The sequence below is a fragment of the Neofelis nebulosa genome, chromosome 2 (assembly GCF_028018385.1).
Source record: "Neofelis nebulosa isolate mNeoNeb1 chromosome 2, mNeoNeb1.pri, whole genome shotgun sequence".
Lineage (NCBI taxonomy): Eukaryota > Metazoa > Chordata > Mammalia > Carnivora > Felidae > Neofelis > Neofelis nebulosa.
The window spans coordinates 150,466,989-150,697,466 of NC_080783.1; the positions used below are offsets into that span (position 1 = coordinate 150,466,989).

Below are 230,478 nucleotides of genomic sequence, written 5' to 3' on the forward strand. Positions count from 1 at the left end.
ATCTAGATGGAGACTTCACAGGTGTTTACATATCAAGTTCCATACTTAAGATTTTTGCCCTTTATATAAGTCATACCTCAATATTTTTTTAATGAGGAATCTGGAGGAATAGACTTGGAAAATAAGCAGAGCTAAGAGAGGCTAGGTGATCAGAATGACAGCAACCAGGGCTATGACTGATTAGGGTGCTGCTGTTCTCACCACTGGCACCAAACACAATCCCGTGCACACCACTGGAATTAGTTTGTTTTGTTTTTTTTTTTAATTTTTAAAAAATGTTTGTTTGTTTTTGAGAGAGAGAGAAGACCGAGTGGGGGAGGAGCAGAGAGCGAGGGAGACAGAATCCGAAACAGGCTCCAGGCTCTGAGCTGTCAACACAGGGCCCAATGAGGGGCCCGATCTCGCAAACCTTGAGATGGTTATCTGAGCCAAAGTCCGACGCTTAACCAACGGAGCCACACTGGTGCCCCTGGAATTGGTTATAGTGCATCGTTCCTGATTCAAAGTCCCTGACAGAAGCATCAGACTGTGCCCCAGCTTCCAGGTGTCAGGGAGGGAGCAACTAGCTAGCATCCTTTCCCTGGAATTTACACAACAGTAAATTCTATGAATTTAAGAAGGGGCTTCAGATGCCAGGCCGCCTGACACTGACAAATATCACACTTTCCTGTCTTCATCTTACCCTATTGCCCCCAAACTGGAGTCTTTCTCTCACTCCCCTTACCCAACCCATCAACAGTTCTATGATATATCCTGAAACTGTGCACTTGCTTGTGTCACTGCTACACCCTAGACCCAAGCCACCATCATCTCTCAATCTCTTACTGCTTGTTTCTTCTCTTTGCTATCACTCTCCTCTCTCCACACTCACAATCCATCCTGTCCACAGAAGCCAAAGTCATCTTTTAAAAAAAAGATAAACTGCTATATAATTTCTTCAGCCTCTTCTCTTCAGCCTGCATTTCTTCAGTTCTCTTCTCTAGCAACACTGAGGACTTGATTGCTGTCTTAGGATCTTTGCACTTGCCATTTTCTCTTTGTGGAGTGCTCCTCATCCATATTTGACTTGAGTGGTTATTTTTTTGTCATTTCACTTGTCTGCTCAAATGCCACTTCAGAGGCTGCCTCTGAAAACCCAATCAGTAGCCTGCCTTGAAAACTGGGGGAGGAAGAAGGTAGAGATTTGTCGCTTGGAACAAGTACCAAATAGTTATGGTACTATTTGATTAAACGATGGACAGTTATAACTTTAGAAAATGTTCACCTTTAAACCAAATTTAGGAAGAAAAACTAAAAAAGCATATCTGCACCCTTACATATCTAGTTCACTGCATCTGCCTAAGATTTATAACAGAAGATGTTCAGTTAATTATTAATAAATGAATGAATACAAAAAGATTCTCAGAGAATGGTTGCCCTTTTGTCAGGAAAAGATGAAGGGCCATGAGATGCAATGTGTATGTAATTATTCAAATATTTACTGCTGAGTAGTAATTGTGGTTAAGAAAGTTATCTTTTTTTTTTTTATGACTGTGTTTCTTGTGGAAGGAGGAACAGCCTTGGGAAAATTAGTAACTTAAAAATTTAGTGGGTTGATAAATTTTAGGCAATAGTTTTTTTGTTATTTTGTTTTTTTTTTTTTTTGCTGCAGAATTGCAATGTTTCAATAGAAACAATTGTTTAAATATTATGTATATGAAAAAAGTGTTTCTCACCATAAGGAAGGTTGGTCTCTGAGAGAGCTTTTGTTAAAATGGGTCATTTATTTGTTTACAGAAATCATGAGCAAAAAAAATCCTGATTCATTTTAGTGTGCACTTTTTGCTAGAACTGGAAAAACCTATTTTCCATTTTAGTAAAAGAAAATGTTTTCATAAAGTTGAATGAACCCTATAAATAAGACTCTTATTAGAAAGAATAGCAGAGACAATTTGGGGGGACAGATACTACATTTAATGTTTTTTATCTTTCTCAATGTCAGGTGTTTGTTTTAAGCAAGTGAGAAAAATTCCTACATACTTCCCCTGGATGGGGTTAACTTAATCCTTATCTGTTTGATAAGGCCACTGGCATGCTTTTAAGTCATTTGAGTTAATCTGGGTTTTTTGTTGTTGTTTTGCTTAACGGAGGTATTTATGAAGTGAAAACTTGGTGTTGGCCTCAACATTCTACATACTTCTTTGACTGGAAACTCCTCTAAGGAGAGTTTAAAATTCCAACTTCAGAAAAATACAATGACCATTAAATTCAGAAAAGGGAAAGTGCCTCACATTCAAGACATTTTTGTGAAAGTTAGGAGAGACTGCAAGCCTGCAGCTCACTTTTTCTCATAGCTGCAGATACTGAACAGTGACCCCTTGTTCTTGACCTTTGTTCAAGAAAAGGGCTGCAGGTTGCCAACATTTGCAGTCTCTTTTTGACTAACTTTCCCCTGCCCTGTAGCCATTGTAATGCTCACGTTTTAACCTAAGGGCAAATTTGAATCATTAGGTAAGTGACAACAGCTTGTCTAAACTGGTAGATAAGAAATGTCAAAGCATAAGGTGCCATCTGTCCCAGGTTATGGATCTATGTTTGATCTGTACTCAGTGTCAAAACTCACCTGTAAAGTCAACCAAACGATAAAGGAAGGCATGTTAGTATCTTTTTCCATTGACATCATTCGTTATGAACGTTTTCAAATGTAAAGAAAAGTTGAAAATTATGCAGTGAATGCCCATGTATCTACCAGCTAGATTCTATAATTGTAAGCCTTTTGTTATATTAGTTTGATCATATATCCATCTATCCACCATTATCTGTCTTAATTTTTGGTACGTTTTAATGTAAGTCACAGACTTCAGTTTACTTCACTGTAAGTGTCATTTTGGAAGCCAAAAAAAAAAAAAATTGGAGATGAACTTGTGTGATTATAATTAACTCCTAAAAGAGTCACAAAATATGTGAATTTACCACAAAACCTAGATTTCATCATGGTTAGAGAGATCTAACATGGCTATTAATAGCCTCTAAATTAATGTATATTTTGGGTATCTTTTGATCTTTTCCATATGACTTTTAGCTATCACAGACTACTATCATTCACAGACAACCTTCAGAATTTCTATCATATTCAAGTACCATGTGTAATATTTTCTTATTCTAAAAAATTTTATTTTCAGTTAAATTTATTTTTAGAGTACAACTTCATATTGCTACCATAAATGGAAAACCAGTATGATTTGTCATAAACAAGTTGGCCATATTTTTTTTTTCTATACACAAAAATAAGTTCATATTGTATACCTTGGCTTGCATACTAAGGGAAATACCAAGTTATAGCCCCCATCCTTCCCCCTTTCCTTTCACAAATATTGGGGCACAAGAAAAGTCAAATCTGCATTGGAGGTTAGACACACAGATGATATTAGGCTGTTCTCTTTTTAAGGGACAAAAACACTACATCCAGACTTGCCTAAGTCTCATCTTGAGCTAATGGCGAGAGAAAGCAGGGTGAGGAAGGGTCTGTCTGAAGCCCATCTGAGATTGTGTCCCAAGTGGAACACATTCCTCATGAGCCCTGTGTTTGTCAACCCCAGCTGTTCTGCAGACCCCACACTGGCAGGAACAGAGCCAAAGCCTAATCCTTGCAGCTTGAGGTTTGGGGACCTATCAGAACCATGGCTCTGGCCGTATTTTCTTTTTCATTTTGTTTCTTCTTATTGTTTTAACCCTCTCCTACCAACCTATCTTCCCCAACCCCCCTCTATGTTAACATAGGTGTGGTAGGAGACCAACAACATACCTATTTTTCCTTCCTGAAATTAGAACCAAGACCTAGGAGCCAGACATATGGAGATCAAAATACCAGATTTACCACAGATGAAGGTAAGCTGTAGAATATAATTTGGGTCTGTAACCAATTAGGCTTCTTCCTAATTACCTGTGATCCGATCATTCCCACCCAATCACTGTAGAGTTAGTTAAAAACAAGCCTCTCCTGGCAGGGGTACAACTTTTCAGTGCTAAAAAACAAAAAACAATTCAAAAATGTACATATTACAGACAGGCTGGCCCTGTGGGTAAGAGAATACAGAAGGCTCCCATGCAAGCAAGCTCAAGTCCTGCTCAGTTTACCAGTCAGATGAGTCAATCTCTGTGACTTGGAGAACAGTTAAGTGAAGGAGGCAGAGAAAAGCTGGAAGCGATCTTCCCATACTCCTTCCTCTTGAGAAATGAAGTTACCTCCCTTTTACGGAAACAGGAGAGGTACAGGATGTTATTCCCTAACAATTACCTTCTATTGCTTCCTCCTGTAGTGACCAAATGTCACAGGATGAACTTTGGGACCCTTTGTCAAATGGAACGGGAAATAGAAGTGTGTATTGGCAGCCAAAACCAACATGCAAGGATTTTCCAGGTAATTGCTAAGCAATGGCTGCCATTGGGCATCCTGGCCAACGGGCAAAGTGGCCAAAATTGGGCATATTCTTGCTTCTCTTGATAAAATTTTTTCCTCCTCAATCTGCTGTGGACATGTGCCAGCTCTGGTGCCTTGAGCCTCAGGTACCACGACCAGTCTTGCCTTTTCCAACTGTGCCCAGTAGCAGAATCTGCCTCCTCCTCTGCCTGTAAGTAAAACTTACCTTCCATTTGGTTCTGTATAAATACGCAGTCTTATCATCTGATTAAGACACTAGGGTGTCGGGGTGCCTGGGTGGCTCAGTTGGTTAAGCCCTGACTCACACGGTTCAAGGGATTAAGCCCCACTTTAGGCTCCATGCTGACGGCGCAGAGCCTGCTTGGGCTTCTCTCTCTCCCTCTCTCTCTGCCCCTCCCCTGCTCATGCTCTCTCTCTCTCTCTCTCTCTCTCAAAATAAATTAAATAAATAAATAAATAAATAAATAAATAACATAAAAGCATTAATGATGGTAGGGTTTATTTATACTTTATTTTAAAATAGGAGTTTATTAAATGTAAAGAGTATGCATATGAAAATATTAGAGTAAGTCTTTTGGTTTCTCTCTGTTTCTTCTGTTAACTCTCAGCTCCCTGGATGCTGCTGCTACAGTTGCATGTCATGTTTGCTTCCAAAAGACTGCCAGGTTTTTTATTAACCATCTCAGTTGCCCTCATCTGCTTAAATCCTCAGTCACCATGGAATATCAATTAAGCCATTATCAGCTATATCCATAGTGCAATTACACAGGGCCTGAGTCACAATGGGGTTGAACTCTAGTAAATCACCTAGTGGAAACTTTATAAAAGTCAGAGTAAGTCAGAATTGCGTGTGTAAATTAACATAAATATACATACAAAGGCCAAAGCAACCTTGAAAAAAAAATAATGACTTTGGAAGACGACACTATCTGATTTTAAGATGTCTTTTAAAGCAAGAGTAATCAAGACAGTATGGTATTGGTGTCAGGATAGACAAATCTACGGAACATAGTGGAGTTCAGAAATAGACCCTACATATATGGACCACTGACTTTTTAAAAAAATTTTATTGTTGAAGTATAATTGAAATGCAGTGTTATATTAGTTTCAGCTGTACAACATATTGATTTGACAATTCTGTATATTACTCAGAACTCACCACAATAAGTGTAGTCGCCATCTGTCACCAGTGTTATTTACAATATTGTTGACTATATTTCCTATGCTGTACTTTATATCACCGTGATTATATTTATTTTATAACTGAAAGTTTGTGTCTCTTAATCCCCATCATCTGTTGTGCCCATCCTCACCGGCCCACCTCACCTCTGGCAACCACCAGTTTGTTCTCTGTATTTGAGTCATTTATTTGTTTGTTTTGTTTTTTAGATTCCACAGATAAGTGAAATCATACGGTATCTGTCTTTCTCTGATCCACAACTGATTTTTTACTAAGGCAATCCAGTGGAAAAAGGACAGTCTTTTCGAGAAATAGTGCTGGAATAATTGGATATTTATATGAAAACTCCCCCCAAACCAAAAAAACATTGACCCATATATAAAAATTATACCATACATGAAAATCAGTGTGAAATGGATCATAGATTTAAATGTAAAGCCTGGAAGTATAAAACTTCTAGAAGAAAACCTTGGTTATGCAAAGATTTCTTAGAGAAGTCAACAAAACATAAACTATAAAAAACCAATTTGATAAATTGAACTTCATCAAAATTAAAAATTTCTGCCCTTTGAAAGACACTATTAAGAGAATGAGAAGATAAACCACAGACCAAAAGTCAATATTTGCATGTATCTGGTAAAAGACTTGCATCCAGAATATATAAGGAACTCTGAAATCTCAATTACTAAAAAAGCAAAAACAAAAACAAAAAAAAAACCCTTCAAGAATAATGAACAACATATGTGAATAAATACTTCATGAAAGAAGACATGTGGATGGAAATAAACACATGAAAATAAGCTCAACATCATTAGTCATTAGGGAAATGCTAATTAAAACTGCAATGAGATACCACTGCACACCAACTAGAATTGCTAAATTTTAAGAGTGATCATACTAGCGAGAATGAGGAGGAACTAGAACTTTCGTACACTGTTGGTGGAAATATAAAATAGCATACCTACTTTGGAAACATTTGGCGATATCTTAAAAAGTTGAACACATATACACCATATGAGCCAGACATTCTACTCCTAGATATTTATCCAAGAAAAATGAAAACATATGTTCATAAAACAACTTGCACAGAAATGATCATAGAAGATTAATTTATAGTAGCCCCAAGCTGGAAACCACGAACCCAAATGTCTACCAAACAAATTGTGGTATGTCCCTACAATGGAATACTATTTAGCAAAAAAAGGTAATAGAATATTAATACACAAAACAAGAACAGATCTCAAAAGTGAAAGAATAAGACAAAAATAAGTTCATACCATATGATTCCATTTATATGAAGTTATAGAAAATGCAAACTAATCTATAGTAATAGAAAGTTCTGATTGAACTCATATAATGCATGTTTGGAACTCATATAATGCATGTTTGTTGACTTCTCTATGTATACACATGGGTGTATACATAATTAAAAATTAAGTTAGCTGCACACTTACAATTTGTGCTCTTCACTGTTTGTAAGTAATAGTTCAATAAAAAGAAGGATAATAAAAAATAAATGCATGTTTCCTGTAGTAATTCCAACAATACAGAAGAGCATGTAGTTGAAAGCCCATTCTTCCAAGCTCCTCTGGTCTTCTCCTCGTCTCGTACTTAAATGCAATCCCACTCACCAGAGGTTTCCAAAATTCACAGTGTGATATTTATTAAAGACTTGTATCAAATTTTAAGATACATAACACTAATTTTACTCTGTTTTATATTGTAATAATTTGAATACATAGCTTATTGTCTTACTGGATTATATGCATTGAAAGCAGAAAATACAGTATGCTTCTTTATAATTCTTTTTTTCTTTTAATTTTTTAACATTTATTTATTTTTGAGAGACAGAGTGTGAGCAGGGGAGGGGCAGAGAGAGAGGAAGACGCAGAAACTGAAGCAGGCTCCAGGCTCTGAGCTGTCAGCACAGAGCCCAACGCGGGGCTCGAACCCACAAACCATAAGATCATGACCTGAGCCAAAGTCAGATGCTCAACTGACTGGGCCACTCAGGCACCCCTGCTTCTTTATAATTCTTAAACAAAGTAGGGATAGAAATAAATAAATATCCTATTTTGAGGTAATTGCCATAGTTATGGACACATTATAGGTAACTAACATTCACTGTGTTTCAGACAATCCATAGGGAGTTTTCTATGTTCTATTTCACTTAATCCTCACAAGAACCAAAATGAGGTGGTTTTTCCAGTTACCTACTGCTGCATAACAAACCATACCAAAACTTAATGGCTTTAAATAATGACAAAATTTACTTTGCTGACATGTTCACAAACCTGAGTTTAGACAGGTCTTGGCAGGAATAGCTCATCTCTGCTCCAATCAGCAACAGCTGGGGTAGATTGACAGCTCAGGCCTGGAATTATCTGAAGGCTTGTTCATGCCACATGTACGGTGGTTGGTGCTGGTCACTGGCTGAAATCTTACTTGGGGTTGTCAACCAGAACACCTCCATGTGCCCTGTCCATGTAGCCTGGGCTTCCTCACAACACGGTAGCTGGGTTCCTAGGGTGAGTTTCCAATGAGAGAGCCAGGCAGAAGCTGTATCTGTGTTGCCCTTTATGACCTGGGTTCAGAAGTCATTCAGTGTCATTTCTGCTGCATTCTATTCTTTGAAGAAATTGCAAAGTCACAATTTCAAGGAGAGGGGAAATAGAGGCTATCTCTTGATGGGGGTATGGTAATGTGGGATGGGAAATTTCGCTGTGGCCACTTTTGAGAATTTATTTTGCCACAGCAGAAACTTGTCAAGGTTAAATTACTAAAGCTTGTAAGGGACTGAGTGCTCAGAATTGTCTCTAATTCCAAAGCTCTGATTAGGATCCAGATAGTTGTCTTACTTTGTGACTTTGAAAACTATTAGTATCACATTGTCAATTCCTGTTATAGTCTCTAAAACAAATTCTTATGAGCACTGTTCATTTCCTATAGGAGGAATACATATAAATCATTTTTTTAATGTATGTGGATATTGTTGCACTGCATTAGATGTTAATTCATTTTAGGGCATTTTGAAAATTCTTGGTAGCTTTATTTACTCATGGAACAGGAATAGCATCTTCCAGGAAGCAGAGGTGAGAGAGAGCATAGAATGTGTGGAAAACAGTGTGGACTGAAATGTCTGAAGGGGAAGTAGAGAAGCCAAACCTGTAAAAGAAGGGCTTAAAAAGCAAGCAGGGCTATGTTAACAATAAAGAACTTGCACCCTATCCTGAGGGCAAAAAGGGCCTGTTGAAACGTTTTAAGGAGGGAAATGATGGGGTTCAGATTTGATTTTTAAATGACCACTCTAGCGTTAGTGTTGACTATTTAATAAAAGCATGGGATTTGGAGTGATATGCCAATCTCAATTCACCTGCTTACTGAACAAGCTGGAATTTGCTTGGAATCTAGTGTATGGTTTATAGATAGAGGTATTTTCCAATATAAGAAAGTTGTGTTTTCTTTTGATATCTTTAGTTATGGCTGTTAAAATGTTTCTAGTGTCTCATTAGATGTGCACAGATTTAAGTCCAATTCCTGATTTCCAACTAACTGTTGTGCACATGCGTTCTAATGAGGCTGAGTATTCTCTAATCCACCTGCATTCATCATGATGGGCTTGGCTATAGAGTGGTGACAAATAAACCCTGATACATCAGTTGTTTAATACAATAAAGGCTTATTGACTGCTTGTGTAAAGTCTGAAACAGGTTGAGAAACTTTACATTATAAACATGGTGTCTGAAACACATAACAGTTGGAGGCTTTCACAAGATGAGGTAAAGCCAAGCCTGGAGGTGGCTTCTATCCATTTCTACCCATGTTCTGTTAATTAGAAATCAGGCACAGGCTCAAATCTAACTGCCAAAGAGGATGGAAAATGTGGAGGTACACATAGACATTTCACAAGCATTGGTAACCTCCGTCACCTTTCTCCCTGCCCAGATTTTCTGGGACTCTCAATCAACTGAGATTAAGATTCTCATAATGAACTGATACAGAGTTTTTTGGGGTTTTTTTCTTTTGTTTTTGTTTGTTTGTTTGTTTGTTTTTTGTTGTTGTTTTCAAATTCTGTCTACAGTGTATTATTTCTGAGGACAAGATCCCTCTGGATGCATAGCTTCATTACCAGAATGACTCCTACTTAGATTCTGTGTCATTGGGAGTTCATTCTGGCTTTTTGTGAGATTTAGATCCATTCAGTCCAGAAACTTCATTAAAAGTGAAAAATAACTATAGATTTAACTTATTTACTAAAGCCAAAATAAAGCAGACACTTGCTGTATATTAGATTTGACTTGGTGCTGTTTTCTTTTCTTTCCCTTTTTTTTTTTTTTGAAAAATTTTTTAAAAGGATAATTATTCTTTAAAAAATGGCTTCAGGGGCGCCTGGGTGGCTCAGTCAGTTAAGCGTCCGACTTCAGCTCAGGTCACGATCTCATGGTCCCTGAGTTCGAGCCCCGTGTCGGGCTCTGGGCTGATGACTCAGAGCCTGGAGCCTGCTTCCGATTCTGTGTCTCCCTCTCTCTCTGCCCCTCCCCCGTTCATGCTCTGTCTCTCTCTGTCTCAAAAGTAAATAAATGTTAAAAAAAAAAAAATTTTTTTTTAATGGCTTCAGGGGACACGTGGGTGGCTCAGTCTGTTAAGGTCTGACACTTGATTTTGGTTGAGGTCATAATCTCACGGTTGTGAGATTAAGCCCCGCATCAGACTCCATGCTGGGCAGGAATCCTGCTTAAGATAAAATATTCTCTCTCTCTCTCTCTCTCTCTCTCTCTCTCTTTCCCCCTCCCCGCCCCCAATCCTCTCCTCTCTCAAAATAAATACATAAATAAAATTTTAAAAAAATATATGGCTTCAGGCTGGAAGAACTATTTTGAACTGACAGGGAAGAATGTGAAATCTCCTATTTTACATTTTCTTCCCTTCTCTTCTTTAAGAAAAAAGAATAAAAACAGCCCAGAATATTGCATGTACAAGTGACTCAGAAAAATCTTATCTTCTGTCCTTTTAAGTTTGGAATATTGGTATTATTGCAGGGAAACACAGTTACCATACTGCATATATTTTTAATGTCATACTTGTGAATAAGAGAGCATTTGGAAGCAGTTACACTTATTTATTTATTTTTTAACCATCATTTCCCCAATAAACTTTTAAGGTTAGTTTCTTTGGTGTTTGGGATTCTACTCTGATGGTGTGCAGTTGTTTTACATGGCCTGTGACCCTCAAACAGCTCATCAGCCATGGAAGGAATGAATTCATCACACAGGGTTTAATTTGCCCTTCACTAAGATATTTAATTTCCGCCCTGGGAGCCTTGCTCAGTTACATGGTATCTAACCTGGTGATGGCAACCTAGCAACTGGGTGGAACGTGGCCTACCCCAAGCAACGCTCAGGGGTAGAGGGCACAGGGAAATGTTAATTATTTACAGTGGTGGATTAGTGAAGCTGTGGGAGTTTACCCAGGCCACTGACCACCATCTACTGGAGCCAATAGCTTTTTCATCTGAAGTGCACCCAGATGATATGGTTATCTGAGGACCCCAAAAATATGCTCGTTTAATTATACAACATTTCTGGGTGGGCAAAAGCAGCTTATAAAGCTGAATGATAATTAAATTTAACCTAAATAAATCACGTATTATTAGAATGGTTAATTTTCTAAGTAGCCATAGCATTTTAAGTTGTGTAAAAAATAGAGCTGCTGTTTAAATTTTAAATAGTACGTCCAACATGTCTGGTCTCATATTAAAATGGTCAAGGCTAATATTAGACTAGGTGTGCAGAATCACTGCTTACAGCATATTTGAGTGTGAGAGACATTAGCATTGTTGTTAACAATATTAAAATCAGAGATTATTACATAGGACCAAGAAGAAACACTACGTTTTCTCTGGGGTGTGTGTGTATGTGTGTGTGTGTGTGTGTGTGTGTGTGTGTGTGTGTGAGACAGAGTACCTGAGGCTAAACAAGAAAAGGAGTCAACATTTATTAAGCACCCACTGAGTGCCAGTTATTTTATACACATCACCTTTGGGTGAGGTAGCTATAATTATCCCCTATTTGCAGATGGTATAACTAAGACTTAGGGGACAGTGCAGTTTGCCTAGGATGATGAGGCTGGATCCCAAAGCCCTTTTTATTTTCACTACAACGCATGTCAGATCAAAAGACTGAAGTGCAGAAACAGAAGATTTACCACAGGGCAGTTAGGAAGGAGTGGGCAGCTGGGGAAAGGACTGGAGCCATGGGAACTGGAAGGAGGCACACCAGTTAGCTCCATTTTCATTCATACCTAGTATTCCCACATCTTCCATTATAGGAGGTTAACTTCTCAGCTTGAGCCCCAGTGTGAACTGAAGAGCCCTTGGAGAGAACTCATCCCAGAAAAGGGGGAGACAGCACAGTGCATTGGCCTGAGTTCCAAAGCCTCGGAGTCCGAGAAAGGTGAGCATTCTGAGTAGTCTGACCCATCCCATCCCAACCTTTTTCCTTCCCTCTCTCCTTCCACACACACCAGACTTGCAGTGAGGTCTAAAGGCTCTCCCTGGCTTCTTCGTTCTCTCTACCAATAAATATCCTGTACATGTAGTCTTACCTTGGCGTTAGCTTCATGCTGAACCTGAACTGACACAGAGTCATTGTCCCATCCCCTTTCTGCCATGTTACGGGCCATTAGGCAGCTCTAGTATATTGAGAGAAGGGAGCCTTGAGTGCCTGCTGGTTGTAGGCTTGTTTTTGAACATATGTGAGTCCTTCATCCCAGGAACTACAGGACACACCTGGGGACACTTTGAGATACCAGATAAGTGGGTGGGGCAAGATCCCATGAAACTTGGGCTGTGGCTGTTGGTGTGACCCCATTGGTGGCCATAGGCTGGTGAGATGATGAGGAAAATTAAGGTTATAAACACACAATAAAAATATCATACTGAACTGATGATAACTGCTATCATAAGCAAGATAAACATGAACCCCAGGTTTAGTTTCTATAGCAAGAATATTATAATCATGTTGTACATGTAAATTAGGTAAAATAGAGGCAAAAATTTACTGCTTGCTCTCTGCTAGGCACTATACTAAGCTCTTTATTTGATAACCCTAAGGCAGACGCTTATTCAATATCCATTACCCCCTTCTTCTATGCTAATAAAACCCTCTTTTGTTTGAGAAAACAATGAACCAGCCCCAGCTAATGGCTTATGTCACACAATCATGACACTCCTGTTCTCCATGGTCCCAGCTTCTTCTGCCCTAAGAGGTGTCCACACAACTCAGTTCTGTCCAGGAGACCTGAGCAGAAGTCTGCTGGGGTGGAGACAGAGGACTGAGTCATGAAAATGCTTCTCCTAGAAGACTACAGTAGCAAATCCCTCACCCTCTTCAGATCTTTGCTCAAATGTCACCTTCCCAGTAACACCTACCCTGAACACCTGTTTAAAATTGTAGAGCCAGGCACAGCATAGGACTCAAAACATTATGTTTTTCTTTGGGGCAAGACATGAAAAAAAAAATAGGGAAAATTGCCAGAGAAAGTGCAGAATAGCAAGCACAAATGCCCCGGGACAGGAACATGCCTTGTATGTTTGGGGAATTGGAGGGGGCTGGCATGACTGGGGTGCTGTGACATAGGTGAGGAGAGAGAGATGCAACCAGAGTGACAATGGACAGCCTGATCACACGAGGGCTTGCCGGTCCCAGTAAAGCCTTTGGCTCATGCTCTGAGTGAGCTGGGAAGCCAAGGAGGAGCTGAGAGGAAGAATGACAGCCTCTGCCTTTCATTTAAAAGTTCTGTGTGGCTGCTGTTGAGACAGATTGAAGGGGGCAAGGGTGGAAGCAGGGAGAACAGTTAGGAAGCTACTGCGAAAAGCCAAGCTGGTGATGGTGGTAGCTTGGATCAAGGTGGCAGCAAGGAAGAAGGAGAGAAGTGACCAGGTTCTAGATGTATTTTGAAGCTGTTGTCAACAGGATTTGTTCACGGATTGGGTATGGATTGAGAGAGGAGAAAAATGATGGATGATGTCTAGGTTTTTGCCTGAGCAACTGAAAGCAAGGTAATTAGGAGAACTACAGTGAGAATGGGTTTTGAAGGGAAATCTAGGCCCTCAATTTTGGACATGTTTAAATTTGAGATGTCTATTATATATCCAAGCGGAGACATTAAATAGTCAAATGGATATACAGTTCTTGCTTTTGTGGGAGAAGTTCATGCCAGGGATATAAGCAGTATTGGAAGTTATGAGATTGGATGGATTTACATAAGACATAAGTGTGGGTCAGAAAGCAAGCAAGCAAGCAAGCAAAGAAAAAAAGGGAGGAGTGTTGGGAGGGAGGGAGGGAGGGAGGAAGGAAGGAAGGAAGGAAGAAAAAGAAACAAAGAAAGAAACAAAGAAAGAAAAAAAAGAAAGAAGGACAGGGAGAGAGAGGAGGGTTGGGAGGGAGGGAGGGAGGGAGGAAGGAAGGAAGGAAGGAAGAAAAGGAAGGAAGAAGGAAGGAAGGAAGGAGGGATACATGAAAGAGAAAGATATATAGTTCAAGTGCAAGGATGAGCCTTGGGACATTCCAATAATAATGATACTAACATGTGCTGGGTACCATCACCTTATCTGCAGGTGCTCATTTACCCCTTGTGAAAATGTTGCAAAGTAAATACCCTCACCTGACTGGATAGTAGGGGAATCTGTTTCACAGAGATAAGTCATCTGTCCAAAGGCACACAGACAGTTAAGTGCTATTATCTACCTGACTTTGGAGATAAATAACTTTGAGTTTAATGTCCTCCAGTAACTTAAAAACTTTGGCATCATCCTTTGTCTTGTATTCCCCATCCAACCAGCCTTTCAGGTCTATTTTCACAGTAAGCTTCCGTACAGCACGTGCGTGCTAATCCCTTACCTGGAACCACCACTTATGCCTCCTAATAGGATTTCCTGCCATTCACTTCTCCCCACCCTAATCCATCCCTTATCTTCCTAAAAATAAAGCTGATTGTGTCACCTTCCTGCTTAGCCCTTCTATTAATTCCCCATTATTTGCAAACTATAATTCAGCCTCTTGAGTTTAGGTTCTGGGAATCTTCACAATCTGGCTCCAAGCTACTTTTCCAGTCTCATCTCCTGCTACCCTCCCTGCAAACTCACCTCCCATGCCAGTTACTTTCCTGTGACATTGAACCTCTGGTTGAGACACACCAAGCTCTTTTGCAACTCTGTTTCACATGCTGTCTCCTTTTTGTGCCCATACTGGTTAACCATCCCCACCCCCTCCCCAGTACAACATTGACTGGAGGACGGACCGTGGGCACTGTGTCTTGTTCCACATCGTGGAAGAAAACTTTCAGTTTTTTGCCTTTAAGGACGATGTTACTGTAGGATTGTTTTAGATTCCCCCTTCTTTTTGTAACTGCTAAGAATTTATTGTTGTTTTGTCATGAACAGATGTTGAATTTTATCACGTGTTTTTCTGTGTCCATTTGGTATCATAAATTCTCTCCTTTAATCAGTCACTGACTTATTTTCTTTCTACTGTTAAATTAACCTTATATTCTTCGGGTAAACCCAACATGATCTTTATGTAGTATCCTTTCTTTTACATATATTTCTAGATTCCATTTGCTAATACTTTATTTAGCACATAGCCCTCCCATCTGTCAGGGGCCTGGGGAGAGCAGTGTTTGCAGGGGCAACCAAACCAACTTGATAATTGGGAGCAAAGTTTGATTTCCATTTCTCTCTGGGATTAGGGGCTCTAAATGGATGTCAAGGCCTGGGGGTGAAGGGGATGTCTGAAGCTCTGTGTTACTAGAGGAAAATGAAGCTTTCATTATTGGTAACCTTCATATTCAGTACAAAGTTCGGTACACATTCAATCCAAAAATCAAAACAGATCTTGTTGTGATAAATCAAGTTTTAATTTTAGTGAAATAAAAGGCTAATACTTACAAATAAACCTATTCAATGTTTAATTTGCTAGCTCACCTTACATAAAAAATAATGAATAAAAAGAAAACAAAGTCCTACCAAGGCCCCAAACACCCCTGCAGAAAGCTTTTCTACATCAAGTCCATGAATGACATCGTCTCTGGCACTTTGATGAGGCCGAGGTTGATGAGGGTGTTCTTTTCCAGTTCTAAGTAATTGTCATAGTCTGCTTTCAATTCAGCCTCCATCTGTTCTTTTGACTTCTGATATGTTTTCTAGGGTGAAAAACCAAATCATGCCAATAAAACATTGACAGCTAGAAATACCAAAGGAAAGAAGGGGCTAGTTTTGAGCAGTTGGCCTAGCTGCTGCTCTCTGGGAGGGGTTTGTGGGAGGGCATCTCTGGCACAGGAGGGAGAATAGCTGCTGGCTCCCAAGGGGGAGTGGCAGAGATAGAGTGGAGAAGTGTGTGCACATTTCCATGGCTCAGGAAGCCTCCTGCTGGAGGCCAGTTCTCCATCGTGGCCTGCAACTCTTCTCTAGCAGTGCTCCCATGAAGGTCTCCTCATGGAGAACTGAGAAATGGGTAACACATGGCCCTTTGACACCTCTCTCCAAAAATAAAAAGAAAAACCCCTTTTCTAGTCTTCTTCCTCATGACTCTTGGGTCCCTCGGGTAGCCTGGAGTGTGGATAATTGACTAGAGGTTGCAGAAGTCTTTTGAATTCCTCCCACTATCAAGTCCTGTGTAGGTGGCATAGCTTATGGGTCACATGGAAACTGCTACTTTTTCCAGCTTTGGGTCTCCAGCTGAAATTTCAGTTAGAAAAATTCCCATTTTATGTGCTGTTAGAGCTGTGATTGCTATTATTTTTCAAGAGGTGAGCTGTATTCAGACTCAGTGTTTGCAAAGAGATAGGTGTATGGTTTTCCTCAGATTTGTGTATCAATGTGTACAACCCAATCCCTGGCAACTGCAGGGCATTCATTCAGACAAGCCTTGCTGGATGGATGTGCGTTCTTCCCGTGCCTTCTGCAATAATAGCAGTGAACACTTACTACTGTTTTCTCTGTGCCAGTTCCTGGCTAAGTGCTATAAACATTTTAACTCATTTAATCTCTGCTACAGTCCTCTAAGGTTGTTACAGTTTGTTCCCATTTTCCCTTTTATCAGTAGTTGCTCCTTAGAAGATATTTCTCACAACATTAGTTGTTTTTTCTTGGTGACAATTTTCATGTTCTAAATGTAACAGAGGAGCCCTTTTAAACCCATTCACTTATCCCCAATCTAGTTCCAGAGAAAATTTGACAAGTGGTAGCTCTACTTAAAAGAGCCCCAGGGGTGCCTGGGGTTGGCTCAGTCAGTTAAGCGTCCAACTCTTGATTTCAGCTCAGGTCACAATCTCACCATTTATGCGTTTGAGCCCCTCATCAGACTCTGCGCTGATGGTGCAGAGCCTGCTTCAGATCCTCTGTCTCCCTCTCTCTCTGCCCCTCCCCTGCTCTTGCTCACGCTTTCTCTCTCAAAATAAATAAACTTAAAAAAAAAAAAAAGAGGGTAATATGTCAAATGGAAATAAACTCAGTTACAAGAAGTTGGAGAGGTTTTGGAAACTCAAGCACATCATTATACAATTTCAAGATATGATTATTATAATATTTAGGTGTTTTACAAGTATTTTATATGCAAATTAATTTTGGATTATCCACCAGTATACTTGCTTCCACTGATGTGGATAATTAGGAGCTGTTGCTATGGTATTTAAACACTGACAGTAATCATGGATAATTGCTGGCGTAAAGGAAGGGTGTCAGGTTATTTTACACAACAGAATTTCAATTGGTATTTGTGAGTGTGCAAAAAAACAGAAGAAGGCCAATTTTCTGTAGCAAGGGAAACAAGGGAAAGTTAATTAATTGGTATTCTTTCATGCCTTGTGACCGCTAAACCATGTTTTTGAAATGAGGCCCCCTGTTTTTATTACACTAACATGTCTAGCAATAAGTGATAACGTTAACATTAAAATTTCCACATGCTCATGCTTTTAATCGAGACCCAGGGTCTCACATGAATAACAGTGTTGGAGGAGGTTATATATTTGGCTATAAGGAATCTATAAATGGGATCAGTGGTGAAATTGCTGGTGACAAAAGGCCTAGGAAGGGAAGGAGCAAGAGAGAAGTAGAAATACAGACTGAGATGACCCCTCGTGACAAAGAGAGAAGAGCTGAATTCACAGACTATTTCAAGGCCCCACTCCCAGTGGGTGAGGAGAGACCAATGGAGTGACAGAATTCATATCAAACAGAGGCTGGGAAACAGGAAGGTGAGGGGCTTCAGAGCTTCGGTTTCCTTTCTGGTAGAAGGATGTGTCCTCTACCAAATTCTCCTCTATCTCAAACTTTGTAGCTCCCATATATTGTATTATAGTAAAATTCATATCTATCTGTCTATATACTGGTTCCCATTTACTGAAAGTCTACTATTTGTCAGGTTCCTGAACTGAAAGCCTAATCCTAAAAGGTAGTTATCAGTATTCCCATTTTAAAAAGTTTATTTTATTTTATTTTTTCAATATATGAAGTTTATTGTCAAATTGGTTTCCATACAACACCCAGTGCTCATCCCAATAGGTACCCTCCTCAATACCCATCACCCACCCTGCCCTCCCTCCCACCCCCCATCAACCCTCAGTTTGTTCTCAGTTTTTAACAGTCTCTTATGCTTTGGCTCTCTCCCACTCTAACCTCCTTTTTTTTTTTTTTTTTTTTTTTTCCTTCCCCTCCCCCATGGGTTCCTGTTCAGTTTCTCAGGATCCACATAAGAGTGAGAACATATGGTATCTGTCTTTCTCTGTATGCCTTATTTCACTTAGCATCACACTCTCCAGTTCCATCCACGCTGCTACAAAGGGCCATATTTCATTCTTTCTCATTGCCACATACTACTCCATTGTGTATATAAACCACAATTTCTTTATCCATTCATCAGTTGATGGACATTTAGGCTCTTTCCATAATTTGGCTATTGTTGAGAGTGCTGCTATAAACATTGGGGTACAAGTGCCCCTATGCATCAGTACTCCTGTATCCCTTGGGTAAATTCCTAGCAGTGCTATTGCCAGGTCATAGGGTAGGTCTATTTTTAATTTAAAAAAGTTTTTTTTTAATGTTTATTTATTTTTGAAAGAGCACGCGCGAGAGAAAGCATGTGCACGAGTGGGGGAGGGACAGAGAGAGAGGGGACGGAGGATCCGACGTGCTGACAGCTCTGACAGCAGAGAGCCCTATGCAGGGCCCGAACTCACGAACTGTGAGATCATGACCTGAGCTGAAGTCGGATGCTCAACCAACTGAGCCACCCAGGTGCCCCGGTATTCCCGTTTTCAAGACAAGAACTGAAGCCTGGCAATGATACGAGCCTTACTCCAGATCTCATAGCTGGTAGTGGTGGAACTGGGATTTGAGCCCACGTGTCTTGATTCTATATTCCACTCCTTTTGTGCTACCTGTTTTTCTTTTTATTATTTTTTTCAACGTTTTTTTTTTTTTTTTAATTTATTTTTGGGACAGAGAGAGACAGACAGAGCATGAACGGGGGAGGGGCAGAGAGAGGGAGACACAGAATTGGAAGAAGGCTCCAGGCTCCGAGCCATCAGCCCAGAGCCTGACGCGGGGCTTGAACTCACAGACCGCGAGATCTTGACCTGGCTGAAGTCCGACGCTTAACCGACTGTGCCACCCAGGCGCCCCCTTTTTATTATTTTTTTAAAGTAATCTCTGCACCCAGTGTGGGACTCGAACTCACTACCTGAGATCAAGAATCTGATGCTTTACTGACTGAGCCAGCCAAGTGTCCCATGTAGGACCTGTTTAATGTATTATTAACCAGATGTTGAAATTCTATATAATGAAAGATGCCAAATTTTGAATCATTATATCTATAAATCATATTAGGTGCCTTTGTATCTAAAGGACTTGGAAATAATGGAAAATTTCAGAAACTTAAGTTGAATAGAATCTAGGTAGTTGTTCAATTGATAGCTATCATTCCTGGCAAACTAGGAAATCAGAGAAATACCCTCTTGACTCTCACGAGAACAAGAGAAGAATGTGAAGAGGCATAATTTTCCTACTGAAACTGTGGAATAAGCCAAACGTACATATTTCCACTGGGGTTAGAGGACGGCAATGACTTTTGTTTCTGAAATTTCACTTACGGTTTTTTTCTTCTCAAGTTCCAGCTCCATTTCCTTCTTTTCTTGTTCACGAATTTTCTTGCGCTGTTCTACATATTCCAGATGCTTGACTTCTCTTTCAAAGTAGTAGCTCATACTTGATGCCTGTTAGAAGCACAGGCCCGTGAGAGGGGAGCCCACATGGAAGTCCCCATATTCTTCACAGGGCTCTAGAAGAATTCCTGCTACTTTTAATTCATTAGGTGGCTTGCCTGCTTTGGGATACTGCCCATAGGCCCATTGCCAGAAGAGCGAGCTCAATGAGGGGGCTACTGTGCTTAGGTTCAGGGCCCTGCAAATCGGAGGATTCCATGAAAGGAGTGGGGTCAGAAAGAGAGAGCAACAAAAAATTACTATTTTGTAAAAGAAATACTCAGGGATTGATCTTTTCCCTTTTCTTGCTTCTCACTTCTAAGCCTGAGGAAAGGTTCATATCATCAACCAAACTTGGAAAACCCAGATGAGGTTATCAGTATAAACCCTAAAGGGACTGGAAGCAGAGCTGAGTTCCTGGTCCCCTGGAGGACTTAGTGTGCGCACATTAAGAACAGAAGCAGCAACGTCAGGAAAGAGACCTTGGGCAAGGAGGCCAAGGGAGGGAAACTTTCTGCTTGCCAGGAACTAGGCTGATGTTGGGACTTGTAATGGATTGCAATCTCTATATTTAATGTTGGCTGTTATGTATTTCTATTCTCTGATTTTCTTTTTATCTCCCAGTATTAACATTACTTGAAACCTTTGGGTGGTGCCTATAGAGGGGTAGAAGACTGCCCCCTCAGCCATGCTGCCTGCAGTACAAAAAGTTGGGGGGAGATGGGGTAGAGGTGGGTGATGGAGAGATGTATCAAAATGTTAACTGGGCCTCCAGGAAGGGCATCACTAAAATAGGAGTCCTGTGCTTCAGTTACAACCTGAGAATGATATCTTATGAATCCCCAAATCAATTCTTTGCTTTAAAAATGTTTTTAATGTTTTTATTTATGAGAGAGAGAGAAAGAGAGAGAGAGAGAGAGAGAGAGCAAGCGAGCATGATCAGGGGAGGGGCAGAGAGAGAGAGAGAGCCAGAGGATCTGAAGCGGGCTCTGCTGACAGCAGAGAGCCCACTGTGGGGCTCAAACTCACGAACTATGAGATCGTGACCTGAGCCGAAGTTAGACGCTTAACTGACTGAACCACCTAGGTGCCCCCAAATCAATTTTCTGAATCTGGGCTTCATTTACTTGCCTTCTCTTTCAGCACATTTGTTTTTTTGTGGTTCCAAGCTATGTAATTAATACAACAGAAATACATCCCCTTATTTTGGATTGTACTCTTCTTTTGTTTTCTCACATAGCAAAAATGCTGTCATTTCTAAACACTTCTAAAACATGCCTCAGCAATATCTGGTCACATAAATCCTCAGAGCCAAAAGTTACTAACCTCATTGGTGGAAGGGTGACTTAATGTCCAAGGAATTTCCAATATATGCAGTGTTCCATAATAATCAGCTATGGCTATAAATTGCTGCTTAGCTGAAAGATCCAGAAAATGGGGGAGAAAACAACTCAACAGTCAGAAATCCATACTGGAGGTTAAACGTGAAATGTGTTTGGTGTTGTGGTCTTCCAAATGACCTGTTGTGGTTACAGTAATCTTGGCATCTTCATCAGACATTAATGACTGAGGACCATATTAACGTATAAAAATCATCTTTTCCAGTTGATGACATGAAAGTGGAGACCCTGAGCCTTTGTCAGCCACCCTGCCCACTTCAAATCTTGTCTTCTTGGTGCTTATGTAAGGAGTGTGGCTCCTCACTGAGGTTGACCCTCTGTGTGGCTGGGCCACTGGGCAGACTTGAGAAGTGGAGATAACACAGGGAAAGATTTTCAAAGAAAAATCATGAAGCCAATTTTCACCAAAGACTCACTAAGGGCTAAAGGATACCACTATAAACACAAAGCATGTTTTTAAGAATTTTAATTTTCTATCTTATCATATGTTTTTTTTTTCTTTTTCTCATTCTCAGAAGGTTTGGTTTAAATTGTTAAATCCTAGACTCATAATCCCTGGATATGTACAAAAGCAATGTTTTGTAGCAAAGATGAAAAAAAAATACTCTGATGACACATATGACTAAGCAATAGCTGGACTGTGACATTCTAGAAATTTTGAAGACTGAATTTCTAAATGTAATATTTCAAAGAGAGAAATGCATGGAAAGACAATTTTATGCCTGTACACCTGTAAAAGGGAAACTTTTATTTTTTTATTTTAGAGAAAGAGAGAGAGAACATGCTAGTGGTTGTGAGGGGCAGAGGGATAGAGAGAGAGAACACCAAGCAGGCTCCATACTCAGTGCGGAGCCTGATGCTGGGCTCTTTCCCATGATCCTGGGATCATGACCTGAGCCAAAATCAAGAGTTGGACACAAATGACTGAGCCACCCAGGTGCCCTGAAACTTCTTTTAAAAGTGGCAAATATACTGGGTTTACATAGAAAGTAGCGCTTGGGTAAAACAAATAAATTAGGACAAAGGATATCAATTCCAGCTTTCCAAGGAAACATCCTCGAATTTCTGCTTGCTTTGTTATCCATGTTTTTTCCTCATAATTAGTTTAAAGGTTAAAGTTTAAATAGATAAATGACCCCAGAGAGTCATTTGATCTCATGAAAAGAACTGCTTGATATTGTCTAGGGAAAAGCCCCCCAAATTATAAAATATTGAAAATTTGTGACATAATGAAAAAATAAAGATACAAGAATGATTCCATTTGGGAAAAAAAGCAGCAAAAGGTAGCAAAGATTTATGGATCATCCTGTCTGACCTGGAGAAGATAAGGATGCTCTTCATTGTGTGGTTCAAAATCAGCCTCTGCTTCTCATACTAAATATGCCTCAGAAATAATCATTGATGAAGAAAACAATGAGAGAAACTCAGGTTGTATCCAAAGTTTGAGTGCAAGAAGAAAGGGGAAAGAAGGGAGGAGGAAGGATGGGGTGGGATGGACAGAAAAACAAAAACCTGAGAAAAAAAGATTAGAGACTTTCCAGATGAATGTCAAAATGTTCCTGAGTTACCCCCCAAGAAGCAAAATAACTTAGGTCATTTAATCAGAATTAACATACCAGTAAAAGTCCAGGGTTTGATGTAGGTGATCATGGTTATGCAGATGTTTTGTGACTGGGCTGGCTCATGGGTTTTCTCCAGAAGGTCCCAGATATCGATGTATCCATCTTCTCGGCCAATATAGAAGACTCCAGGCCTTGTCAGGGACCAGTGGCCTGCTGTGTACCTTTTTGGTGCACAGCATGACTGAAGGAGGGGTCCAGTCTTTAAACAAATTTTTAAAAAGACACATGAAAGCTTTTGTTATTACCTAATGTGTATTCATAATGATTTCCTTTAAGTACACTCAGATGGCTATGATCATGGAATAGCAGAAATTATGCCCACTCAGAACTCTCTTTTTCTTGTAGGGTTTTACATAATGCCAACTCTTTTTCTTCCTGTGTGTTTTTTGATGATTTTTTTTTCTTATTTGAGTTGCTTTTTAGAAAAGATCAAACCTTCCAGTCAAGCCGGAGATTGGTGGATGTTAGATAAATAAAGGTTATAAGGAAATTTTGCTTATGTCTTTATTTTGCTGTTGGGTGTCTGTTTCCCATGGAAACAACTTTGGCAGCCAGAAAAAGAGCAAATAGAAAGTCAGTTCCAGCTGTGCGCTGCATCCAATGCCTTATAAATCCTATTTGGAAAAGACTTTAGACCAGCAAAGCATTACAAGATCATCTTCTCTTTTCTTTACCATGGATAATTTGTCCTCTTTGGGGGTTTTCATACAGAGAAAAAATCAGAATGTGCTTTCTTCCCACTGTCCTGCTCCACTTGGCGATTAAGTGTACCCATTTACCTCCTTATATCTGAAGAGACTAAACTAAACCGTGGGGCTGTTTCCCACCGTCCAAGACATGTATAAGAAACTTTCTTGTGGAGAATGAAGAATGTTTCAGATTCATGGACTCCTTAGAGGTGACACTCCAATTCTGTTCTTGCCCACCTTGCCCAGCTCCTTCCATTTCTGTGGGTAACCAGGTTCCTGACCCCTGAATAGTCTATGGACAATCTTGCCTAAATTTTCTTTTTCTTTAATTACAAAACTGATACTTTTTCACTGTAAAAAAAAAAAAATTGAACACATGGAAGTACATTGGTATAAAGTAGAAGTCCTTTTGTGGATGGTTGCTTTAAGTAGTTTACAATTATTTCAACGACAATCTGATATATATGTTCACACAGTTATTTGTGTAAGTTAGAGTTTGAGAAGTGAAAGAGTTAGGTCAAAGAATATGTATATGTATATTTTATCACTTTATTTAAAGAATATATATATTCTTGGGGCTCCTGGGTGGCTCAGTCGGTTAAGCATCCAACTTCAGCTCAGATCATGATCTCGCAGTTCATGGGTTTGAGCCCTGCATCAGGCTCTGTGCTGACAGCTCAGAGCCTGGAGCCTGCTTTGGATTCTGTGTCTCCCTCTCTGTCTGCTCCTCCCCCACTCATGCTCTGTCTATCTCTGTCTCAAAAATAAATAAACATTAATTTTTTTTAAATAAATAAAAAATAAAAAAGAATTTATATATATTCTTTATTAAAGAATATGGATATTTTTATTCATTTTATTCAAAGAATATATATTCTTTGCTAAAGAATATGTATTTGTATAAATATAAATTTATTATTATGTATGTGATTATTTTTCAAAGAATATATAAATATTACAGCTATGAAATAAAAAATATATATTTCAAATTTTGATAATATTTTTTTAAGTTTATTTATTTATTTTGAGAGAGAGAGCATGAGAAGAGAAAGGGCAGAGAGAGGGAGAGAGAGAATCCCAAGCAGGCTTTGTGGTGTCATTGCAGAACCTGACTTGGGGCTTGAACCCATGAGTCATGAGATCATGACCTGAGCTGAAACCAAGAGATGGATGCTTAACCGACTGAGCCACCCAGGCACCCCAGATTTTGATAAATCTTCTTAAATTGCACACTGAAGAGACATGCCATACTGATTTTCACACACCCTTGCTTCACTGGATTTTATCAGTCTTTCCAGTTTTTGGCAATTTAATTTCTATTTGCCTGGAACCAGGCCCTCTCCTAATCCTGGCTGCCAGAATTCTGGCACTGGCCCACTGTGGCCCATGCATGTGTCTGGTCTCCTGGCAACAGACAGACCCCTTAGCTTGCTTACTCCCCCATTCTAAACCTGTGGACATATTCCTGGTGCAGAAGCAAAGTTGACAGACCCAATGCTTCTCCTTGGACTTCAGACAGTAACTAGCATTCCATCGTGTATTTTAAGGGGGAGGAAAACCATAAAGCCAATCAACCGCCCACAATACATATTGTGAAGAAAAGACTGTTAGATCTTAGCAAGAGACGTAAATATTGTTTCCTTCCCTCAGGAAAGAAAGGCAAATTGTTGTGTTTTCAAAGGCTTACAGTGGTTCTGTTGACAAGCTGGACCCCAAGCTATCTGTTCTAATTTCTCTAAAAAGTGTCCCCAGGGCTCTGTTATGTCAGAACAGTCTGTTGTTCCCATTGTCTTTCTCAGTAACAAAGGACCACACACCCACTCTTCCATTTTTCAGGCAACTTACCGTAATGCCTTCTTTCCAGATGGCCAGGTTCCATCCTCCAATGGTGAGGATAATGTCCTTGTAAAAAGGTGACCTCTGAACAGTGTGGACAGCTCCATCATGGACGGCGTAAAGGTTCACTGGCTTCTTTGCTGTTGGGGTGGAAAAGGCCATTTCATCGTTAATAATAGTGTTTACATTCCCGCATGATGGATGGTCAGACCTCCAGTAGACGGACAGGTCCTGATTAATGGGCTCCAAGAGTAGATAACCAGAGGTCAGTTGGGGTAAATGAATCTGTCAAGGGACAGCTCTTCCTCTTTTTATGGAAAGTCCAGAGAATTTCCATCAAGGTCATTTTTCCAGTTCAAAGGAATACTTCATGTTCTTATTTATTTATTCATGCATTCATTTAGTTGCTCAAAATATATTTGTGGATTGCCCATATGTACCTATAGGTACTGTAGATGGCTGGGTAAACGATGATTAATAAATGAACGTGATACCGCCAGCATGGAGCTTACAGTCTAATGGAAAAGACAGATACTCAATAAACAATATCCAATATCCAATAAACAAATCCCAAAGTATATAATAAAAATATGTTAAAAGTGTTCTGGGGGGGAAATTACAAGATAGATAACAAGGGACATCCATAATTTGAATTGAATGAGCAGAAACGACTTCTCTGAAGATGAGTCCTTTAGTCCTTTGTAGCACTTTGGTGTGGGAACATTTTAATGTAGAGGAATATTCCAGACTGGGGGAACAACACACACTGGAGTCCTGTGGAGAGAAGTGCTTAGTGCCTTTATACATTTGAGGAAGACAGTAAGACTGAAGTCTGGTAATCCCAGCATGAGACATATGAAACAGACAGGGACCAGGAGGGTCCAGACCATGCAGGCCCTTGTAGGACAGGAGTTTAGATTATTTTCTAAGCATAATGTGTTTCAAAAAAGGCCTTTAGGCCCAGAAGACAATCTGACTGATTTCCAAAGATTCTCTGACTGCTGTGAAGAGAATGGATTAACAACAGGTAGAAGAAAAGAGAGGACTCCATAGGAAGTAGTTCTGGTGAAAGAGCATGGTGGCTTGGAGGAAGGTACATGGAGAAGAGTGGATGATCAAGAAATATTTGCAAGCTGGAATTGACAAGACTTAGAAATGGCTTGAGCAGGACGGCTGAGAATGACTGGCTTCTGGCAGGAGCAACCAGCTCAGTGGAGTTTCCATTTATTGCCACTAGGAACACTAAAGGGGAAGCAGGTTTGGACATTAAGATCAAGAGTTCCCTTTAGTCTCTGCTCCAACCCAGGGGTCCTCCTTTCCCCTAAGGTGTCTACCCCACCATTGCTTGGGTCTCCTCTCCCCCAGGTCTGGCTGCAGAGCTGGCTCCTCCCCACTCCTTGCTGCCCACACCCACTGCAGGGATGGCCACAAAGATAAGAGCCTATCTAGGCCAAACCATGATGTCTGACTACTTTATATCCAAATCATGAACTTATTGTGAATCCCATCATATTGATAGCTATGTGAAAGCTGGATTTTTTTTTTCTCGGAACCCCATGGAAACATTAAGCAGAAACACACACACACACACACACACCCCTACTGAATCTTGCTCATAAAGTAGAATTTCAAAGAGATATTTGTCCACTCATATTCATAGCAGCATTATTTGCAATAGCCGAAATGTGGAAGCAACCCAAGTGTCCGTGAACAGATGAGGGAATAAACAAAATATGACACACACATACAATGGAATATTATTCATCCTTCCAAAGGAAGGACATTCCAACATATGCTACAACATGGGTAAAACTTGAGGATATTCTGTTTAGGGAAAGAAACCAGTCACAAAGATACTGCACGATTCCACTTACGTGAGGTATCTACAGTAACCACACTCATAGAGACAAAACATAAATGGTGGCTGCCAGAGGCTGAGGGGAGAGGGGAATAGGAGCTAGTGTTTCACTGGTGCAGAGTTTTAGTTTTACAAAATGGAAACAGTCCTGGAGATTGGTTGCACAACAATGTGAACGTACTCAATAGTACATTATCAACTTAAAAATAGTTAAGATGGTAAATTTCACATTTATGTATATTTTGCCACAGTCTAAAAATTATTATATTATTATTATATCTTTTCCTTCCCTTTATACTTTTAAGGACCTTTAGTTCCATTTAGCAATGAATAGAGCTGTCCTTAAGTTATTAACTGGAGTACCAGCGGCCCTAGGCCAAGTTGCTATGAGAAAATTACAATAAACAAAGAAGTAGTTTTCAGAATCATTATCTAATGCAGGATTCAGGACAGTGATGTGATTAAGAGCATAGAGCGCCTAGGTTGAAACCCTGGCGATGCTACCCCACAGGGTTGCTGTGAGGATTAGTGAACTAATCCATGGAAAGTACTTGGAAGAGTGCCTGAAACATGGCATGTGCCCATTTGTGAGTAGAGCACATGAAATAATTATGTCAATTGTCATCATTCACCTGCATTTTTTTTTTTTCTGGCTTGTCACTTAGATCATCTGGAAATTTTGTTTGATTTGGACTTCTTTATCACACATATCTCATTCAGGGTAATATATCTTTCAGAACCTTTTTCTTAGAAGAGGAAATTCTCCTTCCTGCCTTGTTGTTGATAAGAATATGGGGTTCCTAGCAAATCAAGAAGGACTGGGTCCCAGTAACGGCCTCATCTTTACTCAGGCACACTCCATGGTGTTTATGAAAAACATTAGGCTGGCAGCTCCTAAGGAAAACACTGCCAGTTCACAGAATGTAATAAGGAAAGCAGTGCACAATTTAGAGAGTCTATACATTGAATTTCTGTGAATCTCAACCATTATTCAATGGGAACAACAGTGTTGTTTGGCTTTCCATGTTACAAAATGCTTGACTGATGATTTTAAAGTATTTTAAAGTATTGTGATGATTTAAAAGTAGACTTCAAGTAAGTGGTTAAAGCTATTTCCCATTTTTTGTTGTTGTTGTTGTTGTTGTTGTTTGTTTTTGCAGTGAACTATATGTCAAAAAATTAAAAGCAACTCTTCTTCTTTACTAACCCACATCCCATTGGTCACAAAATCCTGCCATGGTGACTGCTAACTCTCTCTTATATTTCCTCTGCTGCACATCCCTGTTACCATGCCTGTACTTAGTCCTCTCCATCTCTCATCTAGATTATTGCTGGTGGTCATCCTACTTCTACTGTAAGTCACACCAATAAATTAATCCAGCTTATGCTTTCCTGCCAGAGTGATTTTCTGATTATACTGGTGGCACCAGGATAAGGTTCAGAGCTTATTAGGCACTCAAGGCTCTTAGCCATTTGGACTCAATTGTCCTTCCTGGTACCTCTCCTGCTGCCCTTTCTATGGGCTATGCTTTGGCTAGGAGATCACCCTGTTTCCTAATTGTCCACTGCTCTTTTGGGCTTCCATGTTTTTGCATTTATTATTCCTTCTACTTAGCATGTCTTTCTTCAACTGGAAAATTGCAATCCACCCTTTAAGATCCAGTTCAACTATCTCTCTTCAGTGGAGCCCTTTCTTAATAGCACAAGAGAGTTGGTCCCTTTCTGGGTTCCCATATCACTCTGTGTTTGCTTCTAACCATAGCACTAATGACAGTGTAATGTCATCATTTGTTTATGTTTTTGGCTTTTCTAATAGATCATGGAACTCCTCTGGGAGAGGATAATATCTTGTTCATCTTTTTTTTTTTTAATGTTTATTTCTTTTGAGAGAGAGAGAGAGAGAGAGAGAGTGAGTGCTCACACACCTGGGCAGAGGAGGGGCAGAGAGAGAGGGAGAGAGAATCCTACACACCATGAGATTATGACCTGAGCCAAAATCAAGAGTTGGATGGTTAACCAACTGAGCCACACAGGCACCCTGATATCTTGTTCATCTTTGCATCCCCAGTGTCTGGCACAGATTAGGTTATCATTAATGAATTGATGAATGAATGAAAGTAAGAAAGAAAGAAAAAACATCAGTAAGTTTCAAACATAAACTCTTGGGTTTCTAAGTTTATTGTCATTGGTTATTCTATAAATGGAATAAAATCCATTTAAAATAAATAACTAGCCCTTTTTGTCAGGGTTCACCTCCAAAGCAGTTTAAGAATCTGACTCTATGGTAAGACCCCAAGAAAGTCTCTGAGATCAGATAGAACACCAGTGCATAACCAATTCATGGCATCAAGGTCTCGATTTGTGTCCCATCAGGACAGTAGAGACAGTTGCCATGTGCATGCAATATGTGCACAATTAATATTCATGACTTATTGAATAAACAGATACATGAATAAGCATACAAGTAGCTGAATGTAATTCATTACATCTGATATATAATTTTGAGTTCAACTTTTAAATCATGGAATTCAAAATGAATAGAAAGTGGAAAATCAGTCTCAGTTCTGCAAGCATTTGACCTTTCCTTGGGTCACATCTGATTCTCTCTCAATGTCCCACTCTCACCACTAACACACATTTGGGTTTCTGGCCGGAAGTTCTAGGTCAGAAAACTGGGAGTACTTTTGTTTCCAGGTTAATATGGCTACCCTGGAGGCAGTGCTGGGAAAGCAAGCCTTCCCAGGTCTAAGGCAGACTCCACTCTGCCAAGCCAGACTCAGTAGATAGAAGTGGAGAGAGTGAAGTTTGAGGCAGAGACCTGAGACCCAGCAGTTTTCCCCTGCAGGCTGTATCTCTGACCTCCGACTCCTTTCAGTCACTCACATGCCCACTGTCCTAACCTCCGGTAGGACTGACCAGTACCCCTTGTGCAAACCTAGCCTGGCTGCTCCACCTCACTGCTCCATGGTATTCTAGCAGTCCCAGCAGCTGCCTCTTCCTGTGCTTATGGTTATTCCACATTTTGAAGTGTGGCTCGAATAAGTTTTCGTGCCAAAATAAAATCCAAGCCTTTAAATAAGTAGTTGTAATTGTAGCAAACCTCAAGGCTCTGAGCTTTGACAGGGAGCTTAGCTTATTGGGGAGCCTGAACTCTTGATTCCTGCTCAGAGCTATGCGTGGCCCCCATATGTCTGCTCAGCTGCCCAGAGTGTGGGGCCCTGGGAACGGAGGAACACATGGACAGCACCAGTCCCGGCCTGAGAGCAGAGTCCTACTGCTGCTTCTTCATACTGTTCTGAAGTTGTCAAGATCATTGTAAACTTAGCTTATAATTTCACATCGGTTAGTATTTTTCATGTAGATGAGCTACCAAATAGTTGAATTATTTAGACAGCAACTAATTAAAAATTAAGATATTTTAAATTATCTTAGTCATTTAAGCATCAATAGATCAGTACTCCTCAAATTTAGAGGTGAAAACAAATTACATGGTGAATCTTATTAAGAATCTATATTTAGGGGCATCTGGTTTGTTTAGTCAGTTGAGTGTCGGACTCTTGATTTCGGCCTCAGGTCATGATCTCCTGGTTGGTGGGGTTGAGCCCTGTGTCGCCCCTGCACACAGTGCAGTGCCTGCTTGGGATTCTGTCTCTCTCTCTCTCTCTGTACCCCTCGTCTCTCTCTGTCAAAATAAGTAAATAAAAACTTAAAAAAAAATCTATATTCAGTTCCATCAGGCCTGGGGTAGGGTCCAAGTTTGTGCGTTTCGAACAGACTTGCCAGTGAGAAAAGTGCTGCTACCGGAGGCCCTCACTTAAGTAACAAGTGCAGAGACAGGACCTCAGGTGCCTGCCCCTCTCCCATTAGCAAGGCCAGGGTTACTCAGCACTTTGCTCAAAGGAATAACTTATTCATAACACAGGAATCATCAAAACTTACCCATCAATCGGCCAGTTTCAGGGTCTCTTTCCATTTTCCAATCTGTATATATCACTCCACCTTCCTAAAAATATTACAGGTTCCTGATGAGTACAAAGACAATCAAAGGGACTAACGATCTCATATTCATGTGCTAAGATGGACTGTGACCCAAACAAAAACAAAGCTGCAGGCTAACATAATCAAATGATAATTTGACACAGTGCAGGGAAGGCTTAAACATTTTTTACATTGAACAAAAAAAGGAATTTGTTGCATTTTTATTTACACATAGTGAAACGGAGAACACAGGCATTTATGGAGATAATCTATGTACACAAGTTCCAACTACTGAGTTCTTAAACTTTTGTTAATTGGAAATTGTCCACTGGGCTGAAAGCTCCAGGAAGGGATCTGGTGTGACTTATTCAGTGATTTGTTCTCAGCATGATACAAAGTCAGTATTTTAAAAGTTTTGTGGAGTAAGAGAAAAAAGGAAATATAAATTCATAATATGGTGTCATTACCTTTTAAAATTGAGAACAGGAAGTGAAGTTCCACTTAAATAACATAACTAGTAATAATATATATTCCAGCTCTACTTATGGCCATTTTAAGGAGTGGGGAAGTCATAAGAACCTGGTGTAAAGAAGGGACAGAAACAACCACACAAATGGAAAAGACGCAGCACTAGTGAATGGCAGAGGTGGGAGAGGTTTAGAGAAAAACATTTAGTCTCATGCCTTTTCTTATAGAAGGAGCACAGAGACTCAGAGAGGTGAAACAATATAGTCAAGGTCTCCCAGATGCAGTCTCCTAATTCCAATGTTTTTCTCAATGGATAGTAAGAGGAAAACACAGAGAAAGGTGTATAAAAAGAGGGGTTGAGAGGACTCGAAGGATGGCTTGGGACGTGTAGACGAGGGAGAGGAGAGGGGAAAACACTGGAGTACGCAAAGTGAAGTATGCTCCCTGGGGCCAGGGCCTATTCATTCACTCCTCTGTGCTTTTGTTCATTAACTCATGTAACAAACAAGGACTGTGCTTCATGCTGGAAATTCAGAGTCAGAAGATAAGTCCTCCCTCCATTCATGCTGCTCAGAGTCTGAGGGAGCAGAGACCGGCAGATGTCTGGTGCACATGCCTAGCCTGTTGCCCGTGGCACATCACCCGCAGTTACCATTGATTGAGTGCATAGTGCTTGCCAGAGTTGTTAGGAGCTTTCTGTATATGACCCAGCCCTTGCCAGAGTCCTATAGGAGAGTTATTAGTACCTCCTGGGTCTCACAACTGATATGTGGAACACTGAAACCGAACCAAGTCAAAGAGGAATAGAATAACTTGGATCAGGTTAATAAATCCATGTTAAATGCCCATTATATCATTAGCCACCTAGCTGGGAACCTTCACGTCCTTCTCCATCCAGTTACCTGGTTCTGAGAATTCTACTCCTCCTACCCCCGTGTTGACATTCTTGGCCCACTGCTCATGCCCTCTTCATCGCTGGTTGGCCCACTTGAAATCACTGCCTCTCCAGCCTCTGCACCTCCCTGGCTCCATTTCCTCCTGCTTCAGCCCTGTCCTGGCCAGTCTAGATGCCAGAGGGGTCTACCTCATTCTCTCTAACCAAAATCAGCCACGTCAAGAGTTGGTAGAAGAGCATTCTACTGGAATGTCAGCCCATGAGGTAGGGAATTTTGTCTGTCTGCCCACAGATATATTCCCGGGGCCAAGAACAGTGCCTGGCATATAGTAAATGCTCAATAAATATCTGCTGGATGATGGGTGAAGTTAATCCTTTCAAGGACAAGGGCTTGAAAGGCAGGGAAGAGTTTGGCATAGAAAAAGAGAAAAATCAGAGCAGCTGGAGAGAGAGAGGGAGACTGGTGCAGACGGGGGTGTAGAGATAGGAAGGAGCTAAGTTATGCAGAATCTTGTAGGCCACAGTGTGAAGAGTTTGGATTTTATTCATGGTTGAATGAGTTGTCACCGAATGGTTTAAGCAGAGGATATCATATTTTAATTTCTATTTTAAGATCTCGTGGTCATTCGTTTTTCTAAAGCTGTCATCGCCCTGCTTTAAAAACTCTGGTGTGCACAGAGATAATTCTATGATTCTACTTACATGAGGTGTCTGGAATAGTCAAATTCATAGAGCCAGAAAGTACAATGGGGGTTGCCGTGGGCTGGAGGCAGGAGTGAATGGTGAGTTATTGTTTTAATGGATACAGAATTTCAGTTTGGGATGATGAAAACATTCTGGAGATAGATGGATGCTCAATGATATGAATGTATCTAATAGCACTGAATTAAACACTTCAAATTTATTAAGATGGTAACTTGTTACTTATATTTTTCCAGAATTAAAAAAAATTAGAATCCCAAGTTATAAAAATTGACAGCCCAAGTTATAAAACAAGTATTTGTTTGGTAAGTGCCCCATTGCTTGCCAAATGAAATTCAAATTCCCTAACATGGCAGAAAAGGCTCTTTGACTGGATCCCAACCTAGCATTCAAGGTATAGCATTCCCTCTTGCACAAATGATTCCACTGTCTCCAGACAAATCCCAGACTCCCATAATTCCAAAGCATTGTTTAGGCTGTTACTTCTGCTGGGAATTGTACTCTCATCCTGGTATTTCAGATGCCTCCTCAACCTGCAAAGTCCTAGCTAACAGTCTGGATTCCCCAACCTCCCCTGTCCTCTTCCCGTGGCTTCTGGATGGCACTGACATGGGTAATGCTATTAATGTGTCTGCTCCATAACCAGGCAGTGAGTGCCCGGTGGACAGGGACTATGCTGTTGATTCATGTCTGACCCAGGGCCTAATGCTGTGCCTGGTGGGCGTTATGCTTCTGAGAACTGGTGTAATCTAATCTTCTCATGATACTAAAGTATGAGCTCAGACTGCATTCCAGCGAGACTGACCTATGGCGTCTTTCCATGGTTTAGGAAAAAAACCCTTTATTTCAGAGAAATAGAGTCATGAATGAAGATTATTAGGACTAAGTGAGATATACTTTGGAAAATACCTGGCACAGACCCTGCTATATAGAAAATGTCCAATAAATGTAAGCTCACTTTGGCTATTATAATAAGTGCCAAAAAATGGCAGCCATTATCATTATTATATCCAGTTGTTACTTTTGAATTGAGTGAGTTTTGCACTGTCTTTCCTACTACATTTTGCTAGCTAACAAAGCAATATATTTTCTTAGTAAATTTCTAACACTTAGCATGGTTTCTTCCATATGGTGTAGGTGTTCAATAAATATTTGCAGGTTGATCAATAAATCATTAGTAAAGAAGGTCATGCTGAATTTTATAGATTTTTTCACATTCATCAGGAACATTTTAAATATGAATTTATGAAGCATGAAGATTTTAAAAATTCAATGCAAATAAGTATATTAAAATATGAAAATGGTATAGATACTGTAAGCCTTCATAAAGCAAATGTACAATAGAGGTTATAATGAAACAGAGTAGACAAGTGGTTGCCAGGGTCTGGGGGGTGGGAGAAACAGGAAGAGGTTGGTAAAAGGGTACAAACTTCCAGCTGTAAGGTTAGTGAGTTCTGAGGCTATAAGGTAAAACATGGTGACCACAGTATAACACTGTATTATATAATTGAAATCTGCTAAGAGAATATAACTTAAATGTCATCACACACACACACACACACACACACACACAAAGATAAATATGTGAGGTGATGGATGTGTTAATTAACTAGATGGGGAGGGAAGGCTTTCACAATGTATATGTACATCAAATCACTATGATGTACCCTTTAAATATCTTACAATTTCATGTCAATTATGCCTCAATAAAACTGAAATTAAGGCTATAAGAACATATATCGACACATACACATATATACACATATATACATACATGTAAATATACATATATATAACATGTATAAATAAGAGAGCAGATAATTCTAACTCACCTCTGTTCCAACAAAGAACTTTGTGCAGAAGTCCTCTATAGGCTTGAGATTGTTGGCCAACGCACCTTCCAGATTGTGGTATGGGTTCATCTCTCCTGCCTTCACTACTTTGCTCTGGGCTAATATTTTGTCTTTCAGAGGAGTATGAATAGAAGGAGCACATATTTACAGTGAAAGACCTTTTAAAATATAGTTAGTTTATATTTTCTGCCCCTTGCCACACACATCTGCCCCATTCTCTCCCCAGTGTGGCGGGCATAAGTATGAGCATCTTTAGACTTCTAATTTAGCAGTGGAACGTGTCTTTCAAACCAAAGCATATGCAGGAACCCTTGCATGTGAAATCTGTCAAAACCTGCATTGCTGTGATTAAAGGGTTTCCTGGTGGGAAGGAGGAGACCCCTCCACCTACTTTCAGGGGTTCCAAAAAGTTCCACAGCACCCAGTTTAAAAAACAGTTCTACATTATTTATATCATTTCAGAATTATTTACAGTAAAAATTGGACATAAAATATATCCTCTGGATTACATTACTTTTGATACTCTCAGTAAAACTATCTACTGAGAAACTCATGTCATTTTTATTCATTTGGCGTTGTATGGAATTTTTTCAAATAACTAATGATTAGACTTTTAAGTATCAAAAATGATCTAACTTCAAAAAATAAATCCATCTAAAATGTATTACTTGTTTTCACAAGCACAGCACATGCATGGAACATAATTTAAAGTTTTCTGGTTAGCTCATGTTTATTACTTAAGAACACCAGGGATTGTACCACATTATCACTGTAACTACACATGCAACAGAGCATAGTTAATCTGGAGGCTAGGGGCGCCTGGGTGGCTTGGTCGGTTAAGCGTCCGACATCGGCTCAGGTCATGATCTCACGGTCCGTGAGTTCGAGCCCCGTGTCGGGCTCTGTGCTGACAGCTCAGAGCCTGGAGCCTGTTTCAGATTCTGTGTCTCCCTCTCTCTGCCCCTCCCCTGTTCATGCTCTGTCTCTCTCTCTCTCTCTCTCAAAAATAAATAAACGTTAAAAAAAATTAAAAAAAAAATCTGGAGGCTAAAATTCCAACACCATCTGGGCCTTCTTTCTTTTTAAAACAAAAGTCTTTTTAAAAAACAAAGATGTCATCTTGTTTTAAAACAAAAGTCTTTTTATGAGCTAAAATTAATAAATGTTATTTACCGAAGCTTTGGAAAATAGAGGAAAGCATGAGGAAAATAAGAAAAACCATCCATTATCATATTTTCCAGAGATAACCACCATTAAAATGTCTCCCTACAATTACATTTCTGTGAATATATATATTCTGTGAATATATAAAGGATTTTCTTTTAATTGGGCATTTTAGCTTTTATCCTGTTTTTCTATTCTCTTAAAGATATTATCTTGGGCATATTCCCAGGTCACTTATTAGTTTTTTTAAAATGTGACATTAAATTTCTAGGAGAGGTGGTAGAGAAATATATCCTCATCAAACCCTACTCCCCACATCTTAATACATCATCATCTAGATTATATCAACCATGGGAATACTAACAAATGAACATAAGAACCAACCAACAAACATATAAATGAAAACTAAAATAGAAGAAAACCTCAGCTACACTAAAAATATATATAACATTAAAAAAACCTATAACATAATTCTGGACAAAAGTGAGAAACAATTATGATTTTGTTGGTACAATCAACCAGTGCTTCCTTTGTTAGGGATCTACATGCTTTGGGCAGTCTCCCTTCCCAAAAGATAAGACATCAAAAACAAGTAACAAGGTAAGCCAAACATGAAACCAGACTTGTAAATAGCTGTATTACAAAGTGCCAATCAACATGTCAAGAAATAACTAGGTACATTTAATCACATTGTTCTTACTAAAAGATATTATTCATATACATTTAACATGAGGAAAAAGGCATTTTTTTATCCATTTAATGTATAAAATTAAAATCATTAAAATATTTCAAATTCATCACTCTCATTTCAATGTCTGTTTTTCTCTTTCTAAATAATACACATTAACATATTAGTAGAGTAGAACGTGTATGTAATTGGTAAATAAATACATGTTTGTTGGCAATATGTGCTCAAAAATTTTTCTTGGTGGGATGCAAGATGGAAAAGTCTGGAGCCCTCTGGTCTAACAAGGAGAGCCTGATCCAGGGGTCACTACCAGTAACACAAAGGAAGAGGCAAAGGTGAGATATGCTATCACGGAAGACCTAATTCTCCTAAGTGAGAGACTGGATGTAGGGACCGGAGGAGAGAGGGATGACTCAAGTTGTGTTCTGGACACACGGACATTGAGGGAGTAGGTTGGGTTTAAGCCCAAGCGATAGCAAGAGGCAAAGTGGGGGGTTCTCAGCAGATTAAGAGTAGACCCAGTTACTGAAAGGAGTGAGGAACGTGGAAAGCATACCGCTGAAATTTGAGTTTGAGGCATATCCACGCTGAGAGGGCAGCAGAGAAAGAGGGCAGAGGAGAGAAACTGAAGAAGTATTAGGAAAACCACAAAAACCAAGGCAGGAGCTCTGAGAAAAGGGGCTACGTTGATAGTGTTGAATGTGGTGGAGTTAAAGAGAATGAAGCCAGACAAAAATGTTGTCATCAACTGTGTTTACTCAGACTTGACTGGAATAACTTGCATATTTATTAAAATCAACATCATCCCCGTGGATTTTCCATCCATGGATTTCCATCACCAGGGCCCAGCATAACAGTAGCAGCTAACACTTACTGAACGCTTACTACCTGACTACATGCCAGGTACTGAAACTGAACTGTGTGCTCTACATGCACCATTTCATTCAATTCTCACAATAACTCCTAAGGTAGTTAAGAATTAATTCTCCTTCAAGGATGATAAAGTGAGGCTCAGAGAGATTAAGTAGCTTGCCCAGGCCTCATATACAGTGGCTTACATTTATTGTGGGTTGACAAAGAGCTGTTCTTAGAGCTGTATATATATTAACTCATTTTATCTTCTCAATACTACATGAAGTCATTACATTCATTATTTGCTTCCGTTATCTTCATGTATCTCTTTTCAAATAAGTTTTTTGTTTGTTTGTTTTAAAGTAAGGCACAGAGAGGTATAGTAATTTGACCTGGTCAAATAATAAATTGTGGCTTTGGGGTTTAAACCCAAACTCCGGAATCTACATCCTTAACCACTATGCCACAGTGCTTAGGAGAATATAACGAGGCTCTGAAGGCAATTACAGAGTAGGAATTCCAAAAACTTTTAGAGCAAAGTCTTCCGCAACAGAATAAACAAAAAGAACATCTTAAAGTGACTACTCAGAAGGGCAGACTACTAAGGATCTAATATGGCAGGCAAAAGCCAAGTAGCCTACAGCCACTAGGTGGCAACAGAGTACCAGACAATGCTCCTGGGAGTGCTCCCCAGGGTGTGCCAGTGGAATAGCTGAATTTGTGATTCTTGGTGGAGAGGAGGGGGAGGAGAACCAATATAGACAATACACAGAACATGGTCAAGAAGCATATGACCATGTGTATTCTAGTCAATAGGTTCAAGTCTGGCCAGAGTAGGTGGATAGCTGACAGTGTGTCGTAAGGAAATTCAAAATACCATAATGAGATCTCAAGTAAAGTTCTGAGAGCTGGCCATCTACACAAGAGGCCAGTCACAACCCACAGTAACTGCCTTTAGTGATAAGAGGAGTGTGTTAGCAAGATCCATTGAGATTACCAAGTGAAATTTAATTTTCTCCAGGATTTGTGGTACTGCCTGCCAACACAGACTTCTAAACACACGTAAAGGGACACAGCCAATTAAAGTCTCAGCTGAGAATTGAAAAACATGTTTGTCCGTTCCCTTTATGAACTGATTTAGCCAAATTTATCAAGTTAAATAATATTCTAAGAAAGAGAGATATATTTCTCTAAGACATATCCACAAAAGAAAGAAAGAAAGAAAGAAAGAAAGAAAGAAAGAAAGAAAGAAAGAAGAAATATCCACCAAGTGACTTTGTCTGTAAAGAGAACATTCATTTGATGGGGAGTATTTCTGTTTGATGACATTGGGGGTATGCTTCAGGATTTGTTTTAAATAGGTCGTTTCTTAAGTGGATGTAGATATGTACTATCCCACCAGAATGTAAGCTCCATGGAAGCAGGGAATTGGCTTTTCCCAGCTATATCCTCAGAGCCTGTCACTTTGCAAGAGTTTAATAAATGTTTTGAATAAACACAGATATAAATATAGAGATAACAGTGTAAAAATTGTTCTTTAAAAAAATTAAGGTATTACAATTACTAAATCACAGCCAAGTGGAGTTTATCCCAGGAATGCAGGGCTAGTTTAACATTTGGATATTAAAATAATTTACCATATTAATAAGCTTAAAAAGAAAAAAAGCATGATCATCTGCAAAAATGCAGAAAAATCTTTTGACAAAATCCAACATTAACTTGTGTATAAAAGGGAACTTCTTTAACCTGATAAAGGCTTCTACAAAAACCCTACAGTTAACATCATACTTACATGTGAAAGACTAAATGCTTTCTCCCTGAGATCTGGATTAAAACAAGAACGCTCTCCCCTAGAGGTTCTAGCCAGTGTAATCAGGTAAGGAAAAAAATCATACTAATCAGAAAAGAAGAAGTAAAACTGTCCTTATTTACAGATGACATTATCATCTATATAGCAAAAATCCAAATGATATTATCATCTAGAGAACCTATATAAATCCTCTACAAATAAACCATGATAACTAATGTGATTTTAGGAAGACTGAAGGATACAAAATCAATACTCAAACATTAATTGTATTTTTATACACTGGTAATGAACCATCAAAAATTAAAAATTTGAAAGTACTATTTACTAGAACACCAAAAAATGTGAAAGACTTAGAGACACCTATCATAAGAAGCAAAAGCCCTGTACACTGAAAGGTATAAAATATCAGTGAGAAATTAATGACCTAAATAGATGGAGAGATAAACTGTACTTATGAGGTAAAAGACTTTATATGGCAGACTCCAAATTCTCATAATACTGAGTTACAGTTTTGACACAATTCCAATCAAAGTCAGAGCAGGCTTATCCAAGACAAAAGATACAATATCCACATGGGAAAGCAAAAAACCTAGAATGGTCAAAAACTATTTTGAAAAAGAAAAAAAAAGTTGAAAGCACTAATTTCAAGGCTAATTACAAAGCTACAGTAATCAAGACAGTGTGGTATTGGTGTAAAGATAAGACATACAGGTCAATAGAACAAAATAGGAGTTCAGAAATGGACTCACACATATTAGGACAGGTGTTCTTTGACAAAGGTGCAAAAACCATCCAGTAGAGAAAGGACAGTGTCTTCAACAAATGGCACTGGAACACTACACGCAAATGAACTCCAATCCATAATTTGTGCAGAGAAAAAAATTATCTCAATAAAGATCATCAACTTAGTTATAAAACTCCTAGAAAAAAAGTAGCCCAAACTTGGGTTAATTTCAAAACCAAAATCATGACCCACAAAAGAACAAACTGATAAACTGTATTCCCTCAAAATTAAAAACTTCTGCTTTTCTAAAGACAGTGTTAAGAGAATAATGCTTAATATTTCACAGACTGGGAGAAAATATTTGCAAATCACATATCTGATAAAGGACTAGTATGCAGAATATATTAAGAGCTCTGAAAACTCTGAAATAAGAAAACAAACAGCACAACTAAAAAACAGATCAAAGATATGGACACTTCACCAAAGAAGATAGGTATACAAATGGAAAAAAATACATGCAAATATACTCAACATCTTTAGTCATTAGGTAAATGCAAATGAGATATCACCACACATGTTTTAGAATGGTTAAGGTAAAAAGACTAGCCATATCATCTATCCATGAGGATGTGGAAAAACTGGAACTTTCCCTCACTGCTCGTTGGAATGTAAAATGGTGCAACCACTTTGTAAAACACTGTGGCAGTTTCTTAAAAAGTTAAACATACATCTGCCATATTATTTAATCATCCCATTCCTAGGTATTTACCCAAGCAAATAAAATCATATGTCCATACAAAGGCTTGTATATGTATATGTATATGTATATGTATATGTATATGTATATGTATATGTAATAGCCCTACACTGAAAAAGACCCAAATGCCCATCAACAGGTGAATGGATAAACATGTGCAGTATATCCATATGATGAAATATTACCCTAGAATAAAAGGGAATTAACTATTGATGTATACAACAACATAGATGAATTCCAAAATCATTATACTGACTGAAAGAAGTCAGACCCCCCCCCCAAAGTGCATATACTCTTTGAATTACATAAAGTTCTAGAAAATTGCAAACTGACATAGTGAGAGAAAGCAGATCGGTGGTGGTCTGGTAGATGGAGGTGGGGGAGGTGCTGGAGGGAGGTGTTAAAAAATGCATCTTTATGTGAGTCACCTTTAGGAAGTGATGGATATGTTCATTATCTTGATTATAGTGATGGTTCCATGGATTTTTAATTTGTCAATACATATCAAATTGAATACTTTAACATGTACATTTTATTGCATGTCAATTATACCTCAATAAACTTGTTAAAAGTAAGAAAAAAAGCACACTATAAAAGATACAGTAATGTCCTTACTAGTAGTTGGATAAAAGCAGTAACATCCTCATGATCATCTTTTTTCATTAAAGAGTAAGGTATTTAATGAGTTACTCTTTACAAGTTACATTAACCTCTCTCAGTTTTGGTTTCCTTAATTATAAAATGGTAATGAAAACTCCCAGTTTGCAGGATTGTCATGATCATTGGCATCTGTTTTACTCATTGTTACACTCCTGGGGCCTGGCATAAAATGAGAATTTTATAAATAACTGTTAAATGAATGAAACCATGTGCAATATTAGCTAGCACAGTACCTGACTCATGGCTGAAATTCAATAAATTATAGCCAATAGCTGAATACAAAGAAGTGGAGAAGAGAACCCAACTTCGATTCCCTCTGGAACCTGGAATTTGGGCCTTTGCAGGCCCAAATACATAAAAACATGAGATGTTTTAATACTGCTTAGAAAATGCCCATAAAAATATAGTGATTCCTTTGTTTGTTGGTTGGTTGGTTTTTAGCATGAGGTCTTGAGTTGTATCTATGAAACACACAGCTTCAAAGTGAGTTTTGCCCAAGCTGGGTATTAGATATATATATTTCTGAGATATTCTATCATTTAACTGAACATTCAACAACTTATAAATGGAAATCCTTTCGATAAGGCAAATATTTGGTAAGTACTTCAGTTTCTAGTGATTCTTGTACATTTCCATTATGCATTGCTCTCAGGGTGGGATATTCATGCATACCTTTATTTTAATAGCTTTGACATTTATATGTGTACCCTTCAATTATTTCAACAAAGGTGTATGGGTTGAGATAGGTTAAAAAGTCAATTGTTATTTCTCTACTCTGTTTTATGGTGGTGCTGTATGAATATTAATTTTTCTATTATGTTCTGATTGGGAATGGTAATTTATTTCTTACATTTCATAACTTATTTTGCTAGACTTGAGATATGTTCCATTTTATACAACTATTCTTTGAGCACATGCATACTTATTAAGACAGTTTTGTAAAAATTTTTCAATGAGTTTTCAAACATATATAAATGTACTCAATAAATGTTTATGAAACTAAGCTGAACTGAATCCTGTGAAATCTTTGTGTGTATATAGGCAATTTTAATGTGTTGGCTGTAGTTATTAGAGCCATTATAAAGTTCCATATTGGAGAGTTTGAGTTTCTGTATTCTTTTTACAAATCAGACTATCTTAGCAACTGTCTAACTCACTGTAGACATAAGGAACCACTAATACTCAAACTATTACATGCCTTTTTAAAAATGTTTTTTAATTTATTTATTTTGAGAGAGGGAGAGAGAGAGAGAATGAGCGGGGGAGGGGCAGAGAGAGGGAGGCAGAGAGGATCCTAGCAGGCTCCACACTGTCAGTGCAGAGCCCATCTCGACTTAAACTCACCAACCCAACCCTGAAATCATGACCTGAGCTGAAACGAGGAGTCAGCCACTTAACTGACTGAGCCACCCAGGGACGCCCTCATGCCTTTTTAATAAACAAAAGCAGTTACCTTGTGCTTTGTAGAGGAGATGGTCCTCACTCAGGCTGATCTTGGTTGGGCAGTGGTCTAAACTTGTTTCACCTTTAGACAGCCTTATCTTTTGGGAGAACATAGAAGAAAGATTATTTCTATATATCCTGTGGGTGATTTATTCTTGCTTTTCCCTTCTGCCCCCAGATGGCTGTTTTCCACCTCCCTCCCCTTGTCCCTTTTCCATTCTCTTTCAGATTTCTGGTTGCTTTTCCCCAGGGATAGTGTCTAAACCACAGTTTCTAAAATCTTGTGACCCAAGGGTGCTTGTCCAGGAGCTCCTTTCCAAATCCCAGGCTCGTGTGTTTAATTTCTGAAAATATTGTGTATTCTGTTTCATAATATATCTTTTTGGTTTTAATATAAAATAAGGGCTTATTCTCCTGTTTCCTAAATCTTTCAGTTAAACGAACCTCCAGAAGGTTGTGTGGGGTCTTTTCATCTGCCTGGCACTGCTTAGTCCATTTGCAGACACACATGCCCCTGAGCTCCAGAAGTGGCCCTGAGTCTGCACCAGAACAGGATATTTTTCCCTCACAGCATCTGCCCCATGTTTCTCCATCAGGATGTTTGTCTATATGCTTACAATTACTCAGGTGAGTCTTTGCACACTTCTTTTAAAACTATTTATAGTTCAAGTAAATCCTACCACAGAAAATTCCTAACCCTCTCTTTCTAATTTCTAATCCCTAATCCCAGCTACTTCAGGAATATTCTCACCCCTCTGTGCTCTCTCTTCCATTTGGAGCAAATATATAATAATGTAATGTAATGTAATGTAATGTAATGTAATGTAATGTAATGTAATATAATGTAATAATGACACTTGTACAACAAAGGGAAAAAAGTATTAAGTTTGGAATTAGAACTACACATTCTAAAAAAGGAAAGTCATCAATATCGGAAGCTCATTCATAATTTCCATACATATTCCATCCACAGCCATATCTTTCTCAAATTAAAATTGCTTTTTTTCAAGCTCTGCTTTTCAAGAAAAGTGCAAGCAATTACTCTTTCAATTACTTTCAGTTTTGTTTGCTCATGGGTATTAAAATACTGTTTCCTACTAGATGCGAAACATGCAGAATTTTGCCTACATCAGGGGCAAAATTAGCATTTCTAGCTAATGGGAGAGCCTACTGATTTACAGAGAACTGCTCATGCACATGAATAGTTATTATACAAATCATTGATAAGTTGCAGCTTGCTAATACATGAACAAATGTCAATCTTGAGTTCACAAAAATTGTGATTTTGGGCTTGACCTAAGCAGGCATCATAATAATCCTCAATGAAAGAATCAGTTGGTTAAATGAATACGTAAATTATAAAGTCTTATGCTAATTTGAGCTCCTCCACTTTTAGAGTGTGTGTATATATGTATGCAAATGCATGTACACAATACGAAGTATATATAAGCTAATAGAATGGACTAAACTGCGTGTTACCTTAATGAGGGGTTTCCAGGAGAGATCTAGATGCAAAAAAGTAGATGGCACATCAAAAGGAATTTCAATACTTTCTTCTTTCTTTTTCTCTATTGGTGGTGGGGTTAAAGCTTTCTGTGATCTGATATCCCAAAAACATATTGTGCTTTAAAAAAAATTCACATGTTATTTAATATAAATAAGAGGTATAGCCTGAGAACTACCATACTTCCTGCTGTTACACATTAGCAATGTAATCATGGCTGTATTTTAATACCTCTGAAAGTAAGATTTTTATGAAATGCCACTGTTTTGCATCTTATAGAAAATTATACAGTTTATAAGGTTATTTCATGACTTTGCTAGTATTAACACGAATATTATAGGAGAATTGAGTTTGGAGACTGACACCATCTTTTTTTTTAACATAACAACTTTATTGAAATCTAACTCATATAGCACAAAATTCACCTATTTAAAGTACACAATTCAGTGGTTTTCAATTTTTCACAGTCAATTTTAGAAGATTTTTTTCACCCCAAAAAGAAATCTTGTACAGATTGGCAGTCACTCCTCATTGCCCCCAGCCCCTCCCACCAGCCCTAGACAACTACTCATCCACCTCTTGTCTGTATAGACTTGTCTCTTCTGGACATTTCACATAAATGGAATCAGAATATGTGGCCTTTTGTGACTGGCTTCTGTCATTTAGCACATTTTCGAAGTTCATGTCAGCACACCATTTCTTTGTATTGCCAAATAATATCCCATTGTATGGAATATACCATAGTTTATTTATCCATTCACCAGTTGATGGACTATTATGAAGAATGCTGCTCTGAACATTTGTGTATAAGTTTTGTGTGGATTCCTGGTTACATTTCTCTTAGGTATACACTGAGGAGTGTAATTGCTGTGTTATATGCTAACTTCTGGGTTTGATCTTTTGAGGAACTGCTAGATCATTTTCCAAAGCAACTGCATCAGTTTTACGTTCCCATCAGCAATGTGTGAGGATTCAAATTACTCCACATCCTTGCCAACACTTGCTACTTTTAGTCTTTTTTATTACAGCCATCCTAGTGGGGGAAGTGGTGTCTCATAAAAATTAATTTAGATTTGGGACACCTGGGTGCCTCAGTCGGTTGAACCTCTGACTTCAGCTCAGGTCATGATCTCACAGTTAGTGGGTTCCAGCCCCATGTTGGACTTTGTGCTGACAGCACAGAGCCTGCTTTGGATTCTCTGTCTCCCTCTCTCTCTCTGCAACACCCCCCCCCAATAAATAAACATTGAAAAAAAATTTAAAATTGATTTAGATTTACATTTGCATGTGCTTTGGAAGTAATATGTAGGAAATCACTCTCTAATCCAAGGTCATGAACATTTATGCTTATGTTTGTTAATGTTTTCTTCTAAAAGCTGCATGGTTTCACATCTTACATTTAGATCTTTGTTCCATTTTCAGCTAATTTTTGTATAAGGTGTGAGGTAAGGGTCCAACTTCATTCTTTTGCTTGCACATATTCAGCCAAATGTCTCAGCACCATTTGTTGAAAAGATTAGTCTTTTTCCATTAAATTGTCTCAGTACTCTTGTTGAAAATCAGTCATCCATAGACATATAGGTTTATTGCTGTACTGTATGATTTCTGTGTCTGTCTTTATGCCAGTGTCAGTAGATCTGTCTCTATAGTTATAACTTTGCAGAAAGTTCAGAGATCAGGAAGTGTGAGTCCTCCAACTTTGTTTTTTATCAAGATTGTCACTTTGGCTATTTTAGGTCTCATTGTGTTTTGTTTTGTTTTGTTTTTGCAATCTTTTTTTAATTTTTAATTTAATTAATTTATTTATTTTTAAATTTACATCCAAATTAGTTAGCATATAGTGCAACAATGATTTCAGGAGTAGATTCCTTAGTGTCCCTTACCCATTTAGCCCATCCCCCCTCCCACACCCCCTCCTCTAACCCTCTGTTTGTTCTCCATATTTATGAGTCTCTTATGTTTTATCCCTCTCCCTGTTTTTATATTATTTTTGTTTCCCTTCCCTTATGTGCATCTGTTTTGTCTCTTAAAGTCCTCATACAAGTGAAGTCATATGATATTTGTCTTTGACTGACTAATTTCACTTAGCATAATGCCCTCCAGTTCCATCCACGTAGTTGCAAATGGCAAAATTTCATTCTTTTTGATTGCCAAGTAATACTCCATTGTGTATGTGTATATATATATATATATATATATATATATATATATATACCACATCTTCTGTATCCATTTATCCATTGATGGACATTTGGGCTCTTTCCATACTTTGGCTATTGTTGATAGTGCTGCTATAAACATGGGGGTGCATGTATCCCTTCAAAACAGCACACCTGTATCCCTTGGATAAATGCCTAGTAGTGCAGTTGCTGGGTCGTAGGGCAGTTCTATTTTTAGTTTTTTGAGGAACCTCCATACTATTTTCCACAGTGGCTGCACCAGCTTGCATTCCCACCAACAATGCAAAAGAGATCCTCTTTCTCCGCATCCTCGCCAACATCTGTTGTTGCCTGAGTTGTTCATGTTAGCCATTCTGACAGGTGTAAGGTGGTATCTTATTGTGGTTTTCATTTGTATTTCCCTGATGATAAGTGAAGTTGAGCATTTTTTCATGTGTCAGTTGGCCATCTGGATGTCTTTGGAGAAGTGTCTATTCATGTCTTTTGCCCATTTCTTCACTGGATTATTTGTTTTTTGGGTGTTGAGTTTGATAAGTTCTTTATAGATTTTAGATACTAACCCTTTATCTGATATGTCGTTACAAATATCTTCTCCCCTTCTGTCCGTTGCCTTTTAGTTTTGCTGATTGTTTCCTTCGCTGTGCAGAAGCTTTTTATTTTGATGAGGTCCCAGTAGTTCATTTTTGCTTTTGTTTCCCTGGCCTCTGGAGACGTGTTGAATAAGAAGTTGCTGCGGCCAAGATAAAAGAGGTTTTTGCCTGCTTTCTCCTTGAGGATTTTGATGGCTTCCTGTCTTACATTTAGGTCTTTCATCCATTTTGGGTTTATTTTTGTGCATGGTGTAAGAAAGTGGTCCAGGTTCATTCTTTTGCATGTCGCTGTCCAGCACCATTTGCTGAAGAGACTGTCTTTATTCCATTGGATATTCTTTCCTGCTTTGTCAAAGATTAGTTGGCCATACATTTGTGGGTCCATTTCTGGGTTCTCTATTCTGTTCCATTGATCTGAGTGTCTGTTCTTGTGCCAGTACCATGCTGTCTTGATGATTACAGCTTTGTAGTATAGCTTGAAGTCTGGGATTGTGATGCCTCCTGCTTTGGTTTTCTTTTTCAAGATTGCTTTGGCTATTCGGGGTCTTTTCTGGTTCCATACAAATTTTAGGATTATTTGTTTTAGCTCTGTGAAGAATGCTGGTGTTATTTTGATAGGGATTGCATTGAATGTGTAGATTGCCTCAGGTAGTATTGACATTTTAACAATATTTGTTCTTCCTATCCAGCAGCATGGAATCTTTTTCCATTTTTTTGTGTCTTCTTCAATTTCTTTCATAAGCTTTCTATAGTTTTCAGTGTATAGGTTTTTTACCTCTTTGGTTGGATTTATTCCTAGGTATTTTATGGTTTTTTGTACAACTGTAAATGGGATCGATTCCTTGATTTCTCTTTTTGTCGCTTCATTGTTGGTGTATAGGAATGCAACCAATTTCTGCACATCGATTTTATATCCTGCAACTTTGCTGAATTCATGATTCAGTTCTAGCAGTTTTTTTGTGGAATCTTTAGGGTTTTCCATATAGAGTATCATGTCATCTGCGAAGAGTGAAAGTTTGACCTCCTCCTGGCCGATTTGGAGTGAAAGTTTGACCTCCTCTTGCCTTTTATTTCTTTGTGTTGTCTGATTGCAGAGGTGAAGGCTTCCAATACTATGTTGAATAACGGTGGCGAGAGTGGACATCCCTGTCTTGTTCCTGACCTTAGGGGAAATCTCTCAGTTTTTCCCCATTGAGGATGATATTAGCATTGGGTCATTCATATATGGCTTTTATGATCTCGAGGTATGATCCTTCTATCCCTACTTTCTTGAGGGTTTTTATCAAGAAAGGATGCTGTATTTTGTCAAATGCTTTCTCTGCATCTATTGAGAGGATCATATGGTTCTTGTCCTTTCTTTTATTGATGTGATGCATCACGTTAATTGTTTTGCAGGTATTGAACCAGCCCTGCATCCCAGGTATAAATCCCACTTGGTCGTGGTGAATAGTTTTTTTAATGTATTGTTGGATCCGGTTGGCTAATATCTTGTTGAGGATTTTTGCATCCATGTTCATCAGGGATATTGGTCTATAGTTCTACTTTTTAGTGGGGTCTCTGTCTGATTTTGGTATCAAGGTAATACTGGCTTCATAGAATGAGTTTGGAAGTTTTCCTTCCATTTCTATTTTTTGGAACAGCTTCAAAAGAATAGGTGTTAACTCTTCCTTAAATGTTTGGTAAATTCGTCTGGAAAGCCATCTGGCCCTGGACTCTTGTTTTTTGGGAGATTTTTGATTACTAATTCAATTTCCTTATAGGTTATGGGTCTGTTCAAATTTTCTATTTCTTCCTGTTTCAATTTTGGTAGTGTATATATTTCTAGGAATTTGTCCATTTCTTCCAGATTGCCATATAATTGCTCATAATATTCTCTTATTGTTTTTATTTCTGCTGTGTTGGTTGTGGTCTCTCCTCTTTCATTCTTAATTTTATTTATTTGGGTCACTTCCTTTTTCTTTTTGATCACACTGGCTCATTGTGGTTTTAATTTGCATTTCCCTCATAGGTAATGTTGAACACCTTTTCATGTGTTTATTGGCCATTTGCTATTTTGAGAGGAGAAATGTCTATTGGTAATCTGCTCACTTTTACATTGGGTTTTTTGACTTTTTGTTGTTGAGTTGTAAGAATTTTTCATATTCTGGATAGAAATTTCTAATCAGATATATGATTTGCAAATATGTTCTTCCATTCTGTGGGCTGTCTTTTTTAACTTTTCGATAGTGCCTTTTGAAGCACAAAAATTTTGGTGAATTTCCATTTATCTCTTTTCTTTTATTGCTTATGTTTTTGGTGTCATGTACAAGAGATATGATATATAAATATATATTATAAATATATAATATATAATGTAAATTAATATATCATATAAATATATGTATATTTACACAGGCAATGTTGGATTTAATGTGCTTTGTGCATAGTAAGCATCCAATAAAGGTTATTTCTCGTCTTTTTTCTCCTTCCTTACAGATTGACTATAAAAATCAAATGAGATAATGTATGTGAAAATTCTTTATAATGTTCCACACATTATATATAAAGTATTATTTTTAGTGTAATGAACTTGGTAACACATTTATAATGATACTTGTACACTATTTTAGTATAAAAGTGCCTTTGTGTTAATTATGTGAAAACATGTGTTGAGGATGGCAAAGAATATGCTGTATTAGCTCCCTAATTTCTATCACTGAGGTTATGAAGAAACTGATTAATAAATTTAAGACATTATTAAAGAATTTAGATGTGTAAGTTAAAGTATTTAGATAAACAGATAGTAATTCAAGTAAGACTAACAAAACATATTCATTTATGTGACTTAATATTAATCATTTATTCATCTTAATAATGAACAGTTAAAATTCATGAAAGTATTAATCATTTTTATGTTGTCAAAATATAAATCCTTGGAGAACACCACAAATGACACAAAAAAATCTGCTTTAAACTATAACTATAGTTGTTTTAAAACTGTTTTTCCAAATTACAAAGATCTTCTTAAATCTCATTTATAGCATTAATTTGCATTATCCATGAAATGATTTTGCTAAATACATGTAACTTCAGTTGGACTTTCTGCATGAATCAGTCACATATTCTTTTTTTTTTATTAATTTATTTTTTAAATTCCAACATAATTAATATATAGCATTATATTAGGTTCATGTGTACAAAGTAGTGATTCAACAATTCTATACATTACTCAAGGCTCACTAGGATCAGTGTGTTCTTAATCCCCTTCACCTAGTTCATCCATCCCCTCTCCCTCCTCCGCTCTGGTAACCATCAGTTTTTCTCTATAGTTAAGAGTGGTTTTTTGGTCTGTTTGTTTATTTGTTTGTCTCTTTTTTTCTTTGTTTTGTTTCTTAAATTCCACACGAGTGAAATCATATGATAATTGGCTTTCTCTGACTGACTTATTTCACCTAACATTATACCTTCTAGATCCATCCATGTTGTTGCAAATGACAAGATTTCATTCTTTTCTAGTAGCTGTGTAATATCCCATTGTTTAGCCATATTTTTTATTAATGGAAACTTATTTTATTTTTTTAAAGTTTATTTATTTATTTTGAGAGAGCGAGAGTGAGTGTGAGTAGGGAAGGGACAGAGAGAAGGAGAGAGACAGAGTTCCAAGCAGGCTGTGTACTGTCAACACAGAACCCAAGTTGGGACTTGGTCTCATGAATCCTAAGATCATGACCTGAGCTGAAATCAAGAGTCAAATGCTTAACTGAGCCACTCAGGCACGCTGGGACCTTATTTTCTCTTATTCTATATTATAAGACCTTGGCATGGCTGAAGTATAAAGATTAGAACTGGTAAGTTTTCCAAATAACTAAAAGTTAGCTTTTCTAAATGCATAAACTTTTTAAAAACAACTTTTGAAGGAATTATTTCTAGACTCTTCTGGAATATTTCCAAATTCAAGGGCCATCATTATAACCAACAATCAAGGATCTGTGTCTTAAATATAAAACGTGTAATATTTTAAGTCTGTTCAGTGCTTCTAGATGTTTTCCAAGGCTACCGAACAACAGTATAGCTTTGCATTTTGTTGTTTATAATCAATATCATACCATAAACACTTCTCCGTGAAACCATAACAATTTTAATTGTTGTGTAAATATTTCATATAACCCTACTGGTGGCCCTTTTGGGCAATAATCCCCCCACCTCCATGCCCTTTTACTTTTTTAGCAGGAACATTCTAATGGTCCTTTGGGGAACTGCCCTTCCCCATTGCATGCGGTCAGGTTGGAGTTGTCACTCAAGGTGCCCTACCATTACCTCCCTGGCCAAAGGGGTGAATTTGATGGAAAAGAAGTCATGTTAGAACTGATCCAATCAGATGGAAGGAGCTAGGCATTCATTCCAGCTACCCAAATCCATGGGGTTTTTTCTGAGGCCTGAGTCTGCTCTTTTTTTGATTCCGCAGTATCATTACTTACTACCTATATATAGTATAGGATATTGGTGTATGTACACCTCACTATGTGTATAGTGAGTTATTGGTAGATAATGTGTTTGCCTTCAAAGTCTCATTTTCTCTATCCATAAATATTTTTCAGGGTAGTTGTAAATATAAAAATAGTTAACTTATTAGTATTGGCATAAACTTCCAATAAATTGATTTTATCCCCTTAAGTTAGCCATAGTCAATTTCTTTTGCCTGGAGTCACAGAACCTTACCCAATATGTGTCCATAGGATTAATCATGTCTCCCTGACCCTTTGCCCATGGCTGCTGTTAATGTTACATATACCTTCATCTTCCACTGCATAGCTGTCAACTATTGGGGTTAAAGCTATTTGGAATGGACAAGTTTTGCCAGTATTTGGATGCTAGATAAATAATATCACTCTTATTTCCTACTTCATTGTGAATTTTTAGTTCCAGAAATTGGGAGATGTGATTTTATTTAAGTGCACATTCTCCAACATAGTTATCAAATTGTTTATTAAAAAAAAAACTTTTATAAATATGCAATAAAAATGTAAAACTTCTGGGGTGCCTGGGTGGCTCAGTCGGCTGAGCATCCAATATCAGCTCAGGTCATGATCTCATGGTTCATGGGTTTGAGCCCCACATCAGGCTCTGTGCTGACAGCTCAGAGCCTGGAGTCTACTTGGGGTTTTGTGTCTCCCTCTCTCTCTCTGTTCCTCCCCTGCTTGCACTCTGTCTCTCTCTCTCTCAAGAATAAATAAAAATTAAAAAAAATTTTTTTAATGTAAAACTTTTCCACTTTCAAAAAGAAGCTTTCCCAATTAACTGTTGTAATCTTTGTGAGATAAAATTGAATGTAAATTCACAAATATGAGAATATAAAGAAGCAGCATAACTATGGATAATGTTATACAACATTAACAACCATGAAGCCTCATTAATTCTTTTTACAACATATTTGTATTTATAAAAATATTTTTTCAACCAGCAACAATCTCTTCTGTCCTGTTATTATATCAGGTTTAATTGTTACAATAAAGATTATTTAAGGAACAGAAGAAGATAATGATTTTAGAAGCATCTAGGAAAAAAAAGGATATATAGTATGAAAACATTTTAGGTAATGTTTAAAATAATACTGTGATATTGTGAATTGTAAGATATATAAATTTGATCTTCCTCCAGGATTCTAGCAGGGAGCTTCTAAAACCCTTGGAATTTCCTAGATGTTTGAAGGTGGTAAAGGTGCCTTTTGTTATGTTAATGAGGTGACCTTTGGAAAACACCTAAGGATGGAGGCTGGTTGCCAGTGGAGGCAACCTTGCAATTAGAGAGTTAGAATTTTCAGTTCACCCCCTGACTTCCGGGGCGGGGAGAGGTGCGGGAGTTCAGTCACCAATGGCCAATTATTCTATCAACGGTATCTGTGTAATGATGCCTCCGAAAAACCCCAAGAGGATAGGCTTCAGAGTTTCCTGGTTAGTGAACACATGGAGACTGGGGACAGTGAGCACCAGAGAGGGCATGGCAGCTCCTAGCTTTTTCCCCATACCTTGCCCTAAGCATCTGTTCCATCTGACTGTTCCTGAATTACATCCTTTTATAATAAGCCAGTAATCTAGTAAGTAAATTGTTTCTCTGAGTTCCGTGACATGCTCTAGCATATTAATCCAACCTGAAGAGGGAATCTTGGGAACTTCCAATCTACAGCAAGTCAGTCAGAAGTACAGGTAACAACCTGGGCTTGTGACTAGCATCTGAGGTGGCAGCGGAAAGGGGGTGGCGAGAGTGAGGGGTGGAGAGAGCAGTCAGGTAGGACTGAACCTTAACCTGTGAATCCCGGCAGATAGTGTCAGAAGTGAGTTGAGTTGTAAGACACCCAGCTGGTGTCCAGAGCATTGCTTGCTAGAACTGTGGGGAAGCATTCCTGCCCACCCCCCCCCCCCACCATGTTGAATTGACCCATGAACACTAACAAAGACCTACCAATCAGCCGAACATGTGACAAGTTGACAGCATATTCCATTTCGATTCTCAAAGACAGAACCCATTCTGTTAATCTGTTTTTTAAAAACATAAGAAGTAAATTCCGTGTACCTAGAACAGTAATGACTTTCCTCATAGCTTTTTACTCTTTAAATATTTTCAGGTTTTAATTTTTATTAAAGGAATATAACGCTGTCACAGAAATTTGGAGAATAGGTTTTAAGATAAAGTATAATTCTGCCATATATTTTTTCCAGTCTTTTTTTCACAGAAACATTTTTACATAGTTTTAATTAGCATGCGTAAAAATTTCTGTCCTTAGATTTTTCAGTTGATATCATTTGAACATTTTCCTATGTACTCATAAATCATTTTAATAGTCTTATAACATATAGATGGTGTATCATAATTTGATGATCCATTATAATTAGAATCATAGGCTCTTTTGTTTTTTACTATTAATGGTGGAATGAAACAGGAGGTTTTATGAGATTGTTAAGCAGATAAGGTCAGTGGAGAAGACGCTTAGTGTTACATTAGATACCCACAGCCACCTAGCACAGTTAATGGCTCCTCAGGGTCCTAGAAGGTCCCAAATTCCAAGCAGCTAGCTTTGAAACGAGGTGAAAGGTTTTGTGGCAATCTATGAAAGTGCTGCTCTTGAATCCATAGGGAAACATGACTTTCCCCGGTTCCCTATTTTCCTGATGAGCAAAAAGTAAACAAAGGCAGGGGCTCTAACAGCAAATAAGCAGTGAGAGTAGGGGTGGGAGGAGGGAGACAGGTGCTGTATTGCTGCGGCCGGTAGAAGGCACAGGAATTAAGACCCTGGAAAGCTGGCTGAGGCCACCACGGTCTGAACCCTCTCAGGTTCCCAACTGCTGCCAACTTGTACTCAGATCTGATAAGCAACCCAGAGTCTGTGCGCCTCTCCCTCTGCTGAACCTTCGCTGCGGTATGAAGTGCAGGGTGAGAGCCCAGAAGCGTGCTTGCCTGGGCTTTTATGTTTTAATGATTTTAAAAACAGCAACAACATAGTATAATATTATAGACATTTGGAAAGTAGGTTTTAAAATCGAATATAATTCTAACCTATATTCTTTTCCAGTCTCTTTTCATGAATACATTTTGACACAGTTTGTTAAGATGTGCGTATAATTTTGTATCTTGAGGCACGAGTTGGATTATTTCTTTTTTAAAAAAATATTTTTAATGTTTCTTTATTTTTGAGAGGGGGGGGGACATAGCATGAGTGGGGGAGAGGCAAAGAGAGAGGGAGACACAGAATGTGAAGAAGGCTCCAGGCTCTGAGCTGTCAGCACAGAGCCTGATGCGGGGCTGGAACCCATGAACCATGAGATCATGACCTGAGCCGAAGTTGGGCACTTAACCGACTGAGCCACCCAGGCGCCCCTGAGTTGGATTATTTCTTATGAATATGAATTCCCACAACTTGAATTACTGTTCAAAACGTTGAAAATTTGGATGATTTAAGAACTACATTGACTAATTGTATTCCAAAAGTTTTATGTTGGAACCAGCAATGTTAGAGTTTACTGGTTTCACCATTACATCCTTTTTAATTTTTTTTTAAATGTTTATTTTTTTTTGAGACAGAGAGAGACAGAGCATGAATGGGGGAGGGTCAGAGAGAGAGAGGGAGACACAGAATCGGAAACAGGCTCCAGGCTCTGAGCTGTCAGCACAGAGCCTGATGCAGGGCTCGAACTCACGAACCGTGAGATCATGACCTGAGCTGAAGTCGGACGCTTAACCGACTGAGCCATCCAGGCGCCCCTCACCATTGCATCCTTTTTAACACAGGGTATTATTATTTATTAAATTTATTATTTATTATTTATTATTTATTAAATTTTCATTGAAAAAATAAATAGGTCCAGAATAGTATATTATTGTTGCTTTATAATTAATTTCTTTGATATTAAAAAGCCTGAATGATTTTCGTGTTTATCTACTAATTATATATAGTTAGTATATAGTATATTGTATATAGTTATATTGTATAGTATACAGTATATATTTTATTTACTGGAAATTTTGTATTTACCATATTTGAGACCAATATTTTCCATTTTGTTGTTTGCTTTTTATTTTTTAATTTAGACATTTACACGTGTATGTTTTGAATTTCTTTCAACATTAATTAGCTTAGAAAACTGTCCTCGATCTAGAACTATGCTATTCTATGATATTCTTTTGCTGTATTACATTTTTCCTGTGATTTGCTATTTTTATTTAACTTTATAATCATCTGAATTAATTTGTGTATATGGTGTGAGCTGAAATGAAGTTGGGGCTGAGAGTTCCTTCCATTACCATATGTCAAACTTCTATAGGTAATAGAAACTATCTGGGCTGTTTGTTTTGGTCCATTATGAGTCTTAAAAGTATTGTTTGTTTGCATAATCCATTTGAATACATTGAAAGGCGAATTGCCTTTTATAACTTTACTTTCTCATCATAGGCTTTGATATTCTGAAAGTACACGGGAGACCCTCAGGGTCTCCAAGGGAGACATCTGGGGAGCTTACCAGTCTCCAAATTCACTGACACCAGACTTGGTGAGTCAGGTACAGAACTACGAAACCAAACTGCACTGTGGATGCTGGGCAGTCAGCTGGACTCACTCACTGCATGACCAGTTCTCACCCACCAGTTCAAAGGTGCCTTAGCAAAATAGCACATTATTATATGTCACAGCGCTTCAGAGTCGCCTGCTCCAACTAGCTGAAATCGTCACTTATTTTTTTATTAAAAAGATTTTTTTAATGTTTATTTATATTTGAGAGAGACAGACAGACAGAGCTTGAGCAGGGGAGGAGCAGAGAGCCGGAGACAGAATCCGAAGCAGGCTCCAGGCTCCAAGCTGTCAGCACAAGAGCCCGACAAGGGGCTCAAACTCACAAACGGTGAGATCATGACCTGAGCCGAACTCGGATGCCCGATTGGGCCACCCAGAGGCCCCTGAAATCATGACTTTTAAACCCACAAAGGCTAAGGGTATAAAATATTTGCACTCTATTTTTACATATCAAACTCTTATCTTCTCCACTATTGTAGTATATCAATGTTGACACCATCTACATCGTTCAGTGGTTTATAAACCATTGAAGTTGAAACATCGGCCTTATTCTGATCTCCAAGTCGGGTATTGGCCAGGCAACACTGACACAACCATTTGACGCCTGCTTCCCGGTTATTTCATGATTTAAATGTAAATGAATTGTTGACTTGAATAAAATCTTTGAATGAAGATCTTCCGAGAATGTACAATCCAGCAGGAGAGAACTATGAAGCCATCAAGACTCACCTCAAATGTGTCAGACAGCCAGTGTATATCTGTGATTACTTTCTTATGACCATTTTCTATCGAGGAGACTGCGCAGTGTCTGATATACATCGCTTCTTTATTACTGTCTGGTTCAAGGAGAAACATGGGCTGGAAAAACGTCAAGAGAACGTTACGTGCTGCTTTCACCGAGCTAATGAGTGAATTCATACTTTACTAGTTATTCCATCTACAACTAGTTAACTTGGAGAAATACTAGTTCAGAGAAAAACATAAATTAGTGTTTCTGCATATCCTATATTAAGGTAATAAGATTATGTACTTTCCCTTCAGCTTAATCTAAGCTTTCAAACTTAACAAGGATTCTTGACCCACCCCCTACAGAATCAGTGAGATCCCATTTCCGAAGGAGTGTTTCGTGCGCGCACAGAAGGCCACGTCCCGCCGTGTCTTGGTGAGAGGCCTGTTGCTGCTCAGGCTGAAGAGCTGGGGTAGAGCTGTGCAATATGGTGGGTCCGTACTGTGTCGGGAGCCGAGGAATCTTTCCTCAACCCTCTTGGCAGCATCCACAGCTTTGCAAAATCACAGGATATTATTATCAGAAACACTGTAACCCCTTCGTTTCACACATGAGAAAATCGATGCTTGCTGGGGTGAGAGGGCCTGTCCAAACTCACAGGACTATCATCCGGAGCCTAGATGCATGGCCCTTCTGTCCCGTGCTCTTTCCACGACATCATTGTAGGCAAGTCACCTGGTCCCTTTATTTTATTTGACAACAAAAACAACCTACCATCCTCAGACCATGAGACTTGTTTTACTGACTTCTTAAACAAGGGCCTACATAAAGGTGATTCAGAACATGTCCACAAACAGATGTGAAGGTGTGGGAAATAATACTTTTTCCTCCCGCTCTGTTGAGACTTTGTTTAGCTTGGCAGTTCTGTTATGTGCTTTTTGATGAACTCCTGAATCGGAAAAACTTGTGAGGGAAAAGTTCTAAAAAGCTAACCTTGAGCGTGGCTTTTTTACTTCTGCTACCTCCTGTCTTGATGTTTTCTATGCGATCTGCATGTGCGGTAATATCCCACAGGACAATCTAAAACAGAAGTAAATGTTATTACAACATATTTCCAGGGAATAGCTAATTGGGTTTTAAAGATTTTTTAAGACCTATTGGTATTGGCATACAATCCGATAAATCAATGACCCTGAATGATAATCAAATTTAGCCTCTATCCTTAGTAAGTCAGCAACTTTTAATAGGGAAAAGAATGTTTTCTCCTCTAAAAAGTATTTTTAGCACTTTGATTTTGGTGCTTCTGCTTGTGTTAATAAAGGCTAGTAGTTGTGTTTTTTTTTTTTTAACTCCAAGATGAACGGTATGTAATTTCCTCTGCTTTGGGAAAGTGCTGTAATTGTGGGGAGAGATGCTTTACCTGTTCTTCAGAAGCACAGATACCCAATTGTCCAAAAAGGCTGGAAAATGATGACTTCTACTTAATTGAATATTCTAGCCAACTCCAAATTTGCGTATACATGGTTCATCATTTTTGGAAAAATGAGAATAAACTGGAATGTGCAACACTAAATTAGAATAATTTTCAATGATTAAAAGTCATTTCAACACACTAAAATGTTAACATGTCAGGATTACAGAATTGCGGGTTATTTTATTTTCATCATTTGCTTTTCTAAAATATTCTCTTTTTAAAAAGTTTTTATTTATTTCTTTAATCTCTATAATCTCTACACCCAACCTGGGACTCAAACTCACAATCTTGAGATCAGGAGTCCAGTACTCTTCTGACTGAGCCAGCCAGGCGCCCCTTTTCTAAAATATTCTTAAACAAAGTCATATCACCTTCATAATGAGCAACTGAAAGCATTTCAGGATTTACAGGGCTCTGGGTCATCATTCCGACCACCAGTTATTGTTGAACAAAACTGAGGGGGAAATTTTATTTTCCGGTTGTTTTGGTTTTGGATAAATGGTCATGGATGTTGTAGACATTTAAATTTTCAATCACAAGGAAGTTTTCCTAGCCACACAACAGAAGACCATATGTCCTTAATGGTCACACTCACGGGGTCACAGTGAATTTAAATTATGATCATAAAACAACTTTAAGATTATTGTTTTGCTTTATTAGAGAAACAGGCAATTGGAAGACAGGATCTAAATTTCATATAACTTAGCTAACTTAAAAGGAAAAGAAGAGAGGCTCCTAGGTGGCTCAGTCAGTTAAGTGTAGGACTTCAGCTCAGGTCACGATCCTATGGTTCGTGAGTTTGAGCCCTGCGTCAGGCTCTCTGCTGTCAGCATAGAGCCCGCTCCAGATTCTCAGTCCCCCTCTCTCTCTCTGCTCCTCTCCCCGCTCCTCTCTCTCAAACAATAAATTAAAATATTTTTTAAAGAAAGGAAAAGAAGAAAAAAGCAAATATGGTATCAAATTATACATATGTCAGTTCAGTAATAAATATATGTTTTTCCAGTGAATTTCTGTTCAAATTCTGGACCAGTCCCTGACTGCTATCACCAGGGAAATGTTAGAAGAGGACTCGTAACCAAGAGGTATTAATATTAGCTTGTGTTTTATGGTCTTCTGTGGAATCTTGTACAACGTTCAGTTCTATTCCAACAATACAAACAGATTTGACCCGATTTTGTTGCAGTTATAAGGAGATTATCCGGGACACCGAGAGCCCTGATACCATGTCTAACACATCTGTATACCCCAGTTCTTGGCACAATATTGGCATGCTTTCCTTCTGCTAAATTGGCTCCTTATGTTAAAAAAAAAAAAAACCTAGGGGCGCCTGGGTGGCGCAGTCGGTTAAGCGTCCGACTTCAGCCAGGTCACGATCTCGCGGTCCGTGAGTTCGAGCCCCGCGTCAGGCACTGGGCTGATGGCTCGGAGCCTGGAGCCTGTTTCGGATTCTGTGTCTCCCTCTCTCTCTGCCCCTCCCCCGTTCATGCTCTGTCTCTCTCTGTCCCAAAAAATAAAAATAAAAAAAAAAAATAAAAAGGCATAGCAAATTTATAAAAAAAAAAACAAAAAACAACAAAAAAAAAACCTACCAATATTATCTAAATTAACAAATAGCTGGGGAAAAAAAAATCCATAAATACCTGCCCATTTATGCAGCCTCCAGCAATGATATTAGGGTCACTCGGACAGAACTTGAAGCAGAAGATGTCATCTGGGCTCTCCAGCATTAACTAAAGTAAACCCCCCAAATTCAAGAGAGAGTGAGAAAACCTATTAAGATCATAGTGAGAAAATAATATTGAGACAATCAAAAGTTGAATTGTATAGCTATCTATAAGAAATGTGGACATAGAGTCTATTCCCAGAATCCTACCTCTGGATGGGAAACTGCTTTCGCTAAATTGTATTGTGCATGTTGGCTACGTGTATGAGAGAGCTGTATTCCCAAGGGGCCCAGGTCTCCCCTTCCTCCACCTTCCATGGGTCATTGCTGGGAGATGTTTTAATTTTTTTATAAACAAAAAGACTAAGCTTAGTGTTTCTGAGAAGTATGAAGGTAAGCTCTGTGAGGACAAGATATTTGTGTTTTGTTCCCCACTGTCTAGCTAGCCTGGCACAGCGTGAGCACTCAAAAAGAAAATTCGTTGAATGAGAAAAAATAAAGGTGTTGGCCACTGATAATAGTTCAAATTTTAAAATAATACCAAACACAGAAGGTGAACAAACTCAAGTGCCTGGAGGGTAAGAAGGAGGCCCTTTAAGGAATAGGTATATTAAATCTCTTTGGCACCTGTGTTAATATGTTACCACCAAGCAAAAACCTTGCATGGTTACTGTTCTTCTTTAAACAAAACCATCAGAAATATGGGGCCCTGGGGTGCCTGGGTGGCTCAGTCAGTTGAGTGTCCAACTTCCGCTCAGGTCATGATCTTGCAGTTCGTGAGTTCGAGCCCCATGTCAGGCTCTGTGCTGACAGCTCAGAGCCTGGAGCCTGCTTTGGATTCTGTGTCTTCCTCTCTCTACCCTTTCCCTGCTCATGCTCTGTCTCTGTCTCTCAAAAATGAATAAACGTTAAAAAAAATTTTAATAAAAAAGTTAAAAAAAAAGAAAGAAGAGGCCCAGAGGCCATTGGTTTGCCACCCCTGAGCTAAAGGTTTCAGACTGGAACTGGAGCTAATCATCTTTGTTTATTTGACACTCTGTGGATTCTAGAGAAAACTCTACTTCCAAAATAAATTAAAAAAAAATTCTCCTATAGTTTTGATAGAACAAAGACAAAAGAAATCATTTGTATTATTTCTTTAATAAATAATTTGCTTGTTTTTTTAAAAAGCTAGTCTTTAAAATAGAGGAAAAGGTCCTTCTTTCCTCCTTTTTGTCTGAAAGTTCAGCCACACTTCCATATTGTGGACTGGTGAGTAATTCTACTCCACTAGAAGATGTTAGAAAACCCCAGTGAGAGAATGGCATCATTTTTGTGGTAAGTAGGCTGACAAGAAAGAACCAGGGATCTGCTATTTTGACCTCTAGGTCTATAATAATTAAAGTACCCCAATCTATTATAGTAAAACTGCCTGAATTCAGATGAATTAGGGAAGAAGGAAGGGAGGAAGGCTAGGTTTTATTAGGGAAAGACTTAGTTATATAATACTTTATAGAAACAAAATATTATATTTAAGTACATTAAAAAAAAACTTAATCTAACACTTTTATAAAGCACCCTAAATAAAACTGTTTTTGAGCAGATGACGGAAACAGAACCCTGTGGGGCAAACCCAGTCCTCAGCCTTATTTGGGTTGATTTGTGCATTTGGTTTGGTTTTAGTTGAACTATTTAAAAATTGGGAGATTTCACTCAAAATTTCTGATCTGGATTCCTTTGACAAGTTCAACACCTGGCAACAAGAGAGCTGAAGAGTCGCTGTGCCCACAGATGGGCTGTACGCTTTCTGGGGCCATGGTCCCCACCCCCACCCTGCACCCCTGTGTTTCCCACACAGGTGTCTGTACTCATTACCATCACCTACTGGTGATCCTCGGAACTGAGGAAATTCATGTGAAATTAAAATTTATTTGCATTTGAACAAATAGTGTTTAAAGGAAGCCCATAAAAGAGTTTGCTTTTTAAGAATGGTTTAACGTTCCTCTTAAAATCTTTTTTGAAAATAACATATTGATTTGTTCAATAAACTGACTGTAAACTTTAGTCTTGCTCAAATTGATGACAAATTCTGAATCGAAGAAAGCCTAACTTTATAACGGCTTACCATATTAAGTAACTATAAAGTACTTTGCAATTAAAACTGCTAAAGATAAACGTGAACATAGTATTTGATATTTTTAGACTATGTGGGCAACTCTCCTCAATTACCTGAGGATGTATGGGATCGGAGAAACTCCAGAAAAGAATTAGTGATGGCTGCAGCAATAATTTACCAGAAAAGTGGACTCTGTCTTCAAGGGAGAGTCTTACAGCCACTGACACAGCTATTAGCCCTGATTGAGACACAATTAGAAGTTAAAACCTGCAGCAACTGTACATGGAAAAGTGTTTGTAGGTTTTATTGCTCTACATGGTCACTATTCATTTCCACTTTGATGAAACAAATATATTCAATAAGAGACCAAGAGTCTCTTTGAGCTCTACTGTGTAATACGGTGGCCAGTAGCCACATGTTGCTAATTTAGCACTTGAAAGGTGGTCAGTCCAAATTGAGATGTACTGTTAGTGTAAAATAAACAGTAAACTTCAAAGATTTAGTAAGAAAAAAATTTTTTGTGTGAGAAAAAGGCCAATGTGGAGGAGGGGAAGAGGAAAAAAGAGGGAAAGGACATTTTTCTCTGCTTAGTTGCATTTGCACATGGGGCTACCCCCCTTGGCTGCTGAGTGATTTAAAGGAGGTGTGTTTGGGGTGCCTGGGTGGCTCAGTTGGTTCAGCAACCTACTTTGTAGCTCAGGTCATGATCTCAAGGTTCATGAGTTCAAGCCCCACATCGACTGGCTGCAGTCAGTGCAGAGCAGGCTTTGGATCCTCTGCCCTGCCCTCTCTGTCCCTCACCTGTTTGCACTCTCTCAAAAATAAGTAAACATAAAAAAAAAAAAAAAAACAAAGGAGGTGTGTTCCCTCTCTTGCCCTGTAATCAGAGAGGAAGAGTATCAGGCGGAATGGAGCTAGCCTTGGGAGTCCCAAGAGGCTGAGGCAAATCCAGATTCAGCATTTCACCAGCTGGGTGACCTGAGACAGTCACTTCCCTGGCTTGAGCTTGGTTCTGTCCTTGTAGAGGTCACAGTGAGGTGCTGGGAGAACACAGGACTGCAGGATGCCAAGAAAGATCCCGGCAGGTGCACTCAGCAATTGGAAGTTGTCTTACTGAAACTGAGATACTTAGGTAGTGTGTAATTTTACATATAAAAGCAAAAGACTTTCCTCGCCCTCACCAAAGAGAACCACAGTCACGGTCATCTCACCATAGATAGTCGGATGCCATGAGACGGAAGTGACCATATTCTCTGTTAGGTTATGAAGGTCGGTAAAGGACTGGTACTCTTTCAGGTGGGTATCAGTTTTGTCTCCAAAGGTGCCTTCTTCTTCTGCCAGGCACTTCCAGTCATCAATAAATGTGTTCATGATTTCATTTTGCTGCAGGGCTATTTCAACACTATTTTGTTGGGACAAAACACACACACACAAGATGTTGGATTATAGTATTCAATGATAGGTCTTTCGGCAGCTCCTCCTACTTCATTCATACGGAAAAAAACCAAAATATCTTCAATTATACTTGGTAACTAATGATTACTCCCATGTGAAATATGTGACTTAAGAGAAAGAAACCTCCTGTCTGTGTGTTACTCAAAACTTCTAGTACCAGGATGTTGTTGGCTGATGGTCTGGAACACCTTCGCCATCTGCAGACGCTTCCCAGCCAAGACTGTGCTCTCCCGGGCCAATGACTGAGCTGACAGCTGCAGGGACACCGTGCCTGCCAAGCTCTTCTTCCTGCAGGACTTCTCCAACAGGCTGGTTCCCTCTGGAGCTTCCTGCTGGGGTGGGCTACGACTTTGCTGAAGCTTTCCTTGCCCAATCCTGCTAACTTTATTTATTATTACTTTTTAAAGTTTATTTTTGAGAGAGAGGGAGAGACAGACCGTGAGCAGGGGAGGGACAGAGGGAGACAGAAACCAAAGCAGGCTCCCGGCTCTGAGCTGTCGGCCCAGAGCCCGATGTGGGGTTCGAACCCACGAACCTCGAGACCATGACCCGAGCTGAAGTCAGACACTTAACCAACTGAGCCACCCAGGGGCACAACCAATCCTGCTAACTTAAAAAAAACTTTTTGATTTTACACAGTGGGAGCCTCAGTAAACCTGTTTTACACTGGGTCTCATTTGCTTCCTGAAAAACCCAAACTGACAGAAAATGCCATTTTCTTAGCCATATTTGGTACCAAATGATCATATGTACTAATTTGTATACAAATATATTATTAGGATTTTATATATATATTTAGGATTATATGTTAATCAGGATTATAATATATACATATTGTATATATATTGTACATATATTGTACACATATATATAATGTATATAAAATGTAAAACAAGTAAGATTCTCAAGGGAAGCTTTGGAATTTAGAAGTATGCTGTATGTGCATCTGTGGTGGTGGTTTTAGTTATCACAAAGTCCTGGAGGCACGAATATGTTTCATTCCATTGCTAAACCCGCAATACAGGAGACAAGCCCTAAAACAAAGACCTATCCTGCTAACAATGCTAATATTGACCCTTTAAGAACATTCTGAGTGCCAGGCTCATATCTTTTTTTTTTTTTCAATGTTTATTCAAACTGTGAGATCATGACCTGAACCCAAACCAGAGGCTTAACTGACTGAGCCACCCAGGCGCCTTTAGGCCCATCTTTTAATAGCCTAGGGCCCTGGCTTGACTGGCTCCTGTCTTAAAAGTTATGGGGCGCCTGGGTGGCGCAGTCGGTTAAGTGTCCGACTTCAGCCAGGTCACGATCTCGCGGTCCGTGAGTTCGAGCCCCGCGTCAGGCTCTGGGCTGATGGCTCGGAGCCTGGAGCCTGTTTCCGATTCTGTGTCTCCCTCTCTCTCTGCCCCTCCCCCGTTCATGCTCTGTCTCTCTCTGTCCCAAAAATAAATAAAAAAAACGTTGAAAAAAAAAAAATTTAAAAAAAAAAAAAAAGTTATGATAGGAGCTCCCAAGTTGGTGAAGGCAAGAAAGTGCCAGGAGGTTGGCAGGCCCCCCCCTCCCCCACCTCCCACCCCTGATAACTTGTCCTATGCAGCTCTTCCATTTGGCTGCTCCTGAGTCGCATCCTTTACGATAAACTGGTGATGGTAAGTGAAGCACTTTCCTGAGTTAGATGAGTCATTCTGGAGAAGTATCAAACTCATTATAGCTGGCTGGTCAGAACTATGTGTAGCACTCCTGGGACTTGAGACTGGCAGGCTGGTGAGACTAAGCCCCTTAACTTGGGGAGACTGCACTAACTCCGGAGAGTGTCTAAGAGTTTGAGAGTTGGTGTTGGAAAAGATACCATGTATTTGTGTTGGGGGGAAAATAAAACCCTTGTTCGTGCCAGAGGTGATGTCAGGAAGAACCCTAGAGTCCCATTTTCCTACTTCTTCACATGTTTAGTGACTTTACATATTTAACGAAACTGGACATTATAAATGATGTGTTGTAGAGACTCTGGATTCTCTTTTGTTCCTCTGAAAAGTGGAGTTTGTTCTATAATGTAGTTAACTTGGCTGGACTCAAACTCTAAATTCTGTCCTCTCTGTGTAGAATAGTAGCTGAAATCTCTGCTTAATTTTTCAGCTTCTAGATGCTGGTAGTTCCTTCTGGACTCTCCTGGGGTTTCCCCTAAAAATGAGTGTGTTAGTCTGCAGCCTAGGATCTTGTTAGACTTTTTATGTGGAACTGGGGTCTCAGCTTGTCTGAGGCTACCACCTTTCCATGACTTCCCCCTGACCATTTGGTTATTCTGTCACCAACAGACCTGTATAAGCCTACGGGTTTCTGTCACTTGAGCCTCCTGTGGATTAGGCAATACTTAAAGAAAAAACACTGCAAATGTGCACATCTCATCCTTCTCCCCTCCAGTTTCTGCTTACTTTAGGTTACTCTCTTGAGACTTCAAATAGTTGTGTGTGTGTTTCTGTGTAACTCTTGTTTTCTAGATCTTATAATTATTTTCTGTGAGTTTGACCAACTTATTCCACCATTACTTAGTCACTTGTTTATTTTTTTATTTTTTTTAACGTTTATTTATTTTTGAGACAGAGAGAGACAGAGCATGAACGGGGGAGGGGCAGAGAGAGAGGGCGACACAGAATCGGAAGCAGGCTCCAGACTCTGAGCCATCAGCCCAGAGCCCGACGCGGGGCTCAAACTCGCGGACCGCGAGATCGTGACCTGAGCTTAAGTCAGACGCTTAAACGACTGGGCCACCCAGGCACCCCTAGTCACTTGTTTATAATATGAAACTGAGGTATGTTCTTGAAAGAAGTAGTATTATAAACAAACAAAAAACGAAACCAAAAAATAGTTACTATAAGTTTCTGTCATGTTTATTGCTCCTGCATATGCTTAGGTTTGAAAACCCAGCTCATTCACATGGCCTCTGGGACTCCCACAATTAGAATGCCACCAGAGGTTTTACCCTAATGACTGATAGTCTAAATAGCTTGTTTTTTTAATAGGTGTGGTAAGCTGAAAGAGTGGCTCTTGATTATGAATGTTCCAAAATAAGAAAAAAAAAAAACCCTCCTGGCGTGCCTGGGTGGCTCAGTGGGTTAAGTGTCCAACTTCGACTCAGGTCATGATCTCGCAGTTCAGGAGTTCAAGCTTCGTGTTGGGCTCTGTGCTGACAGCTCGGAGCCTGGAGCCTGCTTCGGATTCTGTGTCTCCTTCTCTCTTTTACCCTCCCTTGCTCACGCTCTGTCTCCCTCTCAAAAATAAAAAATAAACACTAAAAAAAAGAAAGAAAATCCCCTCCTTTATTTAGACAATTAAATATAAACTCTAAATATTATAATAGATTCTCCTAAAAATGTAATTAAGCAGGATAACCATTTAATACCCCTGCTGTTAAGAATTAACACTACTGTTCACTGCTTAATTGAATACTCTTGGTTAAACTCATCTTCCCAGTGATGCTACCAGCATCATCATGATCACCTGGAGTTTGCTGAAAGTGCAGTCACAGTCACCACCTTGAATTTACAGAGTGAGAGCCTGCAGTCTAACAAGATCCCCAGGTGATTCATATACGCATTAACGTTGAAACACCCTAGGTAGGGTAGGTTCACAGCCTGGAGCTTCAAGTAGAAGCGTTTGTTAGCATCTTCAAAATCTTGGGTTTGGTTTTGTTTTTTTGTTTTTTGTTTTTTTCTCTGTTTCAGCCTGAATGAGAAAGGGATTTCCAAGAGAGGAGCTACAAACAGGGGCCTTTGCTCTGGCTTCCTGATTCTTCCCTCTTAGCTCAAGTTAGGAAGTAATTCACAAGGGAGAAGTGAAGACAGCATCTTTTCGCTGGTTTCGTTTCTTGATTTCCCTGCACCCCAGTACGTGGTTTCTGAGGGTTATGCAGTGAAGGCTGGCAAAACCGTTGTCTGAATTAAAGCCTGTAAGTACTTTTCTTTTAAAGGGTTTCTCTCCCTCCCTGCCCCCACCCCCAAATGAGCTGTTTCCCAGTTGCTTGAGAATTCTTCTGTCTCCTTTCTTATCATTTCCTTCTTTTGCAAAATACTGTTTCCCTCAGGTTTGTTATGGGTAAAATTCAGAAAGAACTCATTTCTAAAAGGGCACTCTTCCCAGAACAAAACCAGGCTTATATTAGCCTTAAAAAAACTGAATAAACCTTAAACAGTTTTAGAGTGGGAAACCTGACAGTGATATATGCACATGGGTTTATTTATTCTTGACCAGGACTACTGTAATTCCTATGCCAATTTTCCTCTTTTTTCTTATGGTTCCGGCTTCTCCTTCCCATGTCTCAGGGAGGGAATTTTGAAGCTGTTCACTATCCCTCTCTAAGCATGGCAACTGAAATAAAAGAATAAAGGGTCTAAAGATAATACACAATGTGGATAATTGAGAATTGGCTATAGGCCACTTATGCCCTTGAGATGGATTGTCCATAGACTTCTCATTTTTAATATTCTTAGCTGGAAAAATTTTAATCACTAAAATTTGAAATGGGGAAAGAGAGACCTTAGGTTTTCTTGTTTGTTTCTCATTGTCCCATAGGAAAAGTACAGCATGCTTCCCATAAATGAATGAGTGGCAAATAGTTAATGCACTCTCTGTTCTTTTGTTTTTGTTGTTTTGTTTTGTAGCTGAGCAGAAATACATTTCATTATGTTGCTAGACAAGAAAAGGAGGCTTACTTCAAAGTCAGGCATAGCCACACCTGATTTTCATTTCCCCTCATCAAGCAGCAGAGTCCACAAAACAGCAACCCCTTTTTAAAAGCATTGAGCCCCTGGCGATTTCGGGAGGTTTCCTGGAATTATGCCTGTAGTGTGTCCCCCTAGCCTTGCCATGAGATATACAGGATGTAATTCTACCAGTTTTTCTGTATCTTTAATATCTTCTCCAGAGACCTGCTAGAACTGAAATTCTGTGAGGAGAAACTGTGTTCGTGCTGTCCTTAGCTTTGTGCTGTCTGGTGGCTGGCACAATGACACAGCAGGCAAGCCAGTTAAAGTGTATGACGGTTAGCAAGGGACAGCCCGTCGAACAGCTGTTAGTCATTAGGCATTGATGGAACATCACTCTTTCTCTCTTTGCTCCACCTTTTAACAAACTTCACAAGAAGCCTTGACCCAGAGTAAACATAGCTATACATATATATTTTGTCTAGTTTAATGCACTCTCTTTGCATCATTGGGGAATTTTTGAACCAAACTCCCCCTAGACATAGGACACAATTTTTGAGAGTTGTCGGAATTTTCAGGACATTTAAACAGTGGGAAAATTAATGGTGTTTTCTTAAAAATGAAAAAGCGAAACATGGGCTGTGTATGAACTTGACCAACAAATTTTTTATTTTGGAAAGAAATGGAAACCAACCTACAGGGTACCACTGGCAGACCTGTCCACCACTGGTTCCACTTCTCTGAACTCCAATATTGACTTGAGAACTTGTCAAGCTCTTTCTCTGATTTAGAAATCCCAGGTTCCTAGTAACTGTGTGTGTGTGTGTCAGGGGGGGCTTTCTGAAGACGCCTCTCTCAGATCCACTAAGAGTGGAATCAACGCAGGAATTAGGGGTGAGGAATAAGATGTACAAGGGTACATCTGAATCGACTTCAGGTTATTAACAAATGTCAGCATCGTCATGAACAGTGTATGTCTCCTCATCTTTGTAATCATACACAAGTAAATGAAGCAAAGAAGGGGAGTAAGGAGGAGAGCAAAAAGACTTAAATAAAAGAACCATGGTATGGGGTGCCTGGGTGGCTCAGTCGGTTGAGTGTCTGTCTTCAGCTCAGGTCATGATCTCGTGGTTTGTGGGTTCAAGCCCCGTGTTGGGCTCCGTGCTGACAGCTCACAGCTGGAGCCTGCTTCAGATTCTGTGTCTCCCTCTCTCTCTGCCCCTCCCCTGCTCATGCTCTGTCTGTTTCTCTTTCAAAACTAAACATTGAAAAAAAAACTATGGTAAATAAATGTTAATTTGCTGTTAGGAAAACATCCTCACACACCCAACTGTATACATCTCCTAGGTCCACACCGGTGACAATAGAAAGGAAGGAAAGACTGAGGATTTGTCATATGCCCATGCATATCTGATAACTTCATATTTTCTATCAAGACACCATGTATGGAGTTGCTTTTAAGACCTATCACTATAAGTACACATACACATTTTATGTTTTATTTTAAAATTTTAAGATACAATTTTTACCTTATAGATGCATTATTAAGAAAGTCAATCAAAGGCTTGGATTGTCCGAATATCTCTTTTTCCTCCTCTGAAAATTCTCTTGGATAATATTGTGTACTGGCATTTTTGGGATATGTCCTAATACATTAAAAGATGATAGAATACCAAAAATTAGATCAAAGAAAAGTAAATATAGGTTGTGACATGTCAAAGGTTTCTTTCTGTGACAATAAGATACTATTTTATATTTAAATTCTATATATTGAATTTTTTCTTTATCCTAGACAGTTGATATTGACTGCCTTTTTGAAATACTTTGAATATTTATGTATTTGTTTCCAACATAATCAAGAAGTGTTTATTTTTTAAAATCTTTATTTAGATATTTTTAACTTATAGAAAAGTTGTAAGAAGGATCTAAGGAAGTCCCAAACACTCTTCACCCAGATTCATCAGTTAACAATTTGCCACATTTGTTTATTATTCTCTCCCTATTTGGTTCATTAGATCAGTGTTTCTTAACCAGTACAGTCCTACCCCACCCCCACCCCATGGGAACATTTGGTCACATCCAGAAACATTTTTGGCTGTCACAACTGGGATGTGCTACCTGCATATAGTGGGTAGAATCCAGAGATGCTGTTTAATATCCTACAATGCACAAGACAGCCTCCCACAAAAGAGATTTATCCAGCCCAAAATGTCAGTAGTGTTTGAGACTCAGAAATTCTGCTCTAAATATACAAAACTAGAAACAATTTACATTCCAGCAATGATGGTGACATGATCTTCCTCCAGTCTGCCCTCAGTGCTCACCTCCACCCTTGAACATATCATGCTGTTGCATTTGGACACTGGCAGTCTCACCCACTAGAGTGATCTTTCGGTATGGGATTATAGAAAGGTCAGATGGTACAGTCATTGAGAGTGTGCACTCTGGTGATAGGCTGCCTGGTTTTGAAGCTAGGGTTTATCACTTACAAGCTTTGTGACCCTGAGCTAATTATTTAACCTCTCTGTGTCTGTTTATTCATCTCTACATGAAACTTTTAAAGTACGTAGCACATAGAAGCATTGTAAATTGAATGTGTTAATACATGCAAAGTTTTTAAAATAGTGCCTAGCACATTTTAAGTGTCCAAAAAAAATTACGTTATATTTAATCTGTGTTGAACAAATGTCAGTGAAACATCTCTGTGAGAGGCAAATATATTAAGTGAAGAGTAATCAAACAAGGAGTAAAGAGAGTTTTGCTTATGTTGAATAAATCATTTTTTCCCCTCCTAGTTAGCTCAGTATCAGTAGCAGAAGGCAGAGTGATAGAAAGAAAGAATGTTGGGGGCGCCTGGGTGGCGCAGTCGGTTAAGCGTCCGACTTCAGCCAGGTCACGATCTCGCGGTCCGTGAGTTCGAGCCCCGCGTCAGGCTCTGGGCTGATGGCTTGGAGCCTGGAGCCTGTTTCCGATTCTGTGTCTCCCTCTCTCTCTGCCCCTTCCCCGTTCATGCTCTGTCTCTCTCTGTCCCAAAAAAAAAAAAAAAAAAAAAAAAAAAGAAAGAATGTTGGTGTTGGAGCCAGAGAGACTTGGGTTCATATCTTAGCTTCACCTTTTTTAATTTAAGTTTATTTGTTTTGAGAGAGAGAGAGAGTGTGTGTGTGAGAGAGAGAGAGAGAAAGGGAAAGAGAGACATAGCGCAAGCAGGGGAAGGGCAGAGAGAGGAGAGAGAATCCAAGCAGGTTCCAGCATTCAGCGCAGAGCCCCATTTGGGGCTCAATCCCACTGGGATCATGACCTGAACTGAAATCAAGAGTTGGACACTAAACAGACTGAGCCACCCAGGTGGACCCTTAGCTTCACCTTTTCATTTCTAGCACATATTAGTATCTTCTGGATAGGATTAAGTAAGAGATTTTATGGCACCTGTTGATCTCAGCAAAGAGGCACCCTAAGCGTCGCTCTTACTTTTAACATGTGATTTGTTTTGTTATTTCTCAGCAGATCTGTTTGTGATTGCTTCAGATTTAAATTATGTCCCAAACATTGAACTTTCATTTCTCACCTCACTTTGCCTCGGCTTCTTTATTTGTAAAATGGGGATAGTGCCTACTTTAGAGGGCAGCTGTGAGAACTCAGTTGCTGTATGCCAAGCGCTTAGAAGAATACCCAGAACACTGTGAACATTTGCTTTCACTGTCATTCCTCTTTGAACCTCACCATTGACCTTTTTTTACTTCTATCACAATCCTTTATCTCATCCTCTCCACCCCAAACTAGCTACCCTTCCTCATTTCCTGATCTTCCTAAGGAGAACCAGCATTCTCCCAGCCACCTAAATTGAACATTTTGATTCTTTTTTTTTTTTTCATCTTATTGGTCAAGACCTTCCCTTACTTCTCATTTGTTTACTCCATCTGTATCACTATAGCTGTCTGCTTGTATCGGTCTACATTCAGTGAGCGCCTGCTAAGTCTCAAGTCCTATGATGGGGTTCCTGTTGTTGGAAGTTCACTGTCCTTTTCTGAGTCTGCCTCCTGAGTCTACCTCGGCTGACTCATTCTTGTCACTTTTCTGTTCCCTGGCAGAAACATAGAAGTCTCTGGCTGGCTTGGCTTGGTGTATCACCACTCTCCTTCCTGTCTCGCCCCCACATCTTGGTATTTATGAATCTCTGGTGTCCTAATTCTCTGCCCAGACTTGACTACTGATCCTGTCTTTATTTTTACCTCCTTTAATTCTGACCTGTCTCTTCACCTGACTGCCTTGTTTCTGGCCCATTTCTTATTCAGACCCCTGGGATCTATGTATATGTGCCCTGACTTTACCAGTGCATTTTTATGGCTTCTGACTTGGTTTATATAAATTTGAAAAGCGTGTTTTTTAGTTCACTCTACACTCCTGATTCCTGATTCTCCTGGTCATATATTTCATATAGGATTTCAGCATATTTCACGGCTCTCCTCTTAACACTGAACTCGTCAGGCATCTGTTCTGTACATTCTTCTTTAACTTGATCCGTCTCTTCCCTTCTTCCATTCCCTGTTTCCCTCCATCTGATAAGTGGGTTTTGGGAAATGAACTAGGAGTTGAGGATGTGGAAATAAATAAATCGGACAAAGTTCCTGTCTCATGGAGCTTGAATTTTAAGGCAGGGGCAGGAGGGAAGGTGAGAGAAGAATGACAATGACAAACACATATCAAGTGGTGATAATAACGTGAAGAGAAATAGAGTTAGGGGGTAGATAGTAATGGTGGTGGTTGCTTTTATAGATGGCCCCCAACTTATGCTTCCTTCCACGTGTGATTTTTCTTTCCTACAGGATGGTATGAAAGCAATATGCATTCAGTAGAAACTGTACTTTGAATTTTGAATTTGATATTTTCCTGGGCTAGTGATATGCTGTATGATCCTCTCTCGTGATGCTGGGCAGTGGCAGCGAGCCTCAGCCCCCGGTCAGCCACAGGGTCATGAGGGTAAGCAACCCATACACTGACAGCCATTGTGTACCCACACAATCATCCTGGTTTTCACTTTCAGTATTTAATAAATTACGTGAGATAGTCAACACTTTATTATAAAATAGGTTTGTGTCAGATGATTTTACCCAAATGTAACCTAATGTAAGTGTTCTGAGCACATTTAAAATAGGCAAAGCTATGCGTTTGGTAGGTTAGATGTGTTAAATGAATTTTCAACTTAGGATATTTTCAACTTACCATGGGTTTGTTGGGACATAACCTCATCATCTGTCGTGGAAGATCTGTATACAGGAATTTCAGAGAATGCCTCATTCAAGCAGAAATCTGGATGAAGGAGGGAATGAGCCCTAAGGATGTCTGGGAAAAGAGTAGCCTGGAAGCTATGAGTATGCTTGGTGAATTAAAGGAACAAGGAAGCCAGTGTGGCTGGAATAGATGAGGGAAAACAGGCAGAGAGAATCTAGACCATGTGCAGCCTTGTAGGTTCCTGTAGGATGGGAAGCCATTGAAGGGTTTTGATCAGTGACATTATCTTACATTTTTAGAGGATTACTCTGGCTCTCTATGGAGAATAGAATGCAGAAGGGAAAGAGTGGATAGAAGTAAGCCAGTTAGGAGGCATTACAATAACCTAGGCAAGTGGTGAAGTTGGAATGGTTCAAGGTGATAGCAGTGGATATATTTTGAAGATAGACCCAAGAAAATCCAAAGTTTTGGGTCTGAGTAATTACAAGAATATCATTGTCATTTACTGGGATGAGGGAAATTCAGTGAATCTCAGTTTTGGAGTTAAAAGGAAAACTGTTGTTGTTGGGCATGTTAAACTCAAGAGACATATTAGAAATTCAAGTAAGTAGATAAGCAAATGAGTTCAGGTAAGAAATTGAGGCTGAAGGCATAGATCTGGGAGTCATCAGCAATAACAGACAATAGATTAGTATCATAGGACTCTATAAATTCACCCAGGGATTAAGTATAGTTAGAGAAAAAAAACATCAAAAGGAGTAAGCCTTCGGGTCCCCTAATATTTACAGGCTGGGAGGAAGGGATCCAGTAAAAGAGACTGGGAAGGAGCTGCCAGTAAGTTAGAATAGGTACAATGAGTGTCATCCATAACACTTACTGGAAAGCTGTGCTTTAAGGAGAAATGGTCAACCACGTTAAGTAGTGCTGAGAAGTGGAGAAAAAGAAGGTCTGAACATTGGATTAGGCAATCAGACAACTGGAAGTCTTTGGCGACCTTGTGAAGACTGGCATGGGCTCAAAACAAAATGGCTGAAGAGAGAGTGGAACTAGAGAATACGGACAAGGAAGAGTTTTGTTATAAAGAAAAGCAAAGACCTTGGAATAGCTAGAGATGTCAAAAAAGTTGGGTTTTGTTTGTTTTAATGATGGGAGTTATGGCATTTTGTATTTACACATGTCTCCTTTCCACCCTTTCTTCCGTGCCTACTGCCACCATCTTAATTTAGACACTGTCCACATTTTGCCCGTTTAACTACAATGGTCTCCTACTTGGCCAATGTTCTCAACTCCAGGCTTTTTTTCCTCTGCTCTCATCTTATGCTTGACTCATCTTATTTAAATAGCCCTATCATCCTGCCTCTCCCTTGCTTCAGAACTTTCCAAAGTTCCTTACTGTCTGCCACAGGGAATCCACTTCTCTGTCTGCCTCTGCTACTCACTCTACTCTCCCCAGGCTGGTGTCCTTGTTGTCCCATGCAGACTCTGGTCTTCCCACCCCCTTGAACTGTTCAAGTCTTTTTAAAAATTTGGGCTGTTTTTCCTTTCCCCATATCTCTAAACCATATTCAGCGTCTGTGGCTTATCTTCCATAAATCTAAAATTATTTTAAAATAAATAGTATTTTTTAAATCCTAAAAAAAAAAATGCATGGTTTAGCTAAGTATATTTTCAGACTTATACAACCTTCAAAGACTAACTCAAGTCCCCAAAGCATTCTTTCAGCAATCCATTTCACATCAGTTCACTCACTGGATTAATTTTAATGAAGAGTTTGATGTGTGAAATGATATGGGTAGTCTCAAAGTGCTCTGGATCCAAGGCAGGCAGACAGGGAAGCAGAGGAGTACAATGTGGGTCATCAGCGCTACAGTAAAGATCCCTCTAAACTCTAGCCGGGACCCAGAGGAGGGAGAGATCAACTCTACCAGATGTTTCCAGGAAATCACAGAGGAAGGGGCACCGAAGTGGACCTTGAAGGGTAGAGAGGTGTTCTCCAGGTTCGCCATTTTATACAGAGGAGCAGCATGGGCAAAGGCAGAGAGATATGGAAGAGCAGATATTCTGGGAGCTGGAAGCAGCTCATGGAGGCAGAGCATAAAGAGCTTGTTTCAGAACAGGTGACAAGGCTGGAGTGGCAGGCAATGCCTTGTAATGGAGGAAGGAGGACCTAATGCCATCCTAAGGGCTCTGGATGTGGTGGGGTGCTAAAGAAGAGATTTAGGCAGTGACATAACACAATCTGATTTGATATGTAAGAATGACCGCTCAGGTGGTGGAATAGAGCAGTGAGGAGGCAAAGGCGAAAGACAACCAGGGCCCCTTCTCTGGTTGTCTGGTTGTTGATTATTAACAACATTAGTTATTTTCCCACTCCATAGTGGTTACAGTCTTATATACTTGTATCTCATTTTCCTATTGAGATTTTAAAAGGTGTTGATGAGTAGATCTTCCTGAATTGAATCACTCTGTGAAGACCTAGGTCATCACTGTCAAGCCATTTCTATTTATGATAAAGTCTTTCAAAAATAATCACAGATGTTGCTAGATTTTACTGTACTTGCCTTTGAAAATATACAACCCCATCACATACTTACCATCTTGTTTGAGTACTTGTGTCCTTGACTTTGGGGACTACTTGCATGCCAACATCTTTCTCAAGTTGCTTAACGATAAAATTTTTATCTGGGTAGGCTGTACATTCAATATAGGCATCTTTTACGCTGGAAGCATTTTGGTCCCTGAACTTAACTGGCGCACCAAATTCACTTCGTTTTCGAGAAATCATGTATGTAATCTGCAACACGTGTAAACAGTAAAAGGAACATAATCAAGTCCCTGGAAAAATGAATGTGGGGTAGACAATACTGGTGCTCTGCTCAGATCCTCTAAAATCTCTCCCTCTACTTTCTGTTTACCTCTCCACTTCTGTGTTTTCCATTTCCAGGGCCACCACCTACTGTTCTTCTGCAGAGCACTGCTCTGGGGCTACTGGGACCACGTTGGTACAAAGGTACAAAGAATAGTGACTGCCAGTTTACATCTTGACCACTCTGGGACTGGCAGGAGACATATAAAAGCCCATCTCCTTTACTTGTGTTTGGGACATTCAGGTGTAATTTACACCCAGAGTTCCCTGAGGGGTTCAAGCTAAAGCCTTTCCTCTACTGGACTTTTGCCTGAGATGGCATCCTTTGTAGGACTTCTGCTATGTCCGTGTCCTGCTGCTTTTCCTATTCTTCTATGGAACTTTCATAATAAATCACCCACACGCAAATGTTCTTTTCAGGGGCTGCTCTGGGTATGCGTAGGGCTGCCGTAACCAAGTGCCACAGTCTGGGTGGCTTAAAACAACAGGAATTTATTTTAACTATTTTCATAGGTGTGGAGGCTGGAAGTCTGAGATCAAGGTGTTGAGGGGTTGGCTCCTCTTAAGGGCTCTGAGGGAGAATCTGTTCCTTGCCTCTCTCCTAGCTTCTGAAGATGGCCAGAAATCCTTGCTGTTCTCTGGTTTGTGGATATATCACTCCGGTTTCTGCTCCCTTCTTCATGTGGTGTTCTCCCTGTGTCTCTGTGTCTTTGCATAGCCATCTTTTTAATAAAGGCCTTAAAATAATGGCCTTTTTAATAAAGGCCATATTGGATTAGCATCCCCCGATTCCTAAATAGGGTCATATTCTGAGGTAGTGGACATTAGGACTTCAGCATATCTGCTTTGGGGACTACAATTCAACCCATAATACCCACATATCCAAAACAATAACCATTCTTCTATCAAAGGAAAAGCCACATCCGTGCTGGCAAACATAGCAAACCTTACAGATCCCTCAGGAATAAGTGTTGTTGAGCATTACAGAGAGGTAATGCACTGAAGATCATATCAGCCCTCTGACCTGCTTTGCAGATTCCTTAACCGATTCTTCATCAATTTCTTTTTCACTGCCCAAAGAAACCCATGGTTTAGAGATAGGTGGTTTATAAATATATAAATCTTCAGAAGTATGCTCTTTATATTCTTCCTGTTCTTCTGGTACTTCTGGGCGCTAGAGTAAAATAAATAGCACTAAAATACATGACCCAAAGTAGATTATAGCTGCATGCAGCTATTCTGCAATAAACTTTACATTTGTATAAATTCATTAAGCACTTACTTATTTTCTTTTGTATTTGTTCATGTTTTTCAATTAGGAGAAGAAAATTAAACAAAAGGGAAAAAGCCCATTTAATCTTCACAACAGCCCTGGAAATAGATCCTGTTGGTGCCACCACTTTGTGGACTAGTGGTTCAGTAACTTACCCAGAGTCGTGGAGATGGCAAAAGGAGAGCCAGAAATATGGGCCAAAGAGTAGCCAAGAGCAATATTACTCCAGATTCATTGTTTCTACTCTCATTGGGTCAATGAAGGGCACATAAGTAGAGTACATGTTACTCCGAGATATTTGATTTAGTTCATCTGACATTTACTGCTTACCTACTCCAGGTACCTACTCTAGGCCCCAGGGAAAGAGAGCAGAACAAGAATAATCATAACCATGTATAGATCTCCCCCAGAGGTATTTCTTTCTTCTGACAATCAACAAAATGCAAGGACTGGGGGTTTGCTTACATTTAAATAGTTTTCTTTGCCTTCTTCTGTTCCAATAAGATAAAAGTTAAGTCCATATCTGAAGTCTTTGTCATAAACAACCAGAAGGTCATCTCCAGGATATTCCTACAGGAATATAATCAAAAGGGAAGGTCAGTTTTCATTCAGGTTATTCATATACAAAACTGTTATTTTTCTAATCAATAATGAAAGATAGCCAGAGTGCTATTCTATGGCTCATAATCCCAGATTGCACAATTATTTTATATAAATTAACAAAGCTCTTAAAACTCAGTGGTTCTAGGGAAATTTACCATGCAATTTTATTTCTAATGGGAAAAAAAGAAGCATTCCTTGTATTTGGTATTGATACTCTGTATGTTTGGAGACATATCAGGACCAAGATTATGAATAAAAAATTAAAGCAACACCTGGGTGGCTTAGCTGGTTAAGCATCTAGCTCTTGATTTCGGTTCAGGTCATGATCTCATGATTTGTGGGATCAAGCCCCGCTTTGAGCTCCGTGCTGAGTGTGAGGCTGCTTAAGATTTTCTCTCCCTCTCCCTCTGCCCCTCCCCTGCTTGTGCTCTCTTTCTTTCTCAAATTAAAAAAAAAAATTAAATCTGTATGGGAAAATAAGGGTAGATTCCTATTCTAGTTGAAATTGGGAAGGATGAACTTTTCTGGGTGTAAAGTAATAATCAGTCACTGATAGGTGTTTGCTTTTCACAGATCATTGAGCAGGATCCCAAAAGAGGTATGGACAACCTAGCATTTGCTCAAAGTAATGGAGGTGGGGAATACCAGATTTGAACTCAACAAGCTCTCTAACTTTTATTATTATGTATCAGAAGCCTCTTGGGTGGGACTGAAAAATAAAGAGAGATGTTGTACTTACCTGGATAACTTTTTTGACTGGGTAGAAATCAGACACTGCAGCTCTGTTTTTAAAGTCTGCTAAAAAATCTTCTTTTTTGATAAGTTTATAAGGTTTTTCATCTGTGACATCTTCATCTATTCGGCAGTTAAATATTTCCTGGGTCTGGGTAGTTAACACTAAAGGATAAATTTCTGGATGACCTGGGGAAGGAAAAGTAGACTCGGGACATTAAATATTACCACTTAAGATATTAAGAGGCAACATGCAATTGTTTGCTTTAAATAATTATCTTGGCCAAAATTTTGAAAGTCCTTTTTTTAATGTTTATTTATTTATTCTGAGAGGGGGCAGAGGGGCAGAGAGAAAGGGAGAGAGAAAATCTGACAGTGCAGAGCCTGACGTGGGACTTGATCCCACAGAATTCGAGATCATGACCTGAGCTTAAATCAAGAGTTGGATGCTTAACTGACTGAGCCACCCAGGTACCCCTCATTGTTCTTTTTTTTTTTTTTTTTTTAAGTAAGTATATCCATTACAGAAAATGTAAAATAAATAAATAAATGAAAAGAAGAAACTAACAATTACCCGGAATACTACCTCTCAAGTGAGAACGTCTGTTAAGAGTTTGCTCTTTTTCCCCTCTCTCAATCCGTCTTCTCATTGTCTTATCCTTCTTATCACCATCAGCTTCCACAGTCCCGGTCTCAGCTCTGCATCTACGCCCAAAACTCCTTCCCCCAACCCCACCTTCCCAGGGTCCCAGAGCCCACTCCCTTCTTCTCCAGATCCTACACACTTGGATGTCCTGACATCTTTTCTCCTACTGCTCAACAGATGTGCCAACAAGGGGAGAAATGCATGTGGCCTCTAAAATGGAGTTTGGGGCCTACTTTCCCATAGAAATATTTATCGCCCTGCCCAAAAGAAATACTTACCCCCCATCCTAGTGGCTCTATGATACGATTATCCAGGTAATTTAGGAGGGTTTTAATGACTGTGTGCATAACATTGATGATATGTGGAAATATATTCCAAATAGCAATCAGTTGGTACAATAAACATTTGGAATACAAGTTGTTCACAAATTAGGAATAAACTGCCATTTTTATCTCCCTGAGAGTTGGAAATGGGGGAAGCTGGGATCCAAAGTAAGGTCCCTGCACTCTTAGTACGATGCTATACTTTCTCTATTATGTGTGAACACAGAGCACTGGAGAGGGTCTTGCTCCTTCCTCCACACCGTCAGGGAGGTAACAGAGATTATATTCCATAGGATGCAGTGAGCGGCATTTATTTCCTTAGAAGCCTGATAGAGCAGGAGCCAAAGACAGACTTCAGCTCTATGTAACTCACTCCTCAGAGTCTTACTGTGTGTACAGGGAAGAGCCCTAGCAACACAGACTATGGCTGATACATCAATTGCCCTACATATTGAAACACAGGTAATTTAAATAACTACCATGTATCGTTTTTGTTTTTTTTTTTTACATTTTGGTTGCTGTTTACTTTTTAAAAAGCAGTTTTATTGAGATATAATTGGCAAACAATAAACTGTATATGTTTAAAGTCTACAATTTGATAAATATATGCATATACCCATGAAACCACCACCACAATCGAGCTAAATATACCCATAATCCCTAAAAGTTTCTTCTTGTCCCTCCCTCTGTACCCCTCCCCTTTACCCCTAGGCAACCACTGATTTGTTTTCTATTACTATAGCTGAGTTTGCTTTTTATGGAATATTATAAATATAATTACACAGTATGTATTGTTTTGTTTTGTTTTATACAGAGCGCAAGTAGGGAAGAGGGACAGAGGGAGAGAGAGAGAGAGAGAGAGAAGAGCGAGAGAATCTTAAGCAGGCTCCACACTGAGCATGGAGCCCCATGTGGAGCTTGATCCCACTACCCTGGAATCATGAGCTGAGCCGAAACCAAGAGTTGGACGTGGGGTGCCTGGGTGGTTCAGATGGTTAAGTGTCTGACTTAGGCTCAGGTCATGATCTCGTGGTTTGTGGGTTCCAGCCCCACATCGGGCTCTGAGCTGAGAGCTCAGAGCCTGGATCCTGCTTCGGATTCCATGTCTCCCTCTCTCTCTGCCCCTCCCCTGCTCACACTCTGTGTGTGTGTGTCTCTCTCTCTCAAAAATAAACATTAAAAAAAAAAAAGAGTTGGATGCTTAACTGACTGAGCTACCCAGGCATCCCTACATAGTGTGTAATTTTATCTTCTTTTATTCAGCATAATTATTTTGAGTTTCATTCATGTTGGTGCATTTAGAAATGGTTCATTCCTTTACATTTCTGACTGGTGTGCCATAAAAGAAAAGATCAACTAGGCAAATATTTCTTAAGATTTATGGCTTTGGATGTTGTATCTAGGATATCTTTGCCTAATCTGAGGTCACAAAGATTTTCCCTTATATTTTCTTCTAGAAGTTTTATAATACCTGGTTTTATAGTAAGGTCTATGATCCATTTTGAGTTAATTTTTGTATATGGTATGAGGTACAGATTAAAGATCTTTTTTTTTTAAGTGTAGATATATAGGTGTTCCAGCATCATTTGTTGAAAAGACTATCCTTTCTCCACTGAATTGCCTTTGCACTTTTTTTTGAAAATCTGTTGACCGTATATATGTCAGCCTACTTTGGGAGTCTTCATTCTCATTCATCGATCTATTTCTTTATCTTTATGGCATCTTTTAAAAATAGCAGCAACAGTTAACATGAACCTTCTTTGCAACATCCCCATAAAAGGAAGTGTGTGGGTACCACCTAATTTAAGTTCTGTAACCATCTCCAAGGTATTGCTACCTTGTTTTTCAGATGAGAAAGCAGAGGCTCAGAGAGGGGAAGTCATTTGTGACCACCCAGTTATTAAGTGGAAGAATTATGAATTGAGACAGGTCTGATTCCAAAACCTGTACTATTAATCACTAGTGGTAAACAGAATAGAGCCGCCCCCCTGCCCCACCCCCTAAAGATGTCCATGTCCTAATCCCCGAAACCTGTGAATATGTTACCTTATATGACAAAAGGGACTTCCAGATGTGATTAAGTTAAGGAACTTGGGATGAGGAGACCACTGGGCCCCCGAGAGGGACCCAAGGTAACCACGAGGGTCCTTATAAGAAGAAGGCAGGGGGACCAAAGTCAAGGAAGGAGATGTGACAAAGAGGCAGAGGTCAAAGAGATAGAAAGATTAGGAAATGCTATCCTGCTGGTTTTGAATATAGTGGAAAGTGGCAACAGTCGATGAATGCAGGGGGCTTTTAGCTGAAAAAGGCAAGCAAGTGGATCCTCCCCTCAAAGCCTCCAGAAGGAACCAATCCTGTTAATACGTTTCCTTTAACCCAGTGACAGTAATGTCAGACTCCTGGTTTCCAAAACTGTAAGATAATAAGCCATTTAAATATTCAGTGTTTTAAGTCAATACATTTGTGGTAGTTTATTATAGCAGCTATAGACAATTAATACACCACTGATACTCTAACCTGTATTAAAAAGCATGACTTATAATTTGGGGTAAATGATTTAACTTCTGGGAGTCACAGCATCTCTGTCTCTGTAATGGCCATAAACAATGCCTACTTCACAGAGATAAACAGATGAGAGGGGTGTGCCTGGCACAGAGCTGTTGTTCTGTAAATGTTAGCTCCTTGTAAAAACTACATTTATTCTCCAGGAACCTCTAGACATTGCCCTGTAGACCCTTAGGCAACAGTTTTTTAGTCTGTCTGTTGATCCTTGGTTCTTAGAAGGAAAGGGAATCCTAATTCCCTGAGGCATGAGCCACAAGCCCTGAGTGACAGTTGACAATGTCAGGACCCCATAGCAAGGAATTCAGAGAGATCCTTATGTTTCCCTGAGGAAGATCTGGGGGAAGAAGAGAGATGTTCCAGTATAAGATAAATCAAAACCTACCCTCAGGTCTCACTGCTGTGTACTGAGGTGTTTTTTTTTCTCCTTAAATAAATCCATTTTTTCTCCTTAAATAATCTATTTTTTAGTCCATTTACTTTATGCTGAAACCCTGTCATACCCCATTCTCATGTTTGTGGACTTTCTTACCAGTTAATTCATGTAGTCAAGAAATATTTACTGGGCAACTACTATGTGAAAAGCACGGTGTTGGTAGTAGGGTTGGACTATCTAGAGGAAGAGACAGAAATTAGGCAGATATACTCAGAAACACTTAAGTACAGATTGTTACAAGTGCTATTTAGGAGAAAACAGGGTGAAAGTAGAACTTAGAATGAAGAGAATGGGAGTGGTGGTGGTCTGTTTAGATGAGAAGAATAGAGAAAGCCACTTATTTATTCAACAAATCAGCAAATATTTGTCGAATGGTTATCATGTGTCAAGATCTGCTGAGCAAGAGCGTTTCTGTTCTCCTGGAGTACTTGTGTTCGTGTGTGTGTGTGTGTGTGTGTGTGTGTGTGTGTGTGAGAGAGAGAGAGAGAGAGAGAGAGAGTGAGTATACCCCAGGGCCAGCCAGGTGTGTGTGAAAATAGGTTATAAATGCATAAACAAATAAATACAGCCCATCTTCATTATTCACAGATTTTATATTTGCAGATTCACTTGCTAAAACTTATTTGTAACCCCGACATCAACAGTCGCAGTGCTTTTTGCCATCATTAGCAGTCATGCTTATAGTGGCAAAAACTTTGAGTTGCCTTATGTGCACGGTCCCAGCCGGGGTCAAACACGGTGATGCTCTGCCATCTTGTGTCAGCTGTCAAACAGTAAACAGATGTCCTTCCCGCTGTCTATTTAGTGCCACATTCTTCCTATTTTTGTGCCTTTTTATTGGCGATTTTTGCCAGTTAAAATATCTCCCAAGCGTAGTGGTAAAGTGCTGTTCAGCATTCCTAAATGCAAGAAGGCTGGGATATGCCTTGTGGAGAAAATACGTATATTAGATAAGCATTGCTCAGGCACGGGCTGTAGTGCTGTTGGCTGTGAGTCCCATGTTAATGAATCAACAATATACATTTAATAAGGTGTCTTTAAGCAGAAACACACATAAAACAAGGTTATGTATTGATTGGCTAATGAAAATGTTGTGACCAGAGGCTGACAGGAACCTCTCTGTATTTACCCTAGGAGCACTAGCTCAGTATTTGCTAATTCAGTATTTGCAGCAACTGTGCAGAACTTCCAAGAAAAACAAGACTCAGCTGTACTTTAATTTCAGCCTTAGGATAAGTGCTAAGAAGGCAATAACATGGTGCTAAGTGAAGGAGAGGTCAAGAAAGGCCTCTGGCAGGAGTGGGATTGGAGTCTCGATCTGAATGATGAAAAGGAGAGAGTTGCATAAAGATCTGGCAAAAGATCTATCCAGGTATCAGGAGCAGCAAAAACAAAGGGCCTGAGGCAGGAATAATTTTGGTATGCTCTGTGCTAAGCAAGGCTGGTGGGCTGTAGGCAGGCAGGTGTGGTGGTTGGGAGTGGGGAGAGGATGGAGAAATGGTCAGAGAGGAAGGTGGAGCCAGGACCACTATAATGATAGAGTAAAGCCATAGGAGAGTTTAAGCAGGAAAGAGACCTGGCCACGTGGTATGCAGAATGGATTGAAGGAGGCTGAGTGGAAGCAGTAATAGCAGTTAGGGGCTAGGGAAATAATTGGAGTGAGAGATGTGGGGTCTGGACTAAGGTTGCAGAGGTGGAGATAATTTGAAGTGGATGGGATTTACTTTAGAGGCGGAATTGACAGAAGGAGAATGTTTAGATGGGAAAGTGTTAAGGGGGAGAAAGGCGTCAAAGATGACTTCCAAGGGTCTGGGTGGTACATTCATTAATTCAGTAAGTTATTTATTGGGCAGTGTGCCCTGTTCCAGTGCCATTTACTGTCAGCTGACATCCTCTCACCATCTCCCCACCTCCACCCCCTCTACCAACCTGGCTCAAGCCTCCACCATCTCTTTCCTAGATTGCTGCAAAAGCTTCCTGACTGCCCTCTGCTTCTGTCCCTGACGTTCTCAGCTGAGTAACCAGGGTGACACTTTAAAAACAAGTCAGATTAGGGGCGCCTGGTTGGCTCAGTCGGTTAAGCGGCTCAGGTCATGATCTCACAGTTTGTGAGCTCGAGCCCCACATCAGTCTCTGTGCTGACAGCTCAGAGCCTGGAGCCTGCTTCAGATTCTGTGTGTGTCTCTTTCTCTGCTCCTACCCAGCTTGCACTCTGTCTCTCAGAAAGAAGTAAACATTAAAAAACTTTTTTAAATAAATTAAAAAAAAAAAACAAGTCAGATCCCATCACTCCTCTGCTTAAATACCGCCAATAGCTCCTATCCTACCTGACTAAAAGAACCCTCAGAACAGCCTTCAAGGCTTTTAGATCTTCCTTCTCCCTAACCCTCACTGTTTCCTCTCTGTTTCTAAACATGAAGTGCATCACCCAAGTCAAAACTAAGAGGAAAGTTTCAACAACAACAACCAATACAAAAGATCCTACTGGAATAAGATTATTTAGCCTCTGAAAGAAGGTACGGTATTAATTTGGTTGGCTAAGTTCTAGTTTATTTGCTTAAAAACCAGCCTCTTTACTTGAAATAGTGGAATCTTACCATGAAGTACAGATAAATATTGGCCATGAGCCAGAGTCTTAAAAAATATTATTCTAATAAAAGCAATAGCTTGCAGACTCACAACACTTTAGAGTCTCTTTAGTAACCACACCATGTTCGATTTGTAAGGGACTGCTAGGCTCGTCTATTTCTGTTTGAAATTCTCTCTTCCACTCTTACTGTTTATTCTTTCTGTAACATTTTTCATTTTAGATTCTAAATGACATAATTTTAGCCCACGTGTATCTTAAAGACGTCGATCTGTATTTTTGTTTGCTTATTGAATTTTAAAATATCATAAAACTAGGAGCATAAATTCTAAATTATACTTCCACTTACCCATGCTCTCCATAGTAACAGGTTCCACTTCTTCTCTGTCTAGAATATAATGAAATAATGTCAAATTTACATTTTTGACACATAAGCGTCATAATTTATCACAATCTTTTACCAAGCCTCAAAGCACAAAACATAAACACAAGTACACAATGAAGTTTTAAACTATTTTATAAATGCTTAAATAGAATTTGAATAATTATCTTTTTTCACAGAATTATGTCTTCATGAAATGCTATGGCATATAATGGATGTTGCAATGAAATGCATCAAAAGAATAAATGTCTATACTCTAAATTCCATATGTGTTTGACTTTATGACAGCGAACATATTTCCTTATTTGATACAGAAAACCACAATCATTTTGGCTGCTAACATATATACAGATACTAAATCCATAAAAAATCCCATTAATGAAAAAACAATCCTACCAGGTAATATCTGCTTGGTTTTGCTCCGTTTTGTGTTTTTGTAGCCACCAGCACTCTTTTGTTTTTGAGATTTTGGAGCCATGGTTCTGACTTAGGCTGTATAAAGAGATAATGTCATTAGTAAATTCTGTTTTACAGTTTCAAATAGTCAGCATTACCATTTAGTAAAACATGAGAAGAATATGTTTTCTAAGCTTTACCTTTAGCTAAATCAACGTGTATCTTCATAGGATGGGTGTTCTGTGACCAAAGGTTGATCGCAACAACAATCTTACTGGTAAGGTCTTGCCATTCCAAGGGAGCCATTCAGCTGAAGCGAATGGAAGTGACCTGCCAGCCCTTCAGGGCTTCAGCCATAGGCCCTGCCATGGAAGCACGATGGGGGATACTGGCCCCCCGCCTCTCGCTGCTGTTCCCATTCCAGGGAGTTAGTGTCTGCTGCCCTCTGCCCAGCTCCCCACCAGGTGCCTCAGCAACGAAGGCAGGCTCAAAGTCCACGGGCCCACAACATACATACATGTTCATAATTTTTAAAATTTCTATCATTTAAGCAGTACTTTTATCCTAGCATGCGGACCTATACCCACTGTGTCCTTCTTTGTGCTGTCAGAGAGTGCCTCCAAAGGTTCTCTGTGGAACTGATCATCAGTTTTGGCTGAGGTCATTTGCTATCACATCAAATCCTTGTCATCTCAATGGTCACCCCTGTCTCATCTTGTTAGATGGTTAGGAGTACAATTTCAGGAGCCTAAGCAGCAAGGTTGAAAAATAGACTTTGTCTTTTAGCAGCTGTGTGATCCTTGGCAAACTAAATACCATCTGAGTCTCAGTTTATTCATGTTTGTTCGTTTTTTTCAAGTTTATTTATTTTGAGAGAGTACGTGCGCATGCGAGCTTGGTCAGGGGAGGGGCAGAGAGACAGGGAAGGAGGAAGAATCCCAAGCAGGCTCCTCCTGGTCAGCGCAGAGCCTGATGGAGGGCTGGAACCCATGAACTGCGAGATCACGACCTTAGCTGAGATCAAGAGTCAGTCGCTTAAGCAACTGAGCCAACCAGGCATCCCTTAGTTTATTCAGGTTTAATGGGGATGATGACAATAAAACCTACCTCATAAGGCAATTGTGAACATATAATGAAATAAAATTGCATTGACCTTGACTCAGTCATGTCAATCAGACTGGCTTGCCTTGTTTTATAAACAAACACAGACTGAAAATTATTTCATAAACCCCAGTCAGAATATCCTGAGTTTCATTTTCTTTCTAGTTCCTTGATTCCTAAATCTGGTCCAAAGTGTGGGTTTGTGTTTGTGATATACATTTTTCACTTCAGACCCTTCACATGTATTTTTTCAAAAGGTAATAGTGATAGCTCACGTTTGTTGAGTGCTTACTATGTGCCAGGCACAGTTCTAAGTACTTCACGTGTATTATTTATTTAATTTGAATCACCCTTTTAGGTAAGCATTTTATGAAAACTGTTCTCTTCATCCTCATTTTATAAGATGACAACAGAGGCCGGGAAACTTGCCTGAAGGGATACACAGAGCGTGAGCGGTAGAGTCAGGGTTAGAGCACCCCCAGTGTGGTCCCAATGCCCCCAGTTTTCATCTTTGCACAAGACTATCCCTTGGGTTTCAGTGGTAACTGTTTGCTGTGTTTCATCACAAATGAAATCATTGCCTTTACCTAGAAAGGTGTGATGTTATGATTTAAGCAGCGTTTTATGATTCTGACAACTTGGGAATTCCTACTTTTTAAACCCCCTGCAATGAATGGTTCCGATCCAGCTTTTTAGACTGTCAGGTATCCTCAATCCCACTTCTCAGCCTCACTATAATTTCAAATCTTGGGCCTAGTACTTTATTCAGAAAAATTCTTTATCAGTGTACCCCTCTCCATATTTTATTCCAGCAGCATTTGACTTAGAATACTCAAGCACGCCTGGGTGGCTCAGTTGGTTAAGCATCTGATTGTTGATTTCTGCTCAGGTCATGCTCTCACAGTTTTGTGAGTTCGAGCCCTGTATTTGGGCTTTGCACTGTCGGGGATTCTCTCTCTCAACCCCTCTCTCTGCCTGCCCCCCATCCCCCACCCCCGGGCTCAAGGTCTCTCACTTTCTCTGTCTCTCTCAAAACTAAATAAGTAAACTTTAAAAATAAGATACTCAAAACTCTCCAGATACCAGCTGGACTCACCCTAAGCACATAGACAACACACATACCATCACCACCACCACCACTATTCATTCCACAAATATTTATTCAGCAATTTAGATGCACCAGATGCTGTCCTAGGTGTTAGGAATACAGCAGTGAACAAAATAGGCAAAACCCTTTCTCTGATAGAGCTTACATTCTAGAGGAAAGAGAGCAAACAAACGAGCAAAATCATCAGTATTTTAGACGGTCATAACTGTTACAGAGAGAAGTCAAGTAGTAAGGGGAGAGGAATTGTAGGAGTAGGGAAGTTGCAATTTTATATTGGACTATCAGGGAAGACATCACTGAAGTGACATGGGAGCGAAGTCCTAAGAAAAGGGGGGGCGGGGTGAGCCAGAAATGCAGATATCTGGGGACAAAGGGTGTTTCCAGGAAGAGGAAATAGTAAGTGCAAATGTTCTGGGGCAGGAATATGCTTGGCACATTTAGAAAACAGCAGGAAGGCCATAATGGCTGGAACGGAGTGAGTAAGGGAAGACCAGGAGATGAAGTTGGTCAGAGAGGTGATGAGGTAGGTACATAGTAGTCAGCTTTGCAATGGCCGTAGGTCTCAGTAACAAACAGCCACAAATTTCTTCTTTGGCTCTGTGTTGTGGCTGTGGGTCAGCAGCTGCTTCAAATCTTATTCTGGGACTCGGGCTGGAGGAGTGGCCCCTGTGTGACAGCCTCTACTTTCACGGCAGAGTAGAAGGCGAGAGAGCTCCCCGAGCTGCGTAATGCCTCCCAAATCTTCCCCGTGGCACTGGCACACTGTCCTCTCTGCTTATATTCCACTGGTCCAAGCAAGTCACACAGTCCTCCCCGATAATGGGGAGGAATGCACACATGATCCTTGTGCAGGGGAGGGAGGTAAGAATTGGTGCCGAAATAGTTGTGGACAAGTATGTAACATGCCACAAGGGGTCTGGGTCATGTGTAAGGACTTTGCTTTTACTCTGAATGAGGTGGGGGGCGGGGAGCTATTGGATGGTTTTGAGCTGAGTTTCTTTACCTGATGTGAGTCACATTTTAACAGCCCTATGGCTGCTGTGTTGTGAGGACTGCAGCGAATAAAGAGTTGAAGCAGGGAATCCAAGTAAGAGACAGTCAGCAATCCAGGGGAGAAGTGATGGCAGCTTAGATCAGGGAGGTGAGTGTGGAATGGAAAGTGGTTGGGCTCCGCACATATTTTGTAAGTAGAGCCAATGGGATTTGCTGACGACTTGGATGTAGAATCTAAGAGAATAAACAGGACCAAGGATGCCTGCTACAAGTTTGACCCAAAGGATTGAAAGCATGGGACTGCTGTTTATTGAGATGGGGATCCCAGGGGAGGAGGAGATTTGAAAGGGAAAATCAAAAACTCAATTTAAGGCATGTGAAGTTAGTCTGTAGACTGCGAACTCCATAACTGGCACAGTGGACATTCTAAAAAAATGCTGGACTAATGATTCCTTGGTGTCCCCTTTCCTTCTGCCATCTTAGCATATGGATTTCCAGTCTGGACAAAAGGCTTTTGCCTGAGATCTGTGGAACCACCTGTATGCGTGCTGTTTTAGTTTTCTATTGCTGCTCTAACAAATTATCAGAAACTTAGTGTCTTAACACAAAACTCATTACCTAACAGTTCTGTAGCTCAGAAGTCTGACATGGCTCTCACTGGGCTAAAATCAAGGTGTCACAAGACTGTGTTCCATTCATTCTAGCATCTTATGGGAGAATCTGTTTCCGTGCCTTTTCTGAATCAAGAGGCCATTGGTATTTCTTGGCTTGTGGGCCCTCTTCCTCTATCTTCAAAGCCACCAATGGTGGGTTAGATCTCTCTCACATAGCATACTCTGACCTCTTCTTCTCCCACTTCCACTTTTTATTTATTTTTTTTAGTGTTTATTTATTTTTGAGAGACAGAGACAGAGCATGAGTGGGGGAGGGGCAGAGAGAGAGGGAGACACAGAATCTGAAGCAGGCCCCAAGCTCTGAGCTGTCAGCACAGAGCTCAACTCAGGGCTCGAACCCACAAACCATGAGATCATGACCTGAGCTGAAGTCAGACGTTTAACTGACTGAGCCACCCAGGTGCCCCTCCCACTTCCACTTTTTTAAAAAAAAGTTTATATATTTTGAGAGAGAGAGAGACACACAGAGAGAGCGAGCAGAGGAAGGGCAAAGAGAAAGGGAGAGAGAGAATCCCAAACAGGCTCCGTGCTATCAGTGTGGAGCCCAATGCTATGCTCGAACTCATGAATAGTGAGATAATGACTTGAGCTGAAACCAAGAGTCAGATGCTTAACCTACTGAGCCACCCAGGTGCCCCCCCACTTCTACTTTTTTAAGGACCCTTGTGATTACACTGTGCCCATCGAGTTAATATAAGATACTTTATTTTGTGGGCAGCTAATTAGCAGTTTTAATTTCATCTGCAACCTTAATTCCTGTTTGCTATGTATGTTAAAATATTCACTGTTTCCAGGGATTAGGAGATGCCACGTTGGCATTACGCTTGAATATATAGGTATCAATCTAACACAATCATCCCAAGAAATAGTCTAAGTAATCACGTGTGCCCACTTTTTTCAAAGGCTGCTATTAAGCGAACTGTGGGTAATCTAGTTCAGTTTCCAATATGCAGGGGAAAACAAAGTCAATTTCCCAGCAGTACATTAAGTAACAAAACTGGGTTAAACAGTAAATGTGTGCGCTTCCTTACCAGAATAGCTCATTTACTATTTTCACAAATATTAACTCCTGTGTCTAACATATTGTCTAGTGACCAAGGAAAAAGGAAGACCAGGTTGTTCTATAGGCTTTTAGGTCCTAATTATTCTTAATTAAAAGCACAGTATCTAAGCTGCATCATAGATGGAAAAATTCATTAGCTGAGGCCAGCCTGTTGAATATAGTCTAAACTGAAAAGAAAATTATTTACTTTGGGAGTAGCTACTTTACATTGTATTTGCGTCTCAGGCAAAATTTCATAGTTTATTTTAGTCACTTCAAATAATAGAAACCCTACCAATATTGTGTCAAGAAAACAAATCCGTTTTAGCTGAAGATCTCTAGATGAAATGTATGAAGTACTCTACGTCACTTCAAAAGAGACACTTATTTATTCGACGTTAATTTCTTATGCAGATTTTCTTTTAAAAAACAAATCCCAAATAAAAGACGTTACTTTAAGGACGCTCGACAGGACGGCGGCTCGCCGCCAGGGGGAGCCGGGGCAGCCGTTGCGGGGCACGCTCTCGAGCTGCAGCGGCCCAGTGTGTCCCGTCTGGGTGTCCCGTTGGTGCCCACACGGGGAAGAGGCGGTGGCGGTTCGCGGTGGCCACGGAGCGCGTTTGAGCCGGGACCGGGCCGAGGTTCTCCGCCCACGGAAATGAGCCGCCAGGCTGCACCAGCATTCCCTGCTGGAACCTCCAAGTGTGCGCCGTCCCAGAGGGTGCCTGCCCTGACTGGCACAACCGCATCCAAGAATGACCGGGCGGGTCTTTGTGAGTGTCCTGTCTGCTGTGGCTACGCACTACCACCCATTCTTCACTGTCAGAGTGGCCATCTCGTTTGTAGCAACTGTTGCCCAAAAGCTCACATGTTGTCCAACCTGCTGGGGCCGTTGGGATCCCCTCACAACTTGGCCCTGGAGGAAGTGGCCAGTTCCCGTGCTTTCCCCCTGTAAATATGCCTCTCCTGGAGGAGCGATACCTCTGCCACACACACAGAAAGCAGACCATGAAGAGCTCCGTGAGTTTAGGCCTTATTCGTGTCCGTGCCCTGGTGCTTCCTGCAAATGGCAAGGCTCTTTGGATGCTGTCAAGCCCCTGTATGATGCATCGGCAAAGTCCATTACAGCCCTACAGGGAAAGAATATAGTTTTCCTTGCTACACTGGTGCTGTTGACGGGGTGATGATGCAGTCCTGTTTTGGCTTTCACTTCATGTTAGTCCTGGAGAAAAAGGAAAAGTCCGACGGCCACCAGCGGTTCTTTGCACTTGTATAGCTGATAGGAACACGCAAGGAAGCTGAAATTTTTGCTTATCGACTTGAGCTAAACGGTCCTAGGGGGCGATTGACTTGGGAAGCGGCCCCGCGATCTATTCCTGAGGGAATTGCAACAGCCATTATGAATAGTGACTGCCTAGTCTTTTGACACCAGCATTGCACAGCTTTCTGCAGAAAATGGCAACTTAGGCATCAATGTAACTATTTCCATGTGTTGAACTGGCAACCAAACATGTTCTGGCCAGTGTTTAAAACCACTGCATTCAGTTTCACAGAGAATAAGGCACCCGTCTGCCTGCCAACCTGAAACTTTTGATAGGTGGAAGCTAGACACATGAAGGTAAATAAAAAGGCTGTTAAATACAGGAAACAGTTGCATGTAATAACACTAATTAAAAATAATTCTACAGTAAACCACTGAAAAAGTGTGTGTGTGTATATACATATATATATATGTATATACACACACACACATACATACACACTCAAGATGGGTACCTTTATATTAAGAAAGGAAGCATTGTAAAATAATTCTGAATTTGTGTTATAGATTGAGTGTACTGTTGTACCGGGTTTTTGTTTTGTGTGTGGGCACCTGAGCTTGTGTGTGTTTCTTTATCTGACAAGCCATGTTGAGTGCTCTTGAACCACTGCTTTTCCCTTTGTGAATCAACACATAGTGCTGCTGTATGTGTATATATTTTGTGTGTGTATTTGCTAATTTTTATTCTAGTTTTTCATTATATTTGATTTTCTTTTCTGTAATTCAGGTTTTTCTCACCTTTTTTGTATCTTTTTAAAGTTAGTGTCTGATATGCATAATTGTTTCTGGTAAAGTTTCTACATATGTGTTCAGTATGCATTTTCTTTTCCCCCATTAATCAGTTCATTAGAAATATTTAATTTTTAAAATTTTTTTAACGTTTACTTATTTTTGAGACAGAGAGAGACAGAGCATGAACAGGGGAGGGGCAGAGAGAGAGGGAGACACAGAATCTGAAACAGGCTCCAGGCTCTGAGCGGTCAGCACAGAGCCTGACGCGGGGCTCGAACCCACGGACTGTGAGACCATGACCTGAGCTGAAGTTGGATGCCTAACCGACCGAGCCACCCAGGCGCCCCTCATTAGAAATATTTTAAATTCAACTCTTTTTTGAAGATACGAATTCCAGAAAGGAAAGGTAACATAAGAATAATTATTAGAAGGTATTTAAAGCAGTTATAAGATGGTCTCTGTCTCTTCTCTCTTTCTTTGTCTCCAGTCGAGTCATATCTTTGAACTTATTCCTTGAAAGGTTAGGGTATACTGATTTTTTTTTTCATACCGGAAAAAAAATCAGGCTTTTTTTCCCTTCCAAATATCTTGGGCAAATCACATGCTTAAAATTTTTTCCTGTATTTTTGGTTTTGCAAAAGAAGGCATTATCTTACACAGTATTTGTAATCAAAAGCAATCATTTGTTTAAAAAAAAGGCAGTTTGCAAAAAAAATGTGGTCTTTTCTAGTTCTCATTAAAAGAATATCTGGCAAATTAAAAAATTTTTTTTTTAAAAATATATTTTTAATGTTTATTTTTGAGAGTGAGAGAGACAGCAGGAGTGGGGGAGAGGCAGAGAGAGAGGGAAACACAGAATCTGAAGCAGGCTCCAGGCTCTGAGCTGTCAGCACAGAGCCCAACGTAGGGCTTGAACTCGTAAACCATGAGATCATGACCTGAGCTGAAGCCAGCGTTTAACCAACTGAGCCACACAGGCGCCCTCCAGAAAAGATGTTACTTTAAAATTACAGCAGGTCTTACTAAGAACTTTTTCATAAAATTGCATATTTCATGGAGTGAATATGCTATATTATATTTTCCAGCTTTTCACATTAAATTGACTACTAAAAGGTCATAAGAATTTTTCAATACAGATATTACTTTGTTAAGGTGACTCTGAAATGCTCACCACATTTAATTCTTGTTGAGAGATACAGAAGAGATCCTTCATCTATTCCTAAAATAAAAGATTCACCTACTCCAGTAGCCTGTATCACATTTGGTTTCAAAGCCACTATAGCTGACAGAATTTCAAAACAGAACTTGTAAACTATAATACTTATAAATATTTAATCGTTCCATTTAAATATTTTTGATATTAAAACTGCTTATATGCTTTGTAAATTAATTCACCCATCCCAGAATATCATTTTGCTTCTTTTCCTTCTTTTTTTTTTTTTAAGATTTCACTTTTAAGTAATCTCCACACCCAACATGGGGCTCGAACTCACAACCCCAAGATCAAGAGTCACATGCTCTAGAGACTGAGGCAGCCAGCCAAGTGCCCCAAGGACACATTTCCTACCTTCCAGGTTAACAGCAAAGGCATTAGGGAGTGGCAAGCAAGTACTGGGTAAGTCCCCTGGGTGATAGCTGAAAACCTGTGATGGTGCTTTACTGACTCAGAGGAGCCTTGCATTCAAAGCGGTCTAGGACATGGTTCCAACTAACTTTCAAGACTTGTTCACGACTGTATCTTTTTTTTTTTTAATTTTTTTTTAACGTTTATTTATTTTTGAGACAGAGAGAGACAGAGCATGAACAGGGGAGGGGCAGAGAGAGAGGGAGACACAGAATCGGAAACAGGCTCCAGGCTCTGAGCTGTCAGCACAGAGCCCGACGCGGGGCTCGAACTCACGGACCGTGAGATCATGACCTGAGCCGAAGTCGGACACTCAACCGACCGAGCCACCCAGGTGCCCCGACTGTATCTTTTTATGATGCTTCTATTATTCAGGAAGATAACTACCGCAGATGAAGAGATAAGTGGCAAATTACAAATGATATAACGCAGCGATTTGAACAGTTATTAAGCTTCCTTTCTTCTTTCTGTTCTGCTGAGACACATACACTTGTTTACACGTTCTCTTTTGTCACCTGTATGTATGTGTGGCTTGCTCCCAGCTGTGAGATCTTTAATTCTGAGAAGACCTGTAGCACTGGCACCTTCTCACACCTTAGAAAGTATTACTTCCCCAGGTATACTTCAATTAGCAATTAGCTGACCTTATCTGGGTGGTCATCGTCCTCTTTTCTCTTCCCAAACTATTTGTAAGCTCATCATATGCCTCCCCCTGCCCCCCTTTTTAAAGGGATTTAGAATGAGATCCAAGACTAGCATCTTGGGAGGCTGGTAAATGTCTCCAAGAACTGCTGCTTCTTGGTCAGTCTCCACCAAGACCCTGACTTAGCTTTAAGGTTCTCCTAGGCTCATCACCATCTTCTGACAAGTTCACAACTTCCACCCTCCAGACGTAACTGTTCCTACAGTGTTTCCCATTGGTCTAGTACTCTTGTTCTGTCCTTCCAGCTTACTTCTACCTCTTTCCAAGACTGGATATTTACTTAAGTAGACACTCTCCCATCACTTCTGCCTTTGAAATTTCTCCTGAATTCTATGCCCTCCTCGCCACGGCCTCCTCTGGTTCAGGCCAAATTTCTCCTGAATTCTATGCCCTCCTCGCCACGGCCTCCTCCGGTTCAGGCCTTCCACGTGTCCTTTCATACCAGTAGTTCCTAACTAATTTGTGCCATCAACCCCTTTGGCAGCTTGGGGACGCCTATGCTTCAAACAAAAACATGAGATTACAAGGGAGACAGTTATAAAACTATTTTTAAAATTATGATATAATAACTCATGTGCTTCTTCATTAACACATTAAATAATAAGATCTAGCAGTGGTTCTAATTACTACCTTGACTTTGAAGAAGGGATGAGCATAAGTAATACATCTGTAACATCCATAATACAATACGAAAAGAGCCGTAATTTCTTTTGGTGACAAAGTCACATGTCATGCCAATACTGCTATGGTTTGTTACCAACCGCATACTTTTCAATAAGTGGTTAGTAAATAGGTAATTTATTTTTAATCCACAGATTCCCCTCCTCCCACAGATTAGGAACATTTCACTTGCTTCAATGCCTCTGTTTCAGCCAGAACAGTTATTCTCAGGGCAGGTCTTAAGAGCTCTCTTTCTAAAACACAGATCATAACCAGTCACTTCCCTGTGTACTGCAGAATACAATGTGGGTCCCAACTGTCCACAGTGGCATCCTCCTCCAGGAGTGTAGAAATGGAGCTCATTAAAAAAGCAAATTTTCTGGACCTACAGTGATTCTGCAGGTTGGGGTGAGCCTAGGACTCTGACTTTTAAACATGACTATGAAGTAGTCTTGCACTAGTGGTCTGCAGATAAGGCTTTGCAAAGCAGGATCAAATCTAAACTTGTACACATCACCTGCAACCCCCTTCACAGCCTGCCTCACCACATCCTCCTTCCAGTTTCTACTCACAGGATTACTCATGTCCTCCAAATAGCCCCCATACCTTCCCATCTTCCTCTCTGGGGACCCCTTTCCCTCTTCACTCCTCCTGCTCCCCACCATGCATACATTTCTCTGCTTAAATCCTACTCATTCTTCAAGTCTCAACTCCAGTGTGACCTTCTCTCTGAAGCCTCCCCAGCTTTCTCACTCAGGCTGAAAGAATCTCGTTTCCCCTGGCACTTTTTTTTTTTTTTTTTTTTTTTAGTTTATTTTGAGAGAGACAGAGAGTACAAGTCAGGGAGGGGCAGAGAGAGGGAGGGAAAAAGACTCCCACACAGGCTCCGCACTGTCAGCGAGGAGCTGGAAGCTGGGCTTGAACCCACCAACCTTGAGATCATGATCTGAGATGAAATCAAGAGTCAGTTGACTGACTGAGCCACCCAGGCACCTCTCCCTGACACTTTCTAATCACATTCTATGTAATTATGCCAAGCCTCCACAAATGCAGAAGGCCTCAAACTCAGAGCTTCCTGAAAGATTGCTGTGAATTCATTCAGCAAGCAACATACACCATGGAGAAGGAGGGAGAAATTATTGAGCAGCAATTAGGCACGGGAGGTCATAAGAGGAATCTGACAAGGCCCTTACTTTCAAAGAGTTAATGTTCTCCCATTCATCTTCTTTACTCTTCATCTACTCTAGCCTATTTGTAATAGTCCTGAAGTCACTTCTCTAACTACGTCAGCCCATGCTAATCTTTTCTACTTTCATCTCTGTGCCAGAATCATGCTTTTTTCCTTTTTATCTATCTATCTATCTATCTATCTATCTATCTATCCATCCACCCACCCAGCCAGCCAGCCAGCCATCATTTATTGAGCTCCTAGCATTGCGCTGCAATGTGCTAGACAATGTGATATACTACCTGTGAACAGCCCTAGTACCCGCCCCCACAGTTCTTAGAGTGTCGTTACCTGCTCTCTCACTGCCATTTTTGTCTCCTGGTTAGGCTGGAAGTTCTCTGAAATCAGGGAACGTTTTGTAGTTTTTTGCAGTCTTTACTGCATCAAGCACATCACTGGCCCAGCGAGTGTTCCAAAAGCCCAGGGAAGAGTGAGTAAAATACTTGTTTTCCACGCCTCCTTTCCCATTCAGATGGGAAAGCCTGATTTCCCATCAGAGTCCCTTACCTGATACTGCTAAACTGAAGGGGAAAAAGCCTCTTTGCAGTACCCTGGAGAAAGCTCCTTTGGGAGCTGGAGATGGAAGTTTGACTCTCCTCTCAGAAAAGCCAAGTCCCAAGAGCACAAACAGCAGCTCCCGGCAAGCTGTTGCTATGACACATCCGTTGCTAAGAGAAAGACGCGGTGCCTCTGCTGAGATTGACAAGACACCACCACCAATACAGTGTCGCTCCCTGGCCCGCTCCTTAAGAGCAGACTTGTGATTGGTTGCCGTAATGTGGACGTCATGTATCTTGAACTAGGGCCAGCTCAGTTTTCCACTGGCAAGGAAGGAGTTGTGCAATGTGGGTGCTTGTATAGAGGGTGGTGGCTTGGCTCGACCCCAGGACGGACAGCCTTGCCCTCACCAGGTGCAACAGTACCCAAAGATGAATCCGTCTAGGGTGTGATCTCTAGCAGCAGGGAGTGAAGGCTGGGAGGAAGATTGAGGGCTCCAACCCCCTTAGGACAGCTCGGCTTCCCCCATCGGCGGTTGGGGCGGTTGGGTCGGGGTAGCCGTCCCAGGAATCTGCCCTAGATTCCAATGTGAAAGATAAAATCTGGCTGGATCGGGTGTCGTGAGTGTCCCAGAATTCTGATGTGTTACACTTTCCTCTTGCCAAATAGTTTTTGTATAGTTTGACTCATACTGGAAGTCTCAGGGGGAGAAGATTAAATCTCTTAGTAACTCTAAGGTTCATTTTATCTGTGGTTATGGGTCCTACGGGATTCACACAGTGAAGTTCATCTCCCTGAACGTTGTTTCCCTCTTATCTTTAAAAAATAATTAAAACTGCCTAATTTGTAAGCTGGCAGAATTTAATAAAGTAATACAATTGACTACAGTAATTAGTCCAAATTGATTTCTTTAAAAAATACTCTTTAAAAAAAAATGTTTATTTATTTTGAGAGAAAGTTCACATCCATATGTGAGTGTGGGAGGGGCAGAGAGAGAGGAGACAGGGAATCCCAAGCAGGCTCCACACTGTCAGCACACACCTCCACGTGGGGCTCAAACCCATGAACCATGAGATCATGACCTGAGCCCAAATCAAGAGTCGGAGGCTTAACTGACTGAGCCTCCCAGGTGCCCCCAATTAATTTTTTACATCCAATTTAAATGAAAATATTTAATTGAGAAGAGGCGTACAGATTCGTGACATTTGAGAAAATGATCCTATGACTTCACACGGTGTGTAGAAAGATCATATATATTCTTCCAAATTTCTGAAGAATTTGTTTTGTGAAATGCTAATAAATTTTACTAAGGAAATCATTTTTAAAAACTAGGAGGAAGACTTATCATGTTGACATTGTGACAACCTTTCCCCAGGCTCTTCTACACCCTGACACTGAAAGATTACTTTTCCTTGGGCTCAGGGTGAGTCTTCTTTTCTTACTCTGTACTCTCCTGTTGGCATATCTGGTCCCCTTAGCTTTTGCCATCCTGCAAAGCACATCAGTGGCTTTCATTTCTGTATTTTCAGCCTCATACATCTTTTAAATTTCTTTCAGACCTGATTTTCCACTACCTACTGGACATTTTAAAATACATACGTAGCTTAGTTCATGGTGTTTAATAGTTGCTAGATCAAGATATTAAATGAATAATTTCTGTGCCACAGGCATCACAATTTAGCAGAGGCAAAAGTCAACTCATTGTCTTTCAGATATCTTTGAGGTACTTTTGGAAACTTTTCCCCTCTATTTTCTACCTTAGGTAATAGTATCCATTGTTCATGGGTTTGCGAAGCTAGAAATCTGAGAATCACTCCTGACTCCCAGTACCCAACAGTAAACATGTCACTAAGTCCTGTCATTTTCCTTTCCTAAATTATCTCTCAAATAGTCTCTTCTTAGCCATCCTCACTGCCTCTGCCATATCTCAGGAAGGCCCCATTTCTCACCTAGATGGTAGTAGTAGTCTCTTGATTTGTTCTGTTTCCTCCTCTCAAATTGATTTGCCAAGTTGCCACGGTGTTCTACAACAGAGATTCAATCTTGACATCACCTTGCCTAAATATTCTCAATTTGGCATATGAAACCCACTACAAATATAGTCCTGAAAGATGCTTTAAAGATATCTAGGAGATAATGAGTTATTTTTCTAACCTCATTTCCTGTCTCTCTCTTCTGTTCGACCCATGTTTTAGTCCAGTGCTTCTCAAGTGAAACCCCTCAGAACCAAGGGGCCTGAAACCACAGGGTTTGATGATGATAGGCTGATGATAAGAGTTACAGCTTGAAACAGACTTCTGAAATCGGGATGTATTTGTTTCATATAAAGAATGCATGAACTTTTTGTATTCTTCACAAATATATTCATGTTTATTTTCATGCTTATTTTTTTATTTATGTAAATAATCTCTACACCCAACATGGGACTTGAATTCACAACCCCGAGATCAAGAGTCTCATGCTCTTCTGACTCAGCCAGCTAGGTGCCCTTTTTTTCATTTTTAAAATGTCTAAAATCTCTATTCAATGCTGTATGTCAGTCACATTTCAACAAAACTGGGGAAAATGTCTAAAATTACTATTAACTAAAATTGACATGAAGTTGAATAAACTCAGAGAAGCCCCGGGCAGCTGGGACACGCTCGTCTTGTGGGTTTCCATAGCCACTAGCATACTGCTGCCCAGGCCCAGGGATTTGTCCCACGATGAGAGGCAGGGGGCTCTCTACTGCTCCCCCCATATGCCACGCCCTTTAATAACTGTGCATCCATTCATCCCACACCTCTACTTCTATCTCTACCTCAATCTGTAGTGCCTTTCTTCATCTTGATTACCTGGTAAACGCCTATTTATTTTTCAAGACCCAACTCAAATATCACCTTCTCTGGAAAGCCATCCAGGCACCCAACAGAATGAGTCACTCTTTTCTCTGTTTTTCCATTATAGCAAGTATGACTTGTTTATATGGATTCCCCCCCACCACCACTGGATTTCAGGGTAGGGATAGTATCTCATTCCTTTATATCTCTATTGTTTAGCATGGCAACATAAAATATACGTTGAATTATTTGATTATTCTTGAGAACAAATCTAGAAAAAGCTATCTAACAAAAGACTATCAGGCTGATCTAACAAAAGTGTCTTTGCATTCTTCCAAAAAATTTCCTTTGCTTAAAAAAAAAATTCATAATCCTTTGCAGTCAAATTTAAGGAAGTAAAGATCATAACCTTGTGATTTGGATGAGACATCAAGCCTTTTTGTCATGTTTTCTTTAGAGATACCCTAAGGGGATGACCATTGGAGGAATGAGTCATAACTCATGATACCCAGAAAGTTAGAAATTAAGTGGAAAATGTTTAGTAATTTCTTCATTTTACAAGTTTAAATTACAAATGACTGACTGAATATCTGTTCTTTCATGGGAGTGCTCAGAAATGAAGCATTCTTATGGTGACTAGTGAACACGGATATGCTCTCCAGGAGATGCTGAATTAAATTTGCCTAAAATGTGAAGATATTTAAAAATTAGTTTCAGGGGTGCCTGGGTGGCTCAGTCAGTTAAGCGTCCAACTTCGGCTCAGGTCATGATCTCGCGGTCCGTGAGTTTGAGCCCCGCATTGGGCTCTGTGCTGACAGCTCAGAGCCTGGAGCCTGTTTCAGATTCTGTGTCTCCCTCTCTCTCTGGCCCTCCCCCATTCATGCTCTGTCTCTCTCTGTCTCAAAAATAAAAAAATAAACAACAAAAAATTAGTTTCAGTCTTACTAGTTGAGTAAAAATGTAATGAGTCAAGAATTTGTAGCTGAAAATACTTCTCTGATTATTTAAGTTCATTTTGATAAGTTTCAGATTGGATTTACTGAAGGGTAATCTGACAAATTAGATACAAGGTGGCTCTTTGCTAATTGTTATTTTAGTGAATGACCCTCCCACCCCTTTTTAAGAATTTTTTAAAAAGAGCTCAGAAACTAGGGGTTGAAGACCATGAATAGGAGTCATTATTTTTTTTTTCCTGCATCAGTGTGCCTGGGAGGGAGAGAGGGTGGGAGGGAAGGAAGGGGTCCTTGTTTGAACCTGAAACTGCTGGGATTCCAACCAAATCAAGTAGCCTCCAACTGATAGTCTGAGAAGCGCTTAGTAGACATCTCAGGCACATGTTCAAAACGCACTCCTATTTTCTCCCCACCGAGCTGCTCGTCCTGCAGTCTGCTTCACCTCAGTTGATGGCAATTCCATCTTTATGGCTGTGCAGGCAAAACCCAAGAGTTGTCCTTGACTCCTTTGCTTTCATCTCTCATCCTTTTGGATATATTTTTAACATTGCAGCCAGAGGGATACACCTTTAAAACACATGACAAAACATGCCAGTCGTCTGCTTGAAACCCTCCAATGGCTCCCATTTCACGCTACGTGAAAGCCAAAGTCCTCACAATGGCCTACAGTTGTGGTCCAGCATAACCCAGCCCCTGCGACTGGCCTCATTTCCCACCAGTCCTCTCTGTGGTTCACACTGCTGCAGACACACTGGCCTTCTTGGGGTTACCCAAACATACCAGGCACACGTCTGCTTTACGTTGACTGTTCCCTCTGCTGGAATACTTAAAGTAGGTGTCTTTCAAGTTTGTCGCGAAAATGTTAACTTCTCAATGAGGTCTATCTCCACGCTATCTGAAATGGCATCTTCTCAACATTCCTCACTGTCTCTCTGATTTATTTTTTTCCCACAGCATCTATCACCTTGTAACACACTCTATAATGTACTAATTATGGTCATTGACTGCTTTTGTCCACTCAAATGTAAACTTACAAGGGCAGAATTTTTTTTGTCTTTTTTACTGCAGCATCCCCAATGCCTGAATTTCTGCCTGGCATATAGAAGATACACCACATATGGGGCACCTGGGTAGCTCAGTCGGTTAAGCGTCCAACTCTCTCCCTTGTTTTAAAAATAGGATTGAGGATATTTTCATTTTTTTAAATTATTTTATTTATTTTATTTTATTTTTTTGAGATAGAGAACACATGAGCAGGGGAGAGGGGCAGAGGAAGAGAGAGAGACAGAGAGAGAGAGAATCTCCATGCACAGCATGGAGCTGGACAGAGGTACTCAATCCCACGACCTGACCCTGGGACCATGACCTGAGCCAAAATCAAGAGTTGGAAGCGCAATTGACTGAGTGTCCAACTCTTGATTTCAGCTCAAGTCATGATCTCACAGTTGTGAGTGAGATCAAGTTCTTTGTAGGCTGTGTGCTGGGCAGGGAGTCTGCTTAGGATTCTCTCTCTCCCTGGGTGCCTGGGTGGCTCTGTGGGTTGAACGTCTGAGTCTTGGTTTCAGCTCAGGTCATGAAATCATGGCTTCGTGGGTTTGAGCCCCACATCGGGCTCCACACTGACAGTTCAGAGCCTGCTTGGGATTCTCTCTCTCTATCCCTCTCTCTCTCTGCCCCTCCCCCACTCATGCTGTCTCTGTCCCTCTTAAAATAAATACATAAACTTTAAAACAAAAAAGGTTCTTTCCTTGTCTCTGTCCCTCCCTACTCATGTATGTGTGCCCGTGCATTCTGTTTCTCTGAAAAATAAATTTTTAAAATAAATAAATAAATAAGAAGATATACCATATAATATTCAATAAATTATTTGGAACAGCTACTTTGGAGAATAATTTGAAAATATCTATTAAAGCTGAGAATGTACATAGCCTATCATCTAGCAATTCTACTCCTGGATATTTACCCTAGAGGAACTCTTACATACGTGAATGAGGAAATGGTACATCGATGTTTACTTCAGAATTTCGGTGTAATGGCCAAAGATAGAAATAACCTAAATGTCCTTTAGGTGGGAAATGGATACTGTTTTTATTTAGTCAATAAATTACCACAAAGCTGCTAAAATAAACAAACTTGCATGGACATAGCTTGGAACCAAAATGGTGAGGTAAACGTTGCAGACTACATACAGAGCAATGCCATCTTTGGGAACAAAAACACACAGGAGTGATTTCTATTTATTACAGGTATGTGTATATGAGAAAATAACTATGGCGGTGATTTATACCAATTCGTGACAGAAGGTTACACTTGGGGAGGGATGGTTAACTTTATAATGTTTTATTTCTTGTAAAATAGAAAGACTGGAAATAAATCAAATGACCTGTAAAATTTGTTGAATTTGGGGGCCGTGAGTATTTTTATTATTTGTTGTGCTTTTCTGTATTTATTTGCAGTTTTCTTAAAATTAAAAAATCTTCTAGACTGTAAGATCTTTAAGAGCAGGAACTATGTTTTGTTCATATTTCTATCCATAGGACCTAATATTCTTATTAGAATGTACAAGATTGTTGGGGCGCCTGGGTGGCTCAGTCAGTCAGCGTCTGACTTCGGCTCCGGTCATGATCTCGTGGTCTGTGAGTTCAAGCCCCACATCAGGCTCTGTGCTGACAGCTCAGAGCCTGGAGCCTGCTTCAGATTCTGTGTCTCCCTCTCTCTCTGTCCCTCCCCCACTCATGCTCTGTCTCTCTCTCAATAATAAACATTAAATTTTTTTTAACGTTTATTTATTTTTGAGACAGAGAGAGACAGAGCATGAACAGGGGAGGGCCAGAGACAGAGGGAGACACAGAATCTGAAACAGGCTCCAGGCTCTGAGCTGTCAGCACAGGGCCCGACGCGGGGCTCGAACTCATGGACCGTGAGATCATGACCTGAGCCGAAGTCAGACGCTTAACTGACCAAGCCACCCAGGCGCCCCTCAATAATAAACATTTTTAAAAAATTAGAAAAAAGAATATAGAAGATTGTTGAATATATGTGTTGATAAGTAAACATTTTAATTTTAAAAGAAGAGAAGGAATTAAGGGGGAAAGATGAGTATATAAAGATACTAAGAGAAAGGTGAAAAATATTTGGGGTTGACATATGTGTGACTTAACACTCATGCTACCTGAGAACTTCACCTGGACTCTGATACCTTGAAACAGGATTTTGGAGACAGTAAGAAGATAAAGATGTGAAAAAGCTCTCTTTTATCCATCAGATGCCAAGAAAACTGTAGGTATTCATTAGTTACTGTGGTAATGTTTCCCAATTCCCAACAGATATTAACCTGTGGGATTCAGGAACAACACAAAAATGAAATTCCTGAAATCATGTTATTTTGTATTTTTCCTAACACTTTATGTACATGTTTTTGAAATATAATGAGTAACCATAATAATGAACAATGAATCATTTTCCTGTGATAGGGTTATACTAAAAGTTCCAGAGCTTTCTTTCCGTTTTAAAAAAATATAATAATAGGGGCGCCTGGGTGGTTCAGTCCGTTGAGCGTCTGACTTTGGCTCAGGTCATGATCTTGCAGTTCGTGATTTTGAGCCCCGTGTCAGGTCCTGTGCTAACAGCTCAGAGCCTGGAGCCTATTTCAGATTCGGTGTCTCCCTCTCTCTCTGACCCTCCCCAATTCATGCTCTGTCTCTCTCTGTCTCAAAAATAAATAAACTTTAAAAAATAAAAATAAAAATAAAAACAGTGGAGTCTTGATTTTGGCTTAGGTCATGATCTCATGGTTTGTGGGTTCGAGCCCTGAGACAGATTCTATGCTGATGGTGTGGATCCTGCTTGGGGTTCTCTGTCTCCTTTGCTCTCTGCCCCTCCCCTGCTCTCTCTCTCTCTCTCTCTCTCTCAAAACTAAGCATTAAAAAAAAAAAGATAATAAAAGCATGGTATAAGGTTTATTATTATTAATAATATTGGACAAGATTGGGTATTTCAATTACATGCAGCAATGATCACTACTTATTACAGACATTTCATTAAAGAAGTCATTAAAAAAAGAAAGCATTAATGCAAAATAAATTCTAAATAAATATCATTGTTTTTAAATTTTTTTAATGTTTATTTTTGAGAGAGAGAGAGACAGAGAGAGAGAGAGAGACAGAGTGCAAGTAGGGGAGGCGCAGAGAAAGAGGGAGACACAGAATCCGAGGCAGGCTCCAGGCTCTGAGCTGTCAGCACAGAGCCCGACACGGGGCTCAAAATCACGAACTGCAAGATCATGACCTGAGCCGAAGTCAGATACTTAACGAAATGAGCCACCCAGGCACCACTAAATAAAAAACCATTTTTAAAAATAAAAAATTAACACTTAAAAAGTTATTCTTCAAATGATAATTTAAAACACATAAAATATTGTCTTATCCAACAGATTTGATCTTTGTTTTGTGACAAATATTCCAGATAAGGAAAATTTTCTCTCATTCTGTGATGTTGGTTTAGTTTTTTTGTTTTGTGTGTGTGTGTGTGTGTGTGTGTGTGTGTGTTTACAGAGGGAGGGGTGGGGAGGAGAAGAGGGGCAGAGAGAGAGAGAATCTTACGCAGGCTCCACATTCAGCACGGAGCCGAAGTGGGGCTCTATCCCACGACACTGGGATCATGACCTAAGCCGAAATCAAGAATCCAATACTCAACCCGACTGAGGCGCCCAGGCACCCCAATGTTGGTTTAGTTTTATGAAGCGCTTCCAAAAGCATTACCCAGTTGGGCATTAGGGCATACGTTGCTTTATATAAACTCATTTACTTTTTCAGCAGTGAAAATATTTTGTCTGTTTTACAAAGAACTATATCTTTTAGTACATATTCTAACACAAATTGCAGCAAACATGATTGGACTATATTCGAATAATGTAATATTTGGATCTCCTAGCAAGATCAACCACATACATGAAAAAAAAAAAAAGAAAGAAAAAGAAATATGTTGACATTACCAACTTAGGGAGTTATTTTTCTTACAAAACTTGGTATTTCTTGAAATACCATCCATAGGATTAGCACAATGTATTCTATGTACATAAACATATTAATGTTTATTTTATTTGCAACAAGTACTCACCAGTAAGGCCAGGAACACATGCTTATAACATGACAACAATAACAAGCAAGATGGATTAGATCTTAACTGCTGCCGTCTAACGTGCTCTTGTCATGCTTTCCAGAAATGTTGACCTTCATCTTTGACTGTACACGTCAGCATTTCCTGTCTTCCTTTTTTTTTTAATTAAAAAAAAAATTTTTTTTATTTTTTTATTTTTTTTTTAAATTTTTTTTTTTCAACATTTTTTATTTATTTTTGGGACAGAGAGAGACAGAGCATGAACGGGGGAGGGGCAGAGAGAGAGGGAGACACAGAATCGGAAACAGGCTCCAGGCTCCGAGCCATCGGCCCAGAGCCTGACGCGGGGCTCGAACTCACGGACCGCGAGATCGTGACCTGGCTGAAGTCGGACGCTTAACCGACTGCGCCACCCAGGCGCCCCTAAAAAAAAAAAAAAAAATTTTTTTTAACGTTTATTTATTTTTGAGATAGAGACAGAGCACGAAAGGGGGAGAGTCAGAGAGAGAGGGAGACACAGAACCTGAAACAGGCTCCAGGCTCTGAGCTGTCAGCACAGAGCCCGACGCGGGGCTTGAACTCACTGACTGCGAGATCATGACCTGAGCCAAAGTCGGCCGCTTAACCGACTGAGCCACCCAGGTGCCCCTCCTGTCTTCCTTTTGATTTGATGTCAGTACATTCCTTTGAGTCAATAATATTATTATGTTGATTGTTGAGGTTTAATTTTCCCCTCTACATTGTTTTGGCCCCTTTGTCAAAAATCAAATGACCGTACACAGAGAAAAACAGTACAGCATAGGGAAAATAGTCAATAATATTGTAATAACATTGTCTGCTGACAGACGGTGACTACACTTATCATGGTGAGCACTGAGTAATGAATAGAATTGTAGAATTGTTATGGTGTTATGGTGTAGAATTGTATGGCGAAACTAATAACAACATTGTGTGTCAACTGTACCTCAACAATAAAAAAAACGGGAGACATAACCGAGTACAAAATAAGTGAAATACTAATTTCACATTAAAAAAGCAAAAGAGAAAAGGGGAGAAAAATAAATTGATCATATATATGTGTGGATCTATTTCTGGATTCTTTCATCTGTTCCATTGTCTATGTATATTCTATATGTCCATAGACTCTATATGTCTCTTTTTATGAATACCAAACTGTCTTGCTTATATAGCTTTATAATAAATCTTAAAATCAGGTGAGGCAAGTTCTCCAATTTTGTCCTTATTTTTAAAAGTTGCTGTGGTTAGGGGCACCTGGGTGGCTCAGTCGGTTAAGCATGTGACTCTTGATTTTGGCTCACGACATGATCCCACAGTTCATGAGATTGAGTCCCGTATGGGGCTCCACACTGACAGAGTGGGACCTGCTTAAGATCCTTGCTCTCTCCCTCTCTCTCTGCCCCTCCCCCGGCTTGTGTGTGCGCGCGCTCTCTCTCTCTCAAAATAAATAAACATTTTTTAAAAAATTGCTGTGGTTATTCTTGGCTCTTTGTGTTTACATGTTAATTTTAGAATCAGCTTATCAATTTCTACAAAACAGCTTTTTGGAATTTTGATTGGGATTGGGTTGAAACTATAAATGAATTTGGTGAGAATTATATTAATAATATTGAGTCTTGCAATCCATGAACGTGGTTGATCATTTCATTAATTTAGATCTTCCAAAAATATAAAAACAGATCAATAGTTACAGGCACATAAAATATGACAGGCAAAGTATTATGTGCTTTATATGTATACTATTAATTAAAATGTATCATTCCTTTCATCTGACAGATTATACATAGAAGGAAATAGGGAGGTGGAGAGACTCCGTTAATTCCCCACAGTCAGTAAATCGTATAAAAGGGAATGTGGGCCCCCATTTGTCTGACTCAACTTTCTTCAGTTTACTTAACTCAGCTCCAACTAGGGTTAAGCGAGGGTCATCATTTATGCCTGTGAACCTCTCCAAAGTTGAGATTGTTCCTGAACAATCAGGCATTTCAAACTCCCACTGTTATGAAGACTTCACTGTTATGGTAAGGAGATAGTGTTAAATCATGTGAAGGCATACAAGACATTAGAGATTAAATTATATTTTCCAAATTGCACTTGAGAATCAAGTGTGCCAATTGGGCACTTTTGAATATCTATCTTGTTCACAGCACCTGGGATTCAGGTTTATGAGCAGCATAAAATTCTTGTACTCCATTGCAAGAAAAGATATTTCTGTTTATAAATTATCAATGCAAACTGGTTTAGAATTTGAAGAAAGGTTTTATAAAATGTATTAAAAGATCTGACAGCTCTTGATATAATTTGGGGTAATTATCGGTTATGGATATTCAGTGACTTTTACAAATTTATCCATAGCAAAAAACAAACAAACAAACAAACGAACCTGATGTGGTTGTATTTAAAATTAATCAAAGTTCCTGATCTCTTTCTGACAAGTAAACTTAGGTTTAATTTTTAAAAAGAATTCGTGAAGAAAGAGGTTATAGTGGAAGATCTACTTTTAAAGAAAAAAAGATTGGATGACACTTTATAAACATGGTAAGGCAGACTTTATGTAGGACCAGCCTGATAGTTACAGGGACCCCTGCAATGGGATTTTACAGTGGGGAAAGAGAGATGAGGCTGAACTGGTAATACAGCATGGGCAAGTGGGAATTGATAGCCCAGGAGCAGGACAGGGGTCAGTGAATGGAAAATTACCAAGAGAAAACAAGATCAGGGGAGTTTTGGCTAAACCCACCTAACAGGACTCTCGCTGAAAACGGCCAGGGTGACCAGACTTCATGGGGGCTGATGGAGGGTGAGGAACACAATTACATACTGAAGATGATCAGATATTGGGGGCGGGGGTGTTGGTTAAACTGACTTGGCAAGGTTCTTGCTAAAACTGGATTTTACAAAAAAATGTAATCCTAGGCACAGCTGAGCTTAGGAGGTTTAGCAGTCTGGCTAATGTTTGGCCACGCAATCTTCATCACTACCTCAAGTATGTCCAGAGTCCAGCTTTTATTTCTTCTAAGAGCTTTCCAGGGCTCTTTCTGTCCCCAGCACCCAGCCTAGTGGAGTCTAATTAATTGCTTACAAGCAATTCTGCAAAGCTGGAAGGCCTAGAGAGGGTAAAAGGCTCAGGCTTGAAAAGTCTTACAAATTTCACGATTTCCCCCGTTTGCAGTCCTCAGAATGGACGGCTGCTGGAGAGCACTGAGCACTCACCCGCAGCCAGGCCCTTTACACCCATCCTCAGGTCTACCCCCCACAAGCGTGTGAGAGCCTTCGGCCAGGAGGGGAGGCCCCTTTGCGGTCGGAAGCCCGGAGCCCACGCAATTTTTTGCACCTACCTCGCCGAAACCCCTGAGCACTGGAGAAAAACGAGTAGGGCTATGCGGGTTGTTTACAGGAACCGGGAGGGGCGTGAAAGGGTGCCGGAGACCCGGACCGCGCCGGGCTCGTTCGGAGGCCTCCTTCGCACCACCTGGCCCGCTGAAAGACTACCCAGAAAGGGCGTGGAAAGGAGTGGGACAAAGGGGAGGAGGGTCACGAGTCAAAGCGGCGGCGAGGAGGATGCCACCGCCGGCGACTCACGGCCTCCGGGCTCCAGTTGGACCGGGTTAAGCAGAGCTTCGGAGGCTTCTAGAGCGGCGCGCGAACCTGCCGCTCCCCCTGCAGCGAAGAAGACCTGACACCCCCCTGCCTGACCCGCTGGCAGCGCCACCCCCCCCTCCTCCCCAGGTGAGTCGAGCCCGGCACCGCCCGGAGGCATCAGGTGTCGTGGGAACGGAGCCCACGGAGTGCAGTGAGGGACCGCGATGTTGGGAGCCGTCGGTGACACACTGCGAGAGGGTCAGGACCCCCGGACGTCGGCGCCATGGAAGGGACGAAGGTGGGAGCGGGGTGCGAGCTGCAGCGGTTCCGCACAGCGCCCGCTAGGCAGCCTGCCCAAGGTCAGTGGGGTAGGTCGGGGGCCCCTGGCTGGGGTCAGCCCGCACCCCAGCTGCGCGGGCGGGAGGCTCTGCCGCGCAACCCCGTCCAGGCCTTCGCCCACCCGGAAGCCTGAGGCAGGGACCCTGAGAGCTGAAGCCACCTGCGGCCAGAGTCTTGCCCTGGAAGAGCTGGGGAGGGGTTTGCCGTCTGGGGGGCGGCCGGGGGCTCAGAGATGGTCCAGAAGTTGCGCAGCCAGCGTCTCGTGACTCGACGCCACGTAACTAGCGGCGTGGGGGGCGGATGGAAATGGGGGTGCTCAGCCGGGACCCCTGCGCGGGGCGAAAGCGGCCTCCAGCCAAGCTGGGCCGTCCGAAGTTGCTGGTGGCGCGGAGGCCGGGGAGGAGGGCGGGCTGCGGCTGCACCTCCCAGCGCAAGGTCAGCGGGGACGCTACTGCGGGGGTGGCAGGGGTGAAGAGAGGAGTTTTGAGTCTGATGGAGTGAGACAGCGCTTCTGAAGAAATGACGTTGCGTTCCTTTGTCAATCGAGGTTTTTACTATTCACACATATTCGCTGGTTTTCTCTCATTTTCTGCAGCTGAATCCAGTTAAGCGTCTCATCTCCGTGAATAAACAGCCTCTGTGTGTCAGTTTGTAGATTGTAAGAGCGCGTCTGATACCGCGGATAGGCTCTCTCCTGCCGGGCGTCTCCACCTACCCCGCATCCTGCGCGGCGCCCCCGGGTGGCTGTGAAGGGTGGTTGGCGGGCACTCCTTCGGCGCCTCGGGGTCCGGACACCTGGCAGTTTTTAAAGTGCACCCCAGGAAGGGCTTGTGTGACTTTGGGAAAGCCAACGTTTGCAGCAAGTGTAGCGGCCAGTCCTTGTGAATGAAATTCCTTGCTTCCGGGACAGCTTGGTGCCATAAATTGATTGCCGTTGTCTCATTTTCTCTTTGTTCCTGTGGGTTGCTGTTACACGGCGTGTGTCTACTTTAAAGTTTACTTTTCCCTGTATCAAAATAGAAAGGGCTTAGTGTGTCCTCAAGTCTGTAATTTACCAACATGCACTATTATTACCTGCTTCATTACTAATGGTTAGTCACGTGAGAGTTGTGATGAACATAAAATCATGTTCCTTTTAAGTCCCATTGATGAAGTCTCTGCTGGTTTTTGAAGAAGGAAATAAAATGTTCTTGAATGAAAATCTTAAGGGATTAATAGCTTTTTTTCTCTCCCCTACGTCTTTACCTGAGAGTTTCCCTACTCATACTTTGACAGGCATTTTAAGACGTAAGAACCATACATGAATGAGTTCGATCATAATTATTGCATTGTGAAGGTATTGCATATGCTATTTTTATGCCATTGTAAATAGGTTTTATGCTTTACTGACTCATCAGTCTTCTTGTTAATCTTTTTATTAATCAAGATTTTAAAAAGCTTTCCTGTGGCTAGTTTTTATAGCCAATATCTATTATTTGGAGCTGTTGGGTTTGCTAAGAATGTTTGAATCAGAATCAACTGTGGGATTCTATATTTGGAAAGCAGTGTAATACCTAAACAGTGACTTGTTAGAGGTTGTATTACTATAGTTTGGTTTAATCCCTCCCCCACCTTGATCTCTGAGCAGAAGTCACTGTAACAGCATCACACAGAGCCAGCCTTTCTCTTCTACATGGAAGAACTCTACTTTGCCAGGTGGTTGGGGGTATTTTATTTTGAACAGGTTTCCATAATATTATTGGTCGGAGTGAAAATCCAAAATAAGCCCCTGCTTCTGGAGTGATATCTTTGTCATTTTGGATTGGAAATGCTGACTACAAAGACAGTAAAATTAGCCCCATCTAGTTTCAAAGAGATAAAAGAGATAATAGATACGAGGTACTTTGAAAAGTAAAATGTGCTACATATATATAAGGCCCTCAATAAAAGTCAAATGCAAGTGATATGGCTGATTGCGATTTGGACTTAAATTAAGCTCCTGCATTCCCCTTCGTAGAACAGGTAAGTTTCCTGAGCCTCCATTGCCCCTTAAGAATCTTGTTGCCTGTTCAGGAAGCTGACCTGGCTGTTTGGGCCATAGGGAGAGTGAGGCTGCTTGCTCAGTGTTGGAACCACTGCTAGGGCTTTATTTGCAGTTGTATTTAATCAGAATACATGATGGTAGGTATTGTTATTACTATTTTGCAGAAGAGAAAACTGAGGCTCAGAGAGGCTGAGTGACTTATCTAAGGTCACAGAGGTGTCAAGTCGTAGAACCGATTTTAGACACCAAACACGGTTTTAGTTCTCTGCACCACATCTTGCTACCTTTAACTCCGGTTTTAAACTTATTTTGATAATATGGTGAAACGTTAAGTATCACTGCACAGGGGTGCCTGGGTGGCTCAGTTGATTGAGCGTCTGACTTCGGCTCAGGTCATCATCTCGCGCTTCACGAGTTCAAGCCCCACGTCAGGCTCTGTCCTGACAGCTCAGAGCCTGGAGCCTGCTTCAGATTCTCCGTCTCGCTCTCTGTCTGCACTTCACCACTCACACTGTCTCTTTCTCTCTCTCTCTCTCTCTCAAAAATAAGCATTAAAAAAAATTTTTTTAAAGTATCACTGCAGGAAAAATGGCCATATCTTCATATATAACAAAATTTTGCCTGTTATTTCAGGGTCCACCTACCTTCTAAAACCATTACATAGGCTTGCAGGTCACCCTGTTCTAACTACCTCTGTCACGGAATGAGGCAGAAAGTGTATACGTACATATATACATGTACATACAATCATTTACTAATAGGAGTAGCCCTTGAGGGCAGTAACTTTCAACCAGGTGAAAATTTACTTAGTAATTGAAACAAAATTCTAATTGATTCTGTAAATATCTAAAGTGCCCTTTAGAACAATGGTGCTTATTTGAAACCAGATCTTTTGTTTGGGCTTCTTCAACTATCCTGTGATAGCAAAGAATATAAATTTATACCTTTACTTATAGAATGTAAATAGTTTTTTTTTCCTCTCCCTAGAGATGGCAAATCCTGAGGTTGTAATCAGTAGCTGCAGCTCTCAAGAAGAGGAAAATCGCTGCACTTTTAACCAGCATACATCGCCCTCTGAGGAGCTTCTGTTAGAAGACCAGATGAGGCGAAAACTCAAATTTTTTTTCATGAATCCTTGTGAGAAGTTCTGGGCTCGTGGTAGAAAACCATGGAAGCTTGGCATACAAATTCTAAAAATTGCGATGGTGACTATACAGGTAAGCATCTCAAATCATGAGTTTAGGGAAGGCCTCTTTTAGTAACAAAAAGGAGCATGGACAGTGGTTTTTCATAACTTTGAACTGTATGTATAATGGAGAACAATAAATTAGGAAACATACAATCTTAAACCCTTCTCCCTTCAATATTTGTGAAAGAAGACTTTGGGGTTTTTTTTTTCCTTAATTATTTTCCTTCTCATCTTTCATTAAATTACAATTTTGGTCACAAAATGGAATCAGTTTTTAGGAAAAGAAGATTTTAATATTCGGTTTCCAATAGAGAAGCTGGAGGTTTTTAAATCATCCATTAAAACTAGCTGTTGCCCAACCAGAGGATTCTTTACCCTCCTAGTTAGTATCCTGGGGATTTCTCTCTTTTCAGAAATTTCAAAGGTTTCTGTTAAGGCAAGTATCTGGATTCTCACAGCCCTGTGATCATGGGAACCCTGTGATCATGGGAACCCCAACACTGAGCAATGTGGAAAAATGTGGAGTTAACTAAAAATGAGTGGCATACACAGTGAAATATGAGACTTCAATTTAGCAGAGTTTGAATCTCATTTCCTCGTCTTCTGTTGACATTTTTGGGGAAAACCATATTATGCAATTCTTTTTTTTTTTTTAGACGTTTATTTATTTTTTTGAGACAGAGAGAGACAGAGCATGAATGGGGGAGGGTCAGAGAGAAAGGGAGACACAGAATCCGAAACAGGCTCCAGGCTCTGAGCTGTCGGCACAGAGCCTGACGCAGGGCTCGAACTCACAGACCGTGAGATCATGACCCGAGCCGAAGTCGGATGCTCAACCGACTGAGCCACCCAGGCGCCCCTGCAATTCTTTATATATACTGGTTATGATTTACTCTTGTGAAGATATATTTTCCTACTCGTAAGAGTAATGATCTCTCCTTAAAAGCAAAAGAGCAAAATTAAAAGCAGATATTAACAGGAAAAATAGATGTGATAGGTTTATTTTTACTAATACTTAACTTGGTGAAAAAAATGCATATGTAAATAAATAACAAGTATTCAAGGAAAAAAAACTTTAAAGCCCTGAAATGACTAATCTTAACTGATTGTTGGGCACAAATGCTTAAGGTTAGAAGCTAAGGGGATTTCTACAATCATATGAAGTTGGTAGAATTTTTGCCTAAATTTCTCACACTTGTGTTATGTAAATGAAACTAACATTTGAGTGACTACTCTCTCCCAGGACATTATTTCATTTAATTATAATAACACTCCTATTGGATAAAAACTAGCATCCTTCATTTTACCGAAGAGGAAACTGATGTTTATAGAGTTTTTAAAAAGCCACATGACTAGTCAGTGGCAGAATCAAGAGTTTAGAGGCAGGTGCTTGCTCTCTCTAATATGTCACCATCAAAATGGGTGTTCAATTCTCCATATAATATTTGGCAAGTTGGAATTGAAATTCTTCCAGGTGATAATACAGTGCATCACAATAGTGAAAATTTTTATCTGTGTTGTTTCTGATAAGTAGAGGAAAAAGCCTGTGTCAGATGAACATGAATATCTTCTACTTAGTATGATTGTTACCACTTGAGTGTTTGCTATATTGGGGGCTAAGCATCATCATGTTCAATTCTTAAGTCAGAGGTAAGTAGTGGTATCCCTATGTCACGGATGAGAATATTGAGGCTTCCTGAAGTAAAATTGTCATAGTCAGGAAACTAGAAGAGGAGAGCTGAGATTCAACTCAGGTTTTATTCTAAGACTTGTGTTCTTAATTACTCCTAAATCTTTTAGGGAGCTCATCTAACCATCCTGTTTCCTAGGGCGCCCAAGAGGAAAATTGACCAATGGTTTAAGATGTTAAGCCTGTTAGTAATACACATATAAAAGGCATTTAGGGACGTTCTTTTTTTTTTTTTTTTTTTTTTTTTACTTTTTTCTTTTCTTTTTTTTTTCTTTTTTAATATATGAAATTTACTGTCAAATTGGTTTCCATACAACACCCAGTGCTCATCCCAAAAGGTGCCCTCCTCGATACCCATCACCCACCCTGCCCTCCCTCCCACCCCCCATCAACCCTCAGTTTGTTCTCAGTTTTTAACAGTCTCTTATGCTTTGGCTCTCTCCCACTCTAACCTCTTTTTTTTTTTTTTCCTTCCCCTCCCCCATGGGTTTCTGTTACGTTTCTCAGGATCCACATAAGAGTGAAACCATATGGTATCTGTCTTTCTCTGTATGGCTTATTTCACTTAGCATCACACTCTCCAGTTCCATCCACGTTGCTACAAAAGGCCATATTTCATTCTTTCTCATTGCCACGTAGTATTCCATTGTGTCTATAAACCACAATTTCTTTATCCATTCATCAGTTGATGGACATTTAGGCTCTTTCCATAATTTGGCTATTGTTGAGAGTGCTGCTATAAACACTGGGGTACAAGTGCCCCTATGCATCAGTACTCCTGTATCCCTTGGGTAAATTCCTAGCAGTGCTATTGCTGGGTCATAGGGTAGGTCTATTTTTAATTTTCTGAGGAACCTCCACACTGCTTTCCAGAGCGGCTGCACCAATTCGCATTCCCACCAACAGTGCAAGAGGGTTCCCGTTTCTCCACATCCTCGCCAGCATCTATAGTCTCCTGATTTCTTCATTTTGGCCACTCTGACTGGCGTGAGGTGGTATCTGAGTGTGGTTTTGATTTGTATTTCCCTGATAAGGAGCGACGTTGAACATCTTTGTATGTGCCTGTTGGCCATCCGGATGTCTTCTTTAGAGAAGTGTCTATTCATGTTTTCTGCCCATTTCTTCACTGGGTTATTTGTTTTTCGGGTGTGGAGTTTGATGAGCTCTTTATAGATATTGGATACTAGCCCTTTGTCCGATGTGTCATTTGCAAATATCTTTTCCCATTCCGTTGGTTGCCTTTTAGTTTTGTTGGTTGTTTCCTTTGCTGTGCAGAAGCTTTTTATCTTCTTAAGGTCCCAGTAATTCACTTTTGCTTTTAATTCCCTTGCCTTTGGGGATGTGCCGAGTAAGAGATTGCTACGGCTGAGGTCAGAGAGGTCTTTTCCTGCTTTCTCCTCTAAGGTTTTGATGGTTTCCTGTCTCACATTCAGGTCCTTTATCCATTTTGAGTTTATTTTTGTGAATGGTGTGAGAAAGTGGTCTAGTTTCAACCTTCTGCATGTTGCTGTCCAGTTCTCCCAGCACCATTTGTTAAAGAGACTGTCTTTTTTCCATTGGATGTTCTTTCCTGCTTTGTCAAAGATGAGTTGGCCATACGTTTGTGGGTCTAGTTCTGCGGTTTCCATTCTATTCCACTGGTCTATGTGTCTGTTTTTATGCCAATACCATGCTGTCTTGATGATGACAGCTTTGTAGTAGAGGCTAAAGTCTGGGATTGTGATGCCTCCTGCTTTGGTCTTCTTCTTCAAAATTACTTTGGCTATTCGGGGCCTTTTGTGGTTCCATATGAATTTTAGGATTGCTTGTTCTAGTTTCAAGAAGAATGCTGGTGCAATTTTGATTGGGATTGCATTGAATGTGTAGATAGCTTTGGGCAGTATTGACATTTTGACAATATTTATTCTTCCAATCCATGAGCAGGGAATGTCTTTCCATTTCTTTATATCTTCTTCAATTACCTGCATAAGCTTTCTATAGTTTTCAGCATACAGATCTTTTACATCTTTGGTTAGATTTATTCCTAGGTATTTTATGCTTCTTGGTGCAATTGTGAATGGGATCAGTTTCTTTATTTGTCTTTCTGTTGCTTCATTGTTAGTGTATAAGAATGCAACTGATTTCTGTACATTGATTTTGTATCCTGCAACTTTGCTGAATTCATGTATCAGTTCTAGCAGACTTTTGGTGGAGCCTGCTCCACCAAATGTCTATAAATAGACATTTATAATTGTTAGCTCTTCCTGATGGATAGACCCTGTAATTATTATATAATGCCCTTCTTCATCTCTTGTTACAGCCTTTAATTTAAAGTCTAGTTTGTCTGATATAAGTATGGCTACTCCAGCTTTCTTTTGGCTTCCAGTAGCATGATAAATAGTTCTCCATCCCCTCACTCTCAATCTAAAGGTGTCCTCAGATCTAAAATGAGTCTCTTGTAGACAGCAAATAGATGGGTCTTGTTTTTTTATCCATTCTGATACTCTATGTCTTTTGTTTGGCGCATTTAATCCATTTACATTCAGTGTTATTATAGAAAGATACGGGTTTAGAGTCATTGTGATGTCTGTATGTTTTATGCTTGTAGTGATGTCTCTGGTACTTTGTCTCACAGGATCCCCCTTAGGATCTCTTGTAGGGCTGGTTTCGTGGTGACAAATTCCTTCAGTTTTTGTTTGTTTGGGAAGACCTTTATCTCTCCTTCTATTCTAAATGACAGACTTGCTGGATAAAGGATTCTCGGCTGCATATTTTTTCTGTTTAGCACACTGAAGATATCGTGCCAAGCCTTTCTGGCCTGCCAAGTTTCAAAGGAGAGATCAGTCACGAGTCTTATAGGTCTCCCTTTATATGTGAGGGCACGTTTATCCCTTGCTGCTTTCAGAATTTTCTCTTTATCCTTGTATTTTGCCAGTTTCACTATGATATGTCGTGCAGAAGATCGATTCAAGTTACGTCTGAAGGGAGTTCTCTGTGCCTCTTGGATTTCAATGCCTTTTTCCTTCCCCAGTTCAGGGAAGTTCTCAGCTATAATTTCTTCAAGTACCCCTTCAGCACCTTTCCCTCTCTCTTCCTCCTCTGGGATACCAATTATGCGTATATTATTTCTTTTTAGTGTATCACTTAGTTCTCTAATTTTCCCCTCATACTCCTGGATTTTTTTATCTCTCTTTCTCTCAGCTTCCTCTTTCTCCATAACTTTATCTTCTAGTTCACCTATTCTCTCCTCTGCCTCTTCAATCCGAGCCGTCGTGGTTTCCATTTTGTTTTGCATTTCGTTTAAAGCGTTTTTCAGCTCCTCGTGACTGTTCCTTAGTCCCTTGATCTCTGTGGCAAGAGATTCTCTGCTGTCCTGTATACTGTTTTCAAGCCCAGCGATTAATTTTATGACTATTATTCTAAATTCACTTTCTGTTATATTATTTAAATCCTTTTTGATCAGTTCATTGGCTGTTGTTATTTCCTGGAGATTCTTCTGAGGGGAATTCTTCCGTTTGGTCATTTTGGATAGTCCCTGGAGTGGTGAGGACCTGCAGGGCACTTCCCCCATGCTGTGGTGTATAAGTGGAGTTGGTGGGCGGGGCCGCAGTCCGACCTGATGTCTGCCCCCAGCCCACCGCTGGGGCCACAGTCAGACTGGTGTGTGCCTTCTCTTCCCCTCTCCTAGGGCAGGATTCACTGTGGGGTGGCATGGCCCGTCTGGGCTACTTGCACACTGCCAGGCTTGTGGTGCTGGGGATCTGGCGTATTAGCTGGGGTGGGTATGCAAGGTGCACGGGGGCAAGAGGGGCAGGCTTAGCTCGCTTCTCCTTAGGTGATCCACTTCAGGAGGGGCCCTGTGGCAGCGGGAGGGAGTCAGATCCGCTGCCGGAGGTTTGGCTCCGCAGAAGCACAGAGTTGGGTGTTTGCGTGGAGTGAGCAAGTTCCCTGGCAGGAACTGGTTCCCTTTGGGATTTTGGCTGGGGGAATGGGCGGGGGAGATGGCGCTGGCGAGCGCCTTTGTTCCCCACCAAGCTGAGCTCTGCCGTCTGGGGGCTCAGCAGCTCTCCCTCCCTTTGTCCTCCAGCCTTCCCGCTTTCTGAGCAGAGCTGTTAACTTATGACCTCCCAGACGCTAAGTCGCGCTTGCTGTCGGAATACAGTCCTTCCGGCCCCTCCGCTTTTGCCAGCCCGACTCGGGCGCTCTGCTTGGCCGGCGAGCCGCCCCTCCGCCCCGGCTCCCTCCCGCCAGTCCGTGGAGCGCCCACCGCCTTGCCGCCCTTCCTACCCTCTTCCGTGGGCCTCTCGTCTGCGCTTGGCTCCGGAGACTCCGTTCTGCTAATCCTCTGGCGGTTTTCTGGGTTCTTTAGGCAGGTGTAGGTGGAATCTAAGTGATCAGCAGGACGCGCGGTGAGCCCAGCGTCCTCCTACGCCGCCATCTTCCGGAAAGCCGGTTAAGGTATTTCTTATATTGCATTGTACACCTTCTTCAAAACCTTCTTGATGTCCTGCATAAATCATTAAAAATCTTTAAAAATTTTTTTTGTTTTTATTTTATTTTTGAAAGAGAGAGAGACAGAATGTGAGCGGGGGAGGAGGTAGAGGGAGGAAGACACAGAATCTGACACAGGCTCCAGGCTCTGAGCTGTCGGCACAGAGCCTGATGCGGGGCTCAAACTCACTGACTTGAGAGATTATGACCTGAGCTGAAGTTGGATGCTCAACTGACTGAACCACCCAGACGCTCGCCATTTAAAGATCTTTTACTTGCCCTGTAAGCCCCTGGACCATCTGCCTCCAGTTTTTCTGTTGACATTTTTTTCTTGGTGTTCCTTCGATTGGATTATGCTGGAATCCTCAATGTCCCCCACCAAAGTGCTAAGTTGTACTTCACCTTCTTTGTCTTTTCCCTGAGCTCTTCAAATGTCCTCACCCAAGTTATGCACATACTTCAGGGGTTTCCATCATTATTTCTTTCTTAAAGAAACTTTCCCATTTCTTTAGCCAGAGTGACCTAGCTTCTCTAAATTCCTAAACAAGGACTTCTCTGAAATAAAGCTTTTAGTGGTGGGGGCAACATCCTAAGTAAGATCATACATGAAAATGTGCAAAGCTACTTTCTTTCATTTTATTTTTATTTAAAAACATTTTTTAATGTTTATTTTTAAGAGAGTGAGAGAGACAGAATGCAGGTGGGGGAGGGGCAGAGAGAGAAAGAGAGAGAGAGAGAGATGCAGAATCAGAAGCAAGCTCCAGGTTCTGAGCTGTCAGCACAGAGCCCAACATGGGGCTTGACCTCATAAACCGTGAGATCACAACCTGAGCCGAAGTTGGACATTTAACTGACTGAGCCACTCAGGCGCCCCTATTTTCTTTCATTTTAAAACTAGAAGCCCACCTTCTCTTTAAGGTCAAATTAATTAACAGCTACAGAAACTTTAATTAACAGCTACAGAAGCTGTTAATTAATTAACAGCTACAGACCAATAGATAAATTGGTCGTTATATGGAGACCTTTTATTTCATTGGTTTTTCACCCTCTTTTCCTTTTTTTTTTTTTTTTTTTTCTTTGAAGCTGGTCTTTTTTGGGCTGAGTAACCAGATGGTTGTAGCTTTCAAGGAAGAGAACACTATAGCATTCAAACACCTCTTCTTAAAAGGATATGTGGACCGAATGGATGACACTTACGCAGTCTACACGCAAAGTGATGTGTATGATCAGATCATCTTTGCAGTAAACCAGGTAAATCGAGTATGTGTGTTCCTACTTGGGAGAAAGAACAGCCCGGGAAACTGTTAGCAATGTATATAATAGAAACTGACATTCCAGTATAGAGGGGTGAACATTTCTGTGATGATAGGTATAAAACCATTTTTAAATTATTTTTAAAAATCTCACCATCAATCTTCTATGAAACTAAAAATTGAGGAAAGCTTATTGTTTAGTGACAGAGAGGCAGAAACTTTAAAGGGTTCATTAAAAGAATCAGAGCTAGGGGTTGGCATGAGTGCTTCAAAGATTTAAAATTATTAACCGTGGCCCTGGTTGTAAGTACTCATTAAGTCTTCAGAGTTTATACTTTCAGGGGCTCTTAACCAATAATGAGAATATTAACTTTGCAGAGCATATATAGCAACTAAGATCTGAAGGTTCATTTAAAAATTAAGTAAGGCCTTAAAGTCATACATGACAATGATTTTATTGTAACATTGATTAACTGCCAAAAAAAGTAAATTATTAAAGTGAAATCATGGCTCCTCATTATCTAGAGACAATCTCTGTACCATGAGGTAGCAAACAGCCAGAATGAAATATGTATTTACGGCACCAAGGCTTTCTGTCAATGGCCAGAAATCTATAGTAATAGAAGGAGATTGAATAAGTTATTACACAGGATTCTGGGTCCGTGTGAAAAATTCCTCTGTCAAGGCAGAGCTGCAGAGGTTAAGTGAGGACAGACGCCCAGCCCTGATTAAAGCCCTACAGAGGCCACAGCCACTTGGGGGCCCCATCGGTCAGTCCCACAGGTCACCTACCTTCCAGCCATAGTCCCACACACCACATTCCTGCCCCAGAGTCTCTGACTCCAGCTCCAGGGCTGCCCTTTAGCTGGACACAGTCCTACCACTTATCTCTGACCACCCAGCTCTCGCACAGACTTCCACAAAGAGTCTTACGAGGACAGCAAGGCAGTCCGACCACAGCATATCCTATAATGTTAGCAGGTCACCTGCAGCCCTGCACCTTGGATCTTTTATGTTTCAAGGTCTTACAAGGTTCAAGACTTACAAGTCTCTATGGTCAGGAGGTTCAGATCTTTAGGTAACTCCTGTGAGGATTGGCTCACAGACAGTGGGCACTCAGATGGGCCCGTACTTGTATGACTCGACTTCATGACCCCTGCTTGTTCTCCAGCTTTCCTTCTCATCACACCCCCACCTTGCAGGCACGCTGGTCTACTTGGGACCTTACTACACTCAATATCTTTTACCCTTTGTTTTCATTTAATGGACTTGTTTACCTTTTACACCTTCCCACCCCCAAAATAAAACTACCAATTTGGCTCAGAGTAGCTTTAGCAAGGTGTAATACGCTTATTTCCTCGAATAGAAAACAAAACCCTCAAAACTGACTATCTCTACGTCATACTGTTTGCCCCCTACATGTAGGACGTAATGCTACTTAACAGCATATGCAGCTTACTTTTATTACCGTGGATTTCTGGCTCCTTTTCCCAGTCCCATGGCCAATGGAGAGCTTGGTGCTGTAATTACATATCCTGTCCTAGCAGTTTACCATTTCACTGTGAAGAGATTAGCTCTCATAAATGAAGAGCAACTATTGCTCTTCTACTATAAAAGTGTTAGAATATTTTTTACCTTATCATGAATTTGACAAATATTTGAGCACCTACTCTATGCCTACTACTGTTTTAAGTGCTGGGGTTAGAGCAGTAGCCTTGATAAATTCCTTGCCCTGTGGAATTTACATTCTAACGAAGGAGGTAGATTTTTTTTTTTAATTAATGTTTGTTTACTTTTGAGAGAGAGAGAGAGAGAGCATGAGCGGAAAGGGACAGAGAGAGAGGGAGACCCAGGATCTGAAGCACACTCCGGGCCCTGCACTGTCAGCACGGAGCCCGATGCTGGGCTCAAACCCACGAACTGTGAGATGATGACCTGAGCCGAAGTTGGGCGCTTAACCGATTGAGCCACCCAGGTGCCTCAAAGGAGGTGGATTTTAATAAGTTTAACCCAAACCGTTTGATTTCAGATAGTAATGAGTGCTATGGAGTAAAATTAAGTAGCACAAGAGGGTTAACAGTTTCTTCGAGGTGGTCAAAAAAGGCCTCTCTGAGGATTCGAAATCTGGGGAAGAAGATTCCAGGCTGAAGGAGTAGCAACAGCAAAGGCTCTTGAAGCCAGAATACATTTAGTATGTTTGAGGAAATACAAAGGAGGGGAGTGTGACTGGGCTAGATCTCTTAGGGCTTTACAGGCCCTGAAAAGGAGCTTTGGGATTTATTCTCAGACCGGAAGCCATGGGAGCGCTTTCAGTGGGGGAGCTTTGCTCTAATATTAGCAAAGGCTAATATCTGTTCCCTCAAGTATTTAGCATCTGTTTTGTATCAGATAGTGTTTTTGATACATGGATACTACAGTGAGCAAATAGACAAAGTTGAGGAAGTCATATTCTAATAGGGAGAGACAGGCAATAAATAAGGATACCGTTAGGGAGAGACAGGCAGTAAATAAGGATACCATTTGTCAGTTGGTTATAAGTATACATAAGTGTGCTGTAAAAAAAAAAAAAAAAAAAAAAGGTAGCAGCAGCAGGCAGAGTGAATGGGTGGAGGTGGTCAGGAAAGGCCCCCTGATAAGTGACAGGTGGGCAGGACAGCCCAGAGTGTGGGGAGGCAGACTGCAGCCATCTCAGGGAGGAGCCCTCCAGGGAGAAGGGACAGCATGAACAGAGTCTGGAACAGGTTCGTGTTTTGGGTATCACTGTCCTAACGGCTTTACGTGCATTAATTCACTTATTCCTGTAACAATTCTGGGCATTCTTTTTTTTTTTTAAGTTTATTTATTTATTTTGACACGGAGAGAGTGAGCAATGGTCAGAGAGAGAGAGAGAGAGGAAGAGAGAGAATCCCAAGCAGGCTACACACTGTCGGCACAGAGCCCGACATGGGGCTCGATCCCATGACCCTGAGATCTTGACCTGAGCTAAAATCAAGAGTTAGATGTTCAACCGACTGAACCACCCAGGTGCCCCAGCAGTCCTGTGAGTTCTATATGGAGACTGGACTGTGGTGAGAGGCGGACGGGAAGCAGGAAGACCACAGCAGTAGGAAGAGATTCAGTTTGTCAGGGTGAGAGGTGAGGTGGTGTGGACAAGGCGATGAGAGGCAGTCAGATTTGGAAGATAATTTGAAAGTAATGCATGACTTTTTGATGGGCTGGAAGTGGAGTATGAGAAAAAGAGAGTGAAGAATCGGTTCTAAGTTTCGGCCTGTGAAGCTGATTGGCTTATGGAGTCACTGATTGAGAAGGGCATTTTTCATGGAAGGAGATGGTTTTTCCATTTGCACGTTTGCATTTGAGATACCTCTTAGACACCAGAGGTGCCATGCAGGCAGATTGCTACTCATGTATGCGTTTGGGTGGAAAGGTCAGGAGACGTAAATTTGGAAGCTGTTGGTGTACAGATCTTGTTTCAATGTGGGGCTGGTTGAGATCTCTTACCGAGAGAATGTGGGTGAAGAAGTGGAGGACTGAATCCAAGGGTGCTCTGACAGCTAGAGGTTGGCAGGAGCAGGATTCAGCAAAGGAGACTGAGACAGAGAGCCTGTGTCCCAGAAGTCTAGGGGAGAAGGCATCCTGCGAAAGGGAAGGCACTTGGCTGCATCAAACGCTGTGGGAGGCTAAGTTAAATAAGAACAGAGAACCATGCCTCAGATCTGGTAAAATGCTGCTGGTGGTGGCCTGGACAAGGCCCAGCTCAGCATCTATCCCCCTAGGCCCAGATTACAAATGATCCTTTCACTGATTTTAGCATTTTCACATGCATTTTTATAGTAGAATTATTTATCTGTGTGTCCATCCCACTAAATCCAAGAGATGGCTACCATATCCCTATCTTCGTATCACTTCTTGTGCCAAACAGCATTGTTCATAGTAAGCCCTGAAACCCTTTTTTCTTCTACAGAAATGCATTCAGAGTTTGAGTTGATGGTTATTCCAAAGTACCATAAGATTCTCACTGGTAAAATTACATTTGTTTGTTTGTTTGTTTGTTTAGAGGACTCCCAGGATGAGGGAATATTGCTGTGAAAGTGACTATTCTTGCAAAGATAAAGATGAAACTATTTTTTTAAGTCTTGCAAGTTAGCTTGGAACAACTCTATCCCCCTTCCTATATTAAAGCAGCAAAGCGGAACTCTGATCTTACAAGAAATAGTTCAAAGATAAAGTTTGTATTCACACTGAATGCACAGATCAGTTCCTGAACATAGTTCTTTAAAGAAGGAAAGAACCGCAGAGATGACGTGGGTTAAACCTTGAATTTTGTAGACAAGGAACCAGAGGCTCAGAAAGTTTGTGTCTTGCTCACAGTCACAGACATGAGACTTGAGCCCAAAACTTGAGTGCTTTTTCTGGCTGCTGTCCTGGTGCACATTAGCATGTCGCGTACTACGCATGTCAGTGTGAATGTGAGTGTCTCCATCCAGAAAGCAGGTTGGGATCTGCCCATTTCAGAGACGGGCTGGGTAGGGAATCATGGCTTCATTTCTGCCTGGCTGGTGTTCCCATTTTCTGTTTCTCTTTTCTGTTCAAGTACTTGCAGCTGCGCAGTATCTCGGTGGGGAATCATGCATATGAGAACAAGGGTACCGAGCAGTCTGCTATGGCGATCTGTCAGCACTTCTACAAGCAAGGGAACATCTGTCCTGGAAATGATACCTTTGACATTGATCCAGAAATGGAGACTGGTAATGTTCTGCAAAAAACTAGAGCTTCTATTTTTTAACTCCTTGATTTATACTTAAAGTTAGCAATTTTGTCTCTGAAAATGTTGATTTGGTCTGTACTGTTAGGTCATAGTGAGAAACTACATAGGAGTTATCATGTGTCAGGTACCGTCCCAAGCCCTTTACTGTAACTCATGATTTTTTTTTTAAAAAGCAACAACAACAGACCAATAAGGCAAGGTGTATTATTATCCTCATTTTATAGAAGACTAAAGTATGGCTCAGAGAGTTAAGTGATATATTCCAGATGGAGCTAGGAAGGGGCAGTGCTGAAATCTGACCCAGGCTGTCTGTGCTCCCAGCCACTATATCCTTGACCTGTATGTAGCACTGCCTCTTATGCTGGATAAGCCAGTTAAATAGACTTATACTATCCTTAGAAGACGTTGTACTTGCAAATTTGCGATGTCTATAAAACTCCCTCCCCTCAACTGCACTTCACTATTTAGTATCTTTGTGGGTCATTTCAAGGAGAAACCAGAACCAGAGTTTAGAATACAGTGGCTTCTTCTTTTTTTTTTTTCAACGTTTATTTATTTTTGAGACAGAGAGAGACAGAGCATGAACAGGGGAGGGGCAGAGAGAGAGGGAGACACAGAATCTGAAGCAGGCTCCAGGCTCTGAGTTGTCAGCCCAGAGCCCGATGCGGGGCTCGAACTCACGGGCCGTGAGATCATGACCTGAGCCGAAGTCGGACACCCAACCGACCAAGCCACCCAGGCGCCCCTACAGTGGCTTATTCTTATTAGCAAAGTTCTATTTACAGTCTGTACCTAAAACATTAAATTTTCAAGTGCTTTTAACAACAGCCACTGGGAGGTTTTTTGGAGAAGGATGGTAAAGGATTACAGTACAGATTAGTGAAAACTTCTAAAATGCTGTCTTCCCTTTTTTTTCTTAAGCTTATTTATTTATTTATTTTTTTTTTTTTTTTAATTTTTTTTTCAACGTTTTTTATTTATTTTCGGGACAGAGAGAGACAGAGCATGAACGGGGGAGGGGCAGAGAGAGAGGGAGACACAGAATCGGAAACAGGCTCCAGGCTCCGAGCCATCAGCCCAGAGCCTGACGCGGGGCTCGAACTCACGGACGGCGAGATCGTGACCTGGCTGAAGCCGGACGCTTAACCGACTACGCCACCCAGGCGCCCCTTATTTATTTTTGAGAAAGAGAAAGAGAGAGCAAGCAGGGGAGGGGCAGAGAGAGAGTAAGAGAGAATCCCAAGTAGGCTCCATACTGTCAGTGTGGAGCCCAATGTGTGGATCCCTGCCGATGTGGGGCTCAAACTCATGAACTGTGAGATCATGACCTGAGCCAAAATCAAGAGTCAGAGGTTTACATGACTGAGCCACCCAGGTGCCCCATGTCTTCCTTTTTTTTTTTTTCCCCCCCTTAAGTATAGTCTAGTATAGAAGGGAAAATAGTATTTAAAAAAAATAGATCCTTTAAACTTAGACAATTTTGTCTTAAGTACTCCAAGTTCTTCAAACTCATGCTTAGGATACAAAAAAGGGAGAAGGGACTCAAAATTTAGGCTTCCAGATTCAGGAAGGAAGATAGCATTCTACAGAAGACTCATGAGACGGAATTCATGTCTTTTGCCCTCCACCCACTCCAGAAATGGTGCATCCACTCGTGTCTTGAAAAACAAATGATTCATTGTAACTAAGGGGTACTGACTTTTGGCTTTTAAATCTTAATTCAGAAGAATAGTAGAATCTGAATAATCTAGTCTTAAATGTATTATCCTTTCAAGATGCAGTTTTACTTATTTATTTTAGGCTATCTACAGAATGTTTTGTTCCTTTCTATGGCAGAATGTTTCTTTGTAGAGCCCGATGAACCTTTTCACATTGGAACACTGGAAGAAAATAAACTCAACTTAACACTGGACTTTCACAGGTGAGGGAGGCAGATGGGAGTATAACTTATATTTGTGTGTGCATGTTTTCACTGCACTAAAGGCTCCTCTGTTTCCTAGACTCCTAACAGTGGAGCTGCAGTTTAAACTGAAGGCCATTAATCTGCAGACCATTCGTCATCACGAGCTCCCTGACTGTTACGACTTTACTCTGACTGTAAGTGTGGGCTGGGCTGAATTTGGCCCCTGTCTGAAGGAAAACTGTTTGATTTAGTTACATGTTTCATCTGCTTGTATTGAAACATGATCAAATATATAGGATGTTTCCACTTGAATGTGCACAGAAGAAGCATTGGTAGAGCTGGCTCTATTTTGTTGTGGTCATTTACTTGTTAATTATCTATCTTCTGTACCTCAGTGTTAAGTTCTGTGAGGGGAGGGACCTTGCCTTGTTCAGTGCAGTGTCTCCAGTCCCAAGAACGGTGCCTGGCACAGGGTAGGGGTTCAAATACAAAAGGAGTAGAGACTTGTAGGTCCCGTGTAGTTGGCTCTTGGCAGTCTGTGGCTGTCTGCGTATGGCCATTGCCAAGGGTTCTTGCCGCCGAGTCTCCTCGCCATAGATGTGTGCACATTTTGCTTATTGGTCACAGTGCCTTCCTTGGGCTGCCTCTGAATGCGCTGGTTTCTCCCCCTTCGGCCCGTCTCCGTTCTGTATATTCCAGTTGCAAATGGCGCTATTAATGCTCTCTGGAGAACATAAGATGCCTGCCAGGTGAGTTCATTTCCTCATGAGGCTCGGGGTCAGTACCCCAGTGCTATCTGGGGCATATGCTGAACAGCATTTGATGCAGCTTGCCTTCACTCAATCCAGATTGCTATGACTTCAGCAATAGTTTGTACCAGAGCTGTGTCCATGATATTCAACAACTGGCTATGAGAAATCAAGTTTTTTAAAGAAATTTCAGAATGTAGTATCATTAGTCATTATGCATATCATTTAAAGGAAAAAGCGCAAATACTATGAGACTATTTTGAGTTAGGCTACAAATTTTGATCCTAATATTAATCAGGAGGTTATGAATTTTCAATATTACTTGATTTTTTTTTAAATCGAGCTATTATTTATCCACAGTCTTGTCTCTTCTTTCTCCTCTCTCTTACCACCTCCTGCACCACTCTTTTTTTTTTTGTTTTTACTTTTTTTAACATTTTATTTATTTTTGAGAGACAGAGAGAGACAGAGTGCGAGGGAGGGGAGAGGCAGAGAGAGGGAGACACAGAATCCTACATAGGCTTCAGGCTCTGAGCTGTCAGCACAGAGCCTGATGCAGGGCTCGAACCTATGAATAGTGAGATCATGATCCGAACCAAAGTCAGACAGTTAACTGACTAAGCCACCCAGGTGCCCCAGTCCTGTACCACTCTTGAACCGAGAAATGGTACTTTCAGAAGCTTTATAATCCTCAAGGCTCAGTTCAACTGACACCTTCTTCAGGGACCATTTTTACGATACTTCAGTTAGGGACACATTCTATGCTCACAACTCCAAAGTTTTATTTTTGGTTTTGTTTTTATGTTTTGTATGAGCTCACCCACCTTCTCCTTTGTTTTAGGATTGTCTAGATTTTTATCAACTCTGCTAGATTGAAAGCTCCTTGAAAGCAGGAATCATTCTCCTAATTTTTCTCATCCCTCAAAGAACACAGTAGGTGCTTCAAATATTTGTGGAATGGATGAATGAAACATTTGTAAAATGCAGCCTCTTTCCCATGACTCAATACAGTGGGGAGAGCAACCTGGCTGGTTAATCACATGCAGATGTTATATTTTTGCCACTATTGCAGATTCATCCCAAGCTGTCCCTGTGCATGGTGGATTTAGCAGTGCGTTTCACACAACTGTAGTAGAACTTACACCCTATAGGGTAGTTTAATGATAAAAGCAATTAGTGCAACTTTATGGTTTAAGTAAACATGAACTGGGGCAGTATATGCCTGATTTAAAACGCAGGAGTTTTGGGGCGCCTGGGTGGCTCAGTCAGTTAAGCGGCCGACTTCGGCTCAGGTCGTGATCTTGGGGTCCGTGAGTTCGAGCCCCGCGTCAGGCTCTGTGCTGACAGCTCGGAGCCTGGAGCCTGTTTCCGATTCTGTGTCTCCCTCTCTCTGACCCTCTCCGTTCATGCTCTCTCTCTGTCTCAAAAATAAATAAATGTTAAAAAAAATAAAATAAAATAAAATAAAATAAAATAAAATAAAATAAAATAAAATAAAATGCAGGAGTGCAGGAGTTTTGGAATCAGGCAAGCCTAGATTTTAATTATAGCTCACCAGTTACTAGCTATGTAACTTTAGGCAAATTACTTAATTGGTTTGAGTCCTGGCTTTCTCGTTTGTAAAACAGAATTAATGCCCACCTACCTAACAAAGCTGTTGCCAAGACATCTATATATCTATGTACCTATCTATCTAGTATACTGCATATATATGAGATATGTAAGAGACCTCCCTAAGTATCTGGTATATAACAGATATTTGATTCATGCAACAGCTATTTATGAAACCTTTCCTATGTATGTCTGTTAATTTGGTTAGAATGTAAAAGCAGGGCATTAGCATTCACTCATAGCAGTTTAGTGCATTCTTGCATCATGTGTTTTGAGGCTCTTTATTAGGTGCACAGGCACCTAGGATTCTTGTGTTAATTTGATGAACTGACTCTTACATCATTATGAAGTGGTAATTTTTACCTCAATATTAATTCTTTGCTTTAAAATCTACTTTGGTTGATGTGAATATAACCACTCCAGCTTTCTTTTAATTAGTGTTATCATGGTATATGTTTTTCCATCCTTTTGATATTAACCTATTTGTCTTATGTTTAAAGAGGGTTTCTTATTAGGCAGCATAGAATTAATTCTTGCTTTTTTATCCAACTTCATAATCTGTACCTTTTAGTTGGAGTGCTTAGACCATTTAAATTACATGTGATTGGGGCATCTGGGTGACTCAGTCAGTTAAGCGTCCAACTTTGGCTCAGGTCATGATCTCACGGTCAGTGAGTTTGAGCCTCGCATCAGGTTCTATGCTGACAGCTCAGAGCCTGGAGCCTGCTTCAGATTCTGTGTCTCCCTCTCTCTGCTCCTCCCCCCGTCACTGTCTGTCTCTATCTGTCTCTCAAAAATGAATAAACATTAAAATTTTTTTTAATTACATGTGATTATTAATATGATTTCTCTCTTTTTCTGCCTGGGTTCTGCCTGGAGTATTTTTTGGATATTACTTTAGCTAATTTGTTAGAAGCTTGCAGTCCAACATGAAGAGAAACAGAGTGATCAGACTCACTAAATTTATCTGAAGCCTTACATCTGCAGTAATGTCTGATTACCCCGCATGAAGAAGCTTCAGTAAAACTCATTTAAATGACAGACTTTTGAAAAAATGTTTTTTCTTTAGGACTTGAGACAGGAGGCACTAAAAGCAAAGCAAAACAAACAAAACCCACACCTGATCTCCTTGTCTTGCTTTCCCTGTCCCTGCATGGGGACAGGGGAGAGAGCCAGAAGGGGAAAACAGACTGGGGAAGGTGTTCTGACATGGCTTTGTCCTACTTGGTGCCCAGTGTCCTGAAATGGTGATCCCTGAAGCAGGACATGGCTGTCGGCTCCCTGTCACCACATCCTTTTTTTATACATATGGTTCTAGAGTGGCTAAGGATGAAAATGAGGCCCAGAATGAAAATCAGAGAAGCGCCACCTGAAATGTTTCAAGCCTGAAATAATGAACCTCTGTGTTTGTAAGAACTGCAACAGCACTAACAAACTATCCCTTGGGGGCCTGGGATAGTCAGTTAAGTGTCCAATTTGGTTTTGGCTCAGGTCATGATCTTGCAGTTTGTGAGTTCAAGCCTCACGTCGGGCTCTGCACTGGCAGTGGGGAGACTGCTTGGGATCCACTCTCTCTCTCTCTGCCCCTCACCTGCTCATTCACGTGCTCTCTCTCTCTCTCTCTCTCAAAATGAATAAATAAATATATATAAAAACTATCCCCCGCCGAGTCCCTAGGGAGGGAGGAAAAAGGTCACTTGGACCAGCTCTTGCTCATACCAAGAGGGCATCTTGAGGTACTTGGAGTGGGAAGGAGAGAGAAGTTCTCCTGTTTTATAAGTTGTCCAGGGCTGGAAGACTATCCTAGAAATACAGGATTTTAGAGACTAAAAGTTCTCAACAGAAGACCTTGCTCAACCTTCTCATTTCACAAAGAAAAAAAGGGCTCTTCCCAAAGTTGAACAAAGTTAGCATTGACACGGGGATGAGAATCTGGGTGGGCATCCTGTCACCCTGAAAGATTTGTTTCCTAATTAATGCATAGAGACATCTTGGCTTCAAAAACTATAGGTATGTTTTTGACCCTTTTCCTGTTTTTCACAGATAACATTTGACAATAAGGCCCACAGTGGAAGGATTAAGATAAGCTTAGATAACGACATTTCCATCAGAGAATGTAAAGACTGGCATGTATCAGGATCAAGTAAGTGATGACGTTTACTAGTTTTCAAAATGGTTATTAAATAAAAGGGTTATTAAACTACTGGGATATGTGGAGCATCAAAGGGAACAACTGGAACATTGCCAAGTCCCTAATTCTCTGCAAATAGATCAACTTATTGTAGGTATCTGATGTTCCAGGCAAGACATAAATTATTAGTACTTGAAATGACTTTTGCTGACTTCTACATGTGTCCTCACTGGCCCAGTTCTTTTTTTTTTTTTTTTTTTTTTTTTTAAATTTTTTTTCAACGTTTTTTATTTATTTTTGGGACAGAGAGAGACAGAGCATGAACGGGGGAGGGGCAGAGAGAGAGGGAGACACAGAATCGGAAGCAGGCTCCAGGCTCTGAGCCATCAGCCCAGAGCCTGACGCGGGGCTCGAACTCACGGACCGCGAGATCGTGACCTGGCTGAAGTCGGACGCTTAACCGACTGCGCCACCCAGGTGCCCCCACTGGCCCAGTTCTTACAAAAAAATGCACACACCCCCCAGCAAAAAATCACATATACCCAACCTAATATTTATTGAGTGCTTACTACATAAGGGCTTCCTCCTACATTTTAATATTTTAATTTTTATTATTTTTTTAAATGTGTATTTATCTTAGAGAGAGAGAGACAGAGGGTGAGCAGTAGAGGGGCAGAGAGAGAGGGAGACACAGAATCTGAAAAAAGCTCTAGTCTGTGAGCTGTCAGCACAGAGCCCGACACGGGGCTTGAACTCATGGACTGTGAGATCATGACCTGAACTGAAGTTGGGTGCTTCACTGACTGAGCCACCCAGGCATCCCAGCGTTTTAATATTTTTAAAATATCCTTGAGATAGGCAGCATCCCTGTTTATGCAAATGAAGAAACTAAGGCTTAGAAGTGAATCTTGGTGCCCCTGGTCATACAGTGAGAGAGACATCAAGAAAGATTTGACCCTGAAGCATCCCTCACATTATATTTAGCTCCTATATAGGTTAAAAAGTAAACTAAATGAAGAAAGGGTGCATTCTTGGAAATATGGACATGAATTCAACTATAGACTGAGTACCACTGAGAATTTTGGGGCTGAACCAGAAAATGGACTGTAAAGAATTTATCTCATTTTTCTAGCCCCTTTGGTATGTTGTGCTGGACTTAATGATTAGGTCTGGGATTCTCAGATTCTGGCGAGCGAAAGAGTCACCCCAGCTCCCTGCAAGGCTGTCCCCGGGTCTGGGCTGGGGCCTAGGAATGTACAGGTCACCCTTACTCATGCCACACTTGGAAAATCATTGCTTTAGGGGTAACTACTGGTTGAGTCACAAAGGTCAGAAGCAGTAATGAGATATTAAGAATAAACGATATGGGGGCACCTGGGTGGCTGAGTCGGTTGCATGTTCAAATTCGGCTCAGGTCATGATCTCGCGGTTCGTGGGTTTGAGCCCCATATTGGGCTCTGAGCTGACAGCTCCGAGCCTGAAGCCTGCATTAGATTCTGTGTCTCCCTCTCTCTCTCTGTCCCTCCCCTGTTCACACTCTGTTTCTCTCTCTCAAAAATAAGTAAATGTTAATTTTTTTTTTTTAAATGACATGAAATTTCTTCATTCTAGTATTTTTTTCACTATTAGGTACTTCAAATATATGAGGCTCTTAAATCACAATTTTATTTCAATGACAAAATTGTTTATTTGAAACACAAAGTTGTTTTGTCATCTGTAATGCAATACTTCTCCACAAACTTTAGAATAGGAAGCATGAGAGTATATGAAAGTATCTGGCACAGGCTTTCTCTCAAATGCTTGTTTCTTAGTTTTTAGGCTTTTCTAAAGTAGATGTAGACATTTTAGTAACAATTAGATGCCCCTTGGCCAATATTAATGGGATGTTTTATTACTGAATTTTTTTTAATAGATTTTTTTTTAAGTTTATTTTGAGAGAGAGAGCACACACGAGCTGGGGGTGGGGCATGGAGAGAGAGAGCCCGAGAGAGAGTGAGAGAGAGAATCCCAAGCAGGCTCTGCACTGTAAGTGCAGAGCCCAATGCAGGACTTGATCTCATGAACCACGAGATCATGGCCTGAGCCAAAATCAAGAGTCTGATGCTTAACCGACTGAGCCACCCCGGCACCCCATTACCGAACTAGTCTAAGTGCTTGTTATTGTTTTACCAGTAGGGGGCAGTCATGTCACTCAGGTCTCACCTGAGACCTCCTGGCCCCTATCATGTTGTAGGAATGAGCCTCTCCCCTCCATCACCCATACCAGCAGTGTGCTTCTTCTAGAGCCGTGGTTCTTGAGCTCTAGTGTCATCTGTAAGAGCTTGTGAAAATGCAGTTTCTGACTCAGCGGGTCTAGGGTGGGGCCAGAGTGCATTCCTAACAGTGCCCAAGGGATGCCACGCATCACTAACCTAGAATGACAGAGGCTGGAGACAGACTGCAAAGATTTGAATCCCGGTGCTGCCACCTGCTGGCTTTATCACCTAGGGCAAATTCCCCTGACCTCTGTGTGCCTCATTTTCTCACCTGTCCGGTGGGGATAATCACACCCCCGCTTGCTGGGGTTACCGTGAGGATCAAATGAGGTAATACCTACAAAGTGCTTAGGACTATGGGTGGAGTAGCACTACCTGTTAGCTACGGTGCTTTCTTTTCTTCACAGCACTTACTCCTGTCTGAAAGCATTTTGTTCATGTACCTTGTTTACGTCCCTGGTGTCTCCTGGCAGTAGAACAGAAGTTCCCCAAGGTCGGGGGCCTGTGTTGTTCACCACTTGTATCCTCAGCATCTAGAAAAACTGCCACACGGTGGGTTCTTGGTGAATATTCTATACCCAGATAGGTATGTTTTAATAGGGTGTGCAGGAAGGCTAACTGAATTAAGGACAAAAGACCACAGGCTTATAATTAAAGATCTCTTATTGATGGCAGTAGTAATTTCCAAAAGAAGGCCTTTTATTTTTTTTTATTTTTTTTAATTTTTTTAATGTTTTATTTTATTTTATTTTTTTTATTTATTTTTTTTTTTAAATTTTTTTTTCAACGTTTTTTATTTATTTTTGGGACAGACAGAGACAGAGCATGAACGGGGGAGGGGCAGAGAGAGAGGGAGACACAGAATCGGAAACAGGCTCCAGGCTCCGAGCCATCAGCCCAGAGCCTGACGCGGGGCTCGAACTCACGGACCGCGAGATCGTGACCTGGCTGAAGTCGGACGCTTAACCGACTGCGCCACCCAGGCGCCCCATGTTTTATTTTATTTTTGAGAGACAGAGAGAGACAGCATGAGTGGGGGAGGAGCAGAGAAAGAGGGAGACATAGAATCCAAAGCAGGCTCCAGGCTCCGAGCTGTCAGCACAGAGCCTGATGCGGGGCTCGAACCCACAAACTGCAAGATCATGACCTGAGCCGAAGTCGGATGCCCAACCTACTGAGCCACCCAGGCACCCCCAAAAGAAGGCCTTTTAACTTTCTTTACATACTAATGGGAAGAACACTTACCAGGACCTTTTCTCTTTGCTGTCTTTGTGGAAAGAATGTCTGAATTATCTAAATTACTCTAAAAAGCAGTGTGAAGGCTTCAGATAAAATTTGAAAATGCTTCTGAAGGAAACAAAAAGACTTGAATCAATGGGAGACACATCATATTTTTGGACAAGAGATTTAACATCATGTATATGCCAATTCTCCCCTAAATTAACTTATGAATGTGACATGATCCCCCCACCACCCTGCAAAAGTACCAGTAGGATTTTTAACAATCCTACTGGATTGAGGAATTTAACAATCAGATCCTCAAGAATATATGGGGGAAAAAACCAAGTAAGAATAGCTAATAAAACACTAATGAGAGGTATTTGTCTTACGCATTAAAACACACAAAAACATCAAAAGGGCAAGATAAGGTACTTGAATACCTACAGTAATTTAATACCTGATAAAGATGTCATTGGGAATGAGATTTGCTCTTTTGATCGGCAAAAATAAAAGATAATTAATATACAATGGTGGAGAAGACGTGGAGATGTGTGTAGGTATATAAACTGGCATGATGTTTTTGAAGGGCAATTTCTTAGCACTTCTTTCTTAGAAATATGCATATGCCTTACCCCAACAATTTCGCCTTTAGATATTCGTTCGCCTAAAGGATCACTTTGATCCTCACGGCAACCCCAGCAAGCGGGGTGTGATGCACAGAGAGGACTTGAAGAATTGTTTGTAGCAGGAAAAAACAGATTGCAACCTGAGTGTCTTTACAAAGAGTATACATCTATATTGTGGTATGCCATGCAGCAGTTAAAAGAAATGAGGCTAAAAATGAAAGAAAAAAAAAAAAACAAGAAGTAGAGGTCACCGTATGAATGTCCCACAGTATAAGCAGGTAATGCTCTTTCCTTCCAGTTCAGAAGAACACTCACTACATGATGATCTTTGATGCCTTTGTTATTCTGATATGCTTGGCTTCGTTAATCCTGTGCCTTCGATCTGTGATTACAGGACTTCAGCTTCAGCAGGTAGGGGTTGCTGCTTGCTAGGAATGCGGGGGACATTGTGATTGACTGAGAAATTCACTGTGCCTCCCTCTTTCCCCTAAAGGAATTTGTCAATTTTTTCCTCCTCCATTACAAGAAGGAAGTTTCTGTTTCTGATCAAATGGAATTCGTCAATGGATGGTACATCATGATTATTATTAGTGACATATTGACAGTTATTGGATCAATTCTGAAAATGGAAATTCAAGCTAAGGTAAAGTGGTTTTTGTTTTTGTTTTGTTTTTTTTTTACTATTTATGCCATTGTTAGTATCAGATTGGCACTAATATTTTCTCGGGATGTGAGAATTTGCAGAGTAAATGGTTTCTTTCAAACATTGTGTTAAATAAACTTAAAATCGATAACAGTAAGTTTCTTAAGTCTAGTCAGGCAATCTCTTAGGCAGAGTTTTTCAAAGGTATATACAAGCCTCTGAGTCAGTCATTTGGGTACCTGGTAAAAATACTCCATGTTACACTGATGAAATCTGAGCTCTAGGGGTGCGCCCGAGAATTCTTAGATGTCCCAAAGTAAAGAAGGTAAGAGGTGGGTTTTTTTGTTGTTGTTTTCACAAGAAATGCTAGAATCTTCAACAACAAAAAGAGTAGGGCCCTGGGTGAAAGTGAAGCCAGGCTACCACTGTGTGAGTGATGACAGTTGCTGCCTTTTTCTTACTTTCCCCGTTGATAAACTACAAGATTTTCCATTCTAACTCAGGATTAACCCAGCCTAGAAATCACCTGCCCTCCCCCGCCACCGCCGCCAAAGCAAAAATCGAATTAAAAAAACCTGATACTGTTCAAACTGACCTTGTTCAAATTTATATTTTTCTAGCCCTGGCTTCAACTGAGTGTGAGGATGAGCCACCTGGGGAGTCTGCTGATTGAGATTCTCGGTCAGAGGCCCCACGTGCCATGGCTCAGATGAGATAGGAGCGTACTTCTCCCTCATGTAATAGTCAGGGTGGGTTTCCCAGGTTGGCAACTCACTCAGCTCCACGCGGTCAGTCAGGGACCCACGTTCCTGCCACTGAGTTTCTCTGGAGCCCAAATTGTGCGGTTGATCCTGGGTCAGCTCAGGAACAGGTTGCAGCCTGTGTGGGAAGGGAAGGGAAGGGCAACACGAGACGGCGGCATGGTGGTAGCTTTTCCAGTCTGAAAGCCTTGGTAGTCTTGGTAGTCTTTGCTCTTGTTCACATCCCACTGGAGAGCGTTTAGTCACATTTAACTGCAAGGGAGCTGGGGAAAACAGCCCAGGCATGTTCGCTCCTTGGAAGGAACGAATGGATTTAGGATGATATGGAGTCCCTATCATTGGACTAGGGAACAAAAAGAAAGGAGCACAGGAGATATGCAGCAAATCTTTATTTTTACCAGCCTTAACTATCATTAACCTCATTGAGCTCTTAATGGTGTCCAGCAATGTTTTTTACATTTTTCTAGGCCATTCACTCCCCCATCTTTCAGATGATCGTTTCACGTTTTTATCCCTTCTGGAAACTCTAAAACCCCTGCCCCATCCTCACTGTCAAGTGATGAGCTTCTTTCCTGTTCACAAAACCACAGATAAAAAAAAAAAAAAAAAAGAAAGAAATTCTACAAGGCTCCACTTCATTTATCTACCTGCCAGCATCAGTGTCCATACACTCTGCTTTTTCTGTTTCTGTGGATATATTATTCTGGCTACTCTCCATGGCCAACCCCATGTGCCTCCCAGATGCCAAGCCCCCTCCCCCCCTTGCTTACCTAAGAACTTAGCTCCAGCTTTTCTTCTTCCTTTTCCCCATGCATCATCAGTTTCCCTTTCTCTACTGTCCCATTCCCAATAGTATGTGTGTTCTTTCTCCTTTATAAGAGACAAAAGCTCAACCTATTCTCTATCCAGCTACTTCCCTATTTTTTTGGCTCCCCTTTACATAGCAAAAGACCTTAAGAGTAGGTACCTTTGTTTCTAATTCTGTTCCTCCTATTCTCTGTTACATCTGCTCCAATCCGGCCGCCCTACCACCCTACAGAAAATGTTCCTTCCGATGACCTCCAGTGTTGCTGAGTCCAATAATTCATTATTTATCCTCATCTTGACCTATCAGCAGATTTTAACACTGCAAGCGTTCCTTCTTTGTTGACGCATTTTTCCCCTGAGCTATCACTTACCTGGTTTCCATCCTAAATCACAGGCTGGTCTTCTGACTTCCTTTGCTGGTTCTTTCTCATCTCTCCAACCTATTAAAGTGACAAGGCCTCAAGGTGCAATGTTTGGACATATTTTCTTTCCTGCCACGGTCTTGGTGCCCTCATCCTGTCCATGGCTTTAAATAGTACCTCTCTGCCGATGATTTCTAAATCTGTGTCTTCAGCTTGGAATTCTTCTCTGAACTCCAGTCTCAGATATTCACTTGTCACCTTCATATCTTCATTTGGACGTCTACTTGGCACCTCAAATTTAACATACTCTGTGGTGTACATATACAATGGAACACTACTTGGCAATGAAAATGAATGAAATCTTGCCATTTGCCACAATGTGGATAGAACCGGAGGGTATTATGCTAAGTGAAATAAGTCAGCCAGAGAAAGACAGATATCCTATGATTTCACTCATATGTGGAATTTGAGAAACATAATAGATGACCATCCGGGAAGAGAAGGAAAAATAAGATAAAAACACAGAGGGAAGCAAATGATAAGAGACTCTTAAATATAGAGAACAAGCTGAGGGTTGCTGGAGAGGAGGTGGGTGAGGGATGGGTTAATGGGTGATGGGCATTAAGAAGGGCACTTTTCGGGATGAGCACTGGTTGTCATCTGTAAGAGATGAATCACTGGGTTCTACTCCTGAAGCCAAGACTACACTGTATGTTAACTAACTTGAATTAAAAACAAAACAAAACAAAAAACAGAACTCCCCAAATCTCAATCTCCACCTCCACAGGCCAAACCTGCTTCTTCATGGCTTTTTTAACTTCAGTTAATGGCAATCCTTTTCAGGTGCTTAAGACAAAAGCCATACATTTATCCTTGACTCTCCTCTTTGACTAACCCCCTCTTCCCTCCATCTAATCCAAGAGGAAATCCTATCAATCTACCTTTAAAAATCACCTCATCACCTCTATCATTACTAGTCTGGTCCAAGCCACCATCAGCTCTCGTCTCTTATCATTGCAATTGCCTTCTCACTCTTTGGACAGTCTGCTCTTAATCATAGCAGCCAAATTGTATCATATCCTGTTCAGAGCTTTCAAATCTCCCCAGCCTATCAGAGTAAAATACAAAGGTGTTAATTAGCCACGAGGCTCTAAACTACCTACCCCCTTACCTCTGTGACTCTGTACTCTCCCCCATTGCTCACTGCAGCTGGACTCCATCTTTTGAGGCACCCTCCTGCTATGGGGCCTTTGCATTTGCTTGTCTCTGTGCCTGGAACACTCCTCTCCTAGCTTTTTGCTCAGCTTGTACTCTCTCATTCCCCTCAGGTCTTTGTTCAAATGCAACTCCTTTTAAAATGCAACCCTGGAGGCATTCTTTTTCCCCTCCCCTGAATTTTCTCCTCAGCACTTACTATCAGCTAATGTACTGAGAGTTTCATTAATTTATTTCTATTATCTCTCCCCCCTCCCACCGCTAGAATGCAAGCTTCCGGAAAGAAGGAAATTTTGTCTCTCTGTTCACTTCTTTGTCTAAGGACAAAGAACACCTAGAACACTGCCTGATTGATTCCTATTATCCACCGCCCCCCCCCAACCAAATATTTTTTGTCCCAATGAATTTCTGTTACATAATCTGGTTATTTTTTTCCACTCTGTTTTAGAGTCTAACAAGTTATGACGTCTGTAGCATACTTCTTGGGACTTCCACCATGCTCGTGTGGCTCGGAGTCGTTCGATACCTCGGTTTCTTTCAGAAGTACAACGTAAGGATTCCATGGATCTCCATGCTGTTGGTATTCCTATCTTTCAGAGTTATTGCACTGCTTTGGCTGAGGGACAAGGGGATTCTAACAGCCTCTCTTACTTTCCTAGCTCCTTATTCTGACCCTTCAGGCAGCGCTGCCCAATGTCATCAGGTTCTGTTGCTGTGCCGCAATGATTTATTTAGGCTATTGCTTCTGTGGATGGATTGTGCTGGGGCCTTACCATGATAAGGTACCAATAAACAACGTTTTCCTGTTACTATCAAGCTCCTAAAATAGTGCCAGTTATTCTTTTAAAATGAGCTCCTTCTATTTTGTGACTCAGCCTGAAAATGTCGAAGGTCGTATATCTGGTGCCATGTTTGTGAACTGGTAAGGTGTGACCAACTTGAGAGAATAATTGATTCACTCAGCTACTTTACCTCCTTTTGTGGACTATATCAGATAATTATGTCTTATTTTATTTTATTTTATTTTATTTTATTTTATTAATTTTTTTACCACCTATGAGGTCAAGATAAGTCAACTTGATTCATCAGTATAAAGAGTCAGCTTTGGGGCGCCTGGGTGGCGCAGTCGGTTAAGCCTCCGACTTCAGCCAGGTCACGATCTCGCGGTCCGTGAGTTCGAGCCCCGCGTCAGGCTCTGGGCTGATGGCTCGGAGCCTGGAGCCTGTTTCCGATTCTGTGTCTCCCTCTCTCTCTGCCCCTCCCCCGTTCATGCTCTGTCTCTCTCTGTCCCAAAAATAAATAAAAAACGTTGAAAAAAAAATTAAAAAAAAAAAAAAAAGAGTCAGCTTTTGGGGCACCTGGGTGGCTCAGTCGGTTAAGCGTCCGACTTCGGCTCAGGTCATGATCTCGCGGTCCGTGAGTTCGAGCCCCGCGTTGGGCTCTGGGCTGATGGCTCAGAGCCTGGAGCCTGCTTCCGATTCTGTGTCTCCCTCTCTCTCTGCCCCTCCCCCGTTCATGCTCTGTCTCTCTCTCTCTCTGTCTCAAAAATAAATAAACGTTAAAAAAAAATTTAAAAAATAAAGAGTCAGCTTTTTAGGCAAGGCTTTTGGAAATGTGATTTTATTAAAAAGGGAGTATAGGGAGGAACTTGAAGAAATCTATGCATTTTTTTTGTTACCAGAGTCAGTCCTGATTATAATACCATTATCCCAAATGGAATGAACTTTAAAATGAGAAGTATGAGCATGCATGGTTAGGACTTGGGTATCTCTGCATAAGTGTTTCTAGGATCTCTTTCTGTGTAGGCAGAGGGAATGGTCAGACTTGACTCAGAAAAGCGCTGAGGGTGCAAACCAGCAGCTTCAATTCAGGCTGCTCCCCTTAAAGGGAGCACAAAGAAGGAGCTGCTTGTTCAGGAAAAACAGTAGGCATTATACAGGTTGCATGTATCACATAGCAAATGCTTGTAATTACTGCAGGCTAACTACATAGTTTACAAGGATACGTGGTCCATTATTTTTTAGTATAGTGTCATGAACAATCTCCAGTGGGAAGGAATGTGAAATAAAGTGAACTTTTTCTCTTTTCTTTTTCCAGTTCCGTTCTCTGAACATGGTCTCCGAGTGCCTTTTCTCTCTGATAAATGGAGATGATATGTTTGCCACATTTGCAAAAATGCAACAAAAAAGTTATTTGGTCTGGTTGTTTAGCAGAATTTACCTCTACTCATTCATCAGCCTCTTTATATATATGATTTTAAGTCTTTTCATTGCACTGATCACTGATACATATGAAACAATTAAGGTAGGTTCATCAAGAGCTTAAGTAGCAGCATTTTTCTAGAACTTGTAGAATGGCAATAAAATATGGTACCTAAGAGGGAGGAGAACAGCTAGAATGTTAATTTTTTCAAGGTGGAAAAGAAAGACTTCAATTGTAGATATTGAGAAACAGAAATGAAGAATTTGAATTTGTAGAATATTTTAGGTTTTGTCTCTAAGTAATTGTGCTTTTTTTCAAACAAGATTTCTAAACTCGTATTAGAATTATAAAGACCAGTAGGCATTGGGTAAGTGAAACATATGGCATTTCAAAATTTGATGGGGACCATTTAAAATCCAATTTTCATAAAGAAAAATTAACCTCTTGGTTTGGAGTGTACTGTGACTGAACCCAGACTCTTGGCAAGGACCTGCCTGGGACTATCCTGAGGCCTGATCTCCAGAAGAGTGAGGGGATTGATATGTCAGGTGCTAGCCATGTAAGCTTTATATGTGTTAGAAAAGCTGATTTGAAAAGCTATTATTTATATTGTCCCTCACATGGGATATTTTTTTTTTTAATTTATTTTTGGGACAGAGAGAGACAGAGCATGAACGGGGGAGGGGCAGAGAGAGAGGGAGACACAGAATCGGAAACAGGCTCCAGGCTCCAGGCTCCGAGCCATCAGCCCAGAGCCTGACGCGGGGCTCGAACTCACGGACCGCGAGATCGTGACCTGGCTGAAGTCGGACGCTTAACCGACTGCGCCACCCAGGCGCCCCTCACATGGGATATTTTAAAAGTTATTTTGAGCCCTTTGAAATATGGAAAAGCAGGCTAAATATCACTATATATTTAAATTTCTAATAACCTTATACTATTAGGTATACCATTGACATAGACACTTCCACTTGGGGACTTTCTGGGTATGAGAAGGGGTACTGAAACATGATATCATATAAATGGCCCCGGGGATAAAGAGAGGGTTAGTAGGAGTTGATGAGTTGATAATTATGAATACCTTGCTTGTGAAGCCAGGGCCATGACTTCATTTTTACTGACTTAGATTTCAGAAACTGATTGTCTTTATTAATACTTGCTTGGCAGATGTGTGCTTAGAGTCACCAAGGCCACTGAGAAAGAATATAGTTGTACCTGTCTAAATCCTGCCCCACTGTGCTCTAAAAGTTCACTGCCTTCAGCTCTTCATGCAGAGAACTATATGTTATTCAAGGGTGGTAGCCAAGGTCTCAAAGGTAGTAATGTTAGTTAACAACTCTTGATGATACAAGTCTGAGACTCACAGTTTAGGTGTTTACCTTTTTCCATGGGCCCAAAGCACCTATCAGGTGGCAAGTGATGGCTGATCCTCTCTGGTCAGCACATGCTCTAGAGATCTTAGACCCTGAACTGATGTTAGTACAAGACCCTTAAACCTGTCTGTCTGAAAGAGAGACTCCCAAAGGGTATATAGAATGGATTCTTCCTGGAAGGATGGCTCAGACTCAGATTCAGCATGCCCATTTTGGATTGAGCCAGACTCATAAGAGAGAGCCCAGGAGGACACTGCAGAATTCTAGACTGACTTTTCCGTAGCTAAACCTAAGAATGTCTCTAGAGGCTATATCTCCCTGAAAATACTTGAAAGTGACTGAATTATCCCTTTAGAAAGATTCCCTCCCTTGACAAATGATCCATTTTGAATGTGGAATAAAGCTGTTTTCAAGGGACTTACTAATGAGAACTTTTTTTTTTTAATTCTTCTATGTAGCATTACCAACAAGATGGCTTCCCAGAGACTGAACTTCATACATTTATAGCAGAATGCAAAGATCTACCCAATTCTGGAAAATACAGATTAGAAGACGACCCTCCAGGTTCTATATTCTGCTGTTGTAAAAAGTAGCTATCAGGCTAATCTGTGCTCTAGAGGGATATATAATATATAGCTGAGTTGGGAAACTGTATGGATATTTTAAGATCAGGTACAGTATATTTGAAGACTATTGCTTTGAGCAAACCAATAGCTATAATTTATCAAGAACTATTTATATTTTTAAAAGCAATATTTAATGTCTTTTGCAGCTTTATATTGGGTTTATTTTTTTAAATTAACTTGGATGAGAGAAGCCATTGGGTTCTTGTTATTTCTTGTTTATTTTGCCATAAGCTTTAGAATATGTTCTCTATCTCCCTCTTCAGCTCTTACACTCTTGCTTCCAGCTATTTTTACTGGATTGATTGTGTCATCAGTGGAGAACAATGCCTAGTCTGACTTCATAAAACTCACTAACTCTGGTCTTGACCACTCTCTGGGGTTCATCCCTGAGAGAGAGGGGAAGTGGTTGGTATAGATCAGTAATTATTTTATTTTATTTTATTTTATTTTATTATTTTAATTTTATTTTTTATTGGAAAGAGAGAGCGAGCAAGCGAGCACGGGGGGAGAAGGGCAGAGACAGAGAAAGCAAGAATCTTAAGCAGGCTTCATGCTCAGCATGGGGCTCAACTTGGGGTTTGACGTGGGATTATACATGGGGCTTGATGTGGTGCTCAATTCTTGGGATTCTGACCTGAACCAAAATCAAGAGTCAGCTCAACCAACTGAGCCACCCAGGCATCCCTAATCATCGCATTTTAAATTCTTCTCTTGGGGCGCCTGGGTGGCTCAGTGGGTTAAGCGTCTGACTCTGGATTTTGACTCAGGTCATGATCTCACAGTTTGTGAGTTCAAGCCCTGCCTCAGGCTCTCTCCGGTCAGTGCAATGCCCTCTTCAAGGATCCTCAGTCAGTCATTCTCTGCCCCTCCCCCACTAGCTCGTGCATGTGCTGTCTCTCAAAAATAAATAAACATTAAAGTACTTAAAAAAAAAACCTTAAAAAAACAATTATGGTCATAACTTAAAAATAAGTAGAAAATGTATGCCTTAAAAGACGAAGAACAAAGTCTACATTCCTTGGATACTGCTGATTGGAATTTTAGGGAATTTTACAACATGTATCTTTGTTTTGTGTGCTATTCATTCAAATAGAAATGAACTTGATGTGCAATAAAGTTTTTCTCAAAGCAAACTTTTTTGTAAAGAAAACTGATTTGTTAATTTTTAATTTTAAGGGCTAAATGAAGATAGCCTTGAGACACTGAAGTCTTATTATTTAATATAATGAGGATCATAATAATGACTGCAGGCATTGAAATGTGAGGTTTTATAATAAGTATAAGCTATTCTTGCAGTATTTATGGCTTTTAAGAAATGGAAAATCTAAGTCTCTGGATCCCCTGGTGTTTCACTTGCACATTAAAATTTGAGCTACTTGGAGTTCCCTATTGCAACTATTTCTTCCCCTACAGTGTTTGATAAGAATTTATTTACCGTTTGTTTTTTTAAATAATGCCTTTATAAAAAAAAAATAAAATAATGCTTTTACACCTGTCAGTAATATGTGCATCACCAATTATAGCTATTATGTGCATGTATGTCTTTTCCGCTTTATGAAACGAGGGAAACTTCTCCAGATCAGGAAAGTGATTCAAGGGCAGTGACTGTGAATTAGATCTCTCTCAGCATAGCAGTGTAGTGAGAATAAAGATTTTGGAAACTCAAAGATCTGAATAGAAATCTTGGATCTACTACAAATTGTGTGGGTGACCTCAGGGCAGCAACTTAAACCTCTCTGAACCCATTTCCTCATTTCAAAAGCAGATGACAGTACACAGAGTGCTGAGTGTTCAGTGAGATAACATGGAAATCAACCTTCGAACCTAGTGGGCACACAGGGTTACTCCTGGCCCCTTGAAGCACAGAGCCCTTGCACATGGTAAATGTTCTTAATAAATGCACTGTTAACAATGAATTTTCTTTTTAACTACCCACTGATTAGTTATTCAGTAGAAATACTGAAGTTTTCTAAAACTTCTACTGAAGTTCTAAAATTTCTACTGGAGTTTTCTAAAACTTCAGTATTTTGGGTAGTTTGCTGATACAAAAAAAGTTATTCCAGTTTACAGTCCACTTCTAAAGGGATTGTTGTCCCTGGTGGAGTGCTAGAGTTTTGAAGTTAATAAGGCTGTTCCTTCATGGCAAGCTTTTCTTTGAATTAAAGGCTTGAAAATTCTTTACTATAAAAATTGTGTGTGTACATATATACACACACATAATATTTCCTACTTTCCATATACTTCCTCCAACACTCTGCAATCAAGTCACCGTCTGCCTTTTTCAAGGGGGTCCACATCCTCCCCACAAGAACACAGAGTTCCATTTCCTCTCGTTTTCTTATAAAAAGGAACCTAACCACACCACCCTTGCACCCACCTGCGGGCACTGTACTAACTGGGTAAACGGGATCTTCCAAGCCTGTCTGCACTCAGTGGGCACCTCGATTAAAGGGACTCTAAGTCATTTTTGCCTTAAAAGCGACTTGCAAAAGAGGGTCAATTATGTATATTTGTTCGCATCATTCTGTCCAATTACATCTACCTGAAGACGCACGTTACAATAATTACTTGGCAGAATATTCTTTGTCTTCGCTAAACCCACAAACCTTTACACACTCGCTGATCCAAATCTCCTGGAAGTCGGACTTTCTCTGCTGTTGCTATCACGTGAAAAGAAGGAAGAGGGCTCCCACAGGAAAACAGGCTGTTGGCCGGGTCCAAACTGCCAAGTCAATATCACCCAAAGCAGAAACATGACATTTGGACAAATGCCGGAGACCCCCACCTTCTAAGATTCATTCCTGGTTTCCCAGGCCGGTTCCCCTACCTTTCGTGCTCTGGGAGGGAAGAGCAGAGGCCGCTGCGAGCGCAGGCTTACAGAGTCCCGACGCTCGGGTCCTGCAAGTCTGTGCCGCCCCTCTGTCCCTCCCGGGGTCACAGGGACACGTACTCCCCAAGCAGGGGGCTCGCTCAAGCTCCCCCACGCAAGCGAAAGGCCATTCGTTTTTCTTCCCTTGCGCGTCGGTAGTTTTAACATCTCCGAAACATGACTCTTGTCACAGAGTTTTGTGATCGTACACTTCAGAATACAAACACGTTCCAATGAATGAACTTAACCGAATGAGCTTGCCAGTTTATGTAAGGTCCTAGAGGAAAGGACCATGTCTTTCTTATGCTGGTGTCCACAGTACCCAGCACTCGGCTTGGCACTGAGTGTGTCCTGAACGCATCAAAATAGAAATGACTGCAGAAATGCGCAGAATGGGTGCAGAAAACAAGAGGGAGCGAAAAAAGGCTGGGGTCGCGGGGAGCAGGGAGTGCGCGGCCCCGCCGCCTGGGGGCAGTGTGGAGGGCGCGCGGGCGGCACCAGCGCTCCACAGTCGGGTTCCCTTTAGAAGGCGCTTCTCCCTAGCCGGACCTCCCGGCAGACACCCCGGACGCGGAGCGGGCTGGCCGCAGCGCCCGGCACATCCGAAACTCCAGCGCGGAAGCTTGGGGTCGGCACCCCGGGGCCGAGGCAGGTGCAGCCGTCCCACCCTCGGTCTCCTCCTGCCGCACAGGGGCAGCACCATGCCTTCCGGCGTGGAGGCTCTGGACCTGCCGGCGTGGAACGGAGCCTCAGGCCTGTCCTGGGGGCCCCGCCACAGGTCAGTACCCCTGGGGCTCTCGGCTCCCGCCCGCTTGGAGCGTCCTGGGGGCCCCCTGCCTTCCGCGGGCCCTCCCCGGACTGCTTTCCTCCTGGGGTCTTCGGGCGTCCCTACTCCGCTGCTTCTCCCACCGCCCCCGCCTGGCTCCGCTAAGCTGCCTCCAGCACCCCCGGGGCTCGCAGAGGCCCGCGGGTTTACACGTGGAAAAAAAGTACCCCGGGGCCCAGCTCCCAGCTCGCGCTGCCCGGAGGGAAGCAACGCGGCGGAGGTGGTGACTCGGGGGCGGGGCGGGAACGCCTGGCCACGCGCCGCTGGGCTCCCGACTCGCACTTCAGCCTTGCGGTCCCGCCGACGCGCGGCCGGAGCAGCGCCCCGCCGTCCCCACCCCCGGGCCCGGGTCTTCGGGCCCCGGGGGGCTGCAGGAAGGGTAAGAGAAGGGAGCCCGCCTAGCAGGGCTCCAACTTTAGGGAAGGCGTGCGTGCCCGGGAGGGCTGAGAGGCGTGTGCACTGAACGGGTTTTCCTGCTCGGAATCCCCAAAGCCGTGGAAAGTTTTGAAGGCGGAGACGTGGCCCGGCAGCCTTATCGGTTTCCCCAGACCGGGACGCGGGAGAGAGGATCAGGTGTTTTCAGGCTAACCGTCAGGTGAGGCGCCTGAGCGGTATCCTTCAGGATGTCGGATTCTGGAGGAACTCTCATCAAATGGATGGCTTTGCTGTTCTAGACTAGAGCTTTCTTGCTGCCTTGGGCGTGCTTATATTAGCTGCTTGCAGTTAGTTAAATAAGGCTGGGCTGTGCCTTCCGGAACAAACAGGCCTTTTCCTCAGGTGGGAGGGTTACAGTGTGGTTAACCCCAATTCCTCTACCTTTATGAAAAGGCGCGCAGTTCAGCCGGATGGCGCTGCCGAGGGGCCCCGCCTCCGTGGTCAAAGCCGCCACCACCCAGCTGCGTGGCTGAGCCCGAGCCCGGGGGGTGAGTACCAGCAGGCCTTGGCTCCCCCTCTGCTCACAAAACAAATCCAGTGGTGGGCCTTTACATTTTCTCGAAATAGTGGAGAGACTCTCCTGCGTTTCTTGCATGGCGTTCTCAGTATTACAAGCGGACTTATGCTAGCAAGGAAAGCCAGACTTTAGGAGAATTTACTTGATCTCTGGTGGCTGTCCAGATGACTTCAATTCCAAGCAAGCGTGGTGTGTGTGTGTGTGTGTGTGTATATGCACACGTGTATATATGTGTGTGTGTATATATATACATATATGTTTTTTAAGACCTTTGAAAGGCTAGGTTTGAATTAGAGGACATAACTATGGTACAACTTTGACGACTGGATACATGCAAATGTTACACCAAAATGACCATCTCTCTTAAATGTCGATTTTTAATGGGGCAGATGGGCAGAAGTGATATGTTTCTTCCACTGCCTTAGCTCTAAAAGCCCTGTCCTAAAAGGTGGGGAGCACACAGACTCTGGGTTTCCTTACTGTCTTCTGCATGGACTGATACACAGGCTTGTGCTTACGGTGGGTGTGATGTATATAATCTGTGTTGTTGTTGTTTGTTTTAAATCTTTAGTCCGGTATTTTTCTTAGCATGTTTCCTTCAGAGCTTAACCATTTGTATCATATCCAGGGAGTATCTCCAGAGGCTCCCATTCTTATACTACAGGACACACACTTGGCCGTGCACACAAATAGCTTTCGAAGGGATTTACATTTGAAATCTATATATCCTGGTTGTGCAGGACCAGTGGGAAACAGAGGCTTGTGTCATTGTAAACTGAGAATGGAAGAAGGGGTCATCGAGAGAGGGCATGGGAAAGGTGGTCTAGCTGTCAAGATATGAATTCGGATGTTTGATGTTCAAGGGACCAGCTGCATTGTTCTCTGCAGAGGTGGGACGTGGGCTTCACACTTTTGAGAGATGTTCACCACCTCTGTGATGTGCTAACCAAACAGCCTAAGCTGGGGGGAATCCAGTAGCTTCTTCCGTTTGAGTCAACAGTCTCAAGATTTTAGCTCATCTTCCTCTTCATACTTCACGTTGCGTCAAATAAGCTCCCACTACCAGAAACTTGCCCTTCTCCTTTAGCAAACCTTCCTTAAACCAGGGCTGTGGCCTGGACGCTTTAAAAACAGACATTGAGGAGGGCACCTGTTGGGATGACCGCTGGGTGTTGTATGGAAACCAATTTGACAATAAATTGTATTTAATATTAAAAGAAAAAAAAAACCAGACACATTTCCCACTCTTCTCCTGAGCGTTGCCATGCAGGGGTCAACATAATGGTGCCAATTTGATTTAATCCCCTACACTTAAAAATCGGTAAATCCTGCAGTGTTTTAGAAGGCCATGTTCTTTTCTCCCAAGGAAGAGCATATTCAAAGTGTTGTTTCTGGAGTGCCTGGGTGGCTCACTTGGTTGAGCATCCAACTTCAGCTCAGGTCATGATCTCACGGTTCGTGAGTTCAAGTCCCACATCGGGCTCTGGGCTGACAGCTCAGAACTTGGAGCCTGCTTCGGATTCTGTGTCTCCCTCTCTCTCTGCCCCTCCCCCACTCACGCTCTGTTTCTCTCTCTCTCTCTCAAAAATAAACATTACAAAAATTTAAAAAGTGTTGTTTTTAACAACAGAGTAATAAATATAAAAACTCATAATGAAGCAAGGAGGAAGAGTAATGGAGACAAATTTTGAACAGAATGGCAGAGAATAGAGAACTCAAAGTCAGGAGTGATCATATTCACAAGCTAATCTCTTCAGGCTCGGTCTCTTCACTGATGTGAAGTGAAACCCAGGATAAGACAGTTTTTAAAACTTAGTAGAAAAACAGGTGACTTCTTGTGGCTACAGTTTTCAAAGTAAAATTAGCAGCCAAAGAAAACCCTTTTGGCCATGAAAGATAAAAGTGGGATCTCTCTAGCCGAGGCGGGGCTGTTCTTAGCCACAGCCAGGAGTCTAGGTTCCACATGTGAGTTCTGAAGAATGAGATCACCCTTCAGTGAGCTCTTACATCATGATTATGGGCTTCATAGAGAAAACTTTTATTTCCAGACTTCATTCTTTTTTACTCAAACTGTAATATTCTTTTCAGGATCAAATGTTTAAAGCCAGGTTTTGGTTTGTTTACTTGTTTGCTTTGGCAATCATGGCGGGGTGTTGTGCGGGGGGGGGGGGGGTCCCATTTTCCTTAGATGACCTCTAGCTGAGCTTTCTACTCTGACCTTGGACCCCTGCCTCCTTTTCTCTGGTGTGACAAGACAGCTTTGGGGAGGGGGGGAGGGAGGTTGCCAATATTCCTGTCCCCTCAATAGGGGGATGGTTTCCTTCCTTCTCCTTTGAAGGTTGTCTTCTGTTATCTCTCCTTGAATACATCTGTCGGGCAATAATTGGTGACTAGTGAAGCCAAAGGTTCTGAAAAATTGTCCTTGCTATAATTCCAGAAGACCCATAATTTAAATGGTGGGCTTTAAAAAATTATATCACCTAGGCGCCTGGGTGGCTCAGTCGGTTAAGCGGCCGACTTCGGCTCAGGTCATGATCTCACAGTCCGTGAGTTCGAGCCCCGCATCGGGCTCTGTGCTGACAGCTCAGAGCCTGGAGCCTGTTTCAGATTCTGTGTCTCCCTCTCTCTGACCCTCCCCTGTTCATGCTCTGTCTCTCCCCGTCTCAAAAATAAATAAAAAACGTTAAAAAAAATTTGAAAAAAAAATTATATCACCTAGAGCAGCTAGAGGGAATTGTCACAGATAGGGTGAACCTAGAGATTCCCCAGCTGACAATGAGGTGGGCTTGTCTAAGAATAAGGTAAACTCATTCAGTGGTTTGAGGAGAAAGTGGTTACTTATGGCTTTATGGCTTTTAATTTTCCTTTTCCTTTGGGAGAGTCATTAGCATGACCCTGTTAAATGGGGATTTTGTTGAAATGTTAGAGAAAGCCAAATGTGAAGGCTGCCATGATTCCTCTCATCTTCTCCAGCTGTAAGTGCTTTTGGAAGCCTGTATTGCTAAGAAATGGAGTTTTGCTTTACTTATCTCTGACCTAGAGAGCTGATTGGTCAGGATTTTCAAAGGGGGCGTGACTTGTTCAGAACCAGCACTTTAAAAATGTGCAGCCCTACTTCTGCTTTCTTGCTCGCCAGAGGCAGCAAAGTGGTGATGAGAGGGGATTTTATAGGAACTGGGTGGCATGGTCGGTCTTTAGGGAAATTCCTGAAAGTTGTAGCATGCACATTTTTTATGAGTGGCTCCAGTGGGAAATGAAAAGCCCTACAGTTTTTCTTCTCCAGTGCTTCTCAGGATTAGAATGACCATGTCATTTATGTCCTGAGAGCTATGCTTACACGGTAACCAGAGTTTCTGTCTTTTTCCCCTCCTTCCTTTCCTCCCTCCTTTCTTTCCTCCCTCCTTTCTTTTTCTTTCTCCTTCCTTCCTTCCTTCCTTCCTTCCTTCCTTCCTTCCTTCCTTCCTTCCTTCCTTCCTTTCTTTCTTTCTTTCTTTCTTTCTTTCTTTCTTTCTTTCTTTCCTCCTTGACTTCCTTTTATTGGAAGTCCCACAGCATCAGCTATCTGGATCCATTCCTCTGCCTCCCTCTCTCTCTCTCTCAGCACAAATCATGAGAAAATCAGTTCATTATAGGAATTGGAGTCGAAGAAAAAAAAAATGTATGATGTATGTTGTTGGGATTTTTCTGAAGCCTTCCATCTGCCAGGTTGCTCTGTGACATTCACTCCCTGGGCCAGCATGGTCATTGCTGTAAACACAGTGAAATTTAGTCTCTGCCTGACTTCCCCACTTTCTATCTCCCACACAAACATCAGGCAGAGAAATACTGGATTACCTGGCATGTGTTATTAGATTCCTTTTTTACATAACTTGTTTTAACTCATGACAACTCAAGAATCCATATGTTAATCACCAAAAATCAAGAAAATATGGAGGACTTAAAGAAGAAATTTGAGATTATATGTGACACTGCAAAAGAGTGCCAAGATTTTTTTTTTTCCTTTCTGGTTTATGCACTTCTAGACTTGAAAAATGGAGTCTCAATATATTTATTTCGTACTTAAAAGAATTAACAATATGCATAGACATCTTTAGGTCAATACAATGTTGCCAGTAGGGTTACAGTGAACATTTTTGTAGTCATCTTTTTGACTGGCACTTGTTCTAAAAAACTCATACCCCCTTTGAAAACACATTTTGAAGTTCACTCAGTTTTAAGCATTTGTTGTGCAAATCCACAGAGGTTTGATTCCTAGATCACAGATACTCTTCTGGATACTGAGCCTGAGTGCCCTTCAAAAATGTACATTTCCATCAATACAGGCTTGTTCTCAGTTTTGGTAAATGAAACTTAAGATAGATTTTCAACAATCTGGCTGTTAGTACATTTTCGTTGCTGTTCAATTTTCACTGTCCTGTTCAGATCCTTGGCCTGTTATTACACTAGGTTGTCTTTTTTTCTTCTCATAACTTGGAGCTGTCTACAGGTAATAGGTCATAAACTTCTGGCTGTTTCAATAGATTGCAGACTTTTCCCCTGTTCTGTCTTTTAACGTTTCAAAATCTTAAATGTTTGTGTGAAGATCTGTCAGTCTTTTTCATTGGCTTCTGACATTGGCTTGTGTCATCCTTAGAAAAGTATGTCAAATCATATTTTAAAAAATTCTCTCTTAGGCTTCGACCGATTTTATTTTTTAAATGTGTCTAAGTTTTACTTTTGCACTTGGATTCCAGGAGGATTCTCATTTTCTCTCTCCCCAGTAGATTCCAAGTTTTCATGATAACAATTCACTGAAAAGTTGATTCTTTGGAAAGACTTCAGGAATATTAATTGAAACAAAATAGGGTTTCTCTCAGCAAACCAGGCAATCAAATTACCTAAAACACTCTCACGTGTCTTGGCCGAGCAAGCCTTTTCAGTATAATTTTAATTCAAAATTTCCTATCAGTGTTTTAGACTCTATATTGTTGTTATATTGTTTTTATTATGTTTGTTGCTGTTGTCATTATTATTATTTCATCTTAACAGGTACTGGCCAACACAACGTTCATATAGTCAAGGTTGTTGTCTCATTCATTGACCCATTTCTTTTTCCTAAAAATTAGTCATCAAACACCTGTTATGTGTTAGGTGCTCTGCCGTATGCTGGGGGATGTAGCGATGACCAAGACCTGGCCTTCAAGAAGTTCTCTTGTAGAGAAGACCAATAAAGAATGTGCTCTCAATCATAAAGGAAATTAAGTGCTGAGACAGGCAGTAGGGAAGGATGAGAAGGAGCCAGACGTACAGAGAGTTGGGGGCATAGCAGTAAGACAGGTGAAACAGCAGATGCAAATGGCCAGATCAGGGACTGTTTCAGATCCAGGAAAGAGGATGTGAGGGAGGAAGGATATGGGAAGGGAGGGGGCGGGAGACTTTTAGGCAATAATGGGAGGGTTGGATTTTAGTTTGAAAGCAGGGGGAAGCCACTATGGAGTTTTAAGCAGGGCAGTGATATCTGACTTGTGCTTTTAACGTTACCCCCCAGGGGTGCCTGGGTGGCTCAGTCAGCTGAGCGTGGAACTCTTGATTTCAGCTCAGGTCATGATCCCAGAGTCACGGGATGGAGCCCCACATCCGGCTCTGTGCTGAGCATGGAGCCTGCTTGAGATTCTCTTTCTCCCTTTGCCCCTCCCCTCTTCAGATTCTCTTTCTCCCTTTGCCCCTCCCCTCATTCTCTTTCTCTAAAATACAAAAATTAAATAAAAATAAAAAATAAAAATAAATTAAAAAAAACCATTACCTCTAAGGCTGCAGTGGATAGAGGGAGGTGGGACCAACCCATGATATGCTTTGAAGGAAGACTTGATCAATTGGATGTGTGGATTGAGGAAAAGGAGAAGTCAAATTATGGCTCTGGAGCAAAGTTCCTATACTTTACTACACATTAGAATTACCTGGAAAGCTTATCACAAATCTTGATACTTAGCTCATAACTGGGCACCAGTTAGATCCGAATATCTAGGGGCTGGAAGCAAGGCGCTGAAACCTTTTAAAAGTCCCCAAATGGGGGTGCCTGGGCGGCTCAGTCAGTTAAGCGTTGGACTTTGGCTCAGGTCATGATCTCACCGTTTATGGGTTCGAGCCCCGTGTCAGGCATTGTGCTGACAACTCGGAGCCTGGACCCTGCCTCGGATTCTGTCTCCCTCTCTTTTTCTGCCCCTCCCCTGTTCATGCTCTGTCTCTTTCTCTCAGTAATAAACAAACATTAAAAATTTTTAAATAAATAAATGTCCCCAAATGCTTCTAGTGTGCAGCCAAGGTGGAAAATCACTGATAGGGGGAGTGGTTACAGCTGAAACATCTGGATAAATGTGTGTAATCACTGTGCTGAGCAGATGGGTGGAGAAGGGGGTGGGTGTTGGTGTGAGAAATCTATTAGACGTGTGGGTGGAGTTTCAAGGAAGAGGTTGGATAAGGGAGTCTGTTCAAGAGAGAGATTTGCTGGAGTTGCAGATGTGAAAGTCCACATCATGTGGGTAATATTTAAAGCCACAGGACTGGGTCTTGAGAAAGGAGGACAGAGGATAGAAACGCCCTGGACTGTGTCCTGAGGCTCTCTGGCACCCGAAGTCTGATGGAAGAGGAGCCAGCAAAGGAGGCTGAGAAATGCCCAGTGAGGTAGGCAGAAGAACCAGGGGAGTGGGATGTCCTAGAAGCAGAGGGAAGAGGTTGCCCCGGGGTTGTACTGGTCAGCGGAATCAAAGGCGGCCCAGCCACTAAGCTGCAGCCTGAGAAGTGACCATTGGCACCTGCAGCCAGAGAGGGTTCACTGGGGAATAACAAATGGAAACTAAGGGTTTGCTCTAAAGAGTCTGAAGACCCTGAGGAAAAGAAATGTTGGATTCATCCCATCAGATAGCTTTACTTGTTTTTTCCTTCTCATTTTAATAACATGACCATTTAGAAGTCTCCCGAATTTATGGACTAGGATTCCGTTGTCAGCCAAATTATCACACATTTCTTTTTTTTTTTAATTTTTTTTAACATTTATTTATTTATTTTTGAGACAGAGAGAGACAGAGCATGAACGGGGGAGGGGCAGAGAGAGAGGGAGACACAGAATCGGAAGCAGGCTCCAGGCTCTGAGCCATCAGCCCAGAGCCCAACGCGAGGCTCGAACTCACGGACCGCGAGATCGTGACCTGAGCCGAAGTTAGACGCTTTAACCGACTGAGCCACCCAGGCGCCCCAGTCACACATTTCTAAATAAGAGAAGTTGTATTTGAAATACTAGTTTATTTGAACATGACATTTTTTTCCTCTTCATTCCTGACTATCTTCCAGGCCATTACTCCCTTTATTTAAAAATGTTTCATTTATTTGTTGTGGGGAGGGAGGGGCAGAGAGACAGAGGGAGACAGGATCCGAAGCGGGCTCCTCACTGCCAGCACAGAGCCAGATGTGGGGCTCGAACCCATGAACCATGAGATCATGACCTGAGCTGAAGTCAGATGCTCAACCGACTGAGCCACCCAGGCGATTACTCCTTAAGAAATATTTAATTCAGGGATCAAGGAGGAACACTGGACAGGGGGGTCAGTAAATTGGATTCTTTTGGGGGCAGGTTGCAACCTGAGGGTACCTTAATTGCCTCATTCATAAAATAAGGAGATGGGAACAGATCACCCGCAAGGTAGAGGATTTCAAACTGGGTGCACATTTGAATAACCTGGGGAGCTTTTTAAAAGCCCCAGTGCCTGGGCCGCACCCACGCCAATTAGGCCAGAATCTCTGTGGATGGAGGCTGGGCTTCAGTGTTCTTCAGGTGCCCCAGGTGACTCAGTGTGTAGCTGAGTTTGCAAACAGTGGCCCTAAGTTCTTCTCTAGCTCTAATATTGAAGTAGTCTATTCTTGGGTCTTAATACATTCCCTACCCTCAACAAACTCAGGAAAAAGGGAAGACTGGATACCAGGTGGCAATTAGCAGTGTCTGTTAAGGGAGGTCTCAAAATTTACCTTCCGGGCTTCCTTTCACAGGATGGGACTGATGGATACTCTCTATAAAAATGAGGGAGCAAAGGAATTCCAGGAAATGTGGATTCCAATTTCGGAAAGAGGTGAGGGGAATTTCCAAGTTGATGGCCCTGAACAGGAATTAGGAAGCAACCAGTGTAGGTTGGAGCAGGAGGATGAGGCTCCAGGAACGATGAGAAGAAAGAACTGGGAGAAGAAAGAATTTGACGAGTTGCCCAACTTGCTTGATTGTCTTGAAGGCAGCTGGCAGATTCAGCCAGAGTTTGGTGATGGAATCCCAGCTGGTCTGTTGAAAACTGAGCAAATGGGGAAAAGGGGCAATTAACTCCAAAAGCTTTTTCTTACAAGGGGGAATATAAAATCACAGTGTACTAGTGGCTCAACTGTGAAACACATTTGCATATTCACTTCATAAATTCTGAGTATCCAAAAGTTTTATTAAAATTTTATTGAGATGATGAGCAGGGAGGGGACAGGTGTATGCTTGCTGGTGGGTGGGGGGCAGATATAAGAGCTAAAATCATCTTTTCCATGGGAGGATGTAGATTGATAATATCTAAAAGAGACATAAATAGTGGGGCAGCATTATTTAGAAATATTAAAGTAAATAACTGAAAAGAAACATAAAAGAATTTGCCTCTAAGGAGCAGAAATCAGGGGTGGGTTTGTTACATAGTTCCTTTAAAATTATGTAGATGAGGGGTGCCTGGGTGGCTCGGTCGGTTAAGCGTCCGACTTCATAGTATAGAATAAATGCAAAGGAAGCCATAGGGATTTAGGCAATATTGACATGATACAGTTTATACTTTAAAAAGCCCACCCTGTGCATCAATCTGATATTGTATCTCTGGATGGGATGTCGTATGAAGTATACAATGTCATCTATGATATATTCCAGGCAAAAATGTTTAACTTGAGTCTATCAAACCTTTGCATCTAACAAACAACTTGGCATCATGATCTCACCTTTGGTGAGCTGGAGCCCCGCGTTGGGCTCTGTGCTGACAGCTCAGAGCCTGGAGCCTGCTTCAGATTCGGTCTCCCTCTTTCTCTGCCCTTCTCCTGCTCACACTCTCTCTTTCTCAAAAACAAATAAACATTAAAACAATAAAATAAAATTATGTAGACGATTAAGTTTGGTGGGGGAAAGATGACATTGGGGAGGTAGGTGGGACCAGACAATGCAGAGCCATATAGATGTAGGTTCCTGGTGGTACTTACTGTTCCCTGTGCTAAGGGTACAGGAGGGATAGATTTGGGAAGTGGTTCACCTGCTTCTGCGGTCCCATCCTGTGTGACTAGTAAGAGATCGTTGTGAATTAGGAAAACCATTCTGTTCTAGTGCCACTGCATCAAAACAAGATACCTCAACAGGGATGTCTGTCAGGATCTTGGGGAACAAACACCAATTTCTCCCAAGCTAAGGAGTTTGTAATATCAGCAGTGGTAACACAAGAACATCCACATCTATGGTGGTAGTGTGGTTGGAGCTCTGAAACACTGGAGAAGTAGTCCCAAATATTTTTTTTTAATGTTTATTTATTTTTGAGACAGAGAGAGACAGAGCATGAACAGGGGAGGGGCAGAGAGAGAGGGAGACACAGAATCTGAAATAGGCTCCAGGCTCTGAGCTGTCAGCACAGAGCCAGACGCGGGGCTCGAACTCACGAACTGTAAGATCATGACCTGAGCCGAAGTCAGACGCTTAACCCATGGAGCCACCCAGGCACCCCCCAAATATTTTTGACAACTTCCCCCATCAGTTAAAAGAACATCCCCCCTCTCTGAATGTATGTTTGTATATTGTTTTATATTCTATAAAACAGGTAAAACTAACATTTTAAAGGGTGAGGTAGGATATTAAAATAAATTGCTAAATGCAGTGACTTTACATCATTATGACTTCATAGTGTCATTACCTAATAACTTGGGGTATAACACATACATTTAACACTAGTAGCTTTGGCCAATATTTTGAATAGTTTTCTTGATAAATCTGTTTCTTTTTTCCAACTTCTTTTCAGATCATATTTGTTTTTGAAAAATTTTTTTAATGTTTATTTATTTTTGAGAGAGCGTGCAAATGGGGGAAGGGCAGAGAGAGAGGGAGACACAGAATCCAAAGCAGACTCTCGGCTCTGGGCTGTCAGCACAGAGCCTGACGCGGGGCTCGTGAACGGTGAGATCCCTGAGATCATGACCTGAGCTGAAGTTGGACGCTTAACTGACTGAGCCACCTAGGCACCCCTTTCATCTTTTTTGAACTCATGGAAAACAAAGTTTATATTAGGAGGGTATTTGTGTCTTCATTTTCTTGATGCTAATGTAGGCCCTCATTGGTTCCAGTGAGTCTCATTTTTTGGTAAGAATCTTTATGTCTCTTGCCCACCTTGTGAGGGTTGACTAAACTGGATAATATACTCCAAAAATGCTTAAATGGGCTCACCTAAACCTTAAGTGGTAGGAATATGCTGAAAACCAGTGAGGCCACCAACATCAACCCCCTACTTTGGGATCTTGCTTTCTTCCCCGCCCAGGTTGCCTTGCATACCTACATGAAACACAGGCATCTGGCATTCTGGCCAAGTGAGGGCAGATTGGGTATGATGCATAATAATCCATATGATAAAACTCATAAATTTAGGGGTGCCTGGTGGTTCAGTCGGTTAAGCGTCCGACTTTGGCTCAGGTTATGATCTCAGTTTGTGAGTTCGAGCCCCATATAGGGCTCTGTGCTGTCAGTACAGAGCCTGCTTTGGATCCTCTGATCCCCTTTCTCTCTCTCTGCCCCTCCCTGACTTGTTCTCTCTCTCTTTCTCGGTCTCAAAAATAAAATGTGTAAAATTGTAAATCTTCTCTCTTTGCTAGGTTAATACAGTTAGTAGCCCTAACCCTTTCTTCTCACATACCAGCGAATAGTCCCTTGTGTGCACGCACCCCTCTTTGGAGGCCACTGTAATAGAAAACAATCTTTCATACCTCTTTTTGAGTAGGGTAAGGGTCATGCAAACTGAAAAACTAGCGGCCTGGGCTGGTTAGCTTATTTGCTGAGCCGATCGTGGTAATGGGAACAAGGTACCATCACTGAACTTTGTGTGTGTATTTTTCTGAGGCAAAGGCCAAGAGCCTTCACAGGTTCTCACACGGGGTTATGACCCCAGCGAGGTTAAGAATTGCTGGTACCTTGTTTTCTTTTGCTTTTTAAAAAAACTTCAAGCTTCCATAGACTTTCTTAGTCATTGATTTGTTAAAGCTGGAATTGCCTTCGGACACATGATAGCCTTAAAATTAGGGGACATCACACAGTCTTGAGCATCTGAGGGAAGAGTAGGTTTTCTTAATAACAGACGGGAGCTTTGATGTGCTTCTTCTCTGACTTCTCACCCGTAGCACTAAGACTCAGGCTTCTTTCTCTCCTAAGTCCTCTTTAGTTTTCCATTCTAGCCCATTGTGTGGGTGAATTTCCATTCTATTCTAGATTTTGTCTTTATGCTCACCAATATGGTGCTTTTTCCTCTGCTATTTTGGTCTCTAACAGTGCCACTTATTAAGCTTAAATAATCCAGATCGTGCATTTCCTATAGTTTAGTGAAACATAAATAATTCATGAGTCATGATTACTCTTATTTATTTCATGCAATTTCACTTTCACAAACCCACAGTTGGTGGGTCAGAGTGCGATCTTCACTGATTTCTCTTCCTTGACTGATTTCATGGTGCAATTTCTCGTCCCCTGAATTGCGTTATGAGTTATGAGTCCCACTCTCTGTCCTTTTCTCAACCTGTTGCTGATTTTCATCATTTGTGATAGAGCTTGCAGTGTTTTTCCTGCTGACTTAACTCTTGCTTGGACAGTTGTGATCGCGGCTTCAGGCTTCCTGTACCAAGCACCCAGCCTGAGCACAGGAGGGTGTTGCATGATTAAGTGGCAAATGCAGGGATGTTTTGGTCTTGTGATATTGTCTTGCCTCTTTTGTGTTTTTAGTTTTCCTTCTTTTTCACTTTGCATTGGTTGTTTGTTTGACACCATTATATTTCTGTTATAGGATGTCCAGTTGTATCTGAGTGTGTATTTAATACCCTTCACCGAACAGGGAACTAGGGCAGATCTACAAATTGGGAAGAGGGGTGCAAGAAAAAGCTCTCAGAAGAGTAAAGTTTAGAAAGCTTGTACGTTTACATTATTCTTGAGATTCTAGAATTTCTAAGCCAAAATATCATCACCTTTTCTTCCAAACTTCAGATATTGTTTCTAAACCTAAGTTGGACTTATTTTTTTTTAAGTTTATTTATTTATTTTGAGAGAGAAAGAGAGAAACAGACCATGCGAGCTGGGGAGGGAGGGAGGGAGGGAGGGAGGGAGGGAGGGAGGGAGGGAGAGAGAGAGAGAGAGAGAGAGAGAGAGAGAGAGAGAGAGAGAGAGAATCCCAAGCAGGCTCCATGCCGCCAGCACAGAACTGGATCCGGGGCTTGATCTCATGAACTGTGAGACCATGACCTGAGCCAAAATCAAGAGTCAGACATTGAACTGACTAAGCCACCCAGGAGACCCAAGTTGGACTTACTAAAAACAGCCATCTCATCCTGTAACTTTATTATTCACATTAATTTTTTTTTCCGTATTTCTATCTTTCCATCCTCTGTTGATTACATTTGGCTAGTACTACTCTTTATTTCACCAGATGGCTCTGTATGCCTGAGGGGGAAGTTCTTCATGCTAGCGTTTTCATTTTTCTTTTTATCCTTCACATTGCTAGAAGTCTTACAACTGCTCTGTAAGTAAAAAACTTCTGGATGGGTGGAGTAATGTCAATGATTTAACACAATAAGTGATTCTGATGTTTGTTATCTCTCTCTCTCTTTTTTTTTTTTTTTTTTTTTTTTTTTGCCTGTGACTTATTTTCTTAATAAGGTTTCTTAGGATAATGTTAAAGTCAGTTACCATTTTTTGAACATTTAATGGCCATGTAGTCAAAGAAACCAGCAGCTGAAAGATTTGTTTGAAGCCACTTGAAGCAATTGGGGTACTGTGTTCTCTCTGTTCCCGGGGTGCTCAATGGAGATTTCACTTACAGCAGGGAACACATTTTATGGTACTTTTATGTGTTCATCTCTTTCCCTTCCATGGAACTGAGCTCTTGGAAGGCAGGAAAATGTCTCTGGCAGAGCTGGGCCCACAAGGCGTTCAGCGAGTATTTGACCTAATGCCCTGTGTTTCACACCACTGTTTTCAAGAAGACCACGTCTTCTTTCATCAGCATGGTGTTTCTCACACTAGAGGCCAGGGGTGTATGTGGGAGAGGAGTTTCCATGCCTTCTCCTGAGGGTTTATCACAACTTTTCAGATGCCCCTTTTCGTTTAATTAAATGAAAAAAAAAATTACTGTGAATCATCAGGATGAATACGTTAGCAATATGGTTCTGCTAAAGCAATGGTGGTTAACTCTAAATTCAGCCCTGCTCGGACAGGCCCACGAAAACTTCTTCTGGTGTGTTCCAGGGGTCTGAAGGTTTGTGGTGGAGGATGAGCTGTCAGGATACCACTTTCTTCTTGGAAATGCCTCCCTCAGTGCTCTTTGTCAGGCATCCCTGTGGCACTTACTCCTCTGTGTGTTATGATGGATTTCCCTCTGGCTCTGCGTCCCCCTCTTCCAGAGTTAGCCCATTTCCACAGTGCTTTCACACTATGGTGCAACACTCACTGAACTATGGGATAACCTGGGAATACGTGTTCATAAGTCTTTCTCTCTTACTGGACACTGAACATCAGCAGTTCGGGGAACCTCTCCAGCTTTGAGTCCCGAGTACCCAGCTCTCCCAGCACAGTGCATGGTAAGGTGGTCAGATCGAGTCCTGAGGTAACTAGAATGGATGCAGGCAAACACATTTTAAAGGTCTCCTCATTCTTTTGAGATGAGACTCATGTGGTCATTGATTCTTCATTTCTGAAAGTATTTTTTGTTTTCCCCAAGTTGGTCTTAGAGGTATTTGTACCTATTCTTGTCTTTCAATATGCTGAGCATGAGTCTTCTAACCCATGTCTGATTCTGATATACTTGGCTCTGTTTCAGCTCCCTGTTTCTTTTTCTTTCTTTCTTTCTTTTTTAAACATTTTTATTTATTTTTGAGACACAGAGTCAGAATGAGCACGAGCAGGGGAGAGGGAGAGGGAGACGCAGAATCCGAAGCAGGCTCCAGGCTCTGAGCTGTCAGTGCAGAGCCTGACGTGGAGCTCAGACTCATGGACCCTGAGATTATGACCTGAGCCAAAGTCGGACGCCCAAATGACTGAGCCACCCAGGCGCCCCTCTGCTCCTGTTTCTAAGTAGGCTGTTCCATATTGCTTGGTTTCCTCATGTGCTTGGTTATGTCTTACTCCCAGCTGATGAATGTGTTTTCCAAGTTATTTGTTAGAGTGCCCAAGTCCTAGGATGAACCTCCAGAGAAGTCTGTGTGAGTTTGCTGGGAGACGGAGGGCAGTTTCAGTTTGAAACCAAGCAAGCTTGGTTTGATGTTCTCTGGCTCATCCAGGTGTGAGGCGCAAAGGGCTGTGTTGTGGACATCATTTCTCAGGATGGGCCCGTTTCTTAAATTTCCTTTTCTTTTATTTGAAACTACTTTGGCCTTTTCTGTAGTGCTCTAAGCTTGGGGACAGGCAGTTTTAATGCTATTTTTCTGATAAGGTGCTAGCACTTTGGGACCCCTGTCTACATCTGAGGAAGATCTCCTAGCAGGTCTTGGATGGATTTTGGGCCTTGAACCCTGGCTCCTTCACTCCCCTTTCCCAGGGCTGCAGACTGAAGCCTCAGTACATGTGCCCGCACTTCTGCAGGTTCTCCCCAAGACTAGACCAGGCGTTCCTTGCTTTTAAAAATTTTTAAGTGTTCTGAGAAACATTTTTACAAGTTTACAGGTTTAGAAACTTTATTACAAGTTTTTTTTTAATTTAAATATATTTGACATATATCATTGTACAAATTTCAGGTGTTCAACATGTTGATTTGTTGCATGTATATATTGTAATATAATGGCCACCATAGCAATAGTTAGCTCCTCTGTCCCTCACAGAATTATTTCTTTTAAAAAAAAATTTTTTTTTTTTTTACATTTATTTATTTTGAGAGACAGAGACAGAGCACAAGTGTGGGAGGGGCAGAGAGAGAAGGAGACACAGAATCCGAAGCAGGCTCCAGGCTCTGAGCTGTCAGCACAGAGCCCAACGCGGGGCTTGAACTCACAAACTGCGAGATCATGACCTGAGCCGAAGTCGGACAGTTAACTGACTGAGCCACCCAGGCGCCCCTATCATTTCTTTTTTGTGGTGGGGATAATTTGAAGATCTAGTCTATTAGCTAGTTTGATGTTTATAATACAGCATTACTGTTTATATTCACTATATCATGTGTTAGATCTCTAGGACATATTGTTCTACTTCTGATTCTTTAGTCTTTTACAGGTATTTCCTCTAACTTCCCGCACTCCCCAAAAGAAATATGCATTTTGACTGCATCTGACTTCTGACTTCTCTCTCTTCTTTCTTTTTCTTTCCCTTTCTTTCTAACGTCCCTCTTCCTCCCCTTCCTTTCTTTTTCCTTTCCCCTTTCTTACATTCTTCCTCCTTCTTTTCCTTCCTTCCTTCCTTCCTTCCTTCCTTCCTTCCTTCCTTCCTTCCTTCCTTCCTTCCTTCCTTCCTTTTTTTCCCTTCCTTCTGCCCAGCAGGTGAATTATGAATAACCTAGCCTACTATTTCTGGAAATAGAAGGTCTAAAAATCAATTTAAAAATAGAAAATTATTAACTGAGTATAAGCCTTAAATAGTCTTAATATAAGCCTTAAAATAGTCTTTCCTTTTTAGTCTTCTTTAAAACTTCTTAATTGGGGTGGATAATGTAGATCTGAAGTCAGTATAAAAACAGGTCATTCAGATATTTCAGGTGAAAAGATGCCCGCAAATGACCCCCAATTATAGAAACTTCCCTAGAGATGAGTACCTTGAGTGATTGGCTGAACTTAGTAAAATTTACTCATTAAATTTGCCATCAAGACACTTCCTGTTGTGAGAAACAGAAGTCTAAGTTAAACTAGCTTAAGCCTCAAAGAGTATTTATTAGCTCAAATTGAAAGTCTTGAGATGAATGGCCTCAGGTACAGCTGGATCAAGGAACTCAAGTATTGCCATTAGGCTTAGTGTCTATCTTTTGTCTGTTCTGTGTTAGCTTCACTCTCTGACTTGCTCTTTTATGATGGCAAGGTGGCTTTCACAGACTCCAGACTCACAGCCTTTGCTTTAAGTCTATGATCTGCAAAATTTGTTGATTATGTATCCAATGGTAAAAGTTAAGCACATGTTATTTATAAATTATATGCCATTATATACCACTATTATTCCATGTTGTATTAATTATTAGTAGAGTTCAGTTTTTGTTTTTTTTTTTTAAGGTAAAGAATAAAATAGGGGCACCTGGCTGGCTCAGTAGAGCATACGACTATTGCTCTCAGGGTAGTGAGTTTGAGCTGCATGTTGGGTGTAGAGTTTATGTAAAATAAAAGATTAAAGTATAAAACACATTTAAAAAAGAAAAGAATAAAATAGAAGTACTAATACTTTCTATACTGCCAGTGGATTGTTTTGCACGCCCCAATTCGACAACAACTTAGTTGGAAGGATGGCATTTCTCCCATCAGATATAATCACAGTCTTGTGACCATAACTCATTGGTTCTTTTTGGCCTAGCTTGAGTCACATGCCCATTTCTGAGTCCACTGTCCTCAAAATAGTAAAAGAAAACTTTACTAATGTAAGGTGACACAAATAATTGACTAGGCATAAACAGATACTATTTTAACTTTTTAAAGGTATCTACATTTTGAATCTTGTAATCACTGCTGTATAATCAAAAGAAGGGGCATAATCATTGAGTACAGCATTATAGAACAAAGATTCTCTATTTTCATGGCAATGTAATTCCATTAGTCTTTGCTAAATTTCTGTGGTTTCATACCTGGAGTATCATGAAACTATCCTATCTAGTTTTTGTTAGTATTCCAGTGACAGGTGAATGCTATATGTTGAGAGGTAGGAATTGATGAGTCTTGCAAATAAAATCCTGTTCTTACAAATTTTTTGAGAATGGCTATTTTGAACAAGATGAAAAACTATGTGGAAAGGCAGGTGATAGAGGGTCCTGAATAATTTTCAGATTTCTAAAGAGAAAAGGAGGTTACTGTTTGGAGAGAGAATTTTGCTTGTAAGAATGGGTAAAGAACACAAATGGAAAGCATTATTCAGAAACTCTCTGATGAACAAGATGTTCTGCTAATTTAAAAATTGGTCTTGTGTGGCAGAAATGCAATGGCTCATCTTGATTCTGAGGTGAAAGAGGAATGTCTGCGGGAAGACCTGAAGTTTTATTTCATGAACCCTTGTGAAAAATACCGAGCCCGACACCAGATCCCATGGAAGCTGGGACTGCAGATTTTGAAGATAGCCATGGTCACCACGCAGGTAATTCATATTATCAGTTTGTTCGGGGATTTTTTTTTCTCCCTTACCACAAGGTGAAACAGTTTTCAGGTGTTCCGCCCTTAACTTTTGTTCTGAAAAGTCCACACTCAAGTTCATAAAACTGTAAAATTATGTTGACTCTGGAGGGCAGAGGGTAGGTTGAAGTTCAGTTTTGATGAGGACCTTGTTTTAGTAAGGGATTATGAGGTAAATACAGATAAATCATAGATCTGTATAGAATAGTAGACCTGTATGTCTGTGGGGGTGGGGGTGGAGTTCTGTATCCGAGTGAAGCACGTAGACTGGCAAAATCTGCTCAATCCCAGGTGATAGTGTCCTTCGAATTTCTCATCTTCATTCAAATACACTTTTGAAATCCGCATTTTTGACTGTTCTGTGTTGGGATTTATCAGAACGCTGTCTCCCTTCCATCAGTAGCTAAGTGCTTTAAGTAAATGCTTACCCACCTCCACCCCATCTAGCAGGAGCACACAAAGGCTACACACTGGGATCTTCTGTTGAGTTTCATATTTTTTTAAGTTATTTATTTTTGAGAAAGAGAGAGAGAAGCCCAAGCAGGTCCTGGACCGTCAGCACAGAGCCTGATGCAGGGCTCAAATTCACGAACCGTGAGATCATGACCTGAGCTGAAATCAAGAGGCAGACGCTTAACCAACTGAGCCACCCAGGTGCCCTTATATCCTTGAGACTTAATCACCAGCATCACTACAGTCATCAAAGTTGTCATCTAGTTTTTGAGACTGTGGTTTGGAACCGGTTTTTTTTTTTTTTTTTTTTTTTTTTTTTTTTTTTTTTTTTTTTTTTTTTTTGAGGGGGGTGCCTCTCTAGGTAAGTACATTTAAAATGCATACCCTTTAGGAGCACCTGGGTGGCGCAGTCGGTTAAGCGTCTGACTTCAGCCAGGTCACGATCTCGCGGTCCGTGAGTTCGAGCCCCGCGTCAGGCTCTGGGCTGATGGCTCGGAGCCTGGAGCCTGTTTCGGATTCTGTGTCTCCCTTTCTCTCTGCCCCTCCCCTGTTCATGCTCTGTCTCTCTCTGTCCCAAAAATAAAAATAAAAAACGTTGAAAAAATAAATAAATAAAAATAAAATGCATACCCTTTTAGAAACTCTACTGATTTGGGGTATTTGGTTCCAGAATGAAATAATCATTCTGTTATCCATGCAAAGATGTTTATAAAGATGTTATTTCTGGAGGCACCTGGGTGGCTCTGTCGACTGAGTGTCCGACTCTTGATTTCCGCTCAGGTCATGATCCCAGGGTTGTGGGATCCATGCTGAGCATGGAGCTTGCTTGAGATTCTCTGTCTCCCGCTGTCCCTCTCCCTACTTGCTCTAATAAATAGAAATTAAAAATTAAACAATATTTTTTAAAAAGATGTTATTTCTGGAACACAAAAATAAATACCTTGCTAAAAATACCTTCATATAGTCTTAGAGATGAGAGGAACTTCCTGCTGTAACTGAAGTTGCATCTTTATTCTGTGATCATAAAGAGGGTATTTCACTGTATAACATGCTTTCAGTGCATCAAGTTTTAGGGTAACCAAGTTGCTTTAAAACAAACAAGCTTAAAAAAAAACCAACAAAATTGAGATACAGGGCCACTGTTAAATATGTATGCTTGACTTTCTCCATTTAAAATTATTTTTCATTTTAATTCTTGGTCTTGAAGTCTTACTTTTGGCATCCTATAAAGTGGGTGCATTATTAGTATTACATGGAAGGAGGAGAGATAATGTCCCCTGTTTCATTTGGTTAATTTTAATTGTTTCCCACTTTCTTCTCTGGCCAAACCAGCTTTCCATTCAGCTTCTTGGTCTATTAATGTTACTAGAACTCTAGCTTATCCAGGCACAGAATATCACCATCTTTGACTTACCTTCTTCGTCCTGGTATCTATTAAATCCCCCGGATTCTTCCTTCAAAACCGTGTCAACTTATGTTTTGCCACACTCACTGTCTTCTGTCTCTGGCACAGACTCTTCTCTTGTTCATTTAAAGTATGTTTGAAGCACAACCTGTGCTGTGTATTCTGTTGGGAATACAGCTGTCAATACGTTACTGCTGCTGAGATGTAACATGTGGTGTAGCCTTCACCATGTGCCAGGCACAAGTGCTTTATGTGTGTTAACTCATTTCATCCTCATCGCAACCCTGTGAGGTGGGGTCAGTTACTGCCCGATTCTTGTGGATGAGGAAATGGGGCCAAAGAGAGGAAGTAACCTGATTGTGACCATTCCGTTGGTAAGTGGTAGAGTCGGATTGGAGCCCCTTGGTCTGACTCTGGAGTCTGCATTCTTATTCTCAGATTGTTTTTATTCCAGACCTGGGTCCTGTTCTCATTGTGCAGTCTAAGAATACAGGCAAGTTAACCAGGCTGCTTCCAGACTTTGTCTTATACCTCCCTTTATTATCTACATACATACCAGTCTGTTAAATGCTAATATCAAATGAATTCTTCTTAGAATGCCTTCATTGGGTCATTCTCCTGCTCAGAAACTTTTGTGGTACCCATTTCCTGCAGAAGAAAATCTTGACTGTGTAGCTTGAAATTTAGATTTCCACAGTCTCCTTCAACTTGCCCTTCCAATGGGCTTTCATCTGTTGTTTCCTGCCCAGATCCCAGCCAGGTGGATGCACCCAGGGATTCTCATCCCCGCCCTGTTTGCTCCACCAAATCCAGAGTGGACTTTTCTCCATCATCTTGCAGGTGCCATTGGAAGTCCCCCACCAGTCTTGCCTGACCACTCAACACGTGGCTTTCCTTGGCACACTAGTCCCCCTTGCTGTCTATCTCACTGCTTTCACTTTTAGGAGACTGTTTCTGGGAATTGATGGTTTACTTATTGTGTGAGTGTACCCTGTCTCCCCTGACAAAGTTGAGAGGGATTCAACTCTTGCTCCGCTGGAGGATCATTCTAATAAGTTTTGCTACCTGGGTGATATCTAATTGGAGCAGATTTCTCAAATACCTTTCTTTCCTTCAAATCCCACTTGTCCTTCCTCCTCTTTTTCTGTCTCTTAATACTCCATCCTCAAGTCTAATGAGATGGGTGGCATTTTATCAGGGTTGATGAGAAGGAAACTTTTTTTTTAAAGACATTCCTATTCTGCGTTCTGCAGTAATTTATAACCTTCAGAGAGATGTTCACATTCTTTTGCTTGTTCTATGCTTTCCCTCCCATATTCTTTGTACATTATTAGAGCAATATCTTTTTTTTTTTTTTTTTTTTTTTTTACCTGGTACAGAATATTTTCTCCTACACTCATTTCACAATCAGGTCTTAAATTCATAATTTTGCCAGGCTGCACTTAATGTGGAAGAATTTTTCTGACTTATATCATAGTTTCAGCAAATCTTAAGGGCTAGTTGGTGGGCTATTTTTCTGTCAACTATTTTTCTGTCAACTATTTGACCAATCGCGTCATCTCCTTACTCTTGCCCCATAGGGAGTGTAGGGTTCTGCCATAGCAGGACTGGGACTTATGATCTCCTCCCTAGGGTTTCTCTTCTCTACTCACAGACGCTTTGAAAATCCCAACCTTAACCTGATGCTGGGCCACATAGGTGGATCTTAGCTTGTTCTCTGAATAATAGAATGGAGGAGATTTCTTGTTCCTGATGCCAGATGGGAGTGGTTCTGTTCTCTCATTCCCAAAGTTGAGTTGATGAGCTTTGAGTTTAAATAACGTGGTAGCTTAAAAAGGCAGCGAATAGTATGCCACATTCTTGGTTAAGTTATCCATTCCCCACACAGTGTGTGTGTGTGTGTGTGTGTGTGTGTGTGTGTGTGCGCGCACATGAGTGTGCACATGCATGTTTAAGCTTCGGTCTGAGTGTGGGAGGATTGGGTTGAATATCCCTGCTTCTAGAGTGAAGTTGGCAGTATCTCCGTTTGAGAAGAAGGGTGGCCAGGTGGTCAACAGGATGAACGTGGAAACCTAATAGATGTATTTGTATCCTCATTCTGATACCTTCTAGCTGTTCCAACCTGGATAAATTCCTTGACTTCAGACTTCATGTGTGCAAAATGGGATTATATTTATCGACGGATTCAGTATTTGACTCTGGCATTGTGATGGGTACTATTCCAGTTCCCGAGTAGAGGGGAAGAAAAGAAAAAAGAAAAAAAAAAATCCCGTCCTTGTGGAGCCCAGTGTAATATCCTCCTCATAGGGTGTTGGATAGTTAAGTAAAAAAAAAAAAAAAATGTAACTTTTAGGCACAGTCCCTGGCACTCAATAGTAAGACCTGTTATTCAACACTATGCAACTCGATCTTGCTCACATTGTATCCCAGCTCAGCACAGGGTAAGCACTCGGCAGACTTTGATTGAAGAACTTAATTCATGTGTGTGTATACCAGTTTTGTTTTTTTGTTTTTTTTCATTTGTGTATCAGTTGTTAGTAAAACTTTGAAACAATCATGTGTGTATGGGTTCCCTGGTTTACTTTCGGCTTTCAAAAAGCAACCTGACCTTTTCCGGCATCTCCTACGGGCACCACTGACAGATGTTATGTGCTCAGAAAAGCCTTTAGTTTTCCATTGCCTGATTGCCAGCACAGGTTGGATGAGGTGGGGCTTCTTTTCTGATATTTTCCTTAGACTGGCTGGGCTTTAACAATTGCTCAATCCTTTGACTTAGTATTTGAGGAATGTGACCTGGTGAGGCTCAGATGCTAATGAGTGTCATCTAAGTACATTCTCAAACAGTAGTTGCAATTCTGGGAAGCTAGCACCTAAATTCTTTTCCATAAGAAGAGTCCCAAAGACAAATTCTTCAATGGAGGGAAATTGCATAGTGTAGTCAAGTGACTTTGGAGTTAGACCTGGCTTTCATTCTAGTTAGGTGCCTTAGGGCAATTTAATGTGGCTAAGTCTCAGTTTCCACATTTGTAAAGTGAGGATGACCACCTTATCTTGTGTTAGCAACTGAGATAGTGCTTGTAATGCAGTTAGTAAAATGCCTGGACTATAATAATTGCTGGAAAATGGTAGCTGTTACTTTTAATTATTCAGCCTTTCCAAAAAGTCAGGCAAAATTTAAAAGCTAAAAAATTAAAATCACTAAAAAACAACGTGTACGTTGGCAGATGCAGATTAACGTTTGTTTCACCTGAAAGATTCATGAGTTGATGTCTTGTTCAGAGCCACGCAGTCTGTCATATCCCACCATGGGGTGACAGCAAATAACAGAAGGGCCACAGTCATCTAGTCGACTTGCTGAAGAAACCAAGTCCCAAGTCGTTTTGGGTATTTGGTGGGATGAAGACTTGGGGCAAAATTTTTGGACTTGTATTGTCTTCAAAGCAGATGAGAAGATGAAGTGAGATGGGGAAGGATGTGGGGGACAGGACTTATGAAGGTTTGACTTGTCTTCTGCCATTGCATGTGTGTGCACGTGCATGTGTGCATGAGAGAGAGGGAAGGAGAGGTTGTTGATGTGTGTAGCCGAGTGTGTAATTTCCTGGGTTTTTTTGGTAAACGTTTACTGCCTGCTAATTGTCCCCACTTATTGGACTCCAAGAAAGGCATGTATTCTCCATTCCCTCCTGATAAAGAGAGAGAGCCCTTGGTGCCCACGCTCAGGCTGGGATACAGCATAAGGGAGAATAAGTGGGAGTTTTATCCCCAGAAGGTGGGTGCTTGGTGGCAGTGAATGGGTTTGACCTCAGGGAGGTAAAACAATCCCAGTGGTCATTTCCTCTAATTTTACACTATTTTGAATTGCTGATATAGCTTGACGAGGTTGTTCTTCTTTGGGACTTGTATTTTGACACTAACGTGGTTAGTAAACACCAAAGCACTGAGATTTTTCTTGCTGATGTTTGGGCGGGGGGGGGGGGGGGGGGGGGGCGGTGATGATAATAAGAATGCATTTGCCTGCCCTGGTAAATGGTAAAAATTACATCTTCCTATTTGATTTCCTTTTCTAGCTTGTTCGTTTTGGTCTAAGTAACCAGCTCGTGGTTGCTTTCAAAGAAGAGAACACTGTTGCTTTTAAGCACTTGTTTCTGAAAGGATATTCTGGCACAGATGAAGATGACTATAGTTGCAGTGTGTATACCCAAGAGGAGGCCTACGAAAGCATCTTTTTTGCTCTCAGTCAGGTAAGAGTTTTGTTGGGAATGACTTATGCTTTAAGAATATATTGACACTTGACCTTGTTGTTTTAGCAAAAAAAAAAAAAAAATATATATATATATATATATATATATATACACACACACACATATTAAAATATTCTAATTTAAATTTTGCAGTCTGCCAAAAAATGTTCATTGCTATTTCTCCAGCTACATTTCCACACAATACCTTTTGCCTGCGTAACATTTTTCTTAAAGGTTTGTGTTTCTTATTTGTCCCTTTATTCCCACTACTTTTGGGAGATTACTCCAGTTCAAATAGCCAAGAGTAGATTTATAATCTCAGAAGATTTGATGAATGAGATACCAAATGTAAGATTCTAGGATCTCGGTTTTGATGTCTTACCATTAGTAAGCCTAGCTGAATCTTATGAATATGGAGTAGGATATGATATAGTTGTATCTAAGCAGGTATTGAGAAACCGGACTGATGGACCTTGAAGAAAGCATTTAGGGGAGAGAGATCGTTAATCTTATTTTTTCTTTTTCTCCTTCAATAAATATTTGGGGGCTTAGTATGTACGAGTACTGTTCTAGACACTGGGAAAACATCATGAATACAATGAACAAAAGCCCCGTTCTTATAGAACTTAATTCTGGAGGAGAGAGCCACACAAATGAAGTGAAATAGGTAGCACTGAATGCCAGCTGCCTGAAAACACCACCTGGAAAACATGTTGGTAAAACTGAGCTTGTTGACGGAAATACAGGAGACACTCCCTTGACTACTCATCAGTGCCTTGGGTGAAGAGGGCAAAGTCCAAACACAGATTTTGAAGTCTGATTTAGGGTGGCTCTTTCAATGCGAGGGGAGAGCTCTATTAGAATTGGCTAAAGACATGATGCCATGGTTTCAGATTGGTGGACACAACAAGGTGAGGGTTTGTGGGGAGAGGGGCATGGTTTCAAAGAGTCTTGGAATTAATTAGATTAAATCTTCGAATTGGTGACCGGTCTAAATGAGTTGGTTTGGATGTTCCTGAAATAAACAATAGAGTTATTTGTAGCTGTTATGTTCCTGGACAAAAGTTTCCTGGAATGATAGACATGTTAATGAAGCCCTGTTAGTGCAGATAGGCAGATGGTAGCGGCCTGTTGACGAGAAGCTACTGTAAGTTCATGTAAGATAATGTAAGTTGTGTTCATTGCTGTGAGCTGTGGGGTGTGGATGGCTTGGGTCCTGAGTGGTATGTCAGAAAGTGATAACTGCTGTGAAATAAAGCAGAGGAGGAGACTGGCAGTGCCTGGTGGAGCCTGTGTGCTGCTGATGGATGTTTGCAACTTTCACTGGGTAGTAAGGGAAAGGCCTGGCTGAAGCGGTGAGATTTGACTCAAGATCTGAAGGAGTGAACCAGCAGTTAGATAACACAGGGTTCTAGGCAGAAGGAACAGCAAAGGCCCAGGCAAGAATGTGCCTGGTGAGCTCCAGGAACCGCCTGGAGGCCAGTGTGGTTTTCTAAGGTGGGGGTTGGAGCCAGGGGACAGCTGTCTGCTGTGAGGTCAGGGCACCTCAGCTTTGGCTCTCAGTGAGGGGGGAGCCTCTGTCGGCATGTTTACTTGAGTTCTGAGTTCCGTGAGGCAGGGTGTTTCCTGCCCAACCTGAGAAAATCACCTTGTGGTATTTTACACGGGGGAGTTCCATTGAGGGCTTTGATATACACAATTTAAAATAGCTAAAAGTGTATTCCATATGTTGTAACTTCTGATGAAACTCTTAAAAGCTCATAAGTATTTTTATTTAACTATTCTTAATAGTATCATCAGCTAAAGAACATATCCCTGGGGACCCTTGGTTATGGAGAAAACGAAGACAATAGAATTGGCTTAAAAGTCTGTAAGCAGCATTACAAGAAAGGGACCATGTTTCCTTCTAATGAGACACTGAATATTGACAGCGACATTGAAGTAGGTAATGTGGTGATAATTTCATTATATGCCTTTATCATCTTCTGCGGTAAGAACAAACATCCCCTCGTGTGCTGACAGCTCAAATGGATCAACTTTGCTTCGCTAAGCTAACTAACATAGTTGGGGCTTTAACATATGCCTGCAAAGGGCGCTGCCTCAGGAAACTGCAGGTTTACTGCCATAGGTCTGGGGAGCATTTATGGAACTTCTTGGTACCACTCAAGATTGTTGGGGGGGTGGGGGGGTTGAGGTAAATGCACAGGTGTTTCCTGTTTGTTAAGGTTTTCCCTCCATGAGGAGGCAATTAGGCTTTTGGAAAAAAAAAATAAGAGTCTATATTTATAAATGAAATAATGCATGTTAAAATGTTTGGTGCTCTTGCTATTATATGTTAAATACATTCATGTTCTTCAAAGATGAATTGTGGTTAGCAACTCATCTTCTCTTTTAGGAGATGGCTTGGCAAAAAGTCAGTATCTAATCAAGTAGAAGTATTTTGTGCCATCTGTTAAGAATTTAAAAGCACATCATATGTAAATGCAAAGTGGTTGACTTAAGACTCTGGAGGGGGGGTGGTTGTCATTCATTTAACAAATCTCTGCTGTATACTTACTGTGCCCAAGGCACTTCCTGTTTTATGTACTGGGGTTATGTGCTACAAAGATTGATCAGTCATGACTCCTCAAGAAGTGAACAGTTCTGGAGTAGGGGTCCTAGGAGCATTTTAATTGTGAAATGGTTTTACGAAAAAGAGAGTATTGCACGGTTCATTTGACCATACTTCCTACAATCCAATTTAGGACACTTTGGTAAAATAATAGAAGAACACCTCTATAAAACAGAGGTTCTGAGGGATGCCTGGGTGGCTTAGTCGGTTAAGCGTCTGACTCTTGATCTCAGCTCAGGTCTTGATCTCAGGGTCATGAATTCAAGCCCTGCGTCGGGCTCTGCACTGAGTGTGGTGCCTTCTTCAAACCAGAGGTTCTGAGTCTGTTTCCATAGGCTTCCTGTTCAGAAACTCTTCATGAGTAAATTTGTCCCATGCTCTTGACTCTGAAGGAAACAGACCATAAGCCAGGACTATCAAAGGTCCCAGGTTGCTTTCAGAGATCATCAAGGTGTCAGTGGCGTGGTTCTGTGGCCAGCAGCCTTGAAACGCCCCTTGTCCTCTTAAAAATGTGTGACTTAATTAAGATGCATCTTCCCACTATTTTCCAGTGATTCATATGCCATTTTCCTCAATTGACTTTTCTTGGAAAATTGATGAAAGAAATGTGGCCAACGTCAGTCTCAGTGGCTAGGCAAGACAGGCAGTGCCAGACAGCAGGATTTATTACCTGACCACTGGGCAGTAGTATCCTTGTTCATTTTCCTTCTATCAGAATATGAAGTAGTTTTAACCAAATGGAGAGAAGTTGGTTTGTAATTTGACTTTATTTTAAGAGAGACTGTTTTAGCAAGTTAGTTGTATTTTTGACTTATTAAATGTAACTTGTCAAAGAGAACCTTTTGACATATCTATTCAAAAGATGTAAAGAATATTCTTAAAATACTTGATGCCGAATTTTAGACTTTCTTTTCTCAGACACACTGGAGGAAGCCTGCACATGATAGAAGTAGGAATTGAGTTAGACTCCATTGGTGAGGCAATTGGTGAGTTTGTATAGGTGAATTAGTAGAAGCTGTTCTAGATTACCTATTCATGAGTTTTGCATCATCTTTATTATTAAGATAATCATCCTTTGGTGTGCTCAGCCTGTATGCCCACTTTCTGTGTGGGTCTATATTTAGTTGCATGATTGAATGTGCATTTCAAGCTAAGGGTTTCCCTTAATTCATGCTGTGGACATATCTTGCCTCTAGACCTGTAGCTTTATAGTTTAGCGTCACTGGGGGGACTGTTATAAATCCATTTAAAAATGTTTTTACAACGTTTAGATGGCTGTCATTCTAATACAATAGTGCTTCATTTTCTGTAACACAGATTTTGAATTTCTTATCCTGTCCTTGCTACGTGTTCTCAGCATGAGGCATCATGACCATTTCATCATTTTCCTTGTTTTTTAAAGAACATGTATAATCTGCCTTCCTTTTATCTGTGAGAGGGTTGTTATTTCATTCACTGCAGTATTCTGCTCTGTAAATCAGGTTCTTTTTAAAATAAATTTTAACGTTTATTTATTTTTGACACAGAGAGAGACAGAGCATGAACGGGGGAGGGGCAGAGAGAGAGGGAGACACAGAATCGGGAGCAGGCTCCAGGCTCCGAGCCATCAGCCCAGAGCCTGACGCGGGGCTCAAACTCACGGACCGTGAGATAGTGACCTGAGCTGAAGTCGGAGGCTTAACCGACTGAGCCACCCAGGTGCCCTGTAAATCAGGTTTCTTTGAGCGATGAGGCTGCTACTCTAATACCAGTTTGTTTCCTTTGAGGTTTGATGTTTTTCTCAGGGCTTTTGCCATCTTTAGGGAAAAAAAACCCTCAGTTCTTAGGTTTTGTTACTATCAGGTGTTTGGTGGTCTCATTAGCAATGACTGTGACATCAGGTCAGCCGGCCTTCTGAGAGTTCTGAATGTGTATTTAGAAAAAGTGTAACTCCAGAATTACGATAACAAAATTTGAATAACCAAATAGACTTTTATAAGGTGAATTTTACATGCAGTATAAAATTAACAAATGCTGTTGTATTTCTCTGAATCTAAGATGCCATCAATGTTTTTTAAGACTTCTCTGTTTTAGGGAGGGAGACAAACCATAAGAGAAGAGACATTTAAATACAGAGAACAAATGGAGGGTTGCTGGAGGGAGGAGGTGGGGGGATGGGCTAAATGGGTGATGGGCATTAAGGAGGGCGCTTGCTGGGATGAGCACTGGGTGTCATATGTAAGAGACGAATCACTGGGTCCTACTCCTGAAACCAAGATGATGCTGTGTGTCAGCTAACTTGAAAATAAATTAATACAAATAAAAAAAGACTCTTCCATTTTAGAAATATTTTAAAAGTGAAAAAAACAAATATCTTAGATTGAGTGAAATACAGGAGAAAAAGACCTAGGACAGTATCTGGCATAGAGATTTTGAACATGCTCCTTCTCTTTTTGGAGTATAGCCACTTGGCTCAAGTCAATTTAGTTTAAATGTTTTGTTTTCTTTTACTTTATCTTCAAATAAGAATGGTAAAGGTAGGGGCGCCTGGGTGGCGCAGTCGGTTGAGCGTCCGACTTCGGCCAGGTCACGATCTCGCGGTCCGTGAGTTCGAGCCCCGCGTCAGGCTCTGGGCTGATGGCTCGGAGCCTGGAGCCTGTTTCCGACTCTGTGTCTCCCTCTCTCTCTGCCCCTCCCCCGTTCATGCTCTGTCTCTCTCTGTCCCAAAAATAAAATAAAAAACGTTGAAAAAAAAATTAAAAAAAAAAGAATGGTAAAGGTAGAAGGACCTTAAGTATCATCAGTCTGGCCTTCATTTTACAAGTGAGGAAACTGGTGCTCAGTCACGCTAGGTGGCTGAGCCAAGGTCGTATACTGATCAAGTGATGGTAGGTCTTTGCTGCTCCAAAGCCCAGTGGGAGAAGATGCTTAAAGAATCAGCTATCAAGTCTACGAAGATTCTAGAGCACTTTCTGAGTACCAGGCACTGCAGGAGGCCCGGCGTTTCCATTTCAAAGGCAGCAGGAAGGGGCAGCAACAGCCTGGGCAGGAGTCAGGCAGGCTGGCTTCCCACCAATTCTGTGTCAGAGCTCTGTGACCTTGAAAGGCGCTCACTGTTTCTAGACCTACTTGCTTTTCCTGCCAAGGTGTTGAGCTACACAATGATGAGACTATTTTTATGTGAGGTTCTTGGAATCATTCTTTTATAGTTAACACCTCATAATTTGTTTTTACTTAAATAAAACGTAAGTTTCTTTTCTCTCTTTTATTTTGGAAAGCATCAGACTTAACAGAAAAGTTGCAAAATAGCACAAAGATTTCCTTGTATCCCTTCATCTAGGTTTTCCGAAGGCTAACGTTTTACCACACTTGCTTTATCATTCTTCCAATGTATAAATATTTCTCCTGAAACGTATAAGAGTAAGGTACAGACATGATGTCTCTTTACCTGTGTAATAGGCCAGTGTACATTTCCCCAAAACACAAACATTTTCCTACATAACCAGCTTCATGTTCAAAAGCATGAAGGAACATGGATACGGCACTAAAATATACAAACGTTATTCACATGTCATTAATTGTCCTATTCTTTATAGAAAAAGAAAACTGCCCACCCATGCCCCCCACCCCCACCCCATGTGCCCGTCCCACACACCCCCTGCCACTTTCCTGGTCCAAGATCACATAATGCATTTAGTTGTCAAATTACTTTAATCTCCTTTAATCTGGAGCAAAATAAAGTTCCTTAACTTTTATTTTTAAATGACCTTGACATTTTAAAAGAGTAGAAAATTCCTCACTGGATTTTTCTGTTTCTTTATGACTTGATTGAGGTTATGCATTTAGGGAAGGAATACCACGCAAATAGTGAGTTATTTCAGGAGGAGCATGATGTCTGTTTATCCCCTTACTGGTGACATTAACTTCAATCATGTGGTTAGAGTGGTAGTTCCAGATTCTCTCCTGGAAAGTTACTGGTCTTGTTACAAAAAATACGGATTTGGGGAGAGATACTTTAAGTACCCTGCTTCTCAGCACACTTTGCCCCACTCCTTTTAGCATTCGATTCTTACCTGAAACAGTCTTTCTTGTTTCCTTGCCCTAGATTGTGTTCACTTAGACCTCTCCACATACCCTCAGGAGTGGAAGAACTCGTCATTCTTCAGACTGGAATTTTATCGGTAAATACCTTTTTAAGTCTCACTTCCCAGGAGACAAGGATGGGGAAAGCAGAGTAGGATAGTAAGACTATGATAATTTATATCTTGTAATATTTTTTATTCAGGCTCTTACAAGTTGAAATTTCCTTTCACCTCAAAGGCATTGACCTACAGACGATTCATTCCCGAGAATTACCGGACTGTTACGTCTTTCATAATACGGCAAGTGTCTGTCTTTCTGAAGCTGGTTTTTATTATTTTTTCTCTATTCCTGTTGTAGATGCCAAGTGTAAAACACACCAGCCTGTATACATGTGTAGATGCAGTGGTGTTTAAAACAGCTTAATGACACTTTCTAGCATTGTTGATCCAGAGACCATTATTTTGGAAAATGAAGCAAGCCCTTTCCAGCCTTTTAAAGCCAGATTTCTGGGCTGGAAAGAGGAATTTTCAAAATTGGCTTTGACCTCTTACTCCCCTAATACATTAGAAAAAAAGTTTATGACAAGTGTTTTAAGTGTCTAGGATGTTTTTCCTATTTTCAAAGGAAGGTCTTTGCAACTATTGTAGCGAATGTTTTCAAACCTCAAGGCAGAAACTGCCCCCTTGATTGAGGGCCAGTCTGCAAAAGCTTAGTTGTTGCTTCTTTTATTTTGGAAGAAGGTATGTGTAGTAGAAGAGAATGTGTTCATATCTATGAGGAGAATAACTTGCCTCCCCATTTCATGGGGTTTCATGCTTTCTCTCCCTCCTTCCCTCCCTCCTTCCCTTTCTCCCTCCCCCCTTTATCGTGGGACAAAACTGAATGCTGAGCTGACAGTTGTTTGTGACACCCTTACAGCAATTCAGAGGAGTGCTCCATTCAACAACAATCAGTAGATACATAATGAGTCCTTCCTTCGCACCAGGCATTGGCCTGCTGAAGAGGTGCAGTGGCCCTCAGGAAGCTTACAGTCTAGTGGAAGAGATAGACCGGAAGACAAATAAACAAAGAGATAAAAGTAATTATAAGTCTTGAGATGTGGTGAGGAAGAATGTCTCTGGCAGAGAAGAGCATGATTAACCTCCCTGGGGTGACCTACACATTACAAAACACATTACAAAATCCCCAAATCCTCAGGCCAAGAGCTCACAGGGCTGACTGTGTAGGTGATCTGTAATTAAATCCTCAAGTGCCTGCACATCTCTACACATAAGCCACGTTCTATGTAATCCAAGAATATCACTCGGACCAAACCAGAGGCTGGAGAATTAAACCTGCAGGCCCCATTTCAGTCCCTATGAGCTGTGAGCACACCTTCGCTAAGCCTGGCACACATGGGGCCTCATTCTCCCGTAGCAAAGCCCCCAACGTACTTCTCTCAACCCTTAAGATACTCAGCACGTATCGCTTGTAAACCAAATGACAGAAACATAATGTGGAAGATTGAGGGCATTTGGAAATCTTAAATTCAGCCTGGAGCTTGGGAGCAGTCTGTCACCTCTGAAAGCATTATACGCAGCATTTGAAGCAAACAGAAAAATAGTTTCCAACCCTAGCAAAGACCTAGAATTTCATACCCAAAGGAGTAAGTTGAAGCCAATGCTTTTAAATTCCATTCAGTATCATAAATGAGATAATTGTATTCCCTTGTCAAAGACTGGTGAATCTTGTTTTTGTTCCTGGGACTAATGGTTGTTGTTTTGCTCCAAGATTTCTCTGAACCTGAATACGACTCAGTACGATGGGTTCAGTAGATTCCACATATCTACCCTTTGGATCATATTCTTTCATTAATAATAGAAACTTGTGGGGCGCCTGGGTGGCTCAGTTGGTTAAGCATCTGACTTTGGCTCGGGTCAAGATCTCACGGCTTATGAGTTCGAGCCCTGTGTCAGGCTCTGTGCTGACAGCTCAGAGCCTGGAGCCTGCTTTGGATTCTGTGTTTCCTTTTCTCCCTGCCCCTCCCCTGCTCATGCTCTGTCTCTGTGTTAAAAGTAAGTAAACATAAAAAAAAATGAGAAAAAAAAAAAAAAAGAAACTTGTGAAGGAATCACATGATGAGAACAGTTTCATCAGTACTATTTTTTTTACTTAAAAAAATTTTTTTTAATGTTTATTTTTGGGAGACAGAGTGGGGGAGGGGCAGAGAGAGAGGGAGACACAGAATCCGAAGCAGCCTCCGGGCTCTGAGCCGGTCAGCACAGAGCCCCACGCGGGACTCGAACCCACGAAGCACAGGATCATGACCTGGGCCAAAGTTGGACGCTCAACTGACTGAGCCACCCAGGCACCCCAGAATTATCTTTGAATCGGCATGCTGTTCGGATGCCAGTGATATTTGAAGCAGAGTTTATCTAGTATACCATACTTTCTGCTGGGCGGTAACCTTTCCATACATTTGTGTCTCCAGATTACCTTTGACAATAAAGCTCACAGTGGCAAGATCAAAATCTATTTTGGCAGTGATGCTAAAATTGAAGAATGTAAAGACTTGAACATATCTGGATCTAGTAAGTATGTCACATGCTTGCCCGTTGTGAATTATGGATGATCTTTGACACTCATTTTGGGATTCAGGATGTTTAAATGCTTTATTTGGATGGCTATAGGAAGAAAGAGCTCCAGAAAATTATCAAGCATTTAACTCTATACAGAATATCCTAAAGCCTTGCCTTTTTGTTCAGTTCCAGTAGATGTTGATTGATTACACACCTTAAGAGAGAAGGGGTTCCCGGTCGTTAGGATCACTGTTTCTGGGGCCAGACTGCCTGGGTTTGGGTCTTGGTTCTGTTCATTATGCCTGTGATCTTGGACAAATCACTTAACCTATTTCTAAGTACCTTTCTCTATAAAATGAGGGTGATGATAGTATCTGCCTTCCAGGATGCTGAGTATTCAATGGGTTCATATGTCAAGGAAAGCACCGAAAACAAGAGTTGGCACATAGCAGTTGCTGGGCACTATGGAAAAAGGAAGAAAACGCCTTAGTGAGTGAGATCAACCTGCTTGTAGAATCTCTGATGTGTCATGAATAGGAATAAGTGGTGGAGGTGAAAAGGGATGGGGATAAAGAAAGCAAAGGTTAACTTTGGGGGCAGAGTGAGAAAATCTACCAGTGATTTTTGGGGAGGTTATACTTGGAGCTGAACCTTTGACAGCAGGGAAGGATCAAGGCCCTCGGAGCTCAGAGAGCAGCCTGTCCAAACATTGGGTGGTTTACTCGGTGGTTACTCAGAAAGCATGTCTTCATCCGTAGTATAAGGTGGACTCTGTGGAACTTCTCACAGAGGGGTCAGGATGGTGTTAATGGATTGTCAGTATTTTTTCACTTACAAGTTTTGTTGAACTGCATTTGCCTTGGACAGGATTGTCAGAACAACATAAAATGTGAAATACCCATGGTTTTTAACTCTTTTAGTTTTGTTTTAATCTAGATTTGTCGGTGGGCCTGTTGCTTTTTCAGTTATACGATACATCTTAAGGATTCTGAAGGTTTGGTTTCAGTATTTCCATTAACTGACTCAAGGTTCTGGTCCGTGTAGACAGTTTTAGTTTCTTTCTGTTTGAAAGCGGTTCCTCTTTCCCAGCAGACACGCTGCCTCCCACAGAGACACGCAGATCAGCTGCCTAGTCCGGTATAGGTTCAGCTATTTTATGTGAGAAAAGCTAACTTTTGTCACGAATGAAATGTGGTTTGGAACAGTCATTATGACTGAAGCGTTAGTCAGTCAAACGTGTTTCCTTCCTCCCCACAGGGCTGCTAGATGTCGGGGAGTTTTCCTTGCCTATTACTCAAAAGGGAAGAGTTCTGGCTCCCTTCTGTGGCCAATGAAGAGAAATACTAACCTCACAGACCCCTTAGTAGGAATGCTGACATCTGAGTTTCTCCCAGAGCCGTGTCTTTTGAAGAAATCAGATTCTGTCACTAGGAGAATATGAATTTAAAATAAAATGATGTGACATGAAACCCTTAAAAAGTTGAAGTTTGGAAACCAGCTGAGAAAGTGGATCCCAACCCCCCCCCCCCCCCCCAACTTTGTCTATGGAAACTGTCTGCCCTGGCTTTGGGGGATGTGGGACAAAGGCAAGGGTGACATCTAGTGGAATCTTGGTGTTATTTTCCGAAAGTTCTGAGGCTCCTTCGTGTCCATTCACTTACTCTGAGGCTTTTCTCTTCCTCTTGTCATTACCTGTGTTATCACAGGGCGAAATAACTAGGGGTTGTCCATTTTCACAGAGAAACCTCATGTTGCCTTTTATGACTTCGAATACTTGTCCCCAAGTTTGCCACCAGTCTTCACTTTAACTGGATTTTATAAACGTAGCAAGTCAGGCATGAGGGGCTGGAGGAGGTAGGCATTAGTGGGCAAGGTTCCCCACTGATGGGTGATTTCCCAAGTGTTTCAGGGAAAGGGGGTGTGGTAAATAGGGGAAGCCCTGGGTGAGAGCGGCAGTGTGTGCAAGACTGACTCCTTAGGACCTCTGGGAGGACTGGGTGGGGTGTAGGACTTCCCCAACCAGGTTGGCAAGGGCATCTCTCTGGATTAGTGTTCCATAAACCAAGTTTGAGAAATGTTCCTGTGGGGGTAACAGATTCACTGGGGTAAGAAAGCACTTGTGATGTTCATAAATAACTTTTTGTAACATGCCAACTAGTTTTCTCAATAGGTGAAATTAAAACAGAATATGAGAGAGAACGAAACCAAGAAACAGACTCTTAACGATATAGAACACACAGATGGTTAGCAGAGGGAGGTGGAATAGGTGATGGGGATTACAGAGTGCACTTGTGATAAGCACAGGGTGATGTATGGAAGTGTTCTATATTGTGTACCTGAAACTAATGGAACACTGTATGTTGACTAACTGGATTTAAAATGAAAACTTAAAAAAATAAAAAACTTTAAAAAGGTGTCTGAAGTTAGTATGACAAGAACAAACAAACAATATAATACTGGTTTCTGTGTTAGGAAGGATGCTTTATCCTTCTAGATCTGGGCCTCCATTTTCCTATTTATAAATAAGGCCCAGTATAAGAAATCATAGAGATTTTGTTCTAGTTGTATGTCAGAAAGGAAGGTATTAGATGCTCTTCTTGCATTTCATAAGGCTTTCAGTCCCATATTCCCAAGAACTGTACCTATTTCCTCCATCTCATTCCATGGCCCAGATAGATAGATAGATAGATAGATAGATAGATAGATAGATAGATAGATAGATAGCCCTGATAGATGATTGATAGATAGATAGATAGATAGATAGATAGATAGATAGATAGCCTTGATAGATGATAGATTGATTGATTGATTGATAGATAGATAGATAGATAGATAGACAGACAGACAGACACATAGAAAGATAGGTAAATGATAGAAGAAAGAAAAAAGAAGGAAAGAAAGAAAAGAAGAAAGAAAAAGATACAAAGAAAGATATAGCTAGATAGATACATACATACTTATGTACATACATAGAAAGATAGATTGATACACAGATGCATAGAAAGATAGGCAGGTAGATACATACATAGATTAGGTAGGTATGTAGAAAAAATGATACATAGATAAAAAGATAGATACATAGAAAGAAAGAGAAAAAAGAAGAAAGGAGGAAATAGATACATAGCTATGTAGAAATACACACACATAGAAAGATACATAGATAATAGAAAGAAAGATGGAAAGGAAGGAAGAAAGAAAAAGTCTATCTTTGGTTCCAGTTAAGTTGTTTTCTTATCTACTCATTAGATGTTATCACAAGATAATTTAAGCTTCTTCGTTATAAAACGGCTGGAAGTAAATGTAAGTGCTAGGTGCTAGGTACCGTTGCAACAAGCACTGGGCATAAGTGATCTCACCTGATTTCCTGACAGCCCATGAGGCAGGCCCAGCTGCTCCCCCTACTGCAGTGGAGGCATCTAAAGCTCAGCACGCCTCAATAATTCGGTCACTGAATTGCACTTACTCGCTGCCTATGCCCTTAACGCACAGGATAAGCTGTTTGCCCTCAGACACTCTTGCCGTTGTTGCTCACGCCCTTGCATTACTAAATCCATACACACTTGGTCTTTTTGTTAGATGCCTTTTCTGCAGAGGTGTCGCTGTGGAGTGCTCCGATTTATAATCCCCTCTGAGCACGCCACTGAAGTTCACCTGCCCTCAGTCCCATTTCCTTGTCCCATGGCCCTTCTCGGTCTACTTTTTGAGCTCATCTCCTCATAATGCCCCACCTTGCTGCCCCTCCCCCCCCACCCCCATCCTTCCTAGTTGTGTTTTCCTCTGTGGTCTCTCTCAGTGGCTATGTCCACACCCGTGGCTTTAGCTGCCACCAGGTTTTCCTCTCTCGTCATGAATGTCCAGACTGAGCTCAGCTCACCAAGACAGAAAAACCGGAGTCATTCCTGGATGGTCCTTCTCTCTTCTTGCTTAAGTCCCTCTGGAGACCAGATTGACTCTTGGTCTCTCACAGCTCTATGACTTCTCCTCTCCCTCAGCCCTTCACAGGTTCTAACTTGGATTATCCAGTAGTCTTCTCATGTTGTGCCAGTGCTCTCCACTTACTCATAAACACACTGAGGCATTACGAAAGCACAGACACTGTAGTGTTGAACAAACACACACAGTCCCCACTTCCTAGAGTCAATCATTTAGTGGGGAAGGTAGGCATCAAATGATACACAACAAGAAGCACTATGAATGCATGCTGTTGTTTGCCTGGGACTGTTCCAAGTGCTTTCATATATGAGCTTGTTTAATCTTCACAACAGCCCTATGATGTAGAGTTTTTTTTTTTATTCTACCTATTTTGAGGGGGGGGGGCGGTGACAAAGGATGAGGACCCTGAAGGACCTTCCCCAAGGCTTCACAGCTTCTGAGTGCAGAGCTGAGGTTCAGAGCCAGCTCATCAGGCTCCAGAGACTGTGTCTTTCCTTTTTTGCACTGTCCCTGTGTTCCTTGCTGTGTGTGCCATCTTAGAAGACATCATTACAGGTTCAGTGGCCATCACACAAAGAAGAATGAAAGGAGCTATGAGTATGTATACTTGTGGAGAGTGCTGTGAGAATATAGGAGGGGCTAATAAAGATGGGAATTTAGGGAATTCTCTTCCCTAAATGTTTAATCTGAAATGTTTAATATTTCATCTGAAACCCAAGGCTGAAAAAGAATAATCTGACTTGTATGGTGTGCTCCAGGCAGAGGGATCAGCACTTGAGAAGTCCCTGAGGCAAGAGGGCCAGCAAATCTGGTAGGAGCAGGGACAGAGGAAGAACAGTGTCGCATCAAGGTAGAGAAGGTGGGGGAGAGCACCGAGGGGCAGGTGACGAAGCTGCAGGCATGGGCAGGGGGCCAGGCACTTGGAATGCTACCATCAGGTCTCCGAGAAGCAGAGGTTACAGGTACATCTTCCTCCAGTACATTCCCCCATGCTACTGTGTAGTCTGCGACCACAATTTGATTACTGCTGTGATTCCATTCCAAGAGGTGGTTTTCTCCATGTGCAGAAGAAGCTTATTGAACTGGGACGGTACATGGTACACAGTAAGGTCGAGAAACAGAAGGGGGGATTCTGGGGGCACCCGGTTGGCTCAGTCAGTGTAGTGCCCAACTTTGGCTCAGGTCATGATCTCACACACAGTTCGTGAGTTCAAGCCCCACGCCGGGCTCTGTGTTGACAGCTCAGAGCCTGGAGCCTGCTTTGGATTCTGTGTCTCCCTCTCTTTGTGCCCCTCCTCCACTTGCACTCTGTTTCTTTCTCTCTCTCTCTCTCTCTCTCTCTCTCTCTCTCTCTCTCTCTCTCTCTCAAAAGCAAATGCACATTAAAAAAGAAAGGAAATGGGGATTCTGAGGAGCAGTGTTTTGAATTGTTCCTTCATTAACGGAAAATTTGATATTTGTGTTTTTATGAAAAAGAACCAGTTTTGCCTCTTTTGAATAGAGCCCAAATGGACCACCTTCTGTTGAGTTCTATTCTATAGGAAATACTTTTAGTACATTTAGCAAAGAGCTTATGTTGTTTTTTTTTTAATTTTTTTAACGTTTATTTATTTTTGAGACAGAGAGAGACAGAGCATGAACAGGGGAGGGTCAGAGAGAGAGGGAGACACAGAATCTGAAACAGGCTTCAGGCTCTGAGCTGTCAGCACTGAGCCCGACGCAAGGCTCGAACTCATGGACCGTGAGATCATGACCTGAGCTGAAGTCAGACGCCCAACCGACTGAGCCACCCAGGTGCCCCAAAGAGTTTATGTTTTTAAATGTATAACTTAACATCAGAGAATGTTTTACCCTAAAGACTTCTAAATGAATGCAGTGTGATTTGTTTCTGATATTTAAGCATTTATCATTTGAACTTTTCAGACTGCCATTTTGTTTGAGAATTATTCCCAAGTAAGGTGTGTTTAACATTTGAATTCTGTTTTTGTTCCTCAGTTCAGAAAAACACCCAGTACGTGCTGGCGTTTGATGCATTTGTCATTGTGATATGCTTGGCATCTCTTATTCTGTGCACAAGATCCATTGTTCTAGCTCTAAGGTTACGAAAGGTAAGTGTGTGTTCAAATGTTCTCTCCCCCTTCTAGGCCTCCATTCTGTTTGTTCAGACAGTGGACAGTTGATGTTGGGTCATCCTGCCCTTTTTGGAGCTCTTGACTAAATTAGATTCCTTTGAACGATTGTCCCCCTACAAGGCATTAATCAACCTGAGGTGTGCAGGGTGGGTAAGGCTCCTGGCATGTCAGGTGGGATCAGATAATTATCCTGCTTAAAACTGAGCTGCTAAGCATAGGTGCAGAGTGGTGAACTCTGAGGCTTTTGAATGTTTCCAGAATAAACAAGACCCTCTTAAATTCAGGCGTGATCTTAAGAACAGAGTAATAGCATGTGTGGGTTTCATCTTTTGTCTTCAAATCAGAGTTCCTTTTGACAGGGAGGCATGGTAAATGGGTTATAATGAAGTACAGAATACTTTTTTCTATTTTTAAAAATAGTTTATTCTCTCCTGAGTTTCATTTTACCTTTTTACCCTCAGAGTTCTTGTGAATATATACTTCAGCTCCCCACAAATCTTATTCTGGCTTGTTGTATGTGTGTAAATGCAGACTGGGGTCAGGGGTAATACAGGAAGTCATCATTTGTGGATACCATCCGTGGAGCAGGAAAATAGTGTACAATCTATTTTTCTTACTCTTTTTTAAAAAAATATTTATTTTTGAGAGAGAGAGAGAGAGCGAACATGAACAGGGGAGGGGTAGAGAGAGAGGGAGACACAGAATCTGAAGAAGGCTCCAGGCTCTGAGCTGTCAGCCCAAGCCTGATGTGGGGCTTGAACTCATGAACTGTGAGATCATGACCTGAGCCAAACTTGGACACTGAACCAACTGAGCCACCTGAGCACCCCTGTTTTTCTTACTCTTGACCTTTGTCAACTTATTTTGTAAATAATCTGCTTCTCTTACCTGTCCCCCAAGCCTCTTGATAATCTCCATCTGAGGTCATGGTCCTGGGTCTGCCGAAGTTAGGGGGCACCATTGGGAGTCATGATTGACTCCCACCGTTGGGACTACACACTCTGGAACCAGGCTGCCCAGACCCAAATCCTGCCTAGCCTTCCCATGCCTCAGTTTCTTCTTCTGAAAATAGACCTGATTCATAGGGGAGTCAGATTGAATGAGTTGATAACGTGTAAAATATTGAGAATGTACTATGCGGTAGCAATTATGCCAAGAGTCTCTTGGTGTTAGAACATAAGCATTTGATGTTTGAGTTAACTTAGCAGGTACTAGAATGCTTACTTTTAGCTGCAATAGATTATGGGGGAAAGTGGGCCGTAATCCCCACCCTCAAAGAGGATCTGTCAGGTTGGGAAAGGTAACGCCATATCATTTCACAGGCGAGAGCACTGTTTTGCGCTTGTCTTCTCCTTCCAGAGGGCAGTGTGGTTTGTAAGAAATGCTTTTTAAAATGTTTGCCGCAGAGATTTCTCAATTTCTTCCTGGAGAAGTACAAGCGACACGTGTGTAACGCCGACCAGTGGGAGTTCATCAATGGATGGTATATCCTGGTGATTATCAGCGACCTAATGACAATAATTGGATCCATATTAAAAATGGAAATTAAAGCAAAGGTGAGGGCAACCCATTTTAATGTTCTGCTCTTTCTTTTCTTCTGGGGGACCCCCGGCACGTTGAGATATAAAATCCTTATGGAGACTACTTTGAGTCTGATGTTTTCTCTTTTCTCACATCCGTAAAACCATCTCACATCAGATGCCTGGGTTATTTCCTCTGACTTGATTCCTCATCAAGGGAATCTAAGGAAACTAAGGAAACTGTTGTTCTGTGAAAGACGATATCCCTAGGAATATCCCCCAGGAAACTCAGCATCTTCACAATAGGAACTGAGAAAATTGGCTGTTTGGGTGGGCTTCATTTTTTTTTTTTTTTAAGTTGCAGAAGAAGCAGCTGGCCCATGAACCAATCATGGCAAGAGCCAGTGGCGACTATCCATGACTGATGGGTGCGCTTGGAGGGGAGTGAGGACAGAAATACTGAGTGACCACTAGGCACCTGACACCTTCTTGTTGTTAGTTGATTTAATCCCATGACTACATCTTGACCCCCCCTTCATCTGGCTCTTCTCCCCTCCTTGCTGTCAGTCAGCAGATGCTGACCACCTGAAGTGCCTCCCTTCTGTCCACCCTGACTACTCTGGCTTCCTTCACGATATCTTCCTCTCAGGCCTATACTACTATAGCATATTCCTTTTTTTTTTTAATGTTTATTTATTTATTTGGGGGTGGGGAGGGGCAGAGAGAGGAGTGGGAGAGGATCCCAAGCAGGCCTCGCACTGTCAGCGCAGAGCCTGATGGGGGTCTCGAACTCAAGAACTGTGAGATCATGACATGATCTGAAATCAACAGTTGGATGCTCAACCAACTGAGCCACCCAGGCACCCCACAACAGTCTTCTCATTGGTTTTCCTGCCTTCCTCCTTATATTCCTCAGATCCATCCACCCCACTGTCAAACTAATTTGTCCAGAAGTGTCTAAATCCTCTCTGCCTCACAGGGCCCCAACTGGGATGAAGTGTCCTCCTTTCAGCATGGTGTCTGGGGAACCCATCATCTCGCTCTGCCTCCCTCCCTGTCCTAGGTCTCCCGGACCCATCAGTGGTTGTCTCTAGGACATCCTGCTGGCTCTTGGCCTGTGCCTCTGTTCAGCCTTTGTCCATTGACCTGCAGTGTCCTCTCTCAACCTGCCCTCTGGCCCGGCTCCATTTTGGAGTCACACTCCGGAGAGCCCTGTGTGACATGCCAGGCATTGTGGCTCTCTTTGCACTTAGTATATTAAATTAGAACTGTGTTTGTGTGTTTGTCTCCTCAATTAGACTTAAAAGTCCTTGAGAGAAAGAACTGGGTTAGCAAATCATGTTGGAGCTTTCTTTCAAAAATAGGTGAATGGTATTGTTTGATATTTAACAAACACCATTACTTTATACTCTTTAATGCCTAGGTCAGTAGTAAAGGCAATTACTATTTCCAGATAATGTTTGAACAAAAACTCAGTTCAACCAACTCAAATACCAAAAGGAAATGAGAAACACATTTGGAATTGTGCTCTTTTCTTCTTCAGTTTACGGGCTCTTAGTATCACATATAGAGAGGCAGTCAGTCCATTCTTTTCCAGTCAGTTTAAAGTGAGGTTAATACCCTGAACGGAGTGGAGTGTTTTACTCATGTCTATTTTTTCATTCTTTAGAATCTCACCAATTACGACCTGTGCAGCATTTTGCTCGGAACGTCTACGCTCTTTGTCTGGGTTGGCGTCATCAGATACCTGGGTTACTTCCAAGCATATAATGTAAGGATGTGGCATCGGGTAGGGCACTAGGATTGAGACTCATTCCTTCTTTGGGTGCCAGTCAGCTACTTTTAAATTCCCTCCTGTTGATTTTTATTTCAGGTGCTCATTTTAACGATGCAAGCCTCACTGCCCAAAGTTCTTCGCTTCTGTGCTTGTGCTGGTATGATCTACTTGGGCTACACGTTCTGTGGCTGGATTGTTTTAGGACCTTATCACGACAAGGTGTGTAGCACTAATCCTTGCTTCTATGAATTAAGCACTCGGGACTCTTACAAGTGGGTCCCAGTACTGCCCTGCTTTCTACCAAGCACTGGCACGTACCCTCGACCTCAGTAAGACCTGTCTTTGCATTGGCTTTCTTTCCCTTTCCAGGATACTGAAGTGACTTCAGGATATCAAAGCAAACACTATAGAACTGTAACTAGAGAGTGCATTTCCCTTGTCTGGGGCTGGCTTCAGGGGGCACATATTAACCCAACTGATCATCAGATGAGAAATATTTGGACGTGAGGTCACTACAGTAAAAATGAAAAGTAAATGAGGAAAGTTATTACAATATCCTTCTAACTTAAAGTAGTAAGGTTTTCATCCAGATTCATTGAGGAGAATGAAGGTGGACAAAGACTGCTCAGAATGACCCTGTTAGGTTTATGATTAAAATGATAACACATCTTGTCTTTGTAGGTGGTTTTGATTACAGTGTCCTCTTTGTGCCTTATTAAAGATCGGTATCTGAATTCTAAACTAACACTGGGCTTCACTCAGTAGCAGCAGCATCGTAGGGACATCAAAGTTATGTTCAGATGTTCTTTTAGAACAGTACATTTGATAGATGCCTCAGGAAATGAAATTAGATAGGCCTTGATTTCATACCAAAATAAGTAAGAGGAATCATTGCATCTTATAGTTTTTCTTCCATGGGTCTCTGGCAGTTGGAACAACAGAAACAACACAATGAAAAATAATAGGCAGCTATTACTTGATGCTTGTATGTCAGGTACTGTGCTAAGCATTTCTGTCTCCTCTTGTTTGGTCTCTACAGCCCAGGCACAGGTTTCTTGGCTTAGTGCAGAAGATTGTGTTAAAGCGTATAGAACAGCTCAGCCTTCAGTTTTGACCTTGATAGTTGCATGAAACAAAACATATGATCAAATCTGGTTCGCAAACTACTCACAAAAAGCGAGCAGTCCACAAAGCTCCAACTTCCTGTGTTGTCATACTAATGTAAATCCTAGTAACTTGACACACAGGCAAGCTTTCTCCTCTTTAAGTGTTACATTTAATATGTCCAGGGAGAATGACTGTTTTCCTTTTTGAGAAACTGTGTAATTAACAATGTGACAATCCCTGGGTTAATAGTAATCTTGATAGTATTATTGCTCTTCCAATTCCATGCCACTGCTTTAAAGGTGACTCATGAGTAAAAATCATAGTTAAATACAGTCTCTCAGATCTGGAGTACTTACTATTTAGCGCTCAGGAAAATTTACGTTTCTCTTTCTCACTTACGTCCTGCTCTGAATGCTTATCAACATTCTTGTCACTAGGGGGCAGTGTTGTACTGTGCGGAATAAATACTGAGCCTAAGAATTTCTGCTTCAATTCACTGGTTTCAAGGCCTCAGGATGAGTGGTTCTTTCTCCTTTGCCCTCCATTTCCTCTACCCCATCATTACTCTGGAAGATGCTTAGATAATGTTGCTTGGATTTTACTAAAATAGCTACCATTCCCAAGCATTATATGTTAGATAGATATAGTGCTCAAGTTCTTTACCTCTTGCTGTCAACCCACCCAGCAGCCCTGTAGGGGAAATATTACATTTCTTTTACCTAAAATCAGGATCTTAAGATGTTAGATAGTTTTCCCGAGGTTACATAGCTAGTAAATGGCAGATAGGATTCACACCCAGGTTTGTGTGACCCCAATCCACGTGCTTTGACTGCCCTGTAAGGCTTTTCTTGGTATTCTCTAAAACAGATCATTACAAAAGAGCATTTGCTTTGACCCATGAATAGATCAACTGTGAGAGGAGAGCTACTTAATCAGTCTTACTTCCCTCAGTGTGTCAAGATTACCTTGAAGAAAATGATGTTATTTGTTTTGTGAGTCTGAGTGTGTTTTCCTATGTTTGGTTGTATCCTTTTAAAGAGTCCAGGTGAGAGTGGGATTCTCTGGACTAGCACTGTTCAGTAAAAATATGAGAGCTCCAAATGAGAGCCACATGCGTATTTCCAAATTTCCTAGTAACCACAGTTAAAAAAAAAAAAAAAACCAGATGAATTGATTTTAATTATATATTTAATCCAATATATGCCAGATATTACTTTAGCATGTACTCAATATAAAACATTGAGATATTTTATACTCTTTTTTTTCTATACTTTGAAATCTGGTGTGTATTTTATCCTGACAGCACATCTCAGTTTGGACCAACTGTATATCAGGTGCTCGGTGGCCACATGTAGCTAATGTCTACCATATTGTACCTTGCGCCTCTGGACTTGTATCTCCCTGTTAATGTCTGCTGTCCGTTTCTCCCTCAGAGGACCAGAGGGATGAGGGTTGTCTCTAGGGTTGCATAGCAGGTCTGTTTATGGCATCTATCTTTCATCTCTAGCCAGACTGATACATTGGGGAAACGGATAGTTGAATTAACTCAGTGAAGGCATTAGTCAGTGGAGGGCGAAACCTTCAGGGGTTCTGGAATTTTGCATTTTCCTTCTCTATTTTGCTGCTTCTTCTTCTTTGAATCTGAAGTTCAAAATGTTTACTGCCCCCCGTGCCCCTCCCTCCCCTGCAAATTAATCTAAACGGTCAGAAATTTCAGATTCTGTCAGCATCTCTTGAATCAGAAGACCTTGAGAATTACCTGAAGTCTTGAAAAGCTGGGCACCACAACAAACATTTTCTAGGATTTCTAAAATCCTTGGGTATGGAAGCTAACTCTTCCTTTAAATGAACAAACAGAACACTGTAAAGAGGAGGTATCAGGAGAACTAGACTTTCACAGGCTCTTTGATGGGCAGCAGGACTTCCATATTCTAGCTTCCTGTTTTCCTGTTAGACATTGGATTTCAGTGGTTCAACTGAAAGAGAGTAAAGACCCAAGTTCTGGCCAATGTTGATTCCATCACTAATGGACTTTGGCACAGCGCCCTTTCAGAATGTCTGGACACAGAGGAACACAGACTGTTGATGTTTAATAATTGAAGATGAGGTTTGGGAGAACATTATGCTAATGTGGCTCTTGCATTTCCATAGGACTTTTTCACCGTGAAGAATAAATCAGTGTTACATTGCACTGTCCCCATTTTACAAATGAGAAGACCAAGGCACTGAAAAAATGCTGGACTTCTGACTGATACCCTGGGTAGAAGTTCGATAGAACCCATATGACATCTTCAGTCTTTCAAGGCTTCTCCTTTTAACCAAGCACCTCTCTTATTCAAAACAGCTGTTAGCCAGTTAAATCATTTCACCTGAATGTTGCATGAGGTTCTCAGTACCAGCTCTTAAAGCAATTTTTTATGCCCTTCTCTGTAATAAGCCACTGTAGGTAATGTTTTCATTCGAATGAAAGCTCTCTGTGGCTCAGTCACAAAGTGATCATTTGTGGAACGAGTGCTTGAGTTCACACAGTGGTCTCACAGAACCTAGTGGGGGGAAAATAACCACTTAATATTTATTAAGTGTCTACTGTGTACCAAACATTGTCAGGTTCTTCTAGACTGAGTTCTTGGAGGGCAATGACTGTGGCTTGTTGCTCTTTGCATTTCCCAGGTCTAGCAGAGTGCATAAAACATGGTAGAGGCTCAGCTAGTTCTCAAAAGGACCAAAGCAATTCCATATAAATGTAGTCTTAGACTGGAAGCACATTAGGATCTTATTCTCCTTACCTTGGATATTATTTAAGTTCACTTCTACTATGGATTTTGGCCACTGAAACCAAGTGTGGTTCACAGCCACTTCTCCAGGTACAAAATGGCAGGATGTGTACCATTTATTTTATTGGTTCTCTTTTAAATGTTTGGTGGGCTAAAATACATCTCATGTGCATAGAGGAGAGGGAGATACAATGGTTGTGAATAACATTCATATTGAAGCAGATATCATATCTAGGCTGATACTAAGTAACCGCACAAGAGACACAAGAGACTAAGGAATGAATTTGAGAATGTACCCAACAACTATTTGCAGCTTTGGAACCTGAAGCACAGACTGTTATGGGTTCTTGAAACTAAAGAAAGGAATTGACTAGATTCCAAAAGAATTATTAATGGTGCTGGCAGAGTTGTAATCCATGTCTATAGAAACCAGGTTTAATTTCATTGTCTTAAGGATGGTGGTAGGGATGGAAAATATTGACTCTGAGAACTGCCCATCTTACTGTTAGATAATCTGCATATTGTTCAGTGATTTGCTCAAGTGAATATTCCCTCCAGATCTTTGTGGAGAGCAACTTCAGAGTTTCTCCGAATTGTTGCTGATGCGGTAAAGGCACGGGCATGATCTTTGTTTGGGCTACCTTTGTTACTCTCCCTTGGTTACAAGCTTTACCCTTTTACCCTGTGGATTTGGACATGGAGCAGGGAGGTTAAGACATGGTGTGTATTATCTAGTTGGGACATGGAGAAGTGTATAAAACCAATGAGGAGACAAGCTAATAATTTACTCCATGGTTCTTACTGATACAGAGAACAGGGAAGGGACTAGAGCAGCCAGCGCAGTCTGTCTGGAAGTAGACTTTGAAATAGCCCATCAACATTGGCTTAGTGGGATACAGGGATGGGGCGGGGGAGAAGGAGGTGGAGGAGGACATCACGTCAGGTGAAGAGGACACATCCGTGAGGAAAATAGAAAGAAGTGGGCCTGGTGTGTGGGAGCAGACAGACACAGGATGCTAATATTGACGATGAGGAGAGAGCAAGAGGCCACGTGAAGAAGAAACTTTTCCCAACCTTCTTGGTTTGGATTTTTACTTTGCATCCTGACTTTGTATATTATTATTATTTTTTTAATTAAGCAATTTTTTTTAATGTTTATTTATCTTTGAGAGAGAGAGACAGAGCGTGAGCAGGGGAGGGGCAGAGAGACAGAGAGACACAGAATCCCAAGCAGGCTCCAGGCTCTGAGCTGGCAGCACAGAGCCCGACGCAGGGCTCGAACACACGAACCACGGGATCATGACCTGAGCTGAAGTCAGATGCTCAACTGACCAAGCGCCCGACTTTGTATATTCTTAAGCAAGCGAAATGACCTGGAGTCTATAGTCTATGAAGTTTAGATATTACTGAAGTCTGGACTGCAGGATGAGGAGGTTGGAGTAAAGACCACTTGCTTGGAGGTTTTCATAATAATCTGGGTGTAAGTGTTGACATCAGAGTGGATCAGAAAAACATCATAGGCGCAGATAGACCTTAGAAGATTGAAGAGAAGGGAAGACTAATCAATTCAACACACAGTTTTAAGCATTTGATGGTTTTGGCGTAACTGTTCTTTGGTAGGAGACTGGAGTCATTGACAGAAATAGGGAATTTGGAGGGAAAGGACAATTTCTGGGTTAGGGGGTGGGAGGTTTTACTTTGTGGCATGTGATGTAGTACCTGGACCTCTGAGTCGAGGTGTCCTGTAAACATTCATCAGGGACTGGGCTGTCCCTAGAGCCAAACTGACTCAGTGGACATGTGCCCCTCATGCTAAGGACAGAATTTGGTTCAAAACTCTACACTAACTTGTTCCATCTGTGTTTTTGAAAACTGTATTGTCTTTTGCCTATTAGGTCATTATTGTTCTTTAGATAGAAGCTTTTACATTCCACTGATGTTTAACCCCCTGGCCCTAGAGATGTTTGTTTATTATGCACCTGCTGTTGTTAGTCGCTGTGGCAATAGGTTGTTAACCACTTAAAGCCAGGAGGGCTGCTGGTGGAATTCCACTCTGCACACGCTCAGCTCCTGAACTCCAGGTGTATGCCTCCAACTAACTGCTTAATATCAGCATTTCTCTCTGGCTCCTCAGACTCGCCTCATCTAAAACTGAGTCCCTTAGGTGTCTCTTCCCAGACTTATTTTCATCTTCGTTTCCTTCTCTTTCCGGTCTCCCCTGGGTTCCTTGCAACCCCCGGCTCCCGCACTCACCTCTCACTGGCCTCCCTGCCCCTAGGCTTATCTCATTCTAGGAGATCTTCCGTGGGCTGCGGTTACCTTTAACAAACAGACCAGCTTGTGTCACTCTTCTGGATAGAGTATTTTTACTGGTTTCAAGTTGGCCTGTAGGAGTTTGAAGTGTGTAGAAGACCAGAGGTTGCCCTTGCTGCGTGACTCCAGCCACTTCCCGGTAGAGCGCTGTTTTCCCCTATGTCCACTGATAAACGCTCCCCTTTCTCCTCTCATTGGTGAACTACTCAGCCTGCGGGCCATAGTTCTGAGGGCCGCTTTGCTTACACAGCCCACCCCAGCTCTACCACAGGGCATTGTGTATCTTGGCCTGTCCACTATTAGCATGGGAGCCCTTTGAAGGCATGAGCCGTGATCCTTCATCTTTTGACACTTTCCCACCGTGGTGATCTTTGTTTTTAATGTGCTATAATTACCTGAACCTGTGGTTGGAAAGGCTACAGTGAAACACTCCATGTGGCAAAACTTTCTCGAGCCCGTGCTGTGTCTCAGCCACTTCTATCTTGCTGGTTGTAGAGTACACAGTTCCTTCAGAAAGTGGTTTGGCAGACATGCATCACTTAGAACCAATAATAGGAAAAAACATTATGCTAAGACATGTTTATTACATTGTCCTTTATAATAACAAATATTGTTGGGATGTCTAGTGACAAGGAAATAGTTAAATTTGACATCCAAGGAATGGCCTGTTACATAAAAAGAATGCTTTCTAAGTGTGAATAACTCAAGAAATGTTAAGTAGAAAAAAAATCAATATCCAAAATTCTTAGATGATGTGACCACAAGTATATAAAAAGTTCAAAGGAAAAAAAGTGAGAGAAATACTAAGATTGTAAGCGTGGAGGAGAGTTTTGAATAATGTTTTCGTATTGTGGTATATTCTAGATGTTTGAAAATGAATTAGTTATTGGATAAAGGGGTGTTATCCAAAATCTATACAGAACTTATCCAACTCAACACCAAAAAAAAAAAAAAAACACCCAAATAATTCAGTGAAGAAATGAGATGGGCAGAAGACATGCATAAACACCTTTCAAAGAAGACATTCAGATGGCTGACAGACACATGAAAAAATGCTCAACATCACTCATCATCAGGGAAATACAAATCAAAACCATGATGAGATACCACCTCATGCCTGGCAGGATGGCTAAAAGTAACAACTCAGGCAACAACAGATGTGGGCAAGGAGGAGGAACCCTTTTGCACTGTGGGTGGGAATGAAAACTGGTGCAGCTACTCTGGAAAATAGTATGGAGGTTGCTGAAAAAATTAAAAATAGAACTACCCTACGACCCAGCAACTGACTACTAGGTATTTATCTAAAAGATACAAAAATGCTGATTCGAAGGAGCACATGCACCCCAGTGTTTATAGCAGCACTATCAACAATAGCCAAATTATGGAAAGAGTTCACATGTCCCTTGACTGATGAATGGATAAAGAAGATGTGGTATACACACACACACACACACACACAGTAGAATATTACTCAGCAATCAAGAAGAATGAAATCTTGCTATTTGCACAACGTGGATGGAACTAGAGTGCATTATGCTAAGTGCAATAAAACAGAAAGACAGATATCATATGATTTCACTCATGTGGAATTTAAGAACCTAAACAGATGAACATAAGGGAAGAGAAGGAAAAATAAGATAAAAAGAGGGAGGCAAACCATAAGAAACTCTTAAATACAGAGAATAAACTGAGGGTTGATCGGGTTGGGGGGATGGGCTAAATGAGTGAAGGACATTAAGGAGGGCACTTGTTGGGATGAGCACTGGGTGTTGTATGTAAGTGATGAATCACTGGGTTCTACTCCTGAAACCGATACTACAGTGTACGTTAACTAACTTGAACTTAAATAAACAAATTTTAAAAAATAAAATGAATGTCGGGGCGCCTGGTTGGCTCAGTCGGTTAAGCATCCGACTTCAGCTCAGGTCACGATCTCGCGGTCCATGAGTTCGAGCCCCGCGTCGGGCTCTGGGCTGATGGCTCAGAGCCTGGAGCCTGCTTCCCATTCTGTGTCTCCCTCTCTCTCTGCCCCTCCCCCATTCATGCTCTGTCTCTCTCTGTCTCAAAAATAAATAAACGTTAAAAAATTAAAAAAATAAATAAATAAAATGAATGTCACTTAATGATAGTGACAACAGCATCAGCAAAAGAAGCTAACTAGATGTTTCTCTGTTTTTTTTGGATATTACGTCTTAAAAATTTCTGGTTTCCCCCCCTACAGTTTGAAGATCTGAACACAGTTGCTGAGTGTCTGTTTTCTCTGGTCAATGGTGATGACATGTTTGCGACCTTTGCTCAAATACAGCAGAAGAGCATCTTGGTGTGGCTGTTCAGTCGCCTGTATTTATATTCCTTCATCAGTCTTTTTATATATATGATCCTCAGCCTGTTCATTGCACTTATTACAGATTCTTATGATACCATCAAGGTAAGTAATCTTTGCTGCCAAAAAATGACTACAAATTCTATCTGGATTGGAACGTAGGAAAATACTACACTTTTTACTTAAAATAGGACAATAGTATTTTGATTTTGAGGCTTTGTGGAAAAGAAACTTTTTAGATGTTGGAAGTTAATTTTATTTTTTATTTTTATTTTTTTAATGTTTTATTTATTTTTGAGACAGAGAGAGAGACAGAGCATGAGTGGGGGAGGGGCAGAGAGAGAGGGAGACACAGAATCTGAAGCAGGCTCCAGGCTCTGAGCTGTCAGCACAGAGCCTGATGCAGGGCTTGAACTCACAAACTGTGAAATCATGACCTGAGCTGAAGTCGGATGCTTAACTGACTGAGCCACCCAGGTGCCCCAATTTTATTTTATTTTTTAAAGTTTATTTCCTTATTTTAAGAGAGACACAGAGAGAGTGCAAGTGGGGGAGGGGCACACAGAGGTGGGGACAGAGGATCCGAAGCAGGCTCTGTGCTGACAGCAGAAAGCCTCATGTGGGGCTCAGGCTCGTGAACCGTGAGATCATGACCTGAGCTAAAGTCAGAAGCTTAACTGACTGAGCCACCCAGGTGCCCCTGGAAGTTAATTTTAAGTATACATTTGGGGCATTGTCCCTGTTGCCCTGACCAGGGTGGGTGGGTTTAGAAGTATGCTGGAAGAGAGAAAGGAAGTGGGTCGGGATGGGCCGAGCATGGTAAATCACATAGTTGGGCTGTCCATGTTGGCAATGGCAGGTATAGGTGTACCTGCCTGTTCTGGAACTTGAGCTTTTGAATAAGTTTGAGTGATGAGGGGTGACTGCTGTCGTGACAGCCTGTCCAGATATGGATACACTGCTAACACAGCATGACATAACCATGTGTGTGGTGCGAATTTCCTTTAAATCATGAAAACTGAGCCTTTTGTGACTGCTGAGTGTCCTAGCTTCTGAAGCCGTCCTGTGGGTTCTGTATCCTTTCAGACTGGACCTGTTTAACTGAGTTGTAGCTTGAAGCGAGCTCTGTGCTGCCTAGTGTGGCCGCATCTCCACAGCAGATGGTTGTGCTTGGAAAATCCTGTTTCAGGACCAGGGGTTCATGTCAGTGCCTTGGGGTTTTGTCCTCTTCCTAAGCCCTTCTCAGACTAATTCGGAAGAGGACAGTCTATTGGAAATACTTCTGAGCACTCTGAGTATGGCGAGCTGAGCGCTCCCGTGGGAATGGTTGTTTGGCTGTAGCAGCAGGGCTGGGCATGGAGACAGGAACTGCGTACTCCTGCCCTGTGGGTTCCTGTCTTTGATGTGGCAGTGCCCCTGCCCCAGCGAGCGGGCCAAGCCTCGGTGACTTCAGTAAGCATGAGGTAAGTGGGAAGACCCCTCTGCCTTCTCCCCCACTAAGTGACCAATTTCTACAAAAGTAGAGAAAATAGGGCACCTGGCTGGCTCAGTCGTTTAAGTGTCGGACCCTTGATCTCGGCCCAGGTCGTGATCTCGTGGTTCGTGAGTTTGAGCCCCGTGTCGGGCTCTGTGCTGTTAGCATTGAGCCTACTTGGGATTCTGTCTCTCCCTCTCCCTCTCCGCACCGCCCCACTTGTGTGCTGTCTCTCAAAATAAATAAATAAATAAATAAACTAAAAAATAAAAAGTAGAGGAAATAGGGATTACTTCCCTGAGGGCTCTACATTGGCAGTGAGAGAAAGGGGAGGTCTTATCTGGTCTTAACATTAAAATTTTAGACTTTTGACTATTTCCTTCATTCCCTTTATTAACACACCCCTCCCTTGCCCAGCCATGGCTTTCTTTCTGGGTTTTTTGGATTGTTTTCCGTTCCCATGGTGGCCCTGGCTTAGCTTTCTGGGACTGACAGATTGATGCCTCACTGTTAATATCAGTTCTTGGATCGGAGCTAGCAACGTGGGAGAGTTTTATTTTAGCAAAGGTGGGTTTGATGTGTTGACAGAGGGAGCCATTTCTCATGCTCTGCAAATAAGGTAACAACATTATGTACTTTTTAAAGAAATACCAACAGAATGGATTTCCTGAAACGGACCTTCAGGAATTCCTGAAGGAGTGTGGTAGCAAAGAGAAGTATCAGAAAGAGGCCTCACCCTTCTTGTCCTGCATCTGCTGCCTGAGGAGGTCAGTATTGTGTTTAATCAGGTCTCCATGCTCCTGAGGTGATCTTCTCTGTGGCCTTAACAACGGGTTCTTCCAAGGTTTACCCTATTCTCAGAGATCAGCTTATTGTGGGAAATAATTCATCTTTCATTTTCTTTCCTCCCACTGAAACTGGCTTTAGAAATGAATTGTTTCTTACAAAACGGGGTAGAAAGCTACATGACGCGGTTGAAATCTCTAGGGAATATGATGAGACCCTAACAAGAAGGCCTGGGTTATGTCCGCTAACGTCAAGAAGGTGAACTCTGAGGTGGCCAAAGTAAGAGGTCAAAACTCTTATTTTTAGGAGTGGAGCTCTAGGAATGTCCACGGCCTTTCCCTCTCCACAGTATTTGGTATAAATAACCTTTCTTGAGCTGAGCAGAGAACCTGCTTGAGAGGAGGCTGTGCATAGCTTTGGTTGGGAACACATATCAGTAGCTCTCCATCGACCAACTGTGCTTTGCTGGCATTCGGCAGGACACTTATGCAAATGGTCTACACCTCAGTGGCAAAGCATCCACTTAGTGGTTTGGGGGTAAAATAGGGGTCACATGAGGATAGTTTTCTTAATTGTGCCCTTATTTATGTTCCTCTGTAGTCACAGGTGGGGTTGTTGACTGAAAATATCCCCTACCCATGTTTTTCGAGAGGAAATCTCTAAATCAAATTCCTGAAGGGAGATGGAAGAACGTAATTGCTACTTTAAACCACAGGATGTATTTTCTGTTAATCGATTCATACCGCATCTTGGGATTTGAAATGATATGAGTGAGCGTTTCCAAAGAATGTCTGGTAAATATGAAATGAAGTCTTCTGAGAAAAGTTCAGTTTTTTAAAATCACATTTCTTCCTCTCAGAGCATTAAAGTGTTCCCATGGAAGCTGGGATAAAGGGAAATTAATTTTCTTAATAGGCAGTGGCTTCCTAAGAGGCACCTTATGTAAGGAAAGTCTCTCAAAGTTGTTTTTTCCAATGTGGATTTAACTGTAAAGAAAAAATCATCACTAGAGAATGCAATTGTGAATTCTGGAAAGTAACCGATAAGTTTTTGGTATTTGATTTTTGGACTTTGGTGTGCATCACAAAAGCCACAGGAGGATGTTAAATGTTTTCTTGTGCAGCCACATGGAATGAGCAAAAGGTTTAAGGGAGGGACTAGAAAACGTCTTGGTCGGATTGGGTCTGAGAACTGAGAAGAAGAATCACTATCAGCAGACGGTCCACTGTATGGCATGCGAGGGGCTGTTGAGAAGATGCCTGCTTCACAGGAGGGTCTGCTCATCATGACAAATGAAAGAATTCAGTGGACTGAGGGAGTCTACCAAGGAAGTCAGCTGAAGAACTAAAATGGTGAAAGTTTTGAAAAAAGAGGCTATCAAAAATAAAAACAGAAGTGGTCGTTACCGAAGATGGTCATGGGTGAAGTCAGCTGGAGAAGTTTTAGTTGAATAATCAGATCAAAGTTTGATCTGATTGGACCCCAGGCCAATTGGGATGGACCCTACAGAGAGTAAATGAAGGTCACGGGACTGATGCCGGAAATGGATGGTCCTGGGGCCATGAGAATAAATGATGACTTTGACTCCATCAAAAAGTACACCTGGAGGTGTTTAAAGGTTAGGAACCTAAGAATGGTAGAAATTGAGGAAGGCCATAAAGGGAGAGTAAATATTAGAGAGAGACCTCACTGAGGGAATGTGGGGAGTAAGGGCATCACAAATATTGGTGTCTAGGTCACCTTTCTGGTGCCTATCCCTGACACCCCCAACTGACAGCTCTGTCTCCTGCAGAACACAGATGGGGGTCACTTTTTTAATCAAACAGGTCCAGCAACCACAATAGACTGATTTTCCTTCAAATTGTTGACAGAGTCTCTGGACTGATCATCAGAACACCTGGCTTTCTGTTTTGGACCCTTCTGGTTACCAAATGTGTCCCATGATCTCTCCTTAACCTCTTGGTCCTTCCAGTGCCATCAGAGTACAACAGATGACCTCTGAAACCAGGTCTCATGTGATGTGATTCTTTGGAAAGATATACCTGGTTGGACAAATACAGAATTAACCTTTCCCCTTCTCCACTGCAGCAAAGGGGAAAATCTGTTGTAGCCATTGAGTAGCCAATTGTAGCCATATGTTGTTGTCATGTGACAAAGCCACTGCTTTGTCAATGAAAGGAGACGCAGGGTCCTTTTACATGTACAACTCCTCAGAATTGCCAAAAGCATCTAGTCAAACCAAAAATAATGTACATTGACCTTCTTACCTTTTCTTCTTATATGTCGAACTCAGTGTGTCTATAACCTATGCATGCCTGACTGCAGAGTATTCCTATTCCATCCCACAGATTCTGAAATCATTGTTTTCTCTTTCCTCCTTCCCCTTTCTGATACAGGAAAGGAAGTGATGACCACTTGGTACTTATGAACTAAAATCTTCCTGCTAAAGATAATCAAGTTTCAGGCCTCTTTACCCTGTGACAATGCAGAGGGCCCCAAACAGCTCGGACCAGCACTTCCAAAAATACTGACTTATTTAATCGTGGAGCAGGAAAGAGGACTGTTAGCTGGTTGAACACAACTGAAATTCCAAAGTTCCTTTTATAAACTTGGATGATGAAGCATAGACCACGGTCAACTACTGGGCATTAGTGCAATGGAGCAGTGATAATGAAATTCTGCGTTGAACTTTTAATTTATGACATCACAATGTTGGGATGGAAAAAAAATCACATTTCAAAGTGTGCCAAAACAATGGCACCTAAAGCCATGCATTGAAAGATATGTGTTAATCATTCAGTAAGGGTTTGTTTTAAAAGTGATTTGGGATTAGAAGACATTTGTTAATTCATGGTGTGTACAGAAATGAAGTTGGTTCCAATACTCAGAAATTGCAAGGTGGAGAACTATTAAGCCAATTAAAGAACACACTTAAATCAACAAAAAGACCGTCTTGGCCTGTTTTCCTATGTTTGTTTGTTTTCCAGCATGACAGGAAGCAACTGTTGGCATGGTCAGTGGGATGAATTGGAAACAGTCATTTGTACACCTTGTCACTTGTCCTACTTGTTGATTATACATACATGACATGGAAGTGAAGGGGAGCAATGGTCACTCATTTTAACAACTGAACTCCACTATGGTGGCAATTTGCCCTTGTCAAGCAAGGAAAGATGGTATTTTTTTTCCCCAAATAAATTTATTTTTATCACAACAAGTGGAGCTACTGCTTTTTTTTTTAAATGTAGTATTTCTTAATATCTACCTACTGCAAAATTCAGATCATATCTCTGTAACCTATCTGGTCTCTGGAAGGGGTTTCTCCCTTTCTTAAAAGCAATGAAGGAGATATAGGGGTTAGTATATAGAAGCTATCCGATAAATATTTATGATAATAACTTGAGATTAAGATTACTTCATGTATGGATTTATTTTGTACTTTTGTATTTTAAATTTATTAGAGAAGAACAGAATTGGAATCAAGCAGAACCCTCATCCCATTGCTCTCCCTCTTTTTTTCCTGCCCTTCCCTGTCAAGCCCCTACCAGATTTTCTTTCTCATACCCCTTTTCTCTCCCCTTGTCCCCACATTTTCTTCATGTGCCTGCACCAAACCTAGCCCAGGAAAATCATTCACTTAATACCATTAAAATTTGTAGATAAATGACTCATGTCTATACACAGAATACTTTGCTAAAATGACCATCTTAGTTCTTACCAAAAAATGTCAAGAGTTATATTCATCTTTTAAACTAAGGATTATTTAACTGGCGCTTCTAGGGTCATTCCCAACACTCCCGAATCAGGTGTGCAATCCAATCACTTACTTACTTCTGAGTATACCCCCAGTATTTGGTTTGTCTCTGAATAGAATTGCTGTTAAAGCCCTTCTGTAATCTGCAGCTGTGACTACCATTTGAATAGAAGATTAATGATGGTCTTTCATGCTTGCGTTTTCTTTTATTGGCTTTCATGTTTCCTTTTATTTCTTTTCTCTCTAGCTGGACAAAACACTTTCAGGGAGAAAAATCTTTCTCAAGGTTACCCTATATCTGTGGAAACATTGTTTTCTCTCTTTTTACTAATTGTAAACATTTGTCATTTTACCAACTGTATTGTCTGTTCGGGTTTTATTGAACAATGTTGTTCTCGTAACTCTGCTTAATGGACACATCTGGGACAAACCATTTTCTCTTCTACCTAGGCCTCTACTTGGAGAATGCACCGTGAAAGGGAGGAGACATGTTCTTTCTGGTTTTGCTGGTTTCATTCTGGGATCTCCAACTTACTAGAATGTACCCCGTTGGCTTGCAGTGCACCCCCAAAGCCAGAGACAACAGCCCTGAGCTTGTTGACTTGGGGTGGTAGAGAAGAGCATGGGCATGGGAGCCATCTGGACAGACTCAGGTGAAAGTCCAAGCTTACCCTGTAGCTTAGTGGCCTTGGGCAAGTTACTTTTTGCTTCTAAATGGTGATACACTTCAACTGTGGGATTCACATGTAAGTCAGGTAACTCAGGCAAACTTGGCATTGACCTGGCATCGAATTGAAACCTGAGCTGTTCTTTCCTTTTGATTTTTCTGTCACGTTTATAAGTAGGTTCCATGGGACTAGGGAATAGTAAAGATTTAGTCTACATCCCTTCTTCCTGGACTCCTGTTCTCCTACTGAGTCTCCTTGGACGGATCATACAGGGCTTCAGTTTCCTCATCTGTAAAATGGGGACTGTGCGGATTAAGTGAGTGAAATATGAAGTGTATAGAACTCGGCATGACTCGGGAGTGCATGGTAAATAGTAGATCTTTAAGAAGCTTTTCCTAGCATAGTCTACAAATGTACAGATCTATTTACCTGGGCTGGCCGGGAAAATATTTTGTAGTGAGCTTACTACACACTTTTGGTGGACTTTGTTCCAGTTAGGGCTCTAAGTGTGTAAATATCCCATATGCAGCCATGTGCTAGAGGCAATGATCAATTCAGCAGCTGTCAGAACTCACAGTTGTGCAGAAGTGGAGCAGATGAGCAACCTAAGTGCCCTTCCATCGGGGGCAAAGCTGTCAGTCCCGATGGAGGGTTAAAGTCACTGAGGTGCACAAGCCGTCATGAACCTCCAGTGCCTTCACTCTCAGCGAGCCCTTCTGTCCTCTGCTAGGAGCCCACTGCCCTAGCCAAATTTTTCAGAAGGTGCGAAGTATAGGCTAGCTTGCTTCTAGGCCACCGTGGAGGACGTGGGATGGCAAATGCAAAAGGGTGAGAGAAGGTATTTCGGAGAAGCTCTTCAGGAGATTCCAGTCACTGCCCCTAAACCCTGCTGAGGGCCCATATCATAAGAGTGGGAGGGCCCCTTGGCTGTGGGGAGGCCTACGCTCAGAATCTCAGGTTGAGGAGAAGCACAGCACCCCAGCTTCTTACCTTAGGGACAAATAGCCAGTCACCTTCCAGTGCCTGAGGGCCTCCTGTAAAAGTGGCCCAGCACTGTCACTGATGGTCAGGGGCCCCAGAGTCACTAGGGAAGTATGTTTGGTGAACTGCTACTGTGGTCTCGGCCATGGATTGCTCCTGCCAGTATAAAGACCTGCGATGTTTAAAGATACGACTCCGGTTCCCTGAAGAATTCACCTGTGGCCGCCACTTATCACAGGAACTTTGGATGACTCAACCTCACTTTACTACTAATCAGTTTCACCTTTATTTTCATGTAAGTTGAGCAAACTTCATTTTGCTCCTCCTCACTGAAAGTTTGGACTCTCACCCATAACACTGAGTCTCTCTACCAAGTCCAGAAGTTCACACACTTGTAAAACATACATGAATCAGCTCTTGTGGGACAGAGTGATTGAGGACCTCACAGATGAACCCCCAAGCGTGGTGTTCAGACATTAGGCCCTTAAGCGAGGACAGTGAACTACAGGCACGGGAAAGGGAACATGATGCAGTGAGTTGGAGCAAATGCTGAACACTTCTGCTTTCCCGTTCCTTCCACTTGAGATCCTTGATACTCATGCTATGCAGCTTTGTGGCTGTGTGACCTATGCATTCACAAAGGACCCCACACCTGGCTTCATGCTTCGCCCTCACAGTCTTGCAATTCTTAATGTTTTTCGAACAGCCCCCCCCACCAAGTCATGTAGTAAATTCTCATAGTAGTACAGTGTAACTCATTGATGATCTCAGTGATTAAAGCATGGCCTTTTAGACAAAGGCTAGGAGCCCAGTGTCATACTTAGTTTATAAAACAATTGAAATTTAACAAAAGGAAAGAGTGAACCGGAGTTGGAGTGGCTTTTACACTGATGTGAGTGATAATCTAGTTGTATTTGTGGGATGAGGTGAGCTTAGGGTCCTCCACTCGACCATCTTCCCCAGAAGTCTCTAAAGTAGCTTTTTTTTTTTTTTTTAAGTAGGCTCCATACCCAACATGGATCTTGAACTCACAACCCTGAGATCAAGAGTTGGATACTCTAATGACGGAGACAGCCAGGCATTCCTAGAGTGGTGATTTTTTTTTGTTTTGAGTTTATGCATTTTGAGAGAGAGAGCATGTGCAAGAGCACACACGAGCAGGGGAGAGGTGGAGAGGGAAAGACAGAATCCCAAACAGGCGCTGAATCACCAGCACAGAGCTCTGCATGGGGCTTGATCTCACAAACCGTGAGATCATGACCTGAGCCAAAACCAAGAGTCAGATGTTTACTGACTGAGTGGCTCTGGCCTACTGCTTATCTCACAAAGATGGAGATTAAACTTCTGTAGTTGGTGATGTTGGTCAAGGTTGTTTCCATGTTGCATTGGTGGGTTGGATGCTGGGCTGTCACCTTTCTCCCCATGCCTCATTTTCTTATCTCCATTTCACGTTTTTCCATTGACAGAGTCAGGGTAGTTCATCCTCTAAACTCAAGTTATGTTTGCCCAGTTACCATATGTCCTGTGACCTTGCCCAGCAAAGTCCCGTGGGACCTGCTCCACATACTAAGCAATCAGATGCTCTCTCCAAGCTCTTCGCAGCCATTTGCTGTTAGAATGAAGGGCCTGTCTTTGAATGAGAAGCTGTAGGATTGTTAAACATGCTGTGTGTTGGAGAAAATAACATATTAGCACTGGGAAGACATCAAGATCAACCAAATCTCAAAATAGACATTCAAGTTGTTAGGGAAAACAATACAACTTATGGCTGTTCTATCATGGGCTCATTTACAGCAAATGCTGCTGCAAACCAGTGGGTAAAAATGGTGGCAAATGTCTCTCTTGCCATCTGTCTCTGCCAGAGAACCAGGGAGTGAATGAGAAGCTAAATTAGTCACATACAACATTTCCACACCATCTTGTATAACAAGGACAGCAAAACTCTGACTTCTTAAAGACCCCTGGGAGCTATTGGCTGTGGTGAATGGGAGAGACAATTTATTAGGGTGATGTATGTTTCTTAGTTTCTAATGATACATAAATTATCCCATGAGCCATGATACATATGGTTTAAAGAGAATTTTAAATGAAAGCAATTTTTTTTCTAGCAACACTAATTGCCTAGCGGCAGTAAATTACTCATCCCCCGCTGCCTGTGGGCTGTGGTCATTATTCTCTCCTCGAGGTTGAGCGGATGTCCCCCAAGAGGAATGTTTGCTTTGACAAAGTGAATTTACATCCTCACTTGTGAGCCTGCCATGCTGGGTCTACCAGAGGAGAGAGTATTAATAATGCCATTTGGACCTAGCACCCTGTGTTTGTGCCATCCTGCATGTGTTATCTATGATAGCAAGACAGTGAGTTGGGTCTTAGCTCTTGGTTGCCTTTGGGGGCAAATCAGGGAGCTGTTATCAATATTTAATTTTCTCCAGCTGGGAGGTTTGAGAGGTAGACTTGGCTAATAAGCATGAAAGTTTCTTAGATGACAAGTTAAGCAAGGGACGTGATAAGCACTGCTAATTTGGGGAAAGGAGATAATGACATGATGTGCAGATGGAAAAGGGTGATGCTGTTAAAGACCATTAATTCCACATATATTTGTTGATTTCCAATACTGTGCTAGGTACTAAGGATGCAAGGAATAAATGCCATGGTCTCTGGCCCCAAGAAGTTTGGTGTCTAGTGGGAGAGACAATAACATACAAAGCAAGGATAGCACAAGGGCACCCCAAGTGCTATATAAGAGCAGAATAGCAGTAAGTTCTTGCCTGTCTGAAGTATAAATTAAGGCCTCTTAAAGAGAACTAGATGATGTTAACTGAGACTTGAATAATACATTGTGCTTGACCAGATGGCCAAGGTGGGAGTGGGATTGGGGTAGGGCTTTCTGGATAAAAGCAATGATAGAACAAAAGCATGGACATCTGAGGGAGAAGCAAGCCAGTTAAGAAAAATGTTTTGGGGTGGTTAAAATGTAGGTCATGTACTGAGGAAATTAATAGAAGACAAGACCAAGAAGTGACAGGCAAGGCCACAGGGACTGTGAGCACCATGGGGAGCTACAAGACCAGAAAAGGCAGAACTGTGAAGGATAGATTAGAGTTGGGTGAGATAAGTAGGGAAATTAGTTACAAAACTGCTGCAATCATCCAGATAAAAACAACAAAACAGTGATGTCATTTCCCTGTAATTAAACACAAAGAGGAATTTGTGTGAAAACTGTCGCTAAGGAATATACCAGATCTCACGTATGTGTTTTATCTATCTGTGTGTGTGTGTGTGTGTGTGTGTGTGTGTGTGTGTGTTTCTTTCTTTCTCAAAAGACATTTCTGCTAAATACCCTGTCATTTTCTTGTGAGTTCATGCTTTTGGACTATGCATTTAGGGGGGAAGGTCTCTTTTCATAACTCCTATTACAGAGAAATACATTTATTAGGCTGAATGGCTTTAATGCATATTTCTATCACATGGGCATTTCTCCTTCCACATATTTAAAAGAAGCATATCCAAGACTTTCTGTTTCTGCATCATCCAGCTCCACCTACCCTACACACACACACACACACACACACACACACACACACTGAAGTACTGTGACCTTAAGGCTGGCCATGGTTTGTGTCTATAAAGGTGGCAAGATGTGTGGGTGTAACCACTAACAAAGCCAGACTGACATCTGTAGTCTGAAGCTTACAGATTGCACAGAGACTTTATGAAGAATCCATCCTCCTTACCCGCTACCCATGACCACCATCAAGATTTGGGTGTGGGATCACTAAGTTTCAGAACTAAGTGTGGCTACCTGAAATTGACAGTCTTACAGGTAAGTGCTAGAAGGTGCTTTGACTTTATGACTCTCTTAGGCAGGGGCAGTGTGTGGGGACGTCAAGGGTTCAGGGGTGGGGAGGTAAACTGATTAAGAGGCTCAGAGAGGACTGTGTTGTGCCTACCCCCACTGCCTTGATTTGGGGGGTGGTAGTGAACTGTGGTCATATTAGAGGAATGTTCCTGGGTCAGGGTAGACTGAGACTGGGGGTTGGGGGGGGGCAGGGCAGGGAAGGTGGCATGGCCCATACCTCATAAATGAAGAAAGCATGGAGTTCTATAAATGCCTGAGTGAACGTGGGGCTGATCTGCCTGTTTCCTTCCAGAGCCCTGCAGAGAAGGTCAGTGGTTTATGCCAAGACCAACCCCAGTGATACCTCCTTGCAAGCTCTGACTCCAGTAAACCAACTCTGTGACTATTGCAGATGGTAAACTCGTAACACTTCCTTACTGCGTGGAATATGTGAGGCAGCAGGGTGGTAGGAAACCCCATTAGGAGTCTTCTCACCTCCCAACACAGTCAGAGGAGACCAGCTGGGCATCGGTGGTGAGGGAGAACTCTCAAAGATTGGCAGGCTGACCATGGATCTATGCCCAAAGGGGTACAGTGGGCAGCTGGCACAGACTATATGCTCAGAGGCCAAACCATGGTCTTAAGACAATACACACCAGCACCGTGACCCTGGGCGACCAGCAGGACGCTCTGTGGGGAAACTGCCACGCCCACATTCTTGGACAGTGAGGCCACCCAACCCAAGTCTGATCTCTGGGGAAGGTGCACTGGAGCTGCCAGCCAGACTGATGTGGAGATTGCTTCCCATGTCCTTTCTTGAGCAGGTCTTGTTCCTGGAACAGACGGAGGAAGGGGTGAGTGGGTCGGTGATGATTCTTCTACTAGAATTTTATTTCCCTGGCATAAATGGTTCCATAGTCCACCTGGAAAAGATGAACATAAGGGAAAGGGATGACAGGCAGATGAGGGGAGCTTGGGTGTGAGTGGCCGTGGCTAGTATGATACTGACATGACGTCACCTCTCTCATACTTTCTAGGCTTACGGGGGCCCTGACCTTTAACCCTTCTACAAAATACTCTGTTTAAGCCTCCTCATTTATAGGATTGAAACAAAAGAATTGGCATGTATTGTTCTGACTTAAATTTGAAGCGACCAAATGGGATAAAACTGAACGAAATAACATTTCTTCCCCACTGGCCTTTTCAAAGAGTGGCAATTCACGTTCACAGCAGGCAGCTCAGAGGGTAAGTTATTGAGACAGAAATGGGCACAAACCAAATAAGCTAATATTATCAACCAGTATTATCAGGAATGTGTCTTAAAAAGATGATTATTCAGCACCTTACAACCATATAGCCAAGTAAATACCAAATGGATTAAAGATTTAAATGTGAAAAACTAAGCCTGTAAAAGAACTAGAAAAAAATATAGACGAATATTGATCTGATATAGGAAGCAGAGAAGGGCTTTCTGAGTTTAAAGCTATCAGTAAATCATAAAGGAAAAATCAGATGAATTTATTGCATGAAAATGAAAATTTTCAGAGAATTAAGGACGTAAACAAAATCTTAAAAGCATACTCAGAAGGAAAGAATTGCAGTCTATACAACTGGCTTAGTGTCCTTGCTGTGTGAGGAACCATTACAAATTCCTGGAGAGTGAGCCCCCAAAGGCACAAAATTTTCTGTGTCTCTGTGTTTCATGTGCACAGCAGGGTTCCTGGTGAGTAGCAAGCACTCAAAAATAGTATGTACTTTAAAAGCTGTATTTGGTTGAATGCCTACTATGTACATGTAGTATCACTACTCATTCCAGCCAACTTAACAACTTACGTATCTGAATTTCCATTAAACCAAAGGGAAAACTGAACGCAGAGTAGGGGGCAGAGCATGGCTTCAAATCTGGAGCTTCTGACCCCACAGTCCTCTCCCATCCTCCCTTCCTGCTGCCTGCCTTCTAAATAATGCTTGCTGAATAGAATGTAATGGCAGAAAATTAAGTTTAACCTGCTTAATGAGAAATGTGGCTTTTATTTTTAAACAACACCTTGTTAAGCAGCATTCCTTGAATTCACACAATGCTGGTGCTAATGGAAAATAATCTTATATCTTTGTAGGGGGAGTTGAAAGCTCCATAGAAATTCCCAGCTCTAATACTAAATTGCCAAGTGATTTAGACAATTTGTTAACCTGTTTCAAGCCTCAGAACCCTTATCTGTAACACAGGGATAATAAAATTGAGAATACAGAGAGGTTAAGTAACTTGTCCAAGGTCACATAACAGTAAACACCAGAACTGGGACACAGACCCAGGCAGCCCATCTTTAGAGCTGAATAGTTCATAAGGTTGATGTAATGTCTAGGAGATAATGGATGTAAGGAAGCTTTGAAAAAGATAAACTGGATGCATTGGTGAATGGAGGTAAAACTTAAGATTTTAAGCCGTGTGTGTGTGTGTGTGTGTAAGAATTATGAAAACCAAAGCTTGATAGAGATGTCTCAAATGTCTGGGTATGTCCTTCTTGAACTACTGTCTGTCTTTCAGTTGATAGAGCTTAAAATGTGTGCTGGCAGACTGACCATCCCCTTGCTCCCACTCCCTCTACATAAGCCAGCATGCTAATACTGACTAATGGATCAAAGTCAATATGCCCACAATTAGAATCTTATCTAACAGTCTCCTTTAAAGAAAGAAAGAAAGAAAGGAAGGAAGGAAGGAAGGAAGGAAGGAAGGAAGGAAGGAAGGAAGGAAGGAAGAAAGAAAGAAAGAAAGAAAGAAAGAAAGAAAGAAAGAAAGAAAGAAAGAAAGAAAGAAAGAAAGAAAGAAAGAAAGAAAGAAAGAAAGAGGGGCGCCTGGGTGGTGCAGTCGGTTAAGCGTCCGACTTCAGCCAGGTCACGATCTTGCCGTCCGTGAGTTCGAGCCCCGCGTCAGGCTCTGGGCTGATGGCTCGGAGCCTGGAGCCTGTTTCCGATTCTGTGTCTCCCTCTCTCTCTGCCCCTCCCCTGTTCATGCTCTGTCTCTCTCTGTCCCAAAAATAAATAAAAAACGTTGAAAAAAATTAAAAAAAGAAAGAAAGAAAGAAAGAAAGAAAGAAAGAAAGAAAGAAAGAAAGAAGAAAGAAAGATGAAAATAAAGCAGATAATTGCATATAATGGGGTGGAGTTTCTGGCAAGTGCCATAATGAATCCCCATAGCTGTGATTGAAATATGATAGCCACCCCATAAAACTTCGACTCAGCACCTCTGTCATCTTGCTGGCCAGAAGCCAAAACAGCCGCTGTTAACAACGTGTTTTAATATCTCTCATGTACTTTTCATGTCTCAGTTCAGTATTTGACCATTGACGAATTTGGCGGTTGTACCAGCAACTCAATTCATGTACCTTTCAGAAAATGTCCTTCATATTCTCTTTATCTCTAACTGACCTAATTTATTTTTCTGAGCCATTTGAGAGAAGGTTGCATATACTATGCCCCTTTGCCTTACTACACGAGTATATTTTTCCTATCAAGCATAGGCTCTTATATAATCACAGTACAATGATCAAATACAGGAAATTTAACATTTTAACATTGATACAACGCTTTTATCAAATCTTACAGTGCATAGTCCAATTGCATCCATTGTCCCAATAATGTTCTTGGGGGCATTCTTTTCCCTCTGTTACAGGATCCAATCCAGGGTCACTACTGAGTTTAGCTGTCATAGCTCCTTTAGTTTTCTTTCATCTGGAAAACCTCCTCAGCTTTTGTCTTTTGTGGCACTGAGATTTTTGAAAACGACTGGTCACTATTTACATGTAGCCCCTTAATATGGATTTGTTGATGCTTTCTCATGATTAGAAATCAGGCTATGCATTTTTGGTGGACATACCACAGAAACATTGAAGTGTCCTCCTCAGGGTATCATATCCAGAGGCAGATATTATTGGTCTGTCCCTCAAGGGGTGATATTTACTGATTGCCCAGTGAGATGTTGTCAGGTCTTTCCAACACTGTGGTGGCCACAAAATGCATGGTCTCACTCTCCTGCTCTGAGGAGCCTGCTGGTGGCTGCCTCAGCTGCCCTCCGCCCAGAATCTGCCTGTGCCTGCTTGGAGATGTGTTTTCCACCGACTGCTCAGGGCCAGTGAGGGGATGCAACAGTGGTCCTGAAGCTGGCTCGTTTCTGCCACTCAGGAGACCCCGTGCTGGACTTCCTATCAGGTTCACTGAATCCCTCTCAGACCTGGACTGTATCTAAGACTCTCCTACCCAACACTCCCCCTTTTCCTCCCTCCTTTGTGGGGTCAGACCCACACTGCAGCCCGACAGCCCTCCTGGCCTCCTCCAGCTTGCTCCCCATTTTCCCTCAGGGGAGCCACCCCACAAATTCTCTTGCATTTCTAGTCCCATCTTGGCAATCTGCCTCTTGGAGGGTCTGAAGTAACACAAAGTAGTACCGGAAAAGATGGTTGAAAAATAGGTGGTAAGGTGGGAGATTTGGGCCTGGTTTACTCATCCCTGGTGGGTGAAGAGCATGCTGTCCTGAGTGGTAGGTGGGGCATGAAGAGTCCTCAGTACAAGGCAGTGGCCCAGTTGCCAAGGATCTCCCTGGTCGTGACCTGGAAAAGTGTCCTGGTGGTGGGGACTGCCTTTGCAGCTGCAATGATCCAGGAGGATTCCAGCAATTAGAAGACATGGCAAAAGGGACGCTTACAAAGACCGTAGAGTTGTCTCATCGCTTCTAAGTTGATTGACACTCCACAGAGGGATAAGAAACTGTGGGCTGAGCTCAAGTAGTTAAGACCAAGTGTGAGAGCAGAGGTCTTGGAGGTAGCCTACGTAGAGACCCTGATCCCCTGCAATGCAAGAGCACACAGACCGGGCTGTAGACTGAGGACCTGTTTAGTAGACTTCCTTGCCCCTATTTATTTATTTTTTAATATATAGGCGAAAATAGAGGCTTGGAGAGATGATATAACTCAGCTTTCTTCGCCCAGATTTCTGACAGTAACTCAGCTTTCTTCACCCAGATTGCTGACGGGTCTGTCTACCTCCAACAGCATTTACACTTTCTGCCCATGGCTTTGTGTGCATCCATGGATTCTACAGAAGGAGAAGGCCACGGCTTTCTGGAGGGAACATCGCTATAGCATATCCACTGCCTATCCTGCCTCTTCCCCTCTTCACTACAATTTTGACTGCATTGTTTTTCTTGCCAGAATCCTGTTATCTACCTCTAGAATTCAGCGTTACCTGCATAACAGTAATGGATCCCACTGTGAGAAGGCATAGCAAGATATTCTAGTCATGCTTACATGAACTACAGAACCCATTATTTAGAAAAAGCATGTCCTCACACTAAATACTGAAGCGAGTTTTCCTTGTCTTTGGGTACACATGTAGCCATAGTTGTGCGTATGTGTCCAGTGAGAGAAAGGTAAACACTGAAATCTGTTTTACTGGGCCATGATTTGCTAATATTAGTGTAAATATATAAATGGGAGTAGGTTTTACTCTTAAAGTACAATAACAGAAAATTTAGATTTTACAGGCATGTTCGGGAAATGGTGGGTAAGGCATGTTAATACTAACAATTCATCATAGGACCATGGATTCATAGTGATGTCTTACATTTACATAATACTGAAAGGTTTGCAAAGGGCTTTCCCATATATTGTGTAGTTTTATCCTTACAATAACCCTGCACTAGGTAGAGCAAGTTTTATTATCCCTTTTTTTTTTTTTTTTTTTTTTTTTTTTAATTTATTTTTGGGACAGAGAGAGACAGAGCATGAATGGGGGAGGGGCAGAGAGAGAGGGAGACACAGAATCGGAAACAGGCTCCAGGCTCCGAGCCATCAGCCCAGAGCCTGACGCGGGGCTCGAACTCACGGACCGCGAGATCGTGACCTGGCTGAAGTCGGACGCTTAACCGACTGCGCCACCCAGGCGCCCCTCCCTTTTTTTTATAGAGGGGGAAATTATATTCTTTCACAAACAGAAAAACTAACTAAAGAAAATTAATTGAAATGCCCATGCATTAGGAGACATGTATCTGAAACCTGGCATAAGAGGAACTTAGTTTTTGAAACTGCCTACTGTTCTGCCTGAAAATGTTCATTTCTTTTATAATATTTAATATTTAATATAGTTGCTAATACACTGGAGTCAGTGTTTCCAACCTGCAGTGTTTCCAGCCCTCACTTAAATCTATAATTCCTTTTGCTGCTCTTTGCAATAAGGATTTAATAAACACAATAACATGAGCGCTCAACGTGAATCCTTTTCCTTTGACGTTGCTGAAAAATTTAAGTGACTTTAAACCTTTTAGATTGCCATGGGGTTAATTAAAAAGGAGAGAGAAAAGAACAAAATTTAGTCACTTACATCTAATTTATTTGTGAGGTGGGATAGAAGGTGTTATTATTTTTTCCCAGTAGGAGTACTTCTGTAAAGATTGCAATGGAAGTGGTGAGAACACAGTTTTATTGGACAAACTTTGCTTTTTAGCAAAATAACTCCTTGGAAAATTATTTCCTTTATATATGTGGTGATTCTCTTTATCCCAAATACCACTTTTTGCCTTATGGTCTCTTTTGTTTGATCTTAATAGTTACACAGGCTTTTTTTTTTTTTTTTTTGGTTAGTATTTGGTTAGTTACTCTGTATTTCCTCTCATAATTTAAATATATCTCATTCACACAGCATGTAGCTAGATTTGTTGGGTCCATTACAATCTATATTAATGGAATTGTTTTGCTTACATTGTTTTAATGATGCATATATTTGGACTTATTTCTATAATCCTAATTTTTGTTTTCCATAAATCATACTTTTTTTTTCTTGTTTCTCCCCTGCCTCTGTCCTTCTGTTGGATTAGTGGAATTTTTCATGATTCACTTTTACTTCTTTTCTTTTCGTATGTGCTCTTAACTTTTCTTTTTAAAAAAAAATTTTTTTTTTAATGTTTATTTATTTTTGAGAGAGATAGTATAAGTGGGAGAGGGGCAGAGAGAGAGGGAAACACAGAATCCAAAGCAGGGTCCAGACTCTGATCTGTCAACACAGAACCTGATGTGGGGCTCGAACCCAGGAACTGAAGCCAAAGGTAAGCCAAAGCTTAACCAACTGAGCCAACCAGGTGCCCCTGTGCTCTTAACTTTTCAACTCTTCACCTGACTTAGAAAAATATAAAGTTAATCAAAATATCTCAGCTACTCTTTGCTCTTTTCCTCTGGATCACTTTCACTCTCTAGACACTCTCTGTCTTACGTGTTTTTCTTGTCTAGTATTTTAGTTCCTTTTTCCAACCTTCTTCCCTCGTTGTTATTTTTGCTTCGTATCTGGTACAGACAATGTTTCCTCAGATTTACTCATGTTTTTACCACTTACCTTAGTAAAAATGCTTTTTGCAGACCACTTCTTTCTGGGTTCAATTTCCTTCTTTCTTTAGTCGTTCTTTTAATGAGTCTTGGTCTTCATCTGAAAAATCTCTTTACTTCACCCTTAGTTTTCAACCATTCTTTACCTGGAAATTAAATCCTAGGTTGCCCCTCTTTTCCCTCGACACTTTGGTAATGGAGTTCCATGTTCTCCTGGTCTTTATTGTTGTTGGGAGAAGTATTATAAGCCTAAGTAGTCTGTATTTTCTCATGGACTGCTTTTAAGATTTATTCGTCTTTAATACTTCACTGTGTGTGTATTTCAAATTTTAATTGTTTGAAGCAGTTGTGGTTCTTGAATCAAAAAATTCATGTCTTGGGGCACCTGGGTGGCTCAGTTGGTTGAGCATCCAACTTCAGCTCAGGTCATGATCTCACAGTTTGTGAGTTCGAGCCCCACATCGGACTCTGTGCTGACAGCTCGGGGCCCGGAGCCTCTTCAGATTCTGTGTCTCCCTCTCTCTGCTCCTTCCCTGCTCACACTCTATCTCTCTCTCAAAAATAAATAAAGATTAAAAAAATTAAAAAAAATTCATGTCTTTTTCAATTCTGAAAACTAGTCATTAGTTTTTTAAAAATATGATTTCCTTCTGCCCATTCCCTCTTGTCTTGCTTTCTGAAACTCTGATTGGAAATATGTTGAGGGGCGCCTGGATGACTCAGTTGGTGGAACATTTAACTCTTTATCTCAGAGTTGTAAGTTCAAGCTTCATGTGGAATGTAGAGATTGCTGTAAAAAAATAGAATCTTAAAAAAAAAAAAGAAAGAAGCATGTTGAATTTTCTCATTCATCTCATTCCTTCATCTCTGAATCTCTCTTTCATATTTTCAATCCCCTTTTTTCTTTGTGCTACAGTCTAATGAATTTCTTTAGATATATCTTTCAGTTCATTAATTCTCTCTTTAGCTGGTTTTAAGTTTTTGTTTATTGGTTCATTGAGGTTTTTTTATTACAATGACTCAGTTTTTCATTTCTAGTTTCTTTTGGTTTTCTTTTTATATCAACTTATTTTCTTTTTTAAAAAAATGTTTATTTATTTTTAGTGGGGGAGGGGCTGAGAGAGAGGGAGACAGAGAATCCCAAACATGTTTTGTGCTGTCAGTGCAGAGCCTGATTTGGGGCTCGATCTCACAAACCATGGGATCTTGACCTGAGCCAAAATCAAGAGTTGGATGCTCAACCAACTCAGCCACCCAGGTACCTCCAACTTTTTTCATTAAAAAAAATTTTTTTTAATGTTTATTTATTTTTGAGACAGAGAGAGAAAGTGTATGGGGGAGGGTCAGAGAGAGGGAGACACAGAATCTGAAGTAGGCTCCAGGCTCCAAGCTGTCATCACGGAGCCCGACGTGGGGCTCGAACTCACAGACCACGAGATCATGACCTGAGCCGAGGTCAGATGCTTAACCGACTGAGCCACCCAGGCACCCCTAAAGTACCTACTATATTTTCAGTTTCTTGCATGAGCTAGACTCAGTAAGATGTGGACAGAATATAAATTTAATCTTTTCTCAATTGCCCATTTAAACCCGATATGTAATCTGGCCTTTTTCTTACCTTTTGGGTGAAATCTTAGGCAAGTATCATAAATATCCTAGTTATTCTAAGATAATTAGGCATCTTGTGATTACTTTTAGAAAGAACAATCTTGTTTCAGTAACTGTGATGCCCTACCTGGTATAATAATTACATTTCTGAATTTCATTTAAACTGAAAATTTCTCTCCTTCTAAGGCTTGAGTTTTTCCAGCTGGGAAACCCGAGGTAGGAGAAGGAAACTTGGTTGTCTTTGCTTTTCTTTTTTCTGTCTGTGCCCCTTTACTCCATTGTCTTAGTTTCTAACCTCTCAGGATCTAGTCTAGAAGGAATAGCAGTAAGGGGACATTCTTATATGGCTGGTGCTATCTTGTCTGGCTTTGGGACTCTGAATAGCACAGGTCTCTTTCTCTCACAGGACACTTTCCTGGGTCCTGGGTTTCTCAGTGATTACTCACTTCCCCAAAGCTCCTGCCCCCCCGAAAACCTTTAGGAAAGCATAGCTGCAGTTTCCGTGAGTGGGCAAAGCTCATAGTGAGCTCCCATGGACTACTTTGCTCTCAAGGAGGCCTCTGCAGCCAAATCCCCTTCAGACTAACCTCAGGCTGACAGCACATTGTGTGGATCTTGTTTGGTCATGGAAATACTAACAGCTCTGGGCTGCCATGGGTGAAAGTGCAATGTGCTCCCAGGCCCTCTTCCCTTCTCTTCACTGCCCACAGGGTGACTTGGGCACAGCTCCTCATTCCAGTCCTTATGCCCACCAAAATTCTAGGATAGTGTCCCTCAACCTTTAATGCACATACCAGTCACCTGGGGAATACTATAAAAATGCAGGTTCTGGTTCAGTGAGTCTGGGGTTGGGGTTGAGATTCTGCATTTCTCTCGTGCTCCCAGGTGATGTCCATGCTGCTGATCTGTGGACCACGGTTTGAGGTCCTAGGCTTATACGTCAAGTTCACTGAATGGTGTTCTCATTGGCTTGAGTTGACGCGGAAGCACTTTTGTCCTTTATCTGGAGTCGAGGGAGATAAAACATCTCAGTATCTCAGTAACATTTTCCAAAGAAATCCCCTTGCTTGCCCTTTTTCACTTTCACCCTTCTGTAGTCTGGAGGGGACAGACTGCCTGTGTAGGGAGGAACAATTTCACAGTCACTTATTATATGTTGTACAATTGTGCTCTAGCAGGGTCATCGTGAAATACAAGGTCCTGGTCTATTTTGTTCCGGGCATTTGGGACTTTAGTTAAATCTGAAAATGAGAGGAAACCATTAAAGCACCTTATTAGAATCATTTTATTTTTTATCAACTTAAAAATTGTTATGGAGAGGCGCCTGGGTGGTTTGGTTGGTTAAGCATCCGACTTCGGCTCAGGTCATGATCTCACGGCCCGTGAATTCGAGCTCCGCGTCGGGCTCTGTGCTGACCGCTCAGAGCCTGGAGCCTGTTTCAGATTCTGTGTCTCCCTCTCTCTGACCCTCCCCTGTTCATGCTCTGTCTCTCTCTGTCTCAAAAATAAATAAACGTTGAAAAAAAATTGTTATGGAAACTTGAGAATATATCCAAATGTAGAGAGAGTCATAACTAATACAGACTTTCAGTGTGAAGATCAATGAGTTCTGACAAATGAAGATATAGAACATTTTACCCCCAGAAATTCTCTTGGGTTCTTTTCCAATGAATCCTGACACTCTGATTTCTGTCACTATACCTTCGTTTTGTACTTTTTAGAACTTCATGTAATTAGAATCGCATACCACGTCTAGAACCTTTCATTCAACCTAACGCTTTTTTTTTTTTAATTTTTTCTAATGTTTATTTATTTTTGAGACAGAGAGAGACAGAGCATGAACGAGAGAGGGTTAGAGAGAGAGGGAGACACAGACTCTGAAGCAGGCTCCAGGCTCCGAGCCGTCAGCACAGAGCCCGACGTGGGGCTCGAACCTACGGACCGCGAGATCATGACCTGAGCCGAAGTTGGACGCTTAACCGACTGAGCCACCCAGGCGCCCCTCAACCTAACGCTTTTGATATTCATCTCAGTTGTTATCAATAGTTGTATATCAATAGTTCTTTTTTTTTTTTTTTACTGTACCAAGTAGTATTCCATTGTGTATTTATACAAAAATATAGTCACTCATCTGTTGATAGACATTTGTGTTATTTCTAATTTTTGGCTATTACAAATAAAGCTTCTCTGAATACTACTATAGAAGTCTTTTTGTGGACATGTGTTCTTATTTCTCTGGAGTAAATAACTACAATTGGAATTGCTGAGTCACAGAGCAGGTGTATGTTTAAACATATAAGAAACAATTACATTTTCAAAATGGTCAGACTATTTTAAACTCCTATTGACAATATACAGGACTTTGTACCCCTATTTGGCATTTTTAGTCTTTTTATGTTAGTCATTATTGTGTGTGTATGCAGTGGTATCTCACGGCAGTTTTAATCTGTGTTTTACTGATGACTTTTGATTATCTTTTCATGTGCTTTATTAGCCATTCGTTTATATTCTTCTGTGAAGTATCTGTTCTAGTAGTTCCCCCATTTTTTTTTCTAATGTTTATTTTTGAGAGAGAAAGAATGCGAGTGGGTTAGGGGCAGAGAGAGGGAGACACAGAATCAGAAGCAGGCTCCAGGCTCCGAGCTGTCAGCGCAGAGCCCGACGCGGGGCTCGAAGACCTGAGCGGAAGTTGGACGCTTAACTGACTGTGCCACCCAGGCGCCCCTTATTTCATATATTTTAAAGGTCTGTTATGGGATGTGTTGACTCTTTTATTATCATGAAATAACCCTGTTTTCTAATAATAAGCTCATCTTAAAAAATTACTACAGGGGTGCCTGGGTGGCTCAGTTGGTTGGGCAACCGACTTTGATTCAGGTCATGATCTCACACATGGTTTGTGAGTACGAGCCCACGTCAGGCTCTGTGCTGACAGATCAGAGCCTGGAGCCTGCTTCGGATTCTGTGTCTCCCCCTCTCTCTGCCCCTTACCCACTTGTGCTCTGTCTCTCTCTGTCAAAAATGAATAAATGCTAAATGCTCTGTCTCTCTCTGTCAAAAATGAATAAATGCTAAAAAAAATTTTTAATTACTACAGTATACTGCCTCTTTAATTCTCACTGCCTTTGGAGGTAGGTACCTTTGTTCCATTTATAGCTGTAGAGACTGAGTGAAACTGGCCAAGACTGTGTAGCTAGTAAATATGGTGTGGAGCATACTAAAATTTTTGAATTTGACAGCAAATCTTAGAAGTTATAGATGCTTTGATTAATACAATCTTCTATGATAAAGTCCTATAACACGTCTTATTTTTATCGTTTTGTTTTTCACAACTTTGTACTTGATGTTTATTCCTACATACATGGGTCATTATTCTCCTTACTAATATTCATACCTTCCTCTCATTGTTATTTGCTTCCACTACATCCATTCCTACCACAATACAACATAATGAAAATAAATCATATCCTGGTAATAAAAAAAATAAGATTTGAGACTCTTAGAAAATCATCTATGATAGCAAAATAACTTATCATGACATTTTCTTGTTTGTAAGTAAAATATTTATTAATAATTGAAAAGCCAAGCATAACATCACTTGATACAATTATTATAATATGCTTCCATAAAATTACAAAATCCTATTTTATTTTATACTCTATTTTGTATTTTAAATATTTCTCATTTCAAACTTTATCATATTAAAAAGAAGACAAAACTTCTTAGTTCTTGATCTTCCATTTTAAATGAATCAATCTAGGGGCACCTGGGTGGCTCAGTCAGTTAAGCGTCGGACTTCAGCTCAGGTCACGATCTCGCGGTCCGTGAGTTCGAGCCCCACGTTGGGCTCTGGGCTGATGGCTCGGAGCCTGGAGCCTGCTTCGGATTCTGTGTCTCCCTCTCTCTCTGCCCCTCCCCCATTCATGCTCTCTCTCTGTCTCAAAAATAAATACACATTAAAAAAAATTTTTTAAATGAATCAATCCTCTGTTTTAAGTGGACTAAAGGTTGACAGTTCAGATTGTTTCTAAAGTGCACTTGTGTCTTAGTCTACTGTTATTATTCAAATTATACAAAAACATTAAATATTAATCTGGGCAGTATCTATCAAATCCAATTGAAAAAATCAATCCCAGAGATGAGAACGTCAGTGTCATATTACAGCTTTCTTTTGCACAACAAGGAAAAATGTTTACTGCATAGAATGCAGAAAATTCTAACAAGATTCATTTGCAACTATTTCCTTTCTCTTTATCAGGTTTACCAGAATAAATATTTGTGCAGCTGAAAGTGTTGCTAATAGCAGGTTCTTGGTGCCTGCCTCTGGCAAGTCATAGCTTGAGCACTAGGTTTGGGAGAAGCTAGCCTACTATAGAAGGGGTTATTATCGTCCACGCATGGCTTCAGCATTGAGCGTCCCCTCAGCACCCTACATTGTTGAATATTTGCAACCTCCATGACCCTCTCTTAAAATATCCTGGTGGAGTGTGTACACATTTCTCAGGCCGTGAACTTCTGAAAAAACATATAGGTACTTTTCTTTTTTAATTTTTTTTTAATCTTTCTTTATTTTTGAGAGAGAGACGGAGTGTGAGCAGGAGAGGAGCTGAGGGGAGGGAGACACAGAATCAGAAGCAGGGTCCAGGCTCCGGGCTGTCAGCACAGAGCCCGATGAGGGGCCCGAACCCACGAACCGTGAGATCATGACCTGAGCCGAAGTCAGACGCTTAACCAACCGAGCCACCCCGGCGCCCCCATACAGGTATTTTTCTAAAAGCGGATCTCAATTCTATCTTGAACCTACTATTTCTATCTCTGACAGAATTTAATCCTGTTACTTTTCAGGTAAACTCGGGCAAATGCAGCGGTCTTGGTCATTTGAAGTTTATACTTGGGCTTCTGTCCCTCCCATTTTTTTTTCCCTGTTGCGGGATCTAAGATCTGAACGGACTTTGTAGTGTTCAGGTGTTGCGGTGGAGTGGGTGGGTACTGAATACCCGGTTCACTACATCCTTTTGAGAAGTGATCCCCCCTCATAACCATGCTGATCTCTGTCCCTGCTGCATCTACGGCCAATATTTCCCTTTCGGTACTTTTCTGCGAGGAACTGACTGTAGCGGTGGTGTTCTGCATCACTCTGGGGCCCGCGGAAAACTCAGAGAGTGGATTCAGTTCCTCCTGTGTTTAGCTGTGCCCCTCTTACCACTATGGGAACAGTGTTGCTGGAGCACGGGGCACGTAAGCATGAACGGTTCCTGTTCAAGTCTCCCGTGGACAGCAGGGCACAGTACTCTCTGTGTGCGTTAGTCAGGATAGGCTAGGTGATGCTGTGATGACAAATGCTCCCCAGCTCTCAGTGGCTTAGAAGGACAAAGGTTTATGTCTCACTTGTATGTCATTCTCAGGTCAGCCATGGTGCTGCCTTATGCCCTCTGCCCTCCTGGGTCCAGGCTGATGGGGCCGCCTCTCTCTGGGACACTGCTGCTATCAGGGCAGAGGAAAAGAGAACAGAGAACTTTGTGTTGGCTAGCACAGCTCACACTATCGGCCAAAGCAAGTCAAATGGATAAGCGGAGAGGTTTATTTCTCCCCCAGGGAGGGGCGGCTTGTATTTTTAATTAATACAATCTACCACATTATTCCTGGGTTGCTAACTCAAGGGAGGATCTATTTTTCTATAACAGCTTAGTCTGAGGAGTGGTGAGGGGTCAGAAACCTCTGCCCAGGGATGCCTGGGTGGCTCAGTCAGTTAAGCCTCCGACTTCGGCTCAGGTCATGATCTCTAGGTTAGTGAGTTTGAGCCCCAAGTTGGGCTGTGTGCTGACAGCTCAGAGCCTGGAGCCTGGTTTGGGTTCTGTATCTCCCTCTCTCTGCCCCTCCCCTACTCGTGCTCTGTGTGTCTCTCTTTCTCTCTCAAAAATAAACATTAAAAGAAAGTAAAAGGGGGGCGCCTGGGTGGCGCAGTCGGTTAAGCGTCCGACTTCAGCCAGGTCACGATCTCGCGGTCCGTGAGTTCGAGCCCCGCGTCGGGCTCTGGGCTGATGGCTCGGAGCCTGGAGCCTGTTTCCGATTCTGTGTCTCCCTCTCTCTCTGCCCCTCTCCCGTTCATGCTCTGTCTCTCTCTGTCCCAAAAACTAAATAAAAAACGTTGAAAAAAAAATAAATAAAAGAAAGTAAAAGGAAGAAAGAGAAGAAGGAAGGAAAGAAAGAAAAAGAGAGAGAGAGAGAAAGAAAGAAAGAAACCTCTGCCCAGGTCTATCAGTGTTGCTTCTCCTCCAGCTCAAATTCTTCTGTCAGGAAACCTTATCTAGTCCTCAGGGAGGATGGTCTGGTCCTCCCATCTGTTTTCTTCTAGTTGATTGCTTCTGGGTGGGGGGCGGGGGAGTTTATGTTAAGCTTCTTTCAGCATGCAGCCCTTTGAAACTCAGGAGAACACATCTTTTACAAATCACAAATCACGTGTTTATTTTTTCTGCTATGAGTTTAAGGAAATCTATTTAGGAACCCAGGGGTTGAAAACGGATTTCTCTTATTCTTTCAGGTTTTTTTTTTTTTTTCTCTGAAAGTTTTGTTGTTTTTGTGTCCTCCTTTATTAAATGCTCTCAGGAACAATGCTCAGGGATCAGAGGGGCAATAAAGGTAGTCAAAGAAAACCTCAGTTATTATCTCCAAAAGTAATTTCAGCATAATTGTAAAGAAAGTGAAGCAGTTGCTAAAATAAAGCTTGCTCAGAGGAGGAGAGATTTAGGGCGTTGTTTTCCTGAGTGAATAAAGCATGCTTTCCTTGGTCGTGGTAGATGACCATTTCCCATCCCTGGATGTCCAGGCTCGGTGTAAAGGATTTTTGTAAAGGACTCACAGTGCTAGTTTCCTAGCTTTTGCTTGGGACCTCTCCTTTGAGAAGTACAGTAGCCAAGCTAACAGGTATGAGAGATCAAAATTCCAGTGAACCCACACAAAATGAGTAAAACAAGAAGCTAATCCTCTCTACTTAGATTCTGGTTTCTTAGATCATATAAAGTTGAACAAACCCTCAAATCTCAACTTGACTGTATGCTTTTCTTTTTTATAGTTATACATGGTTGAAAAGGCACGGGCCCCACATGACTATAAGAATTTATCACTTCAAATGCTATTTTTAGAAAATTTGGGTTACAAATGTTATATATGTTCATTGCAGAAAACTTTGAAACTACAGGAAAGTGTATTAAAAAATGTATGTAATCTCACCTGCCTATACTATCTATAATTAACATATAGGGGTATTTATTTGTGGTAGTTTTTCTTTCATACAAACTCATGTTTTCAAAAGAAGAAAACAGATTTAGTTAAATAGTTTTGTATCCTGCTTTTCATAAAAATTTAATATGAAATGTAATGGGTATGGGGTTTCCTTTTGGGGGTGGCAGGCATGTTTGGGGACTAGACAGAAATGGTGGTTGCACAACACGGAATGTACTAAATGCCGCTGGGTTGTTTATTCACTTTAAAATGGTTCATTTCGTGTTACGCGAATTTTGCTTCAGTAAAGCAAAAATAAGAAAACTCAAATAAAATAGGCACATTAAAAAATTTAATATGAAATGATGAGTATCTATGTCATTATATATTCTTTGAGAACATAATTATTAAGGCTGGATAACATTCAGTCATACGGGTGTATGATAATTCATTTGATCAATTTCCTGTTGAGCGTTTAGGTTAGACTTTTAGGTTGCTTTTAACATATTGGGTGTATAAATAATGCTGAAATGTTTGTATTTATATTACAATCTTTGCATGCTTCCAGGGTGTCTTTGGGATAACTTTCTAGGTATGAATGCTGGGTCAAATAGTGTGAACAAATGGTGTGGGTTCTTGATACATCATAATTCATCATACCCCAAATCCCATAAATTGTAATGTGCACCATTATTTTATGTGATACTAAAAAGGAAAATGATTCCAATTAAACACAATGCCTTCTTATCACTTATACCTTTTATTTTTATAATTATTGAAAGAATTTTCTGGACTTACGTAAAGACATAATTAGCTTATATGTTTATTCTTGTGTATCCAGAAAGGAGAAGCAAAAACCCTGGCCAAGGTATTCATTCCTAAACTTTCTCATTCTTTGGAGTCCCTTTTTGACTCTGTGTGGTCCTTGGCTTGAGTGCATCAGAAGCATTTGGAAGCAGCCTATTTTAAAATGTGCTCCAGTCTTTGCTCTGGGATTTCTTCCAACAGCTGACATCCAGTCTTCAAAACTTGGTTCATCTAGGCAGCCAATGGCAACTAAATCACAACTGCTGCCTGGCTGACAGTGATTGTAAAACACATCTCAGTTTAGAGATATTAAAATGTGAAAAAAAATGTATTTCTGAGAATGAATGGAATATACTATATTGCCAATTGTCCACCAGAAAAATTTCCCCAATTTGTATTGCTACCAACCCACATGAAGTTACCCACTTCTCTTATACCTTAGTTAATATTGGCAATCTCTATAATCAAAAACCTTTGCCATTGGATAGGTGACAAGTAGTATCCCATTTTCATTTACACCTGTTTTACTATTAGATCAGTTGAAATGTATCTTCGTATATTTTTGGTCATTTGTATTTCTTCTTTTCCATGTGTCCATATACTTGACTTATTTTTGTTTTGATGTTAATCTTTTAGTTTTTTACATGCCTCTCCATCTCAGTAAGTAATGTAGGAAGAGTGTTAACCTTTCATCTATCCTATGTTGCAAATAGTTTTTTCCCCTAGTTTTTAGTTTCATTTTTAAATTTAAATTTACAGGACTATTTTCTTATGTGTGGAGGTATTTAATTTGCATGCAGTCAAGTTAGTGAATTTCTTCTGTGATTTCTTCCCTTGCTCTTATGTTTAAAAAAATGCATCACAGAGGCACTGGGGTGGCTCAGTCGGTTAAGCATCTGACTCTTGATTTCAGCTCAGGCCATGATCTCTCACGGTCGTGAGTTCAAGCCCGGTATTGGCCTCTGCACTGGGCATGGAGCCTGCTTAAGATTCTCTTTCTCTCTCTCCCTACCCCCTCCCCCACCTGCTCTGTCTTAAAAAAAAAAAAAAAAAAAAGTTCATCATAAACTTGAAATCAAATAAATATTAATCTTTATTTTCTTCTAATTGTTTTATGATTCTTTCTCCTTTTTAACAAACTCTTTCATGCATCTGAGAATTACTTTGATAAGCATCTAACCTTATTTCTTCCCCAAAGGTCAATGAATTATAGTAAGGCAATTGACTGAACAAGCCTTCCCTTTCCTACTGATTTAGGATGCCAACTTCTTCAAATATAAACATTTTTATACTTACCATGATCTCTATATGGAATAGCTATTCTCTAATGTTTTGTCTCTCTAGTTTTATACCAGTGCCATATTGTTTTAATTATTAATTAAATTCACCATATAATTTAATCAACAGAAGTAGGCTGCTTTTGCAAATGAATTATGCCTGGATGACAGGTTTA

At 41.2% G+C, this 230,478-nt stretch overlaps 3 protein-coding genes, 1 long non-coding RNA gene and 1 pseudogene across 9 annotated transcripts; 4 read left to right on the forward strand and 1 right to left on the reverse strand.

The window, feature by feature from the left end:
- Nucleotides 1-307: 307 nt before the first annotated feature.
- Nucleotides 308-43,979, forward strand: LOC131504460 (uncharacterized). The gene is made up of 4 exons (XR_009258004.1): nt 308-3,867; nt 4,299-4,399; nt 11,928-12,052; nt 43,690-43,979. It is a non-coding gene; the product is annotated as an uncharacterized LOC131504460 (long non-coding RNA).
- Nucleotides 15,494-110,775, reverse strand: DNAI3 (dynein axonemal intermediate chain 3). Of its 3 annotated transcripts, none has more exons than XM_058716768.1 (23): nt 110,649-110,775; nt 86,719-86,814; nt 86,290-86,328; nt 79,394-79,575; nt 78,517-78,621; nt 77,803-77,952; nt 76,507-76,706; nt 70,213-70,329; nt 63,740-63,930; nt 62,642-62,766; nt 60,411-60,500; nt 58,290-58,376; nt 57,299-57,427; nt 53,968-54,041; nt 44,735-44,879; nt 43,266-43,353; nt 35,137-35,267; nt 31,201-31,264; nt 25,413-25,543; nt 22,873-23,077; nt 21,183-21,274; nt 19,746-19,868; nt 15,494-15,800 (listed from the first exon to the last, which is right to left on the reverse strand). In XM_058716768.1, exons 2-23 carry the CDS (start codon nt 86,798-86,800, stop codon nt 15,657-15,659), a joined length of 2,694 nt encoding a protein of 897 aa, XP_058572751.1. In that variant the 5' UTR covers nt 86,801-86,814; nt 110,649-110,775; the 3' UTR covers nt 15,494-15,656. The 3 variants fall into 3 exon arrangements, with proteins under 3 accessions (XP_058572751.1, XP_058572750.1, XP_058572749.1); XM_058716767.1 differs by lacking the exon at nt 110,649-110,775 and adding an exon at nt 98,455-98,623; XM_058716766.1 differs by lacking the exon at nt 110,649-110,775 and adding an exon at nt 98,412-98,622.
- Nucleotides 92,036-93,370, forward strand: LOC131504459 (E3 ubiquitin-protein ligase SIAH1-like; annotated as a pseudogene).
- A 3,420-nt stretch (nt 110,776-114,195) lies between the features above and the next one.
- On the forward strand, nt 114,196-146,921 carry MCOLN3 (mucolipin TRP cation channel 3). The gene is made up of 12 exons (XM_058716769.1): nt 114,196-114,471; nt 121,687-121,854; nt 126,451-126,604; nt 128,461-128,545; nt 128,625-128,721; nt 132,931-133,030; nt 137,419-137,531; nt 137,614-137,763; nt 141,357-141,458; nt 141,568-141,690; nt 143,006-143,212; nt 144,942-146,921. Exons 1-12 carry the CDS (start codon nt 114,244-114,246, stop codon nt 145,074-145,076), a joined length of 1,662 nt encoding a protein of 553 aa, XP_058572752.1. The 5' UTR covers nt 114,196-114,243; the 3' UTR covers nt 145,077-146,921.
- A 1,572-nt stretch (nt 146,922-148,493) lies between these two features.
- Nucleotides 148,494-205,998, forward strand: MCOLN2 (mucolipin TRP cation channel 2). 4 transcript variants are annotated; one of them, XM_058716770.1, is made up of 14 exons: nt 148,494-148,756; nt 167,118-167,277; nt 173,238-173,411; nt 175,203-175,356; nt 180,107-180,182; nt 180,287-180,383; nt 182,555-182,654; nt 188,571-188,683; nt 190,114-190,263; nt 191,897-191,998; nt 192,101-192,223; nt 200,420-200,626; nt 202,641-202,762; nt 205,178-205,998. In XM_058716770.1, the coding sequence occupies exons 1-14, from the start codon at nt 148,680-148,682 to the stop codon at nt 205,212-205,214; spliced, it is 1,692 nt and encodes a 563-aa protein (XP_058572753.1). In that variant the 5' UTR covers nt 148,494-148,679; the 3' UTR covers nt 205,215-205,998. The 4 variants fall into 4 exon arrangements, with proteins under 4 accessions (XP_058572753.1, XP_058572756.1, XP_058572757.1 ...); XM_058716773.1 differs by lacking the exon at nt 148,494-148,756 and adding an exon at nt 149,061-149,183; XM_058716774.1 differs by lacking the exon at nt 148,494-148,756 and adding an exon at nt 149,243-149,399.
- Nucleotides 205,999-230,478: the final 24,480 nt, after the last annotated feature.

What these genes read in the sequence shown, in the direction of transcription:
- DNAI3 (XM_058716768.1), bottom strand. Translation starts at nt 86,800, where the DNA reads ATGGCTCCAAAATCTCAAAAACAAAAGAGTGCTGGTGGCTACAAAAAC. An exon ending in GTCACATGTTCGGCTGATTG is followed by an intron (nt 44,880 to 53,967) that starts GTAGGTCTTTGT and finishes TTTTTTTTAAAG; the next exon opens with CACAATATGTTTTTGGGATA. An exon ending in GTCACCCTTCCACCAATGAG is followed by an intron (nt 19,869 to 21,182) that starts GTTAGTAACTTT and finishes TGCTTCTAACAG; the next exon opens with GCATCAAGTATGAGCTACTA.
- MCOLN3 (XM_058716769.1), top strand. Translation starts at nt 114,244, where the DNA reads ATGGCAAATCCTGAGGTTGTAATCAGTAGCTGCAGCTCTCAAGAAGAG. An exon ending in GTTACGACTTTACTCTGACT is followed by an intron (nt 128,722 to 132,930) that starts GTAAGTGTGGGC and finishes TGTTTTTCACAG; the next exon opens with ATAACATTTGACAATAAGGC. An exon ending in AAATGGAAATTCAAGCTAAG is followed by an intron (nt 137,764 to 141,356) that starts GTAAAGTGGTTT and finishes ACTCTGTTTTAG; the next exon opens with AGTCTAACAAGTTATGACGT.
- MCOLN2 (XM_058716770.1), top strand. Translation starts at nt 148,680, where the DNA reads ATGCCTTCCGGCGTGGAGGCTCTGGACCTGCCGGCGTGGAACGGAGCC. An exon ending in TCTTTTTTGCTCTCAGTCAG is followed by an intron (nt 173,412 to 175,202) that starts GTAAGAGTTTTG and finishes TATTCTTAATAG; the next exon opens with TATCATCAGCTAAAGAACAT. An exon ending in TTCAGACTGGAATTTTATCG is followed by an intron (nt 180,183 to 180,286) that starts GTAAATACCTTT and finishes TTTTTTATTCAG; the next exon opens with GCTCTTACAAGTTGAAATTT.